Consider the following 286,456-nt stretch of genomic DNA (forward strand, 5'->3'; position numbering starts at 1 on the left):
GAGTCTCATAAGTGATCAAGAGAAGACCTCAGAATAAAAGAAGCCAGGTTTTAAGTGACTTCTAAATATAACATATAACAGGCTAGCTTTTATCCCTAGAATAAGGAGCATCCCCTGAGCTATTTGTTGTTTGGTGGTTTTGGTTTTTGTTTTCTTTTTTTTCCAACAAATACAATTATTACAAAACAGACCTGGTCTTCTACACAAAGTGATCAGAATAGACTACTGGTGGAGTGAACCCCTGAACTCCCTTCCAGCTTAGTCATTCCTTATAATAGAGATTCTTTCTCAGTTCTTAGCCATTAAATAATGGAAATGCAATAAACTGCTGGTTTTATGCAGTCAGTTTAACCCACAACTTCCTTCTCCCATGACAACATGATTAGCAGAATGGGTAATAAAAGAAGGACATCAGAAGGTGGAATTACAGGAAAGTGGGTCTTGGTGTCAGTGATCTCTGAGCGGTGGTGAGGTGGGCTATTCAGAAATCCCATATGTAGTGTCCTTTATGGTATACTACCAATGATGATGGCAAAATTGAGAGCAGAAGAAACTAAACAGTTTCTATTTTCACATTATAGACCTTTGGCTCAACAGAGTTCTCATTTCTGCCAGAACAGCCTTTATAGAATAAAGAGTGGATGAAACACCTACAAAACCAGTGGGGTGCAAATGTGGAGGAACAGATACTGAAAGTCTGCTCTCCCTTAAGCAGCACTAGTGTAGCTGCTGGACACAGTGACGAAGCAATGGGTGCCTGAAGTGATAGGTAGATCTCCTCAGGATTTTCTTCCCTGAGTTTTCTCACATCCTAGAGATCCTGGCCGTGCTTGAGAATCCTGGTTATCACTTGTGTTCACAGGCCGGTAAAACCTGAGAAGGACTGGGCTTATGGTTGAGCTATCTTTCAAGTTCATGGGTGCCACTGATTTGGCATTTTGCTTTGCTATGAAGTAACAGTGTCGTTTTAAGCAGATTGTTTCAGTTCTGTAGGTCTCTTTGGTTACCTGATGAGGAGGAGAAAAGCAAGCAAAACCATTTCCTGGTTTGGTGGGAATCCTTATTGTTATTTGCAGTGGGGCAATGTGTTGAAGAAATCACCTCCCTCTCTGACATACTGTCTTAATTGTACTCAGCACAGTGCTTACAGCTGCCTCTTCCGTGTAATCCAAACAGCTGCTGGCAGGATGCTATTGAAAACACCTGTGTGAATTTGGGGTGGCTCCATGGGGTGAGGTTCGTGGCCTTTCTGCCTCACCAGATGGGTCACCTCGTTGATAAGATGCTTGGAGAAGGTTCAGAACATGCTTCTGAGATGAAGGAAGCTTTTGCTGGCTGTGTGGCTTGTCTGGTAGGGTTTGTCTCTGGGTGTTTGTTTTACAATTCTATCGTATATTATTGCACTATCAATAGAGTTTTACACTGGGAGACATAAAACGTTTCTGTAACGGTCTTTATATGGTTTAAATAAAGAACAATTGGAGTCCCCAGTCAAGAATTAGAGTTCCTGTGTGCTAGATGCTGTACAAACACAAGATTGAGTGGCCATCACTGTTCAGGCAAGTCTGTGCCCTGAGTAAGGAAAGTGAGATACATTCCTCATCTCTTTTCTGTACTGAAAACCTGATGCTTCTGAAATGACTGTGAACAATGGGAGAAGGCAATCTGGCTAAAAGCACTGTTACATGTTTTGTGGTTGCGATGTGTGTAGTCAGTAACAGAACATCATTAGGCTACTCACGTACCTCAGTCTTCATTGCATCTGGAATGATACTCAAAGAGGTGGAATGGGCAGGCATATATGTCTGCTCCTGATAAGTCAGTGACTACATCTCATCCCCCAGCCATAGATCCTCACCCTATGCCCTAACCAGCAAAGTGGGAACAAACCCCTTCTATTTGGTTCCATTTGTTCTAGTCTGGTTCCTTCTAGGACATCCTTGTGATGACATCAAATCATCATGCAGGCTCATAGTTAGAGCCTTCTGGGCATAGGTCTGCTGTACCTCCTGGTTACACCAGCGTGTTGTGCATAGTCAGCCAGCAATAAGGAACCTTGGTAGTGTGCAAGTGATGGGTGCCAGCTTTATTTGTAGCTGAAGTGCTGGGATCGGAGAAGCAGCTGTTGAAAAGGCTGCATGGGGCAGATGGACACAGAAGAAAGCATGTCATGATGTGAACAAGAGGGTCCTCTGGAATGCAGAAAAGGAGGTTAGAGCTGGGGGAGACATGGCTTGTACCTGCGAATGTGTGGAATGAGGAACCGAGAGTGGTGGGCTCCCTGTGCCAAGGGAAGCTGAAGGGTAGCCCCATAGACTGATAGGGCTCAGAGAAACAAAAGCCTCCATGCCAAGCTTTAGGCTTCACAATACACTCCAGCTTTGACCATGGAGATGGGAGTAGGCAGGAAACTGGGCTGGAGAGGGCAGGAGAGGAAAGAGAGTATGTGGAGGGGTGGGGAGGGAGAGTGAACTGGCGTGTCAGGGTCTAACAATGAACTGTCTGTGTCAGGAAAAGAGTTGTACTTGGCAGGGCTATTTTTAGGGGTTCAGAGCCCCCCCTCCCCGGGTCTTCCACTCTCCAGCCCTCCCTGCTCTTTTGTGCTGAGTGGCGCCTGGCAGATTGGTGGAGATTTTAAAGCCATGGATAGGAAAGAGCTCAAACACAATGAAGGAAATGCAGTCGGGAGAGGAGAGATGGGTGCCCAGAAATAGCCTGCGTGACGCCTCTGCTGCGGCCCCCGGCTCTTAGAAGGGGAAGAAACACTTAGTCCTAATGGCCAGAGCTGTTCCCCAGGCTCTCTGACTGCTTCTGGAGTCACTGGCACCTTGTCTGTGAGAACGGATAGAACTGCACAGTCATTACCCACCCCATGTTCATTCACACACAAACACGGGCTTCCCGTATCCACCCTCAAGCCAAAGGTGAGGCGCTGCAGATCAGCAGTGAAGGTGTTCCGCCTTCCTGCATGAACCTGTGGCCCTCTCTGACAGGGAGGGCTTTGTGTCCAACTGCAAATCCTGACCTGTTTTTACAGGTTCAAAGGGAAGGAATTAAAGTAAGTATCGTGGGCCATGGCTCCCTGGTTTGGGCTGTGGTACTGTGCGAGAGCTGGCCATCATGCTGTTTGTATGGTGGGGGGGACTGGGAAGTAATCTCTGAGAGCTCTGGCTTGGTTTGGTGTTGCTCTTATTCTGCACGCTCACTTTTTTCTTCTTCTATTTTTTTCATAGGAGGGGGAGAAATTCCCCCTTCTTTTCCAGCTGCTTCAGCTTTGAACTCCTTTTTGCTTTCCACGCTTCTGGCCTGAGCTCTTTCTCTGTCCAGCTTTGCTTCTTGCCTGTGTAAGCTTTTCCAGAAGGGACCTGGCTTACTCCTTGGGCCCTGCTGCTCACCCTCGCTATTGCAGGGCCCTGCCCTGCCTCCCAGGCTGCGCAAATCCAGGCTTCTTATTTTTAATTCTAAGGAGGAGAACATCCCTCCTTTCCCTCAGAAAAAATCCCCTGGCTCAGCACTGATTTCAGCCTCCGATAGGAAAGTGCTTTGTTTGCAAAGCCTCCCTTGTTTGCTGCCCGCTCACCTTGCCTGACCTCCTCCTCCTGGCCCTGGGCTCCCTAAGCAATCCTGCAGCAACCTCCCCTCTGTCCTCTTGCTGAACCTCGTTCTGGCATGGGGAAAGCCACCCCCATAGTCCAGCCTGCCTGGCAAAGAGCTCTTATAGAGCTCTTCACGCCTTCATTTGCTCCGCCTGACACACCATTTCCTTTCTCTGGATCCCTCTTCCCTCCATGGAGTTATTGGCACAGGGCAGCAAACTGCAACCAACACCTGAAAGAACCTCTATGAATAAAGTCAGAATCCTCCCTGTCATGCTTCTAGCTCCAATTCCCTGCTCTTTTGCTTCAAATACTGTTTTTTTCTTGGCATGGTGATGACAGTCTCTCTCCATCTCCTACCATGACACCCAGCTGGCAATGGCTGATAGTGGTCCTGTGTCCCAGCCCTGGACAGGCATCACCCACCCATAGCCTCGTTGGGGTCAGGGCAGCACAGCAAAGCCCCTCACATAATCAAAATCAGATGGCAGCACTGCATTTCTGCATGGAGCCATGGCTTCCAACGATGGCACCTCCTTGGCAGCTACAGGGAACTGCCACTGAAAGCAATAAGAAATAGTGCTTTCAGCTGAAAATGCCTACTGGCCTGTAAGAAATACTGAGTGGGTGATGAGCTGACCCAGCAGTGCTGCTGAGTCCCCGCTCTCTGGGCTTGTGGACCACCAAGACCCCTTAGAGCAGGGCTCTGCAAGGTGTGTGTGGGGTCCCATGCTGCATAGTGGCCAAGGCAGGGTGCTCCCTCACTGGTGACATGAGGAAGCTGTATACATAGAATCATAGAATGGTTTGGGTTGGAAGGGACCTTCAGAGCTCATCTAGTCCAACCCCCCTGCAATGAGCAGGGACATCTTCAACACGATCAGGTTGCACAGAACCACATCCAGCCTAGCCTTGAATGTCTCCGGGGATGTGGCATCCACCACCTCTCTGGGCAAGGGCAACCTGTGACAGTGTTTTACCACCCTCAGGACCTAGAAGAAGATGGTGTGGTTTCTTGCCATGGTGAAGCTGGAGGAGGCTGGCATGTGCAGGAAGACGTGCCTCCTCCCTAAGGGGGCAAGGAAAAGGCTTTCTTTTCCTACAGAAGGCAGGGCAGCGGGAGGATGCCCTGGCGAGACATCCAGCTCTGAGCGTCCTGTTGTCTGTCTGGCCCGTTTGAAGTCTGCCCCTTGGCAGGCAAGCAGGATGCACTGCGGCACGCGATGGGTTTGGCGGGTTCCCATGTGCTGACTTGACATCAGGGTGCTGTGAGAAGCCCGTATTAAAGCCAAGGAAGTTTTAAGAGTTTCATGAGCACTGAGGGTCCCTGAGAACAACCATTGGTCCGGAGGTGAGAGCTCAGGTCTACCCTTCAGCCTGGCAGCAGTCCTTTGCCCCATTTTCTGGCTGGTTTTCCTCAAAGTAAAGCTCCTCTGCTAGTATTTGGTCTGATTTTTGGTGAAAAGCTGCAATTTCCTGTTTTTCATTTGTTTGTTTATTTTCCACCCAGACCCATACAGTTGTATTTGGCACGAAGCAAGAGGGGGCAGTGAAGCCTTAGCAGAGTTCAGTTTGCCTCCTTAGGTGAAGCGTGCAGCCCACCAGCATACCCAGCCCTGTAAAGAGGTCTGAATTTCTGGGACAAAAAATGTGGAGTTAAGTGTAAGTGACTGCTCTTACAAGCAGAGATATGCATGTACTGAAAGTAAGAATAGAAAGGTGTTGGGGGCGGAAGGGAACAAGACTCAGGGCTTAAGGGCAGACCCACGCCATCTCCGTTACTGCCTCTACTGTGAGATTTCTGTTCCTTATCTCTAAACCCCTTCCTTGGTTAAGGGGATCCTACATGAATTTAGATGCCAGGACAGCATCTGTTTCTGCTTGCCGGGGAGGAGAGAGCTGAAGGTTTCCCTCCTCCCCTCTTCTTTACTTTCCCAACTTTCTGCCCCCTTCTTGCCCTTCGGTAGCTCCATCCTGTGCCTCTGTAGAGAAAGGCAAACCCTGCACTGACAGAGTCATGTTCGAGGGCAGGAAGGAGCCTTGCGACAGAGGACTGGATGAAGAGGCAGAGATTTACTGATCTCTCTCCTCCTCATCGGCCCCTCCTTGGGCCTTTTCAGTGCTAAGCACTGGTAGCACAGGAAGCGTCTGACTGCACTGCTCGGCTTGCACTGATTCCGTCTCAGGCAGTCCGTTATCTGTCAACTCTCAGGACAGGCTTTCCCCCTTCCTTCCCTCCCCGTCCCCATCCCAGTCCCCCAACTCCTCTCCCCGCCTTCCCTCTCTCTCACACACACACACATGCACTTTATTGCCAAACCTTGTCCTCCGCCCCCCTCCTCATCTAACTTCCTTCCAGCATTTTTTTGAGCTGGATAATCCTAGGATTTGTAAAACGGGGGGAAAGGAGCGAGCAGGCGAGCGGGAGTCAGGGCAGGAAGCTGGTTTCTCGTTCCTCTAACTGTCCAAAGGCAGGAGGAGGGGAAGGGGGGGGAGCCAAAGAGGAGCCTTGTGCAGACTCTTCCCCCGGTCCCTTTTCATTAGTCCGTTTGAACTTCCAGTCTCCTCCGAAAGCCGAGAGAAGGACAAACCACACGGGGACTCTTTCTGCTGCTGGAAGCGTCGACAGTGCGGCTGATGAAACCCAGAAGGTGGCCGTGGAGGGTCCCGGGACCGCGCTGAGGGACTTAGCACCCCCCGTTCACCATCGCCTGTCCCCAGGTTGCCAACTCCGATGCGGGCACCCGTCCACCACCCACTTCCCTCGGATGAGAACCCTTCCGGGCTCAGGCTATGATCGCTGCTGCTGCTGGCTGGGCAGCCTCCTCTCGCCCTGACCATCCTCTGCCACAGGAGCAGCCCAACATCTGGTGGGGATTCATGTTTACTTCTCTGGCTGGACGCTGCTCAGGACCCCCGATGTTGCTCCTTGGGAGCGGGACACGGGCGGTGGTCTAAGGAGAAGAGCGAGATTCTGATCGCCCAGCGTGAGGCTGGGGGGGTGGGGGGCAAGGCAGGAGGGGGGAGAACCTCTTTTGGGACTAACCTCATGAAGAACAAGGGAGCCAAACAGAAACTCAAGAGGAAGGGAGCCGCGAGCGCGTTCGGCTGCGACCTGACGGAGTATCTGGAGAGCTCTGGGCAGGATGGTAAATGTCTCTTTATTCTCACTCTGGTTGCGAAGGAGCAGGGTGTTCGTCCCCCCTTTTTTACCGGTAGGACTACAAACCAGACCTTTCCCAAGGGCTAGACAACCTGGGGCTGGTTTATCCCTGGGAAGTGGAGTCATTGCCTTGTTACTCACAATGAATGAACAATCGGAAGATTGCTCTGGTGACGCGTCTGCATGACCCTTGCATGAGTAGTGCTGTGTGTGGGGAAAAGACTGGGCTAAGGCTCTTGGAATGCTTAAGTGTGTACAGAGGTGGCCAGCCATATGTTGGGATGCCCTCTCCCATCCGCCCGTCAGTGGAAGGGAGTAGTAGGTGTTTAGGGGCTAGGTTTGGAAATCAAGCCTGCGCTCACTGTTGCTTCCCCCTGGACTTTGAAATCCTCCTGAAGTCCATGAGTGTTGCAGGGCTGTAGGGAGTAACTGGGAATGCCCCATCTGCACCTCCTGGACTGCAGCACAGTTCCCATATTGTCCTTTCAGTGCTGGCTGGAGACAAGACGGAGACAGGGGGGTGGAGTAGGTTTGAGTGTGAGGTGTAAGGGGGAAGCTGAGCTAATGTTTTCACTACTGTGCCTGTTATCTCTCCTCTCCTCCTCTAACTGACCTCCATGCCCCCAACGTGTTGGGTGAGAACATGATAGCTCAGAGAAGAGGTAACTCCAATAAGAGAGAGTCCTGAGCTTGGTCAGCCCTTGGTGACGAAAGGAGCAGAAGGATTCTTCTTGAAGAGGGCTGGATGATGAGAGAAGCAGTTGTGAGCCTGGCATAAAGAAAGACCTGCAGTTTAGCCAGGGGAAAAAGAAATACATGCCTGTGACCATCCCTGATGTTAGCCGTATGTGCCAGGTTTAGCATTATGTTCCAGTTGGAGTTAACTAACTTTTACCAATGTCAGGCTACTCCAAGCAAATAAGAAGGCTTCTAGCAGCAATGTCAGCTTTATACAGGGAGGGCTGTACAATCAGGTCTTTCATTTGCTGAGGAGCATGGCTGATGAAGTACAGGGTGGAACTGCACTGGCAGAGGGATGGACTACATAACAGTTGTCTTTTCCATTGCACAGTGAAGGGGGCAGTAAATATATCACTAAGATAAAACGTTATATGTGTGCGTTTACTTAGAGATGGGGGAAACCAGGCATTCAGTTGCACTGTGAGTTGTCCATAACAGTTATTGTATTTTTTAACTTATATAGACCTTAACAGCAATTGAATTGAACTAGAAAAAAACCCCAGGCTTACTGAACTGATACCACTTTGCCAGCATGAGGTACAGATAAATAAATTCCATCCAGTGCTAACATGAGCTGCCACGGTGCAGGGACTATTTACAGCTGTTTACAGGAACACTGCAAAACAATGCCGGGAAGGCAGGCGCAGGCAGTATATTCAGCTGAAGCAGCAAGGGAGATCTTAAAGGGAGAAACGTAATTACTGCAGTTGAAATTAAACATTTATTACCTGAAATCCCATCGTTTTTTCAAATTGTTTTCTTGGGCACAAGAAAGAAGGACATTGTCCCAGGTCTCATTTGTGGAATGGTTCACAGTTCCAACCTACTCATCTCTCTGTGCTGAGGAAAAGTGGGGAAGAATATGAAGTTCCTTTCCCTTTATTTGTTGAATAGCACATCCCATTGCCCAGTGCTGTGGGATCCAGAAATAAAAGACTCAATTGTTATAGGTTTATTAGGAAGGGTGTAAGTTAGATTGGTACAATTAAATTCTTCAGGACAGGGGGAGAAGAAATGAGGGTATTAGAGACAGTAATTTCATTGCTAGTAGGGCTCTCAGGATCAGTAGGAATGTGACTAAGTATTGCCAAAGTGATGTCTTGGGAAGAAATGAAGGTTCAAATGTCACCAGGACATCACAAGCTTGCCACCTGTAATTCTGAAACAAAATTAGAAGAGCATTTAGGTGGTCGATTTGGGAACAGTTGAATTGTCCTGCTAAAAACTATTTCCAGTGACAAGCCAGTGCTCCTGCAAGCAGGGGCTTTTGTAGAGATGTAAAGCAGTAACTTTCTCTCTATTTTGGATGGTACCATGTGTTTAAATGGTGGAACACAGGCTCTGGTTGTTCCCTGCTTGGAAGCAATGAAGATGTAAGTTCGTGCTATCTGCGAGTGATGAGGAGCGGGAGAGTGCTTTGCCTGCTGTATAGAAAATGGTTTGTTGAGGACCTTTGTGAAAGCAGGTTTTAAAACGCACCCATAAGGGTTAGCTGGAAAAGAAGAAGAGGCTGTAGGACAGGCATGGCACAAGTCAGACTGGTTGTGCTTTCATGCTCAGGTCTGCTTTACACCATTCTGCAGTGCTGATTTGTGTGACTGGTCCTGCAAACTCACACAAGTGAAGGGAAGCAGAGACCTGCTTTGCTGGTGCTGGGAATGGCGAAGGGAGCACAGGGCATGGCCGAGGCTAGTGTGGAGAATTCAGGTTGGCATTTTTCCCTCTGGAATAGTGCAGGACCGTTACAGTTAGGGGGTGCTGCACTACTTGTGCGGTGCTTTGTGGAGGAGATGCACAACTTGAGTCCGTACATGCTTGTGGTTGTTGAAGAGCAGCTTGTGCTTTCTGCAAAGACCTTAGTCCCTGTGTCCTTGCCAAATTCCAGTGGAGAGAATTATATTCTGCTTAAGGTATCACCATTTCCTCTCCTGTCATTTAACTGTTTAAGAACTTGCTATGGCCTGCTTCAGAGATGGCTGCATTTCAGTGTAAGGGTGAAAAGATCCCGCTGTCTCCCTTAGCAGACAGATGTACCTAAGCCTCTGTTATAAAGAGCTTTGTGATAATACAACAAAAGCTGTAGCAGAACTATAAAGTATTTAAGAGGAGTGTAAATGTAGTGGGTACAGTGGGGTAGCTCAGGAGACTAAAAATGCAATACAAAGCCTTTAGCCCTGAGTTGATTCTTCAGATCTGACCTAGGTCAGTGATGACAGACAGATGTTGCTGTCTGCTGGCTTGTTTGAAGCTCAGATGTGTTGAATTTACTGCATTTCGAGTCAGTTTCTGTCACTACTACATTTGACCCTACTTGGCCTTTTCCTGCTGGCAGACTCTACACATGCTCCTTATGGAGGCAGACTGCTATCAGTGCTCCCAAGCATTTAAAGTCGTGACTCAGGCCACAGACATCATGAGATAAAATAAAAATCAGTGCTGGGTTCTTTTTCTGCTTTATGTTTTCTGAAGCTTTAGTGTGCATCTGAGTTATGTCTTTCTCCTGGCAAGAGGGCTAGAAACTTGTGGGGAAATTAGCTTTTCTTCCTTCCCACTAACATTCTCAAACAATGACTTTAATAGCAGTGGATTTGAGGGAAAGCTCACATAAAACATGAAAGAATAGTGGCTGGCAATGCCAATGGGTAAAAGTAATCTGATTTCACATAGTCCCTCTTCTGTTGCTGCCAGCATTGAATCTGCACACAGAGGCAAGTGATCTTTTGGAGTGTCAAAGCTTCACTAGAAAGCAGTGTGAGCCCACATGGATAGGTACCATGCAGGAGGAATTTAGTGCTAATGCCCTTTACTAAAACATTTTCCTGTGTCAGACTTTAATAAAGTGTTGTATGGGTGCAATGGAAGTAGCAGATATTAGGCTTGAAGGATTAACATTAGAGCTGTGCTTTGTCTTCCTGATAGCCTGGTTTCCAAAGGAGAGTAGCCCATAGTGCCTCTACTGAAGTCAATGGGAGCTGCACGTCAGGCCCCCAGTTCCTGTAATAACAACAGTATAATGTTCTAGTCATGGATGAGCCAGCAGAGAAGACAAGACGCAAGGCTGTGCACAAACCGTAGTTGGGGCAGGACAGTCTGAACTGCTTCAGACAGCCACAAAGAGTAGTCTTGCTTTTGGTTATAACAGAGAAGTGTTGTAAGAGTGGGCTGAAAATGTCAAAGCTGTTAAAGTAAGAGGGTCCAAGTCAAAATGGAGTTTAATATTCCCAGTGCTTCTAACTGTGGGAGTTCAGGTACACAGCCAGGTACAACTTCCACTTTTTAAAACGGAAATACATCTACAACAGTTGGATTCTGCTGGTAAGTGGCAATCCGGTCTTTTTCATAGGAACTGCCACTGATTCAGACCTGCCTTTGCTTCATTTGCTTAGAGCCATGTAGGACTCGGAGAAAAGCTGGATCATTTACTTCATCTTTAGTATGATGGTGTCTAAATGTTGGGATAGGATGTGCTACTAGGACTGCAAAAAGCCAAATCTCAGATTAGGCACCTTGTTCTTAGGATGTAGGTCAGCTCTGTGGATTTGAGCTTCCCCTATTTGCTGGAGAGTTAATTCAGCTGTTGCTGTACCCCTTTGTGGTTCCTTGAACATCTGTTTCCTGCCTGATGTTGTCTTGTTGGGATGCAGTGAGCTCAGCTTTTCCCCTTAACCCCCTCCCACACTCCTCACAGTTCCCTCAATGGCTCTCATCCTGAGTCTCTAGCACCCAGAGCCCTTCCTCTTTGTGCAATGGTGCTTATTGGCTTTGTTATTTGCTGTAGAAACAGGGCTCCTTCATTTGAGGAGCTTTGAAGCCACCAACTCCCTTGTGCTCTCCTCTTGGGGCTCCTTCTTGCTATGGCAGAGAGCAGGGCTGGCCAGCAGCACCCCCTGAGGCCAGGGAGGCAGAAAGGGCTGTCGTCTGCAACCACAGCACAGGGAGACAGTTTGGAGCCCCTGGATATTAAAATGGGAAAGGAGACAACAGTACAGGTAACCTATATGATATTCTTCTACACCGTGTGGCTGTGCCATGACTGCTTCTGCCTTGTCACAACTGCATTTGAATGAGAGAGCGAGGAAAGCATTAGCAGTGTTCGTAGTCTGAGAACATGGTAGCTCAGGCTTGCACTGGCTCCCCACGCAGGGTCTTAACCGCTTTTGAGAGCTGCGGCAGGTCAAGACTTCACTGTAAGATTGGCAGGTATTTCTGAGGGAAAACGGTGACAATAGTTCAGTGGTAATACACTTCGTACAAAGGAAAGGTGGCTTTGGACACTGTCTTGGCACAGGCCCTTAGCATGCTATCTTCTGCCTGATTCTGATGTTACGTGCTTCATTGTGCAGCTACCGTGCTCAGGTGGGTGAGGAGACCTGTCTCTCAGGAAGAAAGTAGTTTGCTTTGAGAACAGACTTCCTTCAGAGCCAGACATTAAACCTGCCATGCAGGTGTGAAGCAGCTTTTCTGGGTCGTGTGGCTTTCCTTCCTCACACTTGCATGTCGGAAAAGGTGTGTGCGAGGGTGCATGCAAGTGCATAGCACATGTAAAAATGTACCACAGAAAGATGCATTTGTGTTCACGTAGTTTTAGGGTTTCTTAAGCTGTTTTTCCCATGTTGATGTTTTGAAGTGAATGCATGCCCATAGTTTCGGGAAGGTGCTTTTGGTTAGCGACGCATGCAGAAAGTCCTGGGAAAACTGCTGACGGATCATTCATGGCAATGTGGAGGAAAAAGACAAGGCGCTTTTTTTTTTTTTTCTTCTTTTCTGTTTTACTCCCCTTGGAAAAATGAAAATGCCACACGCTTGTTTAATGTGCTGCAGAAGAATGAGGAATGCATTCATCCCACTCTCGGAATTAGAAATTGTGGCACTGGGGATTTCTGTCTCAAGAACTGATTGAGCCTGGAAAGAAACCTTTTTCTCTTTCTGTAGCCAAAATTGCTTTCAGTTCAGATCTCTTCTCTGACCTACCTCACTCGGAGGCTATGCAAACACTTGTCTCCCTGCAAGGAAGGAAATGGCAGGGACTAGGAGGAGAACAGGACAAGAACAGCCTCTTGGGCTGTCTTGGAATGTTTAGTCCTCTTTTTTCTTGTCTGCCATGTTGCTGCAATCTGCTTTATATTTTCATACTGCTGATGTACCAAGAAACCCCATAAACCCTCTGTGGGGTCTATCCTTGGCTGTAGCCATGCAGCCTCTCTGGATGCTTAAGGCTGCATCCCCTCATTGTTGTGATGGGAGCATAAGGGACAGTTGGGCTCTGAAGTCTGACGGCAGAAGAAGGGGGACTGTATTATTGTGCAGTGGAGGAGAGCTGTGGCAGGGGGGCCTGAGGGCTGAATACATGAATTGGCAGGTGGAGCAGCAGGGCTGGGGCTGGGGGGAGCACAGCAATTTGGCCTTTCAGAGTCTGCTAAGGCATGTCCAGTGGCAGAAGCTCTGCTGCCAAAATGGATGGTGTGGGGGAATTATTAATGACATAAAGGTTGCTTGTACTCCACCTGCTCTTGCATGCAGAGCATCACGTTATGAGACCCAGATATCAGCCTCTATGGCAACAAAGTGAGAGCAAAAAGAGACTGGGAACAAACGGGAGCAGAAGCCATCTGTCTGCTTCTGTTACTCCGCTGTTGCTCCTTGTTTTGGATGATGTTTGTGTTACTTCCTCAATCTGTTTCTGGTTCTTGGGAGCTGGATTTTCGTCTCTCTGCGGCACAGTGTTACTGCAGTTAAACATTTGTGTTGAGAGCTCAGCTCCTTTTTCTGTGCTGACTTTCCATTGCTAGCGCTGTGTGATTAGCAGAGAGCTCTTCCATGCTGTCTCCTGCTTTCCATTTCCCTCACCCAGCACTGCAGGAGGCACACGTGTTGTTTGCATGCACTAAGCCCCACTTTGATCCTGCTTTCTCCCCCACCCCCTGCGAACAGCATGAATCACGTCTTGCCTGCAGATTCTAGATTAGAAAATGTATTTTGATTTAGCAAATGTTTTCTCTGCTGGCAACAGCTGATTTCATCTGATCCTGGGAAACCAAGGAGTTTGGGTGCTTGTGCTATCACAGCTCTCAAAGGTTTGAGGAAATAGCTGTAGTGGATGAAATACTGGCGCTGCATGGGGTGGGTGTACAACACAGGCTGGTGTACACATGGTGAACAAGTAGTCTGGGAGATCCCACACTGACTTCAGTGCTTGGAGCACAAGTTTTGTTGTAGGCCTGGTTCTAGTTTGGAGAGCTCGTGACACCAGCGCCATAGTAGAAAGCTTGCATCTGTAACTTAGGCTTTGCATATATGACGCAGTTCTACAGCAGCAGTGTTTGCTGGCAATCAGGCTTGTGCCAAAGGTTTATGTTGCAATGTTTCTCCTTTAGCTGTAACAGGGGAAATGAAAACAGCCTGTCAGTAACAGCATACCCAGTCCTGCTCCGAAGGGCCTGGGGTGGGGGGCTATCAGGCTGACTGCTCATATCACAGCTTGGACTGAATCTCTGATCTGCGCTGGATGCTGTTCCCATAAGTGTGAAATATAAACAGAGGGTGATTAAAGGATGGGGCACCACCAACAGGGTGCCAGGCACACAGAGCTTTGACATGGAAACCTACAGATACCTTATACCAATACAAAGGCTGCTAATTGGCTTCACTGCTGGTTGTTTTAAGGGCAACGAGTGTTGTACGTTGTGGACTGGTGTCTACTTTCCATACATTCCCAAAGCCTCAAGCCCCAGCTGTCCTTTGTTCCTATGCCAGAGCCTTCAGCTTCTCTGCTGATAACTTCACTGACCATGTTTTGCATCGTCAACAACAAAAAAAACCTGCAGCATGTTTACAATGGACACAGAGACCAGTGTAGCATAAATTGAATTTGGAGTTAAATTAAATAACGTGGGGCAACTGTGCTGACTATTATTAACTTTCGTACTTAATTCAATAATGTAATCTTCTGTTTTCCATATTTATCTGAAACCACAAGCAGCCTTTCTGGTCTGCACCAGTGTGATCACAGATATGAAAGTACTTAGCATGGGTGTAAGACCTAGCTTGTTGTCAAATATTTAGGCCCATAATAACTAATGAAGTTACAGATACCAGTAAAAAACTTCGCCCTCACTCAGGTGCCAGATCAATGCTGTCACTGTGTGTGAGAGTGAGGAGTTCAGTCCCTAATGCTACAAGTCTTTTGGCATACACTGCATAAAGAGACAGGGAAGTCCCAGTCCTTTTCTGTTTCACCCTCCTGCCATGAACACGAGCATGCAGCTGGATTAGATTCCCCGTTTTCAGCCTGGTGGAGGCACTTTTGATCATAACAGTGCACCAGAAAGCATAGAGCAAACCTCATGCTTTTTACTCTTGCCTTCAGTTCCTTTTCTTCAGTTGCTGCCCTCCCACTTGGGAACAACAGCTTGACCTAAGCTCAGATCAGCCTACCTCCATCCTGATGGCAGCAGCTGATGCTGTGTGACAGCCTCAGTTCCAGGCAATGCCGGGTTGGCAGGATGCTTCAACTTAGTGTTTTGATTTCTATATAGGAGGAGTTACTTTAACAGCAGTAGAAAATGTTACAGAATCACAGAATTATTGAGATGAGCAGGGGCTTCTTGAGATCATCTAGACCAAAGCCAGCTGCCCGAGACTGTGATCTGAATGTCTCCACAGATGGAGACTCTACAATCTCTGTGAGCAGCCTGATCCAGCCTTTGACTACCATCACAGTAAAAAAGTATTGTGTTCAGATGGGATCTCACAGGTTTTAATTTGTTCTTGTCTTGTCAGTAGGCACCACCGAGAAGAGTGTGGCTCCCTTCTCCTCATTCCCTCCCATCACATATTTGTTCACAGCAATAAGATCCCTCCTGATCCTTCTCTTACCCAGGCTGAACAATCACAGCTTCTCATATGAGAGACGCTCCAGCCCTTTAAACATCTTTATGACCATGAGCTGGGCTTGCTCCAGTAAGTCTGTCTTGTACTGGGAAGCCCAAAGCTTGACACACGACTCCAGGTGTAGGCTCACCAGTGTTGAGCAGAGGGTAAAGTTCACCTCTCTCAACTTACTGGCAATGCTTTTACTGAATCTTCGTATGTTCTTGGTAATGTATGCCATTTCTATTAGGAATTGGCCTTGGTCTCCCAGCCTAGGCTAGCAATTTCAGTCAATAACTTACATGCAAATGGGACAGCGTAAAGGATTCTTTCTGCCCTGGTTAATGCTGAAAATGAATTGTCTTTTCACAAAGGGCCCCTATTCTTTAATGGTTTCTGCAGTCTTGCTGCTGGCCAGCTCAAACGAATTAATGTATGCTTTATATAATACACTGATACGCTGCGTCTTACGAAAGCTGTGCAAACCCTTGGCTCGATAGAAAGCCTACAAATAATGCTGAGAAGTAGCTCATCTCTGTGGCTGTACAGCCTCCTGCCAAGGCACTGTGTACTGGAGTAGGGGCTTGTGGCTGGACTTGTTTCTTTCATGGCGGCTGTGTCGCATGCCCTTCTTCTTGCAGGCACTGGGCAATGAGAAGGAAATGTGCATCCCCATGCAGGATTCTCAGCTGTGGCTGCTGCTCTCAGAAATATGCCCTGAGCAGCTGAGCTGGATTCAGAGCCATTCATCTCCAGCTCCTCTCTCTGCCCTTTTCTACACACCAGGCTCAACTAACTAAATGCCTTTGGAAATGCTATTATCTCCTGTGCTCTCCAGGGCCAGGAGCAGCTATAAGATTTATCATCTGGAACAGGATGCTTTGTTTAGTGCTGTAAAGCACAGAACAGTTAAAGGAAGAACAAAACCTAAACCCCAAACCAAATGCAGAGCTCTCTTTACATCTCATGTCCTTTCTTTGCTCTCTCTCATGTGGGAACGTGTGTGTGTTTGGTTTTGTAATGCTGTTAGATGTGATAGTTCACATTGTGGAATGGTTAAAGGAGACGTACCTGCATCTCTACAATAGGGACTGAACATCCAAAGGGCAGGAGACATTCCTCCTATAACTAAACTGTGTGACTTGTTTCCTAAAGAGTGTTAGACGGGAGATCAGTCAGGTTCTGCTGTACAAACTTCAGTTAAAGGATGCTGGAGAGGGATTCTTCATCAGGGACTGTAGCAATAGGACAAGGGGTGATGGGTTCAGCCTTAAACAGGAGAGGTTCAGGTTAGATGTAACAAAGTTCTTTACTGTGAGGGCGGTGAGGCACTGGAACAGGTTGTCCAGAGAAGTGGTGAATGCTTCATCCCTGGCAGTGTTCAAGGTCAAGTTGGACAGAGCCTTCGGTGACCCCTGCTCTAGTGTGACACATCCCTGCTCATGGCAGGGGGTTGGACCTGGATGATCTTAATGTCCTTTCCAACCCAAACCATTCTATGATTCTATGATACCACTGCTGGTTTTCAGCAAACACAGCAGCGTTGGTCCTGCCATTCTTTCTGAAAGGTGCTGACGTGCTTGCAGACTTTGTACATGTGGAACGTAGGACTGAGAATCAAGGCTAGATCTGTGCCTGATCTCACTGGCTCATCAAAACCTGCTGATCAGCAAACCCAGAACACTGGGAGAAAAGGGGTCTGTGTGTGTGTGTGTTTATCTGAATGTTTCACTGAGGGTATTTTTGTTACTGTTGTATTTGCCATCTCAGCAGTGAGTGTGCCTGTCAGTCCTGTTACAGACAGGCAGCTTGGCAGCACAACAGGGCCAACCAGCACATGGAGAACTCTCTGCTTCATGTGCAACTGGTGCTTGTTTTTCTATTCATCTCTCAATATGGTGCTGCTGGTGGTGATGGCAGTCACACCTCAGGAGGTTCGGAGGTGTGATCAGGCAGGATGAGCCTCCTCCTGCATCCCTTGTGTGTGAAATAAGCTGTCAGCAGGACTGAATTTCCTTTCCTTAAGCAAAATCATAGATTCGTCAGATTGTTTAGGTTGGAAAACACCTTTAAGATCACTGAGAGAGGGGAAGAGCTTCACCATTTTGCCCTTTCTCTTTTCACCTTCCTGGTATGCTCTGCTTGGCATTGCGTTTTCATTACCCTTGCTGTGGTCAGGTAGTTGCAGATACACGAGAAGCTAAATGGGAACAAACTCTCTCATGAGATTTATTGCATCTTCTGCTTCTAATCAAGCCAGAAAAATAGAGCAACAGACTTCCTTCTATAATCCTGTTCTCTCCCTTCCAGACCCAGCTGGAAACCAGAAGTACAACAAGATAGAGGAATGCAGCAAAAAAAAAAGTTAAAACAAATGTCCTGGAATCTCTAAAAGGAGCGTGGGGTTTGGCCTGAGGCGATGGCTCAGGGTTACAGTGGGGGCGTGCAGGATTCTCCCCTCCCTCAAGTGTTTTCAGTTCCCCTTATTTATTTGTTTGGGTTTTTTTATTCCTCCTGCCCCTGTTTCAATGACTTTACTGCCAGGATGGCAGTATGCATGTGTTGCCAAAGTCAATACATCAAGTGTCTGTACCTAAGGCAGGCTTAGGAGTGGTAAATGGGAAGAGCTGGTTTTGATCTATTGAGTCCATTATTCTTTTTCCTTCATGGTTTGATAGCGAGCACTAGTCACATACTGCTGCCCAAGGTTTGCTGTGTAAAGGCACAAATGGGTACTGAGTGAGGAAATTCAGTTCCAGATCCCAGTAGAGGGACTTTTCATCAGGAACTGTAGTGATAGAACAAGGGGTGATGGGTTCAGACTTAAACAGGGGAGGTTCAGGTTAGATATAATGAAGAACTTCTTTACTGTGATGGTGGGGAGGCACTGGCACAGCTTGCCAAAGGGAGTTGTGAATGCTCCATCCCTGGCAGTGTTCAAGGCCAGACTGGACAGGGCTTGGAGCAACCTGCTATAGTGTGAGGCATCCCTGCCCATGGCAGGGGTTTGGGACTGGACAATCTTAAGGTCCTTTCCAAACCAGACCATTCTGTGATTTTATGATTCCATGAGTTTAGGGTCCCCCTCAAGACTTGTCAGAATCTGGATAAGGATGACATCCTTCTGCAACCCCATCTCTAGGGCAGCCAGGCAGAAGTAACCCAGTACCTGCTGTCCTTGGGGTGGCAGGCAGAGCACAGTGCTGGAGGCACCCCCCTGGCACTGCTTGTAAACGTGCTTCAGAGGCACGGAAGGAACCAGTGTAATAAATACAAAGAAGAGCTACGAGTTCTAATTAGTCCTAATTTCTAGCCTGCTAAAATACCCATCTGTCACTCTGCTGCAGTAATGAGATTGGAGAAGATTAACTGGATACTACTTAGGCTCCTGAACATGGCAGCTCAGTAAGTGTGCTGCTGTTCAGCCCTAAGCTGTGCTTGCAGCAATTACACCCTAAGCAGGTTTATGTCTGGTTAGCGTTTGCATGGGAGTTGCCCAATAAATCCTGCTGCAGGAATGGAGTGAGTGATTCAGAAGATGGCAAGCTCAGTCCAATCAATTTGCTGCCTTGACATCATTTAGGGGCATGTTGCCATTTGGGCACAGGGCAAAACAAGGGGCCCAATCCTTTAGAAAAAGCTCTGGTTTATCTATTTTCCTAGGGGATAAGGGCTTATTTACATGTGTATGTGCTGTATTTTTTCCTTTCCAGAAGCAATTTCAGCTGGAGTCATGGTTTGCTTTATTGCTCAGTGTCCTAAACTAACATATCGCTGCTCTGCCCAGCTCAAAAGCTGCCACCTTCCAGCGTACAAGTAGGTGGAGTGAGCCTTGTTTTTGCAGGTTGTAAAGTATTTCAGGATGCAAGGCGCTCGTTGAATTATTGATCTTAGCTCTTGGGCATTAAAGACAGGCATGAACTGCAGCTCTGGATCCTAACAGCTTTGGAGGCTTATCCCTGCCTTAATAATGGTTCCCTGCTTGGGATTTTTCATGCAGCTCTTACTGCAGATTTGAACTCACTTCAGGATGGAGGAAGGATTTAGTAGATGAACAAAGGGTGACAGCGAGACTTTTCTTTGCGGCATTATATACCTAAGCAGCATATGTAAGTGAGCCTTGGTAGAAAAAGGGGAAAGAGACATGCGTGTTCTCTTTGGAAGAATGGGAAAAATCATGAAAATGTGCTCCTGCCTCTTGACATGTGAATATTTGCAGGATCTGAAAAGGTTTTGTACAGTGGTGATTAAGGGACAGTGCAGATGCAACTGACAGCAATTCTTGTGCTCAAGGAAAGATATTTTAGCTTGGAAAGTGCTTTACTTCTATCCCTTTCCCCACTTCTGCATCCCTGAAAAGAGGCTGATAGCAATAGTGCTACTTGCTTTACCTCATGGTGAAGCCAGTGTGGAGGCTAGGACATGCAGTGCCGTCCCATCTCTGCAGTGCTATCAGCTCTTTGGTTGGGTTGTGGTGATGAAAAGTGAGACCTTGGACAATGCAGGGCAAGGAAGAAAGGCAGCAAGTGTGGCACAGCATGCTGCTGGGATCTCCGGGTGGCAGTGGGGGCAAACTGCAAACAAAACCCTGGTATAGCAGGAAAACCCTCTCCCATGCTTGACCAGTGGTCCCATATTTAGGTTTGAAGCTCAAGGGGCTTCTCCCTTCCCATCACTTTTCCTGCCCATTCTCCCCTCTCTGCTTTGGGCTGTTGGGATTGCATGCAAACCTCCTGTTTGTTATGGGACAGAGGATGGGGTGAAGTCTATCTCTGACCCTTTCCTTCCCTTGGTAGTTTGCATGTTAAATAGGTCATCCCTATTAGACAAGCCCTCAGCCCAACAGAGCTGTGATTCAGCAGTGGAACAATATCCCATTATCCCATCCCGAGGAGCAAGAGGCTGGTCCCTGGCATGTGGACTGCATGTCCCTGGCCATTTGGCTCCTTGAACTCACTTGGCTGGGCCAGTAACGCTGCTGGGGGTATTTGACACATGTCAGAGGTTGTGCCTCAGTGCTTTTGTGAGCTACCAGCAGCACCAGTTGTTTGAACTATTGGGAAGTGCTGACCTCTCCATGTCCCACACGAAGGTGGTACTGCTGGCTAAATGGGAGCATGGATGTTCACATGTGAAAACCCTCAGCTTGGCTTCTTTTAGCCTGCATCCTGTTTGGTGACCTGGTGAAGATGTAAGCAGCTTACAAGCACACCTTCTGCTTTTCCCTTTATATTCTGGTGTTTGCACATGAATGAAGGGTGAATTACTCAGATTGGAGCTTGAATTGCATAAAGCAAAGGAGGTGGTAGGAGTCACATCAGTGGTGTGCCACAGGCTATGGAAAGCTCTGCTCCTGATACTGCTTGACTCAGTGAGAGACCTTATTTTTCCACATCTTCCTCCCCTCAGTGGTTAAATGATGCTGATATCATCTTCTTTTTTGTACCAAGTCCTCAGTATTATTACTGGGCTTATTATTATTATCAAATGTGGAATGTCTCAGCTCTTACGCCTGCGGGATTGTCACACTGGATGATAGTGAAGGCAGAAAAGGATGGTGATCGCCCAGCTTGCCTGACTCAGGCAGGTCCCATACCAAGATCCTCAAAGGGAGATGTAGGAACACCAATGGTGCATTATATACCTAGAGAGTGAGGTTGCTAGGGCTTCCCTCTGAGTTAGCGAGGTCTTTGCCTTGATACGTGATGTTTTAGCTTTGAAGGGAACATGACAGCCAGTTACCACCTAACCCCTGGGTCTAGGAAATGGAAAAACAATGCAGCATCTATCTGAAATAGCAGAAGAGATTATCCTAAACTGGAACTTGGCCAGGATGCTGTCTTTAGTTCTGTTAATCTTGCAAAAATAAAACAAGGGGAGGGGGGTGGAGGGAGGGAAATAAAAGTGCTGCAAAGACTTTCTGTAAGACTGCAATCTTCATTTTATAGTTCCTGGTTTAGAAGGGAGAATATGCAACAACACAGCTTTCTCTTTGCACACCATAGGATATGGTTCATTACTGACTCATGGAAGAGAGCCCTTTACAAGTCACCAGCCACAATTCAATTGATTCTTGCTTTTGGACCAGGCCCAACCTTAGGTTATGGATAGAAGCTAGTGATAATGCATCCAAAGTAACATCTGGAAGGGAAAAGTGTGGCAGAGAAGTGAAAAGAGACCAGAAAGGAACAAACGGGCAAAGGGAATAAGGGCAAAGGTGGAGTGGAGAAAGCATGTAAGCAGATTCCGATATGCTTGAAACAGAGGAAGGGAAGGTTGGAAAAACTGGTCTGAGTGCAAAACTGACTGTATTGGAACAGCTGGAGACTGCCAATTGGTAGGAGAGAGAATGGTAGAAGAGAGAGGGCTGTGAGTGGGACTACAGTTCAAAATCCTGGCAGCTTTGCTAGTAGAGGTAGAATAGATGAAGAGATGCTTTTCTGGGTACAGAAAGCCAGAGGACAGACAAGAATAGTGTTCGTCACGAACAGTGGAGTGTAAAGGAAGATGGTCACAGTGACAACAGCTCATGTTATCCAAAACTCCTCTTTCAGATTTTTATCCAAGACTGAGCCAGGGTGAGAGGTGAGGAAATTCTTTCTGCCTCCTTTCAGCCCTTGAGCCAAGCTTGGTTTTGGAAAGTGCAAGGAGATGCCATTGAGTTACTGCATTACGATGCATTTTTCATCAGCTAATTCCTTTTTTAATTCCCCCTTTGGTGCCTAACTGATGTTAAAATGAGCTTCAGTCTCTGATCAGTTCCAGAGTCTATGGGTGTGAGCAAGAGCAGCTTTGTCTCGCTTGGATACGCTTTCAATACTGAATATTCAAATGTGCTCAGCTTCATTGCCTGCTGAAGGCATGCAGTGCCTCAGCTTCCTTTGCTTTGGAAACAAAACTTCTCTGATTTTACAGTCTCCAGTAAATTCCTGCTTTTAGATCATGTGTTTTGTACCCCTTTGAGATAGACCTGTGCAAGGAGATGAACTTAGCTTGGCTTTTTTATTCTCTGAAACCCATCGGCCATGTACTGACATCAGGATATGGATCTTGGCGTGAAGTGTGTGGCTCAGCTGTGTTGGCTGCAGAGAACTGCACAGGCAAAGAGATGGTTGACTTATACAGCAGTGCTGTAGCTATCAAAATGTAAGGAAGTTTGATTAAGCATGATCTCAACGCCCTTTTCCTGCAACACCCCTTCTTGTGTTAGCACTGTGTTTGTTAGTGTCTCAAAACCCTTAGTACAGCAAGATCCAGGAGTCAGAAACACAAAAGAAACGCAGCCCAGAAACCCAGCTCCTTGGCATTCGCCTTTGAAACATAGTGCATTAAAGGATTTTTGTTGTTGTTGTTGCTTCCTCTTTTCTTGCTTCCCCCAATCTTTGTTGTTCCCAGCAACGACCATATTTACTTACTTGCCTCTTCCCAAACCACTGGACAGACAGAAGCTTCACCAGGGAGTGGTTTAGCAGGACCGCTGGAGTGGGCAAAACAATGGGGCTTTAATCAGGGCGCCTCCAGCAGCCGCTGCTGGCCAGAGGTTTCTCTGAATTCCCAACATGGAACAGTTGCCTCTTTCATGGAGTGCCTGTGGGATGAGCACAGGATTGCTACACCCAAAGCATTTTCATGCAGCAACAGCTCTCTGAAAGGAAACGCTGCCGAGGACACCGCCTGCAACGCCCCAAGCTACTGGGGTGTCCAGTGTGAGAGCCTCTTTCTTCCAGGCCTGGGCTGTGTTTGCCTTGCACATTGCAATCTGTGAATAGCTCAAGTCTGGAAAGCGTTTAGGAAAGCATCTAACTTTTCTCTTAAAGGAGGGAAAAAAAGTCCCCATCAGGGGTAATGAAATAGTTTCCAATGACTTGATGCAGTGTGGCCAAACCATTTGTAATAATTTCCTTTAAATTCCTTTTCTATAGAAAGAATTAAATATGAAATCATGAATCAGGAAGCAGTCATCCTGCCAGCCAGTGACATGTACAGAGAGATCAGAGCAAAGTGAGAAAGACACAGAACAGCAGGAGGCTAGCAAAAACCTATTTTAGCCCTCTCTTTTTCTTCCTCTTTTTGTTTAGTGTACACATCCATGTAGCGCTAACATTTCTTACCCAAAAGAAGCTGCGGGAATCTCCTGCTGTTCCTTGTCTCTCCAATGGCAGCCCTGAACCTTCCTGTCTTGATGTGTCTCATCTGTCTGTGTTTCCTGATGGATTTTGCAGTCCCCAGATGTTTGGATACCTGATTCAGCTCACAGACTGTGAAACATTAAGCATTTTTAAATACACAGCTTTGTAATTGCTTTGTTCAACTTTGCAACATTCTGAACTCATATAACGCAATAATAAAAATCATTGCTGTTTCCCTTCAAAGGATTTCACTGTTGCTGCCTCTAAATTGGTGTGTGCACAATGGCTTTTGCCTTTGTGCTAGCAAGGTTATAACATTCTTTTTTCCCTAATTCACACTTTCCCAATTCTCTTTTACTAACCGCCTCTATGAAGATTCCTGTCAGGAGTGACCAAGCTCCCTGTAAAAGAGGACTGAGGTTACTCAACTGCTACCAACTCGAAGTCATTTCCTAAACAAAAGCTGAAATCAGAAGAAAAACCCCTTGTGTCTGTTGTTCACAAAGGTGAACACGTCCACAAAGCTGACCTGAGCTGCACTTGAGTTCTCAATATCTCAAGAGCCAGCCTGGATTATATTCTAGAGGTCCAGCACTGGCCTCTGCTATCTCCTGCCCAAAGCGGGAGATGAAGATGCCCAGCTCACTTTGAACTGGTTCTTCTCTGATTGCTCTGAAGTGCAGATGCCTGAGTTCAATTTCCCCGTTGAGCGTTCATCTGCAGGATTTTTATCTGAGTCTGTCTTTAGCCTGGCTCCAAGGGAAGGGAGAGTAAAATACTACAGGCCAGGAGACTACAGATGCAAAAAATTATAGGCTTAAAAATGTCACTATCTGAGCACATAATGGATATTCTTCACATTTTAAGATTAGCTGTTGTGTTCTGTTGGCCAGTGCTGCCTTCCTGATGCAATTTATAAAGAAGTCTCAGGTCATGGCCAGGCAAGCCAGATTCAAAAGCAGATTCCCTGGGAATGCTGCTGTCTTTTGCAGTGCTTCCTTTGTTTCTTCTGAGCAGGGCAAGCTTGCTGATGTACACCTGAGTGTGACTCCCACCTACTTTGCCATCTTCCCCTCCAGCCTGAGTCCAACAACTCATTATCCACCCAAATGTCTGCTTGCATACTGCAAACCCACAGTGGTTATGAACCAGGCTGGGCTGCTAAGTCATGCCATTTTGACGAGCATTTCAGATCAAGGGCAGTGTGTTATGTCTGGTATTCATACAACTGACTCCCAGCTCTATCCAGAGACATCCTGAAACCTGGGATGCCCCAAGTGTTGCATGTGAAACTAGGCTCTAACCCCACTTGGGAGCAGCTGTGCCCAGGGCACATGGGCATTGGTCTATACTCCATGACAGCTATATCTGCACTTCATGGATTCATGCTGGTGTGTCTCCCTCCTTTCCTATTCTGCTCAGGTAGGTCAGAGGCACAACTGGCCTGACTGGATGTCCTACACCCAACTCCTGTATGAAGCTATGGGGTAGAAGAGAAAATACAGGGCTGTGTGGTAAAGTTGGATGGAGCAGGGCTGTCCAAGCCAAGGGATCCAGTTAGGAACATTGGACCACAGACCTTCCCTAGCATGTTGCTCTTGGCACCCCATGTGTCCTTTCAAGTGGGGGACACATGTCCCTGCTCACAGTGGGACACAAGAAGTATGAGGGATTCACATGCTGGCAGAAAAAGGGTGTCTTCATTTTGTTACTATGGCTCTGAGAAGTTTTTTGCAGTACCTTGTAGCACCCTGACACCTTGCCTCCATTTCAGCATCCTGCCTCTTACCATTGAGTTCCTGCAGAAGCACAGGCTGCATGGCATCGGTCCAGCCTCTGACCTCAGTGACACTAGTATAAATCTGGGATGCTGCAGCCAACTAGTGTGGAAGTATTTCAAATCTGCATATACAGCAAGTATTTCCAGCTGTAAAGAGGCTTATGATGAAAGAGCAGAACAAAAGCAACGTCTACATGACACGAGTACTTGAGAATCAGCCCTGTGTCAAAGTGCTTTCACAATATCCACACTTCCCCTTTTACCAGCAGTGAGCCATGAATAAGTTCCAGGGAAGTCCAAGGAAAGCACCAGAACACAACTGGTCTAAAGAGTGAAAAGAACCCCAAAAGAACCAAATTTTAGGTGTATTTGTCAACAGCAGGTAGCACTGTTATAATTTGCTGCATTGAAGATGGTGGCAGCATCAACTCCAACAGAAGTAGATTGTGTGGGCCCAAATCTTTTGAAGGACAGACTGCTGAGGAAGTATTGGCGAGGTTGGATGTGTATCAGAGGGGCACTCAAGTTGAAAGCTTCGATGACAGTGCCTGGATGTGAGGTTCTGGAGACCTGGAGACAAGGCATTGTTTGTTTTGAGAGTGCTTGACCACAGAATGGCCTTCTTTAAATGAAGCCAAGCTGCAGACAAATAGGATCTTTTTTGAGACATGCTGCAAAATTCCTCTTTGGCCAGGGCCTTGTCTTCTGTAATTGGAGAAAATGAATTAATAATAAACAGTGGGGAAAAGCATTGTGGTAGGAAAAGATCGACTTGAACCTGAGATGTGCAGAGCACAGAGCAGGAAGAGACTCAGCTCATTCCTAAGTACGATCACATCGTATCTGCCAGGGAGGTGCAGTAGAGCAGCTCTACTCAGGCTTTTTAGGCTGGAGCCAAACACATACTTTCAGAACAGCAGAGGGGCCAGGATGAATGTCCTGAAATCTCTGAGGATGACCCTTGATGCAAACACTTCAGGTGGGCAGAGGAGTGATGATGCTAAGGCAACCCATGCTGGGCAGTACAGGCTAAAAGTGGTTCCTGTACTGGGACAGAGACATATGGCCTGTGGCTGGCAGTTGACTCACAGCCTATCTTTATCCTCATCCCTCTTGTGATGCTGTGACAGCAGGCAGACACATTGTGTGGGTACTTCCCACAGTACATATAGTGCTCCTATAACCTTGCAGGGGACACTGGTCAGCATGGCCAGCAGTGCTGTCTACCCCTACCCTGCAGCGCAGCCAGTGCTGACCGAGGAACAGCCAGTATCCAGGGACATCCCAGGTCATCTCAGTGCAGCCCCAGAGTGACAGGAGGTGTCTGTGGAAGAACATGCCTGTATCCCCCATTTGCACTTGAGAGAAACCATCTCCACTTGGAAGCTAGAGCAGCCGTGAGGGCTGTGCGCTTTGACAGCCCTGCAGTCTGTTGGCTCAGGAGGCAGCAGCAGCGCAGATGTTTTGAGCCTTCCTCCAGACAAAGCGAGGAATGTCTGAAGGGGTGGATATCCATCCCAATATCCGAGGAGAGCACTGAGTTCTCAGCATGGTTTCCTGTCCCCCTGGCAGCGTCGGCAGCTGCTGGTTTGAAACAAACAGCCTGCGTGTCCCTGTGTGAGCCGGGGCAGCTGGAGGTGGATTTGTTTTCTGTTGATTTCATGGCAGCATTGCTGCTCCGGGCCGCTGCCTTGGTGTGAGGAACAACATCCTAGAGGAGACACCCAGTGAATTGCTGACTGCTCCACGGCTACCCAATCTGCATGGCCAGCGTGGGAAGCGGGCAGACCACCCTGACGGCATCAACAAAGCCATCATGTTTGCTGACATTTCAAGGGAGCAGAGAAAGGAACAAAAGCTGGGTACAAAAGCTAGGAACAAAAGTCTTTGGTCCGGTTTAGAGCCGCAGTTCGAAGATGTGGGCCTGAATTGTAAATGCCGGATCCCAGTGCCTTTTTGCTGGGGAGGGTTTTTAAACCTCATTCCAGGTTCCAAGGGTGGGACTTGAATTTGGTCTCCGTGGGAAGAAAATGACGCTGAAAATGGAGTGCCCTGTGAAGTGAAAATGAAAGGTAAAGCACGAAACCAGTGGATGGCTGAGGAGATGGACGAAGTCAGAAAAGTTATACCAAACACAAGAAGTTTGGTATAACTGATCAGTGGACAGACAGGACATCCTTTCCAGTGCATTCAAGCCTCTCTTCTCACCCCCTACCAACCCCTCTTCCCTGAAATGATCAGAAATAATGCAGTTTCTCCCCAGATGGCCTCTGGGTAGCTTCTTTCCATTATTGTGGTATTTAGTTATGAGAGAACCATTCAAGAGGAAGAAAAAAAAAAAAAAAAAGAAAAGAATTAGAAGTGAGACCAAGCCACAAAGCATGGATCCAGTTCCACACATTCCCAGGCACAGGGGCGCTGAAGTCTGCTCTTTTCCTACAAGGCTAATTTTTAGGACAACCAACCCAAAAGGTTGCTGGTTGGTGATCTATGAGTCAAATGTCCTCCTATGGGTTTAGTCCATGTGCCCAGATTTTGGCTAGAAGTTTGGGTAGGGAGGGTCTTGGTAGGAGCTTTGGAAGAAGGGAGCCTCTCCCAGTAAAGCACATGTGTGAAAGTTTCATCCCTCCTTCCTGGGTCAGTGACTATCGCAATCTGTGTGTGCTTTACCAACTTCTGAACTTCTGGAGGTAAGTTTCTTTTTGCCAGGAGTTCAGATACAAGAAACTGCCTGCGTGGTTTAGTTACAGAGCAGGAAACAGAGCTATGGGCTCTAACCTTAGCTCTTCCACTACCTAATTCCATGACCTCAAGCTGCCAACTCCTTTCTGTTTCTCATTTTTTTGCACCTATGGACAAGAACCATACTTATCCTCTGTTAATTCATGACTCCCTGCCAAGGGCTTAGATTTTTGCTGATGGAAGCAAAGCACATTCTATGAGACTGTGCTGGGTTTTTATCCTAACAATGGGAGACGTGAGATACAAGCAAGATTTAAATGAGGGGTTTTTTGGTGTCCTAAGGTTGAACAGCAAACCCTAAGACACTCAGCTCCTTTTTCTCTTGCTCACTGACAAGAAACATGCTGTTTTCTGCACTTCAGCTTGCAAGGAACAGTGCTGCCATCCTCAGAAGTGTACAGAGAGGAGCAAACACTAGCCAGTCACTGATGATATCACTTGATATCCATCAGATCCAGTTCCTGTTTTGCACTGGGTTCCATCTTCCCGTACCACAAGACTTCCTTTTATCAGGAATCAGAATAAAGAAGTAGAAACTTCTCGTAAATAAAAATTCCCCCAAAGGTTATATTACATTGAAAATAATGAAATGGAAGTGAACACATTTCACCTTCTAGGAACAATACATTTGAGTTTCTTTGGTTAACAAATCAAACTGAATCCCTGTATTGCAGTGAAGCATTTTGATCCTGTGAAATGCACAGCTCCCCACTGGAAAATCATTCTGCTGGAAGATTTTCAAGGAGCCTTTCTTCCTGCATGCTTTAGGATCCAATTTAAACTCCAGCTGCTGGTTGCGGTTGTCCCTTGTAGTGAGTGCTGGCACTGCATGCTTTCCTTTATAACGAGCACAGCAAGCTCTTCCAGGGGATCTCCCCATGGCATCTCCTCATAGCGACATGGGAAGGCCAGTGAGATTGTTTTGACCTTGTCACAGGGGCCTGTGCAGGACCATTCCCTTCACGGTAATCTCCTGCCTGATTTTAAATGCCCAGGCAGCATGGCTTCCACTCCATCCCTTGAGAATGCAATTCCACATGATGCTACATCTCACTCTTAGGAGGTTTTTCCTACCGTTCAACCTAAATTTCCCCTCATCATTTAATTCAGTCCCTCCTAGTTACCACCCCTTGATCATCCAGAATTCCCTCAGTGATATTTATACCCCGTGCAGACCACTATGGTGCATTCGTTCCTCTCCTTGTAATGTAGGCCAGCTGTGCCTATTTGCCACCACCACTTTGTTCTTCCTTGAGAGTCAATCTCTGTAGATCATTAGAGGTTCTGCTCCTTTTCTCTTCCTCCTCCCCGCATGCAGCTTGGTATCCTGTTTTCCTTGTAACTGTAGCCACGCTACAGGGCTAAAAGATTCAAGGATTTTTCCATTAATAACCCCACGCCCTTTTCCTGGTCAGTGCATTGCTTAAGAGGGATTGAGGTAATTCATTCACGCATAGCAAGCTGTACTAAAAGAGAGTGCAATGGGAATATGTGAGCTCTGTGGAGCCTGTTTCTCTTGCGTGTTCCTTCATCAAAGAGTGGCTTTGCTCCCAAAACGCCCTTGGAAATGGGGTCCCAACAAAGCATTCACAGTTTTTAGCTGGTGCAGTTAGGCATCTTCCAGGAAAGCCACTAGCACTCTATAAACTCCTTAAAAAGCACAGGGAATTCTCCTCTCCCAGTCCCCTATCCCACACTCCTGTGGGAGCAGTGGCATCACTCCAGCTGAGTTTAGCTATGCAGGGCGCATCTTCTGCATCCAGGGATGCTTACCTAAATATGAGCACTGTGTATTTCAGCAGCCCTGCTTAACTTCTGCTGGGAGAACATAGGTGGGCTTTTTCCCTCGGCATCTCACACCCGCACCCAGCCATCCATGTTTTGCAATTGGACCTTGAGTAAGAATTTCTTCTTGTGAGGAAAACTAAGCCCCAGTTCACTCCCTTGCAACTCCAACAACTCTTGGCTAGACTTGAGGCCACATCTGCTGCTGGCTGCAGTTGCATAAAGCTGGAGTAATTTTGTATGTCCTGAAATTGGAAGTGTAACCCTTTGCTTAGTTCCTAGAGTGACACAGGAAGGTGACCAAGTGAGTGTTAGGAAAAGAAGGGAAAAGCCACATTGTAAAAATATGTTTTATTGAAATATACATGAAATTCATTCCAGAGAACCATTAGGAGCAGTAGTTGAGACTTTAAGGAACCTGTTCTAGTTATTCCTAGGGATGCCTTAGAAAACACCTTCTCCATCCCACCTTTTTGGCCCTAGCTTTAGATGTGGTATAGAAAACGCTGTGGGACTGTATTTCCCTGGTCATGGTAAACCTCAGAGGAACATGTCCTAAGGTAAGCCAGCCTCTTGCCCTGGTGTGAGGTTGTGGTACCCATGTGGCTGAAACACTGCAGAGGGTAGGCAATACCACTGCCGTGTCTGGCTGTGCTCCTTGTGCTCTGCCCTCTTGTGTGTCCCCACCATGACAGAGCCTGGAATCACACATCCCTGGCTATTTCTTACACTCTGCAGTGAACTGATAACCTCCTGGTGGGAGCTGGGATGAGCCCATCAGCTTCTCTAATGGGAGAAATGCAAACCTTGAATGCCATGGACCAGGGGAGGTCTGAAATGGTGTCTGGTTTTCTCTTCTCTGCTGGGGCAATGGCTTATGCAATGGCGGTCTTCAGCTTGGTGTAAACTGTGTTCTGCAGTCGTCATCCAGTTTCTCCGCTGTTGATTAAACAGTGCTGGCAGTGGTAGATTCCTCCATTTGAAAGAGTACAAATGAAGACAGTGGTCTGGTGTAAAGGTCTTGGCATCTCCCACAGCTTATGACAGTGCTGCTGGAGCAGAGGGGCTGTGGCTGTAGCTTTTCCTTTGTGAGCTTACATTCCTTAGCAGTGGGAAATCGGCAGCTGTAATTAGTCTCTGATGTTCTCTGCTAATAAGTGATTTCTCTGGTGCTCGCAAATACCAGCGTCCCTTAGACATAGCTCTATTGTTTTGACCTCTTATCTCTTCTCCCTCCTCCTCATTGAGAGGCTGCCCAGATGTTCTTCAACACCAGCAGGAGAAAAGCCATCCACCCCTGCTCCCCTCCATTATATCCCTGTCTCCACCACCTTCCCCCTCCATCCTCCCCCCCGCAGCCGCTATGTAGGAAAATGGCTCCGGCTAGTCCTCATGGAAAAGGGGACAGATGCCGGCAGGAAGCCCGTTTGCTTTGGGAGGAAGAGGGGCCTGACATCAACAGGAAGCAGAGCTGCTCCTGCCTCCAAGCAAGGGGGGCCTTGAAAACAATGTCAGCTTGCAGTGTAGGACTCGGAGGCAGGAAACGCATGCACACTGGTGTTTGCTGTGCAGAGGAAATGATAAGCGCTACCTGGCCTGACTTGGAGCAGAGATAGTGTGCTGGTGGGGTGAAAAGGTTGTTTTTCTTCACACTGGTTCAGAGCCTGTCCTTTGACAAATGGAAAACAAAGAGCAAAATATGGAATATATCAGGAATCCATTGTGGGGCTTGGAAACCAAGGAGCGTGATTGCAAAGTGACCAGATTTACTACTTTAGTAACAGCTGGATATTGCTATTTTTCCATTGTTAGCACTGAGAATGACCCTCAGGTTGATAACCCCTGGCATGTGTATTTATTGAAAGATGAAGGGAGAGGCCTGTATCGCATGTGGAACTGGGGGGATTTTCTGTTGGGGAGGAAAGCCATGGGAGCAACTGCTTTCACCGAGGGCAGGAGGGCCTTGGGAATACAAAGAAGAGTTGTGTATAGAATCACAGAATGGTTTGGGTTGGAAGGGACCTTCAAACTCATCCAGTTCCAACCCCCTGCCATGGGCTGGGACACCTTCCCCTAGACCCGGTTGCTTCAAGCCCTGTTCAACCTGGCCTTGAACATGCCAGGGATGGGGCAGCCACAGCTCCTCTGGGCACCCTGTGCCAGCGCCTCAGCACCCTCACAGTAAAGAACTTCTGCCTTATATCTAACCTGAACTTCCCCTGTTTCAGCTTGAACCCATCACCTCTTGTCCTGTCAAGGACAGATATAGATAGATATCTATGGATATTTTTCTGTAGGTATAGGTAGATATCTCTCCTGACTTGTCCCTGCTAGTTGAGGGGTTACAAGCCTTTTTGGGAAATAAGAAGATAGCATCCTGCTATAATACTCTATTCAGCTTCATTTCTTTTCTGCTGTAAAAGCCATATTGTGCCTCCTTTCATCTCTGACCCGACAGAACCAGTTTCTGTTTCTGATGCCCTTAACCCCTCTGGCAGGCAGTCACAGAGGTCCAGTCCCTGCAGGTCAGCCTTGGAGAAACCATGCTGTATGCTCTGGGAGCATCTCAGTAGTCCTGTGCCGACATCCTGGGGTGGAGGCAGACACAAACAGCATGGCAGGAAATGTTTTCTTTTAAACAATCCCAGCCCAACATCAGCCTCCAGAAGGCTGGGAGGCTGCGTGACACCATCTGCAAATGCTGTTCTGCCTCCTCTGCTGTCCTTGATGGTTCTCACAGGCTTTCGAGAGCAGGCGAGCTACCCTCTTGCAGCATATGTGAAGTGCTGATCTGCCACAAGGCTGGCAGATGGAGCAGTGCTGTGTTTCCTGCTGTTTCTGAAAGAAGCCCTGAAGGTGCAGCACCATATCCAGATGCTGGAGCCAGGCTGCTCAGCAGCCTCATTGTGAGCTCTTTACCCTCCCTGGTGTATGGAAAGCAAAATACAGTCCCTGGGGACAAGGCTATAATGTACACTTTAGTGGACTTTAGTCTCTGGAGATGAAAAGGTGTAGCCAAAATGACCCCTATCCAAGGGCCACCCTTCTTAATTTAGCTACCGAGTGAGACCAGTTCAAGGAGGCGGGTTCTGGGTTTGCTGATGTAGAAATCCATGCATGCTTGAAGGATCCATCCCAAAACAACAGCTTCCCTCGGCAGAGAGTAAGTACTTTACCCAGAAATGCCTTCAGCACAGTAACAACACACAGGGCAATGCAGTAGCTAAATGCACTTTGCCTGGGGCAGGAGAGCAGAGAAAGTGTCTGTACCAATGTCTTATTCATGACTGGCAGAGCAAGCTTCAGCAAGCACGAGCACCAGCATGTACTGATGTATCCCCTAGATCTATGACACCAGACTTATGCAGCTTTTGACTCTGTAAATGCCACCTTTAGGTGTTAGGCTTTGATTGACACCTTATAAAAAAGCTATTTGTCTAAGAAGAGCCTCCTGGTAATGCACATGAAACCTCTTACACACACATAGATACATACATAAATGAATATAGTTGTATATGTACAAACACATGTGTAAAAATACATGTATGTAAAAATGTATTTTTATGCATGTAAGAATACATGCGTATATGTATTTCTGCATAGATATATATGCGCACACATGTATATGCTATATATACATAGATACCCATTTATTTATGTACAGAGGTTTGTGTGTCTGCCCAAGGTGCTGCTTCTGGCAGAATTCTCTCCATGCTGCTGGGACACAGAGGCTGTGGTGCTCGTATGCCATGGGCATTACTTAGGATGGGTAGAACAGCACCTCATTTCACCAGACAAACATCAGCAATCCAAGTCACCCACAGCTTAATCCTCTGCAAATAAAGACTGACCTGTTTTCAGCCTCCTCTGAGCAGGGCTGGGAGGAGCATTTCAAGGTGACCTTCTGTTGCCAGCAGCAGTCTTAGTTCTCTGCTTGTGTTGAACCTCAAACCAGCCCCTGTAAAGCTGGTGAGGATGCTCCTATCATTCCTACACTCAGTATTTGCATGCCACGGGAAAGGTAACAGAGAGTAGGACAAACAGATTCATTTCTTCTTTCTCTTGTGGAATACTCTGCTGAATTCAATGAGGTTTTTTTGTATGAGTGCAATTCTTTGGGTCAGGCCCAGACAGCCCTTGTAGTGAAAACACTGGGACTAAATACACGCTCAGCAATTGAGCAAAGATGGAATGGATTTTGTGCTGCTTGGCTTCAAATTATAATGACTGATTATTTCTAGTGCCTTCGCGTGTTTGTTTTCAATTGGATTGACATCATAAAGGCTTATTTACTTTTTCTCAAAAGTCTGTTTTCATTTGCCTTTCACTTCTCATTTGCAGTTTTTATGGGGTTGTGTTTAGGCTCCTCATCTGTCTGCCTGTGATACATAACGATCCTCAGCAATTCTCCTTGCTCTTTGCCCTAAGTTGTTGGCTATCCGTAAAACAGCCCATTTGGGATAACCTCTGGAAATTGCCATACCACTCTCCAATAGGAAGGCCCTAGAGGCAAGATCAGAGAGAGGCGTGAGTGAAAGAACATTGCTGCATAACCTAGTGTCAGTCTGCATCAGTCCATCAGTGCGAAATAAAACTAACGGAAGAGATGCAAATTTGTGCTCTGAAGTTCAGCCATGTAATTTGTCATCCATATGAGACCTTGGTCCAGGACAAGCTTCTCAGTTGATTCATACCTTGCTGCCGAACATTAACCTGAGCTCTCCGTGGGGTGACTGACCCCTGCTCTCCTTTTCACACACCTAAGCTCACCGGCACTGTCATTCTGCATTAGCTGGCACAGCTGGATGTATGCTTTAAAGCTTGGGAATGGCTGTTATAAACGCTTGTAAATTAGTTGCTAATGCAGCAAGCGTGGAAAGAGAACCAGGAGTGCCGATGGGCCGCCAGCCTATCCTTGCACCTTCAAAAGGTCAATAGAAACTTCCTGGGAAGGAATGGCAGAGGGAACTGCAGAGCAGCTCCAGAGCTGCAGCACCAGAGCTCACGAGACAGCTTCCCAGCTCCTTGCTTCACCCTGTCCCTTCCCCAGCAGCACCATTTTTCCTGAAGCCTCCCAAGAATATGTGTGAACCAGTTGCTTTGTCACCAGCATGCCACCACTATGGAAATGGACGAGGGAGCTGTCTAATGGTGACATAGCATGACAGAGCAGCACGGAAACCACAGACAAACTCTGTATCCTATAGAGATTGCTATAGATTTCAGTGTATGGAGGTGGTGTTTGTGAAAGGCACAGTACAAGGGACTTCAAAACTGTTCAAGCTGGTATTTTTCAGGTGCGTGTCAAGATCTAAGCACCCAGAATTTCCTTCTAACAGCCCCAAAAGGCTTCCTTATAAAGAGAAATATGGACTCCCTGTTGCCTGAGACACTAAAGTCAGAGTTAAGAAGGAATAAGGATCAAAGTAACGCTGACAGCCAGGTAGAGAGTATGCATTGATCCACTTGAATTGCCTTTCTCCAGGTTTTGGGATCCCAAGAATCCCATGTAAGAGCTCCCATGTGTCAAGGGAGATGTTGGTTTCTACACTCTTTTTACAGTCAAGAAATGGGTGTAATAGTTTACAAGTCACCTCTAGAGTAATTTTGGGACTCTAAGAAACTGAGCAAGTCTGCCTCAGCTAGCAGGATCAGGTAAAAGATGGAGACTGAGGACAGTTTGCTTTCTAACTTGTTTCTGAAGCCCTTGTGAATGAAAACATAGGTCAAAATCCATTGAGAAGAGAAAAAAAACCCTCGTGAAGTCCATATATTTTCCTTGCTTTGTTGCCAGCAGTTAAGTAGGTTAGCGTGGCTTACATTGGTGTCCATGCTTATGAAGTAAGCAGGGAAAGGAAGGAAAACATCATACGGTGTGACACCTGCAGTTCATAAGCTTGTTTATTGATCTTGATGGAAGACAGCAGTCAGTCCAAAGACTACAAATGAAGCCTACATCACTGGCTGTCCACCCCAGTGCTCAACATTCAGTCCCACTTAGCCATACTCTTCCCTTGCAGATTGCTTCCCTTGCGCTGCAGCATTGCCATTGCCCTGCTTATTCCCGCACTTTATCAGTGCTGATGAAGCCTTTGGATTCTGTAGTGGGTTTTGTATGTGTCATCAGAAATGAGGTTAGCAGCAGAATTCCTGTCTCACAGCCTGCTTATCCTCATAGTATCTAGTAATTTACCAAGACAGAGGTCAGTATGTTATATGCAGATCCAAAACTATTCTGATCTTTTCTATACTTATACCCAAGTCCCTCTTCTGAGACAGCATAAGTTGTCCTATTTCTCCTACCTCCAGAATGAATTACCCCAATTGCTTGTGCTGTGGTGAACAAGATGCTGTACAAAATGCTTTGGATCAGAGCTGCTAGGATACAGTTGGTTAGCTGAGGACATGCACAGCTCATTGCCTGCAGAACCGAAGTCACTCTTTTCTGCGGTGCCTGTACCAGAGTTATAAATGTTAGGAGTGGAAATATCCTGTTCAGTTATCTGGTCTTTTTTTGCAGGAAACCCACAGCAGGATGTTTTCCTAACAAAACTATTCTCTTATTTAGTACAGCCTCTTCCCAAAAGTGCCTGCATGACAGAATTTACCAGCTATGTCAAGGTACTAGTGAGGTTTCAGAGGGGCATGATGACCGCTGGGGTTGAGAATCAGCATTCAGTGCCTGCTTGTGCAGTGCTTTCTCTTAGGTCTGCCATGGGCTCTTTTGTTTCTCACTGGAACATCACAGTTGTCAGATCTGCTTTGAGAAATGGGGTGTTCCTATATGTTTTATTTAGGTATGTGTGATGTAAGCTGGGTATAATATCAATGGGAAATAAACCCCTTGATAGTGGTGCCATTGACTTCATTCAAACTCAGGCTGGGCTTGCAGGCTCTGCTGAAATGCATCAGTGTACCACATCCCAGTGTGCTCAGTGTTTCCGCTTCCCACCCAGGCCATGGAGAGTGGTGGCTCACAGCGTCTGATGGACCTGAAATCCATTTTTCCTATGCCTTTGCCTACCAGGATCACAATGCATTCAGGACAGTGCTTTCATTGCAGGGAATGGCACTGTTGTGCTAACCTTTGTGACACTGCAGAGACTTTTCCCACAGAAGCAGAGGGGAAAACAAATATGAAGCCTATGACTTACATGGTGATTCAGTTGTGCTGTCCATGCAGACAGGATCACCTTGGCGCCAGCTATTCCTCTCTTTTTAACTGTATTTATGGCAGCTAAGGGGGACGAGGCAAAGAGGATTTGTTTTTAAGCCTGTTTGGTATTGTTTAGCCATCTTATGCTACTCAAACACAGGTGTGTGTGTGTGTGTGTGTGCACAGGGGGTTGTGGTAGCTCAGCGCTAACAGCCAAACTAAACACTGGAATCTGGTGTTGGGACAGTTTATTTTTCCTTCTTCTGTGAAATGAATTTAGTGCTGGTGAAAAGTTTGCATAGACATCCTGGAGACTGAAGCCCTCTCTTTGTCCTTGTAGCAGTTACATCCAGACAGGGCAAACCCTCCCCTTCCCCACCTCTGCCAACTTCATCTCTGAGCAGGAGAGATCCTCTGCAGTGATTTCGGATGCTGTGATCCCTTCTATCCCTGGCCACGGCTGAAAAGGAGGAGGTGGAAGGCAAAGGAGATGAGAACAAGGGACAAGGCAGGATTTACCCTTAGCTGTCATGGATTAAGGCTATGCACTGGGAGGCAAACTGGAATTCTGACTGCTGCAGGGAGGAGAGCACAGTTTGATCTTCTCTGGAGTCTTTCTCAGCCAACCTTTTGCCTAAAAATCAGGCAAGATCAGCAAAAATAAATAACAAATCTAGTGAATCAGCATCAAAGCTCGTGATTTAAAGTAGGAAGCATCAGGAAATACAGAAAAATGTCATATCAGAGATGCTGACTCTCAAATATGTTGCCATTTATACAATGCTTTTCCTTCCCTGTGATTAGAAGGCCAAATCAATCTATGAGTATGTTCTATAATGTGTACCGTTCGGTTGGTTTTGTTTGTACAAAATAACAACTCCTGCTTGGTACAGACTGAAACACTTCTTTTTTTAGGAAGAAGTATTTCCTAATTTAGTCATTTAAATTGAAACAAGAGACTAGTTTGACCTTTATTGTCATGCTATTGACATAGCGTGAGAGGAAGCATGCACTGCTATTGAGGGCAATGGAAGCCAGTTTAAAAAATAATGATATGTAACAAAACCAAATGTTCACTTTTTTTTTTTTTTTTTTTTAATGGCACAGGATTCATTTTTTTGAGAAATAAAAAAAAAACCAAACCCAACCAACAACCAAACTATTTCCTGCAAGTGAAACATCAAAAAGCTGGTATTTCAGGTGAAATGAAAGGTCTGCTTTCATCCTCCCTTTACTTGACCTAAAATTAAAACAAAATTAGAGAGGGAGTGAAATATCTTCCATGTGGCCTAAACCAACTACTAAGGAGGACCTGAGTAGCTCTGTCACTCTTTATTATCCTTGCAAGGAGCCCTCTGGGAGAACAACAGAAGGATAAAGTAAACCGAATTGAACCTGCTGCTATTCAGTCCAATTCAGTACAATGCACCCTGAAGACACGACCCAGTCCAGGTTAGCTAACTTTAAGCTCAGTCTTACTAGGCAGTATTCACGTTGACAAGTTATGGTAGCTGACTTAGCAACCTCCTTCCTAGGTTCCTTCTGTAGTCCATGGAGACTCAGTTTCCTCTAGAAGGCAGCAGTAAAGTCTGTAGGGCACTGCTTGCATCTCCTGTTGGAGCAGGGTCTTTCTCACTCTTTGGTGCTTTGGTGGGAGCTCCGAACGGCATCCTCCCACTGGTTGTTAGATGGGGGGGACTCCCTCGTACTTGGGTTCTTGGTGGTTTAGTTAGGTACATGCTTAAAGGTTCAATCCAAAACGCTCAGTCTTGTGCCAGATGAAGCCTTTGTCAGTCAGGCAAACAGTGAGCGCCTTGCTTGCTGATGGGGAGGTTTGCTGGGTGGTAGCGCCATGGCTGGGAAAGACAGGAGAAGGGAGAGCCCTCCCTCTCCATTCCGTAATGCTGGGAGGAGAGATGCTCAGTGCCTATTGCTGGCACTGGAAACTGGAGAAATTGGTAAGGGGAACAAGTCACAGCCACAGTACCTGACCTGGCAGGAGTAGCACACGTGTAAAGGAGGTGGCATAAGCTGCGGTTGTGGAAAAGACTCTGGGGACGATGAATGTCTGTGTACACCGAGGTCCTATCCAGTGAGAGTGGAAGAAGTTACTGTGACTGCCCTTCTGGTTTATTTTTGTCTAGGGGAAGAGTATTGTCTTTTGTGTGCAGTGTGTTTATAACTCAATTTCCCTTCTGACTGATGCCTTGCTCCGTGCTCTCTTCTCCTCCTCCATCTGGTTTCTATTGTATTTTTAAACAAGGACAGTTCGGCTGTCTGGCAGAACAAGCGGGGTCTGTGTGACACCAGCTGCCTCTTCCAACTCTTAAGCCTCCAGCACAGTTTTAATTATAGAAGTGTTAAGATTGGACACCCCTCGACCCACCCCTTTCTGTGCCTGCATGGACACACACACCCCCTGCTATAACCCCCATCTGTGCCCAATCTTCCTTCAGGAGAAGCCCAGCTCTGTGATTTATCTGTGTAAAGCCGATAGAATCCCGTTGTAAAGTACATGCTAGAGTCTGTGCATCCCCGCATTCAGGGTTGATCCCCGCCTTTGTTCTGGCTCATCAGGAACCGTGTCTGAAATAGCCAAACCACCTCAGAAACCCCCTGGAAACGGAAGGGAGCTGCACACTGCTGCTCTGACCTCAGCTTCCCCCAAGTACCCAAAAGACTCAGCTTTGCAGGAGATCAGAGCTGCTCAGGAATTTCAGGTCCTGCTCAAAGAAAACATTTATTGTGCTCCAGTTTCACACAAGCTCTGCATTTAGGGGCTCGCTTTGCAGGAAGCCGATGCAGTCCCTTCACCTCCAGGGATCTGAGGTCAAAGCCTGTGATTTTCAGTTCCAAGTGAAACGTGTCCTTTGTGGGATTTGGTTTTGACATTACAAAACCATTGCACATTTTGGTGTATCTGGCTCTGTGTCTCTGTATATGATGAGTGAAGAGTACTGGCAGAGATAGGTGAGAAGCTCAGGGCTGAAAAGCAGGGAAAACTGCAGTGCTGGAGTGACAGATGCTGGCAGAGCTCAGTGCATATCTGCAGTCTATAGGTTGTCTCTACTGCGGAGTCTTCACCCACCATTAAAAATGGGATGAATCTGATACATTTGGGACAGATTATTCCCCTCAGGCCCCTTATTTTTTCTTACCAGTCCTCAACAGATGGATCTACCCTTCTCTGCTCTGTGTGGAAGAGGTTTGCTTACCTGCCTGAGGCCTCTTGACCTAACTTATCCCAAGGGAACTTCAAACTCAGCAAAAAACCCAGTGTGATTTAACAGGTCTTACTTTCAAGAGGCCAAGTCAGTCACAACAAACATCAGTCTATATAGTTTTAGATGGTGTGCTTATTCTTAACAGGGAGGTTTCTACCTAATAAAGGGCTCTGTGGGCATAGACCCCATTTTTATAGCAGCTAGGCACCATCATATGAAGTTTGTGAACAGAAAGATTGTTTAATTTTTAAACAAACCTTTTCATGTGGCTGTCCTGATCAAATAGGTTTCCTGATCAATTTTATGTTCTTTTCCAAGGAAGCATAGTGCATTTCACCCATTCTCCCACCCAAATAGATCTGAAGTGAACTTGGATCTGCCTAGCTTTCTTTTATGCTGTTTGCATTAGATTTATTCCCAGAGACCCCTACCAAGAAAGAAATCTTAACATGCCATGTATGCATAGCTCCTGCCACAAAGATGGTACAGCCTGACCACCCAGAATTGAAGAAGAGGCCTGAAGCCCATTTTCTTTATGTATTTTATTTCTAGCATGTACATTCATCATCATCTGATCTGAGTTCCCTACTGCAGTTACAGATAATCAGGTCTTTCTCAGAAATAGGAAGGTCCTTTTTCTTGATGTGTCACTTGGGCTTTTCTTGGTAGGATTTTAAGGAAATGCCATACTTGTATTTTACTCTGTCTCCTTCCACATTATCTAATCCTCTTAGGAAGTAGGTGCTCTAGGCACTGAAAGGAATGCTCCCTATGCTCCGTCTGGAAGGCACTGATGTGCCTTTTCAAATGTCCTTGAAGATCATATAGCCCTATGACTGCTGTGGACAAAGCTCTGACTGTGTAGACTTCACCTGTTCTCTTGGTGATTTCGTGGTTTCGCATGAACATCGTTGTTGTAGGCTGGGTCCTGTTAGTCTTAGACCAACAACTTGAGGGTCTTAAAAATCAGCCCAAGGCTTTGGTCGTGACCCAGCATGACTGATGTACCTGCATTATGAATCCCTGTTCAAAAAGCCATGAAGTCAAATTTTCCCTGTTGCTTTGGAGAGGCTGCTTTAACTGATGAGTCTGCTTGAATCATTCAGGCTCCCAAGTAATCCCTGTCATCTTATGTATCCCTGCCAAAAGAGAAGGGACACATAAGAAGGACCTCTTTACTTCCCTTGGTAAGAGTCAGGAGCAGAAGGGTAGCACTGCCCTGACTGACTGGGCTCAGTAATAGTGTGTCAATAGGTAGGCACCTGCCTGGGAGCCCTCCTCACCAGGGCCTGTGCCCTGGGATGCTTAGTAGGAACAAGTCCACCCCTGAGCTGGCTGTGGCCTCAGTGGCATCCATGAGAAATACAACATTGTACCAGCTGGTTTTTGTTCAGGCTGTCCTTGGAGTGCTGTCTTTGGATGCCACCTCATGAAGCACATGTTAATATGTCAGTATATGTCCTGAACTTTGAGCAGAAGAGCTCAGGGAAGGTCCAGGCAGAGGCATTATCTCTGTGGTGTCGCAAAGATGCAGCAGTTGCTGTGCCTGGCTTTCCACATGTATGGCGTAGCCTGTTTTCTTCCACACAGCTTTCCAAATGCACAGAGCAGCAGAGTCAGCATTACAGCAGGGAACTTTAACTATTGCATTTACTGACTTTTGTGCTTATGGCTCTGTGAAGCACTGCATTAAATACACAGTAGTTTCTAGCACCTAATAAGGAAGGGCTCTCTTACTGTTATTGTTACAGTAGGGGTTGTTATAGTAGTGGGGACAGGGAGGCTTGGTCTGACCAAGAGACGAGGGTTTCCTATACCTATATAATAGGGAAAAAATAAACATATGTTTTGGGTCCAGGCCTGGATGTAAATGCTGTGCCTCAGGCTCCTCTCGGCTGTAAGACTGGTTAAGTCTTTGGCTGGTTATGTTGGTGAAGTTCATTTGAAGCTAATGTCAGATTTTGTCAGTGTGCAGATCTCATCACTATCTGAACTCTATACCCCCTCTGTGAGGGTTTATGAGCACTGAACTGTGGGTTTGTAGGCTTATATGGAAGTGTGACTGCTTCTCTGAGTTTTATCCAAGCCCATCAGACCTTTTGGCACAATTCAGCGAGGCTGGAACTCTATCTTGCGGAGGGGGGAGGTTCCCAGGACCTCATACTTTACCTCATGCTTTCAATTAGAATGAAATCACTTCTTTTTCTGGAAGAAAAAGGAAAACTGAGAGAAAGAAACCCTACCTTTCTTCCATCAGGTTTCTGTGACTGCGGGGTTAGTCATTGTCGTATGCCGATGAGTGTGGCACGGCACAACCGTAGTGTATCCTTACTTTGCACATTGGTTATGGCCAGTTTGTGGGGCTTATTTTTGGTTTGCCCTGTATTTCTCCCATTGCAGAGAACCTCTGCTGTTCTTCCATCAAACTGTTTCCCCTGTGGTGACTCGTGGAGGTTCTCAGCGTGTATTCATTGGGCTCTTGCTTTCCTCTCCTAGTCCCCTACGTGTTGAAGAGCTGTGCAGAGTTCATTGAGACTCATGGCATTGTGGATGGGATCTACCGCCTCTCAGGAGTGACATCCAACATCCAAAAGCTGAGGTAAGGGCAACCTGTCTGCGTGCCAGCAGGATTCAGTCACATTGCATGGTACATTTCCACATGGTACGTAGTTGCCAGCTGGATTTAAACCACGACATAGTCCCTCAGGCATACACTGGGGCCAACAGAGCTCTGCACTGATGCAGAAGACAAACTGCCTCTGAAGCTGGTAACATGGAAATATGTTTCAGGTATTAGTCCATGACACAGGAAAAGTATCTCCCCCTCTATCTATTAATGGGAAAGGCATGGAGGGTCTCAGCACAAATGCTGAGTTGTTCTCTCTCACTTCAAGACAAAGCAATGTCTTTATATCATTTGGGGACTACTCATGGGACTATGTTAGGAAAACCAGAGACTGGTTGAAACCACAGGACCCAGGAGAAAACCTGGGCCAGGCTGCAGAAACATCTCTGCTTTCCATATTGATTTTTCTTCTAGATGCAAAAGAGGACTTAGGGTGGAACAGTGGGATGCTACAGCTCTTACTGCCTACATTGTTATGTTTCTGTATTGTTTCAGACAAGAGTTTGTTTCTGATCAATGCCCGGATCTGACAAGGGAAGTTTACCTCCAGGACATCCACTGCGTGGGGTCACTCTGCAAGCTGTACTTTAGGGAACTGCCCAACCCTCTCCTCACTTATGAGCTCTACAAGAAATTCACGGTGAGACCCTTTTGCTGTTCTTATTCCTCTCCAGCAGTGTGGATGTGCTTCAGGTTCCTCCATGATAGCTGTTTGGGATTCACTCCAGTGTCCTGGCTTCTTGTGCATCTGTATAAATACTCCTCAGTGCTCTTCCCTTCTTGTCTTGTACTGGCTCTCTTTCCCCGTCCTTGTTTCTTTTCAGCATTACATGTTTATTTCTCAGTTTCTCTGCTGTTTCCTCTGCTTCATCTTGCTCATTTTTCCACTGCATCACTTCCCTGCTGTTACTCTTTCTCCCCACTGCACACCTCCTCCCAGAATTACTCATTCGCTTTTTCTCATTACTGTCCATCACTGAGAGGCTTCTGGATCACCTGGGGCTTATGATCATAATCACAAGGGTGAGGTTTCCTTGTCCCTGTCCCTCCAACAGTCCCTCATGCCTGCACAAACTGATTGCTCAGCCTGTGTGTAAAGCACCAAGTTTTCTGCATCTGCAGCACTTTCCACAGAGTTTCTCAGAGCACAAATGATGACACAGGTTATGCCAGCTACAGCATATCAGGTCCATCACGATCATGTCATAAATACAAATGGCAGAGGAAAGTGGCAGCTGGCCAAGCAGACATCTCTAACCTTGTTTAAAGAGATTATAATTCAAAGAGCAGTTACTCAGTTCTGAAAAACAACAAGATTATACATGGATACAGTTGGAGCCTAGGAGCAGACTGCGGGGGAGCTGAAAAATAAGAGCACAAAGCCTGCGTTTTATTTAAGAGAGTTGGCTAATTTTGATGACAGTATTTTATGCAAAGGTGGTTCAGCAAGTTATGCTTGTTGTTATAGTCTTCTGCTTCTTACTGCTCTAAATCCACTTTCAGTTGTTTATGGCACCAACAAATCTAAATCCAGTCATTCAGGCTGAAATCTTTCATGCCAGAGGAGTGGATTTTCAGCTATGAGAATCCACCAACTTCTTAAAACAACTGGGATGGGTGGATGGGATTGTTTCCTCAGTTTTAGAAACACCCGTCCTTTGTTAGGGATTTCTTGTCATCCTACTCCTTCCCATTTGCTGGGAGGGGACAGACATTGCCAGTGATGTTGTAGAGGAGTTTTGCAAACTCATGTCCAAATGAAAAGGGAAGTGGCAATCAACCTTAGCTTCAGGTGCACTGCTATGGCATGGAAGGCTGAGAGAGATCCATGGGATCCACACAAGAAGAAGGCATTCTCCAAAAGCTCCCTATTGCCTGCTGTGGGAAGATGCAGGCAGATTTGTGCAAGGGGGCTTGCTGTAGGGCAAAGACGGGATGAGCCAAACAGTAGCCTACTATAAGAAGTCAGGTAGTTGTTAGGGACTACAGCTGAGCTAGGGAACGTGGGCTGAGAATTGGCTCACTGTGATGCCTGACAGATACGCAATAGTCTTAGGCATCTTGCTGTTTCAATGACAAATTTTAAGTAAGATTGGTCTGTGTTTCAAGGTGATGCATAGTTGAAACTCCAGTCAGAATTCTGAGCAGATATGAACAATTGACCTGTATCCTTAGGATATAGAGATCCTGAGAATATCAGATAGGATCTCTATCCTAGAGACAGTCAGGATGAATAGAATCTTGAAAACACAGTATTATCCAACCATTCACAGTTACTGATGAGCCTCATTCTTGTTGAAGCTATTTGGCTGCTGTCTTTCTGGCTATCGCTACTGATTTATGAAAGAGAAATGCTCGAAAGGAACCATGAAGATTTAGATGGAAACTTTTTTAGGAGAGAATGTTTGCTGAAAAGTGCACTTTGGGGATGATGATGACTTGCAGATTTTCGGTAGATACATTTGGTAAATAGCTTTATTCAAAAACAAAAGGGAAGACATTTCTGTAGCTGTCCAAATGTTTCTTTTAGAAATGCTTTCTAAAAGAAATGTTTCAACATTAAATCAACACATCTAGCTCTTAAAGAAAATGTCTTTCAGGAAAGGGTTAAAGGGCCCCAAATTTAAATGAGCATTTCTTACACTTACGGTTGAGTGTGATACTTTGGTCAGCCTGGAACAATTGTGTTTTAACATCTTGTGCCAGCTCTCCAGAATGTTATCTCTTTGGATTGACCTAAAAGGGTGGGTTTTTAAATCTCTGGCTTTTCAGTTTGTCCGCTCGGCCACAAAATCCATTATTCACTAAGTCTGCTCAGTAGGGATTTATAATGGGTAACCCAGCTGACAGGAAGCACAGTCAGATACCAGCAGGAAAGAAAGAAAGAAGACCAATTCCCCAAGGAGCAGCAAACCTGCTAGGAGCGAGTGTATGCGTGGGGTGTCTGAACAGGGAACGGTGGCAGCTGTGCCTCGGCAGAAGGGCACTGGTAGGAGTAAAGGATGTATGCTAATCCCAGCCTGACTCAGTTGGAGCTGTCTCTGAGATGGGATAGGCTCCACTTTGAATCACCAGGGTGATTCAGACATTTGTGGCTAAGGAAAGTCAAGTTCTTAATGACCTGGGGAGGGATTGGCCTTTTGGTCATCACTGTCTCAAGTTCATGGATGGAACATCCCAGTCATGACCTCACTGGCTATTAACTTTTGCAAAATGATGTCCTCTCATGCTCTCCAGCTTGCCATTCTAGTGATGGGTGCTTGTTTCACAGGAGAGACAAGTTGACTCTGCTTAGCTTGTTCTAGCCTGGGCATAAAGGGACCATGTACTCCCTTGAGCAAATCAGCTATAGGAGGCCAAGCCTACCTTCTCTCTGGAATAAACCAGTGCTTATGAATTGTGCACTACCAGCATCACCAGTGGAGTAAATCAAATCCCAAATTACATGAATTCATACTCTGATTAACAGACATGTAATATATGGAGTTATTGGTTCTTCCTGGAATTCTATGCTCTGCTGTAATCCTGAGTTTTGGAGGGGGGCTCGGCTTTTAAATGCACATGTACGGGTCCGAAATGTGTCTCAGAAGTTTGAATGGGTCATGACCTTAAAGAAGCTGATATTCACTTGCTGTCTAAGCATTAAGTCTCTGAGACCTGGAAGTTAAATATGAGAGTGAAAATTAGCACTGGGAAAGAATATACCATGTGAGATCTAATTGAAATCTAATATTTCAGACGCAACACCAGTTGAAGTTTATATTTCTGTCCATAACCATCTTTGGCCAAGGCCATTCATCTGGAAACTTTGTGTAGAGATCACAAAAGTTCTTATACTCAGGATTTCTGGGCTCATTGCAATAGGTTTTGGTTTTGGTTTGTTTTCAAAAAAGGAGCTATAGTTATGGGTAAGAATACTAGAAGGTGTTAGCTTACCTTCAATTTGGGCAAAACAAGTGCATCCGCATGTCATGTACACCAAACCAGTGAGCTCACTCATATTCTTTTGCCAGCATACCAGTGAGAAGTTCAAACCAGAGGTCATAGTTCTCAATTCCCAGTGTTAGGAAATAAAACATGATTCATATCCATCTCTGGGCTTTCAACTGGCAATGTTTGGTTTGCTGGTGGTTGTACATGAGAAGTGGTTTGCTGGGAAAAGGATGGTGACCAGAAGAGAGATGGCAGCCTTATCATTGTGGATGTTGTAGTGACTGACACAAGAAGATGCTTCTCTCATTGTGGCTGGTAATTTCAGGTTCATAATGTTTAAGCAGCGGGTGGTTTGGGACGGGTTATTTCCTTCCTTTCCTGTCCTAGCAGTGCTGACGTCTGTCTTTAGGCAAAGCTTCTGCTTGCAGCGTGGGTCCCAGCATCTTTCTTTGAACTTGCTCCAAACCCCAGTGGCAGTAGGGTGGGCAGGAGCTTCCAGACAGCCATGCATTGGTTGAACTCACTGGTGGTTTGTCCTTCCCCAGCACAAATACTGAAAGGGAATAGCTGAGCAGATGAATACCAGTGCAGTAAACTCCTAGGAATGCAGACCAAAGCTTACAGTGGCTCACTAAGCTCTTGGTCTGTAGGCACTTACTCAGTGATGTATAACCTTGATTCCGTCTAACTTAGTCTAACCCTGAGTGTAAGAATGCATTAATCCACCTGGACAGCGATTTTGCTAAGGCTTCACCCATTGTAAAAGATCCAAACTCACACGAACAATCCCTACAGCTGTCTTCATGTGACAGCCAAAATACTGCTTCTTTTGAAGGATACGAAACATGTATAATCAAGCTGTTTTCATGACACAGGGCTTGAATGATCTTCTTTATTTTTAACACAGTTTCAGGGAAGAAGGGGTCGCAATTTTTCAATTTTCCCATTATTTTAATTTCTCTCTTTCCTTCTATTCCACATATCCCTGCCCAAGTTAAAAAGGAAAAGAGAACAAGAAAAAAGAAAGAAAGAAAGAGAAAAAGGGAGAAAAAAAGAAAGAGAGAAAGAGAAAGAGAAAGAGAGAAAGAGAGAGAAAGAGAGAAAGAAAGAGAGAAAGAGAGAAAGAGAGGAAGGAAGGGAGGAAGGAAGGAAGGAAGGGAGGGAGGGAGGGAGGGAGGAAGGAAAGGAAAGGAAAGGAAAGGAAAGGAAAGGAAAGGAAAGGAAAGGAAAGGAAAGGAAAGGAAAGGAAAGGAAAGGAAAGGAAAGGAAAGGAAAGGAAAGGAAAGGAAAGGAAAGGAAAGGAAAGGAAAGGAAAGGAAAGGAAAGGAAAGGAAAGGAAAGGAAAGGAAAGGAAAGGAAAGGAAAGGAAAGGAAAGGAAAGGAAAGGAAAGGAAAGGAAAGGAAAGGAAAGGAAAGGAAAGGAAAGGAAAGGAAAGGAAAGGAAAGGAAAGGAAAGGAAAGGAAAGGAAAGGAAAGGAAAGGAAAGGAAAGGAAAGGAAAGGAAAGGAAAGGAAAGGAAAGGAAAGGAAAGGAAAGGAAAGGAAAGGAAAAGGAAAGGAAAGGAAAAAGGAAAGGGCATAACTCCTAATTGAAGCTCAGTCCTTAAATGCCCCTCTCCCCAGAACACTGACCACTGTGTCCCAATGTCTGGGAAGGATGTACTGAGGCATGAAATAACAGCGCAGCAGATCTCTCACAAGCTAGCTTCTACCAATAGCTCTGTAAGATAGCAAGAGAGCATTCCCTCTGAGACAGGCTGTCTCGTGTGACCCTCCTTATCTCTCTTCCTTTTCCCCTGAGTGCACTGCCAGGGCGGACTGTTTCCTTTATCTCCGCAGGGAAGCAGTATCCCGCTTCCCCGAGGACGAGCAGTTGGCACGAATTCAGAATGTCATCCAGGAGCTCCCACCATCGCATTACAGGTGAGAACGTGCCCACTGAGCTGCTGAACAGTGTGGCGACCTCCATCACCAGGGAATGCTGCCTGAAACACCACTGGAGTTCATTTCCAGGAGTCAGTTCCCAAAAGCTGACTCAGTATTTCCAAATCTGACAATTCATCTGGCATTTAAATATCACCAAACAAACTGTTGTTAGAGAGCAAACAAGCTCTCCCTGCCTCAGTCTATCACCTTCCTTCCCCATATATGACCCCTTTGGAGGTGCTTGAGCAAGAGCTAAGCCCTCCACCTCTGAAGCATCCCATTGTGTCTCCCATCCACCATGCTAAGGATTGTTTGGTTCATGCCCCGTCCTTGGCTACACCAGAGCAGAGTTGTTCAGGTGTTCACTGCCATCCCCTGTAAATGCTAGTGTTGTAAGTCCTCTCTCCCATCCAATGGCTTGTTGCACCATTGCAGACACTTGACACACTTTTCTTTCTTCATGTGAAACCACTGCAGAACGCTGGAATACCTGATCAAGCACCTGACTCACCTGGCCTCCTTCAGCAACATGACCAACATGCATACCAGAAACCTGGCCTTGGTGTGGGCTCCCAATCTCCTCAGGTACAGTATAAAGCCCAGAGCACCACACTGAGCTCCAATGGGAGCATCAGAACCTGAGCCTGGAAACCCATCCCCTGAGGGAAATGCAAAGACAGGGAAAAGCAGAACAACTAAAGGGAACAGTAGAGCAAACAGCTTTTAAAGGAGAAAAAAATTCTTCCAGGTTGAATAATCTGAGGTTTTACTGAAGCATCCAAGGCAGCTTGTGGGTTTGTGTGTTTCTTATAATAAAAAAGCTGTTATTTGCAAGTTAAGCACATTGATTTAAAAATGAGGAGTTAGCTCATCACTGCGGAACGGAGATGACATTTCTGACAGTGCCAGCGCTTCTGCAGTGGGGTGGTGAGAGACAGCAAGGTTTGGAAGGGAGAGCAACAGAGCAATAATAACACAGGTCTGTGCCCAAATCTGCTTCAGAAGATGTGAGATAAGCTTGGTGGGCTCAAGATGGCATGTAGTGTGAGATCACAAGACCACCAGCTAGTATGTGGTGTTTGCTATGCCTGGCAGTCTGCTGGGAAGAGGTCCAGATAAGATGCAGGCAGAAGTTGGGCTGATACGCTGTAGAGACAAACAGAATGAGAAAAAATAGCATATCTGTGGAAAAAAAGAGAAAGAAATATTTTGTATTATCTTGTTTAAATTCCTTCTTTCTTCATCCCATACCCATGTATTGAGGGAGAGTCCAGGACTGTAGCTGGGCAGGACAGGGACAATAGCAGAGCTGGTGGGGGGAGTCCTGGGGTGGGAGAGGGAAGGAGGGACAATAACTGGAGAGGTACAGGCCTGAAATGCATTCTCTAAGGAGTTATCTCATTCTAAATCACAAACCAGGCAAAACCAGGTTCTGAAAATGAATCAGATGTTGACTCTATTGAATATCACAAAGTGGACCTTTACTGCTGAGGTACTTTCATTCTAGCATCTGTCCTTGTCAAAAAAAAACCCTGAAGTCTGTTTCCTTTTGCAATCTTTAATGAGTACAAGACCCAGGGAGGAAAAGAGAGAAGCAACAAATACAACTTCAGTCTCCTTACCGGGTTATCCTCTTGGCAATGCCCCAAGCTATTATCTAACACACTAGTCATTAACTTTACAAAGGATCCATTGCCCAGAGATAATTTCTTCAGCAACACTTTGGCATGTCAAGATAAGGAATGTTTCTTTGCTGAGAGCAAGAGTGAGAATGTGAGAGAGCAGGAGGGCAGAGAATAGACTACTGGGGCACATGGCAAAGCATTGACAAAATTGGAGTGGGAAAGACCTGAGCAAGGTTCTAAGGGATTTCACTGAGAGATGATTGAAGCATTGAATAAGGATCTGGAGAGAGTGTTTGAAGGCTCCTGTGTTGTCTTTCAGGTCCAACTTTGAAATAGCTAGAAGAGGAGCAAAGAGGAAAAAGAATGGAGTTTGAGAGTCATGGTTTTATCTGCTGCTGAAGGATGTAAAAGCTAAGTGTAGGGGAAATAACACAGGCAGCAAAGAAAATAACAAATGTGGCAGAGAAAATAGGGAAAATGGTTTTTACCAGAGTTAAAAGTCAGAGGGAAGGAGACCAAGAGGTAAACATCCCTGTTCTAAGCCTTGCAGGAAGAAAGCTGCTCTTTCCTTCCCAAGGGCTGTGTGTGGCAATGCTGGGTACTAGTCTACCTCTTACCTCATGCAGGTCAAAGGAGATTGAGGCAGTTGGCTGCAATGGGGATGCAGCTTTCCTGGAGGTGCGAGTGCAGCAGTTGGTGATTGAGTTCATCTTGAATCACGTGGATCAGATCTTCAGCAACAACAGGAAAGCCAGCTCAGCAGAGAACATTGGTAACAACCTCCCTGAACTACTCCACATGTCGCTCGCCATGTATTCCAGCTTTAACTGTATCCCCTTCAACTAATATCTCCAGCACATCAACCCTTACTATCCTCACAGACTCCCCCTAAGACACCTTGAGCCCAATCCCTCATTTCTCTTGTCCTCTTCATCCCTATCTCCAGCATTTTCTTTTTGAATACCAGCCTTCTTCAGCATGCTCTCATTTTGCTCTATGGCTTGTCTTTTGCATGATCTCACCCAACTTTTCCACAAAAGGAAGGATTGCTTCTTAGTCCCTGGTCTAAGTTTTCTCTCAAAGTCCATTAAGCACAGTCTCAGTTCTTCTTTCAGGCTCCCCCAGTTATAATTGCTCATACCAAGAATATCTGACCTGAAACCACCATTATCCACCCAAGTCAGAGGCCACAGTCCAGGATAAAACTTAATCTTGTGTTCTTAGAAGTTATGTCTTGTACCTGGAGACATTTTATGAAAGAGATTTATTTCTTTTCCTGGGACATCAACAGTTTTCCAGAGATGCTGATTTTGTTGCTTAGTGACAGGTTTGTCAAAATGCTTTTAAGCCTGGAAAACGAGAGGGCTTGGATCCACTGTGACCTCTTATCATTTCAGAAATATACATCTTTCTATCTTTCTTTTTTATGCACTGGGAGGACTTTTAATACCTTCAGAAGTGAGGGATTGACCACCTTTCTGCTTTCCAGCCCCGTGTCAGCTCATTTCATACACCTTGCCCTTAACATGTGGCATTCTCTGCTAGTCTCTCCCCAGAGCCTGCATTTCTAGTGTGGTATCCTGCTCGATCCTGCTCTGCTGGTGCCATTGTTATGCCCTTATTTATGCCCTGGCAGAAGTCATGAAGTGAAAAACTGCTCTTTTACTGCCTTAAGAACTGTAGCAAAACACTGGCTAGTAAATTCCAAGTCTTCCAGTTGTACTGCAGGTCACTGGCCTAAAACTTGTCCAGGCTTGCCAAGTGCTGAACATTGCTGGCCTTTAACAGCAGTATGGAGTCAAGAAAGGAACATGCTGATGATCCCAGCTGATTTCTTAGTGGGAAAGTGCCTCTTCACCCAGCCCCTCTGCACAGGCAGTAGTTTGCACTGTGCTTCAGCAGCAGGGCTAAGTACTGAGTAGATTCAAGTCCACTGTGCTTCCTTCATACACCTTGAGGTGGTCTGTTTAGGACAGGGTTGTTATTGTGGTGGCATATGGGAAGCTGTTTGCTAGTGCTCATGTAAGCAGAGAGGACTATTGGTCACACTGCTTTCCAAATGCATTAGGAAGATGAAAGTAATGCTGTTTTTTAGAACAGGCCCCCATTCTGGAAGAAGACAAGGAGAAAGATGTGGAAGTGAGAGAAAGAATTAGCCACCAGGTTTGGATCAGGGACTGAAGTGCTCCTGAATACAGGGAGGAAGGAGAAAGGGGAATATGTGTGAATCCTGGTGGTTTTCAGTGGTGCCTGTCACACTAAAGCATCTCCAGCAGAGGCAGCAAGTCCATGCAATGCAGCCTTTGGCTGGCAAACGTAGCCCCTGCTGGGAATGCACTCAGATGGATGAGATTGCTGGGGAGCTGGAAGACTTATCTGACAAAGAGCCTCTCTCCCTGCACGTGCCACTCCTTTCCCCCCTCTGCAGGAGATATTCCAGTCAAATAGCAGTGTGAAGCTCTCGCTCCCGTCTCTCCTCACCCCAGGCTGGAATGTATGTTCTTGCTTTCCAGAGAGCACATCAGTGGCGAAAAGCCTGACCCTCCCCTCGGCCTCCCTGCCCATGAAACTGGTGAGCCTGGAAGAAGCGCAGGCACGGAGCCTGTCTGCATCCCACCCTGCTCGGAAGGAGAGGAGGGAGAACAGCTTGCCTGAAATTGTGCCTGTAACTGGGTCTCTCTTCCACACAGTTGTTGACCTCCCCGACAGCAAGTAAGTGCCAAGAGGAGTCTAAAGTGCAAACAGAGAAATGCAGGTTCCCGAGGATGATTGGAAATGAGCTTTTTGTTAGTGTGATACCCCCACACCTGCACACATAAACCTACATCCACCATTGAGACAAAATACTGTGCCCTTCTCAAAAGAGAGAAGCATTGCAGTTCCTGAGTTCATAGCTCCATTACTCCTCTTCCCTCCAATGGGCCAGAACCTCCTGGAGGAGGAATTAATTGTCTTTGCATCCTTGTGTCAGCTCAGGATTTGGCTAAACATGGGCTGAACATGGAGCAGGTCTCTCCTACGAGTTCCACCTGCTGGCAGCTGGTCCATGGCGCGCCTGGTGCCATTGACCTGCTTGGCTTCATCACTCTCCGTGTTCCTCTGCACCCATAGCCAATCAATAAGGCAAATGTTCACTTCTAGCATGGAGAGATATTTACATAGTGGCACCTGTGCCAGGAGAAGGGTCTGATTTCAGCTGAGGTTGCTGCAGTTGTGGACTGCTGCCCAGCATTAAGTATTTATCTATTTGATCTATCTATCTGTTAATATATGGCTCCTCTACTGCCTGCTTCTGAGAGATTATAGCCTCTGCAGCAGGAAGCTTATTAATCTACAGACCCATAAAGCACTGAGCAAAGATATTTATTTCCACTTGATATATTAAAGCAAAAAGGAGCCATCTAACAATACTAGCAAGAAGATAACCAGCTTAAGACAAAGGGTGTGTTGCCCCTCTTGAGTTCGTTTTCCTTCCTCACTTGAAGGGAACAGTCCTATCCCCAAGATATTAATCCTTTCTGTTGTGCTGATTTGTGCTGAGTACTGATCTGAAAGAAAAGTGGAACTACAGGGCTAGAAAGCCCATTATAGAGAACAGGGAGACAGGGAGATAAGAGGGCTCTTGTTCTGGAAGAAGGGAGATTGAAGAAGGAGTCAGAATGGGTATGTGAAGGAACTGAAACAGAGCATCATGAAGTAAAGCATATAGAAGAAAACAGGCTTCAGAAGTAGGAGTTTCTTGCTATTTAAAGCTGGGATTTCCAAAGAGACACAGGGAACTGGTGTCCCACTTCCTCTGACAGTTGCGAGAGATACCTTTAAGCCTCTTCCTTTTTGGTTAGTACGTTACACTTGCATATGATCATGTAACATTTATGAGTAAATGAATGTTGGTCTGAGAAGCATTAATAGCTAGTTTGCATTAAGGGATCCTTTTATTTTCACAAATTCATAAAAACTAGGAGACACGTTGACTTTAAAGAATAGCTGTGTGCGCTGAGCAATAGCACTAGTTCCATCACTTCTCTGGAATTTATCTTGTGTTCTGTCATTAAAACCTGTTTAAAAGGTAGTTTTTCTTTACTGTGTTGCAAGGCAGTTTGAGCTTCAGAAGTCTGTCTTCTGGAGACAAGCATGGTTGATTGCTCAGTTAATCACAGTTGATGTAGATGATGCCAGAATCAACTCTCTGAAGAGCCGGCTTAGGTGTCTTTCCACCCATGACATGGTTTAATCAGCAATACAGATAAATCACTTTCAGAAAAGTAAGGCTTGGATGTAAGAAGAAAAGATGGACAATATTGAAGCGAGATAGCCCAGAGGCTTTTGTAGGATATTAAAAAGACAAGAGTCTCCAGGGTTTGGTAACCTCCTGAGCCCTTTTTCCTTCCAGGAGAAAATTATCTACCAAGTCCAAGAAATGGAAGTCAATATTTAACTTGGGCCGTTCTGGCTCAGAATCAAAGTCTAAACTGAGTCGAAACGGGAGTGTCTTCGTAAGGGCACAGAAGCTTTCTGGTAAGAACACACTTTTCAGTTCAGTATTTCTCTCTGCAGCTTTCTCCCGTGGTAGTGATAGCATGGGGCAACCTGTATCCACATGACACTAATACCATTAGACTTGATATAGTCTAATGGGGTCATGTTTATTGCCTGGGTTCATGCAAATCTCATTTCCACATGATGGTGAAAAGAACCCTTTCAGGAGGACATTTCAGACATCTATAGTAAATATTCCATTTTGGTATGTGGTGAGCAGGCTCCTGTAGCTCAGCTGTCAAACTTGGAGACTAGGAAATACTATGTAGGTTTGGATTAGTCCACTCTTCCAGCCCAGCTAGCCTCTGGCTCCTAGTGGTCCTTACACGGCAGTGGGTCAAAGGCTGTCCTTCCACTAAAGGGCATTAAAGAACCAACTGTGTTCAGTCTCTTTGTGAAAAACAAGGCACCAGGAGTGTCCGTGGCTCCTGGCTCTCAAGACTTCGAGGAAAACTATTACTTTTGGAGGTGGTATTTGGAGGAGCACTACCAAACATCGCAAGACTTAAGGTGAAACAGTTAATGTTAGCAACATTACCTACCACCACGTATAAGAGAGGCTGTATTTGGACCAGTAGTGAGTATGAAGCCAAATGCTGGATACAGCTCTTTTTGGATCCCTGCCTTCCCCCATTTTTTACATGTACAGATGGCCTCGCATCGGGTGCCCCTGGCAGACCTCAAAATAGCTCTCCATCCTATTTTGACCACGGGATCACCTTCTCACTTTGATAAGGAATACTCCGTCCTAAAATAGCGCTAACCCAAGGATGCCCAGGAATGACTGGAGCCCAGTGATGGTGGGGGCTGAGCCTTGTTCCAAGCACAGTACTGAGGGACAGGAGGTTGTACATTTTCACCAGCAGGACACAGAAATACACAACTGTGTGCAGAGATTTAGGCGCTGAGGTAGTGTTTTGGAGAAGCAGTGCTTTAGTGCTGCCATGTTGTATTTCTGTGTGTTGTCAGCTTACAGCCTAATGTGAGGAAACAGATGAACTTGCTGTTGAAACTCAGCACATGTTTTAACACAGTTTGTGTCCGTGCACACAAGTCTGCGAGTCATATAAAGCACAAGCTCCACAGCTTGAATTCTTTTCCTCCGGAAAAGCGAAGCCAATGCTCAAGACATCATGCCATATGAACGTAAAAGGTAGCCAGGACTCCATATAAATGCAAAGAGTAGCTGGAGCTTCTTCTGTGCTTCTGTGAGAGTCAGTTCCAGAAGCCTTATTTATATAAACAAGTGAAGCCCTACAAGCCTGCTCGCTTTCTGCTTTACCTACTATGTGCAACATAACAAACAGCAAACTTTGCTCCCAGACATTTTCCAGAGCTCCGCAGACCCTTTCTGTGCTCCTGGAGACTAACTTGTCTTCCTTGCCAGATACATTCCGCCCCTCATCTCCCGTTTTCAGAGTGGTAACAGCTACACACTTCCAAACCCTTCCGAAACAGACCTGTAGAGCGTCTGGTGACAAATGGCACCTTTTTTGCTGGACAAGCAAATCCAGTGAGGATGACCAAGAAAACAGGTTGTGTACTGTCCTCATGCATTTCACAGGGTTTTGCTCATGCCAGCAAAAGATCTTGGGAATGCAATGTAAAAATAACCTACCATTTGCTATCAGGAATACAGAGAGGTGAGAAGGCATTTATGTCAGTTTAGTAAGAAAGCCCCCACGACCAACAGCCTGACTTGATCGGGAATTGGAACATAACAGGTTTGGGGATGCTGAACTGCTTCACAGTGGAGTTGGTGTTGACTGGCTGGGTTAAGTATAGCTCTCCACATGTCCGGCAGGTGCAAAGCTGTTGTTAGCACTAGCAGATCCCCATATGTGTGCACAAGTGTTGTGGGTAATAAGCCGCGTGGTGTGGATACAGAGGGAGAATGCTTGGGAATGGAAAATAACTTTGATATCAGGCTGGCATGCCCGTGTATATGTGTCCTTTGGTCTTTATGGGCAAAGCTGCAGGGCCTGAAACCTGCTTCTAAAACTCATTTTCCACAGAAAAAGCAACTATTCGGCCCGCGAAGAGCATGGACTCGCTGTGTTCCCTGCCAGTGGAAGGTGAGACATCAAGAGCCTATACTGTAAGGATGAAGGATTGCACCTCTGCATTCTCAGCTTTCCCCCATGCCTGCATGGCTGCAGTGTTCTGTTTGCATATCTCACCATGTTGGGTATCTTCATATGCTTATGCCATGGCTGCTGACACATGCCCCCACCTTTGTGTACATGCATTTTTAACCCTTTTCTGTATCTTTTATGTTGGTGCATGTGCCTGAGTGTTACCACTGTGCCTAGCTGCATCTTTATTAGCAATGGGATTGCTTCGATTTCATTCTTGGTTACTCTGGGCACAAAATTCCCATTCCCAAAAGTGCTTGCAATAAGCCAACAAAGCCTAGAGCTGTGGCCTTTGTGGGCAATGCAAGCTAGCCCAAGACTTGACTGCATTTGACTGACATGGCCTTCTAATAAAAGTCTTAGGTGATTTCCACTGAAAGGCATCCTATACAGCCTTGCCTGCCCAGTTTGAAGGAGACCTGAAGGCTAGAGCCTGGAAGGTCTTCAATTCCTGCTGTCCCCACTCCTTTGGGTTAGTCTTGGTGTTCATCAGGGCAGGACTCATCCCTGGAGGGACTGAGGAGGGCTCCTTAGAGGGTAAGGTTATTTGCTAATCCTTTGCTTCCTCCTCTCTTCCCACCCCTAGGGGAGGATGAGAAGAGCAGATTCAAACGGGCAGTGACTACTGGAGGGTTTTTTGTTCCGGTGATGAAGATACGCACAGGAGGCACAGGCAGCTCGTATGACCTCAGCAAGGAGAATGAGTGGGAGCGGGAAGGATCTGCCATGGGGGCCAGAGGAAGCACAGAGCTGAGTGGGGAGAAAGGCCCCCCTCGGACACCACAGGCAAAGTCACCCCCTGAGCAGCTGAAGGTCTTCCGGGCAACAGAAGATGCTGAGAACGAGCAGACTTCCCCCAAAGGTGGCCGCATGTTCTACACTTGTGAAACAAGCACCAAGTCGGGCTTCCCAAGCAGCCTCTTCCCCTTGGAAGCCTCCCCTCGCCACCAGAGGAAAGCCCTGAACATCTCAGAGCCTTTCGCTGTCTCTGTCCCTCTGCGGGTATCTGCAGTCATCAGCACCAACAGCACCCCGTGCCGTGTGCCCACCAAGGAGAAGCTTTCCCTCTCCAGCCTAGAGGAGCTGTCTTCCCTGGTGGCTGAGAACACGAGCCCCTCTGTCTTGGAAGCAGGGATCCACACGAGGACAGAGCAGGTGCTGGAGAGGAAGGAGAGACAGACGGGGACCACTCTGCCAGTGGCAGCATCCAGAGGTGTGTTAAGGAAGGGGATGTGGAGCCTCTGTTGTGCTTCTGGAGGTGCCCTGAAGGTGTGGAGGTTGCTACAGCTTGGTCTCCTTCTTACAAGAGCAATGTGGGTTTTGATGGTAGCAGGTTGGTGGTTGTTGCAGTAATGACCTCCTGTACGAAGATAGGTTGAGAAAGCTGGGGCTGTTCAGCCTGGAGAAGAGAAGGCTGCGTGGGGACCTCAGAGCAGCCTTCCAGTATCTGAAGGGGGCCTATAGGGATGCTGGGGAGGGACTTTTCATTAGGGACTGCAGTGATAGGACAAGGGGTAATGAGTTAAAACTTAAACAGGGGAAGTTTAGATTGGGTATAAGGAAGAAGTTCTTTACTGTAAGGGTGGTGAGGCACTGGAATAGGTTACCCAGGGAAGTTGTGAATGCTCCATCCCTCGTGGTGTTCAAGGCCAGGTTGGACAGAGCCTTGGGTGACATGGTTTAATGTGAGGCATCCCTGCCCATGGCAGGGGGTTGGAACCAGATGATCTTAAGGTCCTTTCCAACCCTAACTATTCTATGATTCTACAATGAGACTGGGGAGGTGTGTGGCCTCCCAGCAATGTCCCTTTGCACCCAGAGGGAGCTCTTTAGCTTTGTTAGTTGACAGTCAGTTGAAACAGCACTGCTTAGTCTCAGTCACAAGTGTTAGTGACATGGTTTAGAGGTGGCCTCGGCAGTCCTGGGGTAACGGTTGGACTTGATGGTCTCAAAGGTGTTTTCCAACTGAGCTGATTCTATGATTCTAAGTAGTTGCATGATTCATTTGTGTTTCTGATCCAGGCTCTCTCCCTGAGGAGCTGGTGGCAGCCAGGAAACCCGAGTCCTTAGAAACTCCACAGCCAGCAGCAGAAAATGAGATGTTATGTGGGCAAAGCAGCACCAGCAGCCCCAGCAGCCCCCAGCAGTCCTCAGAGCAGAGTCCCACCTCAGAACAAACACCAGCCTCAGAGGTTCATAAGGGGCCGCTGCCTGCAGACAAAGCAGAGCAAGGACAGCTCAAGACAAAGGATGTCTCCTCAGAAGGCAGCTGTGGTCAGCAGGAGATCAAGACAGCCAAGACAGAAGAAGAGTCATGCTTTAGACATGTGGTAAGGAAGAAGGCATGAGGAAAAAATGTGGGGGACAGTGTCAAGGTGGTGACTGGGAGGTTGTTTAGAGTTTCACTGTGTGTCCATAGTCATGAAAACTCAGTCTATGACCTAGACTAAGCAGAGTCAAGAACTGATCATGTACTGATTTCCCTTCTGTCCACATCGCTATGTGGTGATTTACTTTTACACAACTACCTTCTGTCCCTTTCTTGTCTTCTTTTTCTGTAACTATATGATTGCAGTCAGTGCAATCTGTCTGCTCTGAGACTCTCCAGATGTGAGACTGTCCGGATGTCTGAGCATTTTGACCAATGGTCTCTGAATTCCCCTTCTATTTTTGCTGTCCCATTTGTCTTGGACAGCCTGAACAGTCCTTTTCTCTTCCATTCTATACACGTTATTTATTATTGTTATTATTATTACTACTACTACTAATATTATGATTACTATTACCTCCTCTGTATCCCTAGCAGAGCTTTTTCACCAAGTTTCTTACAGCAATACTCATCTCTGGACAGCTATTTAAAGATCTGTTGGCATAGCTCCTTGAATAGATTATTCATTCCAGTTTGTGTACGATTTGGGAATGCAGATCCTCTGGCAAGGCCAAGAGAGCCTGAATGGGAAGAGCTGAGACATTCCAGCTACTCATTCACCTCACTCTCTCAGCACATCTGTCCAGGCCTCATTTTGGCTGCACCTCACATCTTCCCCTCTATAAACCCACTTGTTTATAGATGTGTTTCCTTCCTTTGACTGGTAGCAGCACAAGCGTCTGTTTCTGTACCTGTAAGTGTGCTCATCCAGGAGCCTGTCTATTCTAAGAGGGCTGTTTGAGGAAGATGGAGGGATATTTGTTGGTAAGATGTGAGCTGCCAGCTCATGGCACTTCTTCTGTTTTCCAGACTGAGGAGGACCCTGCCAATGCCCTTCTAGAACCGCTGTGGCCAGAGATACAGCAGGAACTGAAAATCATTGAGCCTGAAGAGGAGCTCTTGCTCTTGCCAGCCACTGTCCCCAAGATGGGTCTGATTTCTGAATCTTCTTCTTCAACACAAGCAGATAGTTCTTCCTCTGGCCCAGGGCAGAGTCCAGCCCTGTCTGAGCAGAAATCTGCAAGCAGAACACCACAGATAACAACTCAGGTGCCTTTATTTGGTGCCACCAGCATGGAAGAAGAAGACAGCCTCCACAGGGGTCAGTCTGATGTGGCTGCACAGCAGAGCTGTGCTGCAGCCCTACCCAAACTGGGTACTTCTTCAACTGGCACAGCCACTCCGAAGAACCACCACGCAGTGGTGGACAGCCCGAGTGAATGTCTCACTCCTCCTCTGGACTGGAAGCTCTGTGGTCAATCAGAATTTAATGAGGTTGCTCCAAGTGATGGATTTTCTTGTTCCAAAGGAGCATGTCCAGAGTCAAGGAGAGAAAAAGATAGCACTTGCCAGCTGCAGAGGGAAAAGGATGGTCTTACCAGAGGCCAGGTTCAGAAGGAGAAGCCTGAAATCATGACTGCTGATGAAAGGGACACATTCTGCTCCAAGGCACTGAGTGGAGCTGGAATCCAGGAGCTGAAGGAGGGCAATGCTGTTAGCAGAACCCATGATGCTGGTGACCAGGATGATGAGGATACCTGGACAGATAATGTGCAGAGCTTAGAACTTGTGGAGCCATGGGAGGATCACCAGTGGGTTACGAGCCCACTCCATTCCCCCACCTTTAAGGACATTCAGGAGAAGATGATACAGGAGTTTCATCCACAGAGCCAGAGAGCAGAGACAGGTCTTTCTCTTAGACCACGATTCAGTCGCAGCCTCTCCCTGGACAGTAAAGACACAGTGATGAGTCTGTGGACTATCCCGTTCTCTTTCATAGATGCCACTAACCAACAGCAGCCATGCAGTGACATTCTGCCAGTGACTTGTGAGCTGCCCAAGACACAACCCATCTCCCCGCCTAGTTCGGGCAAAGTTAAGCAAGGTCAGAATGGCACAAGTCCTCCAGAAGAACCTGCCAAAAATGATGAGCTGAGGTGCCCCCTCACCAGGGAGGAAGCACCAGCTGAGAAGGAAGCACCTTCCAGAATCCTTCTTTCACAGCCAGAGGAAAAGAAAGTGGATGTGAGCAAAGAAAACCCTTGGAACTCAAAGCTTGAACTGCCTTTACCATACCAAAATAGCTCAGGCAGCTCTTCACAGGCAAAGAACATAGAGGAGAAGTTGTCGGTGTCTCAGGACACTGCCCTGGGAGGAGAGACTGTTATCAAAGCATTGTCCTCTGCCACTGACTCACAGCTGAGTGGTAAAGGTGAAGAAACACCTCGTAAAGTGAAGACTCGGCCATCATCCCTCAACTTGGATTCACTCCTTCCAGCCCCAGATTTCTTCACATTCGAGAGCCTGTCCATGCCTTCTGCCCCTGGGAACCTCCTGTGTGGGCAGAAGGAAGTGAAAAGCAGTGATTCTGTCCCATCGCTGCCCACTTCCTGCCCTGCTGCCAGTAAAAGCGTTACTTGGGGGTCTCATTTCAATGCCCATGTGGATCTAGACTTGGATTACCTAGCGGTAGCCCATGCCACCACTGGCCGTCGTAACTCTGCCCCTGTCAGCGTGTCGGCGGTCAGGACCTCCTTCATGATTAAGATGTGCCAGGCTAGAGCAGTGCCTGTGATACCGCCCAAGATCCAGTACACCCAGATCCCCCAGCCTCTGCAAGCTCAGAACGCTGCTCCTCCAGCTGAGAAGAAGGAAGCAGAAGCCAAGCAGGCAGTCAGGCAGACTCAACGGGTGGCATGGAGCCACTTGGAGACCCCCAAGAGCCCTTTGGCAGAGAAGAAAGCCAAAGCAGAGAAAGAAAACAGTGACCCAGCTCAGAAGGACTCAGCCTGCCCTTGGCACAGCAGCCTCGGCTCTCCTCTGGAGCCATCTCAGTCCAGTCAGTACCCTGCTACGGACGCCCCTGTTCTGCGCCGAAAGCGCACCTCCGAGGGGGAAACAGCGGGAGATACCCCACAGTCCTCAAAGATGGAGAGGCCATCTGGGTTCTCCAAGCCTTCCTATAGGTCTAGGCCTGGGAGGCCACAGAGTCTGATTCTCTTCAGTCCCCCTTTCCCCATCATGGACCACCCCTCCTCTTCAGCAGACTCCAGGGTGTTGCTATCACCCATAAGGAGCCCTACGCAGACCACCTCTTCGAGCCCCATTTGTGGAGATCTGTCTGAGCCTTCGCGGACAACACCTGAGGGGGTGACGCTGCGGAACAAAATGACCATCCCCAAGAATGGCCAGAGACTGGAGACCTCCACCAGCTGCTTTTACCAGCCTCAGAGGCGCTCTGTGATTCTGGATGGACGAAGTGTGAGGCAGATCGAATAGCAACTGCCTCTCATATTCCTTTTTCATAGTGGATGGGATAGGAGTGTCCCTGACCAACTCTGCTGCCATTTTGCTGTTGTTAGAACTATTTTGTGCAAGATGGACCCGAATCCTTTAGGGTTTCCTGCAAAGCATTTTGCTATGGAGGTTCATAGTCTTTTTGTCTTGCTTCTCCTTCCCTTTCTCATCCCTGCCTATTCCCTCACCGTCTGCTTCTTTTTTGCAAGCCAGTCCCAGGGAACTTGCATTTCCTCATAGTCATTGTCTAACAAAGCCCTGTAAAAGTCCCATCCTCCCTATGAAAAAAACAAAAAGAAAAATAAATCTTGGTATAATTAGAAAGTAGGGCTGGGGGGAAACATTGTTCCAAAGCACTGCAGCCCATGGTGCAGGGGCACAACATCTGCTGAGGAGGTAAGTCCAGATGTTTGGGACCTTCTTCCATTGTTTCCCAGCCACCAGTGAAGGACCATGCCTATCCATCCCTATTGTCTGATGTAGACAGTGTAAATCAACAGTGCAGGAAGCTGGGCATAGCTGAAGAGGAAGGTGAAGCTGGCATGAGCAAGTCATACAGGGTGTAAAACACCCAAGGATGTTGCAGTGACAAACCTGCACCTGAAGGTGCTGCCTCCAGCTCTGTCCTTGCATCAGAGATGTGCTCTTTCCAGCATGAGCAAGGGCTGGAATGGAAGCAGCTGGGCAGGAAACACCTAGCTGTTCCTTTAATCTCCCAAATCCAGCTCATGAGCTCTGTTGTGCTCAACCACACCTCCCTGGGGCAGACAAGGTCCATGTGGCTGGGGAATGAGTGTGAAGCTGACTGTTCAGTGGTAGAGACTTCTCAGTGAAAGCAAAGACACAGTCTTAACAAAGGCTAGAATCAACTATTTCCATCATTGCTTAAAGGCAGATGACACCTCTGCAACTATCTCCAGCTGTGCTCCACACTGCCAACAGCAGGGAAAAACAAGAGCATCTTTTGATTCACATGGCCTTGGGCTATTGCCCTCTCCCACCCTCACTGACTTATCTTTGACCCTTGGTCTTTCATTGCCACTGTGTGGCATGTCCCCATGTGCTTCTTCCTTTAAACCTCCTCTCCTTGTGGTTTTACACGGTTTCTTTGAGACCACAGCTGGTTGTCACCTCCCTGGTCTTCACTGCTTTCAGATGGGTTAAGATTATGGCAAAGAGGATGATGTTTAGGACTGCGGAACAGATAATGAACAATCCAATGAGAGGGGGATTTGAAGTGAGTTAAACTCTTTCCTGAAGGGTTGTTATTGTTACAGGCAAATACACATTCATATAAGCAACAGATGCCACAGAAACAGAATTAAAGGTTCCTTTGTAAAGCCTCTAACTCTACATTCACAGCAGGCTCTCTGTTGCCTGGTATGTGACCGGGGGTGATTGCAGAGGCACGTACAGCCTGTGCTGTCTCTGCAATTTAAGTGCCACTGGAGACCACAGAGGAGATGGGAACACAGGTGTTGCTGCCAGCACCGAGATTGTCCCTGTAATGGTGCTTGCAGGGGCCATCATTCATGGGGAGGTCTGTGTCTGTAGGCCCTTGGGTGGGTATTATGGGCTATAGTTTATGAAGTAGCTGAGCATCTGGTAGGAAGTGCTATAGCCACCACAATGAGTGTCAGTCAGGATTTCCTGAGGGATGTATGTTTAGGGCTTTTTTTTTTTGTGAAGTACTGGCATTTTTAAACTGTTAGCAAACCCTTGAGCTCCTGGTGGGTACTGAATGTGTCACTTCGTGTGTCATTGTGGCTGGAGGGCTCAGAGCCTGTATGGTGCTTTCTCTGCACTCTTTGATTGCTAAAGGAGGGAGATGCCAGAGTACTTTTGAGAAGTTCTGGTCCCACAAGTGAAAGGAATGTATCTTCAGCAGAATTTTCTCCTGGAATCCAAAGGGAGTGTGAAAAAACAGGAGGGCTTTTCCCTGTCAGTGCTTGCAGCTTTTGATCCTCCCCGCTGCACTCCTCGCTTGTGCATAACGCCATGTGAGAGGGAACAGAGCAGAGAATGAAGCCCATGCTGTCAGTGTTGTGGAGGGAGAATATTACACCAGACAAGAGCCTGGAGCTCTTGTTGCAGGTCCGTGTTCTTTCACAGATTGCAGCCTATGCTTTACCTGGGCACGCCGTGGACGGCAGGTCCAGAATAATCAGCTTCATGACAATTGTGCTTTCCCTCTCCCTGACCATAAAATACCTGTGAAGCCTCCCATTAAAACTAGGGGATTGCCAGTCCTCAGTGCTTCTTCATAGCACAGCTCTGCTCGGCATCTACATGGCACCCAAATGCCTTTTTTACCTCCTCATGGGAAAGCTTTCAACCACCATGGCTGAGTTAATGGCAAATGACATGAGAAGATGTGATACGAGGTATTGTGGTAAGGTATAGAGAAAGTAAAAGGTATGGAAATGATGCACAGAATTTTTTGGCATCAACAGAACAGTTTACTTTGGATGGGGATTTATATTCTCTCCGTTCCTAGAAGTTTTATCTGCCAAGGCATCTGGAATGGGGCCAGCAAAGCTCATGGAGTAATGTGGAAAGGAAAAGAAAATGTGATGAAATCTTGGCACCTTGAACCAATTCTTCTCTTTTTTATTTTCCCCCTCCTTATTCTCATATAAGCTGATCTGTGAACAAGAAATGAGGTCTGGCAATTTGTATATAATACACTGTCTTAATTCTTAACAGCGTTCCAGTAAGTAATAGTGCTTTTGGCATAAGCGGCCAAATTCCTGCAAGAGAAAATGACTCTAAATCTTTACTTAATATTAAAGATCAGCCTCAGCTAAAATCTGCATCCAGACTATACTTTTTGAGGGTGTTTCAGAATTCGAACTCAGAGCCAGGTCCTGCGTTTTAATGAAGCAGAGATTCTGCAGTGGCATCTCTATTTCATAGCTCGATCCCATCTCTATCTACAGTTACCTGCAAAGCTGAGAGAGTACTTGCCGAGAGTACTGTGCAAGGTGCACCACTGCACCGAGGTCACCATTCCCAACTCCAGACTCAGACTTCTGCAGACTTTGTAATGCTTAATGGTGGGTCCATGTTAATACTGATAGCTGCAGGATCAGAACTTGATAGAGAGAGAGCCAGAAGATAGGAGCCATCTCCCATTGAATAGTGCTGAACGTGTGGTTGGAGCTTCCTGAGGTCCAACCTTATTAAGAGATTCCTGAGGTCAGCTTCAGGGTCAGACCCAATCTCATCTTTGCTTCAGAGCTATTAGCTTGCTTTCTGCTATCCTGCATCAGCAGACTGAACCTGTGACTGGAAGCAATCCTGAAGTTCAGGGGTTTGCAGTGGTACTTTGTGGGTACCAAACTCCTGCCCTCCAGCACGACCCTGCAACACTAGAGCCTTTAAGAAAGGGTTTGGGTTCTTTTGCTCGATTTTGGGTTTGTTTGGGGGTTTATTGTGTGTGAAGTATTATGGAGAGGGACAGATTGTTTTCTGGAAGATGGGTCTGCCCAGAATTTGAGGTTTTGTGTACAGGAGAGTTAAGTCAGGTGTTCTTGGCATTATGGAAAGACTGAACATCATTTGCAGCTCTACAAGGATCATTTCAGGGACCCTGCAGTACATTTTGAAGAGTGTCAAGGCTGCAGATGGCCCCAATCTGTCATGACGTGGTATCACCAACATGTTGCTTGGGGGCTTCCACCGATGGGAGACAAGAGACACTTATTATTCCCATGTAGTCAGGCAGTTTGTACAGCTTCTGTTAAGAATAACCCAGAGTGAAATGGCTGGGCTGTCAAAGATGAGAATCCCTTGATGGAAAGGAGGGGCATGGAGAATGTTAGCTCACGTGGGAGCTGCTTTATTGGCAGGAGAGTAAACAGGAGGATTGTATTTTACCTTATAAACCACATTCCTCTGGCCTGTCTATCCCATGTTATCACTTCAGAAGGACTGAAGCACTTCTTTTTTTCACCTTTACTGCTTCAGAGGAATTTAGGTCTGTATCAGAGAGCATCCATAAAACCCTGCAACATCTTCCCTCATCCAGAGTCCAAATGGTGCAATCAAAGTATTGTTTCTTTCTTTATGAATTCTGAAATGCCTGTAGTGGTGAATATTGTGTTGAATTTATATATATATATATAAAAGAACATTTTATATATATTAAAATGGAAATTTAATTAAAATGAAGGAATTGCCTTAATAGAATCCTGCACATCTGTGAAATGGGCTCATGCATGGAACTGGTTTCTGCTGCAAGTTTTGTAGTACTGAGGGTATGAGATCAACTGGCTTTTTGCCCACAGAGGACAAGCTAATCTGTGGTGAGCAAAAGGCTTGAATCTGCCTTCCTGATCACGATCTTGTCCTGAGAGAGAAGAAGTGAGATCAGCACACTCAAGAGTGCAAGGACTGATTTAAGTTGCCACCACAAGCATCTCCCCAGTCCTTGGAGGTGCAAACAATCTACTGGAGCATGTATTACCTCTCAGGCATGCCCAGGTTTTGCAGTCGTCCTTTTGCTTCTCTCCATTTCTAGGGAAAACTAATCTCTAGGGGAGGGGAGAAGGTGTAGCTGATGCCTATTTGGTTTAGTTTTGGCTTGCTCCTAATTGATGTAAAGGCTCAGTGATAACTAATCCTGCTCCAAGCAAGGAATGGAAAGCTTGCCACGGAGCTCAACTGGAGATGCAGCAGGACTTCAACAGCCCTGGAAAGGAAGGGTGGCAGGAGGCAAGAGCTTCCTGAGGGCTCCATGCAGCAGACCAGACAGATCTTAGCTCTTGTTCTTGCAGGCACTGGTCCCCTTTGAATTATTCTTTGCTGCCAGGTCAAGGGAAGGGCTGGAAGTCAGACACTGTGAAAAGGACTGTCCCCATCCCACTGGCCCCGGTTGTGATTACTTCTCCTGCTAGCTCTGAAGGATTGTATTTTTGTTTAGCTTTGTTCTCTGTGTGGACTTGCCTGCCTTTGTGCCTTTGCTTTTAAAAAGAAAACAGACACAGAAGAAAGATGTTTTGCCAGGTCTCAGCCATGAGATTAAACTGGAGTTTTTATAAAAACAGACCTGTGCCCTAGTGATGTTTTGGAACACTTTCTTTTTCCTTTGGATTTGGTTTATGAGTGCAGTGCAAATGCATTTGTGTTCCTCTGACGTGGAGTTTGAGTCCTTCTGGTTTTGTGTGAGTGGCACTAAGTTGTGTTTGACTGTGTGGATGAAGGTTAGAACCTGATCACATGCTTTTCTCACTGTAGAATGACCAAAGCATCTGAAATGCTTTCTGATTTCCAAGGGTAAAATTCATCTTCTTACCATTTCCAGCTCTACCAGGCTGAAATTTCAGTGGTGCACAACCACATCCTCCTATCTAGCACATCTCCTGCAGAATTCTGCCTTGCCTGTGATAATGTAGAGCAGCACTGAGTACATAAATACTCTGGGATCCCAGTTCTTGTAGAGGGGAAGCCAAGATGGAACAAGCGAAGCTACTGTGAAGCCTCTGCTGTAGGCACTTGCGTTGACTTGTAAAGGACAAGCAAGAACTTAAGTAAGTTCCCTGGTTCTCTGGATTCTTACAGTGCCCTTGTTGACCCAATCTCTGAGCTGTAGCCTGGAAGTGAATTAGTATTAGTATCTACCTGTTATTCTACCCTGGGGTTGCAGCCACAGTGGACATACCTGCAGTTCAGCCTGCTCTTTGTTCTCCTTAAAAACCGGATGAATCCTTAGGTTACATGGGATACTTCTTGTTCCTCCTCAGCAGCTGAATTCAGGGCTTGACTCCCTTTCCTACCTCTTTCATGACTTCAATTTCCATTTAGGAAAATGCCTGGGTTGTGCTTCCTGCTTATCATGGCAACTGGCACACAAAGTGAGGGAAAACCATGCCTGTTGAACTCTGAAATTGTTGTTAGTCATAGCCAACTATTACTGCTGTATGAGAAACTGTTTTTGTACTCTTTGTACCACAGAGTCTAGCAATGACTTGGCCATAAGACAAGTGGAGAATCTCAAACTTCTCCCCAGCATTCCCATGGTTATGAAAAACAAGTAAAAAGCTCCAGTCAGCACTATTCCCTAAATCAGGGTGCTTGAACACATGGAAGTGCTTGAACACAATTCCAGCCAATTTCTTTTGCCTTCTTTCCCACCACCACCAGTGTGAAAGTCTGACTCAAGACAATCTTTTGTGTATGTTGCATTGGAAGCAACAGTTATAACATCTTGGATACTTTCAGCTAAGCCAAAACCAGGATTAAGCAAGTTCCCAAACTGGCTGTAAACCAGGAAACAAGCTAACCCAGTGCCAAAGGGCATTTGATACCGGTACCTCATGCATCCTCCTTTCAACACAGGAGTCCAGCTATGGGCAACAAAACATCAGGCTGGTATCCCACTGGATGGAGCTATAGGCCAATCGAGAACAAAGGGAAGGCAGCCAGGGCAGGCAAGGAAATAGAGCCCAGTGAAGGAGACCTAGGCCAAGCTGGTGCAAGGTGTCAACAACAGCAAAAAGAACAGGTTCATAATAGCCAAGACAGAGAAAGACATTTCTGTCAGAGCAGAATAAACTACAAGGAATAAAGAACAAGTCTCTCTACAGGGGTAAAAGATGAACAGAGTTAAGGATTAGAAATGAATGGGAGCTGCAAAGCTCAGACCTGGCCAGGTTAGATGCCCCCAGAAGTTAGATACAGAATGAGTGTTAAAACAAGAAAGTTTGTTTGACTCCATACCAAAAGAAGGTAGCTATTTTCTCACGTCCTATTTGCAAACTGAAGTGAGAATTGAAATCAGTTTTGCAAACGTAGAAAATTCATAGGAATTATGTTGTGCACTTTGGGTCCAGATCCATCTTAAAACGACCTGTTTTCTTCCATAGCACTTCTGTTAAAAGGGGCACATATCTCTCTATCATTTAAATCCCTTATCTGAAAAGAACAGGAAATATCTGAATTCAGTGAGAGGAAATGGTTTCAAAGAAAACTTAGTAGCTGCTTAAGAATGAACCACAAGGAACAGGAACATGGGAACAACCAGAGCTGGAGAAGGGAAAATAACTCACATGATGATTATTAAACAGAAAAAGATTCCAGTTAAGTAAAACCCAAAAAGGGAAGAGAACCCCACAACCAAACAACCGAGCAACTCCAAAACCCAGCCAATAAGACAGATCTGAACCATTCTGAAAAATACCAGATAACTTCTTTCCCTCCTCTTTTGTAGGAGACAGGAAAAAATTACTTCAGAAAGAGCTGCTGCTCCCAAACTGCTTTACTCACCTTTCTTATTGTATTGTGAGATAATTTGCTTTAAAGACCAAGGGTCAGACACTGGAGGCAGAAGAGAGATGTAAAAAGACTTGGCTGGTTATTTGCAGGGATTATTTGAAGTGTCATGGCTTTACCTTCTCCAGGCTCTGTGTCAGCCACAGAACCCTTCTAAAGGTGACCATCGCTTTAGAAAATAGGGGTAGAAAACAGGGAAGGTTTTCAGTCCTGCTTTCACTCAGGGTCAACAACAGCCCTGGGTAGGCAGCGCAGCTCACTGCTCATCACTTAGCAGTCTTGCAGAGCTTAACTAGTGAATGTGCAAGAACTGCAGATGACCTTGCCCATGCTGGAATTCCACCTCGCGTGCAAGCTAACACAGCCAGAAACACCCTCGCCTTTTATTCCTGTTGAGGATGAGCTCTCATCACTCATCCTCAACTCCTCAAGCAGCAGGATCTCCTCAAGATAGATGCCTGAGATTACAGAGAGAGTTCTTGCAGGAGGTTCCCAGCATACCACACGTTGCAGAGGCTTTCCCCAGTTGCCAAAGAGGGCAGGGCTGCCAAAGGGTGGGAGAAGAAGGCTTCATTTATGAGCTAGTTTTAGGTCATACTTGGTCCCAATAAACATTTGCTTGGCAAAAGTCCCTCTTAAGGAATGTGAAAGTCTAAGATGCCAGGGCAGCGAGCAGGGTGAGGGATAAATCATCTGAAGATACCAAACACCACCGACAGCCTGGTTGATGGTTTTCACAGTAAGGTGGGTAGCCAGATGCAAGCATGGAGATAGTATGTTGTATATATTATATAGTGGAGATAGTATGCCATACATGAACCAGTAAGGTAAGGAGAAATAGGGCCTGAGAGAGTCTGTGTAAGGAGACCTCATGCAAAAGAAGTAGTGAGAGCAAAGGAGGAAGGGGTAGGAAACCCTGTTGGAAAAATATACAAAGGCAGCCCCATTGCCTGAAGGAACAGACGCATTCAGTACTGCCAGCCACAAGCATTCAGCAATGTGAAAGGCATCAGGTTATGTCTGTGTGTGTACGGGAGGGAAGCAGCTGAGGACTCGGGATTCTTGTTGGCTCGGAGGCCACACTGCTCTGTCATGTCTGAACAGAGGATGTTTCTCAGCAAGGCACCCATTTCTCAGAGCTGGGATTGTTACAATAAATTACTAATCTAAGAATACAGTTGATAACTCCACGGGAGAATCAAAACACGCTTTGTTTGCCAGGAGACAGCTGTGAATATTCACACCTACAGAGAAGAAATGCACAGAACAAATCTGCAAACAGCACAGCTTCCAGCTGGAGAAGTTTTTCCTTCACTCTGTCTTAGCCCAGCAGTTTACATGCACATACGCATATTGCCTGTTTTGAGGACAATAAAACATCCATCCATACCTCCGAGCAGCAATCCAAACAGCTGAGAATGAGCAGGATTTCTTTACAAGCCTCAGCCAACACATAAACCAGTTCACCACCATTCCTATCACAGACTCCATCCCTTCCTCACCCTTCCCCTGGCATCCCAGGTGGGGAAGTTGCAGAGATTGGAATCAGCCTTCAGAAGCTGAAGCAAGCTTTCACAAGCATGCTCAACATCATTCTGCCATCAGTCCAGTCCTTTTCTTCTTCCTCTGTTCAGGCGGATAAAGCTGGATTTTTCTGGATGCACAGGGGCACGCTTGGCACTCCTGCACAGATCCACCATTGCCCGGGTCAATCACAGCTTTTGTGTTTTAAGAACACAAATCACAAAGTGCAACGTGAGGAAAAGGCTTAAGAAGCAGAAAGCAAAGTGAAGAACCGAAACTTCATTAGCTTAAGCTGCTGTTTATGCAATAGGTCAATGGTATCATTTGCAACTGGTCGGAGCAGTTAATACTGCAACTTTTTGCAGCTGATCATGCAAAACCTCCTTGCAAAGCAGTGTAAAAAAATAATCTCAGTTCCTCTTCTCCTGCAAAGTCTTGCAGCATTTTCTCTATGTTGAGAGCAGTGCTATCATCATATCACAGTTAGATGCAGCAGGAAAGAAGAGACCTCTGGGTCTGAAGCAAAAGACCAGAGGAGGAAAACAGTATTTGACATTGCCTGTTTCTGTGGTCCTGAAGTCATATCTCCAGCCATATCCATATGTAGAAGGCCTTACTAGTCCCACAGCCAGTCAACGCACCCACTGGAGTTCCAGAAATAGCTTGAGCAAGAGAACTTTACACAGGAAAGCAGCTATCCATGAAGGGTGCCATGACTGAGGAGGTATTGGAGGGGTTTGGTCAAGCAAGGACAGAGGCTCTGTGCCTGCACTGTCCTTCCTTCCCCATTTCTCTTCTCTCTGCTGTTGTGGTTGGTGGAGATTTGGAGTTCATGGCAAGTAGCGGAGGACCCAGTCTTTGCTATTGCTGCCTAACTTAGGCAGACAGTGGTTCCCTTTAGACTTCTTTAGGTTTAGGTATTGCTGTAGCTTACAGCAACATACACAGAAAAATCCTCTACCACCAAACTCCCCCACAAAAGCCCCAGACCACCGACATGCACAGTCCACACACTCTATCCGTGCCTTGAGTCTCACAAAAACAGTGCTGAAGACTTATGGCAATTGCTAACAGTGTGGCATCTCCAGAACAGTCACCATCCCACTGAACCAGTGAAGTGGCTGATCCATTGGGATTTTCCTTTCTGAAGGTACACTCATAGAGAAAAACCCTTCTATGTTGCAGGGGCATAGATCTTCCTCAAGCTATTCACCCTGATAGCTGCCTCTTTCTCTCCCCCAGCAGCCTAGCAAGGGACTATTCAGCTATAGAGATTCTGTAGCACCATGCATAGTGGCACTCTGATCTTCAGGATACAGGATTTTAAAGCCTGCCTTTGCACTGCCCCACGTGTCCCAGATACAGACATTTACCATTTTCCCTTCCCAAACACACAATCTAAAACAAGAGAAAGATTTCACTTCCACTTCTTTTTTAATTGGTATTTTGGTGAATATACAAAAACAAAGAATCAAGGCTGATGGCCAGTGTGAGGACCTGAACCAGTGCACCTTTGGAAGAGGCTTCACCTTAAAACGCTCTACACAGGAGCATATTTCACATGACACGTGTAACTATTGAAGTGTTTACTAGGAAAGACACCAGATCAGTCTGGGCCAAAGTAAACACCCTCTGTTGAGCAGAGCAAGAACTGTAACTGCTGATGCAAGGACTGGATTTGGTTCTGTTAGCTCCTTGCTCTCATTATTCACAGGAGTTATTCCTTGTCATTATTTGCCTTTTGTCCTACCTGATCTGGGTATGTGGAAAGGGGAAGTACATAGGGGATGTGACCATACACATGTAGGTACCTGAAGCAAGAAGCGTGGTAACCTAAGGGCTTGAAACAGCCACATTCACAAAGCCAACTACAGCACAGGACCCCACTTATTCTGCCCGAATCTTGTGTGAAGTACATAACAGCTTTTTGAAGCAGTTGCTTGTTAGCAAGTGGAGCTTTTCCTGGACTGGCACTTCTGAAGGTAGGCGCACACGCAGTAGTTCCATCAGTGACAGGAGGTAGGCTTGGATTTAGGGCTTGATGAGCAGCAGATTTTTTATCCCTGACATTGCTTTACTGCTAACACACTTAAACTCTTTGAGAATCTGCCTTATTCTAAGGCAAGGGGTGACAGAGACCAGGAACAGAAGCTGAACAATAAAACAGATTAGAGAGGTCTGCAGTCTTCTCCCTTGCAGCATCTGCCTTTATTGGTCACAGGAGGTTACAGCTTTGCTCACATAGCCCTTGCTGGAGCCTTTAGCATTATGAGATACATTCAACATAGTTTTAGAGAGACATTTTTCTGAAGCAAATGTGTATGGACATTTTCCTTTCTGATGGTATCATAGAGCAAATCAGATCACTTCTTAATCTTATGCTCCAAGGATTTCTTGCACAACGAAAGAAGGATTGTGCCTCAGCCAGGAGGCATTAAGGCTGACGAACAAGGGGCAAATAAGGGACAAGAAGATTCTCTCCTGGAGTTATCAGCAATATGTGTCAAGTTTTTAGAGGGCAAAAGTGTATATGGGAGAGGTAGTGGGAAAACTTCAAATCCTCCATGGCACAAGGGAAATGGAGCAGGAGACAAATGCTGTTTCACATGGTGCTTCCGGGCAGCGCTGAGGATACCGGGCCTTCAGTAGTCAATTCTGCTCCAGAAGAACATGGTACCAAGGAGGACGAAGAACTGAAATGACAAGACTACTGGGTTTCTCTGCTCCCCTTTTTCCTTCTCCCCACCTCTCCCCCAGCCCCATTTAGTCCTAGTGGTAGGAGAAAGCAACAGAAATTCTCGATAAGCCAAGTCTGTTCAGGCAGAGGAAGCTTAAAGCTTTTTATCTGCACAGAAGCTTCACAGTCAAGAAAGAATGTATGTGCAGCCATAACTACTCGAGTGGATCACTCAGCTCCTTGGGGATTATCCATCACGAAGCTGCTGAACCCCGAGTACTTAAAACACTCACACAAAGTCTTTGAACTACAAACTGAATTATCTGTCATGATTGCTGTTTAGATGATCCAATACCCTTCACAAACAAGTATGTGCAAGCTGTGTTGGCTGTGTTGCATTACTGAGATGGCAGGAGGCCACAACGGGCTGGAAGGCCATCTAGCTCCTCACCTTGTGGAAGCCAGAATGGAGTGGAACTTGCAAATGTAGCCCTGTCAGTGAAACAGGCTACAAGCAGATTGGTGACGAAAGAACAACTATAATCTACAGACCCTTTAAATGCGTCAGCCCTGTCATCCACCTCCACCCAACTGGGTGTGGATTAGAAAGAAAAGAGAAGCGGAAACAGACACAAATATTAAGTACTCACAGTCCAGCAGAGGATGGCAAAACCAAACCAGGCAACACCCCAGGCTTGTGTGTTTACAGGCCCAGAAATAGCGTCATAACAACCCTGTAAGACAACCGTGAATGAATGAATCAGCAACAGCTCTGAGCTTGCACCACAGGGAGACGAGATTAGCCACCTCTGAGAGAGACTGAGGTGACAGGCTCCTCTCCTGCTGCAGCTTGGGTAGCTCACAGGGTCTCAAGAAGACAAGCTGCAGCTACACTGCTTACTGATAACTTGCTGATAGAGTACCTGTTTCTAGTTTCAAATGCAAAGTAGGCCCATCTCAGACACTTCAAGGACTGACACTCTTGTGCTATCCACTTGCCGAGTATATATATATAACCAAACTTAGCCAACACAGAGCTGACCTCCAGAAGCAAAAAGCTGTAAGCAAATTTGGAAGTTTGAACACCTTTTAGAAATGCTTACTAGTGTAGTAGTTGATGCTCATGACCCATAAGACTGAACAGGATAAGCCTGTCTATATAAAGTTCTACCTTGAGGAGGAGAGCTATTGAATTGCTCACTTACATTGTGTGCAGTAATCTTCTGGCTAAGTTTGATTTAGCTACTGTCCATCTACATGTTGGAGGTGTCAGTTCTTACTGATGGCATTAGGCAAGTTTTCTTAATAGCTCTCTCTCCATAAGGAGAGCCTTTTTGCAACCTATACTGTGTTCAGCAACATGGATACTACAGGCGTTGCTTCACCTCTAGAAAGCTTCTGAAAACCTTCCCTTCCAGCAAGGTGCTTTTGACCAACATATGTTAACTGTGAAAAGCTGAGAGGATCTTACGTTGCTGTTATAGTAGCCAGGGACTCCAAGCTTGCAGCCGTCAAGGTTGGTGGGGGACCCTTGGTCATCCAAAACACAGCAGTTGCGTGGCCAAGGGTAGTCAGCATCGTTGTGAGTGGCGCGGAAGGCAGACGTGTACTCCTGCCAGTCGGAGGGGCCGTGCACCCCGCAGCACTGGTTCTGCAGGGCAAGAGAAGGGAATGGTCTTTATGGGAGCAGGTCAGAGCCCTCCACATGGCTGGTTAGGCATTAACCACAGATTTATAGTGGACATTTCTGGAGTGCCTGCGTTTGACAGTCTGCCATCTGATAAACGAGCAAAGCGGGGAGGGTGGCAGGACTTTCTCTAAGGTTCAAGGCAGATGCCGTCCTCTTTCATCACTGAGTGGCCCCAAGGAGGACTTGAAATTCCAGGGCTGCAGAGGATTTAGTAATTAGTGAGATATTTCTGTGTTATTATTACCTGAACCATGATTTTATCCCATGTATCTGTGACTCCATCAATCATCCATTTGTCATTGTTATTGTCTGGCTCTGACTTCTTATATCTCTCCAGCATTTGTTTCAGGAAGAGATTTGGAGTGAGCTATAGAAAAACAAACCCAAACGGTGAAGACTGCAGAAACTATTTGAATAAGCGACCGTGTAAAGCAAGTGTAGTGTTATTTGGGGTGGGTTTGTTTGCTTATTTCAGTGTCTTCCTGGAGAACAGGAATGCTGTTTCTCTCCCAGTTTTACATAAAGAGCAGGATTTGAAGCAGAGGAGCAACAAAACCATAGATCTTGAGCATGACTCTTAAACAGGCTTTACCAGATGTTATATCACAGGAGATGTGCAGAATATAGGGGTTACATTTGATATGTTGCTTGGAACTAAAGCACCACAAGTAATTTCCCTCCCTACCAACATCTCCAACAACCCATGTAATCTTTCCCTTACCAGTAACACTGCCTAGGGCAATGCTGAAGATTTGTCTTCTGCATATATGATAATCAGTCTATAGTTGAAAGACTAAACACTTCGTCGATGATTCAGCTAACTCACACTGGTATTTCCTTAACTGCAAGGTTGCAAACGTTTTAAAGTGTTAAAAATAACAAAGCTATTTTAAAAAGAACAAAGGAATTTCCTTGATTAGAATAATAATGTCAGAGAGTTTCCTCGTGGGGTCTTATTTTATTTCAGCAGTTGTTTGCGTTTACACTGTACCATCACACCAGCCATTTACTGCACTGAACAGGACCACCGTGTGCCCTGGAACTGCAACGTCACCCAGTGTGGTTTGCAAGAATACTTGAGGAAAGAAATACTCACAAAGTCCCTGTGAGTCGCTGCCGTGATGCAAGAAGCCATTTCAAATGCATAAGTGATCAGCATCAGAATGATATACTGTGGGAGACAGATAGCAGTGTTAGGAGGAACAGCTAAGCAGTCTTTTCAAGATTAAGCATGAAACTAATCTTAAAAGTCTTTTCCAACCTAGCTGATTCTATGATTCTGCAATTCAAGTCAGCAGAGGCCAGGCTATCCTATCCTCAGTGCCCTGAACATTCATGCAGCCCTTCTCTTCTGCTTTCTTGAAGGTGTATGACTGGACTTGTTCTACCTCTCCCAGAGAAGATCTCATCAGCAGCTCATGGCATTAATACCACCCTGCCTTCATGGAAAATGTTTTGTCTGATATGTCCTAGAATAACGTTTGCCCTTTTCTTTGTTGCATCTCATTAGCGGCTTCTGCTTGTGTGATGTCTCCTCCTTCCTCTTCCACTTGCCAGCGATAAGATTTTTAGCAAGAAGCCATTCACTCCTATCAGGAAAGCTCGTACTTTGGAGAAGCAGAAGGTGCAATTTAGGGTGTCTTTCAGATCCTCCTGATTTTGCATCGTGAGATTTCCTCAGCATTGGTACTATGTGTACAAAGATCCTTCATGAAAAAAGATCCTGAGGATCAGCTTAGAATCTATTTCACTGTTTCTCTTCCCTTCTCAGCACAATCCTTTTAACCTTTCCAATTTTCCTCTTGATGTTCTCATGTCTCTATTTCTCCTCCCATTATTTACAATGCTCTTCTTGGATTCAAGGCCTTTATTTCTTTCTTACCCCAGCTTCTGCCCCTTGTACTCTCTCCTGTACCACAGCCTTGGGTTTCAGACAAGACACCAAAATTCAGAGGTAAGAAAATTCTCTTCCCTCATCTGTTTGCTGGCCAGTTCATGGCACAAGATTTCAGATCTCTAAGTGTCTCTTGGTTGAAACAGACAGCCTGACATCCCACATTAATCCAAGAGACAGCCAATTCCAGAGGTTTCGGCTCTACCCTTCATTAATGAAAGCATCAATCACTGCCAACCTAAGGGACTAAGAGAGAAATTGTACTGAGATTTGTTCACACCTTAACATTGTTCTTGGCTTAGCCAAAGCTCTCTGTCCCCACCCCTGTAATTTCTGCCTGCCTGCTGATGTCTAATGTTCTCAATTGCACCCTTATTTGGTATACTAACACATACTAATGCCTTGTACAGAAGTGATTACTTATCAGCTCCTTAACTGAATTGTGTAGGACAGCTGAAAGTCAGTAACCAGTGGGGAGAAACAAGGATCTAAACCACATCCCAGCCTCATCTGATTGCACAAGTGCTTCTGCATTGCTTCAGGGCAAGGTCAGGGTCAAGCCAGTCAGCTTAAACCCCCATTGTGGCTACCACCATTCGTTCCCTCAGCCTGATTTAGGAGCTTCTCAAGCACGTGTCCTCACCATGTGGGACACTAAGCCATGATCAAGAAGAACCTTTGGCCCCTTATCACTAGTAGAAGCTGTCTTTGCTCAATGTGTGATTACTAAGGTGAGCAGGGAAACTAAGGCAGCATTTTGTCAGTTTGGTAGCAATAGGTAGGCAAACATTGCCACACTTACCACAAGCAGCAAGGTCTTGTTGGACTTAATGACTCCAACAATACCAAGGATAGACAGAACAAAGAGCGCAAAGCCAACAAAGATGCCAATCCAGGCAGCAGCATAGATGTCATCATTTTCTGTGGCTTCCAGCAGAGGGTAGAGGCCATGGGGATCAGACACAAAGAAAATGCACTCTGCTGTCAGGGCAATGCCGCACATCTGAAAAGTGCAAGTTCAAGAAATCCATTAGATCGAGCTTCCCCAGAGAAATGGAAGAGACAGAAAAAGATGGAGACCACTTTTCTTTCATTCAACGTCCTGCCAAACAGGAGCTACTCAACTCCTCCTCTGCCCAAGTCTACAGTCTCTTGTACTGGGCCTTCACATAAGAGTTGCAGACAAAACTCAGCAAGCCTAGACCTGAGAGACCAGACCTAGGATTTGAGGATGTTAAGAAAGAATCAACAGAACCTTTCCCATCACTATATGGAGGGAGGTGGCTGGGAAGATGCTGGTCAGCAGCAAGAGATTTTCACCTAGAATTCATGTTGGTCTTGTGGATCAGCCCCTGCTGTCCCTTGCTGTCCCCTCACCACCCAACTCACCAGCTAACAGAGCTCTCCTCTACCCCTCCTCTCATGCTTTACTGGCGTATTTATGTGTGGAATTAAGGCATGAAGGATTTCATGGCTGGGAACTGCTGTTTTAAGAAGTGTCATACTAGAAGGAAGCCTCCACCCATACTTGTTCCACTTCACTTACCCCAATGACCACATTCCCAAAGACTAATAGACCCTGCAAGATGCGTATGCCATCACTTTTTGCCATCCTCAGTTCTTCATGCAACCTGGGAAAATCCAGAGACAGTCTTCGGTTAGACCAGTATAATAGGCTTCACTCAGAAATAGATATTATCACCAAGGAGAAGGACAGGCAGAACCTTCCAGCCTTTCTGTACACCTCCCACCCCTTGCTTCATAGCAGTTACAGAGGAGAAACTTCCCCAGGTACGAAACTGGTAACTCAAGCTCTCTCTGATACTTGAGCTACAGAAGATTGGGACCACTCAGGGGCACTATCTTTGACTTCCTTTTGGTAGGGTTTTCATCACCACAACAACACGTATGCAAACATCAGCTCATGGCGTTGCATTTCTATCTGGTTAGAAACACCAGCTACACCCAGATGAAGAGTGGACAAGTTCAGTGCCTTCGCCTTGCTCCTCTTCCAGAGGAGCTGGCTTTATCCAGGGGTATGCTGTACATCCTGCTGGCTGTTCATTTTGGCCAGCACTACCAACAGGACCAAACTGGCAACCACGGTGCTTTAGCAGTACCCTACACGTGTAACTATAGCACACGGCTTGGCAGCACCTTAGTGTAAGAGTAGCCCCATCTCCCACCCATGCCAGGAACTAGAGCTGAGACACCCATTTGCAGTCAGGTGCAAGGGAGGGAAGGAGCAGCTCAGGCTGCAGCTGGCTCATGGGACCCAGGCCAAATAGCATTCCCAGCAAATTCCTGAGAGTGCTATATCCTGCAGGCTGCGGCCAGGCACCCCGCATTGAATTCACCCCCTTCCACAGGGAGCAGCATAAAGGCACTAGTCAGAGGTGTGAGACCTCTTGGAGAAACAAGCCCAGATGCCAGTGCCAACCAAGTCCTCCTTTCAAAGGGATGGAGCACATGTGTGCATGGAGGCAGGGGCGGAAACCCAATCCCAAGACAGTTGCATTTGCTGGGTGGTTAAGAAAATACAAGCTGTAAAAGAAAGGCTAAAGTGGGCCCAACTTGAGCAGACCACAGGACAAGCAGCTTGAACAGCCAGAGTATCTGCACTAGTGCCTCATCTTGCTGGGGTTACTGACCCAGGGGAGACACCTCCAGTGCTCTCACCATTATACAAACAGAAGACCACATAAATGTTTTCCCATGATAATGTGACTGGGGATGGCTGTTATTTCCAAGGTGAGAAGACATTTTTATTCCTAGCCAAGTCTTTGGAGGCCAGCCTAAGATACCTGAAGCTGTATTGCTCTGTACCTGAAAATGACAGGCGCACAACTTCAACTGAAGCTTTGTCCCTAACAAACTTGTTCACCAGCCAGCATGCTCAGGGGGGAACAAAGAACAGCCTTGCAGGTCAAATCTGGGTCTGAGCAATGTTTGGTTACCTGTGATCTACAATACAACACTGTGGAGTCTGCCAAACCTGAGATGGATGATGGTCCTCTACTCATCTTAAAGCTGGGGACACCACTGCCTGGTTCATGGATCTTTGTGCTGCAAACCCAAGAGAATTTCAAAAAGCTTTTACTTATTGCTAACTAAGAGACACCCCAAGTCAGGGTCAGTCCAAAAAGCAAGGAAATCTTCCCTGCTTGAATGCAGGCATGTGAACTCTGACTACTACATGGAAAAGCGGGTGACGATAGAAGGATTGAATGTGCCATGTGGCTAGCACGACAGATCACACCAAGAGTGATTACCAAACCCACAACCCTTTCCTTAACATTGCAGAAAGCTCTTTCTCCCCCCCTTTTTCTCCTACAGACCCCCTGCAGTGTAACAACACCTTGTATGTGGGCTGTCCACCCAGTCCATGTGCTTTTCCTCCCCACAGGCTGGCCTTCTTCTCCTCCCTGGCAGGCAGGACCTGGTTCACTCGTCCCTTTCCTTGGGCAGGTATTAATGCAGTCACACCAGCCCAAGTTAGCAAACCTCCTGTCCTGGGACAATCCCATCTCCTATGCTGCTGTAGCTGGGAGGAAAGCTGCACAGAGTCCCCACCACGCAGGTATCAGCTGGATGGTGACAAGCTTCTAAGGAACCTAAGGCACTCAAGTACCTTACTTCTATCCAATGGGATTGAAGGGTGGGAGAAGCAGAGCCCAAGAAGAGGAAAAGGGAAGGAAGAGCCTTTAATGTAGCCCCAAAAATGCACACTGTAATGGATCTCGGCCTTTCCACAGGCTGCCTGCTCCTTATGCCTCTGAGCTAAGCTGTGATAAGCAAGAGCATCTTGCACAGCACTTGGCGCATGAGACAAACCCTGTCCGGCTTGCCCAAGGCGAGCTGTGTGCAGGTATGACTCTCAACCACCCTTGGGTGTGACATGAGTTGAAGTCCTCCTCCCATCCCCTGAGAGACAGGAACCAGCAGCTCCTGCCTGGGGGCACTGATCAGCTGGGAGGTGCAGGAGACTTCCTTGAGGCTGGTTAAGATCAGTTTTGCAACCCAAATACAGTTTACTGGGGGCTTCAGCGAAACCCCTGAGAAAATCAGAGCTTTGGATGCAGACATTATCCAGAATCTGCACTCAAGAAGGTGACCAGTTCCTGGGATTTCAGCCTCGAACTTGCATGGACCTAGTGTTCCTCAGCACATCTTGTGTACCTTGTAATTTAGCCATAACCCATCTAGGTCCCAGGTATTCAGTTATCACTGCCACACACTTTGCTCCATGCTACAAGCAGCTTCGGAAAGATGTCTGTGGCTCCCATTGTACCAGGAAAACCTATGTCCCTCCTGGAGCACATAGTTCTTCCCCTTCACGATGCCCTGGTTGGAATTCAGACTCCAACATCGCCCCTCTTCTCTCCCCTCAAACTCTCAATGCACTCCTGATGCACATAAGGGTCCAGCTGAGCTCATCACAGCCCAGGAGCAGTGGTAGCCCTCTTTCCCCTTATTCCTCCACAAGTTGCACAGGATCTGTTATTTCCATGCCCTTGGGGCTTTCTTGACCTCTCCTCCCTTCCTCTGCTCAGAGTGCCTCTGCAAGACATGCAGCACAACTTTGGGAGCTGAAAAGGATGCTCCTTTCTGCAGAGACTGGCTTCTGCCCTCGTATTTTAGGTGACAGCCCTAGTTAAGCTCTCAAAGGAAGCCCTGCACACGGCAGTTCCTGGATTCAAGCAGGATTCAGTCTCTGTTGTGCATCCCTCACACACATTGGGATTGTTGATCTTTTGAAGCTTCCACACTCTTTCTGCAGAGTGGGACAGGTTTTCAACGGCCATAGAGATGAATGCCGCCTGCTTACCTTACTCCTATTCCATCCAAAAAACCTTAGTGTGTAAGAACTGGTTTGGCATTGTCCCATGCAGAAGAGGGTTGCATTTTGATTACCTTGTGTTTTGTACCAGTTTTGACGGTGGCATCGCAGCACTGTGACCAAGCAGTGTCCAAAAACAACCCTCTGAGCATCATTTGTTTCTGCACCCTGCTGATGGAGGTCATAGCACGTCAAAGGGACTTACAGGGACTCCCCTCTGCTTCAGTGCCCCTGTGCAGGGTGTTGCACTCACCTCCTTGTGTAAGGAGGGAGAGACAAGGGCCACATTTGTTTTATTACTCATGTGCTCCACACACCTTGGCTGACGGCCTCCGCACCACTCGAGCGCAACTAAACAAACCCATCCAACGGCAGAAACCTCATCCTGCACCCACCTGGGCCCCACACCTCCTGCTCCTTGTGCTCAGCTGCAGAGCATGTCTCTACAGGCAGGAGCAGGATGAGGTTGGGGCACTGATGGAGGGAAGCCAGTGGGGTGGAACTGCTGCCGGCGATGCTGTGCCAGCATCGGTGCCCATGCCAGTGCCATGGGAAGCCCCTGTGAGACACAGACTTGACCTGCTCTAGACTCTGATGCACTGAGGGGCCAAGCAGCAATAATAAACCTTACTTTTTCCCCCCAATTGTTTTAGCAGAAAATGTATCCCCTAAAGGGCTTAAAGAGAACATAATTTCCAAGTGCCAGGGCCATCTTCAGAGTTACACAGTTTTAAAGAGGATGCAATTAAATACATTATTGACGAGTTGCTTGGACGCTGCTGTAAGAAGCCAAACGCTTTACAAGTGTCGATTCATCACTTGTTTACCTATTGGAAAGCAAACAGCTCCAGAGCATACAACCCCACACATTCCTCCTGCCCTGCCGGACTTCCCCCACTGCTCCACCTGTATCAAAATGCAGCCACCTCTGACAGAGAAGGGCTTGTGCGCTAGGAGTCAAGCACGCTCAGGAAAGGAAGAGCCAGCCAATTATTCTATGCTACCAGGGGAGAAAAATAAAGCAAAACCAAAGCTCGGCATCAAGCAGGGGTCAGAAACTAATTAAGTTTCCTTTGAGAGAGATTGCTGTGAAATGAAGCCTGTGTGAATGGTGGAGTGGCTGGTAAATCATCATCAAGCATAATTACCTGGGAAATAGAGCTGGGAGGTAGGTTTTTCCTCTCTCCCTCATTAGATCGGCACAGCCAAAACAAGCTGAGTGGGGTTTTTTTTGCCTTTCCTATTTTCGCAAGTGAGGGGGAATTACAGGAATCATCTTTCCCTGCAACAATTCCTGCTTTTTTTTTTACACTCTTTGCAACACATTTAATTTTCCCATTCCCTTCTCCCCAGTCTTTCGGAGAGAAAATATGAAACACATTAAAAGAGCCATAGAGAAGACAAAGCCTGAGGTAAGAAGGATGTAATACTTAATATTATCTTCTGCAGTTAACCTTATCCAGGTACCAGACTCCCACAGACTAAACGCAGCCCAGGGGCGAAATTACCAAACATTAATCCTAAAAGCCTCCTTTCCTCCCAACAGACACTTACAGCTCATTGAGAGGAAGACGATGACCAGAGCAAAGCACTCACCCCTCTCTTGCTGTGATGCTTCCCAACAGCAATCCCGACCCACCTCCAGAGCTGAAAAAGCCCCTTTTCTCACCCCTCCACTGGGCTTTAAAGAGCCCGGATGGCTTGAGGAAAGTGCCTTGTGATTGGTAGGGTGCCCATCACATGAGGAAAACTATTTTTTTCTAGCCAAACCTGTTTGCCAGTGCCTCTGGGACCGGAGGGTGTCTCTGTGATTCTTAGATCGTATCGGAATGCCGTCGTGCGGAAAGCACAAAGCTCCCAAAAATGTCTAGTATTACACTCTGCAAAGGGCAGGTGAGTGACTCACCTGTACGAGACACTTGAACTTTAAAGAGGATGGGCAAGTTGGAAGGACGTAAGTGCAAGTATTAGGATTGCTGGAGTGCTGCTTGAACATGGGTATAAGAAGAATGGGCTGACTAGGAAAAAAGAAAGTAAAATAATGCCAGCATTTTCATTTCATTACGTTGCATGGGGAAAATCCAGTGGTTTGGGTTGGATCCATTTTCATTTCATTTAGCTTGGGATTTTCTTTGGAAACGTAAGTGTAGGCGTTGGCTACCCTGCAAGACAACTGTGGAGAGCATGGAAAGTGGGGAGACTATTGCATTTCCTTGGGATTTTTAACACATTCGGGCTTCTTAAGACAGAGCAAAGTCAAGCATAGACATACTTAATATATGTCATGTATTAATTGGCCTGTAATGAACTGAGAGGGGCTGAGGCACACAGCAGAAAAGGAACGTCTCTCACCTTCTTCTCCCTCACTGATTCCACTACATGTCTGCCAAAAGCCATAATTCACATTACTGGAGCCTTGAGCACATCTCTGGCAGAAGTGCAGGTGCTTGTGCTTGAGGTTCTTCACCTGCTGGTGCAAAAAACAGCCAAATGGATAATGGCCTTAGGAAGGGTGATGTTTTTAGAGCCCTTCATAAGTCAAAAGCAAACATCAGAAGAATATCTGTCTATCTCCTTGGTAGCCATCCTTGTAACTATCTTGTGGGAAATCAGTGAGAACTGCAATAGCTCTAACTTTTAATGGATCTCCTTGGTATTTGGAGACAACTGAAGAGAGATCCAGCTCTCCTATAAGATCCCCATGAGATTCCACCCTGGCTTTTGGCATTTCCAGCTTCATGAGGTATCACAGCAACATGCAAAAGAAGATACAGCCATTGCAGCCAACCTGATCTAGTAGACAGGGACAGTAGGCTTGTTATTTGGGAGCTCAAGAGTAAGGATGCAGATTTGTCTGGGTGTAAATAACTCAGACCTGTTTGCCCATTATTTGTGCTCCCTACAACATGTGAAGTCTATTTCGGTGCAGTCACCACCTCATCTTTTGGTGGCCCTGGTGTGGCTGAGACTATGAGCTTGCATGAACGCATGTGCAGAGCAGAGCATCAGAGATCTCAGCAAAGGCATGCAGTGGGGTGACAAACTATGCAGTGGGAAGCCCAAGTGCCACCATGGGTACTTCCAGTGAGGTGCCTGTAGCTGCTTTAGCCTCCCCTGTAGGTCTGTGTTTGCGCTGGCATACTTAAGATGATCTGTGCCAACATCTCTATATAACCAGATCCATATGTTTGTGCAAGCTCTTGCACTTCCAAAAGTTACAGACTCACGAGTGCACACCCATTCCCCCTCACAGAGCCATATGTACATACACACACATGCACACATACAAATCCATTAATGTATGTGCTTTCCTCACATGTATCCATACATAGATCCACATGCACCTCTGTTTATATGTGAGTTAAAGGCAAAGTGCTGGCTCAGGAGTGAAGACACACTGCGGTCTGGGGTTTCACTAGAGGAACAGTCAGATGCTGAGGCCACAGCCTGGCCCATTTTCAAATGGGGGTGTAAAATGAGATTTCTCAGGAGCTCTATCACTTGACTATAGCAGTGTGCTCTGTGTATGACAGGGCAACGTGAGAACATGCCTGTCACAAAGTATGCTGTGCTTTCTCAGAATTGGCAGGTTGGGGATGCTGGAGGATGCCCAAAGTGAGAACAAAGATGCTGAAAAGGGCTGATGAGATGCTGTGGGCAATTCCAATGGGCTGGCCCTGCTCCTACTCTAAGAATACCCTTCCTACATAGTTTGATTTTTTTCTTCATAGCATGGAAATAATGGTTTAAGAATGTGAGAGGGAGGAATTAGGGAGGGACAAAGCACGCAAGGAGGAAATGGAGGTCATGGCCAAAGCAGCAGGGTCCCAGGTGTCATTCCTGTGACTGCCTCATGCCAGCATCACGAAGGAACCACTCCCATCCGTGAACAGGAGGCTCCTAACTGCATTTGCAATGTTGCCTGGGAAGATCAGATCTCACAGTTAGGAAACCCCACATCCGAGCAGTGTGGCTGCAGCGTTGGCCGCGCCAATGTAAAACCCATGCACAGGTTCAGCTGGATGCACATTGTTTGGTTCGAGAGGACTTCTTGGATGATGGTTCCTGCAGTACACAGCAGCAGGGCACAGCATCACTGCCAGGAATGCATCCGAGCATCCCTGCCGCAGCACCCCGCATAGGCGCTGCCCATGAGGGCACCTTTCATGGAAGAGTCCCATCCTCACCACCACAGTCAGTGACCTCCCCCTGACCAGCCCTGATTCTTGCCTGCCCTCCGGCTTCGCTCCCGCATTCCCAGGAGGGCTGCAAGCAGCTGCTTCCCCCTCCGCAGTTCAATCTTCCTTCCTTCAGCCAGATTTGGGTCTCAGGCTCGTGCCTGCCACCCAAACCCTCCATGTGCCATGGCCGGGGGCCAACTCCTCCATGGAGGAAAAGGGAATTCCTCATGAACGCCTTCTCTCCCATCTCAGTGCATCTACACGGGGGGGTGAGGAAGTGAGCCATGGAGGACAGATGTCCCTTGGGTTTGCAGCTGGCCTGGCTTCAAGCCAGCCTTGCCTGCTGCCTCTCGAGCCACGTCCTGGCTTTTGCTACAGCTGCCTCCCCCTTTCTAGGGCATTTTTGCCCTTTCTTTGCCACTTCTATAGCTCTCAGCCTCAAGAGAGAGGAGTAACTGCAGGGTGTGCAGGATAAACAAGTGAACACCACCTAGGGAGATCAGGGGAGAGCAACCCTCTGCCTGAAATTGTTTACCAAACAGTGCTGAGTGTGGGGAGACAAATGGCATACCGCTAGCAACGACCATGGGCTAATTATAGTGGGTTAGAATAAACCACAGGGTCCCTGGGCTAGGTCTGCAAACATATAGCCTGAAAAAGCAGGACTGTATGTATATATTTAGTATAACATGGAATGCAGTAAGTAACTTCTTTCTAAAACCTCAGGTACCTTGGTGAAGAGCAGTACAGAAAAACTCAGATACAGGCACCTTTGTGATGCTGCTAATCCTGGGATTTGCATTTGGCAATGCATAATCCACCCTTGAATATGGCATTGCACTCTCCATTCCTAAGAAGAGTGCCATAAAGCTCACTTTCTATGATTCTATGATTCTCTCGAAGATTGGGGTTTCTTAATCTTTTAGGGAAGGAGAGGGATACACCTTTCTTATCTTCGTTTTGTAAGGTGGAAAGGTGGATTTATTCATGAGATTATAACCGTGGCTGTATTTTGGTGGTGTTAAGACTTGCAATTTCGGGTGTTTTCATAAAGCCCAAGCTACTGGAATCATGTGATTACATGAAAATCTGTACTTTCAGCCTTTCAGAAGGGACTGTTTCTTCTCCTCACAGGCAGCAAGGATGAAGAACTTGAAGGAAGCTGCTCTGTCTGGTAAAGAACTGGGTTCAGGCAGGGAACTGCTTCCCCCTGAAAATTCCACTGCTCATAGTGGAATCTGCACATGTGATAGAGGCAGTAACAAATGAAATCTCCGTACCCCACTGTTAACAATCAGGCCACTGCCGTGGCTCCCTTTCTTAGTGGTAGCAACCCAGAAGCTTAGAGAAACAGTGGATGTTCATAAAGGTTAACCTCTGCTGGCTGCTACTGCTGTTGAATAAAGAAGACCCTCAGGCTGTCTTCTTGTACACATTGAGAGAGATTTGGGCTCTAAATCTCACCCTGAGGATGCCTCTTTTCCTTTGCTGGCTACAAAGGAAACTCATAGGAGAGCATCTTCACAGGCCTGAGGCTAACTTCTGCAAGGGAAGACCTAGACCAAAAGATCTGCATCTTCGAGCTGATCTCACCTTGGCCTTTCAGCAACCCACAGGTCACATATTGGTATGTGCAGGGACCAGAAGATAAGCACAGAGGTGCCTGGGGGGAGCTGGAGGTCAAACCCTGCCCTGGCTCTCCTCCCACCATGGGCATTCTCCAGGCAGGAGAGAGGAGCCAAGCCCTTCAAGAGTGGCGTTGCCCAGCCAACACCCTTGATGGCGTAAAAAGGGTCAGTAAATGGGATGTGGCTTCCCCTTGAATCTCATTGTGAGATGAGGGCAGGCCAGCTCACTCTGAATGGGAGCCTGACTATACAGAAGGCTCACAGGAGGCTAGAAATGTCATGTTACCTGAGATCTTACAAAACACATTCAGGACATAAGACTTTTGAGAAGACAGAAACTTTCTTCTTGCGTTTTAGATGGCTTCTTTAAAAAGCTGACAATGTCCAGAGAAGGTCTGCTTAGAAAGTATCTCTGTATTGTTATTTTGACAGCTTTCTGGCCTCTGAAATACTGCGTATGTCAGTGTCAATATATTTATTAGGATGTGGTCCTGTCTCCTGACTGGCTTTGGCATCGTGATGGACTTTTGGTGCTGGTGGTTCAGTTGAATTTCATCTAACACACTGGGAACAAGCTGTTCTGTCTGGACGTAGTGACTGCATTGCTCTTGCTGATGGTTAAAACCCTCTCCTCCAAGATCCCTCGTGTCAGTCACAAGCCACAACATGGTAGAAAGAAGAGGTCTTGTTTGGGCACCTTTACTACTTTGTTTGTAAGGGGGCAAACAAATTTGTTCATATTAATTGTTCCAGCTTATTATTGAAAGGCGTCTGGGGATAACTCATCCCTCCCAAATCCACCCTGCTTCCCTCCTCTGCGCTAGCTGTTTCTAGTGTGGGAGGCTGTAGCAGGCAGGCGGCAGAGCACTGCCATCTACATACGCTTGCCTGTCACTATCCACTTTCCAACATGCTGCAAGCCAAGTGCTGCAAGCATATGTCTCATTTATCTCCGCCATCCATCTTGCCACAGGGCTGGAGGACCCAAGGGAAAGAGGGAGGACAGTCAAGCTAGAGCAGCATCACAAGAACCTCAGCAGCCAGAGGAAAGGGGAATAGCAAAGGGGTGTTGGCTGGTGCAGCGTTTAGGGGCACTGGGATGGAAATAAGTAGCATGTGTGCCTTGGCCGAGTTTATAGTACCTGTGGGGTGACAGCCTGTGCTTTGGCAAGGGTGCGGTTGATGTCTCACACACATGACTCATTGCTTTGATAGAACTGTAGGCACTGTCCAATGCTCTTCCTCTCAAATGCTCTCCTAAGGTTTCAGTACGGACCTGGAAACTTTCCTGAGAAGCCTCTGAGACGCAGACCCTGTCAAGTACCTGGGGTTTGACCCACTCAGACCTGTACCTATCCGTAACTGGGTTTTGATTTCAGGTGAGTGATGGATGGAGCGGTGCTTTGGGCCATCCAGCCCTTTTACATGGACCTTTTCTCCTCTACTGCATGGCTGGACGTACAACACACTCTTTGGAGTTAGCCTCCCTGCCTGTTACTAGCCTTTAGCGAAGGCTCAGCCGGTCTGTGCTGCCCTCTCATGGGCACACATGGGAAAGGTTAAGTTTCACCCTCTTTCTTCAAGATGCTTTTTAACCTGCTACTCCAGCGCCGTTTTTCAACACGAGCTCTGAAAAGACAGGAAGGCTTACGGACAACTGCTGAGATACCTATGAAAGGTGCCTTAAAAAAGTAATTCTTCATACAGCTGTGCTGGAGCCTGCTCAGCTCTTACCTTTAGTGAAGAGCTTTGCTCTTCATTTGAAAACATTTAGACATCTAATAGAGCAAAGAGTAGGGAGCTGTTGCTCCCAACAGCAGGTGAGCTTCTCCCATATACACTCCTATCTGCCACGTCAAACACATATCAGCGTCACAGCATCATACCATGATCAAGGAATCTCTAAAGATAGCTCTGTTATGCTACCATGGATTCAAACAATAGGACCAAAAGCTGGGTTTTCCAATGGGCAATACATGGTTTCAGTACTGCGGGGATCCAGCACACTGCCCTTCCCTGCATCTCCTTGCAAAGAGGCAGGATATTATGCTAGACCCAAGGGAATGCTTAAACAATAATGGGATAAAGCAGGCATTGCTCTGCTCTTCAAAGGGACTCCTGTGGTGTTCTTGGTGTTTGTGCAACTTGGAGACACTGTTAAAAGTTGTTGGCTCTCTGACCACTTGCCTGCATTTAATATAGCCTTCTCCCTGATGTCTACTCATGCCCAACACCAGAAGCTACTCAAGGTGGGAACTGGTTTCCTTCAAGGGCTGGTATGATATGCCTTTTTTCCAGTAACAAACAATTGTGCTGTTCCAAATGTCTTCATTCACTTCTATTTCCTGTTTTATACTAGAAGCTGAAGGATGGGAAGGAGGAAGGTCAGAGGTGACTTCTTGTCCTTGCAAACTCGCTAACCCTAATAAGGATCCTGCCTCCTAGTTTGTAGGAAGAATTTTTAAGTGTGATTCCAAATAAGACATTTGCCTTAAGGGCTTGTAAGTTTACAGTGAAGCTTTTATGGACAGTGTAAACTGGGTGCTGCACTCCCTCAGCTACAATGACCACCTTTTTACTTGTGAACTGTCCTAGACAGCTGCACACCTTCACAAGTCTGGCTCTATGCAGCCTCATGTTCCTCCATTTCTTGCCACTTTAATGAGTGACAATGAACAAAAGGCTCATTTTGGTCTCAAATTAAATAACAACACAAAAAACAAGTGAGCCCATCTCATAGTGTGTTTCTTCTCTGGTATTATGTCACTGCAGTTGAGGAAGTTTCTCCTCTTTTCTGCACTGGAAGATATAAAGTTTACCCCAGTCTCCTGGATGAATATGCCACAGAGATAACCTTCCTAGTGCCTGAAGGCAGCAAAGGCTGTGACAAAGAAGAGTGAGCTCTTCCCACCTGGGAGAGGAGATGCATTCACATCAGCTCTTTTTAATACAGACCAACTACTGCAGTGTCTGCAGTCAATTCCCAGTCTTGAATTATGTGTATATTACGTGTAGTATGTGTAGGGATTGCTTTGCCTAACTTCAGCTGCTCTGCAGTGACATTCCAGCCCACTACATTTCCCCAGGAGAAGGTGGCAAGTGACTGTTCATCCAACCCATGTCACCTCAGCCACCCAAAGCTCCCCCTTTCATTTGTTTATGGCCTTTTTGATGCTGCTACATCAATGTTTTCCCTGAAGGCAGTCCCAAAACAGGAATGCAGCCATGGGTATTGATGCTTGTCCTTAAGGGAATGTTTCTTCTTTTTCTTCTGTGTTTCATCTGGCTCAAAGAATGGTCAAGAGAAGCTTTTCCTTGAATACAACTGAAGGCATGTCAGACAGGGTTTGATCAATCTGCCTTGAAGTATTTTCTTTCTAAGCACTCCCACATTCTCCAGTCGTCAGCTTGAGCTCTTTCTTGAGCTAAGCTCTTTGTCAGGCTTTACAAACCAGTGGTTAATGTCTTCCATTTCAGACACGGAAGCCCTGAATAGTTGTTGCTGCCTACTTTGAGTTTCACATGCTTGTGAAACTCTGAAATCAATGGCATTAAACTAACTTCAAGTTGGTGTTATTTAGCAATGATTCATACCCAGTGAGTCACAATGAAATGTCTCATGATATAAGTAGCTGCCCATTGAAGAGCTATCTTGCTTGTGCCCTCCACCTAACTAAGAAGCAGAGCAGGGTCTGTGTGAACTTTTCAAAGGATCTTTAATCAGCAGTTACAACATCATTTTGTTTTTCATTGGTTAGCAGCAGTACACAGGCAACTTAAGTATTGCTCAGAGCATCTGAGACATTTTAAGCTCCATGCAGAGATGGCAGAAAAAGAAATGGATGTTTTGATCCAAGACATGGTGACTACACTTTCCCTCTGGTTGGCCCTTCCGCACCCTGCTTCTGGGTGAGTACAACATAAAGGGTCTGTGCACCATAAAACCATGCTCTTTGGCAGATGAACTGGATGTCACACTTCTGTGACAGTCTATGGATCAACAAAATAATCTTGCCTGTGAAAATACTCCACTTTCTCAGTGCCCAGCTTAAACTATGGAGGAAACATCCTTGGAAATTACTAACTACCTCCAACCTCCCCACCTCCCACTCCATGACCTACCCCTGTCCACTAGAAGCACGCAGCAATACACAGGTGTGGGTAAGAAACCCAAACCAGCCTTTTAGAAAGAATGCACTTCAGTGCGCAGGCATCTCCCTGGTGGAGAGGAGAAAGAACAAACAACAGATGTTAGTCACGTTGCTTAGCACACTACTGGAGGGCATTCAAATATACTGTGACTAGTGTGCTATAAGGACTTATATGGAATAGTTTCAGTTACACACAATGAACTGTTAATTCCTTTGGAGCACCCAAGGCAAGAAATTTAATGACAGTTTAATGTCGTGTTGATAAATGTCCACTTATGAAGAAGAAACACGGATCCAGTGGTTTGGGAAAGAAATTACGGAAAAGGCACTGTCGCTTTGAAATTAAGACTACGATAAATGTCTCCATTTAAAATCTAATCTTTCTCCTTTTCTTCACCACAGAAAAGCCTTCATACACACCAACAGTGTGGTGCATTAGTGCCTTAATGTGTGGTAGAATTTTTCTAGAGAGGCCCTCAGTGACACGGGTTAGTGGTGGTCTTGGCAGTCCTGGGGTAATGGTTGGACTTGATGGTTTTCACAGTCTTTTCCAACCAAGTTGATTTTATGATTCTAAGGTGTATCTATCAGCAAAACTGAAGCAAATCAACAAGGACAGCTCTGTGGCACTGGCTTAAACACAATAATCCGCTCACCTTCTGCAGGATGCTTTTTAGTTGTCAGAAAATTGAGGTCCTGGACTTTTTTCCTTGGGAAAAAAATGCACTTCAAAATACAAACAAATCATCTTAGAGGCTTGAGAAACAGAGAAGACAGTTCCTCTCTCTTACGTGCACTGGGAGGACTTCTTGCTACCACTCAGCAACTTTGTCAGTGTGAGATAAGGTGGTCAGCCCACCAAAGGAAGATTTTGGTCCTGAGATTGCTGAGGAGCACTGGGTAGGGCCTCTCTTGCAAAAGAAGACTGCTTTCCAGCTCACTTCAACTTACCTGACAGAGAAATTAAGAATCTTTCCTTGCACAACTCCCTTAATGCTGACAGGAATTTGAAGGCATACACCTATAGTCCTAGAATATATTACAAGTCAACAGGTTTTCATAAGTAAAAGAGAACAACAGTTCTCAGTACATATAATACATAAAATCCAGTACACAAATGATAGAAACAGGAAATTCACAGCTAAGCCTGTACCCCAAAGCACCCTAATCCTGTTCCACCACAAAATTTGAAGACGTGCCAACTTTTCCATCTCTTGTGAGAACATGCTGACAAGTGATACAGATGAGAAGTCTTCAGCCACTATCTTCATCTTCCATGCATTTCCTGGTTTACAGGCCTGAAATAGCACTTCCCTTACATTCACAGTGCACGTATGCACATGGCTGCCTATAAATTCCTGATCAAAAATATATTAGGCTGAAAAACAACCAGTCTCTCGGTTTCATTCAGTGCCCAATTCTTCCAGTTGCTGAAGTAGGGCTTTCAAAAGCATCACATTGCTCCACATGCCTAAGTCTCCTTCAAACCTCTTATAAACCCCATGAAGATCTTAATTAAATCTTTAGACTCACAATAAACTTGAAAACCTTCTTGCCCTGTGAGTGACAGGGGTGCTTACCCGCCTCTAACCTGGAAACACACGAGTTAATTTATCCTGTTTGAGAACCTTAGACTGAAAGGGAACTCTTCTTAGACACAGAATTTGTATGCCAAATGCTTGCCTCTGTTTTTCCCAGACTTTTTGGGCCCAGGCTCTGCTGTGGAGTATCACACAACCTAATCATCAGCCTTTTAGCTGAAAATAGATAGATGGAAGATAAGTTTCTATGGTGCTCTCTTCATAGACATAGAGACAGTCATTTGGGAATACACTACCATCCGTCATGAAATTAGAGCACTTGCCTAAAAAAGAGAAAAGTCTGTAGCGACAAAAGACTCCCTGGCATCTACTGCACATACACATTAAATGAAGCCAAAATAACAGTATGCTCTGTTGCACATTTTCAATAATCTTCAGGCAAGAGACAAGAAAGACAGAGTTTCTTTACAGGGTAGAAACAGACACTGGGGAAGTATGAAAATGAAGACTGTGTTTTGAGACTCCAAAGCCGCTCAACTGACATGTTTGCAAAGTGTACCTTGACTCTGAATTCTCTGGGCTGCGAGCACTTGGTTTTGGTTTGTTTAGTTTTATTCACCTCCCACATTCCTGAGCAGTAATGTCTTCTGAAGCCACAGAGGGTGCAGGCAACTGCTGCTTTACTGTTCTGATTATCAAAATAGACACTGTACTTGCAATGATACAAGCAGGGTAACCCCAGAAAGCAGAGCTTTGGAACCCAGCAGGGATGGTTAAGGGTAAGGCAGCTGTGCCCAGTGTGTGGAAGAAGCAGACAGACAGCTTCTTGCATCAGAGGAATTTTGGGCGCAGTGAGAAAGCCACAGACCCAGCCTCACAAAGTATTAGACAGGCACTTGCACTGTTGCATAGCTGGAGACAGTAAGCCAGCAACGCAGCATGAAAAAGAAGAGGACTGTGGGTCATCCAGGGCTGATTTTTGGTTCTACTGGCTTTTGTGCTTCCATTGTCTGTGCTGTGAGGCTTCTCTGCATGGAAGAGCAGAGTCTGGGCGTGACCCAAACGTGGAATTTATGTATTTGTATGCAGAGACTGCATAGGAGTTCAGCAAACCTGCCTCTTTGAGACGCGCAATATGTGCGTGCAGGTCCATGCACACTGTAGGATTTGGGTTTGTGCATCCAAACCAATACTTGGTTTCGGGATTTAAACCCAAAGGGAATCACAAGCATGCAGAACAGAAAAGTCGGGAGTCAGAGATACAAGGAGACCTGTTCCAAGTTACTGCCAATGATTACAGGAGCAAGGTGATATGAAGTCCCTATGCAATACCATAATAGCAAGGTCAGCAGCAGTCAAAAGATTCACAGGACCTCTTCCAGAAACATCGCATCTTCATCCTCCTCCAACGTTTGCTCTGATGTGCCTGCCTCCCTGGCATTTATCATGGACTGCACCTGAGCAAAAGGAAGAAGGTCATTTGGGAGCCTATTTCTTCACCATTGGTGCCCAGAACTGACCTTGTCATTCCCCTGCAGATTCTGCATTCAGTACAGCATGAACCCCAGCAGCAAATCACGAAGCTGGTGCTCTCCCTGACTGACTAGAGGGCAGTGAAGGAGAAGACTCTCTTTCTCTGCTCTCTTTCCTCTAACCTTCTCCTTTCCCCATGTTGCTCCCCACAATTCTAACTAACTCCCAGACTACTGCCTCACTCCACTGATGGAATTTCCTGTGTTTTAATTTAATGTTGCAGGATCAGCAGACAGATCTCCTAAATAGGGATGTACGATATATCCCAGTGTGGGATAGAGGGAGATAAAAAAGGGTCACCGGGGACACAATGGGGCCTTAAGCTTCCTTCACATCTCAGGTAGCAATCATCCAGACTCTTCCACACAGCCACCCTCCTATACCTCTCCTCCGCGACCTTTTAGAGCACGTGTTCCCTTGCACCTTGGGCACTCTGCTCCTGCCCTGTGCTTCTCTTCCTCCCAGACAGGGCAGACATAGAGTGAGACAAATAGTCATGGGTTAACCATGTGCCTTTCTGCTGTGGCCCGAACAAGACGGTCCCCACCGAGTCTCAGCAAGGCACCATACCTGAACCAACATGAACTGCAAGGGGTCATCGGGCTTCTCGTACACCAGTTTTTCTGTGATCTCCTGAGACAGACAGAAGGAAAGAAGAATTGATCCTCGGGCAGATGTGGTCTGCATTTTCTGCTTCAACACTAGCATCTCTTTCAGTCACCAAAGATAGTCAGGGGTCCTTTTTCTACTGTATTTCTTAAGTTTACATGCAAGAAAGCACAGGGCAAGGAGGGATCCAGGGAAGGGATAGTTTAGTCCAAGCTAACATTAGGCCAAACTTCTCAAGCCAGCCTCTGGAAAGAGGAGAAGGGAAAGAGACATTTCACCTGAAATATCTTCAGGATTTTGTGTTTCTCCATGTACTTAGCAGAGACTTCAAAGGGGTCTTCGTACACCTTTGGCTGTTCCGATGTTTCACACATGGAGGATGTGGGAAAATCAGTGCCAGGTGACCGCTCCTGAGAACCTTGTAGTGAAGGTGGGGATTCAGCTACAGGTGCCCGGTCCTTAGATGTTCCAGCGGCTGGTGGTGTGCTAGATACCTCCATTTCAGATTCGGCATGATCTTGCTAAAGTATTTAACAGGTAAAGAACAAAAAATGTTTTAAACGTGTAGCCCCACAGGCCAGATAAATCGCATTACTACACCCTTCTGTTGCAGCCCATCTTACAGCAAACACTAATAGGCTTTAATTTCTGTCTGCCCTCTGCCCATGAGCGTAGGAGCTCCATTTAAGCACACTGAAGCCCAAGCCTTCAGACATGGTCTGAGCTACGCAGTGGGTGTACAAGTGCCTGATCCTCACTTGCTGACTGCTTTACTTCAAATCACAGAATCAAACAGGTTGGAAAAGACCTTTAAGCTCATCCAGTCCAACCGTTCCCCAGCACTGCCAAGGCCACCTCCAGCCCATGGCACTGAGGGCCTGGTCTCCAGGGACGGTGACTCCAGCCCTGCCCAGGGCAGCCTGTTCCAATGCCTGAGCACCCTTTGGGGAAGGAATTGTTCCTCGTCTCCATCTAAAGGTCTCCTGGTGCAGCTTGAGGCTGTTACCTGTTGTCCTAGGGACACACAGTGTGTATATTGCACCCTCCCTGTGGCAGAGGAGGCAGGAGCCACATCAGCCACCCGCTGGTTTTGGGGTTCCCGGTTGCAGCCGCATCACCTGAAGCAGAGTGCATGGGCGAGGCCGCATGCCCCACACCCTTCGCTGTTACTGGGAAGAGGGGTGTTCTCCCTGTGGAAGAGGTCCCCGTGCCCGGACCCAGGTCCGTCCGCCCTCCCCAGCCACGGGCTCTCGGCGGCAGAGCAGCGTTGCGCTTCACCTGCTCCCGGCGCCGGCCTCTTCTGGCGCTCGTCGCTCGCCGTAGGCAGCGGAGGAGGCGGCGGAAGACGCCGGAGCGGTTGCCAGGGAAACCGCCGGCCTTTGTCTCCGGTAGGAGGGTGCTGCCGCGGTCACGTGGGCAGCGCGGCCATCATGGGCGAGGGCGGAACTGGGGCCGGGGTGGTGCGGTGTCCCGGTCCCGATCCCGATCCCGATCCCGATCCCGATCCCGATCCCGATCCCGATCGCGATCCCGATCCCGGTCTTGATGCTGGCCTCGATGCTGTCCGCCACCTGTGTTATCCGCCTTCCGGCAGCAGTTAAAGAGGTCTCCTGGGGCGTGTCAGCAGCCAGCAAGCCCTCTTTGGGGCCCTCTGGCTGCCTGGGGCTGGTGGAAGCGAGGGCTTCCATTGTGGAGGGTCGCTCAGTCTGCACCGGCCTTTGGTTCTGCAGGGAGTTGAGTCGCTTCACTGTGAGTTCCAGGGTCCTTCTGGCCTTACCATGCTCTATGAAGGATGCAGGGGAGCATTTTGCTCATCTTGGACCTATTAGTAATTCCATAGTAGTGAGGAGACTTAGAATCATAGAATCACAGGCTGGTTTGGGTTGGAAGCGACCTTAAAGCTCATCCAGTTCCAACCCCCTGCCATGGGCAGGGGCATCTCACACTAGAGCAGGTTGCTCCTAGCCCCATGCAACCTGGCCTTGAACACTGCCAGGGATGGGGCAGCCGCAGCTTCTCTGGGCACCCTGTGCCAGTGCCTCAGCACTCTCACAGTAAAGAACTTCCTCCTTATATCTAACCTGAACTTCCCCAGTTTCAGTTTGAACCCATCACCCCTTGTCCTATCGCTACAGTCCCTGATGAAGAGTCCCTCTCCAGCATCCTTGTAGGCCACTTCAGACACTGGAAGCTGCTCTGAGGTCTCCATGCAGCTTCACTTCTCCAGGCTGAACAGCCCCAACTTTCTCAGCTTGGAAGAGAAGAGCAGAGACAAGCTGTATGTGTTGGGTCAGATGGAAAAGGACATGTCCATTAGCTTGTAAAGAGAAGCGGAGAAGCAAGAGGTAGGGTGGCAGAGTGCTGAGAGAAATATTTACATACATGTCCATGTGAGAAGCACTTTCTTCTTTCCTCACTTCTCCACACATCTTGACGGTGTGCTGTGTGATGAGCTTCGTCAGAAAAAGCAAATAAACAGGTCACCAGTTTCCCCCAAAGGAGATGAAAGGAATAAGGATAAAAGCTGTACTGGGTTTCCACAGTAACCAGCTTCTGAAATACTCTGGTTCATGCTTCTTGTGTGACAAGAGCTGGGATTGAAACATGAGTGGCTGAAATTGCCATGTGGGGTGAGAGGGAGGGAGATACAGGACTTCAGACTCTCTGCTAAACTAACAGATGTCACTTCCATTAAGAGCAGCTCAGTTTGTGTTTTTCAGGTTATGCTGTTTACCTTTTAAGAGAAACAGCTTCCCCACTGCTCTAATAGTAGGTTCATGACAGTGTTGCCTGTATCCTCAGCCAGGCTGACCACTCAGATCATCTTGCACTGAAACGCTGCTGTTTGCACTCATGGGATGCCAGGTTATTACTCAACTACTTTGAGCCCATCTTGCCTTTCCCACTTCCCCATGTCCCTGCAGTGGTTTTGGACAGCATGGTCCTGCTGGCTTTTTTTAATGTGGGTTGTTTTGGGGTTTATTTGGCCTGTGTTCACTTGGATAGAATCATAGAATCATAGAATGGTTTGGGTTGGAAAGGACCTTAAGATCATCTAGTTCCAACCACCCTGCCATGGGCTGGGACACCTTGCACTAAACCATGCCACCCAAGGCTCTGTCCAGCCTGGCCTTGATCTTGGTCTTGAAAGATGCTTGATGAAATCTGTAACATCCTTGAAGGGTGTCAGGCAGTTAGTTCGGTGGATTAGTGGGGAAATTTCAGGATCCAACTTCTTCAATCTCCAGTATACTCCATGATGTTTGGGACTGTGAGTCTTTGATTTGTGAACCCTGACATATTTCTTCTAGGAGCTGTGGACCAATGGAGCAGGCTTAAGTCTGCAGGCAAAATATTCACTGGTTTGTCTTGTACAGCCCTTAGAAATACTCTGTTCAGCAGTGATCTGTGCACATTTAAACTCACATTTGCAATCTTTGTAGCTGTGAAGAAGTTTTTTTCTTGATGAGGTCTTGCTGCCAGACAACCTGGAAACTAAGACAGCAGTGTCCAGAAACAGTTGAGGTGTGAGTTAGGAGATGCTCCCTTCTCTATTCCAGGGAAATTCCTAGGTATTTCTGAAAGGCAAGCTGTAAACTGTTACATCCCTGTCATACTTCAAGGGGCAGATGTTTGCTCCAGTAACTACAGTGAGTTTTAACTGAAGTAGGCATTTGCTTTCAGTTGAGTGTGCTGAACCATCCCGGTGATGTTTTCTCCACAGCATGATTCCCTGTAGAACTTCTCCCATGGGTTTCTCCTCTCTATCATTTATTGGACGGGACTAAGCAGTTCTCAGCTGCCTGCTGGCTTCAAATAGTGTCCTGCTGTGGGTAAATCTTGAGCCCTATGTCTTCCTTTCATCTGTGTCTCATTGGTAAACAGCAGATCTCTCCATTTCCAGCCCCATTGCCTGCTGCAGGATTCTGGCTGCTGGGGCTGGAAAGCTAGGATTTTGTACAAGAAAGTAAGATGAATGACTCCATTAAATAAACATCACTGCTCTGTTTATTCTTTCAAAAGAACAGATTACAAAAAGCAGAAGATGCATTTTAAATGCATTAAAAATTTGGAGGAAAATAATGCCTTAAATACAATGCTCATGTAACATAAATCACATGGCTTTTTTTTCTAGCCAGGCACATGGAAAGCAAAACCGTATTATTATATCATTATTTATATGGCACCATATGCTAAGTCTGGAACTTAAGGACTTTGAAATAAATAAGAAAACACCAGCTGCAGATCAGCAATACGCTCCTTTATTGGGAGTCACTGTGTAACTGTGGCTATCATTCGTGCTGTTAAGTTAAAACTTACATAAATTGTCAGAGAAATAAGATAGCCATTAGAGATTCAGTGTCTGTCTCCTGGGGACACTTTTTCTAACAGCTGTAACAAAGATCTGCTGCTGGTTATGTCCTATCTGTGTAGTAACTCATTGCATTTGTTCCTGCAATATCACACAGTTGTTCAGTAGAGATGGTTGAGCTGTTCACTATAAATAATATTGGTTAACAATGCGGCCCCTTTTGGGTTAATAAATTACACTCAAACCACTCCTGAGCCTCTTTGATTGGTTTCTTGCAAGTCTGCAGTGAAGAGCTGGAACAAATCACTTTCTGCAGTCTGTTCACTTTGAATATTTCTTCTCATCTTATTGAACTGTAAATATATATATATAAAATAGCCAAATCTTAAACTCCTGTCATCGCATCCAGTACTTGAAAATCCTAATGGGATGCCTGAGATGAAACACGTTGGAAAATTAAACATAATTGCTTAAAGGGGCAGAGGGTCTTGGCCAGCACAGGAGAATTGGTCCCCCTCCTTTGAGCTGAAGCTGTTGCCAGGGTTTGAGTTTTCTCCCAGACTGAAGTTGCTGGAGCAGACTGGTGAGCAGGTAGCTCACCCATGAGGACAGATCCATGGCCACATGGTTCCCTGCATGCTGTGGCTCCGAGAACCTCAAACCTGTGGTCTTGCACAGTTTGCAGACGTAGTTGAAGCCTTCCTGAGGTTCAGTGAACAAAGAGCAGCTTCGTGGCACAGAGCAAGGACCAGAAAGACAGGGTGTGAGGGAGAGGCTGAAATGTCTTGCCTCATTCACGTGCCAACCTATGACTCTGGAGGGGTTGTGTGGTTGTCCTGCATGTTGGTTCCTTACCTATATGGTGGGGTGGCTTCTCTGCCCTCTGTTCCTGAGAATGTGAACTACGTTACAGACTGGGAGGAGAGCAGATGTCAGTGCATTAGAGCAATGTGAGGAAGCCAGCTCCTGCACGAGGTGGAGGTAGAGTGCTGCATGAAGAGAGGTGGCCAGCGCTGCTGGCTTGCACCCAGACTGCTCCCACACCAGCAGCCTTTGATGGGGGCCCACCTCTGACAGTGATATATAGGAGGAGACTGCACTCAGATGTCTTCTTTTGTACAGGCTGCTCTGAGTGTTGGTGTGCAGAGCCCGAGCCAGACCCAGCTCTTCCCACGGTATGGCCTCTTGCCAGGGCTCTGCCCGCATCTCCCAGCAGAGAGCAGCAGAACCTCGTAGGTGCTCTCATGGGCTCCCAGTTAAGACCTGGCAGTGCTCGCCTCCACAAAACGCAGCAGTAAACCTTCACTGAGCTCGCAGGAGCACGTCAGACCTGTTCAGAGCGTTTGGTGTGGGCAAACAGAAAACACGTGCTCACAATCCTAAGGATTCAGTGCTTTCCTGAGAGCCAAGGTCCTTGCAGAAATCAGAGCGATCTTTCTTGAGGGAATGCTTTCCAGGTTGTCTTTGTGCTCAGTACAAAAGGGAGTGCTTCAGGTATGGCTTCAGAAAGTGGGGAGATACCTGTAGAAGGTTAAGCAAACCTCTTTCACACATGCCTGGCATGGACTAGGTAACCCCTTGAGGTCTCCTTCAGTCCTATCTTTGGCAAGGCAGAAAAGAAACATGTTATTAGCTTCTGTGCTTGGACAGATTTGCTTTGGGAACCAGTTTAGCCTACTTTAGATTTAACCTTTTCTATTAAAAATAAACTGTCAGCTGTCCCATTCTTGTTCCCTCACTTTATAATGTTGTCACAAATGTTACTGATGGTGAATGGAAATGTGAGATACTGCTTCTTTGCCAAGGTGTCAAAACTAATTAATCTGTATCTAATTTAGACAGCAGTCTCCAAAAAAACAAGACTTAGTCCCCTGTTTGGAAACTTAATTAATGTTCTCTGGGAGTTTAAATAAGCCAAATTTGGGATTATACTTGACGCTCCTCAGTGGCATTAACTGGAGCAGCTTCTGTAATTCCTTGATTGTCCCATTCTAATTCCTGATACTATTATGGTTTTATATATTCCCTTGGGAAATAATCGTAGGCCTCCTAGGAGGCCCAGTCCTTGTGAGGGAAGAGGCTTCAGTTTGCTCTCACCATCACATGGCATGAGAGGAAAGGGATGCTCTGTTCTGTTTGAGTCCACAGCGAGACTTCATCCAGTCCTCCCCCCATCAGCTGTGAGATCCCTGAAGGAAGGAAGACTCCAGGCGTGATGTTCACCTGAGGGAGTGGTGCCTGTGGAGGATGCTGGGGATAAGGACACATTGCTGTGCTCCCTTCTGCTGGGAACCCATCTTTCGCCATGAGATGGGGAGGAAGGTATGGTACAGGGCAGGCTTTTGGAAGGCAAATGTATCACGCAGTGACAGCACAACCCTGGATAGCCCTGTCAGTAGGTCCCCTTGAAGAAGCTGTAATCCACAGATGGTTGTGAATGTTCTCTGCATTCCTCAAGGCCTTGTGGCTGAAGTACCCCTTCTGTCCTCACTTCCCTACACCCCCTATTTTCCTGTATGCCAAGCTGATTTAAAATGTGATGCAAACCACCTTGGCCCTAGGGTCACAGGGCTGGTCTCCACACCCTCCTGCCACTCACCCTAGGTAGGATCTGTCCTTCTTTATTGATGTAAATGATGCTTCAGCTTGGAATTGTAGCTGCACACGGGAAAGGTGCAATTAGCTGCTGGAAGGAGCTGGGCTCGTCTGCCTTGCCTTGTTTAACAGAGGCTTTAATTAAAGACCCCCTGATGCTAGAGAGGCACATTAATTATTCATCTGAAAACATTTACATAGAGTCCCCCGTTTCCCTTCTTCAATAAATTATCAACTTCACGTCTCCATAATTCATTGAAATGACTAAAAATACATTGTCTCAGCCTCCATCACCTCCCTCCTCACTCTGGCTTTGTCTGTTCCAACTGTGATGGGTTCAGTGTCTTAATGTGAAGGTCTCCTACTGCTCTTAAGTAAAAAGGGGAGGGGGTGTGGAGGAAAAGAGGGAGAGGGAAAGGTTTGTCCCTGCATGGGAGGCATGCAGATGGCAGTGGTTTTTCTCTATTTTCCCACACAACTGGCATGATCTTGAGGTTTGAAGAAGCTCAGTGACTGTTTCTAATGAGGAAAAATCCACTGGGGGAAGGAGAAAAGATGTTCCCAGGGGAGCGAAAGAGGCCTGGGTTTAGGCAGTTGCTATGCTGAGCTGCAGATATCCTGTGTGACCCAGAGCCTAGCAGTTAATCTCCCTGGCTCACCTCCATACCCCCCACCTGTAGACCAGGCCAGCAGTTCCCTGCCTGGCAGAGGGATGCTGCTTTATTAATTATAAGCTGTTTCAATGTAGGTGTTTCAAAGAGGAAAAAAGCAGACAAGCTGAGGCAGAGGGAGAAGTCCTGCAGCAATTCACCACAAAGAGGTCACTGCAGGCACAACAGAAGGAAAATTCACTGCAAATGGTGTTCTCCAACACGATTCACTTTCTGATGAAGTGAACTGTCACATGAGTGAGGAAAAAATAACCCCAGTCCTCTGAGGTCTTGTTTACATGTGGAGTTAAGACAAATTAGTGTGAGGTGTGAGTTAATGTGCAGAAGTCAAAGTGCATTAAACCACTGTGTGGGTCCTCTGATACAGAAGGAAAATAGCCTCAGTTCACTATGGTGACAATTAACCAGTAGCAAAACAAGGTCACTTTATCTCTGAATATCCGTGCAGGACTTAATCTGCTTTAATTCATGTGCATTCATTTCACATCTTTGGTTAATTTACCTTAACTTTCATGAATATCTTAACCTGCAGGGCTTTGGACGAGTACATGCTCCTGCTCACTCTGAATAACTGCTGTTCTCTGTGGAGCTAGGAGTAGTCTGGTGCCTACAGAAATCAGACCTGATGTGCTTTCCTTGGAACACAGGGAGCCAGTGGATGGTGGATGGAAGGGGGCAGGTTGGACACTAACAAGTTTCTTGGGATGTGGTCAAAGAAGACATTAGAGAATCAACCAGGAAGAGGGAGCACTGACCTTTAAAGACATGGATTCAGTGTTTTCAGAAGGAAATGCAGAGGTTTCTGTGTTTGGACCTGAGCACGTCCAGGGTCTGAATCCAAGACTAAAAATGAGGTTGGACTGATTACAAAGAGAGTGATACACTTATCCAAAGCCTTACTCTGTTGTCTTCTGTGTTTTTTCCCTTCCTTGTTGCTCTTTTAGATGGGCTGTCTTGGCTCAGCAGTGAACAGCATAGTGACAGAACTCCTGTCCAGCCATGATAATGTGCCTAAATCTTGGGCACTGCTATCTTGGAGCTGAGAGACTAGAAACACTTCCCACATCTAATTCCTGGAAGACCATCCACTGAGGTGTTTTAAAACATGAAGATGTCAGCTCTGATTCAAGCTGGTTCTCACAAATTGGTGGAGATTAGGGGGACATAGGAGGGAAGTACAGATATATTCTCCTTTTTGCCAAATACATGATCTGAAAGATGTGAACATTCTACACTATATTCTCACTATAGAATTAGTGTAATGGAGAGGAATGTGTGAGGGGATGGACTAATACACAGATTTCAATACACAGGAGCAGTATCTGTGGCATAGAGGGAGAAATAGGATTGTCAGCTGGAGGATGCTGGCTTTTTAGAGGCCGAGTTTTGGAAATAGGTCAATGTCTGTAAGATCTCTTCTGCTTCACCATGAATGGCATGGAGTAGTACACTCTAGTTTGTTAGCACTGGCCCAGCTGTTGAATTAGGAGTAGATTTTAGTTTGGTGTGCTGTTAGCTCTGGGCATAACCTCTTTCCACTGATCTTTGCCTTGGAGACAGGAGGTACTATTTTATAGGATGTGCTGGAAAAGGACACCACAGAGGTCGTTCTGCTACTCAGGATATCGCTGGAGGAATCTAGGCAGCATGGAACTCAAAGCTTTCTAGCATTCAAATGGAGTCAGCTATTTAGAATTAAATTGACAAAGGTATAAATATCATCATTGCTTACCAATTCAATTGTAGTTCTAAGTTATTAAGGGACCTGAACTGACATTCTTCTGGATGTAAAAGAAACATCTTTGCAGGCATTAGGAAAATACTCCCACCTTTCTCTACCATCTGTGGAAATTGGATTAACATTTTCCAGAGTGAAGTTTTTTGGCTCTTTATACTGTCTATGGAGACCCCTTAAAAATTGTCCAGTCTGTGGCTTCCATCCTGATGTACATAAATATCAGTCTTTGGATAACTCACAGTCCAGTGTTCACTGTTAAATTTGTATTGGCCTTAACATGCTTTCAAGTGAGAATCAGTGCTGTGTCTCCTGGGAAACAGGACAATCTGTAATTGGCTTAAACAGAAGGAAGATCTGGTCAGACATCAAGAAGCCTTTAGTAATGGTATAGCAATAAAGCACAAGAATAAATGACTTGGGGCCTTCTGCCTATAGAAAAGTTTAGATGAACACACTGAAATGACTCTGTCTTCTCCAGAGATCATTCTTTGCAGTTTCTTTCAACTTTATTTTCTCTGATTCTGCATATGCCCGCAAAGTTTTCTTGCCAAAAGCAGCAATAGCATCATTTTCATTGCCACTGCGCTGCCATTGAAAACACTACTCCATCAGTGCCCCAAAGGAAGAACAAGCTGAAACAACACAATGCCAGTGAGTGCATCTTCTTTCCAAGCTGGCAGGAGCAAGCCGTTTTGGAAGGTGACGTACATCTCCCAGAACCCATGCTTCAGCTTCCTTGGTTGAGCCAAATTGTCTTCCCAGCTTGTCAAACAGAAGAAGTGTTACCACTGTAATTAGAAACATTAAAGCAATCAAAATGAGCATACAAGCATAATTAAGGCGCTATTGGTTTATGTTCCCTGCAGGCATTCTTTTAGAATAAATGACTTTTTGGTTTAATTTAAGCCTCTTCCAAAACATCACTAAAACAAAGGGGGAAAGGAATTTCCACCCGTCTCTTCACCAGTAAAACGACTTAGTTTTCAATCTCATAACCTTGTTTACACTGGTAAAACTGCCCCACACTGACAAAATCTAGAGGGTATTGCTGAATACAGTGTAGCTTTAAAAGAATAAGTTGGATCTATGCAACAAGAATCAAAGAGAAGCAAGAGAGATTTCCCTGGCTCTGCATCAAGCCCTTCATAAAAGAGAATCAGCTCTGCTGTGCCAGTGCCAGTGTCAGACATGATGCTATGAAAATGACATTTTTCCCTGTGAAGGAAAGGTACACAGAATTTAGGGCTGGAATAGCGTTTTCCAGCCTGGGTAGGTGGAAAAAGGAGAGGTGAAGATCTGCAGTACTGCAACTCTTCTGTGCCTCTGTAAGACTGGAGTAAGGTTGCACTGTGGAAAAGGTTGAGCTCAGTGGCTTAAGCCTTGGAGATGTGGATGTTTGCCTTCAGCTCACAAGAAGGTTGCATGGCTGGAGAAATGGCAGATGGACTCTATTTGAGGTTGATGCTTACCACCCCACTGCTGGTTCATCATGGTGTCTAATGAGTACTCCTAGTGGTCTGGGAAGAAGCTTCAAATTTGACCATCTCTGCAGGGATTTGAGGCTATGGTATGCTCTCAGAAATGTCTTCCTCATGGACAGACTTCCCTGTTTTATTGAAGTTAAGGGCTTTGATTTATTCTCTGATGAGATCCCTCACAAAACCCTCAATCTGACTTGTATAGGGGAGAAACATACAGAGCCAGGTAATGTTGGTGCAGATGGGAGGACATGGCCACTTCCTTTGATGACCTACCTTTCTAACAGGGCTAACAAGGCCCTTGTTAGCACTGTAGGGTCACTGGCACACTCATGGCTATTCCAGACTCAGCTGTTTGGTCACAAAACAGAAGAGTGACAGCTCTACAGATGCCATCTCCCACTGGACTTAGCTGCTGAGAACTTTAGGCTAGACTCATCACACGTGTTCCTTGATTGGAAAGGACCTTAAGATCATCCAGTTCCAGCCCCCTGCCATGGGCAGGGACACCTCACATTAGACCATGTCACCCAAGGCTCCGTCCAACCTGGCCTTGAACACTGCCAGGAATGGAGCAGTTATCAGTTCTTTGGGCACCCTGTGCCGGTGTCTCACCACCCTCACAGTAAAGAACTTCTTTCTTATATCTAATCTGATTGATAGTTCTTCATGCTAAACATAAGCCATGGTAAGAGTCAATGGATGTGCCCTTCCTCCCCAAAACTAACTCAGCAAGAGGTTCAGAGATGCAAGGGCAGCTTTTTGCCTGATTCAGGTATGGACATGAAGATGAGAACTGTGGGGATCACATCTGCCTTTGCCCTCTCTGGCTAGGATATGCAGCCTTAGAGTGACTGGAGTGAGCAGCTCCCTTATCCCAAAGCTTTGCCCTGCTAGTGAGGCTGCTGCTTCCTCCAGTTGCCTTGCTTAGGGCTGCCGCAGCTCCTGGCCAGGGGAGGAAGCACAGGAGAAACCTTATGCAGAGTGGCACAAACCACAGCTCCTCTTCATCACTTCTGGTTTTGTCCCCTGTCCCCTCGAGTGTTGCCACAGCTGATGTGCCATCTGTACAGAACAGACTGATGGCTCTTTCCGTTGCCCCACATGCTCTGTGGAGGCGAAGAGCTGGCGACTGGCTGTGACAGACGTGCAGAAGGACAAGGTGAACGTCACAGGCAGCACCAAGAAAATCCATCCGAAACCCTGCTCCATATGGAGAAGCACAGTTCCAGCTGTTCAGCCTTTGGAGTAAGCTGGCTCTGAAGCTGCTGCTACCCTGGCTTTAATGCTAGGCAAGCACAAACCCATCAGAGCTGGTGACTAGGGGGAAAGCAGCGGGGGTAGCAGCACCACGCTGGTACAAGGAATCTTGTGATTCTATTGCTCCCCATGATTATGCTGTTAAAAGCCAAGCAGGGTGGAGTTTAATGAGCAAAGGTAGATGAGAAAAGGAAAACAACTGAGACAAATGATGTTTAAATGTGATGGCTCATTAAACAAAAGCTCTTTGCTGTGTTTCTTTCCTTGGTAGCAACAAAAGGGACAATGGCTATAAGTGAGAGGCAACCCACTGACAACAGGAAGGATTTATAGAAAGTAACACACTTAATTTAGCAGCTCCAGCGCCAATGAGCAGACATGTCTTGCATCAAGTAGCTCAAGAAAGGGGTTTGCTGTGTCTTTGCATGAGGCAGAGAGCCTTTTTCAGGCCAAATCCTAGGAGTGTCTGTTTGAATATCAAGGACCAGTCCTGCTTTCTGCACATCCGAACTCCTGCTGTCTCCAGCAGATGTTTTGGAATGCAGAAATGAGTGCAGCACAGGCCATGGGTCTCATACTAATGCATCTACAATCCTGTCTGGCCTGGCTTACTGATGCTTGCTTGTGGAGCTTTGATCCTGACCGGATCCTGTATATTTTAGTGAACTGTAGTCCTTAAGAGACTTTGAGAAGTTGTCCTTATCAATCCCCTCGAAAAGGCAGGAGCAGTTTAACCAATGTCCTTTCTTCCAGCTATTCACAAAGCATCTGAATGGTAGAGTCTCTGCTACCCACAAACAGAACAACTATTCCAGCGTTTCATTGTCATTATCCGCCTTGTCATTATATTGTCCTGTCTAGCCAGGATATGGAAGACAGGTTATTTACTCTCTCTTTGTCGAAGCCTTGGTATTGATTTTGTAATAGACTATCTCTCAGCTTTCCAACAATATGCAAGAGAAGGTCTCCATAATGTTTGTCTGCCTTACAAGGCAAATGTCTACTCTGCATTTGTATAAATCATGAAACTGGGGGTGATCTGATTGAAATAAATAAATAAATAAAGACTCGATCTATCATATTGAAGTTTCTGTTGTGTTATTTATGGGAATGGTAAAGGCAATAAATAGTCTTCAAATAGAAAATACCCAACTCTCCAGAACCTTCCACCAGTAAACTCTGGAGCTGAGAAGGTGCAATCCAATGGGAGTGGAGGAAGGGGCTCCAGGCTTCTTTACCAATTCAGAATGAGAAAGCCTGAGTACAAGATTACTTCCAATGCTAGGGCATCCTGGATAACAAGGGAATAGTATCTGTACTGCTCTTATCTGGGTTTCTGCATGGGCACCCTAGCCTTATCGAAAATGACATTGTCCAGGACTGGAAAATTTAGCCACTTGGTTGCTGTAGAAATTATACTGTTAGCTCTCTCCATAAGACATAAATCTTAGGAGCAGATGCAGAGATATGAGATTTAAACACCTCTTAATTGTCCTTTTTGACAGTCAAGCCCAAGGAACTAACTCATATCCTAGTGTTCCTGCTGAAATGATGATACACAACTGCAGCGGTACAGGCCTATTTGTCGGATGTGTTCTGCACATGACTGCTGACATTGTAAACCACAGTGAAACAAATAGCTTCCTTCTAACTGTGCAACAGAAGGTCTTCTGTTTCCCGAACATCACTTGATCCAAGAGGGATTGAGCTGGCTTGAAAGCAGCTTTCATCAACACCCTCTCTGTTCCGAGTGAGGAGCTTGCACCACTAGAACTGCCTATTCAGAAAGCTCATGGGAAGACAGCCTGCAGAATACAGCATCCACAGAGAAAGTACTTACTGCCTAAGAGATGACTACTCTGGGGACAGGAGAAATGTTGCTGAGACAATTTATCTACAGTGGGGAGGTTAAACATCCAGTTCGCAGTTCCATATCACCGTATCTACTGTTTGGTGAATGTCAAAATGTTGCAGTTGAGCAACATCTCATTCTGAGCACACAAATCAATGGTCTGATTGATTGTCCTCAGTCTGATTTTTGTTCAGAACTGCTGAAGCCCCATTACCTGGATGACATGAGTCAGAGAAATTAAAGTCTCACTGATTATGATGTTATAAAGCAACTTGAGTCTGCAAAAGAATAACCTGTGTATTTGATATCAGGGCCCCCAGTGTTTGCAACTGATGCTTTGAAGGTAGATAGATACCTAACATTAGACACAGCAACCTGCAAGACAAACAGGACACAATGGTAAGGCAAAGCCAGCTGGACATGCAGTGGCTGAAATGTACTTCATCTTGGCCTCTGGCAGTGAGTGAGTTTCCAAAACTTCATACTGACAGCAGGATTTAGCTTCAACTCCATTGCTTAAATGTGTGTGTGTGGAAAGCTGTGACACTGCAGACAGCAGAGATACAGTTGATGCAGTTTGGAGAGTTGTGTTGCTCTTGTTGAAGTAGATGACTGGATGGTTCTTCCAGTTCTGCAGCCTGCACAGACTCCTATTTTTGTTGACTGTAAACAGATGTTTGGCCCCTAATTCATATGTAGGTACCTACAGTCCAGACACTACATCTTGCACTGCCTGTAAAGTGTGAGTGTCCTAAGCTGCAAACCTCCCCTTGGTGTGCACGTTGACAATAGCAAGCTCCAGAAAAAAGTGGTTACCAAAGCATAATCTCTGATTCCCCTGGGAATATCAGTTTAGTGGTTAAAACCAGTCCTTCTGCTTCGTTTCACACCACGAGGATGTAGAAGGTAGCTGGAAACTGAGTCCTGAGCTGGAACGCCTTCTGACAGGTGTGTTAACAAAACATTCAGTCCCAGAAGTCAAGAAAATATAGCTATGTATTTGTCTCAAACCTTTCACCTACCATGCCTATCTTGTTATAAACGACCTCTTCTCCTGGATTTGCTCTGATGGATTTTCCTAGAGCTTTCCTCATTCTTTCCAGGTGGCCTCTCTCCAGTTCCACATCTACCAATGACCACGTTTCCTTCCTGTATCTGTTGAAAGCAGTAACCACAGTATCTGTTCCAAAACATGGACAGGCCCAGGGGGCTTCTGATGACAAACATTTTGGTGCGTATTTACGTTATGCTGACATATAAACCCACCGAGTATGACCAGAACAAATGGAACCTGACTCTCTTCATAAATTTCCTCAAGTGCCTGGTGGGAGGCAGAACATGCTCTTGCCAACGACCTCTGAGACTGCAGTGTAAAAATAACCTAAAGCATTTAAAAAGCAACAAGAGGGGAAGGATGCATTTTATGTCAATTCAGTCAAAAAGTCCTCAGAATTAGTTGCCTGGAGTGTTTGGGAAAGCTGACAGAGTATAATAGCACAGAAACTATTTTCTTGCTTCTAAGCAAAGACAGCATTAATCGTCTGGGCTTAATATAGCCTTCCACATGCCAACTGGGTGCAAAATTATGACTGGTATTAGAAAACCACTTACCATGTGGACAGACTTAAAGTGCAATAAACTGTGGGGTGTGGATGCAGATGAAGTATGCCTAAGGACATACAGTGACCTTGAGAATTGTGTGCCATGTCTCCAGAGACATAGTGCCTCTTCATTACGGACCCTGATAGAGATGGAGCTCTTCATCAGTGGTGGGGCAAGGAAGGACTTGGATTTGGAGGCAGGCTTGTATTTTGTGATCCAGGTATATATAGAGATGTCTGAGCACTAGAGATTTACTGGAATTGATTGTATCCACCATTATAATATCTATATATGCATAATACATAAACCAGTATACATCATGACTGTGCCAGGGAGAGAATCCATAGCTCTGGGTGTTTGCAACATCATGTATAGGAAAGAACACAGACCTGTAAGCACTCTCCACCCTCTTCTACACCCAGCCTGGCTTGATTGATGCACCTTCTGCCAAATAGCTACACTTATTTTGATAGAAAGGGAGCAGAACTGTGTCTGAGTATCTCATCTGAGACTTTTGTGTTAGCACTTGAGGAATGCAGAGTATGACAAATAAAGTTGAACCTTTTAACACCCTGTATTGTAACATCTGTACTACGCACTTAGAGATTGCTGTTCTAGTATCACTAGCTCATGAAGTGGGCTCAATCACTCAGTGCTTATGCAAGGCTCTTTTTCTTGTACATGAGTTGTGTCTCAGCCCTGTTTTTCATCCAGTAGCTTTTCTCAGCAGTTATTAATGAACACTTCTGACTGATAAGTTACAGGATTTGCAGTGAATTCGTTGTGGGCCTGTCTGCCATTGGCCTCCTTGGTTATGCAGCGATCTCTCTCTGAGATCTCTGACGAGACAATTGATTTTGAGAACATGATAATAAATACACTGTTGGTGAAGTCTTTTGGACAAACATAGATCTTTGCTAAAATTAGAAGACATTCAGCCTAGCATTTCCGTGGTTATCCAGATACTGACATTCAACGGCATCACGCAGAGTGAGTCAAGCAGAAGGCTGATTCACGGATCAGGGTTTTTGATAATCAACCAGCAGTAGTATTTAGGTAATTATGTCTGTACAGGATGTTATGATACATCTGTTTTAAAAGTAGTGTCAGTTTCCATGACAGCTTCTTTTTATTACTCAAATATACCTTTTCTGCCTTGAAACATTATGGCAATTGTGGGAATTTCTCTTATTACTGAGCCACCTCCTGCCTTGTTGAGAGTGGCAGGCCTCAGTGTGTGTGAATTAATGCTGAACTGGAAGCACAGAGACTACCCACAGCTCCTCTTCTGACTGCTGGAAGGATGAGAGGTTTGGCAGCAGGGCTGGCATTGGGACTTCCCCCATAAAGAAGGGGAAGTGATGACATCCCAGGCATTTCCAATGGTCATCTTCTGGTCTTAGTGACCAAACTGGGTGCCACCGAGACCTCCTAAGCTCAGGGGCTGATCCACACCTTATTTTCCAACTGGGAAAGGGGGCACAGGGAAATGGCTGGAAACTGTGCCACCACTTGGCTATTGCAGCTACCAAGAAGTATGAGCATCCTTTACATGTGCTCCTGTGCAAATCCTTCTCCTGCTCACACACAGGAAGGGAGAACTACCTTCATGAAAAGCGGCTGGTATGCACTTAACAGTGTTGTCATCACTGGCTGTGTTGGTTGTTAGTTATATAGGGAATCCACTTCCCTTCCTAGCCTGACACTGGGAAGCATAGCTGTGCTTCTTAGCACTAGGCCTGTTTGGGCTGTGCATGGAGGGTCAACCCTGTTTCCAGAGCACAGACACACTTTGATCTCTGACCCTCTCAGTGGGAATTTTCCAACAAACTCCTGTCCCGTGTTCAGATTTGGGGAGAAATGACCCGAATTTCCTGCTAGACCTCTAATGCACCCTTGCAAGAGCTACTGGAGCCTGTCTGAAGGGCCAAATAAGAAGACACAAGGCACTTCTCTTTGGCTGGAGTCCTATAGCCATAATGGGGTCCATCTGAACCGTGCCAGTTCAAGGCTGCTCACTGTGCTTCCTCCACTGGAAGGTGCCTCACCATTCCTGCTTCCTTATCCCTTTCCTTCCCCCCTCCCATGCCAGGGAAGGCTCCTTGGCTTTTAGGTGGGGGCAGATCACAGCAGATGTGTGTTCTCCTTTGAGACTTGCCCACTGTTTGGCTTAATTAATCCTGACACGTTGCAGTTGCTGTTACAGAAGAAATGTCAAGAGAAATTAGACCAGCTGGTAGCATGAAAACCTGGGGAGCCGGGGCTGTGCCATGCCTCACTTTCCTGGGGACCCTTGATGTGCTTTCCCATAAGGGGTGGTGGGGACTGGATGCCTGAGAGCAGCAGACGCTGACCAGTGTCACCGGCACTTGTCCTCATGGATAGTGAGGAACCGATCCTCAAACAAGCCCAGCAGGAGATCTAGCCAGCAGCAACCGGCATGGCTGGGCTTTCATGACAGCTTGGACAGCCCTGGGATTTAGCTTGGTCCCTGTTCCCTGAAGCATAAGGCTGTGAGGAGCTCTGGGGCTTAGTTGAGCTCCTTGGGGAGGAGAGAAGCACTGCTGAGCATTTCTTCTTTATCTTCTTTTATTGTATCTCCAAGCACCTTCAGCTGCTATTTCTCACCACTTCCTTCACCTTTATATCTATTGACTTGAATGATTTCATACCATTCAATTTTGCGGGATTTATCAGCAGCTTTCATGCTTTTCTTTCTTAAAGCAAACGACCTTCATATTTCGATGTTCCATTAGACCATCGCATCTGAGCTCTCCCCTCTCTGCAGTGATCTGATTTAATAAATTGAGAAGCTAGTGTAATAATACACAGTGCAGCTGCACAATGCCGATGCATTGCAAATACATATTTCCCCCTATATGAACATCTCCTCCTCTGTGCTCTCCCGTGGGACATCCAGCTTGTAAGTCTGCAGATGCCACAAGCCTGGAATAGAATTGCACTTAGAGAGAACTGGCTTTGACACTTAAATATCGCCCAAAGTTCAGGAGTGTATTTTGTGTTGTCTTGGGGATGCATGCAAGTGAAATATTGCTTCTGCTTGATGCACTGGCAAAAAAAGGGTCTTTGTTCTGCCACAGGCAGGCACTTACTTGCCAAAGGGACGTTACTTACATTTAAATATTAAGAACAAGACCTTGCCATGGCATGGTATCTCTGGCTTGAGAAGCTCAAGAATTAAGTTTGGCTTCTAGTAGTGTAGAAGGAATGTAAGTATCCTGCTTTGAATTCACAGATGGCACATCCTGTTGCAGGCATTGGGGATCTTGCTCCTGATGTCTGCCCTGGGTTCAGTGCAGGAGTGCTTCTCTGGGACTCCTTAAGGGAGCAGACCATGAGCTGTGATGCACTAAGGAGCAGAGGAGAGACCAGGGATTCAGAGAGGAGTGCGGAGAGGAGGAGGGAGGAGGATAGTTTTGTGATGGCTATGCCACTCCACATGGGACAAAGCCTCTTCTCAACAGAGGTGCAAAGCTCAACTCACCCCTGTGAGAGCAGACCCGTGGTAGCGTGCATTGTGTCCCTCATCCGCATCCCACTCCGTGTTCTTCAAAAGACCACAGCATCACTTATCCTCCTTCTGTTGTGGTCAGGGCAGAGAGAGGTGCTCTGTTGTGCTGTACAAGACCTGGTCCTGTGTGAAGGTGTGTATGCGTGTTTGTGTGGAGCTGATCACACTGTGTGAGGTGGGGGCCTGTGTCTATCTATATACATCAGGCCACTGCCAGAGTTAGGGCTACCTTCTGCTGCTTTGCTGTCTTATTGCACAAATCAGGTGTATTTTACAGCCCCAAACTGCCCTCGCCTTGGAAAGGGGCTGCACTAGACTAAAGCTGCCAGTTTAAGGCATTTTAACACAAGCGTACCTGAAGCTCCTTGGTGCTCTCCAGCTGGGCTTCATCGTGTATTTTCCATAGAGCAAGTGAGATGCAGAAATCCTGGGAGCTCAGCGCTCAGAGCTATCTCAGGGCTTCTCAGCCGTGTCAGCAAGGTTGCCTGCTTTGAGGCTGTCATTAGTGGACTGTTAGAAGTATTCCTGTTCTGGTGACCTGCATGTCTGCAAGTCCATGTCCTACAGGTCTTCTGCCTGGTTGAGCACATCAGTAGCCATCCTGGCACAATGATTTGGCTTAGGTGAAGCAGGCAGTGGGGTCATTGTCCAATACTTTGTACCCCTTGATCTATCCTACTGGGCTCAAGAGCTGGGCGCTGCACCTAATAGAAACCCTCCTCCTTCCCTTCACTGCTGTTGGGTTGTGCACAACAGACCACTGCCGCACGTGGCATGGGCTGCATTGGCATCCAAAGAGGTTTTGTTCAGGGGGTGATGCTCTCCCAGCAGTGCTGTGTATGTTCTCCATTCTTGCAGTGACAGTGAGAGCAGGCTGAGGTACCTCTGCTCTTCCAGTGGCATGGATGAACCTGAGAGTAGGCTCCTCTCCATCACCTGAGGCCTTTCTGTCTCCCAGCCTTGCCCTGGGTTAGTTAAAGCAGTGCAATCTCCCCCCTGAGCTCTCTCATGTCAGTATAAAAGTGGCTTACAGCTGCTTTTTAATTCATAATTTCCTTACTGACTTAACTTGGATCATCGTAAGCTGCTTCCAATCCTATCAAGTGTGAGTGAAGGCAGGGGGGCTTCAGCTAAATGCATGTAACACCAACACAATTTTATGGGTGGGCAAGCTCGGAGCAACATGATTGAAGGCATGTGAATATTAACAGCCATTAAAGTCAAAGTAAATACAGTGCGGATGGCCTAGCCGATTCCAACAGTAAATTGCAGTAGCAAAAGCTGCTTTCAGTGTCCATGAGCAAAGAAAGACAAAGTTCATTCAAAAAGAGAAAAAAGTGTATTCACTCTGCATTATTCACCCAACCACAGCTTCTCCTCAGGGAGACCACGATGTTAATGGCTGGAAAGGGAAGGTGAAGAGGAAGAACTGCAACAGAGATGGCAACAGAAACCAAGCATGTTTTCATGTTTCACCTACTGGGGCTAAACTGTTAAAACATGTTTGCTAAGAGTGAGAAGATGTGGTCTCTGTGAGATGTGAAGCCCGCAGGCAGTGATACCCCTCAGACTTTCTACATAGGCTCTGAAGGGTGCTCCAATGATGGTTTTTAGCTGGACCTCCTCAAAGGAGGGAGAGAGCCCCGCATCTTCCACTGTGGCACTGCAAGGTGGGAGGAATGGAAGGACTAGCACCTGGCTATGTCGGGAGGGAGGACCTGGTGTTGATTCTCCTGTCCTTGTACTTCCACTCTTGATAAAACCACTAGAAGTTAGGTATCATTAGTGTCTCAACAAATTACTATAAGGTTTGGGGACCGGCTCCTCTGGGCACTTCAGTAAACCTGGACCTTATTAGACATCATCCAGAAAGTCAGTGGAGTCTTTGCACATTTCCTTCAATATTATTAATTTACAAGGGTTACTCAATTAGGAGAATCCACTAACTTGTAAAACGTTACTTATTTACACTGTTTCTTGGAGAGGGATTTTCTCAAAGCATGATGATGATAAGCTTAGGCATTACCAATCCTCTTGCGCTTTAGTCAACAGGCAGCCTGAGAGCATTAATCAGAGATGTGGTGGTTTTGCTCTAGTTCCCTGCCACTGGCCATGGCCCTGTATGGCACCAGCTTTCCCCCAAGTCTGAAGGAGCCCTGCACACCAGCATTAGCTTTTCCCAGGGCTGGAAACCCCATTGGAAAGGCAGCAGCAAATCAGGATGTTTCTCAGAACCCCCTTTATAGGCACTAGGCAAGACAAGACTGTCTTTGCCTCAAAAGCAAAGCACCCTCCCTAAAGCAGCTTTAGGCAGTTTTCTTGCACCGTACATGTCTACTGCATGAAGCTTCAGGAGGGTAAGATGCAGGGTACACTTGGGCTTCAGAGCATGCTCCTAATCACTTTGCAGGCAAGTGGAAAGCTGCTGTTCAACTTACTCCTGCAGAGAAGGAACACTGGAGCACAGGGTGAGGAGGAATGTGAGTTGTGACCTCCAAAGCCTCAAGATTGTCTTGATCACCTGGAGGGGTGTCCCAAATGCTTCATGTTTGTCTAGAAGCACCCAAGTGATTTCAGTCCGAGCCAGTTATGTGGCTCTGTGTCATTCACACAGCAAATGTGGTAGGTAAATGTGTTGATGTGCTGCTCCTGGGAGATGCTGGTATACACTGACGGTACGAGGAACTTGGCATGAAGTCTGCCCTGCCCCAGCCAGGGGTGTTTTGTGTCACTGCTGCAAGTGGGATTTAACAAAGAGGAGTTTCTCATTCCTGCTAATTACTGTGATTTTGCTCTGGGCACTTGGAAAATCCTCATATTCCTGGTGTGCAGACACTGTTGGTGCATGAAGAGTGAAGTCTGAACCTAGCTCTCGTCACTGAGATGGTGCTAGGGAAGGTGAACCTATCCACTAGCTGGTTTGGGCAAGAAAGCCACTGTCTTGGGCAGTGAGAACTAAGGATAGCATCCAGCTGCCCAAAGAGGTAGGTATTAGACACATGGAGGGTTTGACACGAGTTGTGTAGCAGTGAATTACTGCTCCTTTTGACCCTTTGTCCAGTGTCTGACTGTCCGGCTACTCGATTCCTTTATGTGTTATTCAGAGCATCATCCTGTATATTGATATTTGCCGCCTTTGAAAGCTGCTGGGAGAGGATAACCCACTGCCTTTTTACATGAAAAATGCTGATAATGAACTCAGATGCAGTGGGTTCTCCCTTCCTCAAGAACTGCATGGTTTCACGAGGGTGTCACGAGTGTGTTGGTAGCCTTTGCTGCCTTGAAGGGATTTGTTTCTTGAAGCAAATTGATTTCCTCTCAGAATCAACATGAAAGCAAAGTTTTTCAGCTCTGGCTGTTCTGCAGGTACCAGCCTATATGTGTTAAAGTGCATGCGAAGATGTTGCTAGGAAACTTATGAAAGCTAAATGAGGAAATGCTGTTCATTGGGGCAAGCAACAGGGCCTCAAAACCCTCCCTTTGCAGTCTTGCTGGTAGTCATTAGTACATAAACAGGGCCAGCTGTGAAGTTGGGTTGGGTCATTCCCATGTGGCATTGGGTCTACTTAGATAGCAGTAAACTATAAAGGCTTAGCTTTGGGTTAGAGTGGGCTTTTGGAGTTGTTTTATCCCAGGTGTGTTTTGCTTTGCTCTTTGCTTCTGGGAAGAGTAGGTAAGTACCTTCTGTCTGGATGTGGATTTTGCTCTGCCTTATTTCACTGTACCTATTTAGCATTTGATGGTAAGCAATGTGAACTGGCCTGTGCAGACCTGAGCTCTCACTTGGGGCAGAGCTTGGCAAAGCCCCAGGCTCTGACTTGGGGCTTTCCCCAACATGTTTTGTGGTGTTTAGGGCACTGAGAGAGATGACTTTTTGTTGTTAGCTCTGTCTGTCTCCAGTGGGCATCTTGGCGTTCAACTCAGCTCAAAGGCATTCTGAAATGAGGTTTTCTTTCCATCTTTGTGGTTTAAGAGGGCTATAGAACCCAAGAGATGCAAAGTTAGCAGGGACTGCTAATATCTTACATTTGGAAGAGGCCAAAAAAGTTTTGGCTCAAGCTGCCTTAATACATGAGCTTCCCAAGTTAACTCCTCTTGCCTTCTCCTCCTGAAGGTGTACTATTTCTGTAAGAAGTATTGCTCTTCTTGCCATTACTAACCCCCAAAAGCACCCCTTTTTGCTTCTTGTGAAGGGTTAGGGAGGTGCTGATCTTGCCCTCCTTTGGAGAAACATTGTATTATGTATACTGGGTACTTTCCAGTTGCTGTAGATCGGGCTGGAAATCCTGGCTTGCTCCCAGCTGAATCTGTAATGTGGAACTTCAGCTTCTTTTTGACCTTCTTCAGTGCATAATACTTCCCTTCATGTTGTCACTTGTTGGATTTCATTTAATTTTTCTTTTATAAACAGCTAGACAACAAAACCATGAAAATCCCCAACCAAATGAAGCACCAACAGCAAAGGTTTTCTGTATTTTCCCTCTTAGCTAAGAGTGATCAAGGAGTCAGCTGGAGGAAGAAAGTCTTTGCTGTGGTGTGATGTGTGGATGGGAGCAAGTGTTATGCCAGATAAGCTACTTTGGAGTGAGTTGGGGATGAAGTTGTTCCTCATGTCTTGAAGCACCGCTTGTCTATGTGGCTCATCCTGAAAGAGCCCTGATGATAACTTTTTGGTCCATTGCATGCCAACTGCCATTGCAAAAGAGCCACTGGAATTATTTAGTGAGCTGAAGAATAATTCTCTGCTCCTTGGTTCCCTAGTGTTCAGACCCAGAAATTTACTTTTTAATCCTGAAATGCTTGCATGCCCAAAAGATTGTCTGGGTTTTGTTTTTTGTCCGTCTCTTAGCTGATCAAATAAAAACTAGTTTCTTTCCCTACAACCTTTGTCTCAGCTTCAGCCTAAAGCCTTCACAGCTACAACAATGCTACTACTGTGATCAAAGTTGCTTCCATTTCAATGAATCCAGCTGTGCAGAACTCAAAGGGAATTAGCTGTGCAACCATTTAAAAATGACTCAAATGCATTTCTGTGCACACAAAGTCATAGCATTAAAATCTCAAGTCTTTTCAGGATGTGTGTCGCCTTTGTGCAGCTGGGAACTGCCCTTCCCTAATAGCATGAAGCTCCTATTTCTAGCCTTTTAGGACCATCAGGCATTAAAGATGAGAGGGTTTTTGTTGTACAGGGGTTTTATGCCTAGAAAAGCATCACTCGCCCAAGGCTGATCCTGAATCTTGTCTGTCCTGAGTGGGGATAGTTTGGGGAGAAATGCCTTTGAAACTGATGAGTTATTTGTACCACTAGAATCCATCTTGGGGAAGATGGATTAATGGGTAGAGTACAGCTGAGCTGGTGAAAGGTACATGATTAATTCAGTTTTGACAGGACTGTATAATTTATAGCCTGGATCACACCTCCAATTAGGCATATCGCATTCTTTATTTCTACAGCTCCAGAGTCTGGGAATACCATACCTGAATGTCAGTTGTAGTGTGCTTGGTGCTGTACAAACAAGATTAAAGATACAATGTGAGAGAGGGAGACCACATACCTGAGAAATGTTGAGATCATTTTGGGAGGCAATGCTGCTTGCTAATATTAGACTATTAGACTTTTATGCTCAGTGAATTCCTATTTCCATAAATGTCCCAGTTTCTGTCTTTGCAGCCATTCCCTCATGGAGGCCAACTTTGATTCCAAGGAGAAAGAACCTGAGGAAGGCAGTTTAAGGGGGCAGAGGAAGCATTGCAAAGGTGGATGTCTGGTGGTGTTGTAGATGAAGTGGGTTTTGGGTGCCAGTGTCACAAGAGGCTGAAGCTTTGATTGCGAGTTATGTGTGGTATCCTGCTGTCTGGTGGGCTGAAGCTAACACAGGACTATGGGAAAGAGGGAGAATTTCCCTGTAAAAGAAGAGGTCTGTGCCAGGAACAGGTCTCTATACCTCATTATAGGCATGACCAAAGTGATGAGTAAAGCAAGCTAGGCTGGAGCTCATGGTTCCTGTAAGGGCGTTGCCTGCCCTTGCTGTGGGCCCATCTCTCAATATCAAGCAGGCTTAAAACTGAACTGCTACACTGCTAAGAAGGACTCCTGCCAAATGGTTGTAAGTGGATGTCAGTCAAAACCTCATGTTGCTCTTGCTGTACTGAAGAACTTGCTGTTGCACCTCTACCTGTAGAACTTGCAAGGCTGTTGTAGGACTCTGCTGTCCACCTCCATGTCACACCTTGGGACTACTGTTGATGGCACAGCTTGTGCTCCACTTGTTAAGGATTTAGGAAGTATCACTGCATAAATCAGTATGCAGGGATATAACTCAGCATCTCTTCCAGGCATCTGTTTTCCTGTAGCCTTCCCCAGTATTTCAGGCTGGGTCGGTAATGAAGGAGAGAGCTATATTTGTATGGAAGTGAGTTGCCAGCTCCTTAAGGATTTATTTATTGGGCTTCAGGCCAAGGTGTATTCTGGCCCTTGATTGCATATTACTCTCTGCATTTACTTAATCTAGTGGGGAAGGCTTTAAGTTTTCAATTCGACACCATGAATGTAGCATTTCACAGTCCTCTGATTTTTCTTACTATTAACATGTGAGTAATGAGGAATGGGGCTAAGGAGGAATGAATCAACAGTGGTATTTTTCTGAGGAGGATCAGGGTCTGCTCTGCTCTTCATAACATGAAGATCCATTTTGAGATGCTTCTAAAAACCTAGTTTATAGTTGCCTTTACCTTCCTAGAGAAAACCGGCTGCTTTGTTCCCCTGTAGGAGAAGGATTAATCCTTAGAGATGACACCTCCTGGAAACCATTATAGAACATAGTATCCCTGGTAACTGGAGCTGATATTTCTATACTCGGAACAGAAATCTGTGCCATCTTAAACTGGGGGTTGAACGGGTGGAAGAAGATAAAGTCAAGAAAAGCTGCCCTGAGACACTGGGTTAAGATCAGAGGTCCATCCAAATGTAACCTTACTCACAAGTGTAACCCAGTCCTAAATGCATCACCTATCAAACAGTGGCATGTCCAGGGAAATCACTTAGGCATCTATTTCCTGTCCTACATGTTTTAAATTGCTGAACTATGTTAGTGCAGACACCACTCTGGGGAAGCTTGAGTTGGTTAGCATGCCCTGTTACCAATATGAGCTTGGCGTCATTCTCTGCTGATCACATTGGACTGAAATCAATTTCTGTTGGTAATTTAGGGGCTTTGGTTTCACTACTGCATGTGAAAACAAAGAGAAGCTGAGGAAGTTGGGCTTCCAGTATCTGAAGGGGGCCTACAAGGATGCAGGAGATAGACTTTTCATCAGGGACTGTAATGATAGGCAAGGGCTGATGGGTTCAAACTGAAACAGGGGAAGTTCAGCTTAGATATAAGGCAGAAGTTCTTTACTGTGAGGGTGGTGAGGAGCTGGCACAGGTTGTCCAGAGAAATGGTAAATGCTCCACCCCTGGCAGTGTTCAAGGTCAGGTTGGACAGAGCCTTGGGTGACATGGTCTGGTGTAAGTCATCCCTGCCCATGGCAGGGGGTTGGAACTGGATGATCTTAAGATGCTTTCCAACCCAAACCATCCTGTGAATCTTTAGGCTGGAGAAGAGCAGGGTCAGGGGAGCAAACGCCTGCCTTCCAATGTGTATGTGGAAGTCATCAAGAAGATGGAGGCAGGACTTTTTTGCTCAGGATAATTAATCACTGGAATAGGGAGCCCAAAGGAATTGAGTCTGTGTCCTTGGAGGCTTTGAGGAGCTCGCTGGTCAAAGCCCTGTGTAAGCTGGTCTGAATTGAATGCTGATCCTGCTGAAATGATTTAATTTGCTCATTATTTTTTTGAAGTAAGAATTCTTTAAAATGACTTATTTTTTCCTCAATTTATTTGCCTCATAGGCAACTCTTCGAATACAAAGCTTTAAGGAGGAAAAAAACCCCTTCAAAGCTTTTTGGTATTTGAGAAGCTCAACCTGGAATATCTTAACAGAAAGATGCCATGTGAAGAAAAACGCTTCTGGTAAAAATCCAGTTGAAAAACTTGGATCTGGTTTGTGATCAGTTTTAGCTGTGTTTAGACAGAGTGAATAACAGTGGGGGTGGTAACTAGGCCTTCTAAGGTTTATTTCATATTCATATACCAGTTGCACCCAAGAGGCCTATTGGTAATGCAGCCCCCCATAGATTGGTCCAGCACATGCCTTTGAAGCACATGTAAGTGAAGAAAAAAGTGAATTTATTATGAAGGGCCTAATTTAGCTAAATTGAGTTGAGTCTGTGCTACCAAACTAAAAACTCCAGTTTTTTTTAAAGCCTAATCCTCTACTTCTCCAGCTGGGGCTGAAGAACTATTTGTGTTCCCTTAGCAGAACATGCTTTCTCTGGCTGACGAACACTCAACTGCTACTACCTTATGTTTTTGGGAGCCTCATGTTTTCAAATGGGCAGCCTCAGTGGAGGTTGCACACATTCCCTGCTCATTCTGATAACGGTATGAAGAAATGCAGGCACGGTGTGATACGAGGCCTTGAAAGAGGTGACAGAGGATGCAGTGCAGAGAACAGGCATAGGGTGGTGAGAAGAGGTGCAGGATACCAGCGCAGACCCCAGCTCTAGAAACACTTCATCAGCAATCAAATACAAAAAAGTGGATGTGACAGCTGGGCAAAACCAGTATTAAAGATTAAAAAGAATAAAATCCATTATATTTAGAAGTTCACCATATGTAGTAAATCTGGATGTGGTGTGGACTTTCAAAACAAGGCAGAAGGAGGGAGATGTAAAATCTTGCTAGAAAAATGTATAAACCTAGCTCCATATGTACCTTAGATGGAGGAGGAAGAATACATCAATACTGTGTCCTTCCCTGCAGAGAGGAAGATGGGATGATTGCCAGGAAGCACAGAAAACAATCTTAACTGTATTATTACTCAGGCTTTTTCTGGATAATAGTCTTTCTTTAATCTTTCTTCTAATGATTTAGGCAAATAATATTTCTTTGAACTCTTAAGGTTTCAATTACACTAACAGTAAATTTTTGGGTTTGCATATAAAGTCTGTTTCCACACTGTCTGTAGTAAGAATTTATTATAGACAACATGTAGTGCAACAGTGGCACTCAGTAGACGAGTGATAACAATGAAAAACTGAGACAATGGCCAGAAGACGTAGTAACTTCCTTGGGCTCAGCTTTGTTCCCTCTGGCATGAGACGCTCTCCTGCCCTTCCAACTTGCAGTACTCCATGAGACCAAGCTCCTGTTGTGATATTTTCTGGAGAAACTAACAACTGAGAGATGCCGCAGAGTGCTGCCAACCCCAGGTCAGATGGCACTAGGGGAGTATGTCATAGAATCACAGAATGGTTTGGGTTGGAAGAGACCTTAAACTCATCTGGCTCCTACCCCCTGCCACAGGCAGGGACACCTTCCACTAGAGCAGGTTGCTCCAAGCCCTGTCCAACCTGGCCTTGAACACTGCCAGGGATGGGGCAGCCACAGCTTCTCTGGGCACCCTGTGCCAGTGCCTCAGCACCCTCATAATTCCTTTTTTCCTACCAACTAATCTAAATCTTCCCTCTGTCTGTTTAAAGCCATTTCCCCTTGTCCTGTCACTAGATGCCCTGTAAAAAGCCCCTCTCCATATTTCTCCAAGCCCCCTTTAGGTATTAGAATACAGTTATAAAGTCTCCCTGGAGCCTTCTCTTCCCCAGGTTGAAAAAGCCCCTGCATGTGAGATGCGGTTTTCCTAAGGCTGGGGACAAGCAGACACTTATATTACTTCCTCTGCTAGTCCAGTTCTGAACTCGGGCCTGTACTTGCTGCATCTGTATTTTCTACTAATGTGAGAGGGACTCTGTTATGATTCCTTGAGACTTGACTTGTGCAGGCAATGGTTACGCTTAGCCTTGGCTGTGCTGCAGCAACAGCTACAAAACCAAGGAACGCTTTTGTTGGTGTGACCCGTTCTGTCCTCGTTTTGCTAAGATAAGCAAAAAGTAAGGCAACTGGTGTAATGGGTTTTGTACTGCTGAGTGAGGCACCTTGCTGAGACCCTGCTCTCATTTCTCACACTGTAACTGTATTGTTGCTGAAAGCATTCGTTGCCATTCACCTTTAGGAGCTGAATTAGCATAATCATTTTTCTTGCAAGGCTTCGGAATTGGCTGATCGGGACTCTCCACTTCAAAATATCTTCACTGTGCTTTTCAATATGCACACAACGCTGCGAGCTAGAACAAAACGATCTTGTGTTACCATAGAGACATCCAGGGTCCAAGAAGGGTTCCTGCTTGAAATCGGACTGTTAAAGGAACAGGGGGCTGTTAGAATTTAGAGGGCTTAATCCTTGTCCAGGCACTGGCATAAATCAGTGCCATCAGGGTGAAATGAACTGGCAGTCCCAATGTAGTGCTTTACACACAGAACCCTTCAGTCCAGCGGGCCCAAAGAGGCTGTCATCTTGGTAGATCCATTAAAAAGGAGGTGGGGGAAAGGTCCAGGAAAAACACTTGAAAATGTTAAATCACTTTATGCTTTTCCTTCATTTCCCCACTGCCTTTTATTTGAGTGCTAATGAAGAGGCTTTCCTTTGCACTTAGACATTCAACTTCGCTTTTTAAGCATACATTTTTAAGCACCATTAAATGAAGGCAGGAGTAAGGGATGGTGCAGGGCTGTACAACTCCGCACTGGAGACTGAAGTCCTACGTTCACAATTAAAGGCAGACAGTGGGACTATAGCTGTGTTCCTGTGCTGACCTGGAGAAAGCATGATTTGGACTGAAAGGACACTACCTTCTATGAGCCTGTTAAGTTTTTAGTGCTGGTGCTGTAATTGCAGCTATAATGACCATTTTGTGCAATGGAGGGGAAAGAAAATGTCTTGCTATATACATAAAGGGAAGCAAAAATTGGTTGGGAGTAGATTCAAGAGCAAAACCTTCTGGCAGTTAACATTATCTTTGCTTTGGACTACGTTATCCAGGCTACCTATGTAAGCATGAAAAAGGGTGCTTACAGTCCTACCTGCCAACTTAAGAGCCCTAGTGCAAAATGGAGATGCTGTACTCTGCCCCATGTTAGATGTGGACCCTAGAATTGTAATCCCTAAATGGGCATTTGAAAGAGCCTTGGTGAACATGTTTTGAAAATACACCTTTTGTTGTGTGACTGTGGTGGGAGATGCAAATCTGCCTTGTGTTATATACATAGAGCTATTCTTCTCCTCCCCAGCGGTGGTTACTGGTTCAGGCTCTTAGCACCTTCTGGCTCTGGAGTTTTGATGAGTTTAATCCTTCCTGCTGTCCTTAAATTAGCCCTGATGACTTCTTCCTTTGGTTTAAAACTTGGCCCTGGTAGACTCACCTGACAACTCTCCTGTTATGCAGTGAGCATGGTAAGGTTGCTAAGAAAAGACAGTTCTTCGCTGTCTTTCTGCTATGAAACAAACTCCTTCTGGCCCAGGCTAATGTGAACTATGTGCACCCTGCCCTGCATAGGAAACTGTGGCATGCTATGCCAAAGCAGTATATTCAGCAGTGCTAAATTTGTGCACATCCAAGATACACTCAACTCCTCAGGTGCCGTGTACCCTGACAAATACTGTGTGGCCCATGGCTAGCACTGCAGCAGGCAATACTGTCAATAATAGCTCAGAAGCTTGCATTCCTGTCAGCAGTGATTTACAGGGTGGTTTAGGCTCCTTCCAGAGCAGATCAGCTGGCACGGGCTCTGGGCAGCTTCTCAGCAGCACAGCAAATGCTGCTAGGAGAAGCTTGAGTCTGAAGCAGAGTATGAGCAGCTAAAATGTTAAACAGCAGATCGTATCAAAATTCAAGCTTGTATTTTGGTCCTATTACATCCTTCTCCTGTTGCTTCTGAACAGAAGACTTCATTTGTTGGCACATGGCTGCCTAGCTTTTGAGGGACTGACCCTTTGGATGTGGTTGTCTCCCTGTTTTAGAGGATCAAGTCAGACCCAGAAGATGCTGAGCACTTGTCCCATGAAAGCACTGACAGACAGGGGTGAGGTGCATGCTCTCCAGAATTTAACAGTCACTTCAGTGTGGTGGTAATAAGTGACATTCTGCTTTATGGGTGGGAAACCTTGCCCAAATTGACCTTTAGGCCAGTAATATATAACCACCATCCATATTACCTGGGCTATCTCTGGCCTTTCTAGATAACTTACTGGATTAAAACTTATTTTTGCAAGTTATTGATACGGGCACCATTAGTGACACGAAGATTAAGTGGCAGAATATTCACTGCTGCAGGATTTTAGCCTCTTATTTTCCTGGATTCTCTATTCCCGATAGGAAAAAGCAAGTACGTGGCTGAAAAACCATAATGTGGTTACTACTTGCCAATGAACATCAAACAGTTAAGAAATGCAGAAATCTGCAATATAATTTTATTAGAATGGTGGATGTAATAAGATAAAACACACGAGTTTTCAAGCATGGAAGCCCTTCTTCAGGTCAATGTGCCTGAAGGCGTGTTGGTATCTTACATCAGCTGGTCTAGTAAAAGTTACTGCTTCTCCATAGGAGTTATTGCACCTCATATATCTTTAGACCATCTTAGCTACAGCAGCGTTGCTACTAGACAAGATTCTTGAAGACCCATTTTTGTATTGCAACTGCAGGAATATGTCCACATGAGTCTTGACTTCAGTGTATTTCTCAATTTGGTCATCCATTTGTTTTGTCACAGCTGTGTAATAAACCCTTTCAGCAGTTTGGGGGGGGGGGTGGATAAAGTGATTGATTTTCATTTTAAGAGCTTTATGGGATGTGCTACTTAGAAGACTTGTCATTAGCACTGTTTGCTGGTGTTTGGTTGAAGATTTAATTCCCTTACTCTAATGATTTGGAGAAATCTGTTGATGTACAACTTAGAAAGTTATTATAGAAATAGCAGCATTATGAAATACTTCTATGTGGATGCAGCATCCCCTGTTTGCTGAGAGGGGTGGCGTCATGTGGCTGATGGGGTACAATGGACAGTTGTTAACCACAGCATGCACAAAGGAAAGATTTAGCTGAAGCCTTGGGGAGCAGTGTGTTCCCAACATGTCTGCGTGGATGGGGTTTGGGGGAGTGGAGTGAAAGAGATGGAGGTTTTCAAAACGCGCATTCAAAAGATGTAGAAAAGGTGGAGTGACACTGGCAACACTGGGGATTAACTCAAAGCACATTGGGATGCTCCAGGGTGGTCAGAAATCACAAGGGCAATAGAACTGCATTTATTCCCTGCGCTACTGAGGAAGGGAGCATTTGGCAATGCACTAAGCAAAGCTGGTGTGTTGTAGGTACTCTATATGCCCATGATGATGAAGCCAGACAAACTGGTGTGCCCACAAGGGTGGAAAAGTCTAGTGGCAGCAATGCCTCAGCCCAGCTCCTTGGTGCCTGAAAAGCTGGGCTTTATGGCTCCTTTTCCATGAAGTGGGGACAGGCAGAGTAATACTGCTGTCAAGCTGTGGGTCAAAATGACCTTGGAGAAAGAATTAGCGTGGTGGTCTACTTCAGCGCCAAGCAGCTTGACAGTATGCTGAATCCACCGGGGTTTCCATGGACACATCTACTTGTGCCATCTGGTATCGAAGGAATGCGGGAATTTGCCTGTTATTTTGGGTCTGGTTTCACTTGGGTATTCCTAAGGTCCAGGGCCAGGTTTGACAGAACCTTGAGTGGTGTGGTCAAGTAAGAGACGTTCCTGCCTATGGCAGGAAGATTGGAACTGCATGGTCTTCAGGTCCTTTCCAACCCAAACCAGTCTATGGCTTGGGTTGGAAAGTCTGCATGGCCAGCATACAAGCAGAGGCCTGAAAGCCTACAGTTGGCAATGCATTGAACTCATGGTGCCTGCACTGGACTGCATCTGAGTTGTGACAGTGAGGGCAGATGAGAGTAAACTAGTAAATACCCACCTTTCCCAGGCTTGAGGCACTGGCTGATTCCAGTACACAGGCTTTCAAACCCACAAACCTTTGTGCTTGGGACAGGATTCCCACATAACCATCCCCGTATAGATGAGTTGACAGGAGTATTGCTGTTTCTTCTTCTGGTTAGTGTCAGGTGCTCAGCAAAATAAATCTAAGGGTTTGTTTTAATGTTTCTATTGAGAAGGTAGAGAAGAGAGTTGATTGGGTGGGTCTCTGAAGGTCTGTCATATTTCTTCTCAGATAGGATTAAAAGAGTTCAATCTGCAAACTCTATTTCCTCTGTCAAAAAGAGATAACCAATTCCACAGACTGAGGTTATTAATGATTGAGTGAGTGAATTTTATCCATCTCTTTATATCTTGGAAGGACACTTCACTGAAGCTGATTTTGATCACTTTGTAAGCAATGTCACCTTCAATAAATTCCTGCCTGACTATAGATAACCCAGTAACAAGCTGGAGGACAGCAGAGGTGATGTAAGACTTGGCATCTCTTGAACCTAGCTGCATCCCCGCTGTTGTTTTTGGGGGAATTTAGAGCCATTTTAAGGGAAGGAAGAAGAAAAAGCATCGTCCTGGAAGAAAGCCTTCTTCCAATTTGATTCCGAAAGATGTTTTTCCCTGAGACATGAGAATTGCATTACTTATCATAATTTTTTCAAAAGGAAAAGGTGGGAGTGGTTTCACTTTTATCTTTCTGCCCTTGCCCAGCATAGCATGTAAAGCCTTGGCAAATATCTTGGCCATTTAGTTGAAGGATCCCATGTCTGCTCTTGTGAGCAGTGTAACACAACAGAGTCCTGCAGTGCTTCACCTGCCAGCATCTGGTAGTTGGGATATTGTAAACTTCTCTCTCCTATCCATGATGTGCTGTTCCATCAGTGCCAAGCAAGAGGTATAGATGCTCACTGGTGGAAAAATAGACTGCTGCAGCAGCAAATATGTCTACTCCTAGCTCTAGCAGCCAACCGGCTGGAGTATGCTGCACTCATTGAATAAAAGGTTGGTGTAAGCCTATTGTTTTAGGGAAGGCTCAAGGGCAACTCAAGTAGAAATTCAGAGTTCCAGGAACAGCATCTCCTTGTCCACATCCTTTCTGCACAATCTGCAGCTATTTTTGGAGGTTGTGGCAAGGTGGGGAGGGAGCCAGTGTGAGAGGACTGGTTGGTGCATCTGAAGATTATTATTCCCTGTGGCTGCTCTGTCCTTCTGGACTGTGGCCACAGATTGTTCTTGCAGTTGCTGCAAGAAGCAGCTAAAGTCACTTGCTGTGTCACTGTGGTTTGCAGGTACCTCAGTGTCTGCTCTGGTGACCACATCCTAAAGGTGAATGAAATACCCCCTGCCCCTTCCAGCTTGGGTCAGAAGAGTCGTTTGGGTCCATTTTGGGCAGGAATGCTTTCTCTGACCACCAGAGATTCACATACTCACTGTGCTCTTTAGGAAGCACATTAATTCAGCCACTGTACAGGGTGAACTGATCTTTGCTGTTTACTTGCCAGCTGATGCACAGCAGGATTCAAGGAACAGTCCAAGGGATGGCATTGCCAAATGCAGTATGTCCTTATACTAAAAAACACGCTTATTTTCCATTAGGTTGAGAGAGCTTCCAAGCCTTGGCAGATCAGGAAAGCAGTGCAGCAGTGGTAGGGAGAAAATGCAATTCTGGCTTTTACTTGATTTGTCTTTGCATCTTTTCGACCCCAGAAGTTATCTGAGGGAGTGAGGGTAGTGGCAGAACACTGTGCCCAATGTGCTCTGTGCTTTTTGCCTTTGACTTTGAAGGAGGCTATTTTTACAAGAGACATTCATGGGCTTTCACTGTAGTTAGGAGCCCGGACATAACCATTGCATTCCTCCAGGCAGCCACTGTATGTACCCGTGAGGATAGGAGCCTCCTGGAGCTGCTGCGGATCAATAAGAACATCACTTTCCTCTGTCCACTTTATAGGCGAACAAAGCAGCAGATCAGCTGAAGGAAAGGGAAGCTGTCTAAGGGAATTGGGAAACTCCAGCCCCCGTACTGCTGGAGAATGAGGGAAACGGTGGGCCACGACTCTCCATTTGGTGCTTTTCTGAAGTGTTTTGCTTCATCTGCTTGAGCCTTTGCCAGGAGCTGACTCCTTAGTGGAGCAAAACTATCTCTTAGCCTGCCTGCCCATGGCAGGGCTGGAGTGGAGGGTGTTTTGTAAGAGCACGAGACCTATGGGACTGTCCTCATTGCCAGGTTTGATACCTGAGGACATGCAGCAGGTACTGGCTAGACCTGGAAAGAGACTGGGGCTACATCTCCTGAGCATGGTGCCTTCTCACCCCATTGTGCCATCACTCATTGAATGGAATCCCAGCCCAAATGGAATCAGCAGGAGCTTTAGTACCTGATAAGGGCAGGTCTGGCATTGCTCCTTATAAAAAGTTGGTGGGTTTTTCCCAGAACCAGGAAAAATCAGTAAAGCTGGAGTGACATTTTTACTTAACCCTTTGGTAGAAGGGTGCCAAAGCTTGATATTGGGCAAGGCAGAGCTTTACTTGGACTGGTTAGATGGTAGCTAGTTTCTCACTATTTTCATGGACACCAACTTTTCATATTGCTAAGAGTGATTTCTGCTACCCCAGATGCTTTTCCTTGTCATCTTTGCTCCCAGGTGAAGCTCCCCCCTTTACAGTGGAAGTGCAGTCACATGAAGGGTCAGTGCCGTGTTCAAGGCAACTGAGGCAGCAAGAGACCTGAGAGGTGCTGAGCATGGGGATGCTCCCAGGGCCTCTGGCTGGGAAGGAGGTAGGGAGAAGCATTGCAGGGTGTGAAGGCTGCATGTCTGTGCTTCAGTGGCAGGGGAAGCTTCGGGTAGGGGAGTAAAGCTAACATGGTCAGACTTGGACAGGGAGCTGGCCATGTGCAAGAAGTCAGCCAATACAAGCTCTTTGCTTTGATCATTTCCCTGGATGACCACCCTAAGCTTCTAAAAGGCTCCTTTCCTCCCTTCCCACCCACTACATGCACTTGTTTTTTGATTGATTGATGTTTATGTGTAGCCTTAAGGACTGTAATTGGTTAAGCTAATGACAACTTGTTGATGATTGCTGTGTTCAATGGCATTGTGGGGCCTCAACTTCAAGAGCTGCCTTACTCCCTTCAGAGAGGTCTTGGTTTGATTTTTGGGTGTGCTGAACACTTGAACCTCTCACTCATTTGAATAGAATCCTAGAACGGTTTGTGTTGAAAGGGACCTTAACTCATCCAGTTACAACCCCCTCCCATATGCAGGGACACCCTCCACTAGACCATGTTTCTCCAAGCCCCATCCAACCTGGCCTTGAACACTGCCAGGGATGGGGCAGTCACAGCTTCTCTGGGCAACCTGTGCCAGCTCCTCACCACCCTCACAGTAAAGAGCTTCTTCCTTATATCCAACCTAAATCTCTTCTGTTTCAGTTTGAACCCATCACCCTTTGTCCTGTCAATACAGTCCCTGGTGAAGGGTCTCTCTCCGGCATCCTTGTAGATCTCCTTCAGATACTGGAATAGCAGGGTTAAGGTGGCTCATACGCTGAGCCAGCAATGTTTACACTGTGTGTGCTGCAGCAATGCCTGGTCCCATGCATCCCAAATTTGCTGTGTGCTGCCGCTCTCTCTTTCCATGCAGCTATAGGCAGGCCCTGGAGGAGAAGATGCTCAGCAGAAGCTGGCCCGTGTAGCATCCCTGCGGATGCAGCGGTACCGGGTTGGCGGCGATGGACACATCCCAGTCTGTGGGTGGCCCGCGCCACAGAGCAGGAGTGTAGCGGATGTGCCGCCGTGTACCGGGACCGGGGGTGACAGCCGCAGCCCGGCGGGTTGCTGGGGCAGCTCGGGGCCGCCAGGCTGCGCTCTCGGTCCGGCCGCCGCTCCTGCCGCCCTCCCCGGGCGGGCGACCGGGGCTCGGGGCACGGCGGAGCGGGCGGTCCCGGGACGGCGGCGGTGGCACCATCGGCACCAGCACCTGCGGCTGCGGGGAGAGGCAGGGCTCGGCCGCCCGCTCGGCGCCCCTCGCCCGGCCCGGCATGACGCGGCGGCGCCCCGGCGGCGGAGGGAGGTGGGTGCCGGTAGCCTTGGCCGCGCTCCTGGCCCTGCGAGGTGAGTGCTGCTCCGGGGGGAGATGCGGTGCGGTACCCACGGACGGGGCATCGCCGTGGGGTCGGCGACGGGGATGGGGCGGGCGACCGCCCGCCCCATCCCCGTCGCCGACCCCACGGCGATGCCCCGTCCGCTGGGCCGGCTGGGAGCGAACCAAGTTTTGGTTGCGGTCCCACCGGTGATGCTCGGAAATGCGGCGGTGGGTGAGTGCTTTTGCAGGCAGGCTTGGGGAAGGAGCGCTGCTCCGCTCGGTGCCTCCTTTTGCTGCTTCTTCCACTGCACCATCCTTCTTATACTAGTATCCTATTTATTCTTGCGGTGCTGTGAAAGTTGCTTTAAGCTGGGCTTCACGTTGCCTGGGCCTAGCCCCTATGATAACCTCACCTAGGTGGAAAAGTCTGGGTCTATCCTTCAGGCCCTGAGGCAGCCAGGGAACTTTGTGCAGAGATTCCTGGAGCCCTCCGTGTCCTCCTCTGCCTCCTTCTCCTAGGATTTAGCTGACGTGCCTTCCCCATAGCATGTGGAGAGACCCAAACCACTCCATCCCTTCCCACCTCCAAAAGCCCTTCCGAAATAAGGTGTGTGCCCTGGTCCTCTGTTTGGAGAGAGAAACAAATGGCGTGTGGCAGATGCTGTTAACATCACATAGTGCATGGTTGGAGAGCACCAGGAGGTGCTGTGATAGGGGCAACAGCAGGAATTACAAAGTGAGGAGTGTTTGGACTCATCTGTTGATCAGGTGGCAATGCCTTCATTCAAGTCATGTCAAACTTCAGAGCAGGCCTGCTCAGCTATGTTTTACTGAGGTCTACAAGGCAGTTTTCTTAAGGTCTACTCATTTACGCAGAGGTCCACTAAGTGGTTTTGCCGAGGTACACAGCCCTGCTGCTGGGAAACGGGGATATCTGCTGCGAGTGATCCCTCATTGAGCAGGAGGATGGTAAGAAATGACAGACTCTCCCACTAGAATACCAGAGTTGTCTCAGTAAAGCCTGGATGAAGCTTCCTCGCAGTCTGCGTTTGGATGGAGATGCTGCTTGGGTAGATGTGCCTGGCTCTCAGTGTCCTGTAAGGTGCAGCAGTAAGTTTTCCTCTGCCTGGGATCCATTGAGAAATAAGTTATATTATGGACAAGGACTTTCACATGTGTCTCAGCCCCAAAAGCACTCTGAGTTCTGTCCTCAGAGCACATTTGGGAGTCTGATTCACATCCATTAAGTGGAAACGGCACCTGCTGATTTCAAAGAGATGAATTATGGAAACAAATAGTTTCTTAGCATTTAATGGAAAGAAATAATCTGAGCTGTTCCATGCTTCGTCTTATTTGTTCACTTTTTATGTACTTTTCCTGGTAAGGAAAGTGAGTTCAATGACTTTGAGTTTCTCAATGCCACAGTTTGTCTGCAGATATTGCAAAGGTGTAACTGTCTAGAAAGTTAGTGTGCCTACTGCAGTGTAAGTGATGAAGTGTTGGTGTGATATCTCTGCAAAAACATACAACAGTAATCAGCTTTCAGATTAAAACTAAAGGGGCATTTAATTATCTCTTTAGGCAAAAAGATTGATTCCATGTTTAATTTCTTGGGTTTGGTCGAGGGCATGCGGGAACAATGGCAATGGAGAGAACTAGCTCAGAAACACACTTTCCATGAAATGTTTAAGTGCAATAGTGTAATGCTTTTCCTTGCCCTTTAGGGCTTCAAAATTACCTGAATGAACCACTTGTGTCTCAAGTTTGGGGGTTTATTTTCCTTTTTGCCTTAGGACAAGTCTTTAGAAGATGGTGGTAGATGAAAATAGCTGCAGTACACAGTTACTCCTGTGTTATGTGGCATGGCTGTCTCATTGGTGGTTCTTGAATTAGGAAAGAAAACCCGGATAAAGTATAAGGAACTCATGAAAGCTGAAATGAAATTGGGACAGTTTTTTCTAAACACCACTTGCAGAAGACCAGTAAGTGTATTTCTGCTCTGGGTTGCCAAGTCTGGTTAGGACGAGTGATTTTATTCCCTTTTATGAGGCTTTAGATTGGTTCAGAGGATAGAGAAGGAAAAAGATGGGATCATATGGAAAGTGACATGTAAGTGAAAGGTGAAAGGTTGAAAAGTTAAAGGATCAGAAACTGTTAGAGTGTATAATCAGAAGAAATACTTGATGTGAAACAAATGAGAAGTGCTGGGGAAAAATTGTTCCTGGAGGTCGTTTCATCATTCTCACACTTCCTGCCTATGACAAAATACAGTCAGGCTTTGCAGTAGAATGTCAATCAAACATTATAGTCTCATTTTCTTACTTTGCTTTGCAATTTGTAGAATAGCAGTGATTCTCTTTAACTGTCTGCTTTCTCCAGGACTATAATACCCACACTGAGTGCTTCTGGGGCAGGGGCAGCGTCTGTGTTTTCCCTCTAAAGCATTATGAAAGTAATAACTTTAGAGGAAGTAACATTTTTTCAGGCTCCCTGGAGAAGTTTAAGGAAAGATAGGAGGGAATTCTGTCTAGAGCTTGGAAACCAAACCTGCAATTGCAAATCAATCCTGCTCTGTGGCCAGAAATAGCATGCTGCAAATTGTTAAATGTGTTAGAAATCACACATTGGGTACAGCTAAACTGCAGAACCGACTTTAACTGCATGGTGTTTGGATCCTGTGATATAGTATCACAACAGGTGAGATGTTGGTGTGCCACAGTTGCTGCAGCAAGGTGAGGGCAGGAGCTGTGTGTGCCTGGTGGTAAGTGCATCAGTGCAACAGCAGGGCTGCAGATAACATGCTACTTTCCTAGTCCTCACCTGAAGTCACCCTCCTGCCAGTCAGGGGTTATCACAGCTGAAACTAAGCAGTTTTGGCCTTGCAGCACCCTTGTGCTAGCTCACATATCCTTCCCAGCCCTGCACCAGGTCCTCAGCCCTAGCAAAGGAGGACTCTGGCAGTCCCTCGCTCTTCCATACTTATGCTTTCCTTATTTTGTTTTCTTTCCTTGGAACAGATTGCCATTTGTGTCAAGCCGTGTGGTTTTGTGATGTGTAGATAAATCGTTTTGCTCACGACCTGACCTTGGTCCTCAGCAGTAGGCACAGATGCATTAACTACTTCTTGCACCTCTGAAGTGGCCATCCTTTCCTTAGTTTGGGAACTGATTCTTTCTCTGTTTTTTCTGTATTGCTTAAACTCCAGTTTTCTTTTGTAAGATTCCCTTCTCCAAGGGATCTCAAAGTGCCTTGAGAACAGCTATGTTTAGCTGCTCAGTAGTAATATGGACATACAAAATATGGTGTAAACAACTCTTTAAGAAACTTGGAGATGATTTTCCTACCTCCAGTGGGGAGATGTGTTTTTATTATTATACCAATAGTAGAGATGGAGAAAGTGAGGCTCAGAGAGGCTTTGTGACCTACTGAAGGTCAGCGGATGGTAGTAGTCTTGAGTGTCTTGGTCCAAACTCTAACCACAGGAGAATGCTTGAATTTATGCAGCAGGTTAAGGAATACTGTAATGGTACTCTTTAGGGATGTTCACTACTAAATTGTGGTGAGTCATCTATATTTAGCAGGATGCTACTATCATTGTGCTTTTTAAGTAAAGTGCTTTTAACACAGTTTATTTCAAGGAGAAGTGCATGCACTGAAAACATGTTCTTTGTAGTTTTCTCCTTGTGGAGCCTTAATGCTGTCTTTCCCCTTTGTAAATGTTCAGAGAGAAATTTAGCTCCTGGTTGTTTAACAGACAGTAGTGTAACAAAGGCAGTTCCCTGGTTAATACTACCTTGTGTTCGCACAGTCATTTGCACGCATTAACTAACTGAGAGTCTCCAAACTTTCCTTTGTGGGAGCACTCAGTTTGATTTCTAGCATGGGAAACTGAAGTGTGCAGAGGTGAAAGGATCTGCTGTCAGGAGGGACATCTGCCCAGCCTCTCCTTTAGAGTAGTCACAGTTGCAGGGCTCCTAGTCATATGCCACCCTCTTCTCTCACTGAAACGCTTCATGTTTTATGCACCAGGGAGAAAGCACAATGTTATTAAGTATGCACAGTGAACTGTTGTGGTTTTGGGTTATTTTTTCCCCTCACATGTTTACATCTCTTTGGTTTTGGAGGTCACTTTTGTCCCTTATGGCTCCTGCTTTTCTTTTATTGCTCGAGCTAGGATGAGGACAAATGCTCTGTTTCATCAGGGTTGAGGGATTTGGCTTCATTCTGAATGGAAATAGAAGTTCGATGCTTTGGTTTTGAAAGGAAATTTTTTGAGAGAAATTCCATCTTAGGACAACCAGTATTGTGTTTTCTTGTGGAACTGTATTATTGCATTACAAGAAAATACCCTAGACAAAAAGGTACTCCAGGCTGTTGTGGTTTAACCCCAGACGACAACTAAGTACCACACAGCTTGCTCATTCCCATCACCAGTGGGATGTGGAGGAGAACTTGAAAAAAAAAGGTGAAAGCCGTGGGTTGATATAAGAAAAGCTTAACAATTAAAGTACAATTTAGTACCAAGAATAATTGAAAGGCAAATAACAACAAAAAAAGGTTAAAACACCACATCCCCCCACCCCAAACAACAGTGATGTACAATACAGTTGCTCACCACCTGCTGACCAATATCCAGCCTGTGCCTGAGCAGCCAACGGAGCCTTCCAGCTACCTCCCTCCAGTTTCTATACTGGGCATGATGTTCTGTGGTGTGGACTATCCTTTTGGCTAGTTTGGGTCAGCTGTCCTGGCCATGCTTCTTCACAGCTTCTGCCAGTGAGGAGGTGCACAAGAGCATGAGAGCTGGAAGGTCCTTGATCAGGGTAAGTGCTACTTAGCAACAACTAAAACATCAGTGTGTTATCAGCATTGTTCCCAGGCTAAAGCCAAAACACAGCACTGCACCAGCTATTGGGAAGAAAATTAACTCTGTCCCAGCTGAAACCAGGACAATGTGAGAAGCCAGAACTTTTCAACCCAAAGATGATTAAGTTGGATGCTTCTGTATTTCTGACAATTTTCCCCTGTTTTTCCTTTGAAACACAGTTAGGATTTTACAAAACATCCCATGTTTGATAATGTTTGGGTTATTGGAACTATCTACAGTAAAATTCTTAGTGATTGCTATTTCTCATTTCTATGGGGCATTCAAAGACAGTGATAAAAAACAACCTGCAGCAACTTGGGATACCTGTGCACAGTCTCTGTCCATTATTTTTGCTATCTTGACACATATATATGAACACCAGAGTGGCATTTCCTGTGTCCTTTACCTTATTCCTTGTGCAGTAGAATGCTGTTTACGCCAAAAGAAGCGGAATACAGTGTGCAAACTAAGACGAGTTTCCGTTTAATAAATACAACCTCTTTGTTAATCCTTGCTTCCCCTCCTGGGGCAGTTGTTGGAGAAATTGGAACAGGACTAGTAGATTGAGCTTAGCCTCCTATTACTGGTACATGTTTAGAGCTCCTCCTGGCAGCACAGCGGTACTGGTGTATTTGTACATCTGCACGGTTAATTTCCAGTGTAATTTTGGCATTAGATTAATCAGATTGCTTGCTTAAGGGTAAAAACTTGTGCTGTTTCTTTTTCTCCTCATAAGTCAACCCAGCTATGAGAACATGAGCTAAGCTGGGTTTCATGACCAACAGCTGGAGAAAGCTGATGGGAGCTCCATTTTGTCAACTCTGGGCTTGGTTTTACTTGATGCTGAAGACAGGAATGTCATCTGTGGGGGAAAGGACACACTGTTTGCAATGTGTGGTGCATTCCTGCAGTGGCCTGTCTGAGCAGTGCTAGACCAGGTCAGACCGCTGGCCTGGGGTGGCATGGCCAATGCTGGATGGACATAAAATGAACCAAGTCATGTATTGCTGCCACCAGCACAGAGTGAATAAAATGTCCATCCCTTCTCCTTTTCTCAGGGAATCCCCCTCTGCTTGCGAAGCAACTGATGCAAAAATTCCCTTTCTGGGAAAACTTGTGGGGTTTTAGACCCTCCTCTTTAGTTAATGGCGCGTGTATGCAGTCCCCCTGGGCACCCAGAACTCAGCCTCCCAAACAGCATGGGCTGTGGGTGAGATCTCCCAGGCCCAGCTCTTCCCATGCCTGGCATATTAACAGTGTCTGCCAGGAACAAGTGGGTTGGTACAATGTCTCTGCATGTCCAGTGGGGAGATTACTTCCTAATCGTTGTTAATTAGAAGTTGGCTAATGCCTGGAAGCATGAGGGTGTAGTGGTTTCTAGACTTCTTTCTTTTCCTTCATTCTACCTGCTTTATCGATGGATGTTCCCAGTATCTTTATAAATGCACAGGCCTCAGACCTCTGCTGAGCTCTTGACTTTACAAATACATTCCTCACTGTTAATTATAGGTTGTGTTTAGAGTAAGCAGAAAAAGTGAAAACAGACAAGGAAAGGGAAATCGTAATAGTTTCCTTATGTCTGCTCACATTTTGTGCTTTTCAGCTATATCGAACAACCTTTTGTCTTTCTCTTAAACTCCAAACCAACAATAAAGTCCTCCACAAAATCCAACCCACCCCCCAGAAAAAAATCACCAAAACCCACAAACTAAACCAACCAAACAAAACCCCATAGAAACATTTGATAACTTCTTTCCACCAAGCTCCTCTCCAGATTAAATTGTCCCAGTTTTAATTGTGCTTGACCAGTAAGTGCTGTTGGCTGGTGATGGATGAAACCTTTCTGTGCATTCCCTATCTTCAGGTGTGCTGCCCAGAAGTAACCGCAGCAATCCCTAACCTGTCAGTGTTCCCACTGGCATTTGACGACTTCCAGCATCCTTTCCAGCCTCCGCCTTTAGACATCCTAACAGCTTGCTTGCTTTCTTGACCACTGTTGCACATTGAACAGATGTTTTCATTGAGCCGTTCACAGTGATACCAAGATCTTTTCCTCAAGTGATTACATCTGAATTAGAAGCCCCATGGTATATGAGTAGTTCAGATTATTCTCTCAAGTTCTTATTGCTGCCCGTTTGGCAATGCTGAATTTCATCTGGCATTATGCTGCCCGCTTGCCGAGTTTTGTCAGATCCCTGGGAAGTCTCCCTCAATCTTCTTTTGTCTCAGCCAGCCCAAATCACTTTTCCAGCCCCATGTCTCTCTTCCAGATATTAAGGAATAGATTAAACCACCCCAGAGCTGGTATGAAACCTGGAGATAATCCCTTGTAATTGGGGCCAGAGTGAGGGCAGGGGGAGAGGGCCTCCTGTGCCTCTGAGCTGTGGGGCAGCAGCTCCCGACTCAGCCTGAATCCAAGTGGCATATACTGCATTTGGGGGAGAGGAATAGGGAAAAGGGGAACGTCACTCCAGGCAATCAAGGGATGAGACTGGCACTGAACTGGCATCCTACTCAGAATGATTTAGCAGGTACACTTGGAAGTGGCTGAAAATGAATCACTTAATCCTGCCCTTCCCAAAATCTGTGTGGATTGAAAGGCCACAAGTTCCTCTGAGCAGAGACCAAGCTGGTTTGTCTCCTGCTGGGTACTTTTAGGGGCTTAAAGAGTTTGACTTAACCAATCCCTACTGCAACTCCGAGGTTAGCTTGTGCACTCTCTCAGGGAAAGCATTACTAAGTTGAAGAGCCCTCTGATTTAGCAAAAGCTTGCACGTCTTTGCTGGCAGCACAGCCACTTAAGAAATGCCATTCCCTTACTGTTCAGCACTTCCGGACGTGTCCTTTGAATACATTGAAATGATTGTTTGTTTTTTTGACTTCTGCAATTTGGCCTTCAGTTTTGTTCTCAGCCCTCTTAGCTACCATCTTATGAAACAAATGCTCACATTGAATGACTTCTTGCTCCTTTTGTTTGACCATACAATGTGCTTTCTTGCTTCTCCGCAGTTTTTTTGTTCAGGGCCACCAAGTACCTTTTCAGTGACAATGCCAAGACGGCTTCAACACCACCACCGTATAGAGTATAACAACTGTAATCCCCTTGCTTTTGGGGTTAAGTTGTTCCAGCCAATTTTTGCTTATAATTGTCTATTATAACATTTAAGAGGAGTGATGCAAGTTTCAGGTACCATTTTTCTCACAGTGATGTTAGATTTGATTATGGGCGGTCACCATTACTTTGTAACTCAGATTGCTCCTTGCATCAATTGCAGAGTTTTAGCTTCTGAGTGCCCTGGGACTCGCTGTTCCAAGCTTTACCTACGCGCTTTAAGACGCTGCAGAACTGTAACCTGCTGTGACACTTAGCTAATTCCTGCCCGTGTTGCTGAAGTCACTGGTTTTTGCTGTTTGTTTTGACTTCGTTGTTCCTTTGCCCTCATTGCATGCTGCATAGTAGATGTTCCCCTTCCTGATCAGGAGGCTGTTGGTAAATCCAGGTTGCTGTAGTGAGATTTGGGTTTTAGTTGACCTTTCTCTCTCTTCAGCTGTGACTCTCTACATGGGATCTGTGCATTGCTCATCCTGCAGTTTTTATGTCTCTGCCTCTTTGTCTGCATTGGATTTGGTCTGTGGTGAATTCTGCAGCTGTGGGCCCATGGATGACAAGACCTGTTGGATGCTTTAACCATTAGCAGAGCTATTTCACCCCTTTCCTGCACTGTATAAAGCAGCTACTGCATCCTGTGGGGAATAGCTTGCTGCAGGCTTCAGCTTCAAACCTGAAGCGTTCCTTAGAGCCTTTTGCTCCAGCTTCACACCTCTGGCTCTAACCTGTGCTCTCATCAGCTACACATCAGCATCAGCTACACTCTGAGATGTTTGGTTTTGAAGTGATATCTCAAAAAATAGCCATGCTTCTCAGTTAAAAGGTCCCTGCGTGCTCCTGCAGGGAATGCTCTGCATCCCTGTGCATTGCTTGCTCTGCTGCCTGAGATGGGGGGGGCTGAATCTCCCTGTGACCCTTGGGGAAAGAGAGAGGGGTAGGTGGCAGACCCTGTTGTTTCAGTGAAACCCTGTGAGAGAAGGTGCCAGAGTGGTTCTGTAGGGTTCTGCTGGGCTTGTGTGGACTCTGGGGCTACTTCCATAGCTGAGCATGTTTGAACTTTGCTGTCTGATGGGGTTTGATGTTGGAACGTCTGTTTTAGTTGTGGAGATGCTAAGCTGCAAGCCTGCTGTGTATTTGGAGCTAGTGGGTCAGAGAGGTTGACAGGACCTTGGCTACTTGGCAGAGGAACAGAATAGCCTCAGTCTGCCTGCAGCATGGCCATGTCCTTGGTTTGTCAAGGGCAGCCTTTCCTTTTGCCCCTGAAACAGCTGGTGTGCCCTGGGCCCCTATTATGGGACTCATCCGCAATCAGCGCCTCTGCACTGAAAATGCCTCGGACACAGAGCACAGGCTTGTGTTTCTTAGCTGCATGGCATTGCAGCAAGGCTGCGTTTTGCTTGTTCTTTGGGGAATGCTCCATGTAGTTGTTTTTTTTTTTTTTGCATAGTCTCATCTGTTCTTGCTGCTCTTGTCCCTATTCCCAGTGGCTGCTTTTTTGTTTCTGTAAGACTGCATTTTGGCTGCCACATTGACGGCAGTTTTCTATTTATCCACAGAGTAGCTGTAACACAGACAGGCTTCCCCCAACCCACCCTGATCCCCATCCTCCAGCCCTTTTTCACTACCCCTTACCTCCTTCAACCTCCCTGGTTGCTCCAGCCCGGAGCGAGGTCTGAAGTGGAAGGGATCGCTTCAGGTGAAGGGATGAGGGGGAGCTGCAGCATCCTGCAGCCACCGGCTTGTGTTGCATCCTAATTGCAAATAGCCCTTCCGGCGTCAGCAGTTTGTGGGAATAATTGACAGGAGGTGCCGGCGAGGTGCTGAGTCAGAGCGAGGTGTGCTTGCCAAGTCACTGCAGCAGAAGGAGCCCGCTCGCCTCGTGTGGAGGGAAGCCAATGGATGGTGGTGGGTTTCCTAGCCACCTTTTGGGCCTCTTTCTTACCTCTTTCTGAAGCTGCAGTTCAGCACAGTGATGCTACGTGTGGAAGGGAAAAACAGGGAGGATGTGGAGGGAGCTATCTTTTTACTTCTTCCTTTGTTTTGGCTGTGAGCACTAAGGGTTAGAGGATGTAGGCTCCATTCCCACCTGCTGCCACTGTCTCTGGGCTGCCATTTCCATGCTCTGAGCGAATAGAAGGGGTAGAAAACACATAAAAGGGATTGTAGGGGACAAGTGAGTGCCCCTAGTGACAGATGGGTGAGGAAAAGGAGCTAGTGACAGCCTCAGCTAAGCAGCAGAGGGATAGCTGAGAAAGCCAAAAAAGCTGCAGAATAAAATGACTGAAGAGGTGTTTTGGCTTGTCCTTCCTGCGGGTTGCTTCTGCTGCAGTGTCCTACCATTTGTTTAGGAGTTTGGCATTACTTGTTTGACATGCAGGAAGATAAGTGCTTGTCCTGTATAGATCTGGCACGTTACCGGCCTCCAGGTCAGGCTTGTGACAGCTTTGCCATTTACTCCTGACTTTCCTGAGTGTGGCTAGCATCAATGCTTATGCCAGAGCTGAATCTGTCCCAGAGACCTGGATCCTTTCCTTGCTCCAGGGTGACTTCGGATGTCTTTTTCTCTCCCTCTTGTAGCACAGAATACAATTCTCCTGCCTCAGAGACAGTCAGTAATTGTTTGCACAGTGATCTAAATATATATGTCTGTGTGCTGGCTTTGTAGGAAGGGTATATTACTTTTGCTTTGGGTAACTGCTTCATAGAAGATGAGGGACATGAAGAAAAGTGCCCACATATTTCTCAGAAACCTTTTGTTTCTATTTGCACCACCCACCTGAGTTTCTAATGCTTTGTATAATCTTCCTCTCCACTGACTTAGGTAAAAGCTGTTATCTACAGCATCATGCAGCTGATGGGGAAAACTGAGGCCCAGAGATGCATGATTCTTATGGTCAGTGTCGGGTTGGAGCCTGCATTTCCTGACTACCAGCCTGTGCCTTCTCCATGGGAGCCGAGGCAGTTTAGCCTGCTCGAATACCTTTCCTTCCAGAGTCTTCATGGCAGTGGTTCCTGGATGGATGCTGACTTTGAGTCTTTAAAGAAAATCTGCGGGGATTAAATTCAATGTGGTTTTTCTCTCATCCTTGCCTTGGCCACCTTCGCAATGAAAGTTGTGTATGGGATCCCCAGATGGTAGCCCTGGGGAGGGAACTGTGTGCAGGATCTTCCTTGCCTCCGGCTTGCTGCCTGCTCTGTTGCTGCTACTGGGTGCAGTCTGCAGAGCTGATGGCAATCATAGTATCATGGAATGGTTTATGATGGGAAGGACCTTAAGATCATCCAGTTCCAACTCCCTGCCATGGGCAGGGACACCTCACACTAGGGCAGGTTGCTCCAAGTCCTGTCCAACCTGGCCTTGAACACTGCCAGGGATGGAGCATTCACAACTTCCTTTGGCAACCTGTTCCAGTGTCTCACCATTCTTACAGTAAAGAACTTTTTTCTTATATCTAACGTGAACATCCCCTGTTTCAACTTGAAAAAGTCAATCTTTGACCATCTGTGGCTTGAGGATGTTTTGGAGGAAGCCTTGCCCCACTGGGTTCTGCTGCGAGATCAGCTGGGGATAACTTAGTGCTTAGGCTCGGCTTGAGAGGCTGTTGTGGTTTAAGCTCAGTTGTAAATCAGCCACGCAGTCCTCTCTCACTCCCTCCCCCTCCCCTTTCCTCCCCGCAGCTCCTGGAGGGATGGGGAGGAGAATCGAAAGAATGTAACTCCCACGGGTTGAGATAAGAGCAGCCCAGTAACTAAGGTATAACACAAATCACTGCTGCTACCACCAATAATAATAATGATGAGGGAAATGACAAGGGAAGAGAATACAACTGCTCACTACCCGCCAACCGATACCCAACCCAGCCCCGGCACTGATCTAGCCCTTCCGTGTAACTGCACCCAGTTCTACATCCTGGGCATGATGTGCTGTGGTATGGAATACCTCTTTGGTCAGTTTGGGTCAGGTGTCCTGTCTCTGCTTCCTCCCGGCTTCCCCTCCTCCCCGGCAAAGCATGAGGCTCAGAAAGTCCTTGGTCAGACCAAACATTTGAGCAGTAACTAAAAACATCGGTGTTATCAGCACTGTTCCCAGGCCGAAAGTCAAAACACAGCGTTGCACAAGCTACTAAGGAGGAGAAAAAATGCCTGCTACTGCTGAACCCAGGACAGAAGTGCAGGACAGTCTGCTGTATGACTGGTCTGCTTTCAGTTTGTGTTTCTGTGTGAGCCAAGCCATGCCATGCATGGTCTGCATGGGCACTGCTTCATTGCCCAAAGGAATGTTAGTCTCCATCTGTTCGAATGCAGCCCTTCCTCCTCATCCATTCTCTAATGATGCTGTCTCTTCATTCTGCAAAAGGAAAAAAATAGCATTGTCCGTTACGACTGGAGCTTGATAAGGTACTTATGGGAATTGAGCACTCAATTCCCTTGGGTTCCTTTAAACAGCCTAGATGAGGTGGATTTATGTTGAAAATAAGCAAGGGGAGGAAGCAGTCCTGTCAGCAGTGCCATAGGTATTCTCCCAGTGTTTGATATAGCAAATGTTGCAATAAAGCTTATTTGGCTTTTAAGGTCTGTGGGTCAGGAGCTAGGACCAGAGTCTTCAAGAGGTCTGTGATGCCAGCTTGCCTCCTGTGGCCCTATGTGAGGGTCTTTTAAAGCACTGATAAGTGCGGTGGAAATACTAGTGTGTAATAACACTTTATGTAAAGACTGTGCTGTGGCTTGATAAACGTACCTCATGTCCACTGCGCCAAGGACTAAGCCTGCTATGAGTCAGTCAGGATGATGAAGCTCTGCAAAACCAACTTTTCCTTTCACTTACAAAGAGTAAAGATGTGTATGGATGATGAGGTGTAGCCTTTAATCACAACCTTTGCACCAGCAGAGACGGCATTCGCTCTGGAGACAATTGAGAGCTTACTTCGACAACTGCAAGAACCTGTTTTTCCTCTCTTTTCCTCCATAGCCAAATAACCAGTTTGCATCAGTTTTCCACAGAGAAATTCAGTTGTAATTTTCATAGTTCTAACTAAAAGAAAACAAGTATGGTGTAAAAAGATATCAAATGACTGAGAGACTAAATGAGTGTTGGAGTACAGCTGTCACTTAGAAGTCAACAGAATGAAAAAAGCTGCCTTCATCCTTGGCAATGAGTGAGAACCCTTTCTGGGATTTTGTTTTCATGGTTAAAAGGAATTATATACTCTATTTTAAGTTTCTTTCTGGGATTTCTTCCTTGGGCCATATAGCCAGGGGACAGTAAGCAGCTTATATTGTAGCTGCAAGAGGGGAAAAGCAGCTCAGGTGGGGATGCTGCTGACCCTCATCATCCAGTGCAGAGCTAGTGGGTCCCAGAGACCCACTGCCATGCCCTGCCTGTGATTCAAGCCTAGCTCCCCCTTATTCCTTGTCTGTCAGATGCATGCCTCCTACATCTTTCACCTTTGTGGAAGTGTTGACTATATGGCTTGATGGACACACGAAAATGCCTGCTTATCAATATGAATTTATGTGAAATGGATCCAAATTGTGGAGATCTTATGAAATTACCCAACTGTTTTGGCTAATTTCCATTTTGTTTGTTTTTGCTCAGGGAACAGCTTGGATTCTTGTCTCAGATTTTAAGAGTTATTCAGCCTTGGAGCTCAAAATCAAATCACAGTCTAAAGTCAGACCAGGTCTCCTTAGCTCAGCGCTTAGAACAAAAATGTATTACACTCCAAGTCCATTAAAGACAAATGGCTGTCTTAATGCAGTAATAGAACTGGACAGTCAAAATAAAGCAGCACTGGGAAATGCATAAGTTAATGATGCCTTGTTATGTATCCTGTATCTTTTATGGCATGAATTTTATAGTCTAAGTGGTAGTAAGATTAAAGGGAGGTGAATAATTTATAGCAAATAATTTATTTAATGAATTCCTCTTCCATTTCTATTTGCAAATAGTTTGTGAACATCCTGTGGCTTCTTTGCCTTTTCCTTATTTGAAATTACTTACTGAATACTTCTACAAATAATATGTGACATACTGCATGCCTAGGAACAGGGTTGCTCTTTGTTTCCTTTGGTGCGGAAGCAGTATTTCAGCTGCAGGTTTTGTTGTTCGGTACTGATACAGAGCAGAAGTTCGCACCATTGTATTTCACTCTCCTGACAGCTTAAAGTAATAGCTAGAAATACGCTGTTTCTGAAAGGTACCAAGATTCAGCTATTAATTTTTAGTCCTTCAGATTATTTATATGGAGAGGCAAGTTAAAATTTCTCTTTTGCCAGCATGTGCTAAAATTGCTTGAGATGTGTTACTTCCTTGCACATTCACGTCACTAAGAATACTTGCACAAACAAGCAGAAGGATGTAAGGACCACAGTCAGCAGCGAGCTGTGCATATGCTTGACTTCAGGCATCTTCTTGAGTAGATGCAGAAGTGGTAGAGTGGCAAATGATGAACTTGAGCATATGCTGAAGTGATTTGCTGAATTAGGGCCCAAAATATAGAACAAAACAAATCTATCTTCCACGAAAGTGAACATATGAAAGACTTTTGTTTCCTTACCTGCAATTATGGGGTAGTACATCTTTCAGATGGGGTGGAGGAGGCAGTGTTGTATATATTGCACTCACTTGCAATATTTCTGATTCCATCAAATACAAGACACTTCATCTGAAGTTTCCCACGTGTGGTTTTTTCTCCTTAAATACTGAGGGAAACATCATTAATGGAAAAAACTCCTGGCCATTCATTTTACTATTTTATTTCTAGTTTCATCTTTCCTGATTTCTCAGATTTCAGAATATTTTCCATGTCCTTTTATTGGTTTATCTCTCTAAGAAAAAAGCTAATTCATTAATACTAAATAATGCTTGACCATAGAGACCTTTACAGAAAGGAGTGCTTTCTCTGGGTCTAAGGGACAGGCGTGAGTTACTTTAGTACCTTAAAGGGCATGGAAATCAATGGGGCTGCTCTGTGTGATTGGGAAGGTGAGGGAACACTTATCAGGCAGCAGAGTACTGAGCTGGACTAGCAGTGTGTGCTACTGGGAGTCCCTGGATGGATGTATTCCTGTTTATCACCAGTGCTGCTCATGTCCTCTTCTGTGATTCTAGCTCCAGGACTGGAAAAGCTGGAATTCCTGAATTTTGCACTGATAATTTCCTCTCTTATTTATAAGGCTTTTAGAACATTAATCGCATAAAATTTATCCAGGCTTATGCTCATCCCCAACACTTTTAATAACCCCAGCGATGAATACTGTGAAATTAAAAAGCAATCACCTATACCAAATGAGATAAACGGCAAATGGGCCTAATGGTTGTGCCGCGTGTCCTTACACACTACAAGGATGCCTTTGGTAGCAAAATACGAAGTGCTGCTTTAGGTTCGCGGGGACAGTGATGCTGTATCTTGCAAGGGCTGTGGGCACTCGGATCTATGACAGGAACAGCATCAAGAGGCTCCTTGAGGCAATTGCGTCTTTGTTATTTTGGGACCAGAGCCTGGTCAGCTCAGGAAGGTGGGAGATCAAAGGGCCACTTCTGAATTTAGCTTGGGCTCACTTTCATGGAGCCTTGGGGTGAAAATGGCAGAACAGGCTAGTTTGAAGAGAAGCATGGCTATGTCTCCATCCAGTGGCTAGTGCCACTGGGGAGAAGCTAGCCTCCCACAGAAACTCAGCTTTATATAGGGGGAAATATCCCAAAATTGAGGAGGTGGCAGAGGGGAGACTACCTTCCTGAACCTGACTTTTACAGAGGAGTAAGGTGTATCTTCTCCTGTCTTCTGCCTTTGGGTCACTCTCTTCAGTGTTACAAACACAGGTTTGTTATAGTAGGAATAACAATATAATAATTACAATAATAATTAACTGGTTTACACTCCCTTGGGAAAGACCCTGCTTGTGCCAACTGGTTCTGCAGTGACTCCTATAGGACAGTGCACAGCTGGAGACCTAAATGACCATGGCCGTGTATCAGGCTCTCTCTGTGTGCCTGTCTCAGTCAGCCAGGACAAGTCGAAACAGGCAAAAGGAAAGAAAATAGACAAATTTCTGCATCCACAGCAGCTGGAGTGAGCGTCAAACAGATGGGCTCTTCCACCCTGATTATCCCAACCTCCTAAATATAGAAATGTGGGCTTTTTTTTTTCCTTTCTCCTCTATTTTTTGTATATAAATTTAAATTACCCGAGGGGGTGGTGTTAGCTCATGCTAGGGCAGTGCTAACGAGTGCAAATAGAAGTCATCTGCTGACAGAGTCAGATCACAGCTTCTGCTCATGACTGTTCCCCTCATCCTGCCCACACATGCTTTATCCCACTGGAAGTTTGGGGACTGACGGGGATTGAAGCTGTCCTGTCAGTGGGGCAGGGGAATATGTATGTGTGCACGCATGAGCAGGCTTTTATTTCAAACCCTGTCCATGGTTATGCAGATACAGAGTAAAGCAGCACCAGGAAAACGGGTAAGAACGCCATGTCCTTGCCTCCTCCTGCAGATGGTTTGGTAAATAGATGGGGCAGCTGTACTTCAAGTCACTGCCGGAGTTTACAGCTATTTTGGCTCTTGTTGTGCAAGCACAGAGAGGTAGAAAGTTGTGGGGCCTGCTTTTATCATGTCCTCACTTGTGTTCTTATGCAGTGTGCAGAGAAATCAAAGGGGTAACTGCTGGTACTGGGCTGGCTGTGCCCAAACACCCTCGTCCTTTTTGTCCTGCAGTGCTTGACACCAATGAAGCAGCAGCAAAGCAGTGCTTTGTGTGACTTTTTGGACTCCTTTTGCTGTAATGAGGACTTGGGTAGGGGAAATTTTTTTCCCTACGGGAAAAATATCCATGGATTCACCTTCCAGATTGCTTTTTCCTCTGTTTTTTCTTGTCCTGGGACTAAACTTTTACAGCTTTTCTCAGGCTTTTATTCTCTGACCAGCCATGGGAGCAGGAGGCAGGAGGAGATGCTGCCTGAAGAATGCGGTAGGGGAGCATGAAATGAGCATGAGGCAATGTGTCTCACCCCTGCCCTGTTACTTGCACCGTGGGTCTTGCTGTTCCCCCCTCTAGAAGGGAATGACAGGCAGGGGCTTGTTTCTGAGGATGTTGGCAAGGAGAAACCTTATGTTGATGTTGTGTTAATATGACCAAAGATGTATAACAAGGGTAAAGGTTTGCAGCAAAACTGCCCTGACTTGGGGCCCAGCCAGGCAGAACTACAATGTTTTTCTCATGTCATTACATACAAGGGTGTGTGGGGCTCCGTGGCTGCATCTACACTACCATCGGTGTAGATATACATATACACTATGTGTAAGACTTCAGAGGCACTGTGAAGAGATTGTTTATCTTATGGGCTGCTCTCCATGTTAAGTATAGCATGTGGTTTATTGAAGGTCCCAGGGCTTGTGTGCTCATGCTCCCCTGCAGAAACCCAAACAGTTGCAACCTTAAGCCCAGACACCAGAGTGCCATACATACCATTGGCTTCTATAGAAGCTGACTCTTCCTTGGAGGTCTCCTGCATGCAGGAGGGGTTGACAACGGTTGGAGGAGGCTGTTTGGCAAGTTCCCACAGTGGAAGAAGGTGTGGAACACGCTCAACTGGCAGCTGGCAGGGTGACAGAGCTGTAGGAAATCCTTCCTTGGGGCAGCCAGATAAAGCTGGTGGTTTCCTGAGGGATGCTGCACAGGGAATTGCTGCCCGTGGTCTTTTCAGAGAGTGCTCTTCTTGTTACACCCAGGTCATGCAGAGTAGCATTGTCTGGATCATGAAGCACCCAGGTGCTATAGATACTGGCTAGATAAGCAAAAGCTTATCTGGAAGCTTGGAAACAGTGTGTGTTTGGCATTGTGGGGGTTCTTCAACTAATAGTAAGTCTTGCTGGCAGCATGCTCGTGTTTGTACTGTGTTCCCTAGAGCCTAGGTCAGGAGAGAGCTTTACAGCCTGCGTGCGGTGCCAGACCTGAGCTGTTTGCTTAGGACTGAGGATAAGCCCTCCCACATACTACATATAAGGAATCACAGCGGAGAGACACCTAATTGGCTTTGCAGGAGAGGATTTGGCACGGTGTATTCACTCTGATTCACGAGCGGCTGTATCAAACCTGGCTGGCACCACACAGGGTCACTCAAGCATCTCCGTGCTGTGCACTGAAGACTTCCTGACCAGAAGCAGCTCAGGGATGTAGGCATATACCCATGCTGGCTTCATGTGCTGCCTGCTTGGCAGAGATGCCTCACTCAGGCTTTAAGCCACTCTGTGCTTGATCTGCCCCTTGCAGCAACTTCTCATTCATGCTGTGTAGAGCTAGGGCTGCTCAGCCAGCAGGACCTATGGTAACTCTGATGGGAATCACCTCTATTTCTGCACCAACAGCATGGTGAATCTGCAGCCTGGAGATGATAACAGTATCTTTAGGACGTAGGGAGGCTGGTTGTGCTGCTTGTGTTAATAACTGGTATTTTCAGTGATACTTTTCACCTTTTCTTGTCTTGGTTTCACTCTTGGTAAATGGGGTTAACACTGCTCCTGATAATTGTTGCCCCCTGAGTAACTGTGATGAGTACTGCTGTTGTACTGTCTTTGCTTAGAGACACTTAACTCTCTCGCTGGGTTTTAAAAGGATGGGCCGAAGCATTCCTGGATTCTAGCTCAAACAGACTTTGTATGGAAAATTTTAGCCACCTCTATCCTATTTTTGACAATAAGATTAAGGGGAAAAAGGGTTCCTATTGTTTGAAAAGGAAACTGCTTTCTTTTGAATTCTTTTCACAGTGCTATGCAGGCAGACCTTGAAACACAGCAGGAAGATGGTCTGTGCGATACGGGTGTGCTTTCTGCCACCTTTGAGAAAATCTACCTGAATTTGGCTAGGGAAAAAGCCCTAGGATCAAATCTGATCATTCGTTTGCTCAGCAGGGGCACCACAGAAGTTAGCGAGGAAAAAGGCCCTGACTCTTCACCCTCTGTGAGTGATGGGACTGTGCCTTATGCTCCCCCGCAGCATGCAGACCATGCTGAGCAGGTACCAGGACAAACCCAGACCTCTCTTGCATGAGCTGAACTAGGGCTGGCCTCTGGCAGTAGGAGGAGGATTCGGGGCTGTGCCTTCTTACCTGCCCAGGGGACCTCCTTTGTTATACTTGGAGGTGATGGAGGAGCAAGTGGCCCTGCAGCACCCCATCCCAGAGGAGCTGTGGGATGCTATACACTGCTGAGCACCCTGAAAACCTCCACAGGGACTCAGTAATTCAAGCTGCTGGCTGGGCCTTGAAGGTACACCACAAATAAAAGCTGCAGTCACACGTTCAGTGCAAAGTCAGTAAAACAGAAGGCTAAATATATGCTCAGTTTCTGTCTATCCTGGAGGTTGAAGGAAACAGGAACAAACCAAAGTATGTGATATTTATTAGTTTGATTTAGTACTTAGCTATCTTTCAGCAGTGCCAGTGGGTGCTGTTGGTTTTCTAGCAGAGCCTGGCTGAATATCTGAGCTGTGTTGATACCTGAGTGGTTTGACAGTTTGCTTATAAACTACCTTCGTGAAGGCTGTGCTCGCACAATAGGTGTTAAAAATGGGTGAATTAATGTAATGAAAAGGTAATTTATAATAATTGTTATATTAGTAACAGTAAAGAGCAATGAATTTTAAACCTAGGGTGTTTAAATCTCTGCCAAGTAGACTGCCGCTTTCATCCTTTCCTTTCTCCTGTCACTTCTCTGCTGAGAACTCACTGGTATGGTTGTCATTCTCTACCCGTTTGAGGTTTGCTGCTGTCCAGTTTAACAAGAGAAGTGTTGTGGTGCAGGGATTATCGAGCCAAACATGTTGTGGGACTTCTGCAGGACAAGTATTTCATCATCATTGCTCACAGTATGGGTAGAGTCGGTTTCTTCAGGAAGAAAATGGGAAGGAAAACGAGAGAGATGACTAGTGTAAAGTAAATGGCTTCAGCTGATGATGGCAAATGTAGATGTGAAAGGGATAGGTACTGAATTTCTCCACGTGCTGGGCAGCATGTTCTTGTTACCCAGGTGGAGGAATTGTACCTGGGGTCTCCAGCAGCAAGGGCTGCCAAAAGTAGTGGAAGAGCTCACATATGCCATGTTACTGAACTTCTAGTCTCTCCCCCAGTGCTGTAGCATCTGAGGAAGAGAAGCCACTGCGTGAAGCAGGGATGCTGCTTCCCCTGGCAGCAGCCGAAAGATGGTCCTTGGGCATTACTGCTCTTTCCTGCTTTTGTTCTTATTCAGAAGAGTGGAAGTTGGGAACAAAACGGTCTCTTGGCTGGATGTCATGTGTGTTTTGTGGAGGCTGTCCCAGCCTTTTGCAAAGGCAGATAGTGGGACTCCTGCCATTTCAATTAGGCCAAATACACCATACTTAGGTGCCTAAAGCTGGATGCTTACATTTGTATTAAGGCACATCAGACAGAAGCAGTCACTTCCTCTTTGAAGTGATGAGCTGCTTGAGAGGCTCAGGTTTAGTCCCAGAGCAGGTGCTGAAGAAGTTTGGTCCTGCTGAAGACTTGATCTAGAGCCTTGGGGATGCCTTCTTTTGCGACCTCAAGAAGAGGACAGGGTTGGTCAGATTCATACGGAAATGTTCTGCTACCTGAAATTGGGCCCCTGACCTACTCTAATGTAGCAGGCTTTTGCTCAGAAGATAAATGGAGGTGTTTTTCAGGGCTTGGGCACAGAGCAATTTGTACAGCAGGTAGACTGAAGTGAGAGGGAAAGCTGATCAAACACAGTGCTGGTAACAGTTGGTGGTGTGGCATTCTCCCTCCCTCCCCACTTCTCCATCATGGAGAAAAGGTGCCAAGGCCCATGAAACTTACGCTGAGATCACCAAACGTTATCAGCTCCAATAAGTTGAGTGGGGTTTGTAAATACCCCTTATTGTGTGGGGTTTGGTGGCTTTCCTTATCTGCTTGCTCCTAATTCTTCATGCAGACAGGTTCAGTTGGGTAAGTACCTAGGAGATGGCTGTTCATGGCATGGGCATTCTTGGGAGCAAGCAAGGAAACTTTCTATTGAGCTTTTCTAATCTCTTGCTCTCAGACTGTGTCAAGACCCAGCACCCTGTGATCCAGGTTACCAGTCTCACAAAGAGCTAGTGCAAGCTGACCCTCTCTCAAATGGAAAGTTTTGGTTTTTTTTCCTTAAATCATTCACCAAGTGGTTGTCAATCGAGAGTAAATAATTTTCAAGCCAATTGTAAGTTGAGAGTAACTTTTTAAACCATGTGTTGTGCAGGAATCACAGATAGTAAGAGGGCTCAAATGGGTGCCAGGCATTACCTGGGGACTAACTGAACTGCATTCTCCTACCAAAATCAATGGCCAACCATAGAACATTCTCTCTTTCCTTGCCCTCTGGTGTGCAGGTGTGAGTCGCTATTGAAAGTATGAGAGGGACTGGTGGTGGGAGAAACCCACAGATAGGGGCTCTTACTTTCTCAGGGTGATGTGCACGTTGTGAGAGGATTCATGACTCTGCAGAACACATTAGTTTTTCCCAATGTGGAAATGTAGCTTTTCAATCAAGCAATCTCCCTTCCTTCTTGGTCCTTGAAAAGATGTATTTCTGTTGTCTGTCCATGGCACTTTATGCTTTGTTTTCTTTTCAGAAAGGCTTTCTTACCTTTCTCAAACAAAGGAGCTTGGAGACTGCCAGGTTTCTGGGCAAATGGAGCCTTCCCTCTGTTTCTTGATAGCTTAAATTCCAAGGATGTTCCTGTTGTCTATTAGGTACTTAAGAAACAAAACAAATGGGAGCAATTAGTTTCTAAAGTGAAGGGTGAAGGTGGGCAGGACACATGTTCCATTTGTTCTTTTGATTCTTGCTTTCTGCTCTTCATCATGAATATCTTTCCCCCGAATGATTTGTCAGGGCTTCCTGGCAAGCCCAGTTAAAGACCAGAGTTCAGTGTATCGTTTCTCCTTTCCTGTGGCCTGTGATCATGTCCTGTAGTAATTAAACTTTGGATGAAGTCCCAGTGAATTACTCTGAAACTGCCTCTGTTATCCCGTTACCAACACTGAAGGCAAAAAGAAATCCCCACCTTTTTGCTTTTTGATTTTGCTCCAGCTTAAGAAATGCAAACTAAAGGTCAGATTTAGGCTTTGTCTTTTCCCAGTGCCCTGCCCAGAGAAACTGTGCATGGGCAAAGGGGTGCAAGTGAAGAAATGCTTCCGTGTGTGATCAAGCCTGATCCAGGATGGAGACTCAGGATAAGGAGAGAGATCTGGACCTCAGATGCTGGGCTCTGTAGGGCAGCCAGTCTGGCAGGCTGTTGCTGGGGTGGTTCAGCCTCGAGAAGGCTTAAGGGTGATGTAATAGCAGCCTTCAAATACCTAAAGGGGCCTACAAGAAATATGGAGAGGTACTTTTAACAAGGGCATGTAGGAACAGGACAATGGGGAATGGCTTTAAATGGACAGAGAGAAGATTGAGATTAGATATAGGCAGAAGCTTTTACCTGGGATGGTGCTGAGGCGCTGGCACAGGGTGCCCAGAGCTGTGGCTGTCCCATCGCTGGCAGTGTTCAAGGCCAGGTTGGACATGGTTTGGAGCAACCTGCTCTAGTGGAAGGTGTCCCTGCCCATGGCAGGGGGTTGGAATTGGGTGAGCTTTAAGGTCCCTTCAACCCAAACCATTCTATGATTCTACCAAGAATTAATTTAGACTGATACCACCACAGGGTAGCACAAGCACAGCTGTGAAATTGAAGCCACAGGTCGGCTTGTAGAATTTCCTGTGATTAAAGTCATAATGTCTCCTCTTAATTAATTTAATTCAGGTTTAATTTAGTGAGGGTTTGCCTTGATTTATTCCACTGCTGAATTGCTTGCTCAGGCAGCTTGTGTGAAGAGCCACTGCATTTTCTTGCAGCCTGGAAAGGAATGTTATCATGTAATGATCCACCACAAGTTACTGATGATACTCGTCCCATCCTCTCGCCTTCTTCCACCCCTCCACTAGTGGGAAGAAAAGTGAGAAGGGAGGGTTGGATTGCTGTTTGAAGAAGAGAAATTTCTTAAGACTTGATAACAGTTTTTGCAGGGAGTTATCAGCACATCTCTGCCACAAGTGCACGGATATGTGGCCTTACTCCTTGAAGCTGTTGTTTGTCCATGTATAATGCGGGTCACTTGTGTTCGAGGTTTTGGGATCACCATTCCTGGAAGTGTTCACAACCAGCACCTTCCTTGCCCTCACCAGGGGGGCTGGATTCCCTTTGTTCCCCCAAAGGAGTTTTGGTTCTTTACTCCTCCAGCATCTGCTTGTGCAATTTATGAGCTGGAAAATGCATCCTCTTCCTCCATCCCCTTCCCCCCCTCCCCCCCCCCCCCCCATCCTTTCCCCCATGGACCTTGTTTTATGGGAGGAGCCTGCCATCCTCCTCTTGGCTGGGTACATGGCCCTGATTTCCATTTCAATAGCAGGCTTTCTGCTGAGGCTTCCCCACCGCCCAGGCTGGTGAACAAGGAGCCCACTGTTTGCAGAGGGGATGTTCAGCCAGCCCTGACGTCCCGCTGTCATCAATGCGGCTTTTCAGCCCCTCTGCTGAAGGCCGGGGCGCCGGGCTGGTGGGGGGCAGGCTCCTGGCCCTGGGCAGCGTGCCATTCACTCTAAGCAGCCCCAGCATGCCCCCACTTAGCACTTTCTGGTCTATCAGAGGCTTGTTTGACTCGCAGATGGTTTTCGTGCAGTGCCGAGGTAATAAAAAAGGAAGGGGTAAGTCAAACTGGAATGGTAGCAGGGAATGGGGGATGAGATGGAATCCTTTGCCAAAGGCTTGAATGATGCATGGCAGAGAGCACACCTTGTGCCCAGGGCTGCTGTCTGGTGAGTTCATGATGATGCCTCAGGTCAAAGGCAAATTATGCCTCATCCCTGATCTTTATCTAAAAGACATATCCTGTCAGGCAGGTAACTTTCTGCATTGGCATTTGTTCCAGACATGAGGCTGCACCTCCCCATCTCCAGGGTTGTGGGGTAAAGGCAGGGCAGAGGCTGCCTTAGGGTGTTGGAGCTTGGGCAGACCAAACCTTCTTGCCTCATCCCAGCATGCTGAGCGGGTCATAGAATCGTAGAATATTTAGGGTTGGGAAGGACCTCAAGATCATCCAGTTCCAATCCGCCTGCCACGGGCAAGGACACCTCACACCAAACCATGTTACCCAAGACTCCATCCAACCTGGCCTTGAACACTGCCAGGGATGGAGCATTCACAGCTTCCTTGGGCAGTGTGTGCCAGCTCCTCACCACCCTCACAGTAAAGAACTTCTGCCTTATATCTAACCTGAACTTCCCTTGTTTAAGTTTGAACCCGTTACCCCTTGTCCTATCACTGCAGTCCCTAATAAAGAGTCCAGTCTCTAATGAGGAGTCCCAGGCAGGACTAAAGGTCACTAGGCAGGACCCTTTCTGTTGGGTTTGAAGCATCAGAGTCTCATTAATTGCCACAGCTAGGTGCAGATGAGGGCTGACAGCACCCTCTGCTAATGTGTTTTGAGTTTGCCCTCCAGATGCTGCTGCTGCAGGTGTCACAATAGACTGGTCTCTGCCATGGGAAAGCTCCTTTCGAGTCTGGGATAACTTGGCTAGTTCTGCTGTTGGCACGAGAAATCCTAACTGGAAAGCCACAGCGGAGCTCCCAGCTTTGTGATGTGCCAGTGTACTGGCTGTGGGGGGCTGCTTTTCTGAGCCACTTTACTTTGTTTTTTTGCTGTGGGTAGATGTAAGGGACTCCAGGTTTGTTTGTGTTTCTCCCCAAATAGTGTCACACCGATGGCATTTGCATTCTGCAGAGCAGGCACAGAAGGGGCAGCAGCAGAGCAGGCTTCCCTCTCTGCTGCTGTAGGAAGAGCCAGCTGGAGCGTGGGGACAGTGATGAGGCCAGGCAGACCTCTGCCAAGGCTGGCAGCAAACAAAGCCCACTAAACCCAGTTCCAATGTGTTAAATCACTAGTTCACAGCAGATGAGAATGAGAAACCTTTCTCTTCTGTCAGTACGGGCAAATTGCTGATACAGAAAGGAAATGCTTGTTTCTGGTCATTTAAAGTTTTAATTTAGCTGCACCTTTTATTACCTTTCTTGTTTTTTTCCAAGTACTTTTAATTTGCTTCTGCTGGCGCCTTCTCATGTGCTGAGCTCTTGCAGTTCTGTTTTCCTCTTCTTAATGGAGAGATCAATTCATGTGAGCTACACGCCTCTGCAGCATGCAAATGGTGGAGCAGGGGTGTACAGGAGCCCGGAGATGTTGCGTTCATCCCCTCCACTTCCACCCCAGCACTGGTGGTGTGAAGGTGGCGGTGAATCCTCCAAGCAGTGTGGAGCTCAGGCTGGTGATGGAGACTTGGACCTGATTGGTGACTACTTCTCTATTGTCAATGGAAACACTGGAAATCCAGCATTTCTTATTCCCCAGGCTCTGCGGATAGATGACCAGTGTGATGCTCTTTGGTTATCCCAATTCTCTTGCTGTGGAGACAGCCTTATGTGAAGGAAAGGCTGCTGTGGCTGCTTGCCTGTGCCCACGTGTAAGGGGGCAAAATGAAGAGTAAGAGACAGACCTAAGAGATGTGGAGGCTCCTAGCTGTTGTCCTAGGATCCACTGACTTCCCAGCTTGGTGGCACCACTGCAGGATGACTCCCTCCTCTTCCAAGCAGTCCTCTGCTGCCTGTATCAGTGCTGGAAACCTCATTGTACCCTCAGCTTTCATCCTCTAGTGACTAGTAAGACTGGGTTTCTTATTGGGATGGAGACTCTCAGTTTGGGCTCAGCCTAGAGGAGGGAGGGGATTTCTGGTTGTTGATTGAGCAGTGTTTTGTGTATGTCTTTATGAAGGCATGATATCGCTATGCTCTGAGGAGAAAGTGCTGTGGATTGTGAAGGACGGTGCCTTTATTTCTGTCTTTGGGGCAGGGCTATTTGTAATATGAAAGTAACAAAAGTATGTAGAAACACATAGTCACATTTTCTTTATTAGGAGGACCCTTCTTGGTCTTTGCTATGAGGAATAAAAAAGGAATAGAAACCAAACTGAATAAAATTAGCATTAGTAGCAGTATGTTTCAAGGAGGCTGAGCACTGGGTGATGTTTGAGGCTATAGGGCCTGGTGCACTGTTATGCTCAGCACTTCAGTGAAGCTGTGATAGCTGACAGCCCATGTGGATGTGCTGTGGATGCTCAAAACCCAGCAAGATCAGGCCTTGTGTTAACATTACCAGCTAATGAAGTGCAAGGGACCCTGGGGAAGTTAAATCCCACTGGAATTCTTGAGCTCCTGCGACAATTTTCAGTATGGAAACTTTAGGCAAGTTTTAACACAGCAAACAGATGGTTTCCATCTTTGTACTTCTATGGGTGTATAAGCTCTGCAGGAGGGGACCTTCTTGCCAGATAGCTTTTAAATGCTGCATTCCCTCTGACAGAGTTTATGCTGGTGTGGCCTGTTCAAGCTGAGCAGCTCGACTTATACATAACGGGTAACACATAACTGAGATGATTCTTTGTATTTTAATGGTGGATGTCAGGGAATTCAGGGAGAGAAAAATAGATGCTTGTGTTACTGTAACATTAACGTCTCAGATGGATAGGTTTCTAAATTGTGACATTTGGGAAATGTTATCTCGTCTTTATTGCATTTGGAGAAGATTGCATTTTCAGTATGAATATTTCCCTGTGTGTTTTTTTTTTTTCCAAAGACCATTTTGGTGGATGCTGGGTATGTAAAGCACTGAGATAATGTTACTATGAGAACCTTCAGCATTTCATTTCCAGATTAGGAGTGTTTAGGTAGGAGACTGTGATGATAGTTCAGCCTGTTGCATTTCAGTTTTATGAACCAATCTGCACATGGTTATCATGCATGACTCACAATTAAGTAAAAGGAAAAGTAGAAATCACCCTCCAAAAAACCCAAACCCATCAGTAGCTTTAAATACTATATAGAACCCCCCTAAATCTAGCTATAAATATTGTCCTGGAAACAGCTCAGTGTTTTCTCTCACAGCTGCATTTTGAATTCTTAGTTCTTTGAATCTGCTGTTCCCCTGCTGGGAAGGGAGCATCCCTTCACTAGCATCAATGTGTAATTCAGCAGGACACATTCACTATGAAAGGGAACCCTTCCCAAGAGGAGCAGACTCTTCAGCTGCACAATAATACTGGGGCACTTGGTCTCGGGTTATGTATTTGTATCCCTTTTTTATATATTCTTAAGTTTTGCAACATTTGGATCTGATTTGATGGGGGGTTTTCTTCTTGTTTTGTTTGTTTGGGGTTTTTCCCTTCCCCTTTGGACCCATAAAGATAAAGGCTCCTGGGAACTGTTTGTTTGCCCTCTTCGCTTTCATGTGTGACCTGCAGGGACTACTATTGTGAATGGGTGGCAAGGGTAGAACGAGCTCATTATGCTTGTTGGGGTTTCATGGTCTCAGTGACAGTGTGCCCCTTGCTTTAGATTCATATATGTTTGCCTGAATGGCCTGGGCAGGAGGGGTGCGTTCCTACCAGCACGTCAGATGTATTTCTCCAGCAAACCCATGACTCACACTGTCTGCCATGCTGGAGGGGGGACCGGGAAGCTCTGGTGGCCTGGCACTTCCAAGTATTCATCAGCAAAGTGAATGATTCCAGTAGAAGCCATTTCCTTCCCCAAGGCACCTTCCTGTCTCTTTTGTAAAGAGGATGCTGTGGCAGCAAGCACTGCTGCATCTCTGCAAGTGCGTGCAGATCGCTCGCAGCAAGACACAGAGGAAATGTCTTCTTTCTGCAGGGGTTTAATTAGGCTGTGAATCACATTAGCAGAGAGGGTATGCTTACTGTGCCATACGGTGGGCATCACTCAAGCTGGGTGTGAAAGGGCAGGCACTGCAGGGTGTGCAGCAGGGACCGAGCCATCCTGACTTTGCTCCCCGAGACTTGCAAAGGCTGGATGAAGCACAACGCTCATAGTAGCGAGCCTTGTTTGAGCGTGGTCGCAGGATGGACTGCCAGAGCTCTGCTGGACCTTCAGAGACGCGAGTCCTCTGGCAGAGCATCCTTTAAGAGGAGGGATGTGATTTGGGCAGTATGCGTGTGCCTGTGCTGCTGTGATCTGTGTGTTGTGATCCTGCTGTCCTGCTCATTCAGGGTGTGTTTTAATGGTGTGTAAGGAAATGTGGTGTTGGCAAGGTTGCTTTGATGCTCGGAGTAGGCTCCACATTGCCCTCTGAAGCTGTGTTGGAAGACTACTAAATATTTTGTCATCTGTGCTTTAAATTGGCTCACGGGCAGGACAGCAGGGAGGCTGTGGGGCAGGAAGGGGGGACATTGGCAGAGCTTGGTCTTGGGAAATATTTTCCTGCTTTTCCCTTTTGTCAGGATTTAAAATGGGGTGAAATAGCAAACAGATTCCCCCAGATGCCATCCTCAAAACCAGTAGTGACTGCAAGGAAGAGGGCATGCATGAAGTCAGTATACAGGGAATAGCTGGGCTGGCTTATTCTGTGCCTGAAGCCAGAGCAAGCAGTTGGTGAATGAAACCATATACACATGCGCGCATGTGTTCACACACATAGGGCTCTGCATTTGTCAGTAACAGTGTGGTAGCCTCTGTATATGAAAGATCATCACTATGCCAAAGGGGCACCACCCGGGGAGAGTCACGCTTTCAGGGACTGCAAAGGAGAAAATCATTGATATGTATTGCTGAAAGACCAAAAGTGGTGCAGAAGCAGAACTAACTGTGCTGTTTAGGCTGCTTTTTTACGCTTTTATTTATTAAAATGCTCTAGATGCAGAGCAGCTCTGCTCATTATTTATAAGTGTCGCTCCCGCCTTGAAATGGAATCTGCAGGCACTTTGATAAATGTGCTGAAAGCTCATCTGGTGTCACTGCCACTTCTCTAAAGTGCCTCCTGCATCCTCTGCTGAATTGCTGTTTCATCAGTTTGGACAGCAGCGTTCCTCAGCCAACTGCAGTGAAAGTCGAGGTGCATCATCACATGGCAATGGAAATAGAGCAGGAGGGAGTGAGCACCATCAGTGTCCTGCAAGGTAGAGCAGGGGCAGGAGGAAGGCAACAGCTCTTCTGAGCCCCACTTGCCCCTCCATCCTGGTGAGTCTGATATCTCTGTGTGCACGCTTTGCTTTCACCCTGTACTGACAACTAGGAATGGCATTGCTGTTTGTATCACCAGAAAGCAGAAATGAAACTGTTTCAGCATGAGCTCCTCCTTCCCATCATCCCAATGCCCATGGGGGAGGACGGGCAACTGACGAGCTGTACATGGGGCTGTCCTGACAGCTGAGTGCAGGCTGCTTTTAAAGAGCTCAAAGAATGCAACTCCCCTGGGATCAGAGAAGACCAAAGTGGTGACACTGAAAATACTAGTGACCAAAACACAAGGGGAGAAAGTTTTGCCTTTTAAATGAAAAGGGCCACCCTCCCACCTAAAACAAACACCCCCAAGCCAGCAACAAAGAAGAATCAACAACTAAACAGCAGTCTCCCATTACATAGTCTCCCACTTTGGGTGGAGGGAGTTGCTCTTGGCTGATGTTGCTAAGTAGAAGCTGCACTTGTGCTGAAGCTGGTGCCTGTTGGGATGATGAGGCAATGGAAAGCTTGTCCTACAAGGGCTGATTAGGGGAGCTTGGGCTGATTAGCCTGAGGAAAATGGAAGGGGGGAGTATGAGAGTGCTGTCTATGTGAGCAGGTAAACAGTGCGATGGGGGAAGAGCTTTTTAAGACTAAAGGAAGGTGCTGGCAATAGCAAATCTGCTAGGTCACCTGGTCTGGGAATTAAAGCAGAGTTCTGAACTCTTGGGGAAGTTTGGGAAGAAGCTTCCAAGCAGAGTAGCAGAAGCAGAACTCCTGTACAGTCTTTAAGATGACTCTCAATCTGCCTGTGAAAGGGATTATGTGACAGGGGCCAGACTCTGTGTGCTAATACGTTGCGTCCTACGCTGCTTCCTATGTTCCTAGTCCCACATTAACCATGTGGGCTTTATGCACGAGATGCACCTAAATAGAAATCATCATTGCAAACTACTTAAAGTTTCATCTTCAAACTCATTTCTTCTGTTTTCTTTCCTTTTTGTGTTCTTTAGTGCTTCCTTTCAGGGTGTCCTTTTGATCTGAATATGCTGCAGCAGCATTTCACCCGGTGCCCAGGTTTCCCCTTCCTCCTCCTTGAGCTGTCTCACTCCTGTGTGCAAGCTCTTTCCACCACTGCATAGCGCAGCTCAGCACTTTTGGGGGCTGAAAGCTATTTACCAGCTAAGAGGGCAAGAGTACAGGACTATTTTCAGCACTGTGACCCACCTCAGCCAATTGGATTGTGTCTGCTAATCCTATTTGGTGGAGATGGGGTCACAGAACCTGAAATAGTTTCTGCTCTTTGCCTCCACCTCCGGCTCTGTGCCTACACCGTGACCGGGTGTTGTGTCTGTGCTCTAACCTCAGAAGGGAAGAAGGGCAGTGTGAGGTTTGGGGCTGAAGCTCTTGCTCCCTGCCAGGAGGTTGCCCTTTTGTCCCTGCTGATGCCCCACGGAGCAGTGTGCTTGTGCCATGGTGTGAGGTTGCTCTCTGCCCCAGTGGAGTCAGGCATGGGGCAGTCTAGCTCTGACTTTCAGCTTGCTCAGCCTCTGTCCTTTGGGGTTTTACCTCGCTGGGCAAATCAGCGGGGCTTGTGAAGTGGCTGGGCATCCAGAAGTGGCTGCTGGGCACTGTGGAGGAATGGTACCAGGTTCCGCGTACTGGCCCTCCTGGAGCACTTGGGTGCTTACCGAGGAATAATGACACTTTGACCCTGAATCCCGGCTCATCCTGAGCGGGCCTAAGAACTGCAGTGGAAGAAGCTTAGGCATGGATGCTTCATGTAGCTGTCTTGGAAGCTGATACCTAGCTGCGTGGTGGCTGCAGGAGTGATCTGGCACAACCCTGGTGCAACCGAGAAGGAGGAATGGGATGAGTGCCATGGTTAGGAATGAACCTATGGCATGGGTTTGCTCAATGAAGGAGCTGGCATTACAGCCCAGGCACCAGCCTCAGCCTAAACCTGGGCTTGTAAGTAGGGGCTTTGGTGGGGAGTGGTACCTCAGCATGCCACTGCAGCACTTCCATTCTCCCCTGCATTCCCACCTCCTAATGGTTGTGTGAATCCTGGGATGGGCAGGAAGGGTTCAGGAGTTAAGGCAGGTAAAGAAAGGGACATTAATAATCTCTTGTAGAGTTCACTTCAAATGCTTACAGTTTTTGAATGTCCTGAAAGATCTATTGCTTAAATGAATCTAAGAATGGAAAGGGCTGTTTAGCCCAAACTGTGCATTTCAGACAGGATTGGAGGCTCTTGAGTTTTTCTTGATGCAGTAACTAAACAGTGCACTTGCAGGATCCATTTTTAGCCTAGTTTCACTGGGAGAGGAACTGTGACGTTGCACTGCCTGCTTCATCCTTATAGCTTTGTACCTTGTTGGCTGATTTTCTGTAGTTTCCAGAATACTGCATTTGGCAGAATTCATCAAAACATGCAACCAAATTAAGGAAGGAAACCAAATTAATAACCAGACTGGGGGAAAGAAGGTCTCTAATGTAAACTTGGATAGATTATTAAGCATAAGAAAGCGGGAATGTTGTGGGGTTTGTAGTTACCAGTTATAGCTCAGCTCAGATGAGGCACATTCTGGCCCTGATTACAGCAACTTTCAGTACTTTGATTGACAGAGGGTACCCTGTGTGCTGAACCGGCTCATGTGCCTGCCTTCCCTCTCATCAAAGACAAGCAACTGTGAGCTAATCTATTGGGTAGCCCTAATGGCAATGAGAGATCTTCTGCTCAACTTTGAGGGGTAAGATAAGATGCTCCTTCTGACCCTGGCCCAGGTCCTGCAGATGCTGTTTAGCCCATACTATGAATTGATGCTGCTTCTGACTTGTGCTGGTGCTTAATGAAGCCATCCTATATTTCAGGGTATGAAACTGTGTGGCAGAGGCACGTTCCCTGGAGGAGTGGCAGGAACAAGAAGACTGCCTGAGGACACTCCATAGAGAAACATAAACTGGATTTGTGCTGTGTCCCTAAAACCAGCATCAACTCAGGCACGGGACTTTGATTGCCATGGGTGCTGGACTGGGCTGAGCCTGAGTCTCTGTGCTGTGTGTAGTGAGCCTTTGTCTGCTTTGTGATGCATTGAAACAGTTGGCAAGTGTCAGAAACCAGTGCATGCAGTACTTAGCACTGCTTTAGACAGTGCTTTTCCTCATGGGCCATTGCAGATGCTGAGTTAAGCCTGGCAAGAAATGCAGGAAGTAAGACAAGTATGCTACAAGCTGGCTGAGCAAGTGTGGTCACACTTGTGGAGGCAGAGGAGGGGCAGACTCCTGGCAATCTCCCTCTCTTTGCAGCATTCGGATTACTGGCATTCGTTGCATTTTGGCTTGGCCACAGCAAGCTGCATCTTCCTCCCCACCTGCCCCTTTGCATGGGACTGAAGCACTTTTCCTGCTGCACTAATACCCAGCACTGCAAAATTAGGCTGGGGTTTCCCTCTTTCTCCCCCATGGCAGAATCCTTGTTCCTCTGTGTCTTTGCAGGGATGGTGTGAGCTCTCCCAGAGATATTCAGCAGTAAAACCTTTCTGTTGTTTCAGTGTTGGCAATGGTAGGGGCGTTGGATTTGGATCCAGCATGAATCCTGGGTGTATTATTTACTCCAAAAAACCCACCCAGTTCGTCTCATTGTCATTTGCATTAGGTGTCCTGGGAACCAGAGCCTCAGTTAGGCAGAGAAGCCTGCACCAACTGCAGTTGAAAGGGTCCTTCCAGTCTGAGTGCTGGCATCCATGGGGGGATTTCCTTCTAGGCTTTCTCAGTTTACCTGGACAATGATCCTGACCTTAGCCTTCCTTGCACATGCTTTAATCTCATGGTTCAGACTGTTGGTCATCTGTAGGGCATTTCTTCCTCTGATGAGCATAGCAGGATCTGCTGTCATCTGGATGGGGTTTTTTTTCCCCCTCTGTACTTTGGGGCATGTTCCACTCTTTCAAATTTCTGGGTACTTTTGTGCCATAAATCCCTCCCAAGGGTGAAGATGCATTGCAAGGTGTTAGTGGAGCACGTCGTCCTGCCCTCCTGTTCCTGGCCACTCTGTGGTGTTACAGCTTTGGGTCTTCTGCTGTCAGGGGAAGAGGGTTGAAGTCGTTCTTTATGGGACCTTTCTGTATCAAAATGCCCATTGCACACCATAAGCAATGCCATGGTGCCTCCAGTCCTTCCTTCCTAGTGACTGGGATGAGATTCACTGAGGACTACTCATAGTCTGTGGTGGGGATTGGACTTCCTAGGGGACTGATACCATGTTTTCTTTCCCGCATCCTGCTCTAAGTGCAGCCTGTGCTGCTCAGATTTCAGCACTGCTGAGCTTCCCTATCTCTCCCCTTTGAATCTTTTTGTTCACCTCACTTTGGATCTGAATTGCCACAGTCAGGGTGTAAAAAAATCATTACAGACATAATAATCTGTCAGTTATCTAGGTTTGAAAGCAAGTCTTGAGGGTGTTTAGTTAAACCTCATGTGATGGAGGCAGCCAAAAGGCATGCATGGTGGTGAGTATGCACATGAGAGCTGGCCACGGGGGGAGCAGCAAGTGTGTACGTGTGGGTAGGAGGGGGAATAAAAGATCTGGTTCAATAGATCCTTTCTATCCATGCTCCAAATATAATGGTCTTAAATGTGTAACCCACAAGAAAACAACAATCCCCTTATGGAATGTGTGGAGAGGCTTGTGCCAGGAAAAGGTCAGTGCATGGCTAGCGCAGCCGTGGGCTGGGGCAGAGGGTTTCGGCAGGGAAGAGATGCCCTCGCCAACGCTTTCCTGGCACAGAAGCTGGATTTTCCTGCCAGGATCAAGCTGGAAGACTGACTCCTCTTACCTGGTTTGAAAGAGAGAGACAAGTAAGGGAATGTGCAGGCTGTTGCCTTACAGCAAGGAGAGAGTCTTTTGCTTTACCTAGGCATCAGATGCTGGCAGAGAGGAGGGGACAAGTGGAGTGGAAACAAAGCTCTGAGTTTCAACTGCTGTGTTGGCCCTGGCATCCATAACCTTTATGTTTCTTTCCTTCATGAACAAATTGCCACCTAGATATAATAAAGAACTGATTTACTTCTTAGAGTTATCTGGGAGGAGAGGAATGTGGACGCCTGGGTAATCCAGGGGGAATAATTTGGTACCAGTAGACTTTGCCTTTCTTCTTCTTCTTCATGCTTTGTCCAGGTTTGCTACTTGCACTCTCTATTTGCCAAAAATGCTTGACTTCTGCTTTTCCCCTTCACTGCCATGCAGCTCTTACCTCCCTTATTCTGCTGTCCCAGGAATGGGAGTCAAGGGACCTTGGTGACTGGCAGCTTTCCCCAGTGAGCAGGCAGGGAAAGGCAGGATATTTGCCCCTTTTCTGCGTAGCTGAGGGTGTAAATGGGCTGTATGTCTCCATAGCTAAGTGTCTGCTGCAGTGAGAGGTTTTCCTGCTGCTGGTGGTGAGGGATGTGGGCGCTACAGCTGCGTGCAGAGCCGTGCCACTCTCACGTGCCTGGTGCCCATTGAAAAACAAGGGGTTGGGAAGAATAAAGGCTTTTTGTTTTCCTTCTGAAATGGCTTCGACCAGTCACAGGCACCACCTCTGTAAATGCAACTGTTGTGTGCGATGACCGGCTCCATTGTGCATATCCCCACACAGCCATTGAGCCACAGGAGCTCCTCTGGTGAAAGCCAGAAGTGATGGTGATGGAGAAGGGGCAAAAGATGATGATCCTTTGCACATAACCCTGTAGCTGTGCAGGCTGCCGGGCTGCTATAGGAGAGCAGCAACCCATTGCGCTTACTGAAATAAGAATATTGGTGAAAGGTGTTGCCTAAGGATGGTTTTTGGAGTCTATGAAGCCTGCAACCCTGTGTCTTCCCTGAAATACAGGGTGGTGAAAAGGATTAGGGTGGAAGGGCCCATCCAGCCCACCCGCAGGCAGAGCAGTGCAGCACGTAACTTTGCATTAAAGACTTTCTGCTCTGGTTTTGCCATTAGGCTTGGTGTCTGCAGTACCTTTCTTTTGCTTTCCAGCAGTCTCTTGGCTGCGTGTGGAGCCATTGCATGTGTTGGGCCATCAGGGGAAGGTGTCTGCTCTGTTGGTGCAAGACTTCTGCTGGAGTCCCTGCTTCTCCATGGTGCTGGTTTTGTGCCACAGCAGCTCACGCAGGTTCTTATCGACTCTAATGATCCTGGCAGTGATGACAAGTAGCCCACAGAAGTGTGAATTTAGTTTAAGGAGACTAATAAGCCAAAAAAAAATACCCCAAACCAGCCCAAAAACCTTCTAATCTGGTCATTAAACCTCGGGTCAAGGGATCAGCAAAATGATCAAGCAAGGAAGAGAAGCAACTTCTGGCCACTAGATTTTACATCCCTATCCAGGCCAAGTGCTGAGGGTAACTAGGAATGCTTGTACCACAGTGAACATCAATCTTGTAACAAGCTTGGATAATACCCTCTGGTGAATTAACAAGGACCGCTGATAATCTAAGTGCTTTTCAGCTGTGCATTGCCAGGAATAAGTCTCAATTCTAGGGGGCCTGAGTCTCTCCTCAATCTGAGTTTAATTCCCTCCCATCTGCTGTCTGCATTTCCTGACCCAAGTAGGGCACAGCCTGTGTTTTGAGGGGAACAGGGACACACAGTGGGAGGATTTCTGCTGTGTCTATTGTGGTCTTTGTGCCCCCCCATGTGCAACCAAGCGCTGCCTCAGCTGAAATGTCCCGGGAGCCTCCACAAAGGTAGAACGAAACGCCTGAGCTGGTGCAGTCTGGAGCATGGGACAAAGGCGGTCTCATTCCCACCATTGCTGGGAATAAAGGGGATAATTATCTCATTATTCCTGCAGCCTCCACGGCTCCCAGAGAAAGAGTAACTGGTGTGCAACAATGCCTCTGCTGTAAATAGCGCCCACAGCACATTCCACTGAAGCAGAAGACGGAGGTAAAAAGCGCTGCCTGCCCTCGGACCACGCTCAGATTCACCACTGGGATTTTGGTCCACTGAGCTTTAGGTGGTTTATTCTGAAAGGGGGGGAGGAAGCAGGGTGTAGGCTTTCTGGGGTTTTATTTGTTAACTGAGGGCATGGGTGCATGGTCAGCTTGCAACTGCTTGGGATTGTTCAAGAAGCCTTTGCCACCCCTGTCCTGATGTGATGGGGTGGGCAGGAAGGGCAACCTGTGTCCTGGCTGTGCCAGTGTGAAATCAGGGGGTGCTGCTTATTCCTCCTGGACTTGCCAACATACATTTTCATCTGCAGGCTTTGGAAATGTCCCAGAGATCCTTGTTTGGTGGCAGGCAAGACTAGGGCATGGGAAAGGGAGAGGTTTTGCTGAGGTTTGTGCAGCCAAGAGCAGAACCAAGGGCTGTGACTCAGGTTTGTTCGCTTTGCCTTCTTTTAAAGGTGTTCCATAAAAAGAAGAAATGTACCACTATTAGAAGCAGAGGTGTTCCTTTTGTCAGAACTTGTGCGCGTTTCACTGATCCATTGCTGGAGGTTACTGCAGTGCTGCTGATGACTGTGCAGTTATCTGTGGGCATCTGAAATCCCCTGGATCTATGATTTAGTTATTTTTCTCTACTTGTTCTTATGGGAAATATCAGGAAGGCATCTCCCAGGTTTTCCTGAAGGGCTTCTAGAAAGATCGGGAAGGTGTATGGTGAAGTTTCTTCACCCTTGTCTGAAAATTGCAGTGGCTTTCAGGATAACAGTTTATTCTTACAAGCAGGGGGGTTGGAACTAGATGATCTTAAGGTCTTTTCCAACCCTAACTATTCTGTGATTTGTTAGGTAACTGGCTTAAATATGTGTTAACATAAAGCAGAGGGTGAGTTTTCAATGGTTCTTCCAGGTTCTTGGCTCAGCCTTTGGTTCTGTTCATGGTGTGACTTTCATTGGTTCACTGGAGATGTCTTTGGCAAAAACGAGGAAGCTGAGACCTAATGTTTCTAATGTGTCTTAAAATTAAAAAAGCAGATGCAAAAAAAACCCCATTCATGCATGAATTTTCACTGCAGATTTTTGCAAACTCTTTGAAACAGAAATCCAAAGCCCGAAGCATCCTTCTCTTGCAGCCTTTCTGGCACATCACTGTGTGACTGCGGTGCCCTGGCTGGGCTGAGGACGTGGGTAGGGTAGGGTGAGGTGGGTTTGAGTGCTCCTGGGTGAGAGCAGAGCACACTGCAGGGAGCAGCTCCTATCCCTTTGTCCCAGTCTCTGCCACTGACTTGCTGTAAAATTTGTGTCTTGTTTTCCAGCAGGTAAAACTGGGAAAAATGACAGGGGTTTTGTGGTACAGGGAAGCAATGAGGGTTGTGCTTGTGCCATTGCAAAGTGCTGGATGGATGTAACATATCCGTATTCCCTGTCTGGATGCAAATCAAAAGCCCCGAGGCTGTGCAGAGCAGGGATCCCTCTTCCTTGCAGCCCAGCTGCAAACCTTCCTGCCAGCAGGCTCTGCTGTTCCCCACCCTGAGCCAGCATCTCAGTGGTATGAGGCTGTCTGTGGGCCACTTACATGGAGGATGAAGCCTTCTGAAATCCTGTCTGTAACCTCAGGAAGTACAGGCTGCACCCAAGCAATAAGACTTCTCTGTCTTTGCAGCACCATCTGTCTCCTCTAACTTTCTGTAATCCTTCATCTGATGGATTAGAAATTATCATTGAGAAAGGCTGGACTGAATCCAAAGCAGGGTTCCTCCTTCAAGTGACTTGGGCAAGGAAAGCCTCGCTGAAATGTGATGTCTTTCTGCTCTTCCTCAGAGTCCTACAGGGTTGCCAGCTGCCATGCTGACATCTTCTACCATTGTCAGATGTCTCCTTGCTACTTAAAACATCTCCTTCCTTTTTCCAGCGCTGATGTCAGTCTTTCTGCAGGGGACGCAAAGCAGGGTGGCAAGGCTCAATGCAGAGTTGGTTGGTGCACTGTGTTGCCGATGTCACGTAGCCACCAGAGCAGAACTGGTGCCTTTGTGCACCAGTTCATGCAGGGCTCTGAGATGCAGGAAGGCGTCTTTCCTGCTCTCACCCCAGTTTTGGTAATGCTGCATTTAGCAGTGCTGCAAGCTTTTCCTTCCTTGATGTTTCCCAGTTGTGTCTGGAATATGATTTAGGGACCTGTGGCTCGAGTGTCTGTCAGTGACACTAAGGTTCTGACACTTATCTGCCTGGCACGGGATGGTGGGGATGGAGGTGATGAGCCATTTAGGTTGGAGGACCTGGGGAGATGCCTGGGTTGCTCATGCCAGCATGAGACAGCAGTATAGCGTAAGGGGCTTGTGCTGCCGATTATAACTATTATCATAGAACGTTTTATTGATACTGAAACTTGAAGTACAAGAGGAACAGCTCAGTTGGTTATGCAGTACCTGCAGGAATAAGGAGCTATTGAAATGTATCTGGGTGAGCAGAGCTGGGCATGCGGGTGCACATAGAGAGGCAGCAGATCTCAGCAGTGAGAAGAGATCCTTCTTTGCTAACAGTCATTTTTCTGACAGAAGCTGTGCTTCTGTTGCTGCTCCTGTAAGATGCAGCAGGAAAAGGATGACTGCTTGGAGTAGCCATGTGTAGTTTCCTCAGGGAAGCAGTGGTTTCTTTTGTGAACCATCCCTGTGTGTGTGTGTGTGCACATTAGTGTCATCAGTCCCTGCCTCCCAAAGAACCTGCACTACAGAAAGAGGGCTTAGAGGGGGGAGAAAAGGAAATATGAGGAGCAGAGAACTTGCAGGCTCACAGGGAGGTGATGTGGTCAATGCCTGCATGACATTGCAGTGAGTTCCCTTGACCTTCCATTCGAGCTGGTAGAGGCAAGCCAGTGCTGGTCTGAAAACCATGAAACTGCTTCAGTGCAAAGCTCAGTATAAGCTAATGCATCTTGTGTCTCAGCATGCTAGCCACAGCTGGGCAGCTTTATCTGCTCACAGGATGGTCAGGGTTTACTTCTGCCTGCAATACACTGGATAAATGTACCCATGGCTCTACTGATGCCATCTTATTCCAACCCCTGCTTTTCCCGAAGTGCGGCTCACCTCTAAGTGCATGTTTAAGGGAAGGCTGCTTAGGCTTCTCCTGCACAAGCCAAATGGCTCTAACGTGCACCAGCTGGTCCCATCTCTTTCAGATATAATTAATGTATGTGTTGCATGCTAGTCTGTCCACTCACAGTTACGTTGTGGCTTGATCCTGTGATGAGTTCACACAGGGATCTCACATATCACAATGCAACTTCACAGTATGAACATTAACCTTAAATTGTACCTTTAAAATAATAATCCGAAGCTCCCAATTTCTGTTTCCCTGTAAACTTGGCTATTCCCAAGCTGTGGAGACCTTTGGTGTCCTAGCAGGTAGTATGTAGATGAGCGGCATTTGGGAAGTCACTTGCTACAGTGGTAGGAAGATGAAGTTGGGATGAGGCAGTTTTGCCCTGATAAGTGATCCCCAAAATGGGTAGTTTGGCAATTCCCTTTTATACCTGCAGCTGTTTGCACATAAACCTGAATGTACAACATCTATTCTCCTCCTGGGACTTGCTGTTTCTACAGAGGAGAGCAAATGAAGACTTTTGTGTGATTTCAGCAGAAGCCAGGGAGCAATTAGGCAGGCAGAGCAGTTTCTGGCATCCCTATCTCTCTACTGAAGAAATGGTGTGACTGCTAAGAGAGATGTGCCGTGTCACTGTTCCTTTTCATCTGAGGGCCAAAAAGCGCTTTACAAAATCCTCCCGCAAGGAGCAGAGGAATTCTTCACAGATGGAGAAACTGTCAAAATGCCTTGCTCCTGTTTGATGTATTTGTCATTGAGAGCATTGGAGATAGGAGCTGGGATACCTATTCTTAGCCCTGTGCACTGGCCACAAGGTCCCTGTTGCCGTGGAGAGACATAGCCCACAGTAATGCTCCTGGGGGGGCTTTCACCATCTGCTTTGGTCTGGAGACTACTTTGCAATACTTCTCTGTTTATGCAATGACATACTGTGTCTGAGCTTTATTTCATATGGATATATTGCCTAACCACTCCATTTCAGGTATGCCAGCATGCAAGACCCATCCTCATGTGCCTCCCATTCCCTATTCCTCCCTGCTTTCAATCTATGCTAGTGCACTGATCACTTGAGCCACAAAACCCGCCTCCTTGTGAGGGCTTTTGTTTGTCTCCTGTTGGATCTGTGCTTCCCTTTCTAGATCACGTTGCCAGACGTGGATGCAAAGAAACCTGTCCATGGGGGGAGGGAGCAGGTGGGGAATGCCCACCCTCTCGGGGATATGTCTGGTCCTGCATGTTGTGAATGGGAGCTGCTACTCCGTCCTCTCTTCCTCTTCCCTGCAGTGAGCTGACCATCTGCTTACCTTAATGGACTAGAGATTAGCCCGGGGGTTAAGTTATCAACATAATTAACCTAGATTTCTCCTCTATGGCTGAGGCAATTTTTACTTATCTTCCGCTCAGGTGATGTGAAATTTGGACAGCTCTCTAGGAATAACAGAAACTGGAGCAAGTGGAGGGGAGGACTTCCAAAGTTTGAAATTACCCTGAAGCCCCAAGGCACAGAAATGGGAGATGATGAAGCTTGCACAGGGTCATGTATGTTCCCAGCTATGAGAACGGTGTTGCAGAGAAGTCTAATGTATTATTAATACTGCCTGTTCCTTATGTGAAGGGCTTTTCAGCTCTGTGTCTCAAACCAGGCAAGACTCATTAGCTCTGTTTTATGGGGATTTGTTCCTGGAACATATGCAGAAAGCTAACAAATTGAAGGTATATGACATCCCTGTGTTTCTGCCCAGTGGGCAAAGTGCAGTGCAGGTCTACCTGTAGGACACTTCCCAGCCTGTGCTCTGGGAACAAGTGCTTCAGTCTTGGGCTATCATTCAATACTGTGGTTATGTATCACCAGATACCCTTTTCATTCTGGCTCTAATATGCTCGAGTGACTCTACAGTCATGTGTGGGTGGCTTTTATGCTGCCTCTTTTTCCTTGACAGTTAAAGGTTACAGCTGCCACTTCAGAGGATCCCTAGCTTCCTTTCCTGCCCTAGATTCAGTCTGTGTTTGCACATAGAGCTACTGAACATGTGCACAGGCAGCCTTCCCTAGCAGGTCTGGCCGTGGCAAGGCAGTGCCTTATGTTTCACATGGCACCAAGTTCCTACATATGCCTGTGGCTGCAGCATTCTAGCCTTGGGCTCAGTTTGCCGTGGATTGAGATCGCTTGCAGAGGCTGTGTGTGGGAATAGTCTGACCCATCCCTGTGGGTACTTCCCAAGCCAGAGGGCATGCCATGCAGCACTGGAGGACGTCTGGTGTGCTATCAGGCTCCAGAGATGGCACTCAAGCGATCATTGTAATTACTGTCCTGAAAGCTTTTAATCCCTTGGTTAAATAAACCCAACAAATGATAGCGGGAGAAGGGAACTGCAGCCGGCTGGAGGACAGCAGCGCTATGAGCAATGAGATGTGCGAATGAGCAAACACCAGCATCCTGCCAGAGGCTCCTAATCTGGCTAACGATGAAATTAGCATGCAGGTTTGGTCAGATCCCACCCAAACCTCGCTGTTTGCATCTTGTTGTCATGTCAGAAGGAGTACATAGAATAACAATAGTGATGAGGGTGCTGGAGGGGAGCTGAGGTATGAGGAAAGATTAAAGCAACTAAATGCGTTTATAATGGGTAATTGGTGATTAAGAAGGGAACACAACTGTCTTCTGTAATTTGAAGGGTGTGAACTTCAGGGAGAGGTGCTGCTCAGAAGGATAGCAGGGGGTATGCAAGTAGGAGTGATGTGGTAAAGCTGGGGGAGAGAAATGTAGGTGGAACATTGAGAGAAGCTCCTAACAGACATTTTTTGGTCTGGCTGATGAGTGACAATGGTAAGAACATCACTGTTTGGGGCACATCTATAACAGACAGGAAAATGCTGGAGTAAATGATTTGGCCCAGCCGGGACTGGGCTGCCTGAAACCACACAAACATTTTGTCCCCTACTCCACACTTTTTATACGAAGAAGCAAACATCACCAGGACTTCTTGTGATTTTCAGTGGGGAGGTGTTGCAAATGTGACACTTTGCAGTAACGCTTTACCCCACGCTGTCACTGTTAAATCTGCCTGCTGTCAAACTGCACTGGGGTGTCAGTCCTCGTGTATCTTCGATAAGGTCTGGGAAGGCTTCAGTGGAGATTGGCAGCAGCACTTTTATCCCTGGACTTTGCAGAGAGCAATTGTCCTTGGTCAAATAGGGGGAGCACGGGTGGTATGGAGTTGCACGAAGGTAGAAAAGCCTCAGAGTGTGCCCATGTTGATGTTGCAGGTGCTGCTTGGCTTGCACTACTGAGCTGGGGTGCCCATCATGCTGCTGGGCTTGCACTCTGCTTTTCAATAAAGCTTAAAAATTGCAGACCTGTGTTTTGGACAGCAAAGCCCCAGCTGCAGTGTGGGGAGGTTCTCCCTTACCTCAGGCAGCAGGGACCACAGTTTTCTTATGAGGGGTTTGTACACGCAGTCTGTGTTGTTGGAGGTGTTCAGAAGGACCATGGCTGAAGCAGAATGATGACCACCTAAGGCGCTGGTCCTTTATTGTCCCACAGTTGTGACCAGGCAGAAAAGGTGGCATCCCTCTCCTGACAGACACAGAATGGTTGGAAAGGACCTTACGATCATCCATTTCCAACCCCCTGCCATGGGCAGGTGAAGTATGTACTTGAGTGCTTCTAGTGATGGCTGTGCTGCAGCCTTCTTACTCATTAAAAATAAGCCCCACCACCCTTCACAGTATTAGGCCTGGCTGTACACTGCTGGGAGCTGCTCTCCGTGTACAGTTGATTCTCTCCATATGCTTACACATCCCCCTGCAGCTGCCTGCGTGTTTTCCATAGAGTTTGCGGAGTTTTTGCTGGCAGAAGGCATTGCCTAGAACAGGGTCCACAGCAAGCATCTCACCTCATTAATCTCCAGAACATAAAGCGTTTACCAAGTTTACAGCTGCCTGTGGGAGCCTATCTGTAATGCAAACAAATTCCTTACCTTGTACCTCACCTGCTCTCCTTCTCCTTTCTACCTTTCTCTCCAGACCTGCATGATGCCCCCCTAAACATGTCCCTGTTTTGCACACCGGCTATCCAGAGGTCATGGCACCAGGAATTAGCATGGCAAATGCTGTGACGTGGTGACTGTGCTCCACCATGGCTCTTACTTGGGGCGGCTGCTTCTTGTCTTTGTCATCCTAACACAGAGTGACTTGGCTGGAATGCCCCTGCAGTAACCTGCTTGGCCATAAACTGGAGACCTTTACAGCTGAAGGTTTGCCTCTAACATCTTTTTTTTAGCTTGCCTGGTACAGTCTTCTGCTCTGCGAGTGCTTGCAGACACCGTTGCAGGTTTTATTCCTGAAGCAGACTGCGTTGTAATTAAGAGGCCCCCAAATGAATTCAGCCTAGCAATAACAAACTGTAATAAACTGAGTTCCTAACAAGACTGACAGGAGAGCAGTCAAGCTGCATTGGGATGTTTCAGTATTCACACAGACATTTTACCTGACATCATAATAGCAAGTTTCTTTCAACTGCTATGTTCACCTTTTCTGCTAGGCTCTGACAGCCGCTGTCACCTCAGGGATCACCGGCAGTTGTGCATCCTTTTCTTTCCAGGGAGGGAACAGCACCAGCTATGCAATAGAAGCTTTCATCCTGGAAAATATCCAGACACCTCTAGAGAAGAAAATCCTGCTGCAGACAGATACTGACAGTAGAAACGAACAATGCAACCAATGGCAACTGCAGGGTTGATCCTTCGCCTCTTTCCCATAGGCAGTCAAGTCTGAATAGCTGCAGTCTAAGAAAGAATGCAGAATATCAGTGTCTGTCGCATGACACTGACACAGACATCCAAGTTCTGGGATCTGGCATCTTGAGGAACTGAAGGCATCTTTCAAGTAGAGCTGTATCAGCTATTTCACAGCCAACACATACTGGCTAGACAGTGTGAAGTTTGCTGACTTGCAGCTGGCCTGTTGGGCTAGGAGGCTCCATCTCTTTGCTTTATGGACCATTTCTAGTGCAGTCTGGTCTTAGCTTGCTTCAGGACATGCAATCTAGCTGCTGGTCCTGGTTCCAGCAATGCTTAATGAACCTCTCGGTCAAGTGGCCTGGATAAAATTTGGGTGGGTCTTGTTACTGGGCCTTCCCTTCCCTGTCTGGCAAGGTCTAGAGCCAAGCAGCTTGCTGGTCATTGTGTCTCTATGAGAGAAGAAAGATGGTTTTCTAAAGAGCGAAGGATATTGGCACCGTGCTGAAGTCTAAAGTTCTTGTCCAGACAGAGGTTGAGACCCTTCTTTGAAGTTATCCCAAACCCACATGTTCTTGTGGGACAGTGCGAGACAGCAGCTTGTTGGCTGACAGACAGTACAGAACAAGAGTAGTCCTCCCTCTCTTCCTCATGGGCTTGGGCCCATGTGTACTCAGCCATTGACTGCTGCCTTCGATGATGCCAGTCAGGCCACTGGTGTGGATGTGTGTGTGCCGGCAAAGGTGCAACCCTGGACTGGCTCTGTACCTGGGAACAAACCCATGCCCGTAGGTGGTCCTGCTCTTCTTTTCCTGCCAGGGCAAGAAACAGCTCCTTGCAGGCGGCTGATGTATGGAGCAGGTTGGTGGCTGTTACAGGGGTGGCTGGTGTCACACCATTGTAAAGGAGGCGGCAGGGCTGTGGGGCCAGGCAGAAGGGTCGTGCTGCTGGATGGTGTAGTTGTGTGAGCTGCTGTCAGTCTGTGCCATCCCCAGTGTGCTTGACAGCTGCACAAACAGTGCAGGCGAACGTACCTGAGAGGAAGTGACAGGGAGGAAATGGAAACGTCTGGAAGCGTACCAGAGAGCGAAGCTTCATCATAATATACCCCCAGGCCAGAGCAGAATTACTTTAGTGCAATGACACTTTATTCCTCCCCCCCCCCCCCCCCTTCCTCTTGGGGAGGAGATACCACAGATCTTGACTGGTATTGCTTGGTATGTAAGATGTCATGTTGCGCAGCTGAAGAGGTGCTGGCCAAGGGAAATAGAAGCAAGCACAGAAGAGCTACTTGAATGTGCGTTTTCAGGAAAGCAGGACCCTGGCTTTCTGGAGTCAGCCTGTTTTAGAGGTAATTTTGCTTTTGGGGCTTCAGTTGGTCACCCACAAAATCCAGGAGTTTTCCTTCCTCCTGCGTACGTTTACATTCAATAGTGGAGTGGTGTCTGCGCTGTATTTTCGCAAGGATCAGATTAACTTTGGTGTAACAGAGCAGGATGTTGCCTTCTCTTTTAATACCTGGACATCACAGACCATGTGGTGACCGTTTTGCTCTTTCCCTTTTACCATGCAACCAGAGAAACAGCATCTGATCTTGATTTTTCACCTTCCCCTGAAATGGAAGAGGGAAGATGGGGGAAAATAGCACACCGCACGTGCGATGGTGCCACAACTGGCGCTAGAAAACCCCTAAGGCTAATGGACATCCCTGCCTGGTAGGTCATGTCATGACTGCAGACCAACATTTGCCCACACTGGAGCTGTGACAATCAAATGCTTTTCAGCTTTTTCCTCCCTCTGCATCACAATCTAAATAAATCTCAGAGCAAAAGGCAGTTATGATTGTTTATCATTTGATGAGCTTCAGCTTTGTCTCTGGCAAACACTAATAGAAAAGCTGTTGTCATCCAAACCCAAGCAGCCTTCAGCTGGAGTTAAATTACAGCACTGCTGAAGAGTGACAGATTTGGGAGAGAAAATAATAACAGGTGGGCAGATTATTAAAATACAATGCAGACAATACCTGGAGGGTAAATATAATTAGCTTTGAGATGGCAATGAAATCTGAGGAGCATTCTGAAAGCAGAGAAGGCTGGTATACATGTGCCTTCACAGTGAGGACCCCTGCTTACACAGCTGGAGAGCTGATATCTCTATTTTAGCCACTTGTTTTCTATCATGCAGGAGTGCTTCTGGTACCTGATATCTCACAGGCAGCCTGGATGCATCTTATTTTGTCATGTTTCACAGTAGGCTTCCCACAGCATCCCAGAAACCAGCAATGTCTTACTGCAAGAAGCAAGTGCTTTGAGAGGCATTGTGGAAGCCAGTCCCTGTTGCATGGCTTGCCCTGGGTGCTGTGAACTACTGCATGGCTGTGAGCACAAGCAGCACCAGTGTTGCCCTCCCTTGATCCCAAAGGAGCAATCCCATAGCTTCTTTGGGTAAGAATGATGTCTATCCTCTGCTCAGGCATGCTTCCTTCTCGGCATCACTCTCCCAGCCTCCTGCCCCATGTATCACATAAGCTTTTTGCTCTGTCTGTCCTGCACTCTTTCAGCTGTTTGTTCTACATACATTTACTTCAGAGGGCTGTCTGGGGAAGACATATTCATGCCAATAAAATTGATAAACTGTCAGAGAGAGCGAGAAACAGTTTTAGTAACTGGCATTACAGTGAATTTGCTGACCTGGTGCAGGGAGGGGAAAGGGGAAGGCTGGTAAATTAATTACAGCAGTGCTGAGGAGAGCCTGGCTTATCTTGGAAGTGGTCCAGTTACTTGGCTTGCAATAGGCATCCAACTGCTGTATACCTGAGGAGGTAACAAATGCATGAAGTTGAGAGTCAAGGCTGCTCAAGGCATGGGTCTGGTTGGTGTAAGCTGTGTAGAGACTGTGCTGCAACCCTTTGCCTGCTCGTCCATGACTTCCCACTGCCTCTCTTGTCCTGGCATTTGCAGTTGCTCCCCAGAATTGACTCTTTAGATAGCTGCACAGTCACTGAGACTGATGTGACAGAAGTGGTAGGAAGGCATGGGCAAACCTGGGATGCCAGCAAAGCATGGATAAGTCTGGTTTTGATTCCTGTTTCTAGCTTAAATCCTGGCTCCAGCTGTGCCACTGACCTGGGTGAAGGCAGGTCACCTCTCCATGCCTGAGCATGGTCTCCTTAGCTCAGAAGTGTTGCCTTTCTTGTATGTAGAGGCACACACACAGGGCTGCTTGTGATCATCCCGGAGGAGGGAAAAAACTGCGTTGCATTCTGCACCCCCAAATGTTTTCCAATTGACTACATGAACTTGGTGCCTTGCCTTGTTTTGCAGTGCTGAAGCTATCTCTGAAGCATCTCAGCCACATTGTGGTCCCCTGTCCCAGTCACAGGGCTGGAGGAGGTGCATTTCTCACTACTGTTGCTTTCTCGTCTGCGCCTCATTCTAGGTACAAGCTTGGGAAAAACAAATGGGAAGTTAGTATACCTGGTAGAGCGCTGAATGGGGTGGCTCCAGTGCTTCCCAGTTTCCTGAGGAATTTCAGAGAAATGCAGAGGTTGAGTGGGCTTTCTGCCCATAGGAGACTTGGAGGCTTAGGGGCTTGACTGTGTGTGCCAGTTCAAAGAGAAAAGCAATGTGTTGACCAAAATCCCCATAGATTTCAAGTGTACCATGAGTTAGAAGGAAGAATGTCCCTTGCAAAAGGTATATTCTCTCTGAAAGTAAAATATCACTGCTGTACTGGTGTGGTGCTGTTACCCCTCTGTTGCTGTTTATGAATCCTTATCACCAAAGGAAAAGTATTTTAATACATTTTGAATACAAGTGATTTCCTTAGGGGCCATCTTATCTGTGATATATGACTGGCAATGTGGCCAGACAAAGGTTATTTCAAGAAATAAACTTGACCTTTTAAGCATACAACAGAGATTTGCAGCAATGGTGAGCGCCACGCTTTCTAAATGAATGCGTTAGCAGGCAATCAAAGGAGTACACCTAATTAAAAATGTATGTCAAGGAAAATAGATGGGATAAAGAAGGTTAAACAAACATTAGAGAAGATAAATATATTGTCCCAACAGGCAGCACGGAGAGGGAAGAGTCCTACATGGAACAAAAGCAGCCATTTTGAGAGCTGTGCTTAGCACTCAATTGCGATCAAATACAACAATAAAATGCAATTATGGCTCTCGAGGTGGAGGACAAAGCTGTTCTGATGATGGTGCGGAGCCATCGGTAAATGTATGAGGAGAAAATGCAGAAATACTTCTGCCATCTGGTCAAGTCTGGTACTTACGTAGTTCTCATTGTTAATGGTCCTCACATCAAGTATGTATTGTAAGGCTGCATCCTTAGCAATATTTTACGAATGGGTCTATAGCAATAAGGCGTATGATCAGACATGCAATCAAATGCATACAAATCTCTAAGTTTCTCATCAGCTTTTAAGGAGAACATTCTGCCTGCTAGACAGTTAAAATACTTTTTTGCTTATCTGCATTTGTCAGGGTCTCTTTGGCTTTAAATACCTCTGAACAGAGTCTTCCCTGAGCTTGGCTTGCTGGTTTTGCTCTGCCTTCTCTGCAAAATTAATGTGAGTAATCGAGCTGGTATTGGCTTGCTATTATGCTGTCTAGCCAGACCTGTGGAGGGGTAGGGGGGATTAAGATAGGGAGCATGTAATCACCTGAGCTGGAATTTAGCCATGACACTGGGCTTATCACTTCTAATCTTATCAAAAACAGAATCAAAAGGACCACAGGATCTCTAATGGCTATAAGTGGTCTGGTCCTTAGCTTTATATCTGGTCTGAAAGCCTGGGTCTCTAACAGAATGGATCTCCTATGGGAGAGGCTGCTTTCCCAGCCTGCGCTTGGCAGAGAGAACAACCTGCTGACAACTCATCTTGGGGAGCGTTTTGGAATTTTCCCCCATGAAGGTCTCCTTGCTTTGCTGTAGTATTTTGCCCATTCAGGCTCAGTAAATATGGGAGCAGAGTCAGTGGGAGGCCAGGCTCTATCAAGGCTGTTAAGGGAGGGTGGCTACAGTAAAAATATGCTTTTGACATCTCTTTCAGTGCCTTTTTGGGGAGGGCTGAATGGAGACACAATGTCAGAGGAGGGGGGACTGCGTACAGGCTTGGAGCAAAGCAGCTCTGTGAACCTGTCAGATCACCCTTGCTGCTGTCTGCAAGAGCTTTGGGGCACAGCATGGGAGAATCTCGGTGTTTCCTGGTGAGATGCCCATTTGCAGAGATGTGATTCCTCAGCATGGTCTGACCTCTGTGCGCCTCACTGAAGAGTGAGTGTGCAGTGGAGGGATGCTGTAGGCTGTGTGAGCACTTTTGCTTCAAAGCGATGGCTGCCCAGTGGTAGCTCACACAAAGGGCTACATGACATCAAACTCCTTGTGGGAAACAGTCTCCAGCCAGCATTGGGGGTGCAGTGGAAGGAGAATGGCTGAAACGGTATGTTCAGTCTATGAGGATCTGTCCCAGGCCTTGATGGGTGCCCCAGACCCCACAGTATGGCAGGGGCACAGCCACTCCTGAAGAATCGCTGCCTTCCACAGCTGCACCAGCAGCTCTGCTGGCTGTTCACCATGGATGCAGGAGGAAGATGAGGTAATGGTTTTAGTTGACAGTGCTGTCTCAGTACCTGTGTAGATCTATAGGCAGAGTTGCCTGAGGAAAGATGAAAAATTAATGGGGACATTTTCACCCTGGCTGGCTCACATGCCATTCTAATCCTATTGCCAACATGATGGGCATTTCTGCCTGAGAAGTGTGGAGTGAAATCCAAATCATTTGACAAGGAGGAAAAAAAAGCTTCTGATGGGGCCTGGGGCAATAAATTGGTTTGTAAAATGCTCTGCACCCTGAGGAAAGCCTATACATAGATTTTGTTTCTACGGTGGCTGTGGGTTAAGGTTGAAGCACCTCTAAAATGTGGACTGTCTTCAGTAGAAGGCAGACTGCTGCAAATGGGGAGAAACAGGCAAAGTGTAGTGGGGAAGCCTGCTTTATTCCAAATGATTAAGGGTTGGCCTGTGTGCAAAGTAACACCCATGTAACAAAAGGTATGATTTGTTTAGTGTGCAAATCTTTTTGTCAGTTTCTTTGGTGGAAACTTACCCCTTCAATGTTTCAGTGGTAGGTAGCATGCCCAGTGACAGCTTAATGTCAGGGGAAGTATCATAAAATCAAGGGCTGATGGATTTTAGACAGAGATGCTGCACAATGTGATGAACACAGAACTTGGGATGAAATGCAGAAGGAATTACTTCTGGGGAGATGGCAGTGGGATGTTATAGGTGCAAAAACATTAGGGCAAATGTGAATCTCAGGGATCTCTACCTGGGAGCTGAGGGGTGAGCAACAGCGAGCGCATCCCCAGGGCTCAGGATGAGAAGGGAAACACTGCTCTGCATGCGGTCATCTAGCACTCACTGTTATCGCAGCTCATTCTTTGTAAGCCAGGCAAAAGGACTCATCCTCTTTCCAGAGAGATCAAGCCTGCAATGTAAAAATAGTCCGATTTGGGCTGGAGCTTAAACCTAAAGTGATTACATGACTTCTATTAAAGCAAAAAGCAAACAAACAAACCCTATTTTCCCTCTGGCGATTACATAACTCGCAGGTCAGATGAGAGTTGGGCAGTTCAGAATCAGAATGGGCACTCTCCAATGCCATCGACACAGGAAAGCACCTGCACAACTCAAACCCAGCATCCGTGCGCTGCGGGGATGGATGCTGCAGTGGCAGCTGAGACTCGGAAGCATCTCTGCATGAATCTTGCTGCTCCTGCTTTGCTATGGGCTGTGTGCTTTTCCCAGCTGTATTAGATTGGCCTCATAACCGCTCCCTCAGCATGGCATTTCTTACTGCACTGCTGTCTCTGTGCTGCAGGGTATAGAGCTGCTCTGTTGGACACTTGGGCTTTGGAGGACCACTAGCCGACTGGTTTTGCCAGTGTCTGTGCAGTGGCACAGCTAGCAGGGAAGTGGGTACTGAACTGTGAGAGGTAGGAACAGCTCAAAAGGTTATGTTCCCAGACCCTGTCTACACCCAAAGTGCGACATATATTGCCCTGGAGAGCTGCATGGGTGGTAGATCTGAAAGGCAGACCAGGATTTGTCATTGTTAAGATTGGAAGTGACTTTTGGAAGTCCTGTAGTTCAACTCCTTCACCTAGGGAAGCCAAAAATTTGTGTAAATCGCTACCTGCTATATATAGAGATTTCCCATAGTACAGGAAATTTTGCTTAAGTGAAACTTGCTTGCCTTAAATGATGGTTTTCCTGAATCAACAGCAGTTGAGAGATGGTTGCATGTTGTGGCTCATGCTCTGGGTGATTTCTCAGGTGCCTTTGTCCTCGTTGCAGGTCATCAGTCAGTCTCCCAGCTGGAAGTTGTTGCTGAATCTACTATGATTTGTAAATGCTGAGGATGAAGGATATGATCTTTTATCTTTGTGATGTATAGCTTGAGGGCTTTGAATTTTTCCTGGCCTGAAATCCTGTTGGAAACCTGGCTTGGGCAAAGTCACTGTATAGTGGCAGATTTAAGTGCAAATCTCCAAACCAAAGGCCTTCCTGGCCCTAGGCTGCGAGTTCAGCAGGTCCCTGGCCCCAGCACACGATACAGTGGTGGTGGTGATGAATATGGGTGGTGATTACCCATCAACTTTCTTTGCCTGCTGCTCTGGAAGTGAAGTATTGATGCAGGAGCAGCAGGGCAAAATGTGGTCCTTAAAAGCTGATCTGAGGGAAGATTCTATGATTCTGTAAGATCATCAGCTTGTAGGTGATGGTGGATATGCTGGAGTATGTAGGTAAGACACAGAGGTGTCATCTTTGTGGAGTTATGGGCAGGACCAGGAGGACCCCTTGCCCACACTGCTGAGGAGTTAGGGGTTATCTACAGGAGTAGACCAACACTTGGGTTTTAACTTGGGCCTCTAGCAAGGACTGAGCTCACATGCCAGGTCCAAAAGGTGTGTGTATGTGTGAGCTGGGGCAACAGCCATGGAAGAGCTGAGGATAACCCTGCTGTGAAGGCACTGGTTTAGAGGGAGGTGAGGGACACTGGGCTCTCCTAAGCAGCTCAGCTACCAAGTCTGGGCACTGGAATGGTAAACTGGGTAGTCCAACATGCAGCCTTCCCTGTCTGTGATGGTAAAAGCTCTTTGCCCTATGCTGTTGTCAGTTTATAGGATCAGTTTTTTGCACTTCAGTGTCTTGGAGTCATCTCCTTGGGTTATTTTGCTTTGTACAAAGGTTATCAATATTTCCCTCCCAAAAAAGGGGTGTGGGTGTCCTGTGGGGATAGTTCACAGTCAGCACTGGGTAGAATCAGGGGCTTGTCCTCCTTTATGTGAGAGCATTGGGCATCCTGTTACAGACCAGACAGAGGGGGGCAAAGCTTTCTTCATCTGCTTGGAGAAGGTTTAGAAGCAGTATATCGCTAAGGAATTTCCTCCATACTCTGTGTGTGTATGTGTTGATTTGTGCATGTCATCTCTTTCTCATCATGAGTCCTCCCAGTTGATTGCTGCACCACTTTGTTGCTGAAGCTGGGTGTTTATTCTGTGGTCAGAGCGGGCTGAGGGTGGAAATGGTTTTATTTGGAGAGACTCCTTTACCTAATAAGAGCATGTCAGCACACCTTTCAGGACATGTATTTCTTGTCTCCTCTGAGGGCTTACCATCGCCAGTGCAGATGATACTCACAGACAAGATCTGTTACTATATTCTGCTTTGTGCTCGGTTTTGCTTCCCTCTATCTCCTCTAAGATAAGCTGTCATCTTCCTTCTGCTCCCATTAGGCCATCCCCTGATCTCCTCTCTCTTAGCTGCCATCCTTATGATCTACAGCCTCTCAGAGTTTTAGCAATACTGGCAAATCTCAGCTTCTGTTTGGCTTTTCCCCCCTTCCTTTCAAGCACGTATCAGAGACAGAGCTGGATGTTTGAAGATGTGGTGGGGTCCTCCCAAGGCTTTCTGCAATGAATTGCAAAGTCCATTTGCCATAGTTGTTCTCTAAGGGGTGAGCAGACCAGTTAGTCCAGGGAGGGCTGACCTAAACCCCAAAATGTAACTGCTGGTGTAGTTAACTCCTTGATCACTGAGCAATAATATCCAGTCAATGTGTGATACTGCAACTCTGAGCTGCCTTCAGTGTATTGCTGGAGTGTGAAGCACCCTGTTGTCTCATGCTCAGCTGCTACAGCTTCTTAACTGCTCCTCTGCTTCAGAGACTTCTTGCAAAGACCTAGATAGTTACAAGGGGGAAGGAGCTGAGTTAAAGCAGATTTTATATAAAAGCAGTTAACACAGATGCAGCATCCCTGAGCGTGTGACTTGCATTGCATTCAGTTTGCTGAGAACTTGCATATCGGTGACATGGCTGCTGCTCCTGTCAGCATTCGGTGCCTGGCTCTTGGTTGCTGCAGAGTACAATGGCTCGGCACGATCAAGTTCGGCACCTTTAAGCCGTAAGACTGAAGCTTTGAAGCCATCTGAGGAAAGCGGCTGGTGAAATACAGACATAATCCTACTTCCAGTAAACCTATCTATGAAAAGGGCTGTGTTTCTCTGAAGTAAGACAGTGGCAGCAAATAAAGGTGCTCAGTCGAGGCACTAAAATTTCTTGTTCTTGAGGTATCTAAAGAATCCTGCATTACTGATCACAATACCCGTAGGTATTGGTTTTTCTAGACAACGTCATTGCTCCAGCAATCTGTATTGATTGTGTTTACTGCCATATTAGCAATTACCATTTGGGTTTTGTTCCTGAATAGCTCTACCTACATATATACCTTCTTCTACCGAGTGATGCGTGTCTCAGATGCACTGCACAAGTGACACTTTGATTGTGCTGTTCCAGGTTACTGGCAGGCTTTGTTCTTCTCCCGTTACCCTGTATGTCTTGATCGCTCTGTTACACATGTGAAGTGCCTTCTGTTATGTTAGACCTACACCGGCTGGTGGGTAGTAGAGCAGATCCATTGCTGCGCCGAGTCTGGTACATCACACACTAATTATATCTGGAGTTACCTCCTTGAAGCTTTATACTTTATAGCTGCTGTCTCTTTCTTTCTGCATCGGTGCTCTGTCCCGTGGTAATGCAGAGAAGCTGGATCAAAATGATTGCATCCACAGGTAAGCTCTGTCTCCCACAGAGCAGTTGAAACAGAGGATTATGGTCTGAACCATGATGGGATGTAGCATCATACTTGGAGTTCCCAGTGAATAGTGAAGCACCAAAGCCCAGATTTGAGACTGAACTCTTCTAAAGCTACTGTATCTAAGGACAGAGGACTTCAGCCCCCTTCACCAGCCCCCCCCAGTGTGTCAAGCCTGATGGGTCTATCTAGACCTGCCACCTTGCTCACTGTGCTGCCATCCTGCCAATGCCATGTGCCTTGCTCATCACGGTGCTGTGCTGTGAGACATGCATGTAGGGTAGCTCTTTGACCTGTTCTTGTGTGCTCTGCACTAGAAATGCCTCATCTGCTCAGGCAGAGGGTGGCTTGGTTTTATTTCTAGTACATCATTGGTCTCATAAAAGACTAAGTGACTCAGTTCAGTGGTGCAGAAAAATGGAATCTGTGTTTTCTGTCTAGTGGTAGTTGCTTCTTTTTAGTTTTCTCTGAGACTCATTCCTTCCATGTATGTCACTCCCCCCCACCTCCCAATTCCTCCTGCATCAAGCCTGTGCACAGCCAGGGGCTCTTACCTTTGTTCCTGCATATGCTCCTACAGCTTCTCTCCCTGCTCTTCCTTGGGCTTACATGTAGACCAGTCTCTTGGTCATGGGACTTTGCTGTGTCCGGGGCAGGATGCTTGAGGGAAGTAGCTCCTTTTCCAGCCTTGCTTGTCTGAGGAGCCTGGCCAGCTCACAGGCTTCATGATGTTCATCCACTAACCCTGCGCTGTTATCAGCTCCTCACTCTCAGCTCGTCAGCAGTGGCTCATGGGGTGCTGCGCAGCTGCGCAGCTACCCAGCCTCTGAGAGCACATGGATATACGCTCAGCTTCGCTTTACCTGTGATGTGGTACCTGTCTTACCCTTTGGGAACCATGTCCCAGGAGCAACACTGACTCTGCTGGCCTCACAGGAGCCCTTGCAGCATGTCACCACCCCAAGAACATACAGCAGGGAACACATGGGAGCAGTGCCTGCCAGTGCTGCTGAAGGGCTCCTGGCATGCTTGGCCTGACTTGCAAGTTGCAGTTGAGTCCATATTTGCTGTCTCTTTAGAAACCTTTCAGGAACGGCAGAATGAAATCCACTGGGGTTGGTGGTGAGCTCTCTCAGCCTTTCCTTCTGCTCAGGGCAGGGGTGAAGTCCATGTATTTTTATCTCCACTTGGATGCTGAGTTCCATGTCTTTATTTGGCTCCCCATCTTCACCCCTCTGCTAGGATGCCTCTGGCCGTACCTGGCTATATCCAGCCCTTAGGCATGTGTGGGGGGATTCTTGAGAGGGTGGTGGGCACCCCCTTCTTCTCCACCTGTCATGAGGATTTGGGGACGGGGTGGGTAAGGATGCAGCAGCAGTTGTGCCTGCTGGATAGAGTTAATCCCTGGAGTCTTCAGTGTCTCCTGTTTTGCTGCCCCCTCCCTGGTTTCCTGCCCCGAGCCCCTGTTCCCTTAGGGTAGTGTTACCGAAGTGGGATCCATGGGGAGGGCATGTCTATTCTAAGGAGCCGTGTTTGGTTACTGCATGCCAGAGATGCTCAAGTATTGCTGGCAGGGAGCCATGTAGTAGTGGGGCAAGGGAGCAGGAGTTGCAAGATGGGAGCAGGAAGAGGATGGCCAAGGACCTGCAAGGCTGCATGAGCCACTTCTTTATCCAGACAATTACAGGGATAAAATGTATCAGTTCGGGACCAGGAAGTTGTGGCGCTGAAAGAACACAGAGCCATTTATCTGTTAACTTTAAAGTATTCCTCTGCCTGATCACATCCCACTACTGTGTCTCCTTGGCAGTGAAGGAGATACGGATCTGTTTCTTGTGTGGATAGCCATGGTGCAGTGATTCGTCTGAGCAAAAAGGGGGTTTGTGGCTCACGGATGACCAAAACCTCAGTCACAGATGGCCTGGTAGATCGGCAACTTATCTGCTAGATGGTAATGGATGTTGCGGAGATTGTTTGTAGATACTCAGTTGTTCTGCATATAATGATCAGGTGTCATTCAGATGCAAAGTGGTTTTCAACCACTTTGTAAGCCCCTGGGGTACAAAAGCTCAGTTTGGAAATGGAGACAGGAGATTTCCTTACCTGAGGGACAGGACATGAGGCTGGGATGTGATGAGCAAGTGTACTCAGATTGGGCTTGTTCTGATTTCTCTGTGCTGGCAACATTTGGGTGAATAAGGACAATGCTGCATCTACCTGTTACTTACCCCTTTTTTATAGAACTTTAAAAGAAAATGGTATTTTCAGCTGCTGACACAAAAAGAAAAGCTCTCTCGGGAACTTGGCTGCCTGCACTTTCCTGCCCTACATCCCCAGCATTCCTGAAATGCTATGTTTTTCCACTGACATCCCCAGGATCAAGCACCACAGCATTTGCAGAGAGTCCACACATCATCTGGCACTCTGTGCCCTGCCAAAGCTTTCTACACCTTCCCAACCCACAACTGGGAGCACTCGGCTCCTTCTTACACCTCTGTAACCATTGGGAATATCCTTCACTTTCTCCTCTCCTTCCTATTTGGATATTTCCTACTCTGGAGAGTTGCGTCCTTGGCTTTGGGATTTATGCATGATGATGAACTGCAGGTGAAATCAGGCAGCTGTCTGTTGAGCTGTTACAGCAGTTTGTCACCACACAAATTTACTCATCCCCTCGATGCCACAAACTTGACAGGGACCTGGATTGGGGAGGTATCTACTGCTTTGTTAGAGCTTCTGACCAGCAGGTTTGAAAACCGTGTGGGTGACAAAACACTGACATACACCCACACAAACTCACAGTGTGAGCTCAATAAGTGACAGAAGTGTTGTGTACGTATATAGAGTATATATATATATGTTTTATATAGACAATAATCATAGCTTTCTGGCTTTAAATGTGGCCACCTCTCTAATTTCATTACCAATGAAGTTTTGTCACTTTTTCTTCTGTATTACCTAGGCAAACTCTCTTGGGCTTTCCTGAGCTTCTCTGTGGTGTGTGTTTCATAGGCAGTTATGCTTAGACCAGAGTCCCAGGTCTCAGTGCTGTGTTCCTCTGGCTTGGAGAAGAGCCTAAGCATCATGGCTACAGTTCCGATGGGCCAGCCCCCAACCCATTTCCCAGGCACAGAACCTGTGTGTGGATACAGTCTAATGCAAAATATTTATGCTTGCTTGTCTTTGTTCCCTGCTTGGCACTGGATGTGAAATTCCTGTTTGAGAGGAATGTAGGAGAGCTGTATGGGAAAGCATAGCACTCTTTCATGAATAAAAGGGTATTTCCAAAACAACGGGGCTTGTTATAGCTGCATGCAGACTTTATACCAGATAGCGATGCCAGCATTCCTAAGAATCAGCAAGCAGAAAGACTATTCACAGGCATAGTCAGCTGATGAATTTATTCACTGACAATGATTCTTATGGACAAACATTCTGGAAAACAGTATTTGGGAAATAAAACCAATAGTCCTTTTCAGGAATTCCAGAGCTATGAGGGAAGGGAAGCCAAGTTGCTTCATACTTTTCATTATGTGGTGCTTGATAAAGCAAAGAGCAATCACGTTCTCTCAGTTTGAGCATTTTTGCATATGTTGCTCCAGTAACCAGAACTAGTGCCTGCTGTCTTGCAGGTATTACTGATTGTGCTGCTTCAATTCTTGCAACACCTTTGCCTGCAGCCTATCAAAGTTTCATGGGTTTTCCTCCACATTTTCACCTATAATTCTGTCTCTACCCTCATTATGAGCTTTTTCCTGCAGGATGCTCCTCTGGTGTCTCCTTTTCTCTCCAACTTGTATCCTTAGTTTTAAAACTTTCCTACTTTATCCCCTTATTCATGCTTTTGCCTTAGCGTGCTCTTTCCCTCAAGGTCCCCACCAGCTCTCCATCCAAACTTAGTTTATTACAGCCTCAGCCACCAATCTTCCCATAGATACCTCCCTTTGCAGTTTCTTCTGTCTGTTGTGGGTTTTCTTTCCAGTCTTGGTAAAGCTGCTTCCGCGACTTCCTTTTTCCCAGGTCTGTGCTCTGGTTTCTTACACCAACTTGTTGTGCCCTATTTTAGCTTGTTTAAGACCTTGGAAGCATCTTCTACTCTTAACATCACTAAAGACATCAGCTCCCTGGGGTCTCTAAGCATTACTGTCGTACAAATACTTATATAAAATTCATCATCTTGCTAAGGCACATTCCTGATGTCCTAACCTAGCAATTTCCTTGCTCTTAGTGCGTGGGTTTTTCAAAGGATGTGATAGAGAAATATATTGTAGTCACTTAGCAACCAGAACTGGCTTTTTGAAAGCAAAAATCTTGGGGTTTATTTTGTAATTCTGGTTTCTAGAACCTTAAAATTAGCAATTGTGTGCTCAAGAAATCAATGAAGTGTTTGCATGGTTGCAGAGCGAAGATACCCTCTTGGTTTATGTGCTCACTTGCATGTGTGTGTGCAAGCTTTCTAGCTTTCTATTCCTAGTTGTAGCTGGGACAGCATGTTTTCTTGTCCTCTTCTTTGGCCCAGTTTTCAGGAGTGCTGTTTGAACTCCACTTCAGGTCATTGGGAACTTTGGTGCTCAAAAACCAGTTCCTCTGCTGCAGACAGAGCCTGCCTCCAATGCATCCCCAGCTGTGAAAAGTTCCAACTGCCCTTTATTCAACAGCCAGCGCTTCCAGCTTTGTCCCTGGCAAAGTCTGCAATGCAGCTCCGAGTGATCAATGCAAGAATCTTTGGCACATGGAATCCAAAAGTGTGCAGACAGCACAAAATAGATTGAGTTGCAGAATGAAAGAGCGCAGGCAATTCTCCCGATTGCATTATTCAGCTTCACATTTATTTAATTAAAACCCGGCATTTTCTAATTAAAACACAGCCTCTGCAGAATTTCTCTGTTGCCGCCAGCGAGGTGGGGATGGATGGATGGGACCTGGAATGGGCGGCTTAAAGGATGGTCTCCTCCTTCAGTGGCTATGCTGAAGGTCAGGCAGGGGGATACCCTGCCCGGGGGGTGCCTGAGGTCCTGGCCCGGGGTTGGGGGGGACGCAAGCATCCCGTTTCCAAGGCAGCGCACTGCCCTCTAATGCTGCTCCCGGGTAGTGGAAGGGGATTCATCCTCCCGAGGATGAAGGAAGCCCTGTCGAGGCTTAGGAGGGGAAAGGAACTTTTTCGGCCCCGCTGGGGACTGGAGGAAGCAGGGCAGTATTTTAGGGGATACTCCGAGCCATACCCTGATGCCAGACCTGTAGTTTTCCCGTCCCTATCCCTCGGTGTGCCTGGTGCTGCAGCCAGGGATGGGGAGCCTTATAGAAGGGCTGCTGTGATGCCTTTGGTACCCAGGTGACATGTGCTTTTCTTTCTGGAAGTAAATCTCACCCAAAATTTGCTTCAGGCCAGAAATGGTTGTTGCCCCAGGGCTCTCTTTATATCTGTGACCTGTCTTAGGTGAGGTTGTGGCTTGAGCTGCTTTAGAGTCAACGCTGCCCTTTGTCAGCGTTGCCCTTTTTGCTTCAGAGAGGCATGTCCAAGCTGTGTATTGCATTTATGTCAGAGATGTACAAAATTGCCATATCTTGCACGACTTGGTGGAGGGGGACTTCCACTGCTGGAGCCTGTGTCTGAACAGAAAAGCAAGATTTGCTCCTTCTTCTTCCTAGAAATGAATGCCTGGAGGTGGATTAGCCTTTGCTTTCTTCACTAAGGTAGCATTGGGAAGGAGCTCTGGCTGCCCTGACTGTGGGATCACCTACTTAAATCGTAGCTCCTTATGGGGAAATCACTGCACCAGAAAGTGCTGTGTTTTAGATGCTGTGGGAGCCAGGCTGCAGCAGTGTAGAGACTCACTCAGTGCAGCTGTGGTGCTAACAAGAAAGGGCTGGAGAAAGGATGTACCTCCTGAATGGGGTGACCTCCCCATGGCCCACAAAGGAGACTGGTGTGGAGCAGAAAGCTTCTGCCCAGTAATGGAGTTCAGTGTTTTCCTGACCCGAGGGCAATTGGTATGAAGCTTGGCTGGGAATGGCTCATCATAAGACTGTCATCAGTTGGTTTAAGTCGATACCAATTACAATGTTATTAATTAAAAAAATGTGACTGCTGTGAATAATGATCGTAACCCTTTACTTTCCAGACAGTCACACTGCATACATCGAGTATGAATTAGAGCTCTCTACATGCACAGACTGGTAAAGCTGTGCTCCCTAAACATACCTTTTAAGTGTCATAACATCTTTTTAAGTGTTAGGACTGACTTTTCCCTTCGGAATTGTCTTTCTCCCACCTTCAGGAACCTTCTCTAACTTAAGGCTCCCTATTCATTAATCTCCTGCTGTCTGAGAAAACATTAGAAGTCTCTTAAATGCAACTCATCATGAAAGGGTGAATGGTTAATCATGCATGGAAACTGCCTGATGTCATCTCTTGTTCCCAAGGAAGTTTTCTGGTGTTCCATTAAATGTTCCCATGCTTTCATCTGTGGGAAAGAGATATCGGAATAGTCACCATCCTTTGCTGGCACTGAGATAAGAGCTTGATGCTCATATGATGGCATGTGAGTTGTCTTCTGGGGTCAGCCTCCTGACTGCCTGTTGCCATGTCCTGGAGGAGGGAGCTCGCTGCTAGCGGTTTGCGTGAGGACAGGAGTGTTTGTTCAAGCAATTACTGTGTTAGACCTGAGCCTCTGATAGGTTTCCAGGTTAGCCACATGGATCCCTTTCCTTGTTTGTAGAGGGGGAGAGAAGAGTTGAGGGAGGTGGTGAAAGAGCTACCTGTATGCTGTGGTTCCCCTCGTGAAGCATGACTTTAATCTGGTGGTGTCTTACTTCTGTTCTGCACCTGAAGCACAAGACCAAAGTGGTGCTTGGCTTTGGTTCAAGGTTTATCAGCCAAACTCAGCTCCAAAATGAGTGTACCCCTGCCTCCAAACCTCCTGTATCCCTGTACCTCCAAGGCTTATGGTGCTGTTCAGCTGTGCCCAGATAAAGTGTGTTTCCCCTCTTGTTGGTGCACAACCCGATGGATCTGGAGGCATGAATCCTCCTCAGGGATGCACGTAGCCCTGTCTCCATCACTGTTGGGCAGGACAGATGTGAATCCACGTGCATCAGTGACGCAGGCAAACTGGATTTGGCCAGCTGCCGGGGCTTTGAATGCTCATTTTGGGGGAGGGAGGGAGGGAGGGATAGAAGGAGGACAGTAGAGGGGAAAACCTGCCTTCTGCCTGCTCCTGGTGCTGAGGTGCCTGTGCAGGGAGTGGGGATCCAAGAAAAAGAGGAGCCAGGACAGGGCTGCTGCTTTGCTAGGAGCTCCTTTCCCTGTTTGATGGCAGAGACATAATATCATGGGGCTGATGCACAGGAGCTGTTTGTCCTTTTGCTCTGTCTGATGGATTTGTGTGCGTCTGTGTGTGTGTCGCTTTGTTTTCCACCCTGTGTTTTTTAACAATAATCCCCTCCAAGGTTACAGAGCTATCATTTGTCAGGAAGCCGACAGAGCTCTTTCTTACTATGGGATTACATAAGAGAACACAGGCTTTATTACCATTTTAGGATGTATTAGCATTGTGGATTATTTCCATAGAGACTGAGCACAGCGACAGCCTTCACTCATCCTTCCGCCCCCCTACCTCTTCCTCTTAAAAATGATATACATTAGCAAACAAACAAGCAGGAAGCATCCTGTGAAGCCTGGTCCATGATCAATGGTGTATGTGGAGGTTTGACGTGAGTGCTAACTGTGCATCGCAAGACTGCAGGCAGAAGGAGGGATTGCAATAAGACGATGCAGAGCAGCAAGAAAGCAGATGTGCCTTCTTCATTTCTGTTTCTCCTCTTGGGAGACTTGGGAGAGCCCCTGCTCCCGCTTTGTTCATTCATTGCCTATGGGATCATGGCGGGTCAGGTCAGTGATTCGTGCCTCAGTCTGTAAAATAGGGGGGTTAGTTATACTGGGGTATCCTGTTGGCCGGAGTAACTCACAAGCTTATGCTTTATTACCAGCATCTTTTCTGTGACAAAGGCCAATCCCATAACAGCTGTCTCATGCTGGCTGTGCATCTTTTGAGCTGCTGGTGGAGTAGGGAAAGAGTGTGGAGCATTGCTGTAAATAAATGAAACTGCACATTTCTCCATTCGAAAAGCATCTCGCCATACTATTAATTCCTGCATTTCTGGCATGTGCTGTAATCAGGCTGTGGTGGGCTCTCCTCCATGTATGAACTAGCAGAAGATGTTTTAGGTTTTTCCCCTTTTCCACCAAAACTTGCAGAGAGCAGAGATGTTTTTCCAGGTTCAGAGGATCCCTAAGGTGTAAAATCTGGATAAGATCTCTTGGCTGTGCCTCTGCTACTGCACACAGTACTGGCATTTCTCATAGCCTGGCAGACATGGCATGGGAAGTTATTGGCCTTCTTGTGTGCTGGGGGTGTCCATTACAGTTCATCATGAGTCTCAAGCTGCTGATAGACACAGCTTCTAAGACCAGTGCCAGTTCACTGGTCAGTGATTAATCTCTAGGTCTGTCAGGGAGTCTCTCATTTCACCTCTTGCCTGGTCTTTTCAGGGTTCATAAGTAATCTAATTAGTGTTGTTTCTTCTGATCCTGCTCATATGTTACCTGTAACGTGAAGGCTGTACTACATCCTGAGTAACTCCCAGCCTAGGGAATACCTGCAGTGTTTGTACTGCAGTCATATGTCACAACTACACCCCAGGGCCCATCTTACAAGAGAGCAATCAGACAGCTAACCACATCCAAGAAAGAGCCTGCTGCTCTGCTTCTTGCATGCTTCTCTTTGGGCCTGTGCCCTAATGGGAGCTGAATGTATATGCCACTCCTACCAGTGAAACCCACAGACTCCAGGTAGCAAACTATACCCCAGTGGCAAATAGGCCTCTGCAGAAGAGGTGCTTTCTACATGAAGAACTAAAAAGTCACTGGTAGTCAGTCATGAGTAACTCACTGAAGAAAGACAGAGAACTCGTGGATGTTGGAGATGAGTGGGAAGATACTACTCAGTTCTGTTTAAGTGGGATCTCAGATGTGTTACTGACTACCTGAGAAGCCACATACCAGACAGCTGTAGGAAATCAGGCTTCAGATACTCTGCTGCTCAAGAAGCTTTTTGTTCTTCTTTGAAAGAACAAGTTTAACCAGAGCACTGAGAAAGTAGGTGCCCTGTTGTGACGATGGCGATCGCATAGTTTCTGTAATCTTGAATATCATCCTTACTTGGGATAGTAAACTGAACCTTGAGCATTACCTGCAGGCTAACCGCACCTGAGTTTTGGCATCTTTGCTGCCATTTCCAAATATTCAGTGTATTTCTTGCCTATATCTCTGTGCTGGCTGGGTCTCTTGCAAGTGGGTCCAAGAGAGGGAAAATTAAAAAGGGAAGTTCTAATCATTGTGACCTGCCTGGACTTACCACCCCAATGCTGTCTCCTGTGCAGCTTTCACAAGTTCTTCTAGGCAGAAAGACCTAAAAGCCTTGAAAGCCCCTGAGAGGTGCACGTTTCTAGCTAAAGACCTGTGTCTGTGCAGGTAACAGAGGACTGAGGACTTTGCTCACGTATAACAGGTTTTGATCTTTAAAGATATTTAGCTGGATTCCTTATCGAGTCCTAGGACGCTGTTTAGCCAACAGGAAGTGGTCTTTACATTCTGTAGGGGAGACTAGGTATGATGTTTTAAAGACTGTTCTCAGTCCTTAGAGAAGTCCATTTACACAAGCCCTCCATAATCAGAATTGCCTTATCCTGTCCAAAGTAGGCTTGCTACAGCAGACCCCAGTGACACAAACCTGTCTGTGGGAAACAGCTTAAGTAAAAGCTGTTAGGGCTGAAATAAAAATCCATACATGATTGAACTACTGAGACCTATATAAAATGTCAGCAGTATTGGTCCTTACTGCCCACTCTGCTTACTGCTGCTTCTGGAGTTAACATTGAAGGGATTCACGTGTGTCAGAACATGAAGCCATCACTCCTGGTGTCTGGAAACAGAGCAAGGAAGAGCTTTCTTAGGTTAAATATGCTACAGTTCAAGACTTCTAGGATGTTTCTTATCAGCTTGCTGAAATCACTAGGGAGTCCCTTAAATATCGCATCCTACACACACTGCTCTGCAAGGCTTAGGACACATGCTTTTCTTCCTGGAAGCTACACCAGCATATACTGCAATGCCTGTTTCTTGAAGGTTTTGGGTGACTGCAGGTGGACTGCAAGTGTTTGTGCCTTGGTCTGATGACTGAGTGAGCAAACCTGCAGGCCTGTGCAGTCAGTGGGGGTGGCCGTATTCCTCATGCAAACACACACAATATGCGTTCTTCCAGGGGCCTCAGGGAAGGGCACACATCTGAACGCTGCACTGTCTGTGGCAATGATTAGCATCTATTTATCACAGCTATTGTGAAAGCAGGGTAGCAGTCTTCTTACCCCATCAGTTCCAGGAGCGCCTTCACCTCATACTTGTTCATTCACATGGCACAAATCAGTTTTCCTTGACACTTAGCTGGATTGCATCTGCAGAACCACAGGAGGAAGAGCAGGCATCATTTCTGTTTCTTGTGGTACTCAAACCCCCACTGAGCTAAGTTCTGACTGCAGATATTCTAGTGTCTGCAGCTGCTGAAGATGCAGGAAGACATCCATCTCAAACCCTGTGTCTTCCCTCAGGCATCTGTGAGCTTTGGTGCGGTGGGAACTCTGCAAAAATGAATGTCATTGATGGAGGGTGATGACTTGGGAGGTCCCCATTAACCTCTCAGAGCCTATCCTGCCCAGGTCATGCAGCAGTCCAGTGGGTACTGTGTCAGTGTGATCCCTGTGTGGTTCACTATACACCTTGCAACCTGGGAGAAGCCTTATCCAATATGAAATTCCTCATCTACTTACTCTGTGTGGTTCTGCCTTCATCCACAGTGGGAGACCTCTCAGGAAGATTAGCAGCCAGCTGTGGAGCAGTTTTGCACATCTGTGGTTGTGATATCAAACTCCATGCCTGCATTGTATGGAGATTCTGGTGTTCTTAAACACTGTCTTTGTTAGACACCTGTCCTTACTTAGTGTAGGACTTGAGTATTATATGTATGGAGTATTTATACTTGTCATACCACAGAGAGTTGCTTTACTGCCAGAAGAATTTGTACTTCAGCCAGTGAAATTAAGGTAATTATTCACCTCTGTGCAAATTATAAGGTGCTTGGCGGTCTGAATTTCGCTCTGCATGGGCTTGCCTCTGTATTGAGATCCTCTGAACCGTGTCTGAGTTTGAGTAGGCAGTGTGACTGCTCTTCCAAGTGACTTCCAGGGTCACATATATTGCTTGTAGCATAACAAGGAGAAAGCAGAAGCAAAGACTTCAATCTCAGAAAAGCACCCTCATTTCAGAGCTTTCTTCCCTCGCCAGGTACACTGACACCAACATGTCCTTTGGTAGAACTCAGTTTGTCTTGCAGCAAAGAGAAAAACACCCTTTGACTTTTAAATTGAGCACATTTAATGGGGAGCAGCACGGGAGGAGTCATTATTAATAATTATTTGCATAACAATAGCCTTTCTTCCATAGATCTCTCCAAGCTGGGCAAATATGAATTAATTCAACCTTAAACTACCCACATGGGAGGACGCAAAGTATCATTATCCACACGAACAGTTTCTCTGCATGATTTTACTAATTATAGTATAGCACTTAGGTGTTGTTATATGTGCTATATGAGACAGTAAATATCATTTTACAGAGAGGAACAAAGGGCATTTCTTACACAATCAGACTCCCTTTCCAGTACACTTTCTATACTGTTGCCAGCAATGAGGAAAATTATTCCAGCAGAAGATGGAGGAAAGAGGCCATCGATGGGCAGCATGGCCAGAGCTATGAATAGGTGAAATGCCTTGCCTAAGCCTTACAGAAGCTCTCAAACTGCTGGATCTAGATAGTAACTCAAGTTGCACACCTTCCACCGTACAACAGCTTTCACCTTTCTCTGTTGCTCAGAGAAATCACATTCCTGACCCTAACAAGGCAGTGTAATGCAACCTTCCCAAAAAGGCTGAGCTGTTCCAGTAGCACTGCCTTAAGATGTCACCAGGATGGTCCAGTGAGGTGTGGGAGCAACCTCCTGTTTCATGATGCTTTGAGCGTTAGGGAAACAGCTACTTCCTCAAAGCCCTGTGGAAGGAGGCCTTTGCCATCCATTTTACCCTGCTAAGCACATGGGAAAGAGCTGGCTCTAGGTTTTCCTGAGGACAGCCCAGCAATTGGGCATGGAGGTGTCTGAAATAAATATAGTTTTGGAGGAGAGTTCATTTCCCCTGAATTAATGCAGCCTGACACAGAGTGCAGGAGCATGTGCCATCTGGTCAGATCTGCCTTGCTTTTGTGAACAAGGGGGAGGGTAACCGATACCTTTATGAGCTGCAGTTGCTGCACACGACAAAACAATAATCCCCTAGGTACTGACAATGCGAGATGCTAATCTGAAATTGAAATGAGTAAAGGCGCACAGGCCTGGGAAGGTTGTGAAGGTCAAAACCTTTGTCTCTAAGGAAATTAGTGTTTTTATCTTGAGAAACCTTGGGCACAGCCGTGTAGTGCATCAATTTAATAGGAGGCAGTGGGGTAGCGTGCTGCTCTTTTATTTCAGAGCCAAGCTTGTTCCTTTTACATGTTAGAGCATAATGCTATTTCTTTCCTTCATCCCATGACCTGTGTGTGTTCTCTGTAGAGATTTCACTCCCATATTAGCCATCCATGCCTCCTGCACCACTTCGGCCCTTTTTTGCCATTGTCTTCTGATGCTACTGTATAAATAGGGCTGAAGGGTGTCCCTGTCACTTGTCCTCAGCTAGAGAGCAAGCATCTAATTCCTCTATTGCCTGTTGTCCTGCCGAGCAAGTAAAGAAATGGCCAAATTCCGCCCATTTTCTCTGGGAGGCAGTCTGAAACTGTTTAGCGGGATGTCGTAATGCAAGCTGTGATGGTGGGGAACCTGGAGGAGATCCTCATCTCTTTCCTCATGCTGCCCCTGAGAGCAGGGCTTGATTCTTTGTGAGCAGTGGGCAAGGATTCTACACAAGCTGCTGGAGAGTGATGATGCCCCATGGTGATGACGAGGAAGTCACAGTTGGCTGTGACTTTGGTACAGGACAGGCTCTTAAGGCCAGCCATGCTGACTTTAATTTAGCAGTAATGGCTGAGTAACCCAGAGGCATGTGTAAGGCAGGAGCAGAAAGCGTTTGCCTTGTCTTCCTAGCAAAATTGCTCTCTGGCTGCATGCCTTCCTGATCCTCAACCGTTGTCTTGTAGTGCAAAATAACAATGAGGGTTCTGAAGATTCTCTGCCGATGAGGGCAGCTGGGCCTGCAGTGCACCAACAGCAAAGGGGAGAGCAGGGAGGTGATAAAAAGTTGCTTTCACATGCAGCAAACGCAGGGGGAATCTCTTGGGGTTCTGTGTGAGATGCAGTTAACAACATCCACTTACCTCCCTGAGGTGTGTAGTGCCTGTGCTGCTCAGAGGTAGAACCGGTAATATTATGCTTAGGATGAAACGGAGTTGTAGGCTAACAGGGCGTTACAAATGTGTGGTGGAGGAAGAACAGATGTGGTCATTGCATTCCTTCAGGGGGGGTTGCACACATGTATGCCAGAAGCCTCTGTCATGGAATCATAGAATGGTTTGGGTTGGAAAGGACCTCAAGATCATCCAATTCCAACCCCCTTCCATGGGCAGGGATGCCTCACCCTAGACCATGTCACCCAAGGCTCTGTCCAACTTGGCCTTGAACGCTGCCAGGGATGGAGCATTCACCACTTCCTTGGCATCATCCTAGAATTATTTTGCTGAAACACAGCCCTAGACCTCCCACCTAAGGGGATAATTTGTCTTCTGCAATTAGATCTTTCCCTGCTCTAGGTTCAGTCTGTGGGTAGTGGGCAGGCACACAGAGGCAGCATGTATCACTTGGGGTTGGGGCAAGCAGTGATTCGTGGGCAGGTGAGGGCTTCAGGAGGTGTAAAGATCAGGAGGTATGTTTTCTGTGCAGTTAGTTGAAGGAGAGTATTGCAGCTCTTCTGGCCAGGAAAGATGAATGGGGAGAGGATGTTTCCGTGTGGTGGCTTGATTGTCCTTTTCCCCTGATGAAAAGTGGGAGCAGTACCTTGATGCATTCCTCCCATTCTCAAATGGAGTAAAACTTGCCTGGCTTTTTAGGGGGAGGCACATTACATTTCCTGGATGAAAGGTGCTATAAGGAAGGGTGAAGGTTTATCTGGCCTGCAAAGCCCAGATAAAGGGTCAAGGTTTAGGTTTAATTCTTGACAGGTAGATTCTGTTTCAGAAATTTCCATCAGTTTCCGGAGTGATGAGCTCTAATTATTTGTGGAAAGGGGCATGTTCTTGTAAAGACACTGTATGTGTTCCCTCCCCACATCTCCAAACACCACCCTTCTTTTCACCTGGAAAGGAAGTACTTCCAAAACTAGGCAACTTTAAATACATCTTCTCTTTTACCTTGTTTCTTTTGCTCCCAACCTTGGGTTTGTTTCTGGCCCGGAATGCCTGATAAAATCATGCAAAGGTCTTTATATTTGGCTAGGAGCTGACCAGATGCCCCAGCCTGTGCAATAATCACCATCTGTTGATTGCAATCACAAGGCAAAAGCCAAAAGCCTGGAAGGTTTTTCAAGTGATGTATTCAAAGAACTGCAGCTTGACTTTTCTGAATAAAAACAAAGCTCCTGCTTTGGGTCAGATGTTTTTCTTCCTTCCCTTTCTTTATACCTCTCCCCATGCGGAATGCCTGTGAATAGCTCTGCTGCTCATTCCCTCCTTATCAGAACCTATTAGGCTTTGCACTTCCTTTTGTTTTCCCCACTGCTGTCTGAGAAAGTGACACCGTTGCTGTGTCCTGGTGCATTGCATCCATCCTCTGCTGCTCGGCACTTCAGTGCAGCGCATGCTTATCTTGGTTCCTGTACACAGTGAGTTTCTTCTCTCCCTCTCTTTGTGTCTCTGACATCTTGCCGTTCTCACACCAAAGATCTCCCTGGGGAAGAAGGACAATGGCCAATACTGCAGGTGCAGCAAGAATCAATAATTCATTTAATCATAAATTAATAAATGATGCTGCTGCTTGGGGACAAGCGGAGAAAAGGGAAGAACATTAATAAAGTGGTTTCCAGATCAATTCCACAACTCTGAGAGCCTGAAGAAAGGCTCTAGAGGGCCAGAGCTTCCTAACTGTTGAGCCTGGAGGGTTCCCTCACTAGCATCATTGCCGCTTTTGGGTTTAATTCAGCAATACAGCTGTTAACTGTCCTTCTCTCCTGTGGAACTTGGAGGCTGCAGAACTTGGTATTTCCAGGACGCAGAACAAAATGCCTCTGGGTGGGGCAAGTGAGCTGCATTGAAGCTTTTATGCTTGCTGGATAAAACCATTGCAGTTTCTTGAAGTGCTTCTGCCACGCACTAAAAGAAGGCAGGTCTCCAGTTGCCCCTAAACAGCTGAGCTTGCTTCTCTGGGACCATGGGGTGCAACTGAGTATTGCTGCCACTGGGTTATCTGGGAATGCTTAACACTGTGCCACATCTGGCCCTGCCCAAATACATGGTGTGGAGTGCACATATGCCTCCCATCTGCTTGAGACTACAGCGTATGAAGGCAGGGCAAGCCAGGATTTAGCCATCAGGACATGAAGAATGAATATAATAAGGATGTTAAGTGTATTAACCTCCAGAAGACACCTCTCATGCAGGTGGTGCCTGTTTATTTCAGCAAGTGGGCAAAGCCTTGGAAAGCCCTGATTGCAGCGCTCCATCCTGTGGTAATGGATGTAACGGGTGCCCAGACTTATCACACGAGTTACCACTTCCCACTACCTGTCTCTCCGGTGTAATCTGTCCTTCCCTGAGCCTGCAGCAGCACAGACCTTCCGCAGCAGCTCAGATGAAGGTCCTTGGGGCTGCTGAGCACTCATTACTCTTGTTTTCTCCTTCATTGGCTTTTAAGTAACAGATGTGGATGTCTCCTGATGGGGGGGTTGGATTTGTCTTGTTGAAAATACATAGGACCCCAAGGATATTCCTCCCTGGATTTAGTGCTCTGTGTATGTACCTGCAGTTGGGGCTGACTTAAATTTCAATGAGAGAAAAAGAATGTTCATTTTCATCATTGCTCAGGAGAAGAGGTCAGGTTTGTTTATGCTGCATGGTAGTGCTTAGAGGAGTTCAGTAACTGTGCCACAATCCCAACCCTTCTTGTGGTCAGCAGGCATCTGGAAACATGACCTCCCGAGGGACAGGAGGTCTTTTTAATGTATTTGTGTGTCACTGTATTAATAATGGTAATGAATAGTGGAATTAGAGCCTTAATATCTCTTTTATGTAACTATGCGTGTTGCTAATGGGCATAAGATTAGCTAGAGCTGCTGCAATACCCAGCAATGCTGCTTTGCCTCAGCAGAGGTTTGAGCTCTGCCCACGTCTTATACACTGAGTAAAGTCTCTGCTTTTCCTAAAAGGAAGGAACAAATCAATGCAACCAAGATTGCTCCTGGAGCCTGGGAGCTGAGATCTCAGTGCAAAGACTGGGAGAGAGGGAAAGGATCTCCAAAAACATCTCCATCTCTCTGGGTGGATCTTAGTACCTATTTTCTGTGCCCTTTCTTTCATTTCTGTTGAGTTACTTCTAATTTTCAGTGATGCAGAAGCAGAACCAGGCCAACTTATTTCCTGGTGTAAGGTCTATATTTTTCTTTTCTTTCTAGTTTAATCTCATAAATCCTTGTTATTACCTCCTTCCACTCTACAGCATTCACATACATCAAGTGTATTTTACAGTTTACTTCCTTAGGGTTGTTCCTTAATAAGCTGCGCACATTTAACCCTTCTTAGTCTTCCTTATAAATTCTCCCATGCCTGTTTATCAATTGCCTCTGATTTTTTTCTAGTTTGTTGCTCATTTATTGCTGATGAGGGAAAACTGATGGAACGAACAAAATTGAATCCTTGGGCTGGTTGCACTGAAATGGTGCTGAAAGTCTTTCCTCCCTCCTGTTGCTGTGCTGGGATGCTCCTCTGTTCAGCACCCACATTTACAAGAGCCTGTTTTGCTAATACAGCAGCATCAAGATTATTTATTTGCTGTTTGCCGTAACCTCGAGTCCCAGAGAACAAAACAGTTTCTGTGTTTTCTCCCTCCTGCTGAGTATCCATCTTTTGGATTATTGCTCTCCAGGGACATTACCTGCATTTTTCTATTTTGTTGGGTTCAGCTTATGGCTTTGATAAGTCCAGATTCAATCATCCTCTGTCCCACTCTGCTTTAACTTTCAGACCATTGCCCACACACACGCTTAATTTAAGGAGCTCTGTATTCAGCAAGGGCCTGTTTCTTTGTCTTCCATTATATTTGCAATTTCTCTGTAGGGTGTCAACTGCAGATTTCATGGACAGTTAGTGCTGGTTTCCTGTGTCGCTGGTTTCCTCTGTCGCTGGTTTCCTCTGTCACTGGTTTAATAAGACCAACATGGATGCAAACCCTTTGGCATATCATTTATCACTTTCCAGTACACCAAAGTGTATTTTCTTTTGGTACCTCTGGCCAGCTTTCTGATCAGTGGGCTGTTGGCTCTGGTCAAACTGATGCAGTGTAGCAATGTCAAATCCTTCAAATTCCTAAAGCTTGAAATTCCCAAAGCTTCAAATTCAATTCAAATTTAATGCCTTTCCTCTGGATGCTAGTTGTGCATATGTATTCATGGAATCATAGAATGGTTAGGGTTGGAAAGGACCTTAAGATCATCCAGTTCCAACCCCCTGCCATGGGCAGGGATGCCTCACACTAGACCATGTCATCCAAGGCTCTCCCCAACCCAGCCTTGAACACTGACAAGGGATGGAGCATTTACCACTTCTCTGGGCAACCTGTGCCAGTGCCTCACCACCCTCACAGTAAAGAACATCTTCCTTATATCCAAAAGATTTTTACTTGTGTATTGCACATGTTTTTGTTCTTTAGATTCTTAATGACCCTTCATATTTACTTCATTATTTCATTAGGTATAGATACTGACTTGGAATTTAAATATTGCCAGCTCTATTCCTTATCGAAAATCTTTATTACATTTGCTTTTGGGTTGGTTTTGTGGAGCCTCCCTAACTCAATGTAAATTGTCAGATTATTTGTCACTGGGATAATACTTTTGTCAATGCCTTGCCATAACAAATTAGGCTCCTGATCCTGCATATATTTATGCAGGTGCTTATATGTATGGATTGCTTAATGTTCAGCCCTGTATTAATTCTGTTGAAGTGAAAAATACTTTGAATAAATGTCTCTCTCTTCTCTGGATTAAGTTCTAGGATGTCATTTGCTTTATTTGGTTTGTGAACATATCATTCTTCAAGGTCTTTTTGCTTCTGGCTTTTTTAAAACTTGCTTTTTTTCCACCTTCTTTCCAGTGCAGATTTCCTCTTTTTATTCTTCTGGTTAAGGACAGATTTAAAAAAGCTGCTCAGCCATTTCTCAACCATTAATTTCATCCTCATCCTCATTTATTAATGAAACTACCTGCTTTCTGGTGCTGCTTCTGCTTCTGATGAGTTTGTAAATCCCTTCTTATTCCTTTCAGTGCCTTAGGCAACATAAATTCATTTGCTTTTTTCCCTACTTGCACTCATCTTTTCCCTACAGCCTTAACCCCCTCTGTATATTCTAGTTTAGTCACAATCTCCACTTCTATTTGCAGCACAGGAATTTTCTTGTTATTTTCTTGATGAAAAAGCACGAGTAGGAAAACACTGTGCTGTACAGTGCAATAAGACCTGAAGTGTTTCATATCAGGTCATATGTGTGACCTCAGAGCAGCCTTCCAGTTCCTGAAGGGGTCTACAAGGATGCTGCAGAGGGACCCTTCATCAGGGACCGTAGCGATAGGACAAGGGGTGATGGGTTCAAACTGAAACCGGGTTAAAACTTAAACAGGGGAAGTTTAAATTGGATATAAGGAGGAAATTCTTTCCTGTTAGGGTGGTGAGACACTGGAATCGGTTGCCCAGGGAGGCTGTGAGTGCTCCATCCCTGGCAGTGTTCAAGGACAGGTTGGATGAAGCCTTGTGTGGGATGGTTTAGTGTGAGGTGTCCCTGCCCACGGCAGGGGGGTTGGAACTGGATGATCTTGAGGTCCTTTCCAACCCTAACTATTCTATGATTCTAAGTTCAGGTTAGATATAAGGAGGAAGTTCTTTACTGTGGGGGTGGTGAGGTGCTGGCACAGGTTGCCTAGAGAATGCTCCATCCCTGGCAGTGTTCAAGGCCAGGTTGGACAGAGCCTTGGGTGTCATGGTCTAGTTTGAGGTGTCCCTGCCCATGGCAGGGGGTTGGAACTGGATGATCTTAAGGTTTTTTCCAACCCAAACCATTCCATGATTCTATGAAGGCAAAGCACAAGGGTGAAACCTGGATTGAATAACTGAGTGGCTCCAAGAGGGGAGAGGAGGCAGGAGGTCCTTCCATCCTTCCAAACTCCACTTCATGAGGGATTAGCAACACTGCCGTGCTTGACGGTAGGCATGGTCTTTGGACTCCATCCACATGTTAGGTAGGCAGAAATGTTCTATGAACACCATGGCTGTTGCTAGCGGAGATGGCAAACCTGCTTTTGGGCAACAAAGCTGGAGACTGGTGAAGAAGTTGCTCCACGAGGTCTGGAAACAAATGAACTTGGAGACTAAATTTGGAAGCTCATTAGGAAAGGCCTGTTCAGCCAAGCCTGATCTTGTGACCTAGAGAATGCCCGTAACTCATGTCATGTGAATGGGGCTGTGCAACTGAGCTGCCCTGTAACCTCGGACAAGTCTCATGTTCAGTTTCCCCACCTATAAAATGGGACACAGTTATTGAGGAGTTAGGCAAACTACTGACTATGAAATCATCAAGAAACTGGGTGGAAACAGCAATGTTGTCAAGGAATCAGAGTGAAGGTTTTTGTGGGGCAGGGCAGGAAGAAGTGGATTGCGTTTCGTGCTTCCCATCACCTCCTGGGGATGCTCTTACCTTTCTCCCTCCCTTCCTCCCTGTGTGGGGAGCCATGGAGAGAAGCTGTAGATAAACAAAGAGTAAAAGAAGATCACAAGTTCTCATGTGCCTCTGGAAGCAGAATAGTGGCAGTCAGTGCTTCTTCATCTTCCCACATCACTTTTGCCATTCTTCCTGAAGATGGACAAGTCAGGAGTCACCCAGAGTCCTGGGGAGATGAAAGAGCACAAAATATGCTTCAAAATAGAGGTTACGCCCATAAACCCATGCTTCTCCCCTTCTTCTGTGCCCCATGGTGTTGTGCTATGAGGGCAGGGAGCCTGCCAGGGCAATGGTCAGTGTGTTGGCTGTGTGTTCAGAGGAAATGCCTTTTTGTTTACGTGGGGGAGAGAGAAGCTTAGAGAAGAACCCTGGCACAGAGCAGTTGGGATTCAGTTAATCTGCTTAGAAATACATTAATCAGAGGATCAGATGCTGTCAACAATACTCTTTCCCCCTCACTCTCTTCCCTCTTTCAGTACCATCCTCGCCACTGATCCCATAGGGTCCTGTTCCTCACCCTCCTCCTTGTGTCCCTCCTCTCCCCGGCTGTGAAAGTCAGGGAGTAATAAAGGACAAGGAGATTAAAGCAAAATTAACAAATAAAATATAAATCCTAGACCTAAATGAAAATTAGAAATGGCTCTTCAGCTGCTTACTTGTTTCCCTAAAAATAGCATTGTACCCCAGCCAAAATAAACATAGCCAGGATTTCCCTGGAAAGTTTTGAGGAAAACAGGCAGGTCCAAAAAGATGAGCAAATAGTGGAAATAGTGTCTGCTTTCCCCCTGACTCCATTCATCTCTCCCCACTTCCACTGGGGCCTGCAGAAGAAGCTGTGGGGCCACACTGAGACATGGCATTATCCCAGGGACTGGAAAAAGGAATACTCCAAACCGCCAACCGTTGATGCCTGGGGCAGGAGCTGCAGGTACTTGGCTCCTGGTTAACATCTCCTGCCTAAAGGTCATCCGTCATTGTCAGCAGTCACAGTTTAGTGGGTGCTCTGATTAAAACTGGAGCCAGGCAGCTCAGTTTCTCTTCTGTGCAGATGGGATAATAACACACACAAAGGACATTACCTGAGAAGCTCTGAAAGAAGATGTCACTGTTCCTCAACATCATCTTTCTTTCCTGCCTCACCTCTGGTGAATTGGAAAGCAGGCTCAAAAGTGGCTACACGGAGCTGAGGTTGACACACAGTTGGGTGCTCTCTGAGCTCTGTTGTCAGAGCAGTGTTTGTTCTACGTGCACTGTCTTCTAGCATTTTTGTTCTATTAATTTTTCAAGGAAAGCACAAGAACAAAAAGCATTGCGGCAAACAAGATATCAATACCAACGGGAGGATAAAGAGGAGGTAGATAGCTATTGCTATCTACTTTTCATGTTCACTTTGCACGCACAGTGGTTTATGTTATTGGGTTTTGTTGTCGCACTGGTTTTCATCCTCTCTATGAAGATATAATCACAGGCAATGCAGGATGTGCAGTGTGGCTTACTTAATTTCAAGGGAAACCTTTAACTTCAGGCCTCTCCTGCTCTTTGAGCCATTGTTTTAACAGCATTACAGTTGCATTAATTTTGGAGATTTTGCAATCCCATGTTAATCCAAATTCCATTGAAGTCAGTACACAGACACCCATTGTCTTAAGCTGGGGGTTGGTTCAGGTCATTGCTCTTCATATTGTGCGGAGGAAAAAGATGGGGATAAAGGGAAAGATGCAGTGGTATATCAGAGCTCAGCTTCCTTTCGTGCTTTCATGGATGAACTAAATGCTGCCTAAAAAAAGAAATGGAGGTGAGTAAATGTCTTTACAAGAGGATTGTTTTTATGAGGGAGCAGGAGGCATGAGGTGGGGGGTTACAAAGCTAACTGTGCAGCAGTACTTGTCCCAGATGGGGACAGCAGAGTGCTTTGGCCAGAGAGTTCTTGATGCATCATCCCTCCCATGGGAAGATGTGTCCATGTGCCAGTTTCCCTCATCTGCTCCCTCTTGCTGAACCACTGCACTGAAAAAAAGAGAGACCCCACCTCTGGTTCTCCTCAGTCTGCTTTAGGGGAAGGTCCAGAGCAAACATTTGCCATTCCCCTGTTTATGCATTTCTATGAGCAAATGTATTCAGCTATTTGAGGACATGTGGACAGTTTTAATGTTGGTGCACCCACCTCTGCTTGGCATACCTCCTGCATTCATCCTGCTAGCTATTGTGGTGCGCTGCGACCCAGCTGCTCAGTGTCCAAGTGTGGCTGCCATGGCTGGCACTGGTGCCTGATGGCTGTGCTTCTGAGTGCTTCTCAGGCTTCCTTTCCTGAACAAATGTGTAGTGTAGATCTTGTGACCCGTACAAGTCAATGGGGCAACAGCTTCATGAGACCCGGGCCTGAACATCGGCTCTGCAAACAACAAGTCGTCACAAGGCTCTCCAGTAGACCGTGTCCAGACATTGTGCCAGCAAGGCAGAAATGCTGAGTTAGTAAGTTCCCAAATTCCTGCATTTTGGCTTCCTCCCAGCAAGTGGGAGGTAAAGAGCCAATAAACCTCACAGAGACATGTGCCTTTGACAGCAGCCCCATGTACATGAACTGCTCTATTGCTCCTGGCTGGGAGCTGGGGCTCTGACACTTGCTGGATGAGGTTATGGCACTGGATCAGTGCATTTAGGGATTTTTGTCTGCCTGGGCAATGGAGGGTGTGATGGCATTGCTGCATCCGTTCTGTTCAGCATGAGTAAGAGTCTGAGGGAGTATATGGCAGCACAGATCTTGCTGCGAGTTGCTATCAGGAAAGCACACAATGTCCTTTCCAGTATGGTGTCCCTGCTGGTCTTAGCATACTAGCTGGATTAAACCTACTATAGATACTCATACTCATGCTGTGTCTGAATTTTGCTGATACTTGTGGGCTTGGAGCTAGCCTGTATGTCCAGAATGTCGTGCAGAGCTGGTCCAGGTTTTTCCTTTATTACATTCCATTACATTCTTCTCTTAATTTCATGTTTTCTATTGAAAATGGTCAGGGGAGGAGGAGGAAGTGGGGACAAGTGGTTTTTAATTCTTCTCTAACACTGCTTTTAATTTTCACTGTGAGTAAAGGGGAGGGAAAAGAGGACTTGTAAGGAGTCAAGGGAGGAAAGGAAAGATAACCCTTTTTTTGTTGCTTTTTGTCCAATTTTGGTGCCAGAAAGCTCCTGTTTTTCTTCTCACTTTCATCTTCATCCATTTACTTCTTGTGTTCCTTTCTCGTAGTTTCCCTTGTCACAGGTGCTCACTTTCCTGAGGACACAAATAGGTACAAGTGCTGATATTTGCATGGAAAGTAGGGAAGGGAGCTTGCAAGTAAACACTGTGACTTGGGTAGAAATGTGCCTTGGTATCAAGCTAAGCTGGTGACCTCTTCTTGAGCACTGAAGCTGCAAATTGCTGAGCCATGTGGATGGGCTTTGTGCTGGTGTCAGCCTGGTAAGTCAAACCAGACCGAGGAGAGCTGCCCCTCCTCTTCTGGAAAAAAGCAGGAGATTTTCCCCTTTCTTTTCCTCACTGCATGTGGAGGAATCTCCTTTTGGGTCTTCTGGCTTGAGAAGTGAAGATTTTAAATGTGAATGGTGCTGGGCAGGGAGATTTAAGACCTTTTGTCATGCTCCAGTGCTCCCAGCAGGAGGTTTCTTAGCCAGAATTGTTCTCTGCCTGAGATCAGCCACTGCTTTTTCCATCCTCTTACTAGCAGTGGCTTTTCTGGGTCTTGCCTCAGAGGCATCCAACCCCATAACTGGGCTACTGGTCAGAATTCTGATTTCATCAGATATTCAGAGGAAGATGTTCAAGGAGGCATCTTCTCCCATGTACCTTCACCCTGGAGTGTCATGAGGAGGGTTACGAAGGAAGAGTTGCTTACCACCAACTTCTTCTCATGCCATTGGCTTCCTTGATCATAGGCATGAAATGACCCAGCTCAGCGCCAGATGTGCTCTGTCTCCAGGCTCAGTGTTGTGTGCTGGTGTGGATGGTGGGCAGTGGGACTGAGAAAGGGGGTTGGAAGATTACCCCCGCTAGTGTCTACCTACCAGAGATGTACTGTTGCTGAGCAAGCTGTAGGTCACTGGGGCAAAGTGGCCTTCCTGCGCATCCTGTTTTCCCTGTGGCCTCCTTCATGTTCAAAAGTAGAGAGCTGCAGAAGCTTGAGAAGATCTTGGGGTATCTCTTTAGGCCAGTGGTATCTGGTCTGTGGTCTTTGGGACTGAGCTGAACGCTATGTAGGCAAACTGTATTAAATAGCAGCTTTTAGAAACTCAGTCATTTCATGAAGCTGCCCTCCAAAAATCAGGTAGTGGATAGTGGGCCAAAAGTACAGGAACCACCAATCAGGTCCGTGTCCTGCTAAAGCAAAGTACCTGGTTAAGCCTCAGTCAGCTCTATATCCTGCCTCTGAAAGCTGCCTGACATGGAATGTTCACAGCCTCCCAGGAGCAGTTTGTTTCCGAGCTTTGCTGTTGTCATAGCTAGATAGCTAGTCTGAGACCTCGCTGCAAATTCTGTTGCTAATAAAGATGATGGGTAGGGAAGAGAGAACTATTTTTCTCATGCAAATTAAAACCATACTACATTTATCTCTTAGCATTTTTTTTTTATTTGTCTTCTCTTTCTTTTCTGTCCCTTTGATATATCTATCTCTATTTTATTTCCTACCTTACTTACTCCATGATGATCATTTTCTCCTTTCACAGGGGGCAGAAAGAAGCATCTGCTGTGTGTTATGGGCTCCCACTTAATCCTGCCTGATCTCCCACTGCTAGAAGGCTCCTTTCCCTCTGGTACCTTTGTACAGATGAGTGCAGCAGATTCCTGCAGGGGGTCCTGTGCTTTTGGGATGCTTCCCAATCAGTGCCTCCAGCCCCATCTCCCTCCTCTCTCAGCCCCAAAACCTCATGCTCAGATGCTAACGATATCACTTATTTCTTCTAGCGTGATGGTGCCTGGAGCTCTCAAATATGTTCACTAATTAGGCCTCCTGGGGTGTACTCCCTGCTGACCACTCTGTGTAAGTACATGGAGCTGGCAGGAGTGAAGAAAGGGGAGAGGACATGCCTGGTGCTGGAGCATACGCTGTGCATCCTGCTGCTTTAGCAGGCTCGCTTTAACAGTTGGTCATTCCTTAAAGCCTCAGTCCCCTGCAGAAGAGGAGAGGGCCTGGGATGCCTCGAAGGGGCAGAGAGACGCAATTGGATTTGACAGGATTTGCACCACAAATTAAGTGCTGAGTGTTAACGTTTGACACTCCAGCTCCATGGAGCTTTCGGGTAGCCCCTTGCAGAGAAATCTGTCAGAAACGCAAGCATCCAGAAAGCAGGGGGAAAACCACCCTGCCACCTCCTGTTTTTCACTTCTTGGAGGATGCAAAACACCGGATAGGTGCTGCATGGCCTTGTCAGCTCCAGTGATCACCGTCATTTCGTAGCGCTGGAGAGGAAGGTGCTGTTATGGCAGGGAATTTTCACGCTGCTAACCCCCATACCACAGCTCCATGTTTGGTGCTTTTATAGCACAGAGCTGGAGGTACGGATGGCAAAGTGAGCACAGGTCCTGGAGAGCGAGGATCCATACGATGCCCTTCAACTTGGGAGCACTAATTTGCCCCTTCCTGCTGTTCTTACAGCCATGGGCAATTGTGCTGTTGCAGAGGTGGGCACAACCACACTGCTTGGAACCATGTCCTCTTATTGGTGGGGGGCAATAATGGTGTTGGAGAGTTGTGAGGGTCACTGACAGGGCTGCAGGGGAGGCGAGCCAGATACTCAGTGCTCTTCTCTCTCTACCAGGGCAGTGCTGAGCCTGAGTGAGTGAGTCACCATCTGAGGTGCAACGGGATTGTGGAGGTAGCATCACCATTTCTCTTGGTCGATGAAAAGAAAAAGTATGAAGCAAACCCATTTAATTACACTGAGCCAGGGATGTTAATGTCACAAGACTAACGGAAGGTAGTTTTAATTTGTTAGACTTCCACTCTCCAAAGATAGCTGGATATTCTTTATCTGTCCTCTGTGGTTATGGATTGTTGCTGCTATCTGAAGCAATACTGTCTTCTGGCCTAGCAGAAATGCTGTATTGCTTTCTAGAGCTTGGAAACACGAGTCTAGCAATGCAGATCAGTAGGTCCTACTATAATGAAAGCCGTGCAAGCTGTTGTAAAAAGCTGTTCCTCTGATGAAAGTTGTCCCTGGATGGGCAGCAGCCTTGTGACAGTCTCAGTACTGCAAAGCCTCCCACAATATCACCTTGTCATTAAAGCTGAATCCCTTTCATATGGCCTATGTTTACTGTGCGCATAAATAACATCTCTCTGGCAGCCTCAGAAGACAATTCCTTTTGAGCTGCTGTGGTTCTAAGGTTTATCCAGTGTAGCGCTGACCTTTCTTAGGCTGTTGGGTCCTTTAGCTCTTGCCTGCTGTACTGTTCTTTAGCCATTCCTCATCCAAAATGGCCAAGATAGCCAAAATCTCTGTAGGGATACAGGGCTCTTGCAGAGGCATCCAGTGTGCAGCTTTTCCCTCTGTGTCTCTGTGGGGTGTGGGTTTTAAGCCATGCTGATTTAGTTCTATGATCTCTCAGGTGTATACGTCTGAATTTATTCCTCTCTGCTTCTCAAGAAGTGTTTCTCTTAAGGTCATGTTCTAGTTTGCAATCTATTGCTTTGAGTAGTTATTGCTTTCAACCTGCATGTAGACCTCGGGGGTATGGCTTCTGCTCCTTTCATCAGTCTCTCTGCTTGTTTACCTGTCTTACCGCAATACCACATGCCCAAGCAGCACAAAGCATTGGTGGGGTGAGGGGACGCTGCTCCTGTTCACAGCCAGGCAAATGGAGGCAGTAAGTTTTACCCTTCTGACTTTAGGCTTGCTTATCTTGGCTGGTGTTCATGGAGTCCAAGAGTAGCCTGCAACTCCTTAGAGGTCTGGGGACCAGAGGCTGGAAATCCCTCTTCCACCAGTCAAAACCATCTTCATGGTTATATGAGCCTCTGCAGCAGCATCTCCCTCATGTTAACGTCTTTGAACAGGGGAGAGCTGGTGTAAGCACTTGCAGAAGGCAAGGAAACCAGGTCGGGTGAATACCATAGAAGCAAATTCAGAGTTATTCAAACAGATGTTCATGAATATATTTTGCCATACTTGCAGAGTCTTAATTGCGATCTGAATTGATGGGCACGTGAGTTTAAAGGTAGAGGACTGAATCTATGGAAGGAAACATGATCTAGGAGATGGACAACCAAACTGGGCTCTGGAGAGTGAGGGTTCATGTTTAGCTCCGCACAAGCATGGGCAAGTCACCTGGGCTTATTGCTCCTTGCTTCCCATGGGTCCCAGGAGTGCTTAGATCCTGCTGGGGGAACCCATCTGCATCCTCAGCAGGCCTGTTTGCATGCTGGGTTGCATCTTCATTCATGATTGTTGCTTTCCTTACTTTCTGCTCTTTGCAAGTATAGTGGAGATGTGCCACCTTTTTCTCTCCTGCCTATCACTCATCTGTCCCCAAGACTCTCTTCTCCACTCCTCTCTTGTTTTCTCAGCTTCCATAGGAAACTATCAAAACCTTTGCTGGTGGGACCAATCCTACAAAACCAGGTCTCTGAGAAGTTTTGGTGATGCTCTGCTGCCTGTTGAACAAGAATAGAGTCTGGGAAAGAAGCCAAAGCATGATTCTACTACAATGATTATTATTATTGCCATTAGCAAATATGGCAGGAAAAGTTACAGTAAACAAGGGAGACATAAGTACAATTTGTATGTGTTTAATCTTTTCTGTGTGTTTTCAATTTTCCTCCTTGATGACAAGTGTTGCTTTAAAGAGGCAGACTGCATCATTTTCCCCTGAAGTCTGGTGACATCGGGGTTGCCCATTGCATTGCACAGTGTATTCGGTCTCATACAGTACCTTTCACACAGCAGGTACCAGTCTCCGCTGCGGATAAGAGGTCCACTCCTCTAATGCCGTCTGGGAAGGTCAGAGAGGCATCAGCACCTCCACAGGGGGGACATCACCTCCAAGAGCTGTGCTTGCTGCCCATACACCTTCCTCACCTGGGAGCTGCATGGGCAACCCTTGCCTTGGCTGGCACAGTGGTTCATCTGGTGGGGACCCATCTGGCTGCAGGTGAGAGCAGCCTCCTGGGGATGGTCTCAGGTGGAGGATTTGGAAGGAAACCCGCCTGTGAGTGCATGAAAGGGGGTAGGAGAGAGGCTGCTTCGTGACGTTAACCACTAGTGCAACTGTGCTGAGGTGGCTGTTAAAAACATTGATGCTTAAAAAGGAAGTTTTACCCCTTACAGTAAACACCGTGGTATCACAGACTATAGAGATGGAAACCTGCTCTGTCCACTGCAATATTGTTAAGATTGCAGCTGGTAAGACAGCAAATGCCTCCAGAAATCGTCATAAAATTCACAACCCCTCTGCACCTTCTGTCTTGTTCCTCAGTCCCCCCTCCCCAGGCAAAAAGAAAGGAGCACAAAAAAGTAAGTAAAACTGGGGGCTCAGCCTCATGCTCCATGTTTTTAATGACAACCTTTGTAGCGCGTGGCGTAGGGCAGTTTGGGAACAAGGGGCCTACAGTGATGCTGGAGAGAGACTCTTAATCAGGGATTGTAGTGATAGGACAAGGGGTGATGGGTTTAGACTGAAACAGGGGAAGTTCAGGTTAGATATAAGGAGGAAGTTCTCTACTTCGAGGGTGGTGAGGAACTGGCACAGGTTGTCCAAAGAAGTTGTAAATGCTCCATCCCTGGCAGTGTTCAAGGCCAGGTTGGACAGAGCCTTGGGTGACATGGTCTGGTGTGAGGTGTCCCTGCCCATGGCAGGGGCGTTGTAACTGGATGATCTTAAGGTTTTTTCCAACCCAAACCATTCCATGATTCTATGAATTCTTCTTTTCATGATGCAGAATACTTCAGTGAGCCCTCTGAAAAAGGTCTTTGCCCACAGTGAGCTGCGGCAGTCCACACCACATTGGACACAGACTGTTTTCTCCTTAGGGCTGTGCATCCCACATCACTTTGTTAAAGCTGCTGGTGTTCATGGGTACTAGCAAGCTCAGCACTGGGGCTGACCTGCAGAATTTGGTGCAAAGCCTCCCCAGCATTGCCAAGGCACTTGGATGAATGCTAAGGACAGTGATGATTTTGATGCCCTTGCGTAGGATCTGGTTGCAAAAAACCACAACTCCTGATATAGAAGGGAGTGCTGTTTGGAAGTGTCCCGCTTGTTCCCATTGGCTCTGGATCTCAGAGTGAGGGGCAGTACTCCGAAACGGGACCCAGAGACCCCTGCTGTGAACCTTTCCCAGCTCTTGGGAACCACAGCAAGGCTTCTCTGAGCTTTAAGAATAAATGGGGAGAGCAGTGAGTACCTGCTTCAAGAGAAAAGAAAGAGTTTGGAAAGACTTCTTTATGCAGAGTAGCGCTGGTCTGAGCTTTTAATAATGCAACGGACTTGTAAGTGTTCCAAACTGTGAGATTTTGGAATGAATTTTTAATCCAGGGTTTAACATTAAAGATTAACATGTGCATTTTGAATTTCAAGATGGGAATTTACCCCCGAAAGGGTAAGACATCCTTCAGTGGCTTCTTCTGGTTTTGTTTCATTTTACTTCCCTGCCTTGGGGCATAAAAGCAAAAAACACAAATGAAAGGGAAAACCCAGCATCCAGGCTGTGCTTGGGGAATTCTCAACTTGTTGTTAAACCAGTGGCCGCTCGGGCTCTTTCATATTAATGCTGCTCTTTGTGCTCTTAGACTTGGCAGGAGTGACAACATCTGTGTGAAGAACTGAGCCAGCTGTGCAGAAATCCATCTTCATTCAGAGTAGTTGTGTCCTTTGCTGCCTGGGCACAAGCAGCTTCTTGCATCTGTTACGGGGGGGGGGGGGGGGGGGGGGAACGTTTGCAAAGCGCTTTACAGAGATTCCAACTCTAAAAGACAAGGGAAGCCTGTTCCAGGTTTATGTTTGCAGAAGTTACCTGGTTCTGTAAAAGGGAATTTAGGACATTGGGGAAGGGGGGAAAGAGAGAGCAAGCATAAAACCAGAAGTGCTGGAAGGCTTTAGCACCCATGGGTGACTACTGGAATCAGAGAAGAAGGTGATAAGGAAGGAAGCACATTGTCTTATACAGTAACAACAGCATCTACATTCACAAAGCCTCTTTCCTGCATTTCAAGCATGTTATGTTGGTACTTTGTGTGTTTTGAAAAGCTGTTTAAGAGGTTTGGAGCATTTTGTGTGCATCTGACACTTCCTTCAAGGAAGTGCTTTGGGGCAGGGCCTCTTGAGCATTTGCTCTTACAGTTGTGTTTGCCCCCAACAGAGCTGAGCGTAGTGAACCTTCTTGGTTATATTTTTCTCCTTGATAAGAAATGTGTGTGTTAATTTGAAATCAATACTAATACTTGGCATGCTGGTGGAGAGCGTGATTAATGGGCAGAGCAAGACCCATGAATCGCGTGCCAAAGTCCTATTCTTGTCTCACCATTGACCTGCTGTGTGGTGTGCAGGTGAGTTATATCTTCTCTCCATTTTGGTTTTTCTCACTGCAAAATGGGGACTCTCTGCATTGCACCAGTGCCTTACCTGCTAGCGTATTGTAGAGCTACATGTGCAGCTTTCTGCACTTGGGTTTTTCCACATGATGCTGGGTCCCCAGCTAGAGGTCTGTCACCAGCTGGAGGTGAGGATGATCAGCATTTGTGAATAAAACAGACTCAATGACCTTAGCTTGGATGCTTAGAGCTACAGATGGCTCAACCCTCAGTACACTGTGAGCAGAGAAAGCCTCTCAGCATTAGGACTTGTTTCCCTTTGCACCCTGTGCTGGCACATGCCCACATGCCAAAAGGGAATGGAGCAGACAGGCAGCAGGTTTGCAGTAATCTGACTGCTCACGTTTTATCTGTTGGTCCTGTTTCCACCATACAATGTAGGAATGATTATCCCACATTGCTGGAGAGGATGGGGAAGAGTAAGTGAGTCTCATTCAGGGAAAGGACTGCAAAGTGCTTAAGTAGATGTGTTGCTGTGGCTCACGTGTGGAAGTGTCTGTGCCTGATGCTGGACCAAACTTCACATGGAAACACCTATAGCTCCTGAATATTCATAGAATCATAGAAGAGTTAGGGTTGGAAAGGATCTTAATACCATCTAGTTCCAACTGAGCTGGAGTTGTTTGTAGGTGAAGCTGGTAACAAACTGGTCTTCTATTCCAGGGAAGTCCTAATGTATCCTCTCTATTTTGTCTCACATCACAGGGAGAGTCCAGATTTTTCAGTGGGTGGAACAAAAAATCAGGGGAAATTTCCATTGAGAAAAGATGCTGTTCACATGATATGCAAAGGCCACAGCATAATAAGTATGTGTGTGTATAACACTGTACCAGCACTGAATAAAATTATGTGAAGTCAGAATTTATGTAATAGCTAAATATATGGCAAAAGTTTAAATGGATTGAAATAAAGTGCTTTTACCTTATTGAACTGAAGTATGCCAATATTACCGTAATTAAATGGGAAAGTCAAAGCAATTCGTTTTGTCTTCACTCACTGAAAATGTCATCAAAGTTGATATTCTTACAACCTATTTTGATTTTAATGAAAACTCTTTTCTCTTTTTTTCCCAGTGGAAAATTGTCCTTTTACAATCTCTTTCAGGCAGCTCAACTCATAATCTGAAACGTTCAATTACTGACCTGACATTTGCCAGATCGAAAGACAAATTGGCTTTTCCTACCTTTTCAATTTAGATGAAAAAAGACCCTGCTTTTGTTTGGCTGTTTTTTTGTTTCTTTTCTGTTTTTTTTGGGGGGTTTTTGTTTTGTTGTTTTTGTTCGTTTTTGTTTTTTTTTTTAAATAATTTTAATAGTTTTAAATCCAAAGTAGTTTGGGATTAACAAAATTTAAGATACGGAAGTCTAATATCTTTGAAAATCCCTATGAAAGCTGGTTTCAACCTGACTGCCTTTAGAGACTTTGACTGCTTTTATCAGGCTTGTTTTGAACATCATGTATGAGACAGGGAAGCTTCAGATGCATGTTCTCACTTAAAGGCTCTCTGTCACATCAGTGGGCCCCAGGAGTTTTGTTATCAAAATGGATGCTAATGTGATTAGAGCTTTAAGCCTGAATTTGGCAGGATGTTTAAGCATGTGCTTAATTCTGAAACATCAAGTGTATTTCCAGTGACTTAACTGCCTTTAGTGGAATTGCTAGGGCATATCAAACCAGCCTGGGCATCCATAGCCAAATCAGCCTATCCATGTGAGCACTCTGCTGGCCATGCATAGATGAAATAGGACTCACACAGCAGGAAAACTTTGGGAGCTCAAAGGCATGGTGAAAACCAAAGAACATCTCCCATATATCCTTCTACTTTCACAAAACTTGTGAATTCCCTAAGATGAGAGCATTTCAATTATGAGACTCAAAGCTGGGGTGGACAGTAGATAGCCACCTTGTTGGTATTGCCTTAGCTGAAAGTTGTGGGTTGCTGGACCGGACCCTTTAAGACTCATTCTGGTGACAGTCCTTCCTGACTTCCAGGAGAATGGGATCAGTCTATAAATGAAAACTTTTCTTCTTAGAAATGGCTGATTTTTTTTCCTCAGGGGTTGCTTTGATTTAAAATTATTTAATTTTATGTTGGTTTGCATTAGGCACCCCTTTGTTGAGGGACCCAGCCCATCATAACCCACTGCAGAATGACGATGGTGCTGCAGTATCCTGGTAATGGGGGAAGGCAGCTAAGGTGGGTACCCCAAGAAGCACTGGCGTACCTCTCCTGCATTTGGCTTGGAGATGTGTGGCCATTTTGTAAGGATTTATTTCCTACACCCAGGCCTTTCTATTCATGGTCCCCTGCACTTCCCTAACCCAAATCCCAGCTCCCGTGCTGCTCCCATGGCCTCAGTGGGCTTGTGTCATACGTGCACCTTGCATGTGTGCACTCCTGTTTGTGGTGGATCTCATCAACATCTGGGTGGGTAGATGCATCGTGTTCCTGTTCTCTTGCTGCCTCATCATTCCTTGAAGGTGCAGCAGCATCAAGAAGCCACGTGAGGTTCTCAGAGGATGTCACTGGTGCCTGCAGGGAGGGAGCCATGCAGCAGAGTTTCCCTGCATCTTCACCCAGCCTGTGCCTCCTAGGGCAAGCACTGTCTCTATTTTATCCATCACCCTCTTCTCTTTCTCCTTTTGGGAGAGGATCGGCATAGCTCTTGGTGCTTTGGGTAAAAGTAGTTCAAATGTAGGTCAAGACTATTTGCACTAATGACGGTTGAGTCAGGGTAGGTAGGAGAAAGCCACTCAGGTGTGAGTTTGAAGCCTGTGTTTCAGTGACCTTTTTCCTGTAACAGGGGCAGGAGGTGGAGATATATGCAGAACATGTCTCTTTCAATGCATTCTGTGTTGAAGTGTTGAAAGTCACTGATGAGCCAGTTCTTCCCCCATCCTCACCTCTTTTCCCATCCAGCTGCACCCAGCACTCCTGCCTCTCCCCTCCACACACAAATCATATATTCCAGCCTGCTCACCCCAGCCATCCTGCCTTCCCCTGTACCAGCTTTAATCTTATTCCTTATTGCCTCTGTCCTTCCCACTCAATATAGCATTGAGCATATTTAAACCTCAGGTTGTTTTCCCTTATTAAGCAGTTTATCACTATGTTGCTTTTTTTTTTTTTTTTTAAACCAAGGGAGAAGGAAGAAATTTATTCTTTTGACCATAAATCATTTACAAAGCTGCTGGGCCGTTAATGTATATTTTATGGCTCAGCAAACAGAAAATAGAAGTGAGTGCCTTAGCAGAGCTTTGCCGACCTGTTTTAATTCCAGCTTCCTAACCCTGGCTGTTCCCTAGTGTTGGGAGCAGATCCATTTCTCTTGCAGAGGCACCAGTGGATGCCTTGTTGTCCCAAAGGAGGCAACTTTGCTTTGTCAGCAATGTCAGATGCTGTTGCCAGCACTTGGCACTGATCCACATTGAAACACATCTCTGCTGACTGGGCTGTGCTGGGAGGATACTAGCAAAGAAATGGGATGGGGGGGGGGGGTGGAACTTGAGCCTGTTTTTCCCTTTAGGTCCTGGGGAGAGCTCTAATTAGTCTCCTTCTTTTGGGTAAGCAAGTTACACACAGCTCTTATCCCACGCAGCCTCATTCTGTCTGTTGCATGATGTGGGTTCAGCGGGTCTCAGGTGTGGTTACAGATACCCATGGGGATGCTTGAGGATGCTTTCAGAGGCAGTGACTGGCCACGGTGGTGGCTCCCAAATGTTAAAAGCTGGCTTCTGTGAGGTTTTGCAACCTGCTCTAAGCAACGTGTGCCTTTGCAGCTCTCCGTTAACTCCGTGTCTTTTCCCTCTTTTACGAAACACAGATACAAATCTTTGCTGTGAAAGGTGCATTTTCATTTCAGATGTGACTGACAAGCAGTGAGATAATTAAGAGGAGGGATACGAGAGGTTTATGTTGGCATCTGAGCTAGATAATGGGAAAATCTGCAGCTCTGAGCTGCTGTTGCAGGCTTTTTGCAAACCCAAACTGAGCTTCCTACCTTAAATGTACTTGCCATGAACATTTGATAAGCTTTCATTCCCAAGTCCCTTCAGCTAAAGTAACCTCTTAAGTTGCCCATGGTCACTGAAAACGTTGCCACCCCTATGTTCATTACTGTTGGATGGTGCCTCCACTGTAGCAGTGGGCAGAGCAGGACTGTGTGTCTGCAACACAGTTTTCCTCTTTCACAGCAAAACAAGTTAGCCCATCCTTACACCTTCCTCAACAGGTTATGCTTATTAATGCCTGGCTGTGAGGCAGAGGCACAGCTTCCTTTCTGCTTTTGCTGGTCTGGGGGCAATGACCTTGTGTTGAGTGGCCAGGCAAAAAGCAGAGGATGACAACATCTTAAGTAACTGCAGCAGGATTCCCTAGAGCTGATCTATCACAGCACTAGGGGTGAAAGAGGAAGGACTGTATTTGCCAGTCTCAGCTTTGTAGAAGACACAGAGTAAGGAGATACCTTTCTAAGCTCAGCTAAACCTTCACTTTCCTCCTTGCTTGTGCCTGTGATTTTGAATATGGTGTTTCAAGCCTTGCTGGAGGACCTTAGGTTGGAAAGAAATGACTGGCACTCCAGTTGCAAGCACGCAGGGGTACCCTGTTTGTACCTTGGGTATGCTGCCTCATCGTGGCCTTGAGCCATTTTCTATAGACAGATTGCATGCTCCTCCTGATTTGCCCACCTGGGGGGATGAGTCACTGATGACTCTGATGCTGGGCACAGCCAAGAATGGGCAAAGTTGACATCAAATGGTCCTATAAAGTGGGCTAAATTAGGCTTACGTCCCCATCCACTCTTTCAATTCAGGGAGCAATGAGCGAGCACTTAAGTTCCTGGTCCCGTCTGGTCTTGCTCATCTGCCAAAGCACACAATTCCCCAACCTCAGTAGTGCAGCTGCTCCCTGATTCTCCTGCAAACGCTGTGAACTCAAGGACTGCCAGCTCAGATCACAGCAGTCTCTGTCTCCAGCCAATGCCGCATGCATTGGAGGGAAGTGTTAAACTTTCCATAATGTCCCTAATTGTGCAACACTATACTATGGAGAGGGGATTAACGTATGCCCCAGAGCAAGGCCATTGATTAGTTTTATCCTAGCTAATGTCACTGTAGATTCTATTTTTTTCCTATTGATGTTCCTTCCTATTTTTATAATCTTGCTCTAATACAGTGCAGTTGTTTTTTTATCTCTAACTTAAATGCATACTGCATCTAAAGCAGCAGAGATGCAAGGCAACCATCCCAGCTAGCACGAGATGCGAAGAAGGCAGCTTCAGACAGGCTGGATAGAGGCACAGAGCAGGAAAAGGTACTGGGAGCACAGCAGGAGTCCAGAACTGGAAAGGACTTTTGGGTCATTGGGCCCCCAACCCTGCTATCACCATGGCATCTATAAACCGGATTTGTGTTCTTGTTAGCAGGCTGCTCTAACACTTTTGATTTGAAGACTGTGACTAATTAAACACAAGGATTAAGATGTGTTGGAAGAGTCATGTTCAGGTCACACAGATAGCTTAACATCATCTGAATCCCTGCTGCATGGAGAACATAGCCCCTCTTGATTTCCCTAGCAGCTTTGAATGCTTAGCAGTTCAGCAAATCAAACCCTTGGGGTCTAAACCTGAGCAAACCCCACACTAACAGGGACCTCTGGCCTCCTGGAGGTGATTGACTTGCTCAGCAGGACACAGGGAATCTCTTCCAGAAATGGGGAATGAATCAACGGGGGGTAACTGACACCATTCTTGAAGTGCATATAGCCAAAAGCTTTCCTGCCTATTTTTGGTCTTTAAGTGCAGTTTTCATCCTGCCTATGGCTGCAGGTTGGGAAGGGCAGTGGCAGGGAAATGTGCTTCGTGTCATCTCAATCAGACAGTTGTTTGAAATCCTCCTCACTGCTGGTCTGCAGAGAAAGACCTATTTCTGAAAGGGAGGATGGCAAGGATGGTAGGGACTGCTATTCACCAGGCCAGCAGTGGAGGCTGGGGCAGAGTGGGTCAGCAGGAAGCTTCACTGTTAGCTTTCTGTGTAGTTCAGATGAGGTTATAAATGCTAAGGCAGAAAGGTCAGTATGATCAGCACAGATTTACAGGTAGCCAATGTCCCTGGTCAGCTGGTCTGCTTCTTGGCAACAAACACTGCAGGGCTTGAGTTAAAGACCCTGATGTTATCTTTTCTCCCTGGATTATTGTTTGCTAGCCCACATATCCTACAGGGTGGGCTGCAGTCCTGGGATTGCCCTTACTGTGGTAAAGTGGATCTATTTACTTGGGAGGTTTTATACTGGACGGATGACTAGATAGCACCAGTTGTGCCTGATGATTTCTGCAGGGATAAAGGTGCTTAGATGTTAACTTGGCTTTTGACCTGTGTTTAACAGAGAGAGTAATATGTACACACCTCGGAGGAAAAACCAGTGTCAGTGTAGGTTTAACACCTGTGTTATGGAAATTTTGGTCTAAACCCATGCTAGGTGTGATAGTTTTCACACTGTTCCAGCCTGTCCTGCAGGGCCAGCAAGATAGGAAGGAAAGAGTTGGATATTTTACTGTCAGATTACTACCCCACTGCTAGACCTGTGAGCCAGAAAGAGCCAGCATAAGCCTTATTTTGGGATATTGTCCCTGTTCAAATAAAGGGAAAAGGCTCACCTGTATAGCAGATGTCCAGAAACTAGGGCATGGATGCAATCGCCCTCCAGACGTGTGTGGACCAAAGTCTGCCTTCTCCTTGCTGTGAGCTAGCAGAAGGGCTTATAGTGTGGTGGAAACATTTCTTCTTCTCACTACTGCTGCCAGCATAATTGTTCCAAGCAGGTCTCTACCAAGCATCCTCCCCAGGAAAGTTTGTGCTAGGGCACACTGGCCCAGGGATACAGTCTACTATGGTAATGTGCATCTGTCCCAGATGCCTGCCTTGCAGAATGCCTTTGGAGGCTGGAAGTTTTTCCATGATAGGATTTCCTTAGTAAACTGGAAATAATTCAGCCCAGCTGGGCATTAATACAGACCTGTGCTTGGTGATGTTGGTCCTACAAGCAGGGTAGAGTCTATTGCAAGCTGCCTCCAGTTACTAGGCTTGGTGAATCCTGCTTTTGGTTAGATAGATTCTGAATTAGCAAGGATAACACATCTAGAATGACAGGAGGATGCGCAGTTCCTGGTGAGAATGGGCAAGACCAGTATTCAGACAGCTTGTTGAGCAGCCTGTTTAGATGCTGTCGTATCATACTGGATAACTTCAGTGTTATCAGCGCTTTCAACTGCAAGTCGGCTCCACCAAGAGCCTTTGAATGGTGTCTGCACTAGAGGTCCTGTGGCAGAAGTATTCCCTGCATCCTACTGTCTCCTCCACCTGAGTCACTCCTTCCTGGGTATGGGTTTTGCTGCTCTCAGTGTGTTGGGTTGGCAACATACCTCAGCTCTTTTGGGGTGGGAGATATGTCTGCTCTCTAGCACAGAAGGCAGCTTTGGTCCCAGACCCAAGATGTGGTGCAGGCCAAAGGCACAGTGGCTTGTGTTTTCCTTTTATCTCAGGAAAAAGACTTTTCTGCAGTTTCTCCCTCTGTTTCTGGGTTGAACACCATGTTCCTACCCTGTTCTTGAAGCTTTTGAGTGACCTCATCTTTGCCTCTCTAACAAAGGACCCAAAATGTCATACTGCCAAAGGCATCTTCCCCGGCAGGTGGCAAAAGGATTGCTAATTGCGCCAGGATGGATGGGGGAGCAATTCCCTGGGTTTCAGATGCAAGCTGATACAGCTTGAAGCTTTATTGTTATTTCCCCCCCGGCCACACACATTTCTGTGAATGTTCCCTTGAGGTCTAGAGATACAGAATGCACACAGCTGAGTTTTTTCATCCCTTTCACACTTTCCTCTCTCCTTTTTCCCCTGGTCATTTGCTTCCCTGGTTTGCCAGCACTGCAGAGTGAACCTGTACCCTGGCTTCGGCGTATGCAAAGTCATGCTAGCCCAGCTTTCCACACCACTGAATATCAGGAGGTTGCTGCTAGCAGGTGCAAATGCTGCTGACTTGCCAAGAGCTCTTGGGGGCACTTGTGAGGTTGAGAGTGTCCTCTAGAAAGTGAGGCAGGACATTGACTTTCATGGTGTGAATGATCCTCCAAAGAAACCTCAGTTTTTCTGTGGTCCTGGGAGATCAACACTAAAGATGATGGGGAAAGACCCTCTCTGTGCACTATACTGCAACCCAGCCAGTGATAACCCACTGAGCATGGTTGCCTCTGACAACCAAATGCTGGGGATGATCTAGCAGTAGAGGAAGGCATGCCCTTTCCACAACCCCAACAGTGTGACCACAGTGCTTCCTGAAGGCACAGACTGAGGTCCTTGTGGTCTGTGACTACCTGTCATCGTGGTGACATGGACTGCTGATTGTGCATTGGCTGTTCATGTTATAATCTGGTCTGCTGATGTGAAGTGGTGGTGGTGGAAGTCCTCATTTCCCCCACTGTCAGCCAAGGTAATTTTCTGGTCTTGCTGGTAATCTCTAGCAGGGAGACTGGAAGTGAGTGGGAGCTGGGAATGTTTTCAGTCAATTTAGTCAAAGTGCTAAGATGTGCCCATGTCTTTCAGCTTCACCGCATCTCGTGTATTCTGAAGCCTCTCAGGTTTGCAACCCTTGTAGGACAGCTAGTAAATGTGCGGCAGCACCTGCCTTCCCCTCCTCGTGCCCAGCAGGGAGGCAAATGCTGGTTGTGGGACTGGGCCTTACACACTTGTGCCATGATGTATGAACTATCTATACAGACTCCTTCATGGATGCAGGGGAGGGAGCTAAGTGTGCTTACTTGGAAAACCAGGAGTGAGGTATCACAAATGAAACCAGAGTGATCCATTGCCAGATAATTACTTGGTCCTGGAAATAGGAAGGAACTCTAAAAGAGCCTCTGTAGCCAAAAACATTGTTCTGCTGGCTGGGTCCCGCATAGGGGACACAAAAGTGGAGCATCTGTTCTAATTAGTGATGGGAGCTTGCTGCATCAGGATCAAAGGAGAAAGCCTTTACCGAATGAAGCTAAGATCAAAGTGTCCTACGTACAAGAAGGGTCCGTTCCTCTTTCTGCTGACAGTGGTGTACCCTGCTCTTCCTCTAGGCATGCTGCTTACAGGGATGCTTAATTACTGAGTAAGGAGAAGTCTGCACATACAAGAGAGGGTGTAATGGCTGTTGTAATCCAATTCTAAGAGATGATTTGTTGTGATCAATGCTGCTTGTCTCTCACAAGTCATTAAACAACTTTGGATGCTTAGAAAAGATCTGAATTGTGTGCCCTTGCAAAAGGAGATCCTTTAAAACATCCTTCGCCTGTTATTTTCTGACCTCTTATGTGCAGTTTTACTTAGTAGATTGGCTGTGTGTGCATATGTCTATATTTGCATTTATATTTACCCAAGAGGATTCAAGTCCTCATTCCTTAGGCTGCATTGAAAAATCCTCATCCCAATGGATATGCTAAATTTGAGATCTCTTCCTCCCTCTTTCCCCTGCCTCCCTCCTTTTGCATTAATGCGAAGCCATGTTTTTGCAACCCCTAACTTTGGAATGTTTAAACATATATCGTTTGGTTGAGTTTTCCTACTAGGTGTCTTCCTGGGCATACAGGTTTATAAGCGTATATGTCTTTGTGAGCATCCACCTGTGTCTTGGGCCATGAGTATTGGTGTGGAAGGACGCAGTCATGTAGATAGTCTGAGAGACAAAGAAAGACACTAGTTTCTAAGGAGGATTTGATCTTTGTTCTTTCAACTGTCTCCCTGAGAGAGGAGTTGTGTTGTAGTAATGCCCCCCAGGTGCTGTGCTAACACACCTACTTCCCTTGTTTATGCTTGTGGAAGAGGACTTTGCCTGCCTTTGGTCTCCTGACTCGCCTATTGCCTTGTTTAAGCTTACTTGTCAGAAGCGGTTGTGTGTGTTTTCCTCAGCTGTAGCCCTGCAGGTGCCACTTAGCTTAACAAATCTTTAAATGCCTCCTTCCTCGTACACATCCAGGGCCAAAGAGCAGCTGACAAGCCCTGGGATACATGAGGCAAAGGCAAGTCTGAGGAGCTGGCTTGCTGGGTGGTTTAAGAAGACAGAGACAGGACAGCGTGGTCTGTGTGGGGTGCTCCTCTTGCATGTCAGGTTCAAACCAGCTCCCTTTAGCAAGACAAATGGACAGGAACCTCAGCTCTTCCTTAGTGCACCCCCTTCTCCCTCAAAACCACTTCATGGCATTCAAATTAAATAGGATGCTGTGGTCCCTTGAAAGCGGAAGGGGATTAATGGGGCTGTGGGATGCTGCAGGCTGGGAGTTGGGTACTGGGAAAGCAAAGGGAATATTATCTATTTCTTTCCTTTTTATAAAGTGTTTATAAGTAGATTGGGAAATTCCCAAATGTATTGAAAAGATATTTATAAAGTGAAGAAATTATGCATGTTCTATTTTAGTGTTTTTATTATTCTGCAGGATGTTTGCAATCAACAAATAGTAAATATTAGGAGTAGCAAGATTGTGGTAAGGTATGAAAATCACATTAGCATGATGATTGAGTGATTGATGTAACTAACCTTGCAATGCAAACTGGAAACTCTGCCTTTTCCAGTGAATTTACTATTAGTGAATACTTACACTTAAGCATTACTTTTTCTGAATGACAAGGATTTGAATGTGTGGGGTTTTCTTGGAGGGAATAAGGGATGGGGCCAAAGAATATATGCTGCTGTTCCAAAACAGACGAGTAGTTGGTTTTCCTCTCATGGAGAACATCTTATTAAGTCTATGCTGAACATGGCAGAAGAGCTTTCTGCATGTTGGAGCAAGAAGTTAATCCAATAAATGTCCAAATTGTTGTAACTCTGCACACTGTTTAGCACATGGGTGGTGATAGACTGGATGAGTAGTCATGGCATGGTAGCCTTCAACTCTAGGCCTGCAGAAAAGATGATCCTTCGTCAGGGTCATATTCAGTAAGTGTCATCTCCAGACTTGACATGGATCACTTCTGGGCTACTGCCACTGCTTGGCCAGCCATAAGCAATTGGGGAGTCCAAAGCCATTCCCAGTCTGTTGACCACAGACACAACTGGAAGGCAGATGCTTTGTAATAAAGGTGATGCTTATTACTGGCTCTTCAAATGATTTACTTCCACTTGCTGCTGACAGCCCTGCATTGGAGATGGATGGATTAAGCTTTCAGCAGCTGCTTCTCATCCAGGCACCTAATTCTCTGAGATGTTAGCCCCAGAAATGAACTATTTCGCTAGGACTTCCCCAAATGTTCCATATGTTTAAATATGAGCCAAGCCTCTGAGAAAAGTAATGTTTTTTTTTTTTTCCTGCAAAGTAAGAAAGTAATGAATTTTACTTGAAGGCATTAAAATAGCATTTTGTCTAGCTGTGTTCTGAAGCACTTCTGAGCTTCCCTGAACTACCTGAGGCTTTGGAGGAGGGAGACATGGAGGAGGGAGGTTGCTGAGGATTTGCAGCATCCTGGGGTACTGCAGCTACAGAGCAATCGGTCCAAACCCAGACACTCATCATACGCTCTTCAGGTGCTAGAAACTTTGGACCTGTAGCATCTGAAGCTCAGTGCCTTCAGGCTCTGAGCAGCCCATCTCTCCATTAGGAAGGCTGGGAAGGATCCCCCAGCAGACAAGTGTGTGGAAGAAGACTCACCTTTTTCTCAGAAATCATCCTGGTTTATTTCTTCACAGTTCAGATAAAAGCTTATTCTTGTGAAGCACTTCACCTTCAGCAAACCAATGTCTCTTAGCAGAAAACAGAAGCTTTGCTGGCAGCCTTTCCTGGGGTCAACAAGACAATAAGGTGGTCCATGGACTAAACCTAGGTGCTAACAATATTCTGATGTTGCCTAAGAGCTTGAAAACTCCTTGCCTTCTCCTCCAACAGCCTCCGACATGCTTTTAACAAGAAGATGGTGAGCTGTCACATAGAGAGATGGTTTTTTGAGTCCATATTTTGGTTTTTTTTGGGGGGGGGAAATGGTTTAAAGAATTCCAGTGGTATTCAAAATGGTGATGGTTAATCCTTGGCTAGTTTCATTTGATAAGATATTGGCAGTAGGAGGCATTTCCCCGTGTGACTTGCAGTCTAAAACCTTCAGCCTTTTAGCTGCTGTGCTGGGAAGCTGGGGCTTATCCGGCTTTGAGCCCTTGTCTAGCCTGTGTGGAATGCAAATAACTGAATGATGGAAATGCTAGGAAATAAATGAGATTTGATGAGATCCTTCATTATCAGTAGTCATTTTTCAGCAGCTAGATAGTAATACCTGGTCTGTAAGAGTTTTACATTTTTAGCTCTTTAAAAGTGGCACTAAAATGTTTCTGCTTATGCAGGACTTTGTGAGGCATAGAAGCATGGGAAGAACTCTTCTTACTCCTTGGTGAAAATTCGTGGAGTGCAGTTTCCTTTTCTGTTTCAGTGATGTTGGGTATCATTAAGATTGATGGGTTCAAAAACATACTTTGTTATCTCTTAGGCACAGCTTGGCTGCTCCTACAGCTCTCCCTGTTGCCAAAACAAAACCCATTGTTTTCGGAGGCTCTGAAACTAGAGTGCTCTCACTTAAAAGGGCCACCTATCTACACATGTCTGTGGAAAAGATCTGCATGAAAGCAGCCTGATCTGTTGAAGGAGGAATAGAATTCTTTTTAGCCTTGAATAATCAGTAAAGTATAACTGTGTAAAACCAGGATGCTGCTGTCATGACCTGAAAGTGTATGGGGCCACTTGCAATGCTTGCACTAGGTGTCCTTCTTCAGAAATGCTTGAACTGAGTGCCCTTCTCTTTCCAGGTCTGGTGAGTCCTCTGGAGGTGTCAGTCAGTTCAGGGAGTATCCAGGTTGCAAGAGGCCAGACAGCAGTATTGCCCTGCACCTTCACCACTAACGCTGCTCTCACTAACCTTAATGTCATCTGGATGGTCATTCCTCTTTCTAACGCCAACCAGCCTCAACAGGTAGGTCCTTTCTTACTGAAACATGTATTTCTTTGTGGATTTCCTTTTCTTCACCCTTTTCATGCTGACCTGGATGTAGATGGTTTACAATGTTGAGCGTCTGGTTGTCCCACAACTTCATTGTCCCTTCATTGCTGAACGTGTCCCGTGGATCTTACATAAATCTGTTTTCTTCAGTGCTTTATTAACTGATGCACACTGTGTCCTTGGCCACCTTGGCTGGAAGTGCATTTGGGGCAGGTGTATGTGGTACTGTATTGCTGCCTGGACCTTTGTGTTCAAAAGAGCAATGGAGATGTAATCCATGTTTTGGTGCACTGTATATTGGATTTGGAGGACCTAGAAGCAGCTTCAGACTTAAATGGGTGAAATCTATGTAAAATGTGCCATAACACAATTCATAGACTCTTTTCCCCTTTTGTTTCTCTTCTTTTGCACGTTCAGTTGCTTGTGCAAGCGCCATTCTCATTCATCAGCAAATGAGAGTCTGTTGTGGTGGGCACAAGAATCATAAGCTGAGATCTGTTTTTGCCCACAGACTCTGACAGCAGAAGGTTGCTATTGCTCTGAAATACATCTGTCTTGGGTCACACTGCCCTTATCATATTTGGTATTCAGTTGTGAGAACCTGCATGGAGGAGTACTTGCTCCTCAGGGACTTGGTCTGAATACGTACAGCTATGTAAGCAGTCTGGTAGAGGCTGTGCAGGTTCAGGGGTTACATTGCCTGTCATTCAGTTCATCCCAGTGATCTACAGTAAGTGTGAAATCATGGCAGCACCTTACTGGCTGAGACTCCAAATGATACTGTCCACTGGGAAGGTGTTTTTCAGCAAAGTACTCACTGACCTGCAGAGAATCTCTGCTTCTCTACATTGATTCTATCCAAGTGGGTGATGACTATTATATGAAGCAGGCTTGTGCTGCCAATCCAGCTATGGAAGACTGGGGTATCTATCTGTTCTGTTATCTTTGTGAACCTCTTTATTGACATAAAAAATGCTACAGAGTGTGTTCTTTTACAGAAAACACCTCTGCTAGGATGGGTCTGCCTTGGACAACTATATACTGAAGTCTGGTTATTCAGAGATCTTTAAGGAACTGGGCCTTTTGGCTTTGGAAACTCACATTTTGCATGCTGTTCTTCCTCTTTACTCAGTTTTGTTTGAGCTCTCTTTTCTCTTCCAGGTTATTCTCTACCAAGGGGGTCAGATCTTTGGTGGTGCACCCCAATTCTATGGGCGAGTGGGGTTTGCTGTGACAATGCCAACCACCAGTGCCTCGATCTTCATTAACAACACTCAGCTATCGGATACTGGCACATACCAGTGCTTAGTCAACAATCTTCCAGACCGAGGTGTCAGGAATATTGGAGTCATTGGACTTACTGTCTTGGGTGCGTTTGTTGGTATTATGGGGAAGATGGGAGAAAGCGGGACAAAGGATTCTCTGTGCATGATAGTGCATCATAGCAAAGAAATATGGTAGCTTACACATTGAAGCCCATTGGCATTCTGTGGTGAGGGATGGTATTGTAGGAGTTTGTAGGGCACACAGTCTTCATATGTAGGTAATATGTAATGGAGTTTCAAAATACGGTGAAGAGAAAACTTTCGTGGAGTTGCAAAGAAGCATGAATTAAGTGTGAGGGCATCCTGGAGAGCTGAAGGGACCATAAGAGTTTTGAGAAGAGAATGATTATAGATCTTTGCTTCCTTTTCATGAAAGCAGTTAATACTGGATGATCCCTAGGATGTTAAGTACTCCAGAGCGTGTGCCATTATAGGGATATGAAAGCAAAACCCAACCACAGCAACCTCTATTAGCCCTCAGCACCCTTACTGTCTCAAAGACAGAAATGTTCACCTTTTTCTCTAGGGAGGGATCTAAGAGAACTGAGTCCTGTGAAAGTCAGCAGTGGTCCGTAACCTTGACAGGCAGGTGGGTTAGGAATCTTTGTGAGTTGTCACACCGCAGACCCTAAGGGATACTTGTCTGCTGCCTCCCTCTTTTCCCCTTGTCAGCTCTTGCCAGTGTCCTTGCTTTCCCCACCAGCCCGTACCCAGAAAGAGCCTGAACTCCACTGTTCGGTTGTATTTCCTGACCTGCTGTCACCCTCCCCTCTTCTCTCGCAGTTCCTCCGTCTGCCCCGCTTTGCAGAATCCAGGGATCCCTGGACGTGGGCAGCGATATCACACTGACCTGCAGCTCGGAAGAAGGCATTCCCCGACCAACATACCTCTGGGAGAAACTGGACAATGTTCCCAAGTTACCCCCAACTGCCACACAAGGTGCTCATTCTATTGATTATCCTCTTATTTCCCAAGTGACAGCCTGGGCTTTCCTTTCTCTGAGCTTCCAGAGGTGGCATGGCTCATTGAGTGTCTGTCACCACTTGCATGGTCGCTTTATTGGAACAAAGATTCCTAGAGCCCATGGTGGACTAGGTACCCTCCAGTGGCCACTTAAGCTTTCATGGGTTTTTGATACTGAAACATGTTCCCCTTTGAGGAACAAGGATCTGGTTGAATGGGAGAGAGAGAACATGGTTGCCAGATGTCGGCATGTGGCTGGAGATCTCAGCTGCTGACTCACCTGCATTTTAAACCAAATAAAAGGATCATAGATTGGAAAGTGGGAGAAGGGAAGCAGAATCATCCCAAGGAAATACTGCCAGCTTCTCGCGCCAAGATCCCTGTTCTCTGCTATAACTACCTTCCATTTGTATGTAAAAGCAAGGCTCTGATCAGACTGGGTATCGCCCAGCTCCAAGTCCCATCCATAAGATTTCTAAGGCTAGGTGTCCTGACCAAGTAGTGATAAGTGTACTTTTTGCCCTTTATTTTTCTGTATTTTAAGAATACACAAGCATTTTCATTTTACGTAATTCAGGAACGAAGAAAAGAGGCAGAGCTTGAGGTGGGAAGCCCAGGGATGGGCATGCAGGGGCTCTGCAGGGCAGGACTGAACTTGGTAGATGAGTCTGGGTATAGGTAATGGAACATATTCTCCTTCCTCCTTTTTCTCACGCAATGCCGAGAGTCCCAAGCTTTCATTTGCAGAAATTCAGCTATAAGAAGAAAAAGAAACATCTAGTGTAAGCTCCTTAAGACCTAATCTTGCCTATGGTTGGGAGGGGTGGTGTGTGCATACACACACACACACACACACACACACACACAGTGCTTCCATCTCAAGCTTGTTTCCTGATTCATTTCTCACATCAAAATTCTCTATTTGCTGGCTTTGCCTTCTCATGGTTTTCCTCAAGGAGGGGAGGGATTTAAATCCTTCTTTTCTCTCTGACTAGACCAAGTCCAGGGCACTGTCACTCTCCGAAATATCAGCACTGTGTCCTCAGGTCTTTACCAATGTGTGGCTTCAAATGCCATTGGAACCAGCACTTGCCTTCTGGACCTGCAAGTCATTGCACGTAAGTATTTTGCCAAGGGAGGCTTGGTTACCTGCTTCTGCCTTGTGACAGTAAAGCATGTAACCATGTTTGCTGTGAGCCACCATATGCCTCTCTATCAGAAGATTGTTGTGCCCTGGAAAGGGGACGTTGCCTTTTTCCCCTTCCAAGCCATGGTAGCTTCAAATGCTCATGGACGGCCACAGCTGACCCCTGATTTCTTCTCCATTCTCTGTTCAATCGTCCCTACAGCCCATCCCCGGAGTATAGGCCTGATTGCAGGAGCAGTGGCCACAGGTGCTGTTGCGCTCGTGGTTTTCATTGTGCTGGTGGCCGTGGCACTGTTTTACTGGAAAAATAAACACAAAGAAGAAGAGGAGGAGGAGATTCCCAATGAGATAAGGTAAGAGGCAAGGAAAGCTGGTGGCAGGGAACCTCTGACTGCTTAGCAAAAGTAGCAGCTGATAGGAAGGCAATCAGAACTCCTCCTCTTGCTAATCCTGGGTTTGTTCCAGTGGGTCAGGGGAAGATGTCCTTGTATGTCCAGAAATTGAAGGGAGCAAATGGGGAGTGGTAATCACAGATCTAGTTTTCAATATTGTCTTTATTGAGAGCTTTGATTTAGTGTTAGGTCTGTAGAAGAATGACATGTTGGGGATCCAGAACCACAGCATCAGGCAGTGATAGTGGAAAAGCGCTGGAGATAGAACTTTGATCTCTGGTGTTACTGCCCCAGGGTTTCCCTCTGGTGGCTACCTGCAGCTCCGCTAAGAACCTGTTTCATTGTACTGGTTGTACAGTCGCACTTACTACCTGTGAAGTGCTAGTGGCTGATAAAGCCACTGGTTTTGCCCCCCTAGACACATAAGTGTGGATTGTTTGCCTCAGAGGTAGGCACACAGAGGAATTAATGTGCAAAGAGGTGGGTCCTGCAAAGAGGGATGAGTAAATGAGCCAACAAGCAGTGCTGGCTCACGTTGAAACTGTCCTTCACTTGGAATTGGTGGTGTTGACCCCAGCAGGATGTGGTGGGGAGGTCTTGGGCAAGTGGGACAGCATCCTCCATGTGCCCTCTCCTTCACAGGGAAGATGACCTGCCGCCCAAATGTTCCTCTACTGTGAAGACATTCCATGCTGATGCATCCTCATCGGAGAACGACACCCTTACCTCCTCCAACACCTACAACAGCCGCTACTGGAACGACCCCAAAGCCAACCATGCCACAGACTCCTTCACCCGCTTCAGCAACGCCACCGATACCCACCAGCCCCCTTTCTCCCGCTCAGGGAGCACGAGCACCCGTCCCGTCTATGCCAACGGCGGCCACCCCTCCCCGGCTCCCCCTAAGACGCTGGTGGTGACGGCCAGCACGGCACCGTCCCCTCAGGAGGTGATGCGCAGCAATGGCTCAGTCAGCAGGAAGCCACGGCTGCCGCACACTCGCTCCTATGCTGTCAGCCAAGCCACGCTGGAGCGCATCGGGGCTGTCCCCGTCATGGTGCCCGCTCAGAGCCGCGCTGGCTCCCTTGTGTAGGGCCATACCGGCAGCTGAGAGCCAAGCAAGGGACCTCTCCCACCTGGTGGGGGCAAAGAGACTCTACTCCTTCCTGAAAGGCAGCGAGGTGGCGGGGGACACACACACTTGCCTCTCCCCCTGCACTCCCCTCCGGAGGCTGCTGCTGGCTGGTGGGACATCCTTGGCTGTGCCACATTGGAGCTCCTTGTGCTGGTGGATGCCGCAGATGTGCCAAGGCCGGAGGAGCAGGGATTTTGGGATGTGCTCCCCAGCTGCTGGGCACTGGCTAGGATGTGCACCCAGCCCTGACCTTGGGGGGACTTTTGCTTTTGTTTCCCTCTAGGGATTTATTCCATCCATTTGGGTCTTTCAGGGAGGTTTGGGGAGATATATATATATTATTTTTTTCCATTGTTGTTGCTGTTTTATTTCCAAGAGGACGACAGCCTGCATTGGGGCAGGGAGAGGTGCTGAGGCAGGGTATGCCTCAAGATGGCAGCCCCAGCTCTCTCCCCACGGCCCCAGTCCCACTGTTGGATGAGGAAGGGCAGCGCACCAGGGCCAGGAGGTATGGACCAGGCTGGAGGGGCAAGATGAAGGCACAGCCACCAGCCTGGCCAAGGGGATGGCTGGCTGAAGGCACTGACTGGGGAACATTTGTATTTATTTTCTGCAGTTCTTCCCCCACCCCAGCACGCACACAAACCCACACAGACACGCACGGGTCCTCCTCAGGGTGGATGTTGTTCCTGCACTGGCTTTGAGGTACCACCAGAGTTCACGTTGGTCATGGCTGTGGAGGATGCAGCTGTCCGAGCATCTTCCTCTGAGGCACTCGGTGCAGGGTGAGGGTGCATTGCTGCTACTGCTGCTTCTGTAGGGCTTGCTTCTTTTTGGTTTTGGTTGTTGCTGGGGTTATTCAGGAGGCAGAGAGGAGCAGGGTGGTGTGACAGAGCAGCAAGGCAGGTCCAGAGGCATCTGCTGTGCCTGGGTTGTTCTGCTCTGGGGCAAGTGGCTTCAAATCCCAGAGCTTTGGTATTTGCATGGTGGGTTTTCCTTAGCCAGCCTATGCAGTGCTGCCCCTGCAGGGCACTGCTGTGCTTGGGGCCCTCACATGGAGGCATCACAGTTTTCCTTCCAGCTCTCCCATGCGCACAGGCTCTGCAGATGCTGAGGTTGGCAGGATTTCTTTCCACATCTCTCCTTAGAAAGAGTGAAAGCAGGGGCTTAACGGAGGGGGCAGCCCTGTGGAAGCCCACATGCTATCTCTCTGCCTCCCTTATTTCCCTCAATGTCCCGGGGCAGGGTACTGGTGGCATCTGCCAGTGGTTCTGCCATCTCCTTGCAGCAGGGAGGTGGCTGTGGCTGGCACCTATCTTTTTTCTATTGCAACTAAATAGCCTTAATAAAAGCCAAGAGTTGAAGCTGCTGAAGGAACCTGGTGCCATTTGGAGGGCTGGAACTTACCTGCTTAGAAAGCACTGGCTCAAAGGGACTGTGCCTGGATGGGTGTCTCAGCCCTCCCGCATAACACCAACCCTTGCACATGTAAAGCCAGTGGGCACCTCCAAAAGCACCAGAGCCATCCCAGGTCTGCTCTTGGAAAAGCAATGTGGGGAGTCACAGGTGACTTTCCGCAGCTCTCACATTGGTAAAAGGGTCTGTTTAAGCCAACAGACTCCTCCTCATCCCCACTTTCCTTGTCCTGGCACAGCTCTCCTTTCCCTAGCAGTGCACAAACCTCGGGCAGGCCCCTCTGCCTCAGCAGTACCTTTCAAATGCAAGCACAGACTCTGAAGAAGAGGAGGGGAGAGGTGAGGACTGGGTTCCCACATGGGCAAACTGGCTCTTTGGGAGGTTTGTGGCTCCCAGGCAGCACTAGGTTTGAAGCTTGGCTGAGAATTTGTGCCTTCTTTGCTTAAAACAAAAACAAAAGGAAAAGGGGGGGGGGTGGAATCCAACCTCCCTTCCTTCCCCAAAACACAGGTCCATCCAGAATGGGTGCAAACACCTGCAGCAGTGCAGGCAGGAGGTTGCTCTGTGTGTGTCTACTCACGTTCTATCGGAGCTGTCCTCTTTCCTGCCTGTCTGCTCACTTTGTTGCTGGGTGGTAGGATTGAAGGGGGAAGAAGAGTGGCTTTAGAAACCTTAATGTGGGAGGGGAAAACACAAAGGAAAACAATCAAAGAAAAGCCCAGACATTCTCTCTGCTGTTGTAACAACCCCTGTGTGACATTTACAGGAACACTGCCCTCAGCAGGTCCCCTCCTCTACTGGGAAAGCTCCTCTGGTTCTTACCTTCCATGAGACTGTTTGCTCCTCTTTCTTTGTTCTTTCTAATTGTCTAAAATTCAATAAAACTTTATTCATATAAAAAAAAAGGATTTCTTACTGCCTTCTGCTGCTTTTTCCACCCCCTTTACCTCATTCTGTAACTACAATCCATTTGGCTGTTAGAACTCATCCTTGATACGAATGGCAGTAAGCTGCGATCGTGCAACCAAGAGCTGTGTGTTCTTAGGTCAGCCAGTCTGGTAGTGAGCCCTGGTACTGTAGTCTTGTTTTTCTCATTCATAATAGACTGACACATTGCCCTTGCAGGTACAGTTTCACAAGCTTGCAAGTTCTCTACTTCTCTAGACAAAGGTGAGTTTAATTTTCTATCATTTGGGTGGAAAAATCCTTCACTGCTTTGAGTGATGTGGGAAATGTCTTTTAAAATTGCTTAACTTTGCTCATCTATTAGGTTTCCAATAGGAAACATGGCATATTCATCCCAGATTCAGAATCTAAGGCAGTCACCTGGATGGTCCTCATGGACTTTCTTTGACTTTTGAATAATTTTGTTGGGGAGAAACTGTCAAGAAGCTAACAAAAGTGCTGATTCCCATAGTCAGAGCATCTTGGGTGACATGGTTTAGTGTGAGGTGTCCCTGCCTGTAGGGGGGGTTGGAACTAGATGATCTTAAGGTCCTTTCCAACCCTAAAGATTCTGTGCTTCACACTTCCAAGGCATAAGGGCACTGGGAGGCACACACTTCTTAGTCCATATCAATAGCTGCTAGTTGAAGGTTATTATTAGTTAGGACAACCTGATGTTTTTCCAAAGCTTTTGCATTTTTCTTTCTGTGTTTAATTTTCCTTGTTTCTTCTCTAACCACCCCCCCACCCCCCCACCAGATATTCCGAGAATTATTATTAAAACCAGAAACCTACAGATAAACCATCAGTAATAATTCAGCCCTGCTGCACATGCATCATATTCTCATTCCTTGGTATTTTTCAACACCTCATTTCAAATACCCCTGTAAATGTGCTTTCGGCTATAGGCCTTACAGTAAATGAGATGACAGCATTGCCATTCTTGGGAAGTTGTAGGAATCTTATTGTTTCATTTTTCATCTGTTGGTTGTGCAACCTTGTTGTGACATTAATAGCATCTTTGTATTTTATTCCCATGATAGCCCTGTCAGTGTTCTGCTAATCCTATTCATTCCTTGTCATGGCTTGCCCCTTACATCATTCTTTTGCATGGCTCTGTCTATTGATCTAGAGGAGAATTTCCTAAGAGACAGGATAGTTTACTAGGCTTGTACAGCACCCAGGATGCTGGAGTTTTAGCCTGCAAATTGTATGTAGTGAGGCATTGCTGCAAAATAAATATCTAGCCAAAAAATAATACCAGTTAGATGACTCGATAGTGCTCCAGAGTGACTATTTATCATTAAAAAACAAATAAAGGCCCAAGCTTTTATGGTTGTCAGTGGAAGTGCTTGAGTTTGCAGACAGCTTTCAACCCCAGCTATGTAACAGGGATTGTCCACCACTGTGGGTGGCACCTATGTTATTTTAAATGTCAGTTCTTATTGGTTATATCACCTTCCACCAAAAAACATCAGAAGGGAACTCGTTCTAGCACAAGGATTAACTGTGCATTTGAGTATTGAGGCAGAGAAATAACAATGGAAGGATGCTTCATGCTTTAGAAGTCAAGATCTTTTTAGAGGTTGGTGTAGATGAGAACTCAATTGAAAATATTTGGAAGTTGTAGACTGACAGAAGGGGTTTTTTTTAACTTATACAGATTTTGGACTCCAGTCTGCTGATTCATCTGAGCTAAAAAAGAATAAAATTACCCAGACACATGCACTTCGTCAAACTATTGGCAGAACACAGATGAGTTTCTAGAGAAAGCCAGTCTAACAGATGGTGTCCTGTCTCATGCTACCTGGCTTCCCATAAGGACCTGGGATGCTCAGGAGACCAATCCACCTTATGTCACGGTTTAGGTTCTCATGAAGAGTACCTCAAGTCAGGGTAGTCTCAGATGACACCTAAGACCAAGGTGACTGGGTGATCCAGTTCAGCAGAGGAAATTAAACTGATTTTGTTTTTACACCCCCATAAAAGGGAAGATATTGGGGAATTTTCATGATAAACTGCTGGTTTCATCAAACCTATTGGTAAGGTTTTCCAAGTTATTGGATTTTTCTTGGAAGTGACATTTTGTGTCCCAGCTGCATTTGTTTTAGACATGAAAGTACCTTTCTGTGTCTAACTGGGATCTTCCCATCCATGGTGCTGATGACTTGTAGGTAGATAAGGCTGTTGCATGTGTGTGCCAACACCGAATGCACCCAAAATGGTTCAGCAGATCCTCTTAAGAGGGTCTTGAACATTTATAAGGCAGAGGGCAGGAAAAACTGAGGAAACTGATCCCTTTCACATGTTAACTTCAGAGTAAACCCAACAGGCTGTCCTTTTAACTCATCTGGCCTCTGTTAAAGGGATACCTGGAGTAGAGGAGTTATGAGGTATCTTGATGACTGAGTTGCCATTCTCCCTGTGCTTTTTTCCAAGTGCTGCTGGCCATCCTGGCGAATGAAGTTGCTAAGCCACTGTCTGTCAGGTTTTAGAAATCATGGCAGTCAGGTGAAGTTCCCAACGACTGGAAAAAAGGAAATATAACCCCCATTTTCAAGAAGGGGAAAATGGATGACCCAGGGAACTACAGACCAGTCAGTCTCACCTCTGTGCCTGGCAAAATCTTGGAGCACATTCTCCTGGAAGGCATGCTAAGGCACATGAAAAACAACAAGGTGCTTGGTGACAGCCAGCATGGCTTCACTAAGGGGAAATCCTGCCTGACCAATTTGGTGGCCTTCTATGATGGGGCTACGGAACTGATGGACAGGGGCAGAGCAGTTGATGTGATCTACCTGGACTTGTGCAAAGCATTTGACACTGTCCCACACAACATCCTTGTCTCTAAATTGAAGAGATATCAATTTGACAGGTGGACCACTCGGTGGATAAAGAACTGGCTGGATGGCAGCACACAAAGAGTTGTGGTCAATGGCTCGATGTCCAGCTGGACACCAGTAACGAGTGGTGTCCCTCAAGGATCGGTGTTGGGACTGGTCTTGTTTAACATCTTCGTCGCTGACATGGACAGTGGGATTGAGTGCGCCCTCAGCAAGTTTGCCAATGACACCAAGCTGTGTGGTCCGGTTGATACGCTGGAGGGAAGGGATGCCATCCAGAGGGACCTTGACACGCTTGTGAGGTGGGCTGATGCCAACCTTATGAAGTTCAACCATGACAAGTGCAAGGTCCTTCACCTGGGTCAGAGCAATCCCAGGCACAGCTACAGGTTGGGCAGGGAAGAGATTCAGAGCGGCCCTGCGGAGAAGGACTTGGGGGTGCTGGTCGATGAGAAAATGAACATGAGCTGGCAGTGTGCACTCGCAGCCCAGAAAGCCAACCGTATCCTGGGCTGCATCAAAAGGAGCATGACCAGCAGGTCGAAGGAGGTGATCCTGCCCCTCTACTCTGCTCTTGTGAGACCTCACCTGGAGTGTTGTGTGCAGTTCTGGTGTCCTCAGCATAAAAAGGACATGGAACTGTTGGAACAAGTCCAGAGGAGGGCCACGAGGATGATCAGGGGACTGGAGCACCTCCCGTATGAAGGCAGGCTGAGAAAGTTGGGGCTGTTCAGCCTGGAGAAGAGAAGGCTGCGTGGAGAAATCATAGCAGCCTTCCAGTACCTGAAGGGGGGCTACAGGGATGCTGGGGAGGGACTCTTCGTCAGGGACTGTAGTGACAGGACAAGGGGTAACGGGTTAAAACTCAAACAGGGAAAGTTTAGTTTGGGTATAAGGAGGAAATTCTTTCCTGTAAGGGTGATGAGGCACTGGAATGGGTTGCCTAGGGAAGTTGTGAATGCTCAATCCCTGCTGGTGTTCAAGGCCAGGTTGGGTGAGATGGTTTAGTGTGAGGTATCCCTGCCCATGGCAGGAGTTGGAACTGGATGATCTTAAGGACCTTTCCAACCCTAACTATTCTGTGATTCTATGATTCTATGATCCTGCCTGTAGCTCATTCTCCTGATGACAGCAAAGCAAGGGCTCCTCCAACATGCTCTTGTTACAGCGGCATTCTTGAAAGTAAGTCAAGATGTGGTGATAAGTACCAGGAATATGGGTGCCGAGAAAGGGAATTCAGTGTCACTGGGCAATGTCTGTGCACGGATGGGCATCAGGTGAACACTGGGGACAAAACAAGCCTCTAAAGCAGGGAGAGTGACAGTCTATGGCTCTTTTCAGACTGCTTTCTTCCATGTCTGCCTCTGTGCATTGCAAGTGCCAGAAGGATGTTACTGAGAATTACCAGGTCTGCAACCTTCTAACCAAGACAGGGACACATACAGGGCATTTCCTGAGCCTGGCACTAGCCCAAAGCTCTTGTTCCCAGCTGATCTGAAGCAGAGGGAAAGGTTTCATCTGTACAGCTATTGAGATGCGGAGGGAGATAATGCATGGTAAGAGCTTTCAGCATGGATTGTCAAATGCAGAGGTTTGGGGGAGAAGAAACGTAGTAGCTTTGGAACTTCCCAACTCCAGGGCTGTTGTGTGTTTTCTTTAATAAGTTTCTACAGACAATGACAGCTAAAAAAGCACTTTTTCTCTCCATGTGGTAGAGGCTCCCTTGCTTTTGAGAGTGCTGCTGATGTGTAGGAATGGGCTATGGTAAAGTGCACATGGCTAAAGATCAGACTCTTCTCTTAGCTTCCTGAAACCATTTGCTGCTTGTTACTTGTTCCCAATTTCCTCTTTCTCCCCGCTCCCTCTGTAACACGTTTGAATGAGAAAGTGGGTTGGCAGGAAATGTAATCAGTGTAAAAAACCAAAACCCCAGAAACAGATAGCAGCAAAGAAGAAAGGAGATTAAGACACAGCTTCCATGGCTGCCTAGTAAGTGATTCTTTAGCACTGGATGTAGTCTGGGTCAGCTCCTGGATTTGGATTTACTAATTCATACTTTGGAAGGGATGAAGACTTGCTTCCAGTTGATATGCTGTAGTTTAGCTTGCTTGTATTTAAACCCACTGTGTTTGGCGCAGGGGCTGAGCTACCCAGCCTGGCTTCCAGTTTCCTGGATGCTACCAATAACTGCAGGATTTCCCTTAGGTAGTTATTCTTCTTAGAGTATCTCATAGTACATCGGCAAGCTGAGTATAGCAATCACCAGGTCATTATCTTTATGGACATCTGAGATGGGAAAAATGTGTGTGCTCTGGGTTGCAGCAACTGTACTTTAAACTGTGCCAGTTTCTAAGGTTGCACAGTAGCTTAGCTACTCTCTTTTAGTGCCCTGTGTCACTGGTACAGCATTTTCATTTGTGATCTTCTCCTGCCTTCTTAGACCAAGACTTGTGACAAATGCTTGTGGTCCTTGTGTCCCACATGAAGGACCAAAGGCAGCAGAGGCTGGAATTAGCTCAGTAGAAAAGCCAGTGTGGCTTCAGACTCTCAAAGACCAGAAATGTGCCACAAATATCATCAGTGCCTCTTCCTCTTGGCTGTGGTTTGCTGCTGTGACAAATGCACACAAAACCGAAGGTTACCTTTTAGTAAAACAAGCCACAGAAATAGGTGAACAGCGTGAACAGGCATATGGACCTGCCACCAGCTCTTTCCTCAATGGCTGCAGAGTGGTCTGTTCCTGCTGTCTGTGAACACAATCTCCATAGACGTAGATCTCTTGTGTCAATGCATCCTCCATGCACGCATCCATGCCCAGGGACACCAAAAAAGGTTGAAAGCAAGGCCCTACTATAAGGTATGTGAACACCCTATCTCTTTCCTCAGCCCAGTCAACTAGAGCATGCATCCTATTTGTTTTCCAAGGCTAACCTGTTGCACGTTTCTCAAATCATGATGGGTTTTGTCGCTTCTCCTGTCCTTCCACATGTTACACGCTGGCCTAGGGTAAGTTGGTTACTTCTGGGGATGTAAACAGGAAGCTCTGGGGCTATTGTCCCGGCAGCGGCTGAGCACTGGGTTTTTATTCAGTGTCTCCAGATTCGGGTCACAAAACTCGCTTTTTTTTGGTGGCTCTACGGTGACATCCTCTGGAGGGATGAAGAACTACATCGGCTCCTGTCCACCAGGCTTCACCTCCTTAATAGCTCGTAGGTTGGTTTCTTTTCTTTGTGGTTCTTCCAAGAATAAAGTACTTTGTGCCTTGAGTATGAACACCGCTTCCCCTTCTCTCCTACAGCTGTTACTTAGGATCTGTCCTTAGTACTGTACTGTTTGCTGTGCACTGGTGGGGAGGCTGGAGTGCTTTGTCTGTAGCCCAGAAGCAAATGGATTTCACTGTGGCCTTTAGCTTCACAGTTATTCCTTCTGCTATGATGGTCTGCGATTCAAAGTCATGGGGAATGGGCTGCTACATATGCAATACTAGGGAACAGAAGGGACACAATGCAAAGAGATTCTGCATCCTTATTTACCTGTATCAACCAGTGGAACTGACTTCTTATGTGCTCACACCCGACTCAGATTTGTTCTTCTACCCTGCTGTTGAGGTTGAGAAGAGCTGTCTGGCTGAGTTGTGTAGCTCCTCCACACCGGAGCAATGCTTTAGAGCTTAAGAGAAGTGGAAGAGCCTGCAGACCAAGTTTCATGTGCCTGCCAGCCAGCTCTGGGGATCCAAGGCTTCAGTAACCTCGTGAAAGCAGCTCCATGTTCAATAATGGGACCAGATTAATTGCAGCATCAAGGACATCAGGAGTTTGGGTTAAGATATGAGAGCAAAGTACTTTCTCAAGAAATTGTGGTGAGGCTTTCGCTCAAAAGACAAACCTCCCAAGCTAGATATTCTTTTCGGCTATGTGTGGATGGGAAGTAGGAAACATGACCCTGACAGAGTTTGGATGTGACCAAGACTCCAAGGCTTTTCACTTTACACAGCCATTTCCAGCCCCAGGCTTTGGGGTCCTGGGATATTAGAAAGAGAGGGAGATCTGTGTTTACCAAATCTGCTTATGAAATGGTCCAAACCTCGGTTCTAAGCCCAGCTACTCATCAAATACTGTGTGCCTTTGAAATACAACTTATAATCAGGATTTCCATGCCATGCCCTCATTTCTGTTCTTGTCAGTCAAGTCAAAAACATACACCCCATGGGGCTTTTCTGGTAGCCTTTAATATAAGTCTTGTGCCCCCATCTCTCCCCAGCACACACCAGATACACAGTACATCTAACCTTTCCTTCAACTGACATGAAGTTCCTTGTCCGCTGGCTGGGAGGGAGTTGCAGTGTCTGATGGCTGTGTCATATTTCTGAACACGGAGTTCAAGGTCTGCATAAAAATTGATCAAATCAGTCTCTGTCAGTTTTAAGTGATTTTTGTTGGCCACAAAGGATTATTCTTGGGCTGTAGGTCTTTGTTTCATTTGCTTTTACAAAGGCTTTTGGAAGCTATCAGTGACTGCCTGTCTTCTAGATGTAATGCCCATGCATCTTTGCATCATATTTCAGTTCTCAAACTTAAGTCTCAGCATTAGACTTGTGTTATTCAGAGCTGTTGCAAATCCATTAGTTGTCAGAGTGAAGCACAGAGGGAAGGCAGCACCCCTCACAAATGCAACTGCTACACAAGGTAGCAGTGGGAGAGAACAGGTACTAGGTCCTAGGTGGTTTAGGACATATTTGCATATTCTTCTCAATCTATTAATCTCTTTTAGGTCCTTTTCACTGTTCATTTAAAGCTTCTGGTGGTGTTTGTGCTGCGAAGCTACACTTAGTAAACAGAAAGATTATCCCTTTTTATGCTAACAGATTAACGCTGCTATTGATGCTATTGAAGTCAACAGGAATGGCTCCACTCCTGCATTTCCCCCCCTTGTCTTTATCAGCAATATGATCAGGGTCAAAATGAAATTGTGGTGTGACTTAGAGAAGCAAAGAGAAACTTCTGTTACCTTGTCTCTACCTGAGAGTGGCACGCAATGAAATGGAGCTGCTTAAACTGATTGATTTAACTTAGGGCAAGGCCCGACGTATGTACGTGTGCATTTGGGGCTGAGAGCAGTGTAGTTCAATTAAGGTGAAATGAATGAAGGCAGTATTAAGTTAACTCGCAGCAAGAGTATTCACCCACAGTGGCACACCAGTGTAACACTGGTTTGTAGGCCAGCTGGTACTGAAGCCATAAAACATCTTCATATAGGGAAGTCAAGTCACATCTCAGCCATTAGAGGGTTAAATTCAAACTCCTTTTTGAAATTGAATTAAAATTAAATATAAATATAAATTTAAAGAATTATTTAAATAATTCTTTACTTTGTAGGTATGTGATTTATATCCTTCAAAGGAAGGAAATTACTCAAGTGGGTAGAAGAAAAGCACATTAAATGAAGACAAATACATTGGGCACTTGTAATCCAGCAAATGTGCTGCTGGGGTCCTAGTCAGGATTTCACTCTAGTCAATGACTTGCTGCATGACCTGAGGTAAGCAGGGATGCAGATACTATCCTGAGGGGCCACAGATGGGCTCTTAGAATGCATGTCAGAGACAGACCCATTGGATAATCTGATCATAGGAGGCTGAGAGAGAAAACATTAGTTTTAGTGTCTCTGGAACTTTTGTTCCCACTTGGAAAACTGATATAATCATAAAGAACAAGCTTGAGAAATACTTAAACAAAACCATCTAACATGCGCACACAAACCTCATAAGGTCCCACCGAACAGGTTTAACTATATCTAATCCCTTGCTGAAAGATGGTTAACTTGCTTTTAAAGATCTCTACTCAGAGACTCCACAGTCTTAGTAAGCAGAGGGATTAAAGGCAATGCTTCCAATATTGTTTCTGACTGACTGCCTTATAAGAGTTTTAATTTTTTAAGGATAATCTATATATTTCTTCATGCACACATTGCCAGCCCTGGGTATTAACTTTGCCAGATGCTGCAGAGAGTGTATACTAGGAGTAACCTTGTAACCAGAGGCTAGGATTTTCCCTAGTGTTAACCTGTGTTTTCAAGACTACATAGTTCCTTCACTCTGCTCTGTTGGGGTTGCAGCTCTTTGACGCAGGTAATCAGCCACACTCAAAGTAGCTCTTAAGAGATGCAAGAAGAGATATAATTCAGCCCCAGTCACCTTTGACAAACCTGGCAGCTTCATCCAGTGGACAGGAAAGCCATGAGGGGCTGGTTTTATCCTAGCAATAAGCAAACTCAATCCTGGGGATGTTCCATAAGCACAGGAGTGCTATGTGTTACCTCCATAGGCAGAGCTGTGGTTAGTCTTGTCACTCCTGGCTATGGCTGGGAGCTGCAGAGTCCCAGCTAACTCAAGAGCCCTCCTCAGACCTGGATGGAAATCCAAATCTTTTCTGCTAATTGGAGAAAAAGAGGGAGCCGTGGGTCTCCTGTTTCTGGTGCTCCCTGTAGGAGATGGAGAGCTTTGGTTGCTGTGTTGTGTGACCTTGAAAAAGGGACCATCCACTGGGTTTCAAGACTTGCCCCACTGGCTGAAGGAGCATTGCTGCTCTATGCAGTGGTGTAAAAGCCAGTTCTCTCTAATTTGGTGTGAGGACCTTCTCAATGCTGCACTGTGTGGTGGTTCAGCTTTCTTTCAGGATGCTTTCAGTAGAAGCATCAGCTCTGTTGCCTGGGTTGCTCCAGCTGCCCCACATGCTGGTTACTTGCAACCAGGCAGTGTGCTCAGAGGTCAGCTGGTGAAAGCCGCTGTTTGTGGAGCTGTTGAGAGTCTTCACAGTGAGCGCAGTTCCTTTGAACAGCGACAGCCACAGCACAGACAGGGGAAGCTGTGTCTTCCTCTGTGCTGTCCCACCTCATATGCCTCATCCCCAAGGCCAAGGGGATGTAACTGTCTTTTCAAGCCATGTCCCAAAGGGACAATGTCTTACTCCCTCAGCCTCCTGCTCTCAGACATATGCCCTGTGGCTGTCTCCATCTCTTCCCCTCTTCCATCCACATATCCTCTCTGAGCTATTCCCTCCCTCGCTTTTTGCCTCAGAGAGGACTTTTGTCTGCACCTCTGTTTTGCCTCTCCTACTGCTGACATTTCTGTTCCCTCTCTGTGGACTCTGCTATTCCTTCTTTTCCAATCCCTACCCCTTTCTTTTCCCTGTCCCCTACCCTCTTCAGTCCTGACCCCCAGCCTGTGAGGCTGAACTGTCTTGTCTGGTTTCCTTTTCCTCACTTTCTAGCTTTCAACTCATCCTTCCTTCTGGCTGTGGGCTCCCTTTTCCTTTTCTTTTCCCCTTCCCCTTTCCCTTCTGTGGTCCCTTTCCCATTCTTTTTCCCTTTCTCTTGCCCATACTTTCTTCCATCCTACCTCTGTTCATCCATCTTCTGTCTCCTCCCAACTAGCTCCATCTCTTCTGATGTTCCCAGTTTTGTGGTGAGGCCCAGTTAGCCTTGTTGTGAGTTTCTGAGGGAGCACAGGACATTGCATAGCAGGTTGTAAAGATGGTGAGGCCATGATTTCACCAGTACCCAATGACTTCATCCTACCATCTCTTAAGAGAACATATTAGTGTTGCCCACTTCTCTCTAAATCAGTGGTGATAGCAGCACATCTCCTAGTGAAAATGTTGCCCATGTAATAGGCAGCTGCTTATCTCTTGGCTTTCGCCCTGCCTCAAGATGCAGAGCTTCTGCATGAGTGCTGACGACAACCCCTGATATTGCAAATAATGAGAGAACCTACATCCATATTCCCCAAACCCTCCTCTAGAGAGATGTAAATGGAGATATAAGCAGCCTTCATGTCACCTGTAATTCCTGAAGGACGGTAAATAAAAGAAGTAATGGAAACAGCCCTGTTCCTCACCTCCCATGCAAGGAGATGTGGCAGGCCACGGAGACCGGTTGCCCTTGTGAGCTGGTACAGAGTGCTGCTAAACAAAGAGTGTGAGCTGCGCTGCCCAGTGTTTGGAAGAAGTTAGCTAAGTTGGATGGGGCTTTTAGCAACCTGGTCTAGTGGGAGCTGTCCTGCCAGGGTCACCCAGTTGGAACTGGGTGAGCTTTCAGGTCCCTTCCAAACCAAACCATTCTGATACTATGGGGACAGACTGTTATGTGGATATCTTGTGGACAGAGGGTTTTGGTCTCTGGGGTTGCAACTTCAACTATCAACAGGTACCCTTATTTCAAGGTATCAAAACCAGTTTGATATTCAGCTGCCATATGGAGCCTGCATTTGGAAAAATAAAAACTTTAGACAGAAAATAAATATCAGTGAAGGGAATAAATAAATAGCATCCAATTGACATCTTTAATGGACTTCTTTTTCCTCTAGCCCACGACTGCACTTAACCCTTTGAAGCCAGCGGTTTCCCTCAGGGTCCCCTCTGCAGGACCCCGGTTCCCCAGCCTGGCTGCTGGGACCGTCGGGGTGCAGGCAGCTGCCTGGGAGGGACCGTCGGGGGGCAGCAGCCACCAGCGCTTCGGTAGCTGAGCTCCAAGGAACCTGCCAGCCGGCTCCTGACTGACGCTGGCTGCGTTTGCACCTCATCTTCAGGAGCCGGCGTCGTTCCAAATCCCAGCCGCACCGGGCTGCGTGGTGGTGACACTTTAACATGCAGCATATGCAACTCGTTTCCCTATTCACTGGGCTATTTGTAAACCTAATTTAACCTTAATTTAAGCGAAATCTCTGCCTATCCTTATGGTTTCACATGGCTCAGAAGGAAAGGGTGGGAGGGGAAAAATAGGATCAGGAGAGTTGCCAGCAACGCACCCTTTTTAATTCCACTTCTTGTCCGACTGCTTTGTAATCATTCATTTGCTGCAGAGGAAGGACCTGGCACCCTTCATTCATATAACCTTGGGTGCAGCCTTCATGTCTTCCAAAGCCAGTGCTGGAGAGGAAAAATCAAGGTTTCCTGGGAAAGGGTGAAGGAGACTGAGTGGCATAATGCACTTCTAACTGGGATCCATCACTCTCCCACTTTCAGAGGGAGAAGGGCTCGCCTGGGTGAGGGGCTGTGAGTAAGGCTGGGGTGGCAGCAGGCCGTACACAGGGGGAAGCAGTGGGATTTTGAGCGAGTGTTCAGTTTCTTCTAAGTTACTAAAAAATGTTGTATGTTTTGTTTGCAGTTTGGTTTGATGTGTTTGGTTTTGACAAGGCTCATAGCTGTGATCCCTCCCTGCACCCCCCAAGGTGTCCCAGCAAGTTAAAAGCATGAAATTTCACTAAATTTTGCATTTTGAAAGGTAAATTATTTCACCTCCATAAATTCCTTCCAAAGTAGTTTTAACCAGCTACAGGCTTTTTGCTCTCACTCCTCCCTGCTGCGATGCAGCTTTGCTGTTCACTGTTAAACAGCTGCTGCTGCAAACCAAAAGGGGATTTCATCTCCATCCTAGGTGAAGTACTGTTTGTTTCTTTTCTTCGTCGGTTGGTTTGTTTGTTATCATGATAAAAGGAATTTCTAAAGTTAGGAAAGGGCCGTGGCAGATGTTCCAAGGAGTTTAGAGTCTGCTTTCCTGAATGGCGCAAGAAGACTGACAGCAACATGAATGAGCGGGCACACTTCATGTATGCCTTTGTAGATTCCTATTCAAGAATGTCTGCGTGTGGAGGAGCAGAGGAATGCTGGATTTGCTTGTAGGCATTTGAGAGAAAATCTTGGAAAGCCAAATCTCATGGAGAGGTAGATACAGAGAATGGCAGAAAGCTTTGCAGAAGGGATCAGAGATGTATCTTAGGTCACAGGACCCTTTAGGAAGAGGTGAGAAGTGACTACTCAAGAGGCTTCAGCAGAGGTGCTACTAGAAAGCTGAGTGAAGAAACATGTGCAGAGCAACGGGTGGAAGATGAGTTGTCAAGGCGACGGCAAAACACTTCAAATGGCCCACAAAAGGGAAAGAGAACTGGTGAAGAAAGTGCTTGGATGTGTTGGAGAAAGTAATGGCAGCAGTGTCTTCAATAGACTGAGGCTCAACACGTTTCGGCATCAAAGCTCAAGGTAATACAAGTCTAGAGAAGGCTTAGTTACCTTGTATACATTCTGAAGGCTTCATAATGGGGCTTTTCTCATACAAAGCATACAAATACCTCTCAAATGGCAGCTTGGAAACACGTATAACTATTGTTCAGCCTGTACCAGACCTCCTTCAAAACTGTCTGTTGAGAAAAGATGGTAAGAAGTTCATATACAATTTCCTTGCAATATTTTCACAGCAAATGTATGGGAAGGAGCAGGAATATTTTTCATCATAAAATGAAAAGCTCTCAGGTTTGGCAGTTTTTTACTCGGCTTGGATGCTTTTTTTCCTCTTTTCTCCCTCTCACCACCACCTTGTTTTGTTTCTTCTGGCTTTGAGTTTCTCAGCAGAAAGTCAACATTTTCTCCAGCAAGGGTCATTTACTATTCTCTCCTAACTGCCAATTTATTTACCTGAAATCTCAGCTGAGAAGGCCTTTGGATTCCCTTTTCCGACATGAAATAGCTACATGGAGCAATTCAAACCTCAGGGATAAGAAAAGAAGCCTTAGAATTAGAAATGTTGCATCAATCTGTGAAATCTCTTCCTCAGAGCACACCAGTGGTGCTGAGAGACTCCTGTTGTTACCTGCCTGAGGATTTTAGGGTGTTGCTGCCCTGACATGCTGCTGATGGAGAAGCAGGACCAGCAGCTGGGTGGCTGTTGAGAGCTCCTGTGTGAGTAGCAGCTGGATTTGGCAGTACCGGTAGCAATGCTCTGCAACACAGTGATCTGATGTGAAGAAAACCTGCCGGAGACAGATAACAGGGCGAGAGAAGCCTGCAGGCTTGTTGAATGGTAACTCCAACTTCAAACTAGTGTTTACAACACAGTATGTTCTGCTTTCTTCTCTAGGGAGGCAAAGGATGCTCACAAACAACCTGGGAACACACTGAATGGATTAACCCACCGGAAAGCAGGTTGGCAAGAGGGAGCTAGGTCTGGCTGTGATTCAAAACTCACCTATGTTACTTCATTGCGAGGGTACTGAGTAAGGAGAAAGCATCCATCTTGCTTAGCTAATGGCAGAACATGCACCCTTGTACTGCACAAGTTGATGCTGCACTGTAAATGTCGCCATCTTCCCAGCTGTATCTGGTGGTCACCCTTCAGGGAGGAGTGAGGACATCAGCTTTGACTCTTCACAACCATCCAGTGGAGTGTTCCCGTCCTGCCCTTATACAGAAGAATTTCAACTGGACTCTGGTTGTTCTTTTTCCAGCCTGGTGTGTTGATGTGCTTAACCCACGCGGTTAGATTGAATAGGCTGATTCCTACCAGGGCTGAGTGAACAGGGGGAGAAATCCGCTGGAAATATTAGTTCATATTTGAAAGTGAATTTTCGTTCAGAACAGAGACATGTCCACATGACTGCTGCAGCTAAACCAACCAAGCATTGAATTGAGGCTATTCATAATAAACTGTCCATGAATGGCCTGCAGGGCAAAAACTATCTGCAGGAGAAATCCACAGGCAATTTTGACTAATGAATGAATTTGGGAATTTGGCTTTTAGTTTGCAGACAGTTCACAAATAGAAAGAAAAAAACCCACATATGAAACTTATTGAATAAATGATTTATAGTGAAGTATTTGTTCAGCTCTGATCTCTGTAATGTGTATAGTTTATGGTGTTAGAAAGCACTTTAGGATTAGCTGTGGGAGCTATATGTCAATGAATAGGTTCTGAAAAAGCATTCCTTTCTGAACCGCTATGTGGAGAAGTGTTTATGTCGTCTGCCACAGAGGGAGCCTGGTAAAGGGCTTGTGCTTAGGAAAGGAATGCTGGATTCCAGCAGTGCTCCTGGGCAGAAGTTAAGGCTTGAAATCAGCCATCACTGCTGACTGCAGTAACTGAGGACAAAAACGGTGAACACTAGGGCTTATGTATGAGAAGGTTTGTCAGCCATTTGAGAAAGCGAGTCATTTTGCTTCTGCAGTGATGTTCACTGAGAGACTGAGCTGTGACTGATTTTCACCAGGGCTGTAAGAAGCACAACACAGCATGCCTTCATGCCTTTATTCCATAGCGTTTTACATGGCAGTAGTTCTAACAAGTCCTCCTGCAAAACAGTAACTACACCCTGTGTGGATGTGCTTCAGGTTCATGTGGAGATGTTCCTAACTATCCTCTCTTTGGTGGTCATCTAGATACTGTTCCACATTGCCTCATATTAAGACCAGCTTGCCACTTCTGTGCATGCCCTTTCCTACTGCAGGGTCTCTTTGGCTGGCTCCTACCCATACATGTACAAGCAGCTTTAAGCGCTGTTTTCCTGACTAATAGTATGGAGTGGGACCAGCTCAATGATTCTACATGGCACAGTCAATGGAAACTGTTCCATACCGCTCCTTTGCAGCAGCAGTAGGAATTGGCTTTGCTCTGGCAAAGCTAAAAGTGGAGCTGGCTTCTGAAGCTCACCTAACACTGAATCCAATGAAACTCAGAAAATGACCCAGGATGAAGCCAAAACCATCCCTGTTCTATGATAGGAACCCTGAACAGCACTTCTGCAAGCACTCTCAAGTGGTGCAATGAAGAGCTTTAGGTAAAACCCATTCAGCTTTTGCTCTTCTCCCCCAAATCCACTGAGAACTCCTAAGCTGAGTCCAACTAGGAGGATATACATGCTGCACATAGTCATGTGAAGGAAAGATTTGGGAGCAGCTTGACTATGAGGGGGAATTTAATAACAACTATGGTGTGGCATTTCATTACAAGTGTCTACATGGGGTAAACTACGTTGTATGGATTCCTGTTTGTTCTGTTCCTCTGTTTTTTACAATATTATCTAAAATATGTTTCTCAACCTTCTTTCCATTACAATCACTGGCTGTAGTTGTCTCCATGTCCCAGTTCTGTTACTGCTCCTTGCTCACTCTTCCACCCCTTCATCTGCCTACTGTGGCTGACTTGCTATATCTCCCCACGGCCCAGATGTTGTCTTGGTGCAGGGTTAGCTAATCCAGCATGCTCCATATCAGACTTGTTTATGGCATCAGCAGAAATAGACACAAAGACATCAAGAGCAGAGGTACATTGGCTCATATGCTTGTGCATATTTGCTTTTAGTAACGTTCATGTTTCAGGAAATAAATGGCCCAGATTAGACTAGGAAGATCTTTCCAAATACGTCAAGATTCTAAAGCATTACAAGGGATTTGACTTTAGAGCAGTTACTTTTGAATTCTATTAATTTTGTGTCATGTTTCAGATGTTAAAAAAAGAGAACTTACAGCAATGATAGTACTCTATTTTGGTACAAACAACGCACAGCAAAGCAACTTTCTTGGAAGTGCCCATCTTGCAATTATTTTACTTCCAATTCTGACTCATCTAGAGGAACAGGGACCAGCTAAAATTATCCTGAAGCCACAATGGAGAATTCTTAAGCTAAATATGATCTTAATAACATTGTTCTATCATTTTACGACACCTTTCATTATTGCAAATCTATGTTTTTAAGTGATTGTATTCTTTTATCCTTCAATCTTACCTGGTAATAAAACAAATTTCTGAGTAATAAGATGCACATTCAGATACTGCAGTCTTTTAGAGCTGCTTTGCAGTTATTTAATCTTGAGCTGTCAAACTCTTACTTCATCTGCTGTCCAGTGTGTGGCACTGTAAAGTCATGGGGAAGGGCATCTTTGTGCTACAAGGAGCAGCGGCTAGGCAGGCAGTACATGCTGGTGTGATGTGAAAAGGCAAGAATGATCATGAATGTCTTTGGGAAGTGACAATAGAGTAATAGAAAAGAAAACAAGAGAAGGCGATCCAGTGAAAACATGGTGCTGGATTAGGATCAGTGGGAATGCAGTGAAGCCAAACACCCTTTCACAGAAGTATGTGGGCACGACTTTTTTAAGCACTACTCTTAAAGGAAGCAGAAGCCCAACCAGAGAGTCCAGAGGACAGTAATGAAATCAGTGTTCTCACAAATGTGACCCATGGAAAAAAGATGGAGTGCATTTAGTTTAATTAGCCTAGAGAAAAAAAGGCTGAAGGGGGAAGGGGGTAACAGTCTTCCAGTATATAAAAGCTGCTGCAAAGAAGACAATAAACTGCAATGTTCATCCATGGTGGATAGGACAAGAAATAATAGGCTTAAATTGCATCAATTGTTAGGGAAGGACCAGAATGGATTGCCTGTGGAAAGGGTGGAGATTCCATCACTGGAAATCTTTCTAAGAGCAGATTAGGTGGCCATTTGCCTAGTTCTAGTTCATCTTACCTTATAGCAAGAGATGAGCTAGATGGTTTCCTGAGGTTTCTCCATGGCTTTTTTCTTTGTGGCTCCACCTGATCCTGGGATTCAATCAACTCCATACATGAGTTGAAGTCTGGTGTCAAAGCAAAAAAAGTGATCCAGTCACACAGGGTGTGATAAGAAAGTGGGTTCAGTGCCCCCTCAGGTTGTGCCAAGTAATGTTCTCAATTGCCTATTGAAAATACACTCAGGTGGTTTTTCTTCCAGTTGTGGTGGGAACTAGGTGTTACAGGGAGGCTGGAAGCATGGAGTGTTGAACCAAGAAGTGGCCTCTATGAAAAGAGAAGTCCTATCGGGTTTATTTTTCAGGAACAGATGGAGGTGGTTCAAGATCGTTTGATCAAACTAAGGTGTTAAAATCATGCTCAGGCTTCAGATTGTTTCTCAGATTTATCCTTCAAACCCTCTTTGTTCCAATCTGTGTTACTGTTGTAGTAATACCTGGAAGTCCTTTTCCCCATGCTGCCTTCTCCTGAGCCTGATCCTCCCTCCTTTTAACTACAGAGGAATTAACCAACCAGTCCATCTGAAAGCCACACAATTCCTCCTTCTCTTTCACCCTCCCTCTGTCTTTTCAGCCGGCCACACAGAAACCACACTATTCTTATTGCTGTCAGACCCTGACAAAACTAAGCAGAATGAATACTCTTTGGTTGCTGTGCATTCATGCCCCAGCCATTGCGTTTCCCCTCAGAGGAGGCAGACGGGGCATCTCTGACTGTTTCTTTGACCATATGGTGACACCATCTTTGTCTTTGTCAATTCATAACGTTCAGAAAGCATTCACTCTCTGTTCCCTCCCAGCCCCCAAGGTCTCTCCTGCACTGTCCCAGATGTTATGCAAAACACAGCAGGCATTTATCACACCAGGCATGTTTAGATGATTTATAAGGCAGTACCACCTGCCCTTCAGCCTCCCAGAAACATGTGCTGCTGACAACCTACAAGGAAACGCTTGTTCCTCCCAGTCTAAAGGCCTGCTGACAGGCACTGCAAACCAGGTGGGATGGCTTCCCTGCACTTGAAGGAAGAACTGTAAAGGAGGGAAGGAGAGAAGAAAGCAAGTAGTTTGACGAAGCTTATAACAGCCCCTGTTCCCAATGTTCCTGAAATCACAGGCCTTGATTTCCAGCCCTTGTCATGCTGAAGCACAGATCACACACACTTTTCCTGGTCTTTTTCATACCTTCTTTCTGAGGCCATACTTTTCTGTCAGGACCCCACAACTCGTTCTAGCCATCTGAACTAGGTTAGCAATGATCTGTTCTGAAAGCTAAGCCAGCTCCTTCTGACTGAAATGGGGAAGGGGTTGATTGCAGGAGCATCTCAGTCGGCAGATCTGACCAAGCAATACTGTTTTCTTGTCTGCAGCTGGAAGAGGACATGGTATCCAGCCGTGACGTTTGTGACTGTGGATGTGTCACCAAACCCATACAAAGAGAGCTATGAGGTTTATATTATTGTAAGTCAAATGATGTTTTTGCCTGATGTGTGATGGGCAGAAAATAAGGATGGAGAACTGCTAGGCTGCCTCTACACTGTCTGGGATCATCTGTGAAAAACTATCAACGGCCTAGGTGAGAGATGTTGCAGTTCTTCCCATAGGGAGCTCTGAAGGGAAATTTCCTCTGGCCTCCTGAAGAGACAGGGCTGGTCATCCCTGCTCTGTCTTATTGCTGTAGCCACAATTATTTCAAGTGAAAAAGCAGTGTTCTGCCAAGAAAAGCCCATCCCAGTCAGTGTCTAGTGGAAGTAAGCGGTAAGTCCTGCTTCCCACTCACACTGCTGTCGTATGGAAAGCCTAATGAAAACCGAAACCCAAATCTCGCTTCACAGTTTCTCATAGCTGCGTGCCATCACAGCCATATTTTGCCGCTTCTGATCACAGCACCTGTCTGTGTGACCTCTATTTTATCAGCCAATACTTTGAAATGGTGCTTGAAACATTCGTGGTGGAAGTTTGAAAGTTCAATTCCTGCTCCAGCCCCACATTTCTTGTGTTACGTGATGTGAAACTCAGTATGCATTAGACCAAGAAGTGTAGAGCAGAACAAAGCAAAACCTTGTACTAAGGAGTATTCACTTATTAAAATGCTTGAAGCTCAACAGGATTGAATGTGGAGCCCCATGCATACAGTGAAGTCAGCCTCAACAAGCAGTGTGCATACGCTTCAGGTCAGGATTCTTCACTTAAAGCAAATGAGTAAAAGATGTGGCATTAAAGTAGATTTCCTCTGAGTCTAAGAACTATCCCAAAAGGAGGGAAAAGTAGGCTTAGAAAATCGGCAATTCTCTCCCGAAACCATTGTGTTCCTTTGTCTTGGTGCTAGGTTAGAAACGGGTGGAAAAGTAACTTCTCCCACTAGGACACAGTGAGCACTATGGAAGCAACAACAGGTTTTAATGACCTTTGCCAGTGTCTATGGAAAGTACTCTGGGTTTTGGGAGATGGGAAAAGATACAGACACCATCCTGCAAGTGTGGGGGGAAAGATGCTCTGAGACCCATAGTTCTATGAAGGGAGCCTTGCACAAAAGTTGGTCTCAGCAATGCCTTTGACCTCTGCTCTCAGCTGGTTCCCTACGGAGTCTGAATTTCACACTTTAAACAAGCTGGTTTTGTCCAACACTCTCCATCCTTACTGAGTAAATCAATGAATGATCAAAGAACATACCTTCTTCCATTGCCTGAGGTAGGTGTATGCAGTGCCCTCGGATCCCTTAGGCTCCAAGCCCAGACCATTAGATTTCACTGCATTCAACAGCAAGCGGTGTTTTGCCATGTACTGGAGTGGGCTAAACCAATGCTCTGTGGTGAAGCTTCCTTTATATACTTCAATGCCCTTTTCTCACAGCTGCTGTTTTTTTCCTCCTTTCAGACAGCATTATTCTGAGCTCTGTTGTGACGGCATTGTACAGCAAACACCCATCTGTAGTATTTCCTGAATTATAAGAAATGTCAGATTTCAGCCCCTCAGTTTTCTGACAAGAATAATAATGCCTCTTCCTCTGGAGTGAAGGGCTGAAGGAATTGTATGTGATTACGGGAGCTCCGTGTTTCTGAAGGAGGGTGTTTGGTTAGACTCTCCAGTGATACAGGTTTGCCAGGTATCCCTCAGCTGTCATTAGGATTTATAAAACGAAACCCCACCTGACCCCTAGTGACAGGCTATGGGGACAGGAAACCACTGTTGGTCCACAGAAACCAAGTAAATAGGGCTAGGAAACCCTCCAGAGTCCACTGCTGTACCAGAGAATGATCGTCTCCCAGACAGCTCTGCACGAGAGAAGCAACAGGCTTTCCTCAGGGACACAGGTCAGCATCTCCATTATCCAGTGTGCCCATCAGAGGCTAAATCTCCACCCATTTAATTTCACCCTATTCTTCATAGCTGTTAGACCTTTATTCCTCCCAGGACAATTATTCTTCCATCAAATACTTGTAGCAGGTTAAGCATGCTCCTCTGGGTATAGCTAGGCAGCTATACGTATTTAGCTCTCGCTCCCTCCCCAGGAATCAATTTACCCAGCCTTTTAATCATGTTTACTGCTCTTCACTGAATCTGTACTGTTGCTGGTATTTTGTATTGGTTCCCATTCATCTCTGGGCTTTTTGACAAGCGGTAAGGCTTCATCTTTGCCTTTTTTCTACCAAAAGAGAGGCAATCTAGAGAAGCAGGTAACACTCTGAGCTAATGGCCTCCTGTGGCTATGATTCTCTGCCTCCCTAAAGTGCTTGGGTGATCTTGGAGGTCAGTTGCTTGTTGCAGTCTTTCTCATTGGGTGAACAGAGATTACAAACTTTCCCTCTTCTGTGAAGTGCTTGGAGATCTATGCGTTCCAACGTGATAGAAACAGCAAACAATGCTAAGCAATAAACTGTTTTTTCTGCCTAGTGGAGTGCCTGGCACTGGGAAAAGATGCTGGGTTCTTGGTCAGAGCCGGTCCCAGCCTCCCTTACACCAGTACAGACACATTTGTGTTCACTGGCATCCATCTCTGCTGTGCAGCTCACGTCTCTCAGCTGTGAGAGTCTCAAAGGAAAGAGGACAGCTTGAGCTTGAGCTGGGAGCTATTATGTTGCTTAACAATTTCACCTCCCTCTGATTCTTTCTTGTCAATGAGGGACCAGGACATTAACTCTCAATAAATTAAGTCATTATATTGGGTTTTAATCTCTCTGCAATATTTCAGTGTTGACTTTTCTAACAGAATCAAGACACTTGGCAGCTTTTTTCTTCTTGCTCAACCCTGGTATTTGACCCTTAGAGGCATGGTTTGGTTTCTCTCAGCATCTTGGATGACAGTGAAGAGCTCTGCTCACCTTTCTTCCATGCCATCTGCCATCCTGGCATTTCTTGCCCTCAGAACAGCCGACCAAATTTCACATGGATCAAGTCACACAGCATTAAGGTAAGAGCCTTGGTCTCTAGGGACACTGTGACTTGGACTGAAGTGGGATAGCACAGTAGGCACAAGGTAACAGATTCCTGCCAACAAACCTTCTGATGCCAGTGCAGACAGCATGGATACCCCCTAGTCAGGACCTGCAGAGCAAGGCAAAGCAGCTGAGAGCTGGGTGGCTTTGCTTTGCCAGACATGTTCAACAAACACTGCTGGCTGCCCAGCTGTAGGGAAGTGACTCCAAGCCTACTTACTACAGGCATCCTATCAAAGCTGATATGTGTCTGCATGGTTGGAGAGAAATCATCAGCCAATGGCAGAGATAGGGCAAATATGTGCCAATGGATGTGAGGCTGGAAAATGTGCCAGGCTGAACCCTACAAACATCTCTCTGTGTCAGGGGAGATGAATTGTAGGGATGGGAGTTTGATTCCTTTTAGAGTCAAGGGAAGAAGTTTCTTCAATGGGCTGTTCAGAGATATATTATGGTCCATGTTACTGGATGCCCAGAGTAGGACTACGAGGATACAGGTAATTGAGAGATAGGCTTGAGAGGACAAGATGTGGTTACAGGTGACATCAAGAAAATAAGGCAGGGAAGTAGGGAAGTTTGGAGTAGAGCTAAGGAGTAGGAAGGTCGCTCTGGAGCAGTTTGGCCATGACACTAAGCCTTAACACTAATGTACTGCTACAGCTTTTAGCCAGACATGCTAAAGAAGAGCAGAGGCCTTGAGAAACTAGTCCCAGCCCCAGCCATGCACCCTCTAGTGAGGCCTTAGCTTCACATAGGTTTTGGCTGGAATTGTGGTTAAAGAGCATTGCAGAGTAGATTCCTTTTGCCTAGGCAGAGATGAAGGAGGTAGGTGATGAAGGGGTTTCATGTGATGAAGATCACACCCCACTATATGGGTTTATGGCTGTTCTTGGCACAAAACTGTTTTGAGGAAGCAGCAGGGGGAAGGAAAGAATAGGAACAAGGTGGCAATGAGAAGAGCAGCTTGCTCTCAGAAAGGCGACCAGGTAAAGGGAGGCTGCATGAGCACAAACAAACTTCAGATGTGAGTCAGAAGTGAAGTATCAGCAAATACATTTTACACAAGAGCTGTTTGTGCATAATCTGTACTGTGATGTGGCTGTTGGGATCCTGTGCTGTAAAAAATGTGGCTGTTACACGATCCAATGCCTGGGAATTATGAACACGTTAAACTCTGCTCTTTTGAAAGAAGCTACAGTTTCTTTCTGTAGGCATACATGTATGTATGTAGAAGGCATAGAATGGGCAAGGGATAAGGACAGCAAAAGGCAGATACAGTGCTGCTCTGGGGCAAAGAGGAGTCACCTCAATAGCATCCCAGTGTATCAGGGACTACTCTCAGCATTCGCATCTCTGTGTTTTCTCCCCCTCAGTTGACACACGTATCCCTTTTCCCCATTGTGTGCTGCCTCACTTCCCACTGCATGCATTCACACTCCTCTCCAGCATTTTCTTATGGCTCCTTAGCTGTTTAGATGTGCAATGTCATGGTACATCCAGACCAGTGAAGCTGCTTAAATGGCTTATGTGAAAGGAGTACTTGTGGACCCTTGTTCTGCTTTTTAACATACAGATTATGGTCTGTGTCTTCAGGATCATTTTGTTTCAGGGATGGTCTCTATCCTTCAAAGTTACTATGTAAGATGTTGATTTTTCTCTTTGCTTGGCATCATGGCTATTTTGGAAGCCATTTTAGATGTCACATTCTCTATTTATGGTGCAAAGAGCACTTGCATGAGCATTTTGGATTGAAACTTGACGACTTGATGAGGGAAGAAAAAGTGAGGTGTTGCAATGATTAAATCCTTGACTGGCACTAGTTGAATGTGACAGAGCTGGTGGTGAAAGCATAGGCGGGTGTCTTTGGCAGACCTAAATGGAGCAGAGTAAAAGGCTACAACTTCTTAGGTGTGCTTAGATGAGTGTTTTTGGATCTCAGCTATGAGGGCAGTTCTCTCTTCTGAAAGGTTGTAACAAACAGCAGGAGCTGCTACCTTCTTCCACTATGTTGGCTCGATCTGTAAAATGTTGCTAGTGTGGCAGTAAAGAGGAACTGTTTGCAGATGTACCATCAATCTGAATTTGTGGTCACTTGGCTTCTGTGTTATGACAACGCTCAGAATCTCTGACCCTGGGCACCATATGAGGGAATGGGCTGCTCACGCAGGCAGTTTGCAGTCTACCACTCAAGACATTGTGATAGGGGTAGGAACTGTGCTCTCATCCTATTTAACAGAAGAAGGCATGCTTTCCAGTAGTCACAAGGAGCATCATCCTTCCAAACTACTCTTAGGAAGCAATAGATCACTGTTGGGAAAGGTATTTTGTTAGCTTATGGGTTATCGGCTGTAAACTTATGAAAATAGCTGTGCATTCCCTCAGTACCTCTCACTTGAAAAGTATCCGAAATTACTGACTTGAAATATGAGGTTGTAATATGTTTATAGGTGGAATCTAGGCACCGGAAGAAGGCAAGGAGCACAGCATGCTAGCATGGATTACAGCCCCAAAAACACCAGTCACACAATCTATGTGATCTCATGGCACAAGCCATGTCCCTTTGCCAGGGAGTGCAGAAGCTGCTTAGCTAGAGATATGAGTGACTCAATAAAAGCATCCTTAGCTTTCCTGTTTAAGCCAAGATGCTTTCTCGTAATGATAACCAGAGCAGGAGGCAGCATCTCTTGGCAAACAAAGTGACATTAAAAGCATTTGCTGGAAATGCTTTCCAGTTTGTTCCTGAAAAATGTTCCAAGTGTGTTGATAGAGTAGCAGTTGTGCAGCAGGGGCCCAGCTCCTGTAATTTGAAGTTTGGGAGGGGAAGGGTCACAGGGGTGATGAAGACCTTCTAGTGGGATGTAGGAGTTTCCTCTTCTGGGAAGCTTCTTATATTAATCCTACTAATCACTTGATGCCATCTGCCATAATCCAAAGAGAGAAAATACGCTCTTCCAAAACATGTTTAGAAGCTACTGGGATATGCCATTTCTGGTGGGGGGATGATTCACCAACGTTGGAGAAGAAAACCACTGGGAAATCATCCTTCGCATGCAGCTGTATCTGGGAATAGAGCCCAGTAATGTTCCTTTGAACACATTGCTGCTCGGTACCTATGGGATAAAGGCAGCAGCAAGGCTGATGCAGGCCATGTCAGTGGAATCACTGTTCCTGGAAGTATTCAAAAGCCATCAGTATTCCTGGAAGTATTCAAAAGGCCTTCAGTGCCATGGGTTAGTGGTGGCCTTGGCAGTCCTGGGGAATGGTTGGACTTGATGGTCTTAAAGGTCATTTCCAACCTGGCTGATTCTATGATTCTGTATGGTTCTGTTCCTCGGTAAAAGTGAGTTGTGCAAAGAGTACAAATGCTTCGCAGCCTTCCTGGCTTCGGGCTCTGTGGCTCCATTACAGTCAACCCATGGGACTGCTTTGGAGGCTGTGCCTGGCAGTAAGGTATCATGCTGAGTATATGTGGGCTCCTCTGGTCCCACATGTGGTGGGAATCATGGTTCCACTGTGCTGAGACTACATTCACAGCTTGCAGCGTGGAAGCTAGGCAAGGCTAATCCCAAGGCTGTCCTGTAAGGCATCAGTGGCTGAAAGTGCAGATCCAGGATGCACAGTGCTGGACAGGAGCCATTGACTCCAAGGCCTAAGCTTCTATCTGAATGAAGCAGGCACTTCACAGAACCTGGTCTGAGATTAACTGAACTTCTACAGGAGCTAAGGTTTGTCTGTCACTCCACTGTCCTTTCCTCAAAGTCAAGTGCTTCTCCTCACAAAAGAAGTGCAATAGACCTGAAGATACAAGCCTCAAACCTTGTGGAAACAGAAGTGGGAAAGGGAAAAAGAATAAACCCAAAGTTAATCCTAGTATTTCACATACTTCTTGGAAAGCTATCAGCTGTGATGATACTTAGAACAACTCTAAAATCCAGTATGAGAGTCAATGCATCTAACTTTGCCCACTGTTTGCCACCCAAACTTGCTTATGTGGGTATCCAGACTGAGCCTTCCTGCAGACATGCAGCTGTGCAGGTCTCTGGCTGCAGCGAATGCCTGAGCCTGGCACTTGTATTGGAGGGAGCCAGTGATACTGCTTGTGTTCGCTGTGAGCAAATAAATGACCTGCTCAGGCAGGTGGCTGAACTGAGGGAGGAGGTAGAAAGGTTGAGAGCCATTAGAGAGTGTGAAAGTGAAATAGATTGGTGGAACCACACCCTAAGGCAAGGGCAGAGGGAAGTGGTTCAACAAGATATGGATCCCCTTCCCTCCTACCATCAGACAGAAGGAGAGAGCTTAATGGACAAGGATGGATGGAGGGAGGTTCCTCCTCGGAGAGGTAAGCGAAAACCCTCACAATCCCTTCCTCCCTCCCAGTTGCCCTTGAATAACAGGTACGAGGTCTTGGAAATTCAGGGCCAGGTGAATGGAGATGGTGAGGCAAATCTATCTAGTGAGTCACCCAGGGCTAGTCACTCACCCACATGCCTCAGAACTTCCCCAACCAAGAAGAAAAGAAGAGTAATTGTGGTGGGTGACTCCCTTCTGAGGGGAACAGAAGGGCCCATTTGTCGACCGGATCCACCACACAGGGAGGTCTGCTGCCTGCCTGGGGCTCGGATTAGAGATGTTAAAAAGAAGCTCTCTGAACTGGTGCAGCCGTCTGACTACTACCCACTGCTGGTTTTTCAGGTTGGCAGTGACGAAATTATTACGAGGAACGTAAGGGCAATGAAGAGAGACTACAGGGCCCTGGGACGGCTGGTTAAAGGGTCTGGAGCGCAAGTGGTGTTTGCCTCCATACCTGTTGCAAGCGAGGGTGAAGGGATATATAAGAAGACTCTGCAGGTTAATGTATGGCTACGTGACTGGTGCCAAAGGCAGGGGTTTGGGTTTTTCAGTCACGGGCTGCTGTATGGGACACCTGGTTTGCTGGTGACAGGCGGGATACACCAGTCCCAGAGAAAAAAAAGGGTTTTGGGGCAGGAGTTAGCAGGGCTTATTGACAGGGCTTTAAACTAGTTATGAAGGGGGGAGGGGATTTAACTGGGCCTGTTGGGGACAAGCCCAAGAGGAACATGCTAGGGATTGAAGGATGGCGGGCTAAGGAGGACTATCAATCTCTTGTTTCACTTGTGGGAAAGGATAGCTCTTTAGACCCTGTCCCGCAGGGGAAAAAGAGTACTAGGACTGGCTCCCTGAAATGCCTGTACACCAATGCACGCAGCATGGGGAATAAACAGGAGGAGTTAGAAGTCTGTGTGCGGGCTAAAGGTTATGATCTAGTGGCGATTACAGAGACATGGTGGGACAGTTCACATGACTGGAATGTGGTCATGGATGGCTATGTCCTTTTTAGGAAAGATAGGTCAGCGAAGCGAGGTGGCGGAGTTGCTCTTTACGTGAGAGAGCAACTAGAATGTATTGAGTTCTGTCCGGGGTCGGATGAGGAGCAAGTGGAATGTCTGTGGGTACGAATCAAGGGGCTGACTGGCACGGGTGATACAGTTGTGGGGGTCTATTACAGACCTCCTGATCAGGACGAAGGAGTTGATGAGGCTTTCTACAGGCAACTGGAAGTAGCCTCGCGACTACATGCCTTAGTCGTCGTGGGGGACTTTAATTACCCCGATATTTGCTGGAAGACTCACACAGCCAGTCATTCACAGTCTAGGAGGTTCCTCGAGTGCATTGATGATAATTTCTTAATGCAAATGGTGGACGTACCAACTAGGGGAGCAGCGCTGCTAGATTTAGTACTCGCCAACAAGGAGGGTTTGGTCGAAGTGGTGACGGTCAATGGCAGCCTTGGCTGCAGTGACCATGAGATGGTGGAGTTTAGGATCCTGTGTGGGAGGAATAGAATACCTAGCAAAGCCACAGTTCTGGATTTCCGAAGGGCCAACTTTGGCCTCTTCAGTCAACTGCTAAGGGAAGTCTCATGGGAAAGTGTACTAGGCGGTAAAGGGGCTCAAGATAGTTGGTTAGCATTCAAGGACCGCTTCTTCCAAGCTCAGGATCGGAGCGTCCCAATGAGTAGGAAGTCAAGTAAGGGATCTAGGAGACCGGCGTGGTTAAACAAGGAGCTGCTGGGCAAACTCAAGTGGAAAAGGAGAATCTATGGATTATGGAAGGAGGGGCTGGCCGCTTGGGAGGAATATAGGACAGTTGTTAGAGGATGTAGGGAGGCAATTAGGACAGCTAAGGCCTCCTTGGAACTCAATCTTGCTAGTCGGGTTAAAGACAATAGAAAGGGCTTCTTCAAATACATAGCAAATAAAACTAACACAAGAGGCAATATAGGCCCACTGCTGAACGAAGTGGGTACCCTGGAGACAGAGGATATAAAGAAGGCAGAGGTGCTGAATGCCTTCTTTGCCTCTGTCTTTACTCCTGCAGACTCTCCCCGAGGGCCCTGGATTTCTATAGCCCCAGAAGGAGTCAGGACAAAGGAGGAGTTTGCTTTGGTAGATGAGGATTGGGTTAGGGATCAGCTATGCAAACTGGACATCTGTAAATCGATGGGTCCGGATGGAATGCACCCACGGGTGCTGAGGGAGCTGGCGGAGGTCATTGCTAGGCCACTTTCCATCATCTTTGGTAAGTCGTGGGAAATGGGCGAGGTGCCTGAGGATTGGCGGATGGCAAAGGTCACACCAATCTATAAGAAGGGCAAGAAGGAGGACCCGGGTAATTATAGACCGGTCAGCCTTACCTCCATCCCTGGAAAGATGATGGAACAACTTATTCTTGACTCCATCACTAGGCATATCAAGGATGAGGGGGTCATTAAGAACAGCCAACATGGTTTTATGAGGGGGAAGTCATGTATGACCAACCTTATAGCCTTCTATGAGGAAGTGACTAGGTGGAGGGATGATGGTAGAGCGGTAGATGTGGTTTTTCTTGATTTCAGTAAGGCATTTGATACTGTCTCCCACAGCATCCTCATAGATAAGCTGAGGAAGTGTGGGCTTGACGATCAAGTAGTGAGGTGGATCGAGAACTGGTTGAAAGGAAGAAGGCAGAGAGTTGTGGTCAATGGTGCAGAATCTAGCTGGAGGTCTGTGACTAGTGGAGTTCCTCAGGGGTCGGTGCTGGGACCGGTGCTGTTTAATATTTTCATCAATGACCTGGATGAGGGAACTGAGTGCACCCTCAGCAAGTTTGCTGATGACACAAAACTGGGAGGAGTGGCTGACACACCAGAGGACTGTGCTGCCATTCAGCGAGACCTGGACAGGCTGGAGAGTTGGGCGGGGAGAAACTTGATGAAATTTAACAAGGGCAAGTGTAGAGTCTTGCATCTGGGGAAGAACAACCCCATGTACCAGTACAGGTTGGGGGTTGACCTGCTGGAAAGTAGTGAAGGGGAAAGGGACCTGGGGGTCCTGGTGGATAGGAGGATGACCATGAGCCAGCAATGTGCTCTTGCGGCCAAGAAGGCAAATGGCATCTTAGGGTGCATTAGAAAGGGAGTGGTTAGTAGGTCAAGAGAGGTTCTCCTCCCCCTCTACTCAGCCTTGGTGAGGCCGCATCTGGAATATTGCGTCCAGTTCTGGGCCCCTCTGTTCAAGAAGGACAGGGAATTGCTTGAAGGAGTCCAGCGCAGAGCCACAAAGATGATTAAGGGAGTGGAACATCTCCCTTATGAGGAGAGGCTGAGGGAGCTGGGTCTCTTTAGCTTGGAGAAGAGGAGACTGAGGGGTGACCTCATCAATGTTTACAAATATGTGAAGGGTAGGTGTCAGGATGATGGAGCTAGGCTTTTTTCAGTGATATCCAGTGATAGGACAAGGGGCAATGGGTGTAAACTGGAACATAGGAAGTTCCACGTTAACATCAGGAAGAACTTCTTTACTGTAAGAGTGACAGAGCACTGGAACAGGTTGCCCAGGGGGGTTGTGGAGTCTCCTACACTGGAGATATTCAAGGCCCGCCTGGACAAGTTCCTGTGTGATGTACTGTAGGTTACCCTGCTCTTGCAGGGGGGTTGGACTAGATGATATTTTGAGGTCCCTTCCAACCCTTGGGATTCTGTGATTCTGTGATTCTGTGAATGTGTAAAATCAGAAACACTTCCTTGGCCTGCAGATAACTTTCAGAACCTCAAGCTCAGAGGCATACATGCAGATGGGACTCCATGCTAACCATCTGTGTGCATCAGGGCCCTGAGTGAATAAACCTGTGTGGCTTAAATGGTCTTGACCAGCCTCACCTGGACCCTCCACTGATTCACCCTCCACCACTGGTCCAGGAACTGTTTTTAGGCTCCAACCCAGAATCTTAGCCCTAGTTTGACTTCTGTTGCAGGTGACCTTACTTCTAAGTGCCTCAACTAGAAATCACTCCCTGCATGAATCCAGGACCTGGCTCATTTCATTGTTATTCATGACTGGACTGGCCTTGTTTGGATGCTGAGGAGACTCTGGGTATCTTTAGCTGCTGGTTGATCATCGCTTATGGAGTAGCTGTGCTTTTGTTGTCTCCTGATGTCAGGTAAGTGGCCTCAGCCTGAAGGAAAAAGGGAGTGGAAAGTGGAGTGCTTTGACTGCTTTTTCAGCAGCTGCTGACCCAAAGAAGTTATGTGTGCATTACTGCTTCTGTTATGGAAATCAAGGGATTCAGAGTAAGTGATGCCTAAAAGGAGCTGAGACAGATTTCAGTGTTTCCCATGTAGAAAAAACATGCTAAACTTTCTTCTTTATTCACTTGTTTCTATGGTCTCTGGCACCAATGCCTTAAACAAGTGTCTCTTACAAATCACAAGCATTATATGTGACCTCTTAATGAAAGAAGTTGAAATGAAGCATATATGTGCGCATTAAAATGAGCAGGAAATCTACACTGCCTAATATTAATACTGCATTCCTTTGTAAGAAGGAAATATAGGTATGTTTTTATAAGGCCACCAACCTGTGGAACCCACTGCCACTTGATAACTTTGGGATCAGAAGCTCAGCAGAATTCAGAAGGGGAAGGGATGCTGAAATAGCTGGTGAGAGCACACACTCGCTAGGTTAAAATGCAGAAGGGATGCAAACCTTCATGCTTGAGAGTGTCTGATCACTAATAACTGACGGCATTAAGGAGGAAACTTCCCCTCTTTGCCAGCTGTTAATTGTATGATTGAACATGCTCTTCTGCAGTTTCTCATGCTGGTTGTAGTGGGCAGTCAGGACCCTACACTGCATGGCCTGCAGACGTGATCTGGTCTTGCATTTTGCTTAGTTCTTAGTTTTGTGAGACGCTCAGAAACTAACGGCAGAGGTTCCACTGAGAATATATAAAGTGGCAGCAGTTTAGTAGGAGGTGGAATGATTTGTACAGTGACATGTTGACAGATGTGTGAATTGTACCCAAACATTATATATGAAGCTGTGCAGTGAAGAAACAAGTGGTATGCACTTCTGGTCTTCCTTGCTGTGGAGCTCTCACTGCTGCTGATTTTCCACCTCTACTCTTAACAATAGAACTCAGCAACCTGTAAAGTGCCATGAAACCTGTCTCCAGCTTCTCACGTAAGCTACCAGCCTGGTAGCTTACTCTTTGGGGTTGCTGTACGTGAAGGGTGATGTTGTAGAAGGGAATGGGAGCCCGTGGCTCTGCAGCTGAACAGTGCTCAGGACCATGTGGGGAAGGTGCTGTATGAGACCAAAGATGATAAACAGAGTGAGAACTCAAGGAACAAGTATTCAGTGACTGTCAGAGCCAGGACAAGAAACTGAGTTCTTGATCCCTTTGCATGTGCTCCAGCCATTTGCAAAGTGACTGGACTTGTATGAGACCTTTGTACTATAGACCTAGAGGGGTGAAAACGAAAGGACCTGGAGGATTATCTTTGTGGAGACAAAGGAGTAAGTATCCTTGCATCTTTCCTTTCTAGGTTGAAAGAATGGTAGCAAAAAATATGTTTAGGGGCTGTCTAGCAAGTCCTAAAAGGAATATTGCTATAACTTTTTTGCTCTTGTCTTGTGCTACAGCAACAGGCTGTCCCCATAGTGTCCCGTCTTGTCTTTATTTGTATTGTACTCACATTCCCCAGCCATGTCTCAAATGGGATACAAAGAAGGAAAGTAGAACTTGCCCTGAAAGTGTCACCCTTAATTAATATCCTCCAACTCAGCTCCATAATTAGTATGCAGATCTGGTTTCAGTGCGGCCTGTTAATGGGCTCACTCCTCAGAGAATGATAATTAGGTATGACACTGATATACTATGGTGTTACAGGAACCTTCCACAAGGCTAGATCCACTTGGATAGGTAAGTGGCAGCCACCATACCAGGAGAACAGGTCCTGCTTGGGCAAACCCATATTTGGCTGAGAACAGATTGAAACAAGAAGGGGCAATCTGACTTGGTGGAAGAAAGAAGCCCAAGGTGTGAGCAAAGATCTGATTGCCAAACAGGGCATGCAAAAGAACCTGCCTAGCTCATGTTCTATATTCTCCACACCTGTGTCTGCTCATGCCCATCATTCATGTGCTACAGCACCTCTTACTCATGGAAGTATTCTGAAGTTGCTCTGCCCAGCTCTGAAAAAGCATATCAGTTCTATCCTCTAGTATCCTACAATATCGTGTTCCTTGTCTTTTCATGACCAGAAAGTGTATATGTTTGTTTGATAGCTTTGTCACAGTGGTGGTAAGGGACAGAATCATTCTGCAGCAGCAAATTCTGATTTCTAGGGAAATTTTCCACACTGGCATCTTCTGCTTGGACATCACTTGAAATGTTGGAGTTAGGAAATATGGGAGGGAAAGAGAGGAGGAGATCCAGCAAAAATCTTCCAAGGCCTCCCATAGTGTTAGGCACATGGACAAGAGGAGTCAAACTGAAAGAGAAACCTCTTTTTTTCCAAGAGGTCAGACCCAAATATTGGCTTCCAATATGCTGAGCCACCAAGAGTGTGAGATATATCTCTATGAATCAGTGAGTCAGCACTGACTTGAACATATCTTTTTGTTTGGGCACCTCTTCAGCTTCCTGTAGCTGTTTCCGTGCACAGTTTCTGTATTGGTAACGTCCAGCAGGCTGCCAGACTCCTGTCTTGTAGAAGTCTATCATGACCATGACCTCAGGTGTACCTCTGTATTTACTATGATAGGGTACCTATGAGTGTATAGGCACCCTTACCTTCTCTATGTACTCTTATAACTGTCTTTTCTCTGCCTTGTAGAAAGGGTGCAGTAGGGAAAAGGCTTTCCATTTATCTGGATGTTCAAAGCAACCATCTTTGGCCTAGAGAACTCCTTGGTGCGAGCTGTCACTCAGTTCTCATAGACAAGCCTTTCAGCTTGTCAGATACAGCTTTTCTGCATGAAGCTATGGTCATTCACCATGGCAGCTGATGACAATATGGGTCTTATCAAAGGAACATGAGGGAAGGGGTAAGCTAAGTGTAGCAAGCAGGCCACAAGCCTCGATCTGATAACAACCTATATTTTTCTTCCCCAATACCATTTTCCACATAGCCATGAACTGAGCATGGATTTTTAACCCCACATTAGTCAAACCTTTCAAAGCAGCAAATGAGAGGAGCTTCTGGAAGATAAAAATCTTCTAGGTAGAAATAATCCATTGTTGCAAGCCTAAGGCTTAGTGTTTGTGTAGTGGATTTTTAGAAAGCAGTCAATGAAAGGTCTGAGCCCAGGAAAGTTAGGAACTGAAAAGAAGCTGCATTAAGGAGTTAGCTTTACAAAGCATGTATTCCCTTTAAAGCTGAGTTAAGTCAAGGCTAAACAATGTGGAGTTGAGTAGGTGAAGCTTCTGTACCTCTAGGGATATTCAGTATTTCTTAGCAGTAAGAGTCACTCCTTTAATTAAGGGTACCAAGAGGTAGCCTTAGAGGGTTGGTTTGTTTGTGTTTGAATTCCCTGTCTCCTGAATGGTACAGAGTAAAACTCTTTCTGGTCTTTGAGTTTTACTCCATAAATATCAGGACTGTTGAGGTTGAGCTTCTCCAGACTTGCTGAAGGATTCAGTGTTGGACCAATTAAAAGGTCCCTTTCTGCATTCCAATCTTAGCAAAAGTTTCCTACCCCTCTCACTAAACAAGGCATTAGAGTGAGTTTCCAAAGTGCTAGGATGTTCAAGTCTTCTACAGGAAATGAGATAGTTTTGTGTTGAGGTCTTAATCAACTGGTTTAATTTTAACATCCCAAGCTCATTACCACACCTGATGCTTAATGAAGCATTGGGCATAACCAAAGCAGTAGCTCTGCATCATCTGAATCCTATTCTTGTCAATAAGCCTTAAAGTAAATGAGTGCAGGGCAGTTAAGACTCCAGTCCCTCAATGGCACCCCTGAGTTAAGTAACACTGAGACAGATGCTTGGCCTAAGCACACAGCGTTTGTTTCTGTCTGGGGAATGGATAATCATCACAGCACTCTTCAAGCTGGGTGCTTTGTAGCCATGAGCACTTGCGGTCTTGCTTAACCTGGATGGGACAGGGTCAGATATCTGTGCGTTTTCCCTCCTATCTGCCAGCTATATTCTTGAATTGTGCCAGCTCTAAAACCTTTTCCCATGTCTCTTGTACAGATCACTGGAGGAATTTGAAATGCTAGCCTGACCTTTTGTCCCCTTAACACATTGTCCCAAGACAATTTGGTAGAAGAGACATTTCGGTTGCCCTCGGATATTTCATAACTTTAAATATTTTATAACAAATTAAATGTTAATTGTGTGCTGTCCAGGGGAGAAAATCATTGTAGTATTCAATTAACATTTAATATATTAGCCATCAAATATTTAAGTAGCTGCTAACCAATGGATGTATTTCTTCTGCATTATCTGTGTGGACCCTCTGACTTGGCTTTCCATAGAACTTTTCACTAAGATGCTACAGCAGAACAACTTTGAAAGGGTAGGAAAAAAAGATCATATTTCTGCCCATGTTGCCTTGCTTTTGAAGTTTTCCAGCACAATATAGAAGCTCTGGATACTAACATAGGTGAAAATCAACAAGCTGATAGCCCCTGCAGTATTGCTTTGCCATTCTGCTAGCTCACCCTGACTATATCATAACACCTTTGGGAAGGTACTGAGAGATTTCTTCATTATGCAGTTGCCTCCTTAAGTCTCTTCAGTGCCTCTTCATTGTGCTGTGCATTAAAACCAGCTTCAGTTCTCAGGGCCCCACATCTCATGGCTCCTGGTTGTAAAAGCAAACCACATCAGAAAAAACATCTTCTCCCTTCGATCTGTCCTCAGTGATCACTTCTTTCAACTTTCTCCTTAACTGATAGGTTCGTCCTCTTTCCTATCACCCTTGTGTGCTTTTAATACTTTCCTACAAGGTCTGTTCATTAAGCTGCTCTTTTATTCTAAAGCTAGCAGACCTTCTCCCTATCCCTTTAAAGAGATTAAAAGGTAGGTTTGTTACAATAACAGATGTGTCTGTAGGGAAGAGATGGTAAAATCACTGTTTGTAAAGCTTACATCTAAGAGGTCGCATGCTAGCTAATGGCAGGGTGAGGCCACTTCTATATAGTGATGTGTAAGAACGGCATATGTGAATCCTGCGAAGTCAGGCATTATAAAATAGACACTGTGGGGCAGAAAATAGGAAGCTGTCTCTTGTGCTGGACTGATTTGGTAAATGACTTTGGAGTTGTGGTATTAATGGGCTGAACATGAGTACTTGGGACATTGTTCAGAGACATCAGAGTAGGAGACAAGCAGGTTTGCCCCAAGTCTTCTGGGTTGAGAGGGGTTTCATCTCAGTGGACCGATAGCCATGTTTGCAGATGATGACCTTGGCACTCTGCTAGTACAGTCGTCCCCTTGTGGAAGCAATGCTAATGGTTGCAGGGATCTGGGTTACAGCTGTTGTAGAACCCTCCAATAGAAAATCCTGTCTGGATCCAGACTATAAGCCAATTGTGTGGTCCTCACCAAGATCCCAGATATATTTCCTGCGTTCTTTGGAGAAATCTATTTCTTATCAGGTTTTCAGTCTCTCATACTGTTCCAGGGTGCAATACTTGAGTATGTTTCCTGGCTGGCCTGGCAGAGCTGAATGTGATATATTGCTCCTTGGTGCAGAGGCGTCAGTAAAATGGATTAAGAAGATGTATATCGATGTACTCGTTCCAGGTCTTGTTTCAGTTTTGGGGCCCACACATCAAAAGCTGAAAATGGCAGAGTGAGCTACATGGAAGACTTGGGGTTGGAAATCTCATCTGCAGGGAAAACATTGAAATTTCTGTTTAGGTTATCAAAGTGAAGGGTCTTGATGATGGACTAAAGTCAATGGGGGGAAGAATTTGTCTAAGATGGCTCTTCAGTGCTCAAAGGTGTGAAGAGATCTGAGAACTGGAGATGGAAACTAGGCAAACTGGGAGTGGAAATAAGGCACAGCACAATAACAAGCGGTTGGAAGAGCTCTGTTGGAAGCAGGGGGATTCACCAGTGCTCAAGTTTTCAGTCCATCCCTGGCAGCCTTATACATGGGCTGCATGGTGTGAGCCAGAAGTTGTATGACACAGGAGCTGCTGGTGGAGGCTATGTCTTGTGTTCTATGGGAGGTCAGAGTAGCCCTAATTGCTCTTAATGTCTGTATTTGGATAACAACTGACGATAGTCATAGTTCTGTGGCCTGCCTCTCTGCTCCTGTCATGATATGTTAACTTCAGGCCATGGACAGGATTTCTGAGGCTGTGGACTGAGATACTCCAAATACCCTGTATGCTTGCCACCAGCATTTGCTACCTTTCTTGCTGGTCTGGTGTGCCAAGTTGCTGTAGCCAAATGGTACCTAATTTTGGCCATATCCATGTAGTCATGTCTTTGGGCACTTGCACTTGAGATCTGTGACATTCAGCGCTAGAAATCTGTGCCAAAATGATGGCATCCATGCTGTGGGGCAGAATCATTCTCTGTGCTTAACTTGGACAGTCTTGCCTGTGAGGCTGGCTCTCCTGACTTTTAACTGCTGTGCCTGCCTTCCCTTCAAGAGGAAAACAGGGTGCTGGGCATGTAGGAGAGAACAGTGTGAGCTCTGGTCTCATTCCAAGAGCACACAGTGTAAAACAGTGTTGTGTAGATGCAGCTAATGTGAGGTTAACTCCCATTGCCCCTCCTTCCCTTACCTCTACAATAAATTGCCCACATATCTTCCTGATGGCCTTTTTAGAGTAGAACAGATCAATTATATAGAAATAAATATGTAGTACTCTAAAATAACAAGCCCTTAAACACCACACTGAGTCTGTGATGCTGTTTGCAGAGCATAGAGCTAATTGGTGTGAAACTGCTATTTACAAACAGTTTATCTCCTTGCCTCTAGGTGTCTGTGAGGAAAGGAACAGGGATGTCTGAAAGGAGGGTGTTTCTCTTATCAAAAAATACTGTTTCTGTGAGAAATAGAATAGCCACGGCTATTTCTCTGGTTTTCATGCAGTCGGAGATGCTTCTGCTCTGGACTTGAGTCCTAACTCTTATCCCCATCTGTGCAGCACTCTATGTATTCCATTTCCTTGAGGACCAGTACTTTGACACCTGTGTGTATGGAGAAGCCTTAAAGTGGCTTTTTAGGAGCTAAATAACTTTCTAAAGGCTTGAGTAAGTGTAACTTTAGTGTTTCATGTTTCCCTCCCTTCTCTGGTGGGACCTGATTGGGATTGTCTGTCTCATCCTTTCCAGGGTGAAATGGGAGAAGAGGTTGGGGGGAAGGATGGAAGATCATGGTATGCGCTCAGTACTCTCTCCCACTAGGAATGGGGGAGCAAGATTTGAGATTTAGTTGATAATCACAGAACTGAAGAGGACTGTGGCAATAACTAGAATTAAGACTATGTAACAGATCCTTATCTCTTGCTTGGATGCTAGCAAGATAGGCAGAATTGAAGCCATGATGCAAGACTGGACAATAAAGCTGCTATACCCAGTGTTGGCAGCTTTTGGGATGCATTTGTTTCCCAGTCCCATCTGTGATCCTCTGAGGCTGTTCTTGTCTTTGCCTTTTTTTTTTTTTCCTCATACATTTTCAGGCTGGCTGTCCCCTTGATCACCCTTTCATTGTCTCTTGCTCCTGTGGTGGTGCTTCTAACATTTAATTTCAGTGCCTTTACTCCTGAGGAAGGGGCCTGGGGTACTTCCCTCGTGTATGCCACCATAACTTTTGCTGGAGCTATATTCATCTAAGTAGAAGCACTGATTTGGCCTCTGCACTGCTTTGTGTCCTGCATCCTGCCCTGCTCCTCAAATCCATCCTCTCAGCCTTGTGCCACCTCTTCTCCTTCAAAGTCCCACACAATTTGCACAACCTTTCCTTCTGATGCTGCCAGGAAGCCCAGAAGGGGCCCACCTATTTCCTTCCCTCAGCCTAGTTTCACAGCTGCACCCATATTCTAAGCTCAACAATATGCTCTGAGCTATGAGGATGCTTTGTCCCATCTTTGCTTTGTCTTTTAGACTGTCTGCTCTACAGGAGGAGAACGGTGCCTTTCCACTCTGTGCAGCATCTGGCAAGCTGAAAGCACCTGGCATGCTGTCAGTACTTAACAGAAATTAAATAGTAATAATACAAAGATACTTAAAGAGATTAAGGGACTTGGTACGAAAGATTCAACTTGGCAAAAATGGAAGCTAATGCATCTGGCAGTGATGGCAATGTGGAAAAACGTAGCCCTCTGAACATCTCAAGTGTGTAAACACAAAGTGGAGAGAAGGAATTAGTGTGTTGGGCAGAGCTAGCAGGGATGGTAAGAAATAAGAATGAGAAAACCCCTATAGTGAAGTTCATTGAGCTATTTAATAGCTTCCAAAAGGAAAGGTTAGAAATTACTTTCCCTGAGATACAATCAAAACACTATAACACACCGACTGAAATTCTGGGACCACTCAAGTCAGTGAGGAAATCTACTCTGACACCACTGAAGCCAAGATTCCCTCCCCAGATAAACAGGAACATGAGTTGGCAGAAAAATTGACCTGTGACTGAGCGTCTGCTGTTGCCAAAGCTGTTTTGATAGTTTTCCACCAATGCAATATGTAAAGGTGGCTTATGAGAAAATATAAACATAAAATACAAAGTAGGACATTGTATATAAATAAGACCTGTGTTTTACAGATTTGAGGCACTGTTATTCTACATAATCACAGCAGGCAAACATCTGCAGAGTATGCAAGTAATATATGGAGATATTTACTATCGGCACCATACATATTCTTGGGGAGCTGGTAGAGAACAGTGGTTTTCAATCTCTTTTAGCTTGCAAATCCCTACAAATTTTCCTGAGACTGAGGACCCCTGTATGGTGAATTAACATAACTGCGTCTCTCTCTTGTTTATTTTTACGGTAACTGTGAATACATCTCATGGATCTCTAAGGGACCAGAGTCAGAATGTTAAAACTCTGGCAGGAGGATGTCTGGGATGTGCTCAGATTTGGAGATGCTTGTAAGATGGTTATACTTAGCTATATTTTGTGGAGTTCCAAATGTAACTTTTTCACTGTTGGAAAGGCTCGGTTTCTATAAAGAGCTCAATGTATATTGAGTGCAACCTGCATGCACTTGGGTTTCTTCACACACTCCAGCCCAAATGCCAACCTAGAATTTACCTGCAACTCGAGAGTTAAATCAAAGCTGCAGCCAATTTCGGATGACGGTTAGTGATATCAGGTGCTCATCACCACAAGTTACAACACCTCAAGTGCTGGAACAGCTACACTTGCTGATAAAACTGATAGGTGGCCTAAAGAGATAGGGAGTGATTATTCATGTGTCAGCATTCAGGAGATCAGAAATGACAATAAATTGTGGCAGTGGATGAGTTGTTTGCCTTGGTAACTCTTTACTCCCCAGCTGCAGCCCACATAAGGGGTGTGGGCACAGTCTCAGTTCAAGAAAGCTTTTCTCTGCTTTCTGAGTAAGTCTTTGACATAGGGTGGTCTTGACTTAGTTTTCCTTCCCATGTGAAAGTGGGAACAACAGGTAGGAAGTAGCAGTTGAAAGCTCCTGACCTGGAGAGATCAGAGCACTGTGGTCTGCAGCTTTAAGGGAGGTTATGACAGCAGGCAACAGAAATGGAAATTCAGTTCTGAAGGTGGGTTTGACATTTCAGTTTCATGTTTTCAAACTGGGATGAAAGCCCCAGTTCAGTGACTGGCTTAATCTGTGAAACACATGAACTGTCTTTAGTTAATTGCAACATCAATATTTCAAAGATAGCTGAAATACTTTGAAATATGTATTTACACTCAAAGGTGTTGTGATAACTGTGATTTATTTATTTCTTTTATAGTCAATATATTCTTACAGGTGCTACACAGCTCAGATCTGTCAGATCACTGTTTCGTAACAAAAAACCTATCCTGTTCTTAAAGATTTCAGCTAAGGAATATAAAGTTGCTCCCTTGAGAAGAGGAATACCAAACATGCTTACAAAAGGAGAGGATTTAGCATGTCGACATCATACTCACCAGCTCAAAAAGAGTGTACTTTAATTTTTCTCTTTAATGCTACAGCTATTCTTACTTTCCTCATGTCATGCTACTCCCTCAAAGTGTGGGCCCCTCTAACGTAAGGGGCAAAGGCTTAAAAAATATGCAGTTTAAATAGCTGCATATACTTCAGCTTTAAACATTGAACTTCAGCTTTTAGGGCATTAAACACCCCTAAAAGGTGCATATTGAAGTTTTAAAATAAATTACACTGGAAACAGGAGGCAACTTTTTACAATGGCAGTGCAACTGCCATGGGAGATTACTGAGGCGACTGGTTAATTCATCTTCCTCAGGAGCCTCTCTGTTGAGCTTGGGTATCTTTCCAAGAGATATTTTCTAGCATGTCCTTATGTATTGAACATTGTGGAATTTGCTTGCATGTGGTAGTAGAAGAGAGTAAACCCCCCTCACCACAGATACTAGTGTCTGAAATTCAGATGTCTGTGTAATGTAGGAAGAACATACTAATGCTTAGTGGCCCAGTACGTGATTCTGAGAGCACAATGATGATCAGCAGAATAGAGGTGATCAACTGCTCTAATGCATCATCATGAGGACATGGGTTAGAGGTGAGGTTAGCAGGAGAGCTCTTATGATAAAAATGCCTTGCTGCTGTGGAATTGGTCTGAAGCATAAAGTTGTGATAGGGCTGTTTTCTGTGCAGAGCACAAAACAAAGTGGGGGATAGCAAGGGGTTTTCTGGGATTACTGCCTAGATCTCTTCACAGCTAGAGGACTTGCATAGACAGTGGGAATGGTGGCAGCTCAGCTATTTGAACCCCTCGATTTCTCAGTCATTACAGCTTCAGATCACATAAGACTTCAAGTTTTGCCAACCCAAGAGAATATATTCTGTCTTTGCCTTGCAGAAGGGCAAATAGCTACTTGGCTTTCTGTCCTTGGGATGACCTTCAAACTGCAACGCTGTTATAAATTTCCACTGTTATCTTTTCCACAATTCAGAATTACGTTACTCTCACAAATTAACTGAGTCCCTGCCCCTGTCCTTGCCCTCAGCTCCTGATGGGTTTTATCATTTAATGAAGCCTGATTCATTTTTCTCTCCACAAGTTTCATCCTTTATTGTTAATCTTTAAACTTTTTGGGGTTCAGTGAGATCATGAGGTTGCACAGTAAGGCCATGCTGCATTTATAAACCTGCTGAAAACTCACAAACACGCAATAAAGTGCGTATCCCTGTGTACTATGTCATTACATTAGGGAATTGGGAGACACAAATGGCGTTACTAAATCATTGTGTTGTAGATTATGAAGGCACAATATTAACTTTTTCATTGAGAATGCAAAGACAGTTCCCTTTTTATTAATCATTACTGTTATTTGTGTGGTGGTTGAGCCCAAAACATGAGTTGGGCTCACAGCTCCATTAGGAGAGATGTGTAAATTGTGCAGAGGGAGAACACTGCTGATGTGTTTTACTCCCAGGAACTGCTGATGAACTGCAATCATGAAGACTAATTAAAGCATCTGGATGGATAGATAAAATGGACATAAACCAGATTTAATTGATGGACAGCAGGGAAGGGCTTGGCAGTTAATTAATGTTTTGAATCAGTTGTGGATTTACAGGAGGAAAGGGGAAGGAAGAGGCTGATGGGGTCTTAGCCCTTGCTGACAGCGGTGCCTCATGTATGGGAGTGCCTGGACTCACATGGAACTAAAGTCTTCAGACACTTATCTTTCCTCTCCACTCTCCTCATGGGTGCATTTGGCCTCAAAAAATGCTTTTTATTATTTAGATTTTCCTCACCCTCTCAATTTGCTGATCCTTTATACTTCTGAAGGAATGTGTGGGCACCTCTTGGAAATTCCCATGTGCTGATCCTTGCAATGCACGTCAGAGACAGAAATAGATCAAGGCCTTAGAGGTCTGCAGACCACAGTTTGAAAACCAGTCATCTGGAAAATGGGAAGTATTACACATGCACTAGATATAGCCCTTAATGTTGTTCTACCATTTGTGTGTTATGAGTAAGTCCTAAAGATGTGTATCTAGACTGAGGTCTGTTAAGGTGAAGGGTATAGTGAGTAAGAAGAACACATGTGGTCTCCAGGCTTCCAGAGACAAAAATAGTTATTTAAAGTAGTTATCTCTTGTAAAACCCCACTCTGAGCACTGTGTTCAGTGCCGGTATCCTCAACATAAGAAGGACATGGAGCTGCTGGAGCAAGTTCAGAGGAGGCCACAAGAATGATGAGGGGCTGGAGCACCTCCCGTATGAAGACAGGCTGAGAAAGTTGGGGCTGTTCAGCCTGGAGAAGAGAAGCTGCGTGGAGACCTCATAGCAGCCTTCCAGCATCTGAAGGTGCCTAAAAGGATGCTGGGGAGGGACTCTTTATTAGGGACTGCAGCGATAGGACAAGGGGTGATGGGTTTAAACTGAAACAGGGGAAGTTCAGGTTAGATATAAGGCGGAAGTTCCTTACTGTAAAGGTGGTGAGGCACTGGAACAGGTTGTCCAAGGAAGTGGTGAATGCTCCATCCATCGCAGAATTCAAGGCCAGGTTGGACAAAGCCTTTGACATTTTTAGTGTGAGGTGTCCCTACCCATGGCAGGGGCTTGAAACTGGAGGATCTTAAGATCCTCACCAACCCTAACTATTCTACGGTCATAATCAGCACCAGTGTGAATGGACAGCTCTGTATTTTTAATGGTCTTGTTACAAATGACAATCTTCCCAGGCTCCAATAGTAGAGAAGGGGGAAACCACTGCAGCAGGTATTAATGCAGGGGGCCTTAAATTAAAATGGTTCTTGCATAAGCTACCATACTGCTGCCATGGTGTTTTGGAGATAGAGAGTTATATACTTGAGAGCTTTTCCCATTGTTTATCATGTTCAAATTAATATTAATTTTAAGTGGACAAAAACTCTGTATCAATTCTAAAGAATACATATATCCAATAGCAACTGCAGTATTGCAATTCCATGCATGGCTTCAAGTCCTGCTATTGACATGGCCCTGAAGTACTTGCCTTCATGAGGTTCTACAGTACTGCCATGCTACAGAGACCAATCGAAGGACAAAAATGAGGAATGACTCGCCCCAAACCACTCCTCAGTGTGGGATGGGAGGAGGGACAAGATCCAAACAATGTCAACTGGAATGCACCATGCACTTTGGAGAATCTTTGTTATTTAAACCTAGTATAGCCTGATCTTTCAGGGCTCCTTTGTGATCTGCAAAGAGCAATGCAGAGATGCTTGACCAGTACTAATCAAGTTATCTCTCAACTGGAAAACACTGCACCTTGTTGACCAGGCTTTACTGTTCTGGGGTCCTGTTGTAGCAACTACACAATGCTGTACCAAATGTGTCATATTAGCTGAAGATAGCTTGGGGAAGGCTAAGACTTTGGTGAAGAAAAAAAGGGTAAGAGATACCACTAGATGTTTAGAACCTGTCTTATGGATTCAGCCTTTATTATTAAGGGACAGCTACATGTGGGTGGCACTTCACTCAGGAGCAGTGCTTTTAATTTCTGTAGCTTTATATACAAGTCTTTGTATAAAGACTTGATCTTGTACCCGCTCTCACTGCGGAAATCACTTTGATTGCTTGTTTGGGACTGAACCAGTGACTCCAGCACCTTGCTCTGTAATTGGGTGCTGTGCAAAGGTGATATAAATGATGCTGTATGTTACCTGGCAGCAACTCAGTGTAACTTACAAGAGCGTACAGTCAGGAAATAAATGATGCAGGAGCAAAGGCAGCTCAGTGAAAGGTATAAGACAAAGTGAGAGTGGGAGGTTCTTTATCTTAATTCTGCTTGGTAGTTGCTTTCCTATTTACCCAGTTCTATTGGCCTGTAAATTACAACTACTTATCAACCAGAGGTAAAACGCAATATCATTTCAGTCACTTTGAGTTTGACCCGAAGTGTTTATATCCATGGAGAGAAAAAAAAAAAAAGAATGAATGATTGCCACTTATTTATTTATTTTTACAAAAATGATAGGCCATTGTGCAGGAAAAATCAGCCTCAGCTGACATTCACAGCTGTTCTTTTATGTGGGAGGCAAGCAAAGCGAAAACAGTCTGACACACGTCTCTTCTGGACAGTATTTTGGAATCTGCAGTTAATCTGCTCAAGAGGGGGGAAAAACCATGGGGAGAATGCACTGCTTAGCAATAAAATACATCAATACACCCAACATCACCACATCAATAAACAGTGATTAAATTTATAGCTCTAGCTTGGCAGTTGTTCTGCCTGAAAACCCCCAGGGTGGCCTCAAAGTCCTCTGCTTCCAATCCAAACTGGTGAAGCCACAGCATTTCTATCATCTAAAAAACGGCTTTGTAGAGCAGATCTCTTACATATCCAAGTTAAATACAGAAACATTACAATCCTTCCCAGGAAAGGCTCAATTAGGGACAGTTTCCCATCACTTAGTGATCATCTAAGCAAATATAAGAAAGAGATGAATTTGGCTACAGTAAGTAGCCTCAAAGCTGGAGAGAGGCAGGAAGAGCAGTTATTCTCTGCCTGTTGAGGCTTCCTCACTTTACATACTGGGGCCTTAATACCTGCTTCAGAGACTGCAACCAACACGAACACTTTCAGAAGAGGCTTTTTTAGATACCTTCCATTTCTGGCTGCACTAGCTGAGGCACATGACAGCTACATCCAGGCCAACTGTTAAAATGCTTAAAAGGAACAGATGTGCTTGATATTGTGGGAACTAAGCTAAAAAGAACAAGATGGGCAGTGGATCAACAAATGGACTAAGTCTTTTCCACAGCTACCAGAGTCTGGCTTAGAATATTGTCCATGGAAGCATCACATACCTCAGGGCTCCAAGTTCTCTCCCTAGGATGACTGGTTCTCTCCCTTGTCTGTAGATACAACCTGGGCCTAACATCTGTGTATCTTCAGGCTCTTCAATTTAGATACTGTAATCACAGAAGTCCTGTGGTCTCTGGTATGTAGCTGGGCACTCAAAATCAGGTTACAATCAAAACCAATATAACCTGAACTTTCACAGGGAGGAACATGTGTCAACATGGCAGCTCAAAAGCACTTGGGCTGTAGCTGAGATTGTGAGGAAAAGTAAGGAGGTGAGTGAATTACCTACACAGACTGGGATGTTAAATCTGTCCTGTGAAAGGAGAGCTTTAAGACTCCATCGTGCATCTCTGTACGTTAAATCTATGCTAGAACAACAGTTTAGAGGGAACATGCTAGTTACATTACCCATGCCATGGCTCTTTGTGGTCTTCAGCCTGGGGCTACTCCAAGTCTTTTTGAAGTGACGGAAGAGAAAATCATTCAGGGGTCCTTAAAATTCGAATTTTAACCTTTTAGACCAATGTAGTGTGTAGTAAAAAAAAAAAAAAAAAAAAAGGAGTTTTGTGCCTGTCACGTATGAAAAGGAGAAATTGCTGTATCTTCTGATCAAAGATGAGCATGCCATAAACGGATTACAGCCGATTCTATCTATATTGACTTTTAGAAAGCACCTACCACTGTAGAATCTAAGCAAGGAAAGACCTGATCTATAGATATATATTCATGCATTATTAAAAAAATTAAAACCAAGCCAAAATAGATGTTCTGCGAGGCAGAGGCAAATTTTCTGCTTGAAAGCAGCAATGAGCTTCTTATTGTTTACTAAATGTTTGTACTGGATTTTCAGCACACAGAGAGATCATAAGCAAGAGATACAAGCACAAAACAAACAAGAAAGTGAGAGCATACAACAGAAAGCAAAGCAAATCAGCATATTACAGGATTTTCCAGAGCACAAGTGATTTTCATGTAAAAAAGCAAGTCCTATGTTGTATAAGATAAAGAATTGTTTAGCATAAATGTGCATCACTGACACTGATAGCAGAAATGGATATTAGAGTGAGCTGAACAGATATCCCCCCCTCCCCCCCCCCCACTTTTTCTTTCTACCCCTTGCATTTTCCCAGTGAACCACTAGCTTTTGGGTTCATAATTCTCAAGAAGCTTTGGTTGGGTGATGACTTATTAACCTTCTTGCTGATGCTGAGCCAGGGAGCTGAATGGAGCTGGCATTCTCCCAGGTGCTTTAAGAGGTCTATGGGGGAGATGACTGCAGTCACCCTTCCCTCCCTGCCCTGTGCAGGCTTGTAGCTCTTGCCATTTTAAGTGCACTCCTTAGCATTGATTGCTTGTCTTACAATGCTTGATAGTCATTGTCCCGGCTGTGCATCAGTGGCTCTGCAGATTACCAGGCTTCAGGAAAATGGACTTGAAAACAGTGTGTTCATCAAAGTACTGTATATATGTGACTAGCTGTACCCAGCACACATGACTTTAATACCCTCAGCTGTCCTTTCTGCTCCTTTGCCAGAGACAACTGGAGAGTTGGCAGAATGAGACATATGCCTGTGCTCCAGTGGCTGCAGCTTTCATCTGATATATTAGCACAAACCCACCCTTCATTGGCAGTTTATGCTAATACACCAGCCTGAGCTAGAGCATTCAAGGTGCAGGCACATGTTTCTTCTGCTTTGCCTGCTGTTGGGGCAGTAACTTCTGGCAGAGGGACAGGGCAGACAGCTGGGGAGAGGTAACATCTTAAATCACATCAGCTAGGCTCTTTGGAGCTCATCTGTCAAATACCTTTATACACTCAGAATGGGTGCAAATTGACTCTCTTTTGCCTGGGACCATCAGTTATGCTAAGGAGGACAGCTTGGGACAAGGGCATGAAGCTTCATCATAGAATATACCTGCTTCCATGTTGTATGTCTCTTTTCTCTTGCCATCTTTCCTGTGCTTGAGAGACAATGAAGTACGTAAGCTTGGTAACCTGTTGCATCCTTGCTAACCAGTGAGTGAAGGCTGGGATGTAAAGTCAAGCACTGGCCCACAACAGCCCCTTGCTGTTTAACTGCTGGCATATTCCCTGTCACTGTTTCAGGGGATATCAGCTAACATTCCCACTGGCAATGCCTGGACACAATCCAGGAGATGACAAACACAAAGCATGTCATATGCTCCTTGAGGACATGTTTCAGCTTGATGGCTGAGCAAAGGGGCTGTAGTGAGAGCTGCCTCTTGAGAGTGGGCATCACTATCCCATTACCTCTCATACCAAAAATATGGGTTCTGGGAATACAGAGTCTGCAGTTCAGATGTGGCTGTTGAGATCACTTCTCTTGCCTTCAGTTTTCACAGTGTTTTCCTGATGGCATCTCACACCAACTTGTGCTGTAGCTTCCTAGATAAATTCATGCTCAATCCTATCTCTGCAATTTCCATATCATGTTTATTCAGAATGAGTTGTTTTTGCTTCACTCAGCCCTGCGGGGTTAACCTGTCTTATGAAATTCAAATGTCCTCCTCTTGCTTTCCGTCTTGTAACACTTCTCTCTCTTCCTCCCACCTCTTTGTTGGCTCTATGGACTGTGCTAAGCTTGCAGGAGGTACCAGAGGGTTGAGAGGGAGACTTGCCACCTTAGCCAGCTCCAGAGCCACCTCCAATCCCTTCATATGGGTTGTGTTCTTTCATATTGTGCGGTACTTTCAGCTGTGATGTTCATGCTCAAATGCTTATTATTGCAGAACCTTTGCTCTAGTTCCAGTCTGAGGAATAATATACCAGTGGGCCAAAGATCTAATACAAAAAGCATTAAGAAGATAGGAATTTCTCCATCAGCTCAGCAATTTTCAGAGTTGTGCTAAAGGAAGCTTCCTATTTTAGGGAATATTTTATCTCTCTGTTAAAGCCTAATGTGTTGAACTGTTAAACAGGGTTTTGCTATCACAAAATAAAATGGTAATGACAATTCCTGCCTGTGTAGCCAATGATTCTTTGTGCAACTTATAGCTTCTTTCATTCAAAGATCTCAAAGCTCTTTATGACTTAGCTCTTCAAAGGGCTCTATTTGCTTAGACACCCAAATCCCACTGAACTGAGTGCTTAACTCACAGAAGATATTGTAGAGTATTAAATGCTTTAATGGCTAGCCTATGTCTATTAACAAATAGGTTAAAAATTGCATTATCCCCCCTCACAACAGCCTGGGTGCTTCATAATGCATGAAGAGTAAGAGTTCTACAATGTTTGTGCTGATCTGTAAAGAGAAAGGTGGTGG

At 46.2% G+C, this 286,456-nt stretch overlaps 4 protein-coding genes across 7 annotated transcripts; 2 read left to right on the forward strand and 2 right to left on the reverse strand.

Moving 5' to 3' along the window:
* Nucleotides 1–6,623: 6,623 nt before the first annotated feature.
* ARHGAP31 (Rho GTPase activating protein 31) lies at nt 6,624–65,502 on the forward strand. The gene is made up of 12 exons (XM_065676346.1): nt 6,624–6,745; nt 42,682–42,784; nt 43,307–43,450; nt 48,583–48,666; nt 49,147–49,254; nt 50,921–51,066; nt 52,808–53,006; nt 54,688–54,812; nt 56,849–56,908; nt 57,555–58,181; nt 58,991–59,298; nt 60,207–65,502. The coding sequence occupies exons 1-12, from the start codon at nt 6,646–6,648 to the stop codon at nt 62,673–62,675; spliced, it is 4,473 nt and encodes a 1,490-aa protein (XP_065532418.1). The 5' UTR covers nt 6,624–6,645; the 3' UTR covers nt 62,676–65,502.
* Nucleotides 65,503–72,915: 7,413 nt separating this feature from the next.
* On the reverse strand, nt 72,916–84,256 carry UPK1B (uroplakin 1B). 2 transcript variants are annotated; one of them, XM_065675646.1, is made up of 8 exons: nt 84,187–84,256; nt 79,297–79,381; nt 78,553–78,753; nt 76,953–77,027; nt 76,101–76,223; nt 75,638–75,817; nt 74,817–74,900; nt 72,916–74,182 (listed from the first exon to the last, which is right to left on the reverse strand). In XM_065675646.1, the coding sequence occupies exons 2-8, from the start codon at nt 79,360–79,362 to the stop codon at nt 74,132–74,134; spliced, it is 780 nt and encodes a 259-aa protein (XP_065531718.1). In that variant the 5' UTR covers nt 79,363–79,381; nt 84,187–84,256; the 3' UTR covers nt 72,916–74,131. The 2 variants fall into 2 exon arrangements, with proteins under 2 accessions (XP_065531718.1, XP_065531719.1); XM_065675647.1 differs by having other exon boundaries at nt 84,145–84,243.
* Nucleotides 84,257–92,096: 7,840 nt separating this feature from the next.
* On the reverse strand, nt 92,097–97,921 carry TEX55 (testis expressed 55). The gene is made up of 6 exons (XM_065675746.1): nt 97,646–97,921; nt 97,512–97,610; nt 96,512–96,754; nt 96,195–96,257; nt 95,465–95,548; nt 92,097–93,579 (listed from the first exon to the last, which is right to left on the reverse strand). The coding sequence occupies exons 1-6, from the start codon at nt 97,919–97,921 to the stop codon at nt 93,541–93,543; spliced, it is 804 nt and encodes a 267-aa protein (XP_065531818.1). The 3' UTR covers nt 92,097–93,540.
* Nucleotides 97,922–118,886: 20,965 nt separating this feature from the next.
* On the forward strand, nt 118,887–237,826 carry IGSF11 (immunoglobulin superfamily member 11). Of its 3 annotated transcripts, none has more exons than XM_065676350.1 (7): nt 118,887–118,946; nt 230,786–230,949; nt 232,138–232,345; nt 233,085–233,240; nt 234,260–234,382; nt 234,614–234,764; nt 235,446–237,826. In XM_065676350.1, the coding sequence occupies exons 2-7, from the start codon at nt 230,911–230,913 to the stop codon at nt 235,894–235,896; spliced, it is 1,128 nt and encodes a 375-aa protein (XP_065532422.1). In that variant the 5' UTR covers nt 118,887–118,946; nt 230,786–230,910; the 3' UTR covers nt 235,897–237,826. The 3 variants fall into 3 exon arrangements, with proteins under 3 accessions (XP_065532422.1, XP_065532419.1, XP_065532420.1); XM_065676347.1 differs by lacking the exon at nt 118,887–118,946 and adding an exon at nt 133,002–133,329; XM_065676348.1 differs by lacking the exons at nt 118,887–118,946; nt 234,260–234,382 and adding an exon at nt 133,167–133,329.
* Nucleotides 237,827–286,456: the final 48,630 nt, after the last annotated feature.

This window comes from Lathamus discolor, chromosome 4 (genome assembly GCF_037157495.1).
Source record: "Lathamus discolor isolate bLatDis1 chromosome 4, bLatDis1.hap1, whole genome shotgun sequence".
In the NCBI taxonomy this organism is placed as follows: domain Eukaryota; kingdom Metazoa; phylum Chordata; class Aves; order Psittaciformes; family Psittacidae; genus Lathamus; species Lathamus discolor.

Bases quoted from the DNA above. Each gene is read 5' to 3' on its own strand.
- ARHGAP31 (XM_065676346.1), top strand. From the start codon at position 6,646: ATGAAGAACAAGGGAGCCAAACAGAAACTCAAGAGGAAGGGAGCCGCG. The intron at 6,746-42,681 runs GTAAATGTCTCT...TTCCTCTCCTAG, and splicing joins GGAGAGCTCTGGGCAGGATG to TCCCCTACGTGTTGAAGAGC. The intron at 59,299-60,206 runs GTAAGGAAGAAG...TCTGTTTTCCAG, and splicing joins AGTCATGCTTTAGACATGTG to ACTGAGGAGGACCCTGCCAA.
- UPK1B (XM_065675646.1), bottom strand. From the start codon at position 79,362: ATGGCAAAAAGTGATGGCATACGCATCTTGCAGGGTCTATTAGTCTTT. The intron at 74,901-75,637 runs GTAAGATCCTCT...GTTGTCTTACAG, and splicing joins CTGGCTACTATAACAGCAAC to GGTTGTTATGACGCTATTTC. The intron at 74,183-74,816 runs GTGAGTACTTAA...TTGTCATTTCAG, and splicing joins TTGCCATCCTCTGCTGGACT to TTCTTCGTCCTCCTTGGTAC.
- TEX55 (XM_065675746.1), bottom strand. From the start codon at position 97,921: ATGGAAGCCCTCGCTTCCACCAGCCCCAGGCAGCCAGAGGGCCCCAAA. The intron at 97,611-97,645 runs GTGACCGCGGCA...CCGGAGACAAAG, and splicing joins ATGATGGCCGCGCTGCCCAC to GCCGGCGGTTTCCCTGGCAA. The intron at 96,258-96,511 runs GTGAAATGTCTC...TGTCTGTCTCAG, and splicing joins AAATCCTGAAGATATTTCAG to GAGATCACAGAAAAACTGGT.
- IGSF11 (XM_065676347.1), top strand. From the start codon at position 133,002: ATGTGCCGCCGTGTACCGGGACCGGGGGTGACAGCCGCAGCCCGGCGG. The intron at 230,950-232,137 runs GTAGGTCCTTTC...TTTCTCTTCCAG, and splicing joins ACGCCAACCAGCCTCAACAG to GTTATTCTCTACCAAGGGGG. The intron at 234,765-235,445 runs GTAAGAGGCAAG...TCTCCTTCACAG, and splicing joins GAGATTCCCAATGAGATAAG to GGAAGATGACCTGCCGCCCA.